Consider the following 230141-nt stretch of genomic DNA (forward strand, 5'->3'; position numbering starts at 1 on the left):
CGGGCTAGTTAATATCGAGGTCTCTGGCACTAGCAATGGGGAGGCATAAATAGATCAAGAGAGGGGCCAGCTCTTCCCTCTGTCTCTCTGAGTGATCCTACTTGGTAGCCAAGGGTTTGTTATTTTTAAGCCTGTGGCAAACAATAATAATAAATGGAAGGACCTTCAGGGTGTGGACATACCAGATTCCATGCTAAAGCCTTGAATATGACTTACAAAGGTGTTGCACAGATGGATGGGTGGATTAATTCTTCGGCTACAGTATGACCAGGGCTGATACCCAGCTGCTAGTGCCTGTATAGAGTAAGGCCTAGGGTCCATTCCCATTGTTCAGGCCTCCACTTTGCTGGGCTGGCACCCACACTATACCAATCATTAGAGATAGCACCTAGTCTGGGAGAAGAGGGCTCCACGTTGCAAACTGGGTTACAAAGATATGTTTAGAACCCAACTCAATATGGCTTAATCAAAGGACTGGTTAGAGCCTGATTGGCTGAGAATCTGGAAGGAGCAGGACCTCCTGGGGGCAAAATATCCCTAGGTAGAGAACCACTGCTTGTAGGTGACTTCTTGAGGCTGCACCTGATCCCTCTGCTTACATGCCATTGTTCAGAACTTAGTCACAGAGGCAGCTCTTAGCCACAAAGAGCTGGGAAATGTCATCTTTATTCTGGGCAACCATATGCTCAGCTAAAGATCAGGAGATCTATTAACAGAAAGAAGATGAGATATTGGGAGATAATGCAAGTGCAAGGACTCAGACAAACTGTGGCTGTTTTGTCCTAGATCTCAGCTCCTAGCTACTGGTTAAGGATGGAATAGCCTTAAGTAGGAGGATGTGTGGTCCCAACTGCAGCCAATAGCATCCTGGATCTGTGAGATGGAAACTCTTCCCCCGGGGGCTGAGCCTGCAGCTGAGAAAGTTGAACACTGGGTTCTCACTCATTACCTTTCAACGTGTTGCCTTAACTCAGGTTAGGAGGATGTTTCAAGGCACAGTATTTCCTAGTCACCCTTGGCTACAGAGATCGGCTTTTTGTTTTTTAGTTCCCATGAGATGGCACCAGTGTAGTTTCTTCCCTCCTTCCTCTCCTTCTCTCCCTGTCTCTCTTCCTCCTTTATTCCCTTTATATGTGTTTATAAGAGGCCTGGATATAGCTACAATCAGGAGACCTAAGACCTGGCCTGGTTCTGCCACTAACTTACGGTAAGCCACTCAACCTTTTTGGCTTCAGTGTCCTCATCTGTAAACTTAGGGGCCGACCAGATGACCCCTGGGCTCTACAATGCTTCGATTCTCCAAAGTCCACAAGACTGCAGGGAGTAGCAGAGAGAGCCCTCCTCTGACGAGTGGCATCAAGACAGCTCCTGGCTGGGTCTCTGTCTGCCAGACTCCCCTGCCGTGGAAAGTCCCAGCCTGGCAGATGTCACTTAGATTGCCCCCACTGGCTCCAGATAGGCCTGCTTTGGATGAAGGGCACACTTGTCTTGCTAAATCTGACCAACTCAAATCAGGCCATATGTGCTCATTACAACCTGTCCTTGTGCCAGCCAGATGGATGTGGCTCTCTGGCTCCCAGCTAAAGACTGAAATCGTCCTCATGGTGGCACAGCTGGCTTTGAGAGGTGGTTTTGTTTCATTTGTCACATCCCCACGTCCTGTTTAAATTGTTTCTCTAGTTAAAGCGTATTCATTTTTGTTTGTTCAATAAACACTTCTTGAGCACCTGTTGCTCTGCAGGGCCCCAGGAATACAAAAACAAATAAGTCTCAAACCCTCCCTTTCTAGAGCTAGCACTGAACACGGCCGTCCTGGTTTTCCACAGCCTTTCCTACCTGAAGCCTATGTCTCTCCCCTGCTACATCGTTCTGCTTGTTCCTCCCGCCTGGCACATCGTCTCTTTTGCTGCGAAGGTTTTGCACATGGACATGCTCAGCCTGAACAGGGATCCCACCCCTGCCATACATACTCACACACACATACACACCCATACATGCTCATACATACACTCACACATACACGCCCCCACCCCTTACCTCTCTTGCTGGTCATGGCTTCCTCATTATTCAGGTTTCAGCTTAAATGTTCTGTCTTTAGGGAAACCTTCTCTGATTGTCTTGCCCCAACCCCAGACTAAAGAATGCCCGCCTCTTATATACTCCCATAATACCCTGACTTTCCTTCTCAAAACATCCACCATCTTTTTTCTTTTCCTGAGGAAGATTAGCCCTGAGCCAACATCTGTTACCAATCTTGCTCTTTTTTTGCTTGAGGAAGATTAGCCCTGAGCTAACATCTGTGCCAGTCTTCCTCCATTTTATATGTGGGTTGCCACCATAGCATGGCTGATGAGTGGTATAGGTACGTGCTTGGCATCCCAACCCATGAACCTGGGCCACCAAAGTGGAGCACGCCAAACTTAACCACTACACCACAGGGCCAGGCCCAACATTCACCATCTTGAAACGCCCTCTCCCTCACTGGACTGCGAACTCCCTGGTGGTGCTGAGGAGCCAGCTCTCTCTCTCTCACTGCTGGATCAATTCCCTGCACATAGTAGGCCCTCAATAAATGAAGTATGAATGAATACATGGGTGAATGAAGCTGTGAAAGGGAGAGACCTATAGACAAATATGCTCTGTCAAGTGCTACACCAGAATGTGAGCAAGCCTGGTGGACAGCCCAGTGGAAGGGCCCCTGGCCACTGGGCTAGGGAAAGGATGTGTGGGAAGGCCTCTTGGGAAATTTGTACCTGGTCTTGAAGGAGTAGGGATGAGAAATGTGAAGAGGAAAGAGCAGCCTACATGGAAGAAATAGCGGGAGTAAAGACAAGACAAAAGTAAAGAGAAGGGGCCTCTGATATTCCCAGGGCCTGGGAAGAAGGTCAGTGGGGCAGACGTGGAGCGTCCAGGGCTGGCAGTAGAAGCTGTGAGCTCCCAGCCTCTGGCCTGTTTTCACTGGAGCGTTGGCCAGCTCCTCCCTTCTGCTCTGCGCCTCCCACCTGCCCTCCACAGCCAGACACCTGCCTGAAGAGTGTTCAGCCTTTCTGCCTCTGGAGTCTGTAAGGCGTCAGGGCACTCCAGAGGGCAGAATCCGCCCTCCCTCTCTTCTTTCCTTCCTTCCTTTCATTCTTCACCCAATTCAGCTCATATTTCCTGAGCTCCTTCAATGTGTCCAGAGTTGCAAAGACAGTTTTCCTCTCACTCTCCTTGAAAGCTTTGAAAGATAAATCCAGCCAAAACCCAGAAATGGTTCCAGTGGGCTAGAACTGTGATGAGGGGAGCAGGGGAGGGCTGGCAGGTGGACGAACAAGGGCAGAAACAGGCTCTGGATGGTCCCAAGCTCAGATTTAGAGGGGCACAGATTTAGAGGGGCCAGGTTAGCTGGGTTGCCCAGAACAGAAATGGGGCAAAGAGAGAGCAGAACAAGCCCCTCTTTTAACGCATTGCCTTTCAGTGACTCTCCTCTGCTCCCCATGCCTGGGGGCTGTTGGTGCCTGGCTGGTGGGTGCTGACTCCAAAGCTTTGGCCCTGGGGAAGGAGGATAGAGAAAAAGAGCATCTTGAGTCCCGGCTGGGAGGGGAGGGCAGAGAAAGCAGAAAGGCAGGGAGTGTGACCCTGTTTGCTTCCCACAAAAGAAATATTGCTGTTTCCTGCCAAGGTGACCTCTGGTTTTCTCTCTGAAGAGAACTTAACTTCTAAATGCCTTGGTTGCTTTTCTCTACCAGGGAGGAGCTTAAACCTACAAAATGCAGCAGCTCCCTGCGGGTAGGAGGGAGAACGTGCGGAGGGAGGCGGCTGCTTAGCTCCTGGAAGCAGGCAGAGTGGGCAGGATGAGCTCTGAAGGCCGGGCTGCCTGGGGTGAGCGCACCGCAGGCTGGCTTGAGTGGAGGGGGAGCCACCGGCCGGTGGCTTTTCTGTCACCCAGGGAATCCATTCCAGAGCTGACTAAACCCATGAGGGGTCTCAGTAGGTACTTGTGAGTTTTGATGGAGAGCTGGAGAGCTGAGGAAGTGTATAGCTTGGAATAAAACCCAGGTCTGCAGCTCGCAGCCAGGCCTGGCAAAGCCACCTCTCTCACAGGACCTTCTTCAGGACGGCAGAGTGCTCCACGGCGAGTGACTGCCCCTCAGGCCTCCCGGGCACACAGAATGAAGTGCCCAGAAGGAAACTTTAAATCTGGATTAGGTGCATTTTTTCATGAGACAGAAGACATGGGAGGAGGAAAGGCCCTGGCAGGCAGCTTTGGGCTTACAGAGGACATGCAGAAAATGAGGAATGGGAGTGGAGACAAAGAGCTTAGTGTGACAGGAAGCCTGGGAGGAATAAAGCCAGGAAACGGAGTAGGAGGGAAAGAGGGCCCCAAAGAGAGGAGGAGGACCTTTGCCAGGAGGAGGCGGGAGAATGAAGGGGTGAGGGATGGTGCATCTCAGCACACAGGCGGGAGGACGGTGGGGGAGGCCGGGGACAGGAAAGAGGAGCTGCCACATTCCTGGTCAGTGTTTCTCCCGGCACTGAGAGTTGTCCTCTGAGGTCCAGAGAGGATAACGCCCCTTAGCCTCCACGATGGAAGGGTCTGGCCCCTCAGACGCATTCCCTGCGCAGAAGAAAGGATGGGCACCTTCACGGAAGGAGTCAGCCTCCACCTGCCAGCCAGCCAGGGATGAGCCCCTGCTCCTGGCCCCCGACCTGCAGGGCGTCTGCTAAACGTTACTTCAGGGAGGGGCAGCAGCATGGGGAATTCTGTGGAGAACTGTGGAGAAAAGCTGTCTCTGTCCATAATGTCTTATTCTTTCGGAGTCCTAAACATACTGTCAGGGACAGTACACAAGACTAGTCAAGGGCACTTTACGTGGGAGTATGGAGAAGGGAGGGTGGAGTTGGCCTGGCCACGTGGGCTGGGCCTGGGGTGACCGCCCAGGGTTTATTTGTTCATTCAAAAAACATTCGTTTGCTAGAGTAGAGCCAACAAGACAAAGTCTCTCTCTCTCTTGGTTTTAGCTTACATTCTAGATCACATTCTAGTCAGGGGTGACAGCCAAGTGAACAATTAGACGCTTTTGCAGTATGTTAAACAAACCCCTTGGTTTTTTTGGTTGTCTTCACTGCTCAACCAGACTGAGGCTGCTTGGGACAGGTCTTCTCAACTCTGACGGCAACAGTGCAGAGCAAAAACACAATCAACACTTTTGGGTGTAAGTACTAACTTGATTTTGCACAACAGTTTTTGCATTTTTTCCTTTCGGCATTTCCAAAATAGTCAATAATCCTTTTGTCGGGGAGGGGAAGGAAGGCCTCTGAGGGTGGATTCCTCCAGAAGGAGAGACAGCTGCCTCCTAACTGGTATTCCTCCCACCAGCATCGTCCCCTGATTCACCTTCCTGCACTCCTGGAGGAACTTTCATAGCATGCTAATGTCATCGTGTGGTTCCCTGCTGAGGAGTTTTGGTGACCAATTGGTTCAGATGCCTTTGACTCCTAAGAAATAGGAGGGCCAGCCCGGTGGCGCAGCGGTTAAGTGTGCACGTTCCGCTTCCGGGGCCTGGGGTTTGCAGGTTCGGATCACGGGTGTGGACATGGCACCGCTTGGCAAGCCATGTTGTGGTAGGCATCCCACATATAAAAAATGTAGAGGAAGATGGGCACGGATGTTAGCTCAGGGCCAGTCTTCCTCAGCAAAAAGAGGAGGATTGGCAGCAGTTAACTCAGGGCTAATCTTCCTCAAAAAAAAAAAAAAAAAGAAAGAAATAGGAAGCCCCTCCTCTGCTGGCATAGTCAAAAAAAACCTTATCATCTCACCCACCAAGTCACCTGGGGAAGGCGGCACCCATTGGGTGAATTCAGTGGTTCCATGACCAGGAGCCCAAGTTCTTTCCTTCCTTCTGCTCTGCCCTTCCCAGGCTGGATCCCTCAGGGATGTGCAATGGCTACTGATCCAGACACCATAATGCCCAGCAACAGAAGAGGCCCTTTCTCCCTGTGTACCCATCATGGGGAGGAAAGCTTTCCCATGACCCCCAGCATACTTGCCCTCAGGACGTGTGGGCCAGGATTGAGTGGGTGCCTCCTGCTAAATTGCTGGCAAGGGAATGGCATTTCCATGATTGTCTCTGAGAAGGACAGGGCCAGGTGGGGGTTAGAGTTCCTGATCCAAAAAACGGGGTTCTATTACTGAAGGAGGCAGAGGTGAGTGGCAGCTGGTTGATGGATAGGAAACCACAGGTGTCTGTTCCTCTCACTTTCAGGAAAAAACTCAAACTCTGTAGTAGGACATCAAAGGCCCTTCAGGAGCAGGTCCCTGCCTGCTCTTCTGGCCTTATCTTTGTCAACAACTCCCAACTGCCTTTCTCCAGCCAGATTAAAGTAGTGCAGTGATGGGATCTTTGTTCTCCAATGCCTCAGTGCCTTTGCCCATACTCTCCTGCCCTTTCCACCTGTTCTCCCAGTCAACACTTCCTCCATTACTACCCTGCACAAGCGCACGAATTCCCAAAAGCCTCCCTTGGCCCCCACCCCCAGGTTGAGCTGGAAGCTGCTCCTTTGCAAGTGGCTCCGTTACAGCGGACAGGACCGGTGGTAAAACACATGCTCTGGAAACAGACTGCCTGCTTCAATCCCAGCCTTGATGCTTCCTAGCTAGGTGACCCCAGGCAAGAGATTTAAACTCTCTGTGGAATCTGACTGATTCTTCTTCTGTAAATGTGCAGAATAATGTTAAAAATGGCTCTAATAATAGTACATACTCAGTGGGTTGTTATGAGGATTAGAAAGGATGTGAAGTGCTTAGCACAATACCTAGCACATTAAAGTGCTCAGTAAATGCTAATTCTTGTCATTTGCTGGTGCTTATTATTAGATCCTGGAGGGGCGTCTGTCTGACAGATGTGCCAGAGTGTGATCACTTTTCAAAAGGCCCTGACATTTCACCACCCAGTATCTGCATCACTAAAGACAGGCCCTGGAGCCTTTGGGGCGGTGGCCCTCAGTGCAGGCCGACAGCTTGGTGTGTCCTGCAGGAGTTTGTGACGCCTGGTCTACCACCCCTCTCTGACTCTCTCTGCATCCTGAGGGCTGTGTTTCAAGAGAAATTCAAGGCACCCGCCCATGACTTCACAGCGCTCTTTCCTGGCTCTGCCCTATCGGTCCTCTCCTGATGGACCCTCCAGGCTCTGCTCCTGGTCCCTGCAGGGGGTCCCCGCCTCTCATCTCTGAACTTCCAGAGATTCCGACTTAGAAGGATCTCTGGGGGAGTCTCAAGGGAGGACAAGAGAATCACCCAGTCCAGACCCCTCCACGTTGGAGAAAACCCTCCAAGGCAAGTGATGAATTGAAGGTTTGGACAGGCCCATTGGGACGCTCACCAATTTCTGCAGGAATTGAGGCCCTGCTGGACTCTGGCCACTCGAGAATCATCTTCAGCTGGATTTGTGTGAGTGTGTTCTGGGTTTGAGGCTGACTCTTGAAAGACCTGGTAAAGTCACAGTGTTTGTGGTGGGTGAAAAGATACTCATGTCCAGCAACAGGAAGTAGTTTCAAAAGACAACTTCTCAGCATCTGCCTGAATTTCCTTTATAAATTGCAAAGGTCCATTACTTAATGCAGGTTATATTTTAGGATTAGGGTTTTAATCCACTGGTGGGTAGTCAGCTTATTCCTACCAAAAAAAGACACAGAAAAAGCTAACAGTAGGAAACAACCCGTGTCCACACATTTTAACAGTTAAAAGCAGAGTGGGCCTTCATCACAGACAGAGTAGGAGAAATGACCTGGGAAGGTGCTCCCTGCCCCAAATTATCTCCCTGTGTGACTTGAGCCCTTGCCCCTTAGAGTCATCCTTAGGGTTAACACGTTGGTCTCAATTCAAAATCTGTTGCTAGCTTCCTAAGTATGAATTATTTTTAGCAAAGTCATCCAGCATGGACAACCAAGGGAGGATATAATTATAATAATAATTTGATTGGTGTTTTTCTATTTAAAAATTATTATAACAAACATTTAGGACTTTTCTGTTTATAAAAAAAATATCACCTATATTGCTAATACCTAGTATCTAACACTTACTGCACACTTACTATGTACCAAACGCTGTTTTAAGTGCTACAATTCATTTGCTCGTTTAATCATCACAGAGTCTTCTGGGTGTGTGTTCCAATGTTACTTTACCATGTTATTTAAGACCACAGTTCCTTGCCCACCCGTTTTACTCCTCTCCGCAGCACCCATCACTTTCTGACACACTACAGCCATGCGTCGCTTAATGACGGGGACGTGCTCTGAGAAACGAATTGATAGGCAATTTCGTCGTTGTGCAAACATCACAGAGTGTACTTATACAAACCTAGATGGTATAGCCTACTGCACACCGGGGCTATGTGGTACTAATCTTATGGGACCGTCACTGTCTATGCGGTCTGTCGTTGACTGAAACACCATTATGCTGTGCACGACTATACGTGTTTACTTCCTTACTTGTCTGTGTCTCTCCACTAGAATGCAAGCTTCCTGATATGGGGATATGTTCTATGCCCAGCACTTAGACCAATGAGTGCCTATAATAAGCCTTCAGTAAATACTTGATGAATGATTGATAGTACTATTACCCCCATTTTACAGATGAGGAAACTGGGGCTCCCAGTGTTTAAGTAGCTTGTTCAGATCACAGCTAGGAAGTGGCAGAACGGAGATGCAAACCCAGGCAGTCTGGCTCTAGAAACCCAGAACTACAACGGTAGACTGTTAGCCCAGATACACAGCATGACTAGTCAAGGGCAGGCCTGAGTTGGGGGTCTCATGTGGCAAGGGGAGATCCAGGTATTCAGCTCATAGAAAGGAGAAGAAGGCCCTGAGTGGGAAGTGGTGGGCTCTGAAGATTCACATCAGCTTTTTTTTTGGGGGGAAGATTAGCCCTGAGCTAACATCCGCCACCAATCTTCTGCTTTTTGCTGAGGAAGATTGGTCCTGAGCTAACATCTGTGCCCATCTTCCCCTACTTTTTGTATATGTGGGATACCTGCCATAGCACAACTTGATAAGCAGTGCGTAGGTCCATGCCTGGGATCTGAACCAGTGAACCCCGGGCTGCTGAAGCAGAGTGCATGAACTTCACTGCTACAACACTGGGTTGGCCCCAACATCAGCTTTTTGACGCTTGTGGTTTAGTCCTGGTTAAGGATGCTAGTACCAATCTGGCATGAATGTAATCACACAGAAACCGACAGATATTTCCTGAACCCCTTTTGTGTGCAAAGCACTAAACTAAGGGTTAAGAGAAATATCATAAAATGGAAAAAGAGACACTTGGCACTCAAGGAGCTGATGATCTAATTATGGAGACACAGCAGTAGCACATGAAAAATTAAATAGCCAAGTCAGTAGTATTAAGGGTATCATAAAGTGGCACCTGGTTAATGGCTAAACCAGGGCCCCAGAGAACCAGTGCTTCACCCTAAAGGAGAGAGGAATCTCTGAGGCCTGGGGTGGATTGGAAGCTTCATGGAGGGAGCAAGACTGCACCAGTCCTGGCAGAGCCGGGGGCTGGGGAGGTTTAGGGGAAGGTGAACAGGGAGGGTGAGGAAGTGAGAGGAGGGTGGAACAGGAGAGCTCCTCAGGCAGAATGTGCTGTGAAGCAAAGCACTGCCGGGGTGCGGGTCTGGGGCTTGGAGGGTAAGCAGAGCTGGTTAGCTGCAGAAGAGCACCGGCTTGGGAGTGGTGGAGGATGGAGCTGAAGAGGAGGGTAGGGCCAAACTGTGGAGGGCTTTGAAAGCCAGGAGGAAGAAGATAATATAGAGCTTATGGAGACATGGCCAGCTTGAACCAGGAAGCAACCCAGAGACAGACAGTGAAGGAAAATGCAAGGAGGGTAAACATGAGGACGCTGCCAGAGAGGACGGGGGTAGGGGGTGCCAAGAGAAGGCCGAATAACCTGATGGCTAAGGGCACAGGCTGTAGACTCAGCCTGAGTTCGAATTCCACCTCTGCCACTTCTGAGTTATGTGAAAGGCCAAGCCACTCAACCTTTCTTGAGACTTATTTCCTCATCAGTAAAATGAGCAGGGGAAAAAAAACCCTTTCACTAGGGAGCTGCGAGGTTAATCTAATGAGATAATATGATAGCATGTGTAAAGCAATTAGCACAGTGCTCAGTAAATGGTGGCTCTCAAAAACAATGGAACAGGCCCGGTGGCAGAGCAGTTAAGTTCACACGTTCTGCTTCGGTACACCCCAGTTAGCTCAGGGCCAGTCTTCCTCAGCAAAAAGGGAGGATTGGCAGCAGATGTTAGCTCAGGGCTAATCTTCCTCAAAAAAAAAAAAAATTAATTAAAAACAAAAACAATGGAACAGACACTCCAGGAACGCTTAGCCCTCGGCCCCAAGAACCAGAAAGCAAGTCCAGGCCATGCTGGCGCCCCTGGGGAGTAACCCCTTTCCATCCCTGCTTTGCTGCCCTGGAACTTGTTCCTTCCCTCACACACACAAGTGCACACTCACAAATAAACCTAAATAAAATGCCTGCAGCAGCAGGCCAGGAAACCGAAGAGATCCCCCGAAGTCACAGCCGGGACTCCTGTTAGCAGCACAGTGTTGCTTTAACAGGGTGTGGAGGGACCAGGGAAACAGATGGCAGAGGAGGAAATGTTGTGGGACAATCCAGGAAGGGATTGCCCTCCTAGGCTCCGGACAGACAAACTAGTTCTCTTATTATAGCTTCTTTTGTTTGTTTGTCTCTAGATGTGCTGTTTGCTCGCCTGCCCCTGAAGGCAGTTTCAGGACTTCAGCAAAATACAAGCCAGCACCTGTTTTTATAATTACGGCTAAGATAGTTTAGGGGATTTTGTTTTGGTCTGTCTTCATTTTTGTTGCATTCCTGAATATTTCAGCCTCAGCTGTGATGGTTGTTTTGACATTGTCAATCAAGACCTCGGTGAGCAGCAGCTTAAATGCCTTCAATATTACCATCAGTTGCTTGTTTAAACAGAGTCTTAATTTCTAAAGGATTTTATGAATTACTCACCAGTCAAAGCAAAGCTAGAAATGGCGGCATAATTTCAAAGTATTGCTTGGAGGATATGGTCATGAGAAAACATAAACTCTATTCTCCTGTCGATTCCTGAGCAGAAGTTGTCCTGCGGTGATGGAATAAACTAGGTCGTGGGCTTCCACTGCAGCTCATTTTTTTAATGTGCTTACTATGTGCCAGGTGTGGCACTAGGTTCTGGGTGTAAAGTGGTGAACAAGACAGCATAGTCCTTACTCTCATGGAATTTTCTAGTATACTTTTCAAAATATCAGTTAGCCCTTTGCATAGCAGGATGACCTAATTATTCACCCTCTTGTTCTTTGAGAAGTAATGAGGAATTTGTGAATGCTCCATTTGCATTCTTCCCCATCATCCTTTGTGCATAAAGTGTACACGTGAATGAGGAAGCAGGGCAAGTGTGAGTTGGACCTGTGTAAACCCCTCATAGTCCTGACCGTGGCTGCTTAATCTGCACTCTGTGCTAACCTGCTCCTAACCAGTTAGAGACAAGCATGGCTGCTCCCTAACAAACCCCTGGAAAATTACATCATAAAGTGACTCCTTATTCTTGTTTCTGGTCCAAACCTGTTTCCATACATCTGTTGGTGTCTAAGACAGCTCTACACAAATGGTGCATGGTGATTTCCATGTCTTATTTCATTTTCCGCTCAGAAGAAGCCCGTGAGGCGGATGAATCAGGCTACAGTATCTCACGTGGGTGAGAAGTGACTTCCCTCCAGTCTTGTAGATGAGGAAGCTGGGCAGGCTAGCCACTCGCTCCGGCCAGGGCTGCTCCCCCCCCCTCCTAGTGCCTCCTGGCCTGACCTCCCACAGCCTAATCTGGACACCAGCTTTACAAAGAGAGCTGCACTTGTAAGGCAACACATACTGTTGATGCTCCTTCCTCTGAGCAGGCTAAGAACTCCATGTGTTGAGTCACCACTTCTCAAGAATCCCAAGATTTCCCAAACATGAAGACCCCACAGATGCTCCAGGGAATGGCTCAACTTCACTACTATGGACACCTCTGCTCTGAAGAGTAAATCTGAGTAAGAAAAGAAAAACTAATTAACGTCATGCTGAGGAATGTTTCCTCTCTCTCTTTCTTGATCTACTTATTTCTCATAATTCTCCTTCCCTGAGCTTCTCCTTGGGGCCTATGCAATGTAGTCTGTGGTGTCCTGGGAGAGCACTCAATAAACACAAAGCCGTAAGGAGGCGGCTCTGCGCCAGGTGGGAGGTACTGTGTGGCTGAGTCACATGGGACATGAAAAGCCTGCCTCAGAAGGCACAGGGATTGTATTCATAGTGTAATTGCTGCTCTGTTTCCATCACCCAATATACACTACAAGCCCTGGGGGGCAGGTGTGCATCCTGCTCTCCATGTTAGCCCCATGCAGAGCCTGGCGTATTGCTGGTGCTCAGTAAATATTTATTGAAAGTCAGAAAGGGAGGCAGGCAGGCAGGCAAGCAGGCAGGCAGAGATGTGTGCCAAGGCACCTAAGCTTCTGAGAAGGACACAAAGAAAATGTGGAGAGAGACCTAAGGTCTGAGCAGAGGTAAGAACTAAAGGTAAAAACAGAGTTTGCGCAGGTCGCCGGGGTTAGTGCAGGTGAAAGCCGGGTGCTTATATGTGCTGACAGCACAGGCTGCCAGGTTTGGGGAGTCCGAGGACACAAGTGTCTGCTCCGGCCGCCACGGAAGCGGAGCACTTGGTCCCACTGGTCTGGGAGCAGCAGTGTAGTAGCAACCCCAGTGGATGCGGGTGTAATGACTGGTACAGAGACCCATGGTGGCCCCCAGATGGACCCACAGGACAGACACAGGAAGGCCAGGCCTCTCATCTGCGAGTTCCTTCACAACGCTGCTTATGGGGACCTGCTGCTGATGGAAGCCTCGGGAAGGGAGGCAGCTCTGCTGTGGTGGCCACAGACTGGACCCGCTGGAGGCTTTTAGTGGCCATGAGTCCTGAAGGGCAGCTTTGGCGCTCAGGGGCCTCAGGGGCTGGGCATGCTGGAGCAGCCAGTATAGACTATAGCTTAAAATAACACTACAATGACCACCTTTGCAGGACCCTTTCACACTTGACTACATATGAGGGAAGCGGATCAGGGACTGTCATCCTCATTTTACAGAGGAGGAAATCGAGATTCAATTAGGCAGTTTTCCCAAGGTCTCACAACCAGTGAAGTGTCAGCATCCCTACTTCAGGCCTTCTGGTCCTCATCAATCACATCAGCAGAGGCATAGCAGCTGCAATGACGGAAATAGCCAGCAGAGGGCAGCCTTCACAAAGAGGCTGTCTATAGCCTTTACGGAGATCAAAGCTTACGTTACTACAACTGGCACCCCCACCCCCGACGTGAGATACACTGAGGCTACAACAGCATCTCCTATGGTTTTCCCGCCAAAAAATGCTTACTTAAATCTAAGCCTGAAACATCAAATAAACTTAAATTTAGGGACAGTCTACCATATAGCTAGCTAGTGCCCTTCAAAACTGTCAAAGTCGAAAAAGTCAGAGGAAGGCTGAGGAACGGTTCCAAATTAAAGGAGACTAAATAGACATGTCAACTAAATGCAAGACATGATTGATTTTTGATTGGATACTGAGCTGGGAAATAGAGATGTAAAGGCTGTTCCTGGAACAAACGATGAAATTTGGATTTGGGCTGTAGTTTAGGTAATAGTATTCTATCAATGTTAAATATATACTAACGTTGATCATTGTATGTGTTTCTATAAGAGAATGTCCTTGTTCTTAGACATATTTGGGAGTAAAGGGGCACAATGTCTCTAACTTGCTTTTAAATGGTTAAGAAAAAGAGACAGAGAGAATGATAACGCAATAAAAGAAATGGACCAAAATCTAAGTGATGGGTGACCCGGCTAAAAGCTACATGGGATTTCCTGATACTATACTTGCAATTTTTCTCTAACTTTGGAATTATATCCAAACAAAAAGTTATGGAAAAAAATTAAACAGCAGCTGTCCTTGTCCTGCAGGGGCTGGACTCTGGTCACCACCGCTGATTCCCGGCAGAGCGCTCCCTCATGGGGGTGGGGGCATGGAGAGGCCTCTTCTCAGGGAAAGTGGTTTCAGCCACTGTGGAGCCCTGACCTTTGCCCTGGGCTGGCCAGAGTGGCTGCGCGCAAAGCTTACCTGATAATAGGATTTCCTGACCTCGAAGATGGCCTTTGCTGCAAACATTTTGAGCAGAGTGACTGTAATTCACACCTATACAGGGGGAGGAAGAGTGGATCTAGTGAATGCAGAATGGAGCTAGAGGCTCCGCATCTCCGTGGGGGCTGGGGGTGCAAGGGGCATTCAGGGCTTGTGAAATACAGAAAAGGGGTGTAATTTGGGGCCGATGGAACCACCACCCACACCCACAGGCTTGCTGAGGCACTTCTTGCAGAAGGTAAGAGTGCTGGAATCTGAATGAGCAGGGAAAATACCAGCAGCAAAAAGATGCTATGAGAAGCAGGCATTAAAAAGGACATCGAGTAGAAAAAGCCCTCGGGAATGGTGTAGATGAGTATACATTAGAACCACCTGGAGAGCTCCCTCCCCCACCCTCCCCAGAATTCTGATTCATTTAGGCTTGGGATGGGGATTGAGAATTCACACATCAAACAGGCTGCCAGGTGCTGCCGGTCTGAACCACACCTTGCGTTGCAGTGGTGCAGCAGATGATCATGTCCAGGCCAGCTTAGGGGAGCCACAGCTGTGAGGGACGCAGGAAGGCCACAACCAAAGTATTCTAAGAGGTCCAAGGGCGACTGGGGTCACCTCTGGCTGGGCAATGGGGATTAGGGACAGTATCATGGATGAAATGCCACTTAAACTGGGTTTCAGAAGAGATGGGGTGGAGGGGGGCCTTCTGGGGAGAGGGAACCACATGGGAGCAAAGACCAGCCCCAGTCCAAGTTCATCTCTTGGGCTCCCTGTAGCCCAGGTCCAAAGGCAGGTGCAGGCCGGAGCGCCAGGTCAGGAATTCGATCTCTGTTGGGAGCCAGTGTGGAGTCTCTGCGTGACCAGAGGCAGGGCTTGCAAAAGATTGACGAGGCAGAGGTATGGAGGGTGGGCTGGGGGACGGGGAGGCTGGAGGCAGGGAAACCAGATAGGAGGTCCTAGCTACAGGCTCCATGTGAGATAAGAGCACAGCAGTGAGTGTGGAAAACAAGGGGGTTCAAGCACTGTAGCGAAGTGGGGGGTTGATGCACAAAGAACCCATTTGTTCTCTTTAGGCTTTTGGCCCAGAGTTACCGCAAAATTGATACAAAGCATTCAAGTTTGCAAAGATATTTATTAAAAATTCATTAAGTATATTTAAAGGATGTTTAGAACTGAAAATTAAGTGTGAGCTTTCATATAAACATCTTCAGGAGGCTTCCAGGCATGAAGTGGGCAGATGGGGACAGTGAAGTGCTGGTAAATGTTGAACGATGGGCTGAGAGTGGAGCAGAGCCCTGACTGGCAGCGTTTGTCAGCTTCCATGCTGTAAAATCCTCCCACGATAGCTGATTTCAAGCTACCAACATAATATCAACCAGCTCGCACAATTCCAGAAATATAACAACTGGCTCTTGGGAACCACTATGAGCTGGCTCTGGCACACTCCTGAATGGAGACCCAATGCCGGGAAATGGATGGAACCACATACGCAAGATGTGGGTAAGTCTCTTCTCAGCATTGGTCCAAGGACCCTGAGAGAAGTCCACCCGCCTGACCACTTTGAGTAGCAAGCATGTAACTGCAGCTCTTTCTGAAGACAGCAAATGGGAGAGATGGGACTTGTTCCAGGGCCCCCAGTGCCAAGAGGATCCTGTCACCTAATGGGGAGAAGCACAGAGGAAAGAGTCTCACTCTCAGAGGAGTATGTATGCAAATAGTTTAAGATCAAATAATACCAAAGACCTCGTAGTGAAAACTACGAATCACCTGCGCCATCCTTCCCCGCACGTAGTCCTGCTCCCCTGAGACACATTTTAAGCACTTCTGTTTAGAATTCACTTGGTGGTTACCTCCACGTTTCTGAATAAGTTGCTGTTTATTAATTTAGCAACCTTAGTGCTGTCGACTTCCCACTGTGACAGTGAGGAGTCCGTTCATTTCTATCCCACTCCTATGCTCTCCCCCAACTCTTCTAAATATAGTTAAGTCACTATTCTCAGAGCATTCCCCGGTCTCCTCTTCAACTTCAGAGAACACAGTTAAACCCCACTTCCTTTTCCGTCCACTATAGACAGTATCTCTTCACTCCTCGATTTGCAGGGTGAGGACGAGATGCTCCCACCTTTCCCCCCACCACTTCTGCCTTCCTTCCACCTCCCAACCTCCGTCCGCCTGTTCTGTACTTTTACACTTTGTTCTGAAATCATTGTTCTTGTTTGTGTTTGTCTGAGGTTGATTCTAAGAGTTGAAGGCCAGAAAATAATGTTTATTTTATTTTGGCTATGTAAATATAGTTCACAGCAGATCAAACTAGTGAGTGAGGACTACATTCCTTTATGGGACTGATGTCCCTACTCAACTGAAAATGTTTCTGGAACGAATTTATTAGTTCTTTTCTTTTTCTTTCTTTCTTTTTTTTTTTTTTTTGGTAAGGAAGATAGGTCCTGAGCTGACATCTGTTGCCAATCCTCCTCTTTTTGCTTGAGGAAGATTGTCTGTGAGCTAACATCTGTGCCAATCTTCCCCTATTTTGTATGTGGGATGCCGCCACAGGATGGCCTGACAAGTGGTATGTAGGTCTGCACCTGGGACCTGAACCCACAAATGCTGGGCCATCGAAGTGGAGCACATGAACTTAACCACTACACCACCAGGCTGGACCCGTTATTTTCCTTTTTTACGTTCCACCAGTTTCTTTTATCTTATGCTTGTATCATGTTTTCCAAACTTTCAATCATGCTATTTTTCTGTTGATTCTACTTCTCTCCTTTTCACCTCCTCTCTAAAAATAAAACAAAACAGAAAACCTGCAGCTCTCTGTAGTTCTTTATCTTCCTGTTCTTGTTTTCTCTGATCTGCACCTGGTTGCAGCTGCAGTTTCCCTTAGCTGCTTTCAATAACTGGAGTTACTCCTTTCAAGATCCCAATAGTTTCCTCTTTCTTAGTTTATACTCTCATTTTGCTGGAGTATGTCCTTGGGTAACTCTCTCAGATAAACTATACAGGAGGTAAAATTTACACATCCAAATGCTATTCATACTGCAAATGCCTTTATTCTGCTTTTCAATGGATCGACAGGCTGTATATAAAATTCTAGGTCAAATGTGGCATCTCTCAAAGTAGAATCTATTTTTTTCTCCCTGGAATCTTTTAGCATCCCCCCTTTATTCTCGGTGTTCTGAAAGTTTTCAGTGGTTGTGTCTAGGTGTGGATCTGTCTTCATTCGTCATGCTGGGCATTCACTGGGCCCTAGCAAACAAAGAAACATCCCCTTCTTCATTTTAGAAAATTATCTTCTGCTTTTCTTTTATAACTTTCTCCTTTTTAGTTTAACTTTTTTCTCTTTTTGGAATTCCTGTTATTTAGATCTCAAACCTCTAAGTCACCCCTGCATGTCTTTTGTGTTTTCTGTCATATTTTGCATTTGTTTTAAAAATTTAAAATCTATCCTTGGGAGATTTCTTCAACTTCATCATCTAACCCTACTATTATTAATATTATTTTGGCAAAAATATTTTTAATTTTAAAGAGCTCGCTCTTGTTCTCTGTTTCTTTTTCATAACACCCTTTTCTTGTTTTACCACTGTGATGTATTTTCCCAGTTGTATTACACAGTTCCCAGGTTTTTAGAAGTTTTTGTTTATTTAATTCTTTTCTGCTCCATGAATTATCTCTATTTCTTCTAAAGTCTTGATGTGAGCGCAGGGCCAGTCTTCCTCAGCAAAAAGAGAAGGATTGGCAGCAGTAGTTAGCTCAGGGTTAATCTTCCTCAAAAAAAAAAAAAGATTGAGGCAATAAGAAGGCTGATGGGAAGTGTGAAGAGCACAGGCAGAGCTTGTCCACTCTCAGGCTTCTCTCCAGGGAAAGTTGGCAGGAAGCTAGCTTTTTTGTTCTTGTTAAGGGCCCCTAAAGGCGGGAATGTGGCAGGCTCCACTCTGGACTTCCAAACTCCAGGTTGGCTGCCCTAATTCTCCCCAGGCAGTCTGTACATTTTCTTCAGAAACAAGCCCTGCAGTGTTTCTCCTAGAGAAAGTGATTGGCACCTGTCTAATCTGGGCACACAGGTGTCAGCTGCTGCTTGTAGATCTTGGAGGGTTTTCAGTCCCATTGGCCACGCCTGCTCTCTGGGGTCCTTTTCATCTCCAGGCTAAAGCATCTCTCAGTGTCTATGGACAGACTTGAGCCCTCATTGGCTGCAGCCCACTCTACCTGCTGTATGTGTCAATATTCTCCCAACCCTTTCCATTGCCAAGAAATCTCTTGAAATCTCTGTCTGCTGATGCCTCCTTTCCTGTTTTCTTCTTTATGGTGTGTTTATGTCATTTTAATCCCTTTATTGTTATTTTAATGATGGAATCTCAGAAGATAAATACTTATGCTAAATCCTTAATCTGCTCTAGACCCGAAATATCCATTTAAATTGCCGTGTGGTGCGCCATACCATGGTTGTACTTTAAATTGCAGCAAATGTATAAACAGTGTTATGATGAAGATTCACTAAATCTTTGCATAAATCTATGATCATTTTTCTAGACTAAATTGTGAGAAGAATTGCTGCATTGAAATGGAAGCACCTAATTTTTTTTTAAATAAAATTAAAGAAACATTACCTGGGAGTCCAGCAATTCCACTCCTACATACATACCCAAGAGAAGGAAAACGTATTCCCACACAAAGCCTTGTACACAAATGTTCCTAACTACTTTATTCTATGCCCAAGGACCCCAAACTGGAAACAACCCAAATGTCCATCAGCTGATGAGTGGATAAACAAATTGTTCTATATTTGTAGAATAGGATAGTGATTCATAAATGAAAGGGAACAAGCGACTGATACCATAACAACAGGAACGAATCTCAGAAACATGCTGAGTGGAAGAAGCTAGACACAAAAGAGAATGTAATAATTATTCTGATTTATATGAAATCTAGAATAGGCAAAAATAGTCTTTAGTGATAGAAAGCAGATTAATTGCTGCCTGAGGCAGGGGTAAGAGGACAAGAAATTTTTGGGGGGTGATGTAAATGTTCTATCTCCTGATCGAGGTGGTGATTGTACAGGTGTGTATTTTTATCGAAACTCACCAAACCAAATGACATGCTTAAAATAGGTGCAATTGCTGAGGAAGCCTCTCTCTGAGCTAACATCCGCTGCCAATCTTCTTTTTACTTGAGGAAGATTGTCCCTGAGCTAACATCCATGCCAGTATTCCTCTATTTTGTACGTGGGACACTGCCACAGCGTGGCTGACAAGTGGTGCAGGTCTGTGGGCAGAACTTTAACCCCTAGGCCGTGGGGCCAGCCCCTAAAATAAGTGCATTTTTGTATATAAAGTGTACCTCCATAAAGATAGTTTTTAAAGTAAAAATATTGTATGTATTTTAAAATAATCCTTAACTGTTTTCTTATTAATATTTATCACATTTTCTTCCTATATCATCATTGCCAAAAAATTAAAATGAAAAAGAAACTTTTCAGAGAAATAGATTTAATTTTTTTATTTTTTTGGTGAGGAGAATTGGCCCTGAGCTAACATCTTTTGCCAATCTTTCTCTTTTTCGCTTGAGGAAGATTTCACTGAGCTAACACCTGTGCCAATCATGCTCTATTTTGTATGTGGGGCACCGCCACTGCGTGGCTGGATGAGCGGTGTGTAGGTCTGAGTGCAGGATCCAAACCTGTGAACCCTGGGCCACCAAAGTGGAACTTGTGAATTTAACAACTATGCCACCAGGCCAGCCCCTAAGAAATTGATTTTAGAAAATGGAATCTCATCATTATTTCACACTGCCTTCCATTCCCCCCGCCACCCCAAGTTACAATCACCATGATCAGTTTGGTGTTTATTCTTCCAGATTATTGAATCAATACACAAATATGTATCTACATGCACGATTTTTGTAGAAATGGCATAATACTGTATACACATTCTTGCAACTTGCATGTAAAATTTTACAGCTTTTGTCTGACAAAGTGCTGGTTTGCCTTCTCCTATCGTGAGTGGCCAGCAAAGTGCCCTACACATAGTAGGGGCACTGATCCTGCACTCAGATACAGAAGTGGTCTGACGCCTTCCTCAGCTGGTTCTGGGATTGAGTTAGGGCTCAGATCATCCATTCCCCTCCCTTCCTTGTCTCCATGGGTTCTGTCTCAGCCTTGGAAATCTGGAAGAAAAACACCTTTTCCTTCTAACCGAAAAAAATCTTTGCTTCTGTGCCGTAGGGGGTCCTGAATTGACCTTGGGTCTCTTTCTCTATGCTTCCAGCAGTGTCTCTGGCTAAAAGCTGAATTTTCAATCCTGTCCCAGTTCTCTGTTTAAAAAACACCCAAAGCTTAGTGACTTAGAACAACAACATGAATTTGTTTTGCTTATGAATCTGCAGTTTGGGGTGGGCCTGAGCCGGGATGGTTTGTCTCTGCTCCACGTGGTCTCAACCGGGGCTGCTCAAATGGGAGCTGAGGACCCACTTTCGAGATGGCTTGCTCACAGTGCTGGCAGGTTGGAGCTGCTGTTGGTGAGGGGCCCTGCTGGGCTGGGTGGTTCCTCTGACCATGGGCCTCTCTGCAGGCCCCTGGGCTTCCTCATAGTGTGGAGGCTGGGTTACAGAAGTGAGCTTCTCCGGAGAGCAAGGCAGAAATGCACAGCATTTTTATGATGAACCTCAGAAGTCACATGGTGTCACTTCCACCATACAATTGCTTCAGGAAGTCATGAAGTCTTTCTCAGGTTCAAGAAGAGGGAACAGAGCCCCACCACTTGAAAGAGTGTCAAGGTTACACAATGAAAATAGCATGTGGGATAGAAGATATTATTGCAGCCATCTTGGGAAAATATAGTCTGTCAATACTCTGACCTATTTTGTATTATGTTTATAGGTTTTTCTGATGCATATTTACTAATTAATTATTGTTGGCTCTGTTCTATCTCATTTCATCCTCTTCACAACCCTGTGAGGTAGTTACATTCCTTTTTACACATCCAAATGCTATTCATATACATGTTTGGTTTAGCTGGCATATTATTTTAAAAATTATGAATTTTTACATAGGTATCCAAATTTCTGGCTTCTCTTCGCAATCAGAAGATTGAAAACATCTAGGCCAGGCTCTCCTCATCTCAGCAATGGGCTGGTGCTGAGTCATAGTGGCCCCTTAGTAAAGGCCTGTCCTTGGTCCATTTGCTGCAGTCCCTACCACTCCCTATCACCTTTCCCTCATTACATTTTGTGTCTCACAAGCATTTGTCTTTGAGGCTTTCTGCTTTAGAAAAAATAGAGTCAACTTCTACAGTAGAAAAATAGCAAACAATAGCAATATCTTTCTTTTGGCATTTTCAAAGCACTTGCTGTAGAAAGCTACCTTTCGGGGTTTCTTTCTTTTTAAATCTGCTCTCTTGGGCTCCATCAGGTTGCTGTTTCTTGTTTGAAGGGCATCTTCAATTCTCTGCTCCTTTGAAGAACAGAAATGATGTTATGTCCCAGCTCCCAGAACGGTCCCGCTGCTCAGTTCCAACCCCACCCCTCCCAGGCTGGCCTCTCTGGGAATCCCCAGGATTGAGCAGAACTCTCCTTGGGCCCCGAGTTCGTCATCTTCACTGCCTGAGAAACGCTGGATCCACACAACGTGGCATCCTCAACGGGAGTAAGGGAAGTGCACCCAGTGTGCACCAACATCACCGTTTTCCAACGCCACAGTCTCACCAAGAGCCATCCACACACAAAGGCCTCTTCTCTGGAAGCTAAGTGTCCAGTATCCACGCCACCATTCAGGACCAGTGCTGAATACTCCTCATGGCGCAGAGGCACAAGGCTCACTTTTTCCTTTCAAGGGATCTTGGTTTTGTTTCCAAAATGTCAACAGATGTCTGTAAGTGTTGATGAAAGAGCCAGAACAGCATTGCCTACGGAGAGCACTCACTGTGCCATCTTCGTCCAGCCCTTCAGGACGACTCGGGCCTGCACTGGAAAGGCCGCGGGCAGGTGGGGCCAGGCTGTGCCCGCTCTGTGTAATCAGGGCACTTTCTTCCCCTGCGGGGCTTGAGTTTTTCTCCAGCTCTTTGAGACTAGAAAGAACTGCTCCCCCTCAACACAGCAGATGCTTCGGTGTAGGAAAGGTCTGTGGCTTCACTCATCTATCCCAGCAGGCTCAGCCACCAGGCTAGAACATTCTGTGGCAGGCAGTTCCCCACATGCCCCTAATCAATCACATTCCCCACTCTCTCCCCATCAGTAACTATGATCCTAAATTTTATGTTATCGTTCCCTTGATGTTTGTTATAGATTTTACCCTCTATTCCAGATAGCTATTGCTGTTTAACAAACCACCCCAAAGCTTAGTGGGGTAAAACAATAGCAATTTTTTCCTCACAAATCTGCAATTTGGGCAGGATTCTGTAGAGAAAACTCGTCTCTGCTTCACCCGCCATCAGCTGAGGCAGCTCAGCTGAGGGTTTTGGGACCTACTCCTCAAGGTGACTCACTCACTGGCTGCCTGTGGGAGCTGGGCCGTGGCCTGTGGGCCTCGCTCCTTGTCCACGTGGCCTCGCCCTGTGCCTGGGCTTCCTCGCAACGCGGTGGCTGAGTTCCAAGGTGAGCATCCCAAGAGAGAAAACCAGGTGGACGCTCTATCGCCTTTGGTGACCTAGCCCCGGAAGTCACGTAGTGTCTATTAGTTGAAGCAGTGACAGAGGCCCACCTGGGCTCGACAGAAGGGACATTGACTCCACCTCTTCCTGGGGGTATGGCAAGGTCTGGAAGAGTAGGTGGCACCACGAATATCGTTGCAGCCATTTTTGGGAAATACGTCTACCACACCACCTATGTAGGTACCCCTAGATAATATACTATTTAATTTTGCATGTTTTAAACTTCATAGAACATTTATACTGAATATATTCTTCTGTAACTTTGTTCCCCCAACATTTATGAGAGTCACTTAAATTGTTGGGAGAAGTTCATTTGTTTTTAGAACTGTGCAATATTTCATTGCAATTATTTACCACAATTTACTTGTCTGTTCTTTTCTGGATATTTATGTTGTTTCCAGCCTTTTTTTCTTTTTGGTTGTGTGTTTATGCTTTTCGCTATTTTGTGCAGTGTGCTATGAACATTCTTTTCTTTTGAGGAAGATTAGCCCTGAGCTAACATCTGCTGCCAGTCCTTCTCTTTTTGCTGAGGAAGACTGGCCCTGATCTAACATCCATGCCCATCTTCCTCTACTTTATATGTGGGACGCCTACCACAGCATGGCTTAACAAGTGGTGCCTAGGTCCGCACCCGGGATCTGAACCGGCGAACCCCAGGCCACCAAAGTGAAACATACAAATTTAACCACTGCACCAACAGGCTGGCTCCACTGTGAACATTCTTGTAGAACTCTGCTAGTGTACATGACCCTAGGGCAGTGATTCTCAACCAGGGATGATTTTTAGCAATGCCAAGAACCTTCAGCAAATGTCCCAGATATTTTTGATTTTTATGAATTTGGTAGGGGGCATTCCTACTGGCATCTAGTGGGTAGAGGTCAGAGATGCTGCTTAACATCCCGCAATGCACAGGACAGTCCATGACAACAAAGAATTATTTGGTCCAAGATGTCAATCATGCTGAGTTGAGAAACCCTAGCTTAGGGTATACCTGTAGAAGCGGAATTCCTAGGTGAGAGAGTATTTATAGTTTCAAGTTTACTACATGATACTAAATAGTTTTCCCAAGTGGTTGAACCAACTCCTACTCTGCCAGAGCAGAGTGTTCCACGTCCTTCGATATTGTCAATCTCCTTAATTTTTGCACATTCATGTTTGCTTCTCTCTGAAATTCATGTTCAAGTGTTTTGCTCATTTTTTATAGAATTGATTTGTATCAGTTCTTTATATATTCTGGATACTAATCCTTTGTTGGTTGTATGTGTTACAAATGTCTCCCTAGTTTGTGGCTTGTCTTCTCACTTCTTCATAGTTTTTTTGGATGAATGGAAGTTCTTAAGCTTTATGTAGTTAAATTCATCGCTCTCATACTAGCCTAACTGGTTTGTGATTTGGGGGTATTATTTAGGTAAGCCTGTCCTGTCCTGAGGTTCTCGCTGCCTCCCAGGCCTGGCAGCCTGTTGGAGTCTCCTCCCTTCCAGCTGGTGAGACCTGGCATTCCTCTTGCTGACCCCAGAGGTGGCTGTCTCTCCACATCTTCTCCCGTGATTGCTCAGTCCTTTGAGGACTGGCCGTCTGCCTTGATTTCCTGGTGGACTTCACTTTCTCTGCTGCGACCAGAATCTTTCCATGACCTCTCCCTCTCTCCACCCAGGACTGGACTCTGCTGTCTAGGGACTGGCCTCAAAATGAACCGACTTCTTTAGAACCACAGTGCCCCACCGGTGTCGGTACTGCCAGAGATGCCCCTTAGATATCAGCCTTGCCGGGACTGAGCCCCAGCTTTCTACAGCATTGGGATAGTTTCATCTGGACCTATCTGGGACACTATCCTCTAGGGCCTGGATCAATAATGGGGTGGACCTGAAGATGCCAAGTGGTGCCCAGGAACGTTGCTGTTCCCAGGAAGGGAGCCCTAAGATGAGCCTGTCTGCTCTGACTATGCGCCTTCAAGCCAGGTTGCTTCCCAGTGCCCCTCAAAGCTGACTACAGCTGAAGGATAGCCTTGGAGCTCTCTGCTTCATCCAGGGCAACCAACCCAGACTTAAGTTTGCTTCCTTTCCCTTCCCTTTCAGCTCCACCCATGTCCTGAGCTTTGGTGCCCCTCCTGGATCCTCTCCCCTTTGGACTTCACCTTGGTCTGGGTTTTTCTGGCTTTGATACTTGGCACCTTGTCAGGGCTTCAGGTGAAACTCACCTTTTGGCTCCAATAGCTCCCGTCTGCGCCAGGAAAGGCACCTTATCCTGGCCCAAGCTTCTATGACCCAAACCAGGTATCCAGCCTGAACAACTGCCAGGCCAGGGAGAAGAGAAATCTTAAGGTGGGGAACAAACAAAGAGAAGGTGAAGGAAGAGTCAAAACAGCCAAACGGCAGGATGATATAGGAGGATGGACAGGTAGAGTGAGGGGACTTAGGATCCCGAAATGCATATGGTGGAGAGCTAGCATGGGGGCATTCCAGCACGCTAGTTAAGAGCACAGTCTTTGTAAAAAGATGACAAATCTACCAACCTTACTGGTTGTGTGATCTCAGGCTGATTGTCCTCCCAGAGCCCTGTTTTCATCATCTGTAAAGTGGGGATAACATAATAGTAATATTTTTCAGCTGTTGTTATCACTCTTAGTCTGTGAACAGAATGCCAGCTGCCAAGTTCCTTTATGAGTGGATTGGCACAGACCAGGGGTCAGCAAACTGTGGCCTGTGGGCCTGCTCCAGCTCATTGGCTGTTTCTGTATGGCCTGTGAGCTAAGAATGGTTGTTACATTTGTAAATGGTGGAACAAAATCAAAAGAATGTTTCATGGTGTGTCAAAATTAAATGAAATTCAAATTTCAGTGTCCAGAAATAAAGCTTTACTGGAACACAGCCATGCTATTTCTTTGGTGTTGTCTTTCTACCTCTTTACAGAAATTTGCTGACCCCCGGTGTAGACCCACCAGACCAGGAGCAAATGCTTTAGTCAGCTAGAGCTTGCAGCACTGGGCTATCTTCTCCACTCTACAGCCTACACATGCTGGCCGCCTTTCTCTTCCTACTTCCTGGTGCCCCATCGTACCTTTTGACGAAGCCAGCCTCGGTTGATCCAATGCACTGATGTCTACATTTCTGAACAATGAGCCTGAGTCATTACAGGATCATACAGGGAGTCAGGACGCAGCTGTTGTGAGATTCAACTGAAATAAAATGTGCAAAAATGCTCTGTAAATGTAATGGATATTATTATTCAGTAAATAATGGTTAAGTGACATTCAGTAAGGTTTCTATGTATTTTATTCTTCTTTGTATGTTTGGTAATGTGTGTGTGATCATTTTCTTTAATGAAAATGTTTTATTAAACAAATGTTCTCGTTTTGTTCGACCAGACCAAGTAAGTTGTTAAACCAAATGAAATTACCCATAAAGCATGTCAAACTCACCCTCAAAATGGAGTTTTGAGCTTCCCAGCCCTCTTTCTAGAGAAAACCCTAGCTCCCACCATCTTGTTTTGCTTCCTCTTCTCTTCCTGTTCCCCTGTCTCCATTTTCTTTTCCAGTCTCTGTGCTAGTGCTTTGGCCCACTTGTTGCTGTGGGTGGCTGAGGAGAGAGCAGATAAAGGTCATTGCGTTTGAAGAAGCCAAGGAACTGTGAGGCCAGGCTTTAAGAGAATCAGCCAGGTTTTGACATTTCCCAAGGTGGTGGTAGGAACTGAAGGGGAAGGAACACCATGAGCCAATTCCTCAATGACTATTATAGGAGACCCAGAGTTTGGTATGAGGCATCAATGAGGAAAACAGAAGGGATGGCATGAGAATCAAAGGAGGTTTTTATAAAGGAGGGGACAAGCAAAGCACCAGAGCAACTAGGACATTGCTGGTCCTCCTGGTGTCCCCACAGGATGCGGGAGAACAAGCCGCCCTCCCAGGAGAAGGTGGTAAAGGACGGCTGAGAGGAGCCCCCACGGAGGAGGAGAGGAGCACTCAGAGAAACCTCTTGAGGTCCAGGGTGTTGTTTCCCTTATGGGGGCTGCAGAGGACATACTGGGGAAGGGTGGGAGGGAATTCCAGGAGCAGTCGGGGAATAAAAACTATGTGGGGTTGAGCATAAGGATTCAAGTCCTGAGGGGTTTGCACTTTGGGTGGAGGCCAAGAGCAACAGGAACCGGAGTCACCCTGGGATTAGCTGGCCCCGAATTCTGAATGAAACGCTATGGTAAGGTTATTCCCATCCTGGGGGCAGGGGAGGAGGGAGATGGGGTGGATGTGAGAAGCCTGATGCCACCGTGAGGGTGGGAGGTGAATATTGCAGCTGCCACAAGTCAGTCCCTTGGTGCAAATGCCTTAGCAAAGTACCCTTCCCCAGGAGTACACACATCGGTGACTTTGTCCTCCTTTCCAGGACAGCTCAAATATTAAGCAGTTACTTAAAAACACTGAAGGAAGAGGCTCAGGTTTCTAATGACTTTCTGTCGATATGACTAATACTCTAATAATAATGCTAATAATGCTAATAATACCCTTCCCCTAGGTACCTGTGTGGTTCCTTTCTTCTTCACCCAGGTTTCTCTCAAAGAGGGCCCTTCTTTGACTCCAGTATCCAAAACAGCGGTTGACCTTGGGTAACTGAAACAGCAGAAAGTGAAACCACAGATAAGGGGAGACTACTATAATTTTTGCAAGTTCTTCAGGGTGCTGTCACAACTTTTCAAATCAGTAAAATAATTTTGTAAAAAGCAACGTTGTGTCTATATCCTAGCATAGAGTACTCTAAGATATACTGCTAAGGGAAAAAAGCAAGATGAATTAAAGAATGTGTATTATGCTATGATCTATCCAAGAAAATATATGCAGTGCTTATTTAAAAAAATAAGTGCAATAAGGCAAGAGAAAAGGGAAAGATTGGAAAGGAAGAACTAAAACTATTTATTTGCATGTGATATGATTGTGTACATTGAAAAGCCGAAGAATCTACAAATAAACTACTAGAACTAATAAGTAAATTGAGTCAAGTCAGAAGACAAAGGGTCACTATACCAAAACATCAAAAATGTTCATATGCCAAGAAGCATATGAAGAGGTACTGAACACCATTAGTCATCAAGAAAATGAAAATTAAAATTACAATAAGATAATACTACACACCCACCAGAATGGCTAAAATTAAAAAGACCAAGAGCCAGCCCTGATGTCCTAATGGCTAAAGTTCGTGTGCTCTGCTTCGGCGGCCTGGGTTCTGTTCCCAGGCATGGAACCACACCACACATCTGTCAGTAGCCATGCTGTGGTGGTGGCTCACATAGAAGAACCAGAAGGACTTACAACTAGAACATACAACTATGTACTGGGGCTTTGGGTAGAAGGAAAAAAAAAGAGAGAGAGAGGAAGATGGACAACAGATGTTAGCTCAGGGTGAATCTTTCCCAGCAAAAAAAAAAAAGAAAGACCAAGTGGAATGCCAAGTGCTGGCAAAGATGAGGCATGATTGGAACACTTATGCACTGCTAATGGGAATATAAAATGGTACAACCATTTTGGGACTTTGGCGGTTTCTAATAAATTTAAATATATACCTTCTTTGTGGCCAGTAGTGTGCTTGTAAACGTTTAACACTTGGCTCTGGGGATGGAGGAGAGGGAAGTCCTGATTTTTAGCATTTGCCTATTTCTGTGGCATAAATATCCCCACCGTGGCTGATTCCAAACAACCAACGTGAAGTCACTGAAAGTAGAGTTGGGAAGAAATGTGCCTAATCGGCCCCAAGCTAGACAAGCTGGCTCCAGAACACCGCTGCCTTTGACCAAGCAATTCCACTTCTAAGTACACACCCAAGATGAATGAATGTACATATCCACAAAAAGATGACTTACGTGAGAATGTTCTTAGCAGCTTTTAGTCATAATAGACAAAAACTAGAAACAATCCAGAAGTCTACCAACAGGTGAAAAGGTAAACAAATTGGAGTATATTCCTACAATGGAATCATACTTAGCATTGAAAAATAATGAACTGCTAACACAGCAGCGTGGATAACTCTCAAACACATTACATTAATTGAACCAGATACAAAAGAGTGCACTCTGTATGGTGCCGTTTATGTAAAAATCAAGAATGAACAAAACTGATCTGTGGTGCTGAAATTGGAATAGTAGCTATTTCTGGGATGGGAGCTCTTCTTGGCGTGGGGACAAGGTCACTTTCTAGGGTGATTGAAAGATATTTTATCTTGATCTCGTTACATGGGTGTATTTATTTGTCAAAATTCACCAAGCTGTACACTTAATCTCAAGTCACTGCAGTAAAGTACTTGTTGATATTAAAGAATAAAGAAAGTGGTTTTGCCTCATTTCAAAAAACCAGTAGAAGAATAAATCATAATTTCTTGATGGCTGTCTATAGAGGGATGGAGGAAACTAGAAAGGGACAGGATTAAAAGCTAGACTTCTCTGAATATGCTTTGTTTTGTAGGTTTGATTTTGGACTCATGAGAATAATTTACATAAAAATATAGACTACAATAAAAAATCGGAAAAAACAGGCAATTCTCTAAAATCAAAATCAAAACTAACTGAACCAAGTGTTTCCAACTATATATTGAATTGGTGGCCAATCACACAGAGAGGAATTATTTCAAGGGCCTTTTAACAGAGTAAGTTGCAGTACATCCTAATGGGAGATATCCTAAGGCAAAAGGAGCTCCAAAAAATTCCTAAATTTTTCATAGTCATGTTGTTATTAATAAGATTGGTATTATTATTCTGAACTATTAACTATATTTTATAGGATAAAACAAATAAGTAATTATGTTAGTGTTAATAGAAACCAGGAATTTTACCATAAGAGACAAATTCAAATATAGAATAAAAAATTAGTAAACATTCTATAATCTTAAATTTGAATAGAAAATATTAGTATGAACTGATGATATATTTTCTTATACTGAAGAATCTATTTCCTAGCTCTAAAAGGCCCAGAAACAATAGCCAATCAAACGCGATGTGTGCCCCTAGTGCCAGTTTGTAGTCACTACATCTGTTTCCTACTAAATGAAACCAAGGCTCCTTGGGGAAATGGATGGTCCTGGTCTGAGGCAGGAAATACACATCATACATCACAACATACCAGAAATTCCTAGGACTCAAGTCAACTTGTCAAGGCTCCCACTGGGCACAAATGGGAAAATTTGAACATGACTAAGAATAACTGATGAAAAGGATGAATCATGTTGAACATTCACAAGTTCATAATGATGCTCCAAAAGAAAAAATAAACACTGTTCACCTTCAGATGATACTGGGGAAACAACTCGTTATTCCTAAAACAGACAAGTAAAGAGAAAGAATCTACCTTTGCCATATGAATTGAACTTGAGGGTAACCGAATAGCAGAGGAGGGAATGTTTCTTTTTAAAGGTGTATGACGGCCAATAATTAAGAAGGAATATCACCATATTGCAAGCCCTTAAAGAAATAACGGTGCTAGGCCATCATGACTGTATTAGTTTCCTAAGGCTGCCATCACAAAGTACGACAAACTGGGTGGCTTAGAACAGAAGTTGATTGCATCCCAGTTCCGGAGGCTGGAAGTCCTAGATCAAGGTGTTGGCCGGGTTGTGCTCCCTCTGAAGCTCTAGAAAAGGACCCTTCCTTTCCTCTTCTAGCTTCCGGTGTTCACCTACAGTCCTTGGCATTCCTTGGCTTATAGCTGCAACACTCCAATCTCTGCCTCTGTGGTCACATGGCCATCTCCTCCCCGAGTCTGTCTCAGTTCAAATGTTCCTCCTCGTATAAAGCCTGGGTTAGGGTGGCCCTCATTTTAACCCGATTACATCCATGGGCATGGGGGTTAGGACTTCGACATATCTTATTGGGTCTAATTCAACCAATAATAATCATCAGGGGCAGCCAGTATCACAGAAGAACACAGGATATTATATATTATTGCCAAAGAATTAGACTCCAATCAGACCAAATCTAGGTCCAACTACCAATTTACAGGAAACAGAAGGGACAGAAGAGCATGCTAAAAAACACCACAGGCGTATAATCAGCAAAATCCCGAATGTGGGAAATTCTACAGGACAAACAACTTGGTTTCTTCAACAAGTAAATTGTAGGGAAAAAATAGAGGGAGAGAAACCTACAAATTAAAATGGATGTAATAGACATAGCAACCAAAAATAGCATATAGATCTTGTTTGGAAATTTGAACACTTACTAGATATTTAATGATACAAAGGGATTGTTGACAATTTTTTAAAACACATTTTAATGGTATAGCAGTAATGTTTTAAAAAGAGAGAGTTCTTAACTAATTTGAATACATACCCTCAGATAGAATGACATAATGTTTGGAAGGTAGGAGAGTGGGGATGGGTTAGGTATGAAACAGGAGTGGCCATATTAATTAGTGAAGCTTGGTGTTGGGTACATGGCGTCGGTATCAGAATCTATCTTCTGAATATACCTACCCCCAAGACTCCCTGAGACCTACTGTTCAATATTCTTTTCTAGGATACTGAGTTTCTCTTTCCAAAGTCTTCCACTGCAGCCTGATGGCCAATGGGGAAATTTTGTTTGTTGGAAGTTCCTGGCTAGCTGACAAAAATATTTTTCATTAGGTAGGAAAGGAATTTTTAAAATCTCCTTTTATCATAAAAGTACTATGTATATACACAGTGTAAAAAGGAAAATCCAAAAAGTGCCAGAAAAGTAAGATTTCCTCCTTCCGCCCCAGTTCTACTCCCAGAGACTCCACTGTTCCAAGTTTCTTGTGAATCACTTCAAATGTTTTTCCAGGCATATACAAAAAAAAACACAATTCAGATTTTACTGCAAATAATATCTGCAACTTGCCTTTTTTTCCACCTGGTGTATGTCTTGGAGACCTTTCCATAGCAGGAAATACAGATCCTCCTCTTTTTTTATTCCACTATATGGAAATACCAGAACTTATTTCAGTCTCCAATTGGCAACCATTTTTTCCCAGTTATTTCCTCTTACAGATAATGTTGCAATGCACCTTCTTGTACACACACAGAAAAGGAATTTGTTGAAAATCTGCCTCTCCTAAGAAAACCCCTCCTTCATTCTTCAGCTCGAGTCAGGAAGCGCCCTGTGGTATGAAGCAATCATGCAGCAAACCTTCTGGGCCTGACCACATCACCCTGTGATTCTCCAGCCGCTGGGCAGCTCAAGGCTGGGTGATCAGGAGCGTGCCTAGCTCCCGAGGCGTGGAGACGCTGAGCGCCCACGGCTCCGTGGCTGAGAGTGGACAGCTGCCCTGGCTGAGGGTGGCGGACACACCCCTGAGTCCCCTGGTGTATGACGCCCCCTTGGGAGAGGTGAAGCATCGGCACCAAGTCATTAGGTAAGTTCGCTGGCTTTGAAGGAGTCTGGGGCCAAGGGATGTTAAATTCAATCAGATTCATCTGGATGTCGCAAAGTTCAGGTGATGGTGTATGTTTAAAGTTAAGAAACTTAAGATGCTAATGTGGGCCAATGCCTCCGATGGCCAAGGGCGGCTCAGGGCCTAAGGCTGTCTCTGAAAGCACACTGAGCAGGTAAGCAGAGTAAGCTTTTTTTTTTTTTCCTTTTTTAATGTGGTTTGTGTTTAATCCTCTGGAAGTCCTCTGTGTCAGCAAGGCTTTTGTTTCTGCCTTATGGAACTTTACATGGGCAACTCTTGCCAGAAATAGGAATTTCCTGGCAAGGAAGAGAGGCAATTTGAGTAAGTTGGACACAGACAAATAACATTTCACTTCAACAAAGCTTTTCAGGTGTCACTGAAGATGTGTGAGAAACCAGATAGAAAGCTAGAGAAAATGCTCTTTACAAAAGTATTCTCCTGCTGGTGGCTTTAGGGATGTTCTTGCCACTACATCTCCCTAACGGGATGAGTTCAGGCCATGGCTTCACGGAGCAGGGTTCTGTTAGACCACAGGAAAGGGTTTGCGAGATGGTCAAGGTCTCAGTCCAGGCTGTGGGGCTTCCCTTTCAGCTTGGACGGTAAGTATCAGGACCCTGAGCAAAATGCACACTACCTGATTTGTTTCTCCTCTTTAAAAAAGTGCTTATGGTGCCTGTTATTTGAAAAGTAGATAAAGGTTCATTGACATAGTCTCTCCCTAAGGAGTATATTTTGGAGTTGTTCTTTATTGCTCTTAACTCCCTTTGTGAAATTTGGCCAGTCAACAGTTATTAGAAGAAAAGCATAAGCTTAATTTGAGGGATCAATAAAGTTCTTGCTCACTGACAAGTGTGATGTTTTTTCATAATGCCACTGGCTTGGGAGCAGAGGATACCACGGAAGTGTTGCAGTAGTGGGATGTGAGGTGAGGATTGAAGAGAGGAATGAGGTAATGGTTTGTGGGGAAAAGGTTGAGTCTTGGGAAAGAGTGGAGGTCCTACCAGTTCACCAGAGGAGACGCAGGATGAACTGGTTAGAAGTAGGGGCTGCTCTCTTAAAAAAAAAATAAAAAAGCATTAGCATCATAGGAAAAGAGCTGTTGAAGGTGTGGTGTGTTGTGGGGGATGGGTGGGGGGAACAGACTGACTAAGGATACACTGGTCAATCTGGTCACAGGGCTCTGGACACAGTCTGCTGCTGATTCCTAGGACCTAGGGTCAGAGTCTTTAGTGACCAGGGCTTAGGGGAGCCAGTCACCAGGTTTCGTGAGGCCGTGGACGTGAATTCTGTCCAGAGACCAAGCGGATTAGGTCCCACCTGGGAAGGACCCTGATTCTCCTGGCGTTCATCCAGGGAAGCTTTCTGTTCGCCGGCCCTCCCCCCTTCCCCGTCCCCACCCCGCCCACATGGGTGTCCATTTCCCATCACCTGTGCAGTCTCCCCGAACAGGTTCTGAACTAGTTCAGTTCCGTAGAGAAGCTTTTGTTAAGCGTTCATTAGCTTCTAAGATTTTCTTTTTCACCTTGTGAAATTCTCTCAAGCCTTCTGACTTTGTCAAGTGCCTCAAGGATGGGGTTTGAACAACTGTGACCTTCAGCTGCCTGAAGACTGTGCCATCCCTGTTGACGATAGATTCAAACTCAGGGGTCTTTTCAGTCAACAGGAGGAATAACTAGAAAGGGGTATAGGGTCCTCCCTCCTTGCCTTTGGGGTCTGTAAGCTAAGATCTGTTCTTCTAAGTAAGCTGCTTCTAGTCAATCTTAGTTCTAGTTCCTCTAAACAAACCCGTTTCCTAGAGAGACAGAATAACAGCGTGCCTGGTTTAGGAATCAGAAAACCCAAGTTCACTGTTGCTTCCGCCACTGAGTACCCCCTTGCCCTTTGGCAAATCCTTCAGCATTTCCCCGTAAGTAAAAATGAAAGGGCCAAATCAAGATGCACGAGGACTTCAAAAGCCTGAAAGGAGGGGCTAAAACTGACAAGATTAAATTTAATACAATTGGTAGAAGAGAGAGATGCTGGGAGCTAACATTGCTATTTCTATAAAAAAGGTTCAGTTGCCCCTGAATGTGAAACAAGAGTGGGCCATGGCCACCAGTGTAGCTCACAATGGCTCAAGCTCAGCTTCCAGAATAAGGAAAGTTAGAGTACTGCTTTGCTCTGCTCTGCTCTGGCCATGGCACCTCCCACCTCCCGTCTCATTTCTGCCTCCAATCCTCTCTCCTTTACAATGAGAGTGATTGTTCTTAAAATCTAAATTTGATTGTGTCATTCTCCTTCTTACAAACCTTCAATAGCTCCCTATTGCCCTCAGAATAGTCTCATACAATGTTCTTCATGATCTGGCCCCTGTTGACCTCTCAGGCCTATCTCTTGTCCTCTACTGACCCACAACCCTGATTCTAATAGTTCAAAACCACAGGCAGTTCCCAGAACTGGTCCTTCTCTCTTCCCCTCTGGAGTGCAGTCTCCAACACACATACACACACACACACACACACACACACACACACAGCCCTCTACCTGTCAGCTTCTCCATCCTCTGGGCTTTCTGAGCTCCCTGGGTTGCCCCTGTCATAGCACTTCCTATGCCATATTGCAATTGCTTGAGAGGACTCTACCCTCCCATCCCAAGACAGTGAGCCCCTGGAGACAGAGACTATGCTTTTTCTGTGTATCCTCAGCATCTACTATCTTCCTGGTAGGCACTCAGTTAATATCTGTAGAATCAGTGGAAGGCTAGGGGAACAACCGACAAGCCCAAGTGCACTCAGAAAAGAGTGATAAGGATGGTGAGCGATGAGGAAATAAGATTGAAGGACAAACGACTGAAGAAGCTGAAACAGTTGAGCCTGGGAGAGAGAGCATCAGGACAGGCATAATTACTCACCTTCATGTCAAGGGCTGCCACGGGGATGCAGGAGATGAGTGACCCTAGCCTCTCCAGAGGGCAGAATTAGACTCGCTGGGGGGAGGGACGTGGTGCAATCTAAGAAGCAGCTTTGGAGAACACTATGAGGTGCTGTTTGAGTACATTTGGTGGAGGAAGGGTGCCTTGCAGAGAGGGATGGCTTCCTGGTGACCTAAAGAGCACCCTGGCCCGGAAGGGCCCCAGCACCATCTCAGGAGCGTGGCTGGAGGGATTCTTGTATGGGGTGAGGCATTCACCCTGGTAATATTGAAGGTCCTGCAGAACATGGATTCTAAGATCTGCAGGTCCCTGACAGCTCTAAAAGTCTGTGATTCTACCATTTAGGCCACAACACCACACAATTCAGAAAGCTGAACAGACATTTTAATTTCTGACTTCTCTTCCTTAGCAGCTTCAGAGTCCCCGGGGCCTCACCCAGTTGTTAGCAACCATGCCAGTTTTCCTGAGGCTGGATTGGAGTTGCACTCTACTGTGCCTCTGGGTGGCCTGCATTTTACCCATTCCAAATCCACTCATGATGCCTGGTCTACTAAATTGTTCCATTGGGAAAGGAAATAGGGACATGGACAAGTTATATAACTTGTCCTAGTTTTTGCAGGTAATAATAGACAGAATCTTAATAGGAAACAGAGCTCTTCAGTCCAAGGCATTAAAGCAGATGGCTTTTCCAGGTCCCTGATGACTTCATGAGCCAAGTTGTCCTATGAAGTTTCATGTTTCTTACCATTTTGCTTTCATTCCACATCTAAAGTTCAAGAACAACCATGCCAGAGTGGCTATGGGGATGCTCTGGAACTAGATTGCCTGTGTGACCTCAGACAAGTCACTTAATCTTTCTGTGACTCAGTTTCCTCATCTATAAAATGGATATAATAATAAAATTAATCTTACAGGGTCATACGGATAAAATAAGAATACAGCACATGGATATGTTAAGTACTTAATAAACATTACTTAGTATTATTAGTACTAATATATATATATAGTACTAAATATACATAGTACTAAACATACCTAGTATTGGATGAGGACAGGACTTGGGAATAAAGAGAATTGATTTCTCATTCCAATGCTAAAGGTATAGTGCAGTGGTCTTTAGCTGTTCTCTACACAGCCTCAGAAGTTCCTCAGAGCTTCCACTGAGAGCTGGGCTGGGTGTAAGGGGCGAGAGATGACAATCATCGGCATAGAACAAAATGGAGGTGTGTGAGCCCCAATGGTGCTCATGTGCTGCTGTCAGTGGTCCTGAACCAATTTGTTAATTCTCTGGAAACCTGAGGGTGGGGTGGGGGTTGCACCCACAGCCCCCTGTCCTCCCTTTCCCTCCCTTAATTCCCTGCTTGTGGGTAGTCTTCCCACCAAATGGAATTTGGATAAATCATTGATAACCTTTTAAATCATTAGTTTCTTTTTCTCTGAAGACAGATAATTCCTACCCTCTGATCTGTTCACAGGGATGTTGCCAGGTTACATGCAATCCTGTATATGTAACACCTTCCCACCTGATGGCTACCTGAGGGATGCAGCCAGAAAGCGGCAACATAGTGGCAACAAAAAAATCTTTGACTCTGAGCTTCCTCCTAGCAGAGTCACTGGAACTCCAAGCCCACTGAAGGCACAGCTGCCCACCCTTCTCCAGACAGAGTCCCCGGGGCCTCACCCAGTTGTTAGCAACCATGCCAGTTTTCCTGAGGCTGGATTGGAGTTGCACTCTACTGTGCCTCTGGGTGGCCTGCATCCACCATCCCTGCCTCTGCCATTTGCTGAGGCTCAGCCTCCGTTCTTGTGGTCCCCACCTGGGACAGGGCAGGTTTTCCCCCACCAATGTCACAGCTCTTCTGTTAGATACCTCAAAGTGTTCTCTTGCTGTTTCAACTTAGACTCTTCTTTGTCAAGGACTTGGGATTGATTCCCACTGGAATCTGGGCCAAGGGACAATTAAGACAGCTCCCAGTATTTTGCTCAAAAGCCTTTTTCATTTCTTTCTCATAAGCCTGGACCATGCAGTCCAGCACTGTCCCAGGATAAAGTCCGGCCTCCACCAGGGCTCTCCCCAGGGAAGAGATGGGGGCACACTGTCTCTGTCCTCTTTCTTGGTGTTGGAGTTTTATCTGGCATCCTGTAGCTCAGCTACTTTCCCAACACCTCCATGAAACGATTCTCCTGGTAGCTCTCGAAGTGAGCAGAGCTGTTGAGAGGATCCTGCCAACTGGGTCCCCAATCCACAGATATGAATGTGCTTCAGGCTTTCTGCGCCAGGGGAATTCTCCAAACCTGATAGAGTGTTATGAAAAGAAGTAGAAAGAATTTTCGTTTGCCTAGATTGAAAAGCAGAAAAAACCCTTGATGTTAATTTGGCCCATTCTGGCTCCAAGCAGGGTTAGACTCAAATAATTGCTTAAACTTAGAAGGAGAGAAAACCAACACCTCTCAGAGGATGAAATGCTAAAACACACCCTTACAGGTTGGAGGTTGTATTTTGGGTTTGATTTTTAAGAGTGGCCACACCAATTCTGTCCGTGCGATTTGAGCCCTTTGTCTATTGTTCTGTGCTTAAGGGGAATCAGAGGGAAGATGGTAGCCTGCCTTGGCTGTTTCTCATCACAGAGTAATTCTTAGCCCTCCATCACACACACTCTCACACATCTCTACACACATATTTAGTTCTAAACTGTAATCACCTGTGTCCAACTTGGCCCTTAGAAGTGAAGAGGGAGCCCTGGGTATGAATACCATAAACATATTTCCCCAAGAGATGTTTATGCAGCAATCCAGACATTCTCATTGCTCTGCCTTTTAATTAGTTCAGGGAGTTGCAACCTCACAGTGTCGGGGTGCTTGCCAGCTATGCTTTTCGGGAAGTTATATGGTCTGTCTCCTCCCTCGGTGTTAGGAAATTATAGAGCTGGCTCTCTGCTTGTCTTGGAAGTGTGTGCACTGACCTTACCCCACAGAGCCCTGGACGCTCCAGGGCCTTTCTGAGCTAGCGCCCAAGGGCCTTGAGGAGAAGTGCGGTGACATTCGGATCTCAGGTCTTGTGGCCTGCTGTCCTTGAGCAGGGAGGAGAGGATGGCCTTTGAGCTAAAAGGGATTGTTTTCCTCTGTGACTGTTCAGTCCCCCTGGGCAGCTACTGCAGAATCGTGGCCACAGGGGACCAGAGAGGGGATTTTATGGCTCAAGGGAAACCTGCATCTCGCCCATACCAGGCCCATTCTGGAGGCTGCCAGATACCTTATCCTCATGAAAGGAGAGGCCCCAAAGAGCCCTTCCGGCCTTCCTTCCTCCCAAGCTGCACAATCTCTACTTCCACCCAGGGGCTCTGGGATGGCTGCACGGCTGACATCAGATCTCTCATGGCTGCTGATGTTTTATTTAAACACTTCTCCTCCACACGGCCCCCTCTTCTTTTGTTTATGCGTTCTCCCTTCAGGGACCAGATCACACTTTTGGCTCTAGTTTGAGCTTCTCCACTTTACCAAGGTTCAGCACATCCCCTCTTTAAATGGGTGGGGGATGGTGTTTTCTTGGCATTCTCTCATAGAAACCTTTCCAGCTCGGCTCTGAGAGGCCAGGACCTCTCTGATTTGCCCATATGGGCTGTGTAGTTTTCTACACCACACTTTTCAGCTGAAACCCACCAGGGTGCAATTTTCTTTCTTCACTTACCTCATCCTTTGGCACAGATTCCACTACTGGTTTCCTCCTTTCTGCACACCTGCTTTTCTGGTGGTGGTTCGCATCCCTCCTGCCTCCCTCCGAGTGCCTCAGCCAGCCTCCATGCTTGGCACTTGGCTTCTCCAGGAGGGCGTCTCTCTGCAAATAGGGTCGTTAACCACTGCCCTGGCTGTTGTCTCTGATCCCGCAGCTTTGCAGGGAGCCACTTGCTCGCCACCTAGTCCCATACGTCACGTTGATTTTCACTGAGTGTACCTCAGCAAAGCCTGAAGGGTGCCAGTCCCACAATGTCCCTGTCCCTTGTGAGGCCTAGACTAAGGCAGAGCACAAATGAAGGGGCTCAGAGCTCCTTAGCAAATGGTGTTTTCCACACCTGGAAATGTGTACTTTTGTAACCTCTATCTAATTTTAGATGATCTGCTTAATTGAAATGTTGTATTGGATGTTATATTTATTTTTCGAAACAGCAGAGTAAATCAAACTTTATATGGATTATTTTATTTTATTTTTTTAAAGGAGTAATACATTCACATGGTTCAAAACCCAAAAAGTGTACAGGCATGAGTCACTTAATGACGGGAATGCATTCTGAGAAATGTGTCGTTAGGCGACTCCGTCACTGTGCGAACATCATAGAGTGCACATCCCTATGCAGCGCATGCCTGTAAACCCTTACACTGCAAAAATTCTGTCTCTCAACCTCACCCTCCTTCTGTCCAGATTCCATCCTGTGTGGGTAGACGCTGTGCTTAGTTTCTCGTAGATCTTCCTTTGTTCCCGAAGGATCTTGATAGCCTTGTAGCAGATTCAAAATTAGTCCACTGCTTCAAAGACAATGCCGTGCTGGCCAAACAGAAAAGGAGGCCGCTTTGACTCTGTGACACATTTGCCATTTAGGATTGAGGTAGCTGCCACTCCCCCATCTCTGTAGCTATATAAATTCTGTCCTGTGGTCTTTCTCTTTGTCTCCACGACATAGTCTTTGTTGTACTACGAATTTTTAGTTCAGCCATCTTTGTCTTAGCGTCTTTGTTTCAATGTCTTGGAACTCAAAGCAGATTCCATTACTTGGGAGCTTAGTGAATTGGCCCCAGTTAATCAGATAAGCACTAGAAAAATTCTCTGGAAACCTCAAACAGATAGACTAAAAAAGATTCAGCACAATTGGTTTATCATGACAAGATTACGGCTGATGATACCATCAAAATGGAGGAGACTCTGTGGTTATCTAACAGCTGATGCTATCAAAATAGAGGAGAGCCTGTGATTATCTAAATAACTTGAAGAGGGCTCCAAGAAGGAGGGAGCCGGCAGTGAAGTTCGGGCAGGCAGACGTGCTCCGCCTGAGGCTGAGCTTCAGCTCCCTGAAGCCAGGACTTCCTCTGGACAGAGATCAGTGGGCCAGGAAGCAGGAGTGACCAGCAGTCCTATAGTCAGAAAGAAAATTTTTCTGGGCAGATGCATCTTTAGAGTTCCAGCTGCCCACTTCCTGGGCTCCCTCGCCTCTGGGTCTGGCTGGAAAGGCAGCTGGCAGCCGGGTCATTATCAGCACCATCTCTGACACTACCCAGGGCAGTCATCCCCCTACACACACACACACATACACACACTTAGTGACACCTAATACATTTGTCCCAAATCTTCACTTCTCTGAAGTGCTTTTAATTCACTGACTTGGTTCTGGATTGGTCTGGAGGGGTCACCAGTGCTGTTTGATGGCTCAGCCATGAAGCCAGAACCTCCCCTGAGTGAACTTTCTCTGTGTTTGACCTGCTGCCCCACATGTCTCTGTGAACTGGCACTACATTCAAAGATGCTGACTGGTCATCACAGAGATGGCTCCAGGTCCCACAAGATGCAGAATGACCAGGAAAGGGGAAGCTTGCTGTGGTCTCAGTGGAAAGTGTTAAACTTCAGTCATGAACCTATGAAAACTGGCATTCTTCTACGGTGTATATGATTTATGTAGTAATACCGTATTAAATATTTAATTAACAAGAAAATGTCACCCCCAAGCCACACCCAGTGGGTAGTTACACTTTCCACCAGAGACATGATAGGAAAGCAAGTACTTGCCTTGGGCAAACCACCTCGTCTTTAATTGACAGCTGGGAGGAAACAACTGTAACCCCTTCCCCTAGGAATAGCCCCTGGGATGTCTGTTCCAGCTCCTGCCTGACATTAGGGAGATTCTCCAGCCTCTGAGCAGGGACATCCTTCCTGGGGGCTGCTGGGCTCATGGGTGAGTTCCTGCTCAGACAGGAGATGCAAACACACAGGTGCCACAGCTGGAAGGACACTCTCTCCCAAGGACTGTAGACGGGGCCTGAGGCTTGAGTCACAGAGGTTGGCACTGTAGAGGAAGGATTGGGTCTGTGGATAAGAGGATCAGTGAGGCCTCAGAGCTACTGAGTAGGAGGTGACTGTGGGACATCTGAGTGGAAGGCCAGCAACATCCAAGTTCAGGAATCATCATCATATGAAGAGAAGAGATGGTACCCTGGAGGTGTGGGTGGACTGAGAAGGGGAGAGGCTAAGGATGGAGCCCCAGGGGGATGTCCACAGGTGAGAGGCTAGGACTTCTCTGGACAGGGTGCAGCTAGGGCAGTAGTGATGCTCTGAGGCTCAGGCATTACATCTTAGGAGTGAATATGACTGCTGTGGGTAAGGTGTTCTTGGTGGAGGCAGGGGTTGTGTTAGATAAGATCTGCCATGGCAAGCAGGGCACACGTGCCTATCTGAAGGATGGTCAGCAACCTTCGTGGCTAGTCGATGTTCTCAGCCCTGCCCTCAGACTGAACAAGAGGAAGCGAGTGTGGACTTTCGTTGGAGCTTTCCAGATCCACACATGAACCATGCATAGGTGATCAGGTGGATGGGTGGCATGTGGTCCAAGGCACTGTGTCCTTGATAGGCAGAGTCATGGTGGGTGATAGAGAGGATTGGAGTCAGAAGTGTGCCTTTGCCCAGAGCTCGCTCCTGCCAGCTGATTGTGAACTCTTTCCAACTCCACTTTCAGTGACATCATAGTCACAGCCTGAAATTCCCCATGGGGTGAGTATTTACACCATGGAAATTGGCAAATTCTACAGATCAGGGCTTTATTTTCCAGAGAACCAACTGTTAAACATTTACCAGCACAACAGTGTTGGGCTGGGGGTGGGGAGTAAAGGATGCATGTCAGCAAGTGAAATTGGATAAGTCTAAAATGAAGGGCCTTGAGTGCTAAGGAGTCTGGACTTTATCTTGAGAGCTGTGGGGAGCCATTGAGAAGCAGTATAATTATAATGCATTGCTTAAGAGGGTGGGATTTGAAGCCTGGTGGCCCAAGGTCAAATGCTGGCTCTGCCACTTACTAGCCGTGTGACTTTGGGCAGCTTACTTAACCTCTCTGGGCCTCAATTTCTCTATCTGTGAATGGAAGAAATAATGCCTGCTTCATAGCGTTATTGTGCAATTTAAACAAGTTTTACATGTGGAACACTTAGGACCGAGCCTGTCATGCAATAAGCATTCAACAAGTGTTAGCTCTTATAGAAATATTTAGACAGTTAAATGGCACAGTCATGTTTGTCTTTTGGAACGAATACTGCAGCATGGAGAATACACTGAAGATGGCAAGACCAAAGCCAAGAGGAGCAGGAAAGAAGCGGTAATTAGGCAAGGGACGGCGGGAGCCTGAACTAGGGTAGAGAGAAGGGGCTAGATTTGAGGGAACTTGAGGTGGGATGGAGAGGGCTAGGAATGTGATGTAGGAGGTAAGGCGAGACGAAGGGAGGATGGTGGCTGGCAGAGATGGTCAGGAAAGGCTTTGAGAAGGAGTGGGGCCCCAGGCCAGGGCTTGAAGGGGTACCTCTGCAGAGAAGAGGGAGAGGAGCTGATGGGCAGGAGCAGCAGCGTGAGAAGAGAACAGGGCTTTCCTGAGGATGTTGGGGTTAGTATTTAAACGTTTATTGACGCAGCTGGAATGAAATATGGAGAAGAAACAGTACGCTGGAAAAAACAACAATTACCCGTAAGGCTCCTGTGGCGCTCCGGCTCCACATGCTGCTCCTCCAGCATCTACAGAAGCCGTGTGGTGACAGGTCCAGGTGCCATCCCTGACCTGGCCCAGCAGGCGGCCTTCCTGCCAAGAGCGGCTCCTGCCCCTCCTGGGTGCCCAGATGTGGGTGGAGCTGCGACCACTCTTGACCAGTGTTGCTGAGGAAACTAACTGAACACTCGAGGGTTAAATGCTTTCTCTCTTTTTCATGAAGGGGAGAGGGAGAGAGAGAGATCTTTCCTGTCTACACTGTGCCTGGCTTTCAGTGCCTTCCTGTTGTCATAATGGTTCTTTGTTGGTAGCAAAGGCCCTTTCAGACCAGTGGGGCAATCTTTCACCCTTGCCACGCTTTCCATGCCATTGCTCGCTAACTGTGTCACAGGCTTCGGGTTGCATCAGCCTATATTCTGTGAAGTTAGTGCGGGGGGGTGATGACAAGCTGGTGTTACATCCAATTCTGCATAGCAGTGTAGGGGAGAGGGGTAGCAGCATGTAGCAATTATACTGATGAGTGCTCTTGGCTGGGGCATGCAGGCCCAGAAGCTTCCACAGTTCACCTGCCTCAGCCAACCACTCCCCTACTTGGCCTGGAGAACAGTTGGCAGTGGCAGAGAGCAGGACTTTCCTCCCCTTTTCTTCTTACACAACCTCTCCTCCTCCCAAATGAAATGAGAACTAAAGATGTGGCAATGATGCCAGAGGGGTGAACAAAGACCAGAGCACCAAATTGGACCCAGTTAAGTGACTTGGTGAATTCAAGTTATTTGGAGGGAGAAGATACATGAAAGATAAAAAGATACGCAGACACTGCTCCTTGCTTTGGTCATTATTTCTCAGAACATTTCTCAGATATTCTCCTCCTGGGATCCCCATGAATCTGCCATGCCTTAAAAATGACGTACACCAGGAAATTCAAAGCAAAGTAGGGTTACCATAACCTTTGGGAATCTAGTGAAGTGGCATAGATTTAGATTATCCTAGAACTAGCTTCCAGTTAGGGGCTTTTCCCAGACAAATTATTTGGCTGTGTTGGACTCTCCACTTGGTCTTAAGGCAGGTCATTTGGACTCCACTCCCAAGATGGCAGACAGTTCACATTCTGTGGGCCAGGCCTGCCCAGCAGTGCCTAGCTGATTCTTGTTCTTTTCCAGCCACTGGCGGGGCTCCCTGGAAACTATCCTTCTGTCCTGCCCTGGCCCTGTCTGCTGATTGGTCAGGCCACAGGGTTGACCTGGAGCCATGGGAGCTGGAGGCCACAGCTTTATGCTTCTCTTTCTCTGTCCCTGGCAAGACTGTGCTGCCCAGATTTCCCTTCAGAATGAAGGCAGTCAGTCTCCTGGCTGCCAGAAGTGTTGCCCACTGATGGGGGACAGCTGGGTCCCTCCCTAGGAATTGCCCTCAGCTAAAGGGAGCTGCCTCACCCAAGGTTATGCCCCACTCAAGGGGACAATTGCATCCAATGACCAGATGATGCAGAGGTACCAAGCTTTCAGCCCTTTGCCTCCTTTCAGGACCTCTCTGAAGGGCCAACTCAGCTTTCGAGCTCCCCGTGGAATCGGCTGGGGCCTCTGTTACAGCTGTACACTGCTCAACCCTGTGTCCGAGCCTTCTTCTCTCACTCCCTTACAGGAGCACTCCCCAGCAAACCACTTGCGTGCAAATCTCCGTCTCAAAGTCTGTTCCCCAGGGAACCTGACCCATGCCACTTGGAGATATGGGACAGGGGGACTGTCAGCACTGAGGTCCAGGCAGACGCAGTCTGCAGGCTGCACTTCACTTCCCAGAAGGTTGGGAGGTTGGTGAAGAAAGAATGACCCAGGGGAGAAGGAGTTAACTCTGAAGGGCACCTGCCTTGCCTCTGCAGCCCACAGGGGATTGTCTCCTCCTTCCTGAAGGAAAAGGAGAGGACGAGAAGTACAGAGGAGCCACGGTGCTCTCTGGACAGGGTCAGCTATTATCCAACAGGTGACCAAACTCGTGTCGCAGAAGCACTCTCATTCCTTGTTGCTTGGACAAAACTTAGCTCACAAAGAAATTACTTTCCTCCATCTGAAGTCAGCCTGGGAAATTATGCAGTTAGGCTTACCACGAGCTATCTCAGTGGAGTGAGATGCAAATGCAGAAGTGGGGATAAGAGAAAAGAGAAACTGGGGGAGCCGGTGGATGGTCCACTCTTCTTCAGGAGAAGAGGGGAGTGGAAGGAGGTCATCAGCTAGGCCTGGCCCCACTTCTTTGGCCTGACTTCATCCCCCAGCCTGCGTGGCTGTGTGCTCCTTTTGGAAGACCACTGGTTTAGCTCAGTCTGAACACAAACTCTTTGACTATGACAAGAAACAGGAGTAAGAATCTTCCTCTTTGCACCTCAATAAGAAACCCAAAGGCACTCTTTCTCCAGGACACACTCACCTTGCCCATCAGATCTAGAACAGACGCCAACCACGATGACTTTCTCACCTGGGAGCTGATCTAGAACCACAGCTAGTCACAGGACTTGCCTCAGGTCCTCCTGTCCCCCAACCCCAACCCCAGAAGGCAGGTACAGATCAGCATCTCCCCCTCTCCTATTCCAGGCAACTCTAGAAGCCTAGAGTGTAACTGTGTAAGGCCAGCCTCCCCACATTTGAGCTAGCTTTTGTGTAACTCCCGGCACAGCATCCATGGGAATGCAAGGCAATAGTTACAAAAGCCATGAGACTCTCTGAGTGCTATTGGTGCCAAAAATCATTCCAGTCCTTTCCAGAGACTGCACCTGGGCCTTCCCCAGGTGTGCTTTACAGAGGAGGGACAACGGGCACAGATACACTTCTGTCCAAATGACATATTATTTCTTAGGATCTAATGGAGGCCCCTTCAGTTTCTATTAATGCTTTTGTTTAAAAATAATTTTTAAAATGTATTTTATAACAATTTCAGTTGAAGTTGGAAAATAAGCACAAGATACTTACTTGCTTTATCAGCTTTTTTACCCAAGCCCGAGAACTCCGAGGGAGTAGGAAAAGTGAAATGCAAAGTTCACAATAACTTGTATAACGTAAAGTGGGTGATGGGTTCTCCAGGCTGGCCACCGGGCTGGTTTCTAGCGTGTAGTGAGGAGGGCTCTGTGCTGGTTGGAGGTAGCAGGGCTGACTGTAAGACCAGTGGCTGGTATCGCAGAGATAGAGTGGAGGGGAGGGGTTCAGAGTGAGAAGTCCAAGAACAGCCCCTGGTTGACTCTGGGCCAGCCGCTGTTTCTAGAAGAGGGGCAACTCATGCTACAAGGGCACTAACACACAAGGGGGGAAAACCCAACTCTGGGACAATACATGCAATTAAAAAGCAGCTTAATTTGGTCCTTTAAGTTACACACAGCTCTACCGTTCTGATTATTGATTCCATACACTTTTTCTGTGCTATTGTCAGTTCCCTACAATCCACTCAAATTGTCAGAGGCTGTTGGTAGGACACACAATGGAGGACATATTCTCTCTTCTCTTCTTTTTCAAGAGCAGGTGAGCTTCAGCTGCAGGCTGACTCCTGCCTGTGGGGATTCCCGCTCTCTTTGATCTGAACCCTGGAATCAATGTGACTCCAGATAACCCTGATATGGAATATGAAACAAAAAATTAAAATGATACAAAATCCCCGAACGTCAGATGTCATCTTAGATAATTTTAAGTGATTTAACGTTTCCTCCTTTCTGAGTGCACGCATGTGTACTTGCACGCACATACACACACACCCCCACACACTCTTTCACCCTGTATGTCTTTATATATTTATAGATTTCTGATTCTTCATCCATAGTGGTGATAAAAAGTCTGGCTCAATTTCACTTCTGAGATGTGTTGTGGGTCAAATGATATCACGCAAGACCTCTGGAAGGATAACATGCTATGGAAATGGAAAGTGTCCCCACTGATAACCGTAATTTCATCATTGGTTATCTGATAACTCTACATCTTGCCCTTCGTGTTCAGAGAACAAAGGAGAGCTGAGCTTTAGAGCTGGGCTTTCAACGATCGCTGTGTTGACAAGACTGAAGCTAAAGGACTACAGTGGGACGTGGGCGTGTTTTTCCCAGAAGGCTGACTGAGCAGTTCTCTAAATGTTTGCACGTACAGGGCAGAATTCCATCCAGCCTTCAAACCTTGAGCCAAGACTCAGCATTAACAAAGGTGAAAGTTTCATTTCTTTGACTGTGGGAGGGCTATAGTCATCCTTTAAATGGCCATTCAGTTTGAAGTTCAATAGCACTTTGATTGAGAAACACTTACAGAAGGGTGAAAAGTCCTTGGCTTTAAATGGCACTTGATGAGCAGTGACTCATGTCACAGTGTGTGCACCACATTCTCCCCTGCCAAAGGTGACTCCCTGGGTGGAGCATCTTAGTCACAGAGCCGATGCCCGATCTAGGGATGTGTGTGTGTGTGTGTGTGTTGAGAGGAAGAAGCAAAGCTGTGGGAGCATTTCTTACCCTGTCTTCTCTGCAAGATTTCCTGTGATTTAGGTCATAGCAAAGTAACGTTAAGTCCACATGCAAAGAGCCCAAAAGCTAGCCCAGTAGCAACCACGGCAGCTGGTAGGTGTTCTGATCTTCCAACGGCAGGAAGTAAGACCTGTGGGCTCACAGGCAGCCACTGGTTTGGGCTGTTTATTAAAGCTCTAAGTGGAAGCATCCCCCCGCCCCCCACCAAGTCTAGAATAGTCCTGGGTGTGTGTGTGTTGGGGGGGCAGTGCCTAAAGCAGAGAAAATTCTGTAGGAGGGCTCCCTCACAAGACAAAGCCAAGAAGACAGACCAAGCTGAGAGCAGCTTCTGAGAGCCAGTAAGACATCCATCCAACAACGTGAAACCAGCCGCCGTTCCCTTTAAATGTCATCGTTGAAGATATAGCTGCATCTTTGTTCCCCATGAGGCTGGGGGTAACACAACCTGGGGGTAATACAAGACACACAGTTTAGAAACAGAGGACCTGGATTTGAATCCCAGCTCTGTCACTCACCTGCTATAGACATCAAGCAAGACCTCTCCGAGGTGATTTCTTCACGTGTAGGTGGGGATAGGATCTACTTCAAAGGGTCTTAAAGTTGAACCTACCAGAGCCAATGAATGTGAAGGTATTCTGTAAGTTTAAAGCACTGTAGAAATACATAGCATTATTATTGATGAAAAGAATAATCTAGCACAGTGCACCACGTGATTCATCGTAGGTCATCTGAGAGACATCAGCTAGAGAGGTGAAGCTCATAGCAATAACGACAGTGCCACTGCTATAACTGGTGCACTGTTCTTTTCCTAAACAAACAACAAATGGACAAAATCTTGACAGAGTCAAAAGGCAACAATCCCTTCTTCTTTGTCTGCTTCTTGAAGGGCAGTCTACTGCCCCTAGTCCCTTCTCTACGAGAAAGTGTAGAGGGGGCTCCTTTGTTGGTTATATGGCGTGTGGTTCTGTATGTAGCAGGCCCACCCCCTGCCCTCATTGGGCTCACAGTAGGTCTCAGCCTTTTCCCTCAAGGCACAAGATGACTCTCACAAGTGTGACATGCACCATGTGCTATTTACAGAGCCCAGACTACCCCTCCCCAACCCTCCCCAATACTTTTTCTTGTGTCAGAACAAGTGAGAGCAATAATATTATGCATATAACCGTGAATCTGCTCTTATTTCAACTCTTTGGTACTTCCTCTTATTGATAACAAGTTACTTGTGACACGCCTCACAACCAATTGGCACCTGATGGTATACCTGGAAGTCAAGATTGAGAAGGAATGTCTTCATCTGTGAGTGAGGGCAGGAATTGGTCTTCTGCATTTTAGGATTTCCAATGCCTGGCACATGGTAGAGGCTCGATGCTGACTTGAATTGCTAGCTGTAGCCTGAGAAGGAGAAACCACTCAACTCCCCACAGATGAGCTCTGGGGCCATTCCAAGCTCAGAGGCGCTGGCTGGTTAGTCATAGCCCTTTAAGGAGCATTGCAGTCACGTGACAGAGGCTGAGACGTGGACTCTATGGGGGATTTCACTGCCAGGACAGACGAGCCAGCTGCCTTCACACTCTGTGGTAGCGACAGTTTTAAGTGGAAGAGTTAGCGCTCACCTTCTTTCACATCTGCGTTTGAAGAGGGTGGCCTCTTGCCAGCAAGAGCTGCCTGAGGTTTGAGCTTGGTGAAGGCTGGACGAACGGAGCGTGCAGGTGGTACTGCTCAGAGAATGAATGAGAAAAGCCAAAGTAGATCTTTAAGTGCATGGCAAAGAGGTGCGTTCTGAGTGCTGTTCCTAAAGACATTCAAATCACGTGCTTTTATCTGGTCCTTTCAGTGGATCTGCAGATTCAGGGAGTCTGTGGGTATCAGGGCCAAAGCTGGCATGGATTTTCCCTTCCAGGAAGGGAAGGCCTTGGCAGGGCAGCAGCCTGAGTCACACACTCTTGTATAGGAACAGTCTGGAGGCTGGCAGCCCACAAGAACTGGCTGAGAGCACCAGTGTGTGGAGAAGCTTCTAGATAATTTGTCACAGTGTGCTAATGGCTCCAGGGCCCAAGAACAAGTGGGTCACACAGCATGTTTTTGAGATTAAGATGTGTGAATTAGTTGCTCTTTGAATTATATGTTATTTTCTCCCTGCAGCTCAGAAAAAACTAGATCTGATGGGCTTGGCCTACGAGTAAAGCAGGGCGTCTGAGGTGAAGCTGCACGGCTGTGTCAGCCTTAGAGACAGGCAAAATGGCTGCCAGAGCCTGAAGCCTCCCTGGCGATACCAGACGAGCCTAAAAGTTGACCAAGTCAGCAAAATGAAGAGCTTTCAATCCATCTCTTGAAAGAAGGGGATTGTAAGTAGCAAATGAGCAAAGAGAGGAACTAGAGGAACCGAACATACTGAGGGCGTAAGGGAAAGGGCCTTGGCCTGGAGTCCAAAGGTTTGTGTTGACCTTCTGCTGTCACCCAGTACATGAGAGGACTCAGCTGAAGCTTAGGGGTGGACTTTGCAGTCAGGCCAGACCTAGGGGTCAGTCCTGGCCTTGCCACATACTTCCTGTGGGACTCGAGTAAATCATTAGCCTCTTTGATCATGTTTCCTCACTGTGAGATGGGAAAATCACGATTTTCTCAATGAGTTCTGGTCAGGATGAAGTAAGGTTAAGTTTGTGCTTGTCATTGTGCCTGGCACAGAGCAAGTACAGTGCTTGGTGTTCTGTGGTTGCGGTGATCATTGTGACCCAGTGTGACTATTCCTGTTATCAGTGCTGCATAACCCACAGCACAAATTTAGTGGCCAAAAAAAACCAACCATTTTATTATGCTCATGGATTCTGTGGCTCAGGAATTCAGACAGGGCACAGCAAGGATGGCTTGTCTCTGTTCCATGGTATCTGAGACATCAACTGGGGAGACTCAGAATCTGGGGTATCCCAATGGTTGGGGCCTGGAATCATCTGAAGGCTCATTTACTCACATTCTGGTGCCTGGCCTGGGAGCGACTTGAAGATTAGGACAGCTGACCAGGGGGCCTACACACAGCCTCTCCATGTGGCTTCTTCCGTACAGCATGGCGGTCTGAGGCTAGTTGGCCTTCTGACATAGTACCTGGCCTCTTCCAGAGTGGGTGTCCCAAGAGAACCAGGTGGAAGCTGAATCAGCTTTTCTGACCCGGCCTCAGAAGTTGGCTACACTCTGTTGGTCGCAAGCAAGTCCCTAAAGTCAGCTGCCTGTATCAAAAAAGAGAGCGTATCTGGATGGGAGGAATGTTAAAGAATACGTCGACACGTTTTAAAACTGCCAAAGTGGCTGTAGAAAATAATAACTAATACCTTATGCTTACAGTTTAAAAAGCCCATTCACTGAATCCTCACAACACCTTTGAGAGATGGGCAGGCAAGTTACGTGACGCCATTTTGCAGATGTGGAAACAGGCTCAGAGAGGCCAGTCACTTCAGCCCCCTGAGCTGCGGGATGAAGAGTTTATACGAGATGCCCCTTTTAGCTCTAAAATGCAGTGGTTTTCTTTTCCTTGCCGAAGGAGGCTGTCCTGAAAAGTTAGCTTTAGTGAAGTTTGACCAGACCTCTACCTACTGTTTCAACAACGTCCGTCACTTCCTGGGGCAAACTGAATTGCTTCCACTTAGCCCGCACCTGGATTCTGAAGGCAGCTAATTTTAGATTCCTTGGTTCAGTGCCAAGTATCAAAGGAGAGTTGAAAGAATAATCTTTGCTCAATTGCAGTACAAATTCGTTCAATTGAGACCAATTCTGGTGCCTCATCTTAAGGTAAGGAAGCCTTCATTTATCACATATCTTTAAGCTGAAACCTTTCAACCAAAGCAGGAAAAGCCATAAATCAATATCATCTTTAAGCAAATGATTCACTGAGCAAGTAAATACCAGGAATGAAGATTTTTATGGACATAAAATTACTAAATTTGTGCAAGTGCGATTCACATTAGTCAATACTTGTGGTCCTGATTTGGTGAATGAAAATTAAACCTTTTTACATTGTCTATTTTAATTGACTCAGGAGTGATACAAGAATGAGGAATTTCCTAGTAAAAGACTCCTGTGAAAATTTACTTCCTAATTTTAATTTTATAAATTTGAGTTTCTAGAAATTGGATTTTCTTAAAGGGTGGCCAACCCGTATCACATAATTTCCTAGGTGCTGTTAAAGAATCTGATCTTAGAAATTTTTGGTCTTGTATCTGTTGAAATGTCCACCTTGAAGATTGTGTTAACCTATCTTGTTTCCTTTTACTTTGTTCATGATTTATATTTAAAAAAATAATACTGTAGGAAGGATGATAAAAAAGGAGAACTATGAAGGAACACTGATCAAAGCTTAAATCCAAGCATGTTCTTCTCCAGTGTCTTTGGAAGCCATAGCGAGAGATTAGTTCAAAATTACCACCACCATCCTCGCCATTTTTGTGTTGAAGGACACAGCAACATATCTCTGAGATGTACACAATGCCCTATAGCTAATGCAGACCATCTTGTAATTTTAAACTCAATGATAATTTAAACTTTTTAAGAAGGAAGTTAAGCTGGCATGGTATGGTGGAAAGGCTACATGGGCATCCAGTCAAGTGTTTATTCGGTATCTTTGTTGTGTCCAGCATTGCGCTGGGTGACATGCGGAACAAAAGAAGCATAAAACACCATTCCTACCCCCATGCATCCCAATGTAGCTGGAGGGCTGCGACACACACACAGGCTGTAGTGAACAAGCCGGCTTCCTGTACAACGTTATATCAAGCAGGAATATAGTTCCAGGTATGTGACACTATTGAAGAATAAATAAGTCAGTATATCAAGTGCCATTAATTATATAGCACAGATGACAAGGACAAAAAGAGAATTAGTGAGAGAAGAAGTGATATCAATACCTTGTATTTAGGAAACTTTTAAGACATTTTCGTATTCATTATTTTATTTATTTGTGACAACATCTTGGAGGTAGTCTGAGCCAGGATTGTAACTCCTGTTTTAGGAATGAGGACATTGAGGCCCCAGAAAGATAAGGCACTCTTGTCTCAGGCATCTCATGGAAATGAACCCAGAAACTCTGACTCTTAGCAGATACTCTTTTTCCTGCATGACACTGACTCCAAATGTGGCAGCCTTTTTAAGGGAAGGTTTTCCCAAAAGGGGACATGAACTGGGCTTTGAAGGAGGGGCAAAGGAAGGGCAATCTGAGAAGAAGGGGCATTTGAGGAAGCTGAGAAGCTAGACCAGAGCCAAAGGAGGATCAGGAGGAAGTAGGAGACCAGCCTGTCTGTAGGGTATGGTTCTCAAGGGGGAATAAAGTGGAGGAAGATTGAATAGGCAGAGGTGGGCTGATTACAAGAGGCCTGGATCTCTGGGCTGAAAATGGTACAGAGTCATTGAAGCTCAGATGTGATTTGAAGTACTTTTTTAGGTATGCTTTTTTTTTGGTGAGGAAGATTGGCCCTAAGCTAACATCTGTTGCCAATATTTCTCTTTTTTTAAAAAAAAATTTTTCTCCCCAAAGCCTCAGTACATAGTTGTATATTCTAGTTGTAGGTCCTTCTAGTTCTTCTATGTGGGATGCCACCGCAGCATGGCTTGACAAGCTGTGCTAGATCCATGCCCAGGATCTGAACCTGCAAGCCCCAGGCCACTGAAGTGGAACACATGATCTTAACCATTTGGCCACAGGGCCAGCCCCTGAAGTATTTTTAACAATATTCAGTTAGACTCAGTCATTCTGGAAACTTGTGGATATAAAGAAATAAACTTAAATATGGAAAAACAGCTCGCACAGAGATGGTCATCAAAGCTTTATTTGATGCCAACGTGCCAATAATGGTTATGTTATGTTAGATTAGGCTATGTTTCGTTCTTTTTATTCCCCTATTTTCCAAATAGGTAGGCATGTGCTTCCAGTTACATGAACATTTATGAAGCAGCATCCTATGGGACCATTATAGCTAGTCCTCAAGGAGATTTGTTCCTGACATAATTGATTGCCAATGATTAACATTTTCTTAAGGTTGATTGGCCTTGTCTTTATCCTCTCCACATCCTACACAACTGTTCTGATGAAGGACATAGTCAGGCCACACACACACATCAATTTAGACTGCAGCACAATCATAAGCTAATATCCAGTGGGTTATTAAACCACTAAAATAACTCCATGTTTGTTTTTCTTTGGAAAACAAACCTGCTATTTACTATGAGTCAAAAGACTCTCATCAGGAAATTAGGATTATTAATGACTGAGAGATCACCAGAGGTAAACCAAACACACTGGAAAAGGCTGGGCAAATGGAAGAAAGCACAGGAGAATGCACCAGGCACATTGGCCTGAGCAAAAGATGATACTTACTCTCCATTCTGGCTCAGTCAGCACTATGGGCAGCTCATAACAGTTAATCAGCTAATTATGGGAAGACCTAAGCATTTTTTTTTTAAAGATTTTATTTTTCCTTTTTCTCCCCAAAGCCCCCTGGTACATAGTTGTGTATTTTTAGTTATGGTTCCTTCTAGTTGTGGCATGTGGGATGCCGCCTCAGTATGGCTTGATGAGCAGTGCCATGTCCACGCCCAGGATTCGAACTGGTGAAACCCTGGGCCACCGAAGCGGAGCACTCGAACTTAACCACTTGGCCACGGGGCCAGCCCCAACAAGATACCCTTTGTTCCCATACCGAAGCTTTTTTTCTTTTTTTCTGCTTTATCTCCCCAACCCGCCCTCCCCTGCCCCCCCCCCCCCCCCCCCCCCCCCCCCCCGCTACATAGTTGTATATCTTAGTTGCAGGTCCTTCTAGTTGTGGGATGTGGGACGCCGCCTCAATGTGGCCTGACGAGCGGCGCCATGTCCGCGCCCAGGATCCGAGCCCTGGGCCGCCACAGCAGAGCGTGTGAACTTAACCACTCGGCCACGGAGCCGGCCCCTGAAGCATTTTTTAAATAATGAATGCGGTAGGCTGAATAACAGCCTCCAAAGATCTTTGGAACCTGTTAATGCTGCCTTATAGGAAGGAGTCTTTGTAGATATGGTTAAGTTAAGGACCATGAGATAGGACATTATCCTGGATTATCTGGGAGGGCCCTAAATGCAATCTACAAGTGTCCCTCTGAGAGGCAGGGGGAGATTTGACACAGACAGAAGAGGAGAAGGCAATCAATGTAACCACAGGGGCAGTGATTGGAGTGAGGCAGCCACAAGAAAGGAATGCTAGCAGTCACAAGCAGCTGGAGGAGGTGATGAACAGATTCTCCTTTAGAGTCTTCAGAGGGAGCTGGCCTCCTAACACCTTGATTTCAGATCAGTGAGACTGATTTCAGACCTTCAGCCTCCAAAATGAGGGATAATGCATTTGTGTTGTTTTAAGCTACCGGATCTGTGGCAATCTGCTACAGCAGTTACAGGAAACTAACTCAATGAAAAACTATAACATTGGAAGGATAGATTGCTCTGGAGAAAAGGGGTGGTATGGGAAGAAGGGCAGATGTGGTGAGGCACAAAGTGATGAAGAAGAGGTGGATGTTGAGAATTAAGGGAGAACTAGCTGGACTTGGAACTGATTACCTGTGAAGAGTGAAGGCAATGGTGGGCTGGAGCTGGCTCCTATTGGCTCACAAGAGTCAAAGAGTCATTGTGCCCATCTTTCCCCAACTCTACATTCAGGATCATCATGTTGATAGTTCATTTAGCTTGAAATCAGCTGTGGTGAGAGTATTTACACCATGGAAATTGGCAAACACCAGAAAAACTGTGCCTTTCTCCCATAGAGCCAGCTGTTAAAGATTTGCCAGCACATCACTGAGTGAAAGGAAGTGGAGAAAGGAAAGACTGGTTATGTTTAGAATGTAGGACTAGAAGAATAGCACTGTTGTTTGTTCATCCCACTCCTAGCGTAAATATTTATGTGCCATTAATAGAAATGAGAATGTTGAAAAGGTGATCTAATTTTAGGGATATGAATGCAATGTGAGATTTGGATTTTCTCCTTGCATTTACTATATTTATATTATATTCTACTCTTTGTCACCTACTGGGCCAGGCACAGGGCATACAATAATGCCTTAAGACCCAGACTTATGTTTACAGTCAAGTGGGGAAGACAGAATTACAGTAGAATTGGGTAAGTGCTAATAAATATATGAGCATATCTCAAAAACAATGTGGGAAAAGTGGGGGTGGGGTGGAGGCTTCACAGAGGAGATGACCTTTGCACAGTCTGAAGGAAGAGTGAACATTTGTCAGACATGGAAAGTCATGGAGGAAGAAGGAAGTATTAAAAATAGCAATACTTGCAGTGACCCAGTGGGGATAGCAGGAAGAAGTGAACAGTGGTGTATGGATGGCAGGTTGAGAAAGATTGTGATCAAAGGGGCTACTTCCCTCTACAGAAGAGCTAGAAGTTAAATTCACAAGATCACTGAGTGTGGCTATCTCAAGTCCAGCCTGGACTGGTATTAATAATCAAGGCATCTGATCCAAGGGATGGAGTCAGGCACAGTGCCAAGGGCTTCTAGGAGAAAACCGTTCTTAGGGAAGGATGGATGACAGAGTTGGAGATCATGCCAGGTGGAGGAAAGGACTTGACAATTAGGATGCAACCCTCTGTGAGAGGAGAATAAAGAAGGAGGTGGGAGCTGACCAATGGGAGAGGCAGGGAGCTGGGAACTGGAGCGGAGTTCAGAAGAGAGTGCAGAAGCCCAGGCTAGCAGGCTAGCCCCTGACAGTGGGAGTTCAGCTGGCTCTGTGCTCCGTGAAGATGGGTAATGACTATCTGTCTAATGCTCAATCCCAACACCTAGCTCAGTACCTAACATTGAGTGGGTATGCAGTACATATGTGTTGAAGAACTAAATGAATGAATTAGGAAGGGAGGAAGGAAAGCAGGCACCTGGAGTTCTGTTTATCAGAACTCAGGGAAGCAGGCATTTCCATTCTTTAAAGGTGAGGGCCTTCCAAAGAACCACCAGGCTTGGCTGTCAATCAGGACTAGAGGTACTTGATAAGTCTTTACTGCTGGTGGGTGGGTGAGCCTGGAGCGGGCAGGGATCGCCAGGATCAAAGTGAGCAAAGGCCTAGAGGTGTAAGTCAGTGTGTAAGTGTGAAACACAAGCAGTTAGGTATGGCTGGAACATGGCATATGTGGAGCAGTGGTGGGAAATGGAACCTGAGTGTCACGTTAGAGTATTCAGATTTTATCCTGAAATCAATGGAGAGCTACTGGAAGACTTTAAACATGAGAACAATAGAATCAGATTTACATTTGGGGAAGATCACTCTGGCAGCAATGCAAATTAGATTGAAAGGGATGAGGCAGGAGGCAGGGAAACTCAGGAGGCTGTTTTGACAGTGCAAGTGAGAGCTAGTGAGATCCTAAACTAACATAGTGGTGCTGAGCTATGGGAGGAGACAAAATTAACAGATATTTAGGAGGTTCAGTGAACGACATGGAGTGAAGATGACAGCAAGGCCTGCAAATGTGATAATGTGATGCTGTTACTCAAGAGAAGGATCTTTGTGGAAAGCAAAGAGTAGCCACAGCAACACTGGGCACAGACACCACAGCTTGTGCTACTGGACACTGGGCACTACTTCTAGAACCTGGACGTAGCAGCGTCTATCCTAGCCAGAATGGCACCCACCAGTGCATGCCTTGTTGAGCCTGGCTCCCCACTCAAAGGTGGATTTCAGGTACATCTGATTGCCAGAGCCCAGGTCACATGCCTACACCCTAGCTGCAAGAGAAGCTGAGAGAGTGAACATCTAGACTATCTCTGCTTCCCACCTAAACTCTTAAAATGCAGAATTCTCCAACAGAAAAAGCTGTTCAGAGGGGCTGGTCAGCCATTAAGAATGACAAATGTCCACTAAAAATATGAATAATACAGAAAACAAGACCAAGATAAGAAAGCCAATATTTAAGGGACAGAGGGTAAAGAGTCAGTGAAGGAAACGGAGACAGAAGAATGAGAAGCTAACATGAGATTCAGAAGAGTAGGAGGGTGCAGTGGTGTGGAATGCGGAAGAGAGGGTTTTGAGCAGGACTGATCAGCCATTGGATTGGACCATTAAGAGGTGGTCAGTGGCCTGCATTTCCAGGGACAAGTTGGGGTGAATGTCAGAATATTGGGGGCTCACGATTGTGGGAGTTGTGTAGTAAAGACAGGAGTGTAGACTACTCTTTCAGGAAGTTTGACTGGAAAGGAAGAACAAAGAAAAAGTTGAAACTAAGGAGTGGCACAGAGTAGAGGGTGTGGATTTGGGTTTTCAAGCCTGGAACGCCTTGAGTATGTTTATAGGTGTATATCCTGGGCCAACCCTGTGTTCCCCGAGGATGCCCACGGGCTGTGGGGAGAACAAATTTAGTAACGGCCTCTCCCTTTCTGCTGCTCTGAGAAAGTTGCCCTGTTCAGCAAAAGGTATTATTATTCTTTTTAAGATTCTAAACTACCCATGAAGCTCTCCTTCTTTGAGGATTAAGAACATAGAAAGTCTCAACTTTACATCTAGTGTTTGCAAATGTTTACTGCAAAAGGCCTCCTGAAAGGGTGGAGGGAGTGCATGGGTTGGGAGGGGGAGACAGGAATTGAGCACGGCCTTGTAGCATCTCAGCGTGAAGCATCCCTTTCCAGCCCCTGGACGGGAATGACACCCAGCCCAGACTCCTCTGGAACAAGGGCTGGCGGCCATTGCTGCCGACTTCCTTCTGCGTCTGTCCTGGGAGACTCAGCAAGCTGATTGCTCTCAACATCCTCCTACCCCATTTTCCTATAATTCCAAGAGCTGCATAGCCAGCTGCCTCTTCCCAGAGAGAGCCCAGGAAGGCATCAGCCCTCTGTTGAATTACTCAACGTTGCGGGCTTCTATCTCCCGAAGACCTCTACCTAACCTCTAGACTCACATGAATACTACACATGAGTGAATAAACGCTTCTACCTTCTGAAGAGTTCTAAGCCCTTTCACTTATATTATCACATACCCTCAGAAATATGCCCAGAAGGAACATTTGTGAATAGCCTCACTTTTCAGGTGGGGAAACCAATGAACAAGCGCGTAAGGCAGGAAGGCACTCCCCACTCACTCTGCACACAGTTATGAACGTCTAGAAGAGACACCTGGAGAATCCAGACCCCTTTCTTCTGCCTATCACATAATAAGAGACTATGAAATGTTTATTTCATTGTGCTTGGAGTAGAGGGGGTAGATTCAGGGAAAAAAAGATGGCGGGTGGGTGGGAGAGAGAGAAATGCATCTTTATCATCCACCTTTAACTTGCATGAAACATTTTAGCCCAAGAAGCCAATGTTTGGTAATTTCTGAATAACCAGCAGGGCCTATGACAAAGCAGTTCTGGAAGCAAGTGGGCCACCCTGCTCCCCCATAGATGGTGTTGACAAAGGCTCTTTTCATTCATTGCTGCATGAAATAATCTGTCATCAAAGTGCCTAACTCCTTGGAGGCAGACAGAGCCTCAATCGGACTGCCAACTTCCATCAGCACCGCCAAGCTGGCAGCATTCTCCTCTTTTCCTGCACGTACAGTCTCCCGACCAAACCAACAGGTGACGACGTGGAGAGTCTGCTTCTGCCTCACATGGTGGGCTCCACGTGGGAGACCTCCCACCATTGGCTTTCTGAAGGGGTCTGTTTGTGGGAAAGAGAATTGCTGTCACCCGTAAGATCTCTTCTGCCCCAAAGCCCCAGCCATCCAATAAGTGTGTATTGCCATGCGGGGCAGACGTGTGTGTGCCTGATTCCTAGTTATGGTTCCCTGGAGATAATTAAGTTGAAAAGAAATGCCTTTGGGTCTTGGCCCAGCTCAAAGTCAAATTAGAGAAGGCCTGGAAGGGGGAAGAGAAACTGCACGGTTTGGGTGAATCTCTTTCGTTCAAAGTTTCTTTCTTCTTTCAGACACCATGTCCACTTGCTTCCTCAGGGGATTTCCTTGTGGAGAAGACATGAAATCCATTGAATGTGGCTGAGCATCCTGTTTAATGATTGCTGTAAATCATGTCAGTGAGGGACATCCGGGAGAGCCGAGCCAGGGAGGGCGGGACAGGGGTTTCTGCAGGAACAGGACAGCAGGCATCTGCCTCAGGCTCGTTCCCTGTTATGATCAAAAATTCACTGGGGGGAAATGAAGGTTTCAAGGGACATCCCAGAGAGAGACTAGAGGAAGTCCCAGTGTTCTTCTGGATTTCTTGTCAGGGCTCTTTTCAAATGCTGGCTCCCTTGTGTGCGGAAGGGCCAGCCTCTCCCGTATGCACTGCAGATAGATGGCCTGTGTGCTAGGATCTGAGAGATCCAAGGGACGGTGCCCTATTCTCTCCTGTACTCACCTGTTGGTAATGTAAATTGCCATGCTTGGAGAAACACTGTGGGCTTCTCAATGCACTGACCACTGAGGTAGGCTCGTTTGATGGATATTCACCCCTATTAGAATGTGTCCCGAGGGGGACACTGAGACCGATCAGGACTACTTTTCCAACTTAATACTTTTCATAGAGCTGGCCCGGCAATCTAGCTCTGCTGGGCACAAGTGCTTTTGCCACTCAGTTCTAATGTGACTGAGACCCTCATCACACTCTAAGCCTTGGCTCTTCTAATCTGTAAAGTAGGGATAATAATGCCGACCTAACAGGGCCATTGCAAGGGTGCAGCAAGGTCACAGAAGTGAAAGTCCTGGGTAACTGTTGATGTCCAGTGTGGATGGCAGGGGCTCTATTGCATCCAGCCTGCTGCCTCTCCGGATCCAGTTTAATCCAGGTGAGATCCATGGGTTTTCCCTACAGTTTCTGTCACTGCCCACTCTGCATCCTCATGCCCTTCCCCAGAACCCTTTTATGTGACATTGTACTGTTGTAACCCTCCTTTTTAAGAAACAGACAGAGAGATGACAGGCACACAGACCAATTGACAATCTCTATACAAAGAGACACGTTAAATAAGTACCTATTCACATTATGGGCAAATAATGAGGTCAGTGTACTTAGGAGTAACTTGGTAAGAATGGGCTTGTCTGTACTTCCTGGGTGATTGACTGCTCTCAGCAAAGTCCTCACAACATTTTCCTAACAAACGAGTGAACCTGGGAAAACACCACCTGCTTGGAACCACATCAGACAAGTGCCTTGAGGAGAAGCCGTATCAGTGCGTTCCCCGTTATGGGCCATTTTGAACAGTGAAGGGGCTTATTGACTAAGTCTAAGTGAATCTGTTTTTATGAAGCTCCTAATGCAGAGGCTGTATGCTCCAGAGCAGTGGAAACTGTGACCTGTGAGATTTACGGGGTAGTTGGGACTGTTTACAGCACTATTCGCCTCCGCGTGGGTTCCTAGCCCAGTGATACAGAAGGGTCACAGCCAGATCTTTCTTTTGTCTAGGCTCAATTTCTTCTCTAGCATGATTTGGTGCATCAAATAAAACCCTGAGAAGGCAAAATTAATTAATTTATAGTCTATTTCCCATTCCCTATTAGATGAAATGTTTTAAGAAAAATTGCATGGCGCAATTTTTTTAATGCATCTTGGTATAGTTTTATTTTCAGGTATCTCTTGGGGATACTATTTCCAAAACAACAGACACTCAGTTTGAGGAATCTTTGGAAGGTGCTGGCATAAAGTTTGCTTGGCAGAGGCCACATTGGGGTAAAGGATTACTACAGATAAAGAAAACGTAGCTTTGGACAGGGTACAGCCAACGAGCAGCATGCCTGGAGCAAGGGGTCCATGAAGGGGAAGGTGGTTTGCAGGCCTGGATGCAGACTAAGGAATTTGAGTTTTGCTCTGTTGACAGTAGGAATCAAAGGGGTTTTCAAGCAGGGGAGTAATGATCAGATTAGTTTACAGAGTAAGGGAGTCTCTTTGACTGGAATTGCCTTCCTTCGTCCCCCTTCCCAGACGCGCCTGGGAAGTGTTCTTGAACTAATCTGGACTCAAAAACTGAACCCTTGGATGATAATTTATTCCACAGGGTCTCTGGTTCCACAGTACAATAGCCAGTGGACTCTCTCTATCCCAAACCAAGAGGTGTTGCTTCCAGGAAGTGGTGAAGAGCTTTATGCCACATGACCACATTCCTCTAGGAAGAAAGGCTCTTCACATAATAAAGTGGCAAGTGGCTTAAAAACTACCCAGTCCAATACAAATGAAAAACCTGAGGTCTAGAGAACAAAAATGATGCATCCAAGGCAAATAAAGCACTTCAATAGTCATTCACGGGGCACCTTTATATTGCAGGCTTTATGCTGGACACTGGGAATACATCAGCATAAGACATAGTCCCTGTCCTCAAGAAGCTTACAGTCTGGTAGAGGAGAAGAACACAGAAACACGTCATTTTATGTTTAATCTTGAGAGGCATTTGGAATGTGAATAGGTGATTACTCCAGTGCTATTCAGCTCTAAATTTCTATGCATCTACAACTGAAAGCACAAGCATGTAGTGGGCTGATGGATGGAGTTGGGTGTTATGGGAAAATAAGAAAGGAATAACTTGGCACAAACTGGAAGATCACAGAAGGCTTCTTGGAACTGGTTAGTGTTAGAGCCACCTGTGGTGTTCAGTCTTCAAGGTGGCCCCCAGTGATTCTTGCCCCCTGGTATTCATGCCCTTGTGTAGTCTCCTCCCACATTGAATCCTGGCTCGCCTGTGTGACCATGGAGGCCAGTGGAAGGCTTGGTGGAGGTCACAAATGGCACTGTTTCACAGCAGTCTCTTGAATCACTCTGGGGGAAGGCAGCCCCGTGTCTTAGGAATGCTCAAGCAGTCCATGGAGAGGCTCCCGTGGAGAACTAAAGCCTCCTGCCAACAGCCAACACCAACTGGTGCCAGCCAAGTGAGTGCAGCACCTTGGCAGCTGATTCCGCAGATAATACAGGCTTCAGATAATACAGCCCTGGTGGACATCAACTAAAATCTCATGAGAAACTCTGAGGCAAGATCAAATTCCTGACTCTCAGAAATTGTGAGAGACGATAAACTATTATTGTTGTTTTAAGCTAAATTTTGAAGTAATTTGCTACATAGCAATACATAATGAACCTTGCACCTGTGTGAAGAACACAGGTCTTTTGTTACCCAACCCAGGAATCTCTTAACTATTTTCAATTTAGCACCCCAATTTTTTTTGATACCAAAGCTGATCAAATGATTTTTGTTATTCTTATGTAAATTCTACTACTCAATAAATATGATTTAATAACATAGGTTGCATTTTTTAAAATAAAGAGTGATTTAGCAAAAGGCTTATGGAGTTAAGCAGGATATTCATTTTCTTTCCAATTCTACTCCATATGATGTTTGTGGCATTTCAGCAAGTGCCCTTTTCTTCAATTGCCTTCTTTATATGGTGGCACTTTGGCAAGAGGATTTCTTTTCTGGGTAGTTGCATTTCTGAAATAGTTGTATGTGGGTTTCATTGTTTGTTTTCTAAATAGTAGGTGTACAGAAAAAGCTCCCTGTTTCACTTTGTAAAATAATGTACCTCAGCAGAAACCTAGAATGGTTTTGTCAGTGTTTTTAAACACAAGAGATTTTGAATGCCAGGGATTTTATTCTCAGTTTAATTCAGTTTGGGGAAGAGTTTCTTTCACCAAAAGTAGACTGGGATGGAATCTGTGTTGATGAAAAACTGCTTCTAATAGGTGTAAATTCCATTTAAGCAGGCCCGGGTGCTCAAGCCAATTAGAGAAAATGGAACCTGGCAGATGGGGAGAAGCTTCCCAGGGTCTCCTGGGAGCAGGGGGGTTTTAATCACAGCCCATGTGAGGAACACTTAACAGAGATTTGGGAGATTATTAGAAACCATTAGCACCTTGTCAACCACAGCAATCAAGAGTGTCTTTTTCCTTAAACTGTAGCCTTTTACTTTTTTCCAAAGACTATGAAAGACCATGTTTTGGTAGTTAGAGGGAGCAACTCCGCTTGCTAACATTTCGCTCGAAGGAGCTCATTGGATTTAACAGAAAAGATGAATGGAACAAGCCTACTGCCCCTCACCTTAATTCTTTCTGCTTCTACAATTGTCTGGTTGGCTAATTGTTCTTCCAAAGAGATGTCTTCACTCTGACCCCCTGCACCACCCTCCTGCCTCTCTCCAGCGCCCTGGGAAAACTCAAAAGGCTATCTTCCCGTTGGGAATGCTGGTTAGAGATGCCATAGCCAGACAACTCTCCATTCTTCTCGCTACATTGAGGCCTCATGGTGTGGAGGTCGTTACACAAGCTCTGATTTAAACCAGGGCTCCATCACTTACCATGTGTTACTTGGACAAGTTGTTTCACCTCTTTGAAGCTGGTTTTTAATCTGTCAATATGCATTCTTTGCAGTGTCATTGTGAGGATAAATAATAACAATAGTTGACAGTTATTGAGCACTGGGTATGTGCCAGGCATTGTTCTAAGTGTGTTACGAATATTAAAACATTTAATCCTCACAACAAATTTATGAAGTAGGCACTTTCATAATCCCCATTTAACTGTTGAGGAAACCAAGGCACAGAGAGGTTAAGTAACTTCCCCATGGCCACAGAGTTAACAGGTGTCACAGTGAGGCTTCAAATCTGGACAGTCTGATCTGAGCTGATGGTCTTAATACCACGCTGTAATGTCTCCATGGAGGTATCAGGCATTAATAATAATATCAGCTATTCTTATTTGGCATGTTCTTCCCAAGTTGCAAGCTACTGTCTTAGTCTGGGCCCTGCTGCCATTGCTGTCACTGGGATGTTGAGGGGTCACAGGGCCCAACCACCAACTCCCAACACTAACTGATGGTCTTAGAACTTCCTCCAAGTACCAGCATCTTGAATCACATCTGACTCCCGTGAGCATATTTTCTGAAGCCATCTGGCAGATTTGGGCACTGGTCACTCGATGTCGGCCAAGCAAGGGCTCTTGAGCAGAGACAAGCAGGCAGAAAGCCAAGCTGGGTCATCTGCAGCTGTTATCAATAAAGCCGGTGGCAGAGGATGTGGAAGTCAGCGGGAGCACTTTTATCCCAGGCTGAACACAAGGCTGTCAGCTGGAAACACAGCTAGTGCTCTGGGGTAATTCCTAACTTCCTATTAGAAATAAACAAAAAGCCCGCTCTACTGAATTTCCCACTCGGCTTCTAGGCTTGGCAGCCAGTCCCTAATGCCTATCACCTAAGATAGCAAAGATATTAGGCCAGGCCACTGGACTAGAACAAAAAGGATGGGAAAGGCCATCCCCTCCCTGACCTCTGCTCTGTGGAGCGACTGATCCTGTGGGAATCTAGATGCATCAGGGTTTTTGGGGCTGGTAGGGGACAGGGGACTGGGGATTGGGAGGGGGGAGGATGGGGCAGGAAGACAAAAGAGAGAAAAGAATGCTGAGTGAGCAGAGGGGACAAGCCCAAGGCCCTTCCGGCTTGCAGTCCCCCTGCACCTCGCTGGAAGTCCCAGGCCCACACAGGACCCACTGACCAAATCCATTGGGTGAGGGCCAGTGCCCCCCCTGAGGGGCTGACAAGGGGGTGGGGAGATTCTAGCAGAGGATTTAGAGGTTTTGTCCTGTGAGCCTAAAATGAATGGCTGGGTTTGTAGCAGAGGAGGAAAGGCTCCCTCCCCAGAGCACACCCCTTGGGTTTGTGCTGTTTGTGCCTGTGTCTGTGGGAAAGAGCATCTTTGTGGATATGCTGACCTTCCTGGGCTTGACGTGCCACATCTGGCAGCTGTTGTCAGAGTTTCGTGTCACAATGAACAGCCTTCAAGGTGACAAGATACCTGCCTGAATTGACTTGACTTTCTTCCCCAAAGGTTTTGTGCCACCATTTCACAAATTTAAGGTTTTTGGGGCTGGCGTTTCAGAAGCTCTTTCCTGCTTCCCTGGGTTACCCTTGCTTTCTAGTCTCATGCTATTCCCTCAGACCAGGGCTGAGTACGTGATTTGTGAGGCTCTGTGCAAAATGAAAATGTGGGGCCCTTGTTCAAAAGTTATTAAGAATTGCAAGATGGCAACAGCAGAGCATTAAACCAAGCATGGGACCCTTCTGAGCTCAGCGCTCTGCATGAGTCACACATTCATGAAGCCAGCCCTGCCTTGGGGCCTAAGTGGCTAAATTTGTATAGGCAAGGTTAACTGAGTCAAAGATTATACAGTATACATTTTTAGTCATTTTTTATTTTTAGAAGAGTATGCCATTGTATTAAAAGATCAAAGCATAAAGATTTTAATCAGTCATTACCGGATTTACAAAAATATACGGGACATTAAATTCAGGAGATATGAACACCTAGGCACATCGCTCGTTAACACTTAACTGGTTTTGATCACTGTGTAACATAACCCTAATTTTCTCCCATTCTGGTGCTCTGTGTTTCCCATCTCACAGGCTTCTCTGTGGCTCTGAAGCGCCTCCTCTAACTGGGATGGGCCTCATCTAAGGATGTGGCAGCCACCACATGGCCATGCCAGTCTGAAAGGACCAGTTCCCAGGAGAAGGGAAATTCAGCTCACAGGTGTACAGCTGGAAACCCAGGGACCAGACATGGGAGATTAACATGTACCACAAGGAGGAGGAAGAAGGGCAAGTCAATGTTGGATTTCCAGGTTAGAGGTAGTGCTAGGACCAGACCCACCAGTCTCCTGGATGGGGTCAGGGAGCCCTGTTATCCTCGGAGAACTGAGGCAAAGGCTTCATACACCCACACACATAGATGCGCGCGCACACGCACGCGCACGCACACACACACACACACACACAACATACCCCATTCCTCCTATTCTCTCGTCCCGGCTCTGAAGTTAACCTGTGTAGACCTGAAGGATCTTAACTAAGGTTGCCAGATTCAGCAAATAAAACTACAGGACGTCTGTATTGTGTGAGACATACTTTGCTATAACATTACTCATTGCTTATCTGAAATTCAAATTTAACTGGGTGTTTTGTACTTTATCTGGCAACACTCGTCCTAACCCTAAACCCCCTTCACCTGACTCCAGATGGCTTCTCCACAGTGACAATGCTCCTAGACCCCATGCTTTTCCCCTCAGTGTCTTCCAGCAGGCTTTCCTGGACATGGCTGCTGGTACACCCCAGTCTGACCAGCCCTCTGATGGTAGACTTCACAGACATGCTGTCAGAGAAGCCGTTCAATGCCGTGGAAGGTGCCAGTGCCAGGCGGAGACTCATCTCTGACCTGCTGCCGGTTCTGCATGGCCTCAGCACATTCCTTCCCAGCTCAGCTCATCCTTGGCGCTGAGACCAGCGGCAGGGGAAGGCTAAACACAGCTCGGTCCCCAACCTCCAGGGAGGGCTAGGGTAGGTTCCGACTGTGACTATGGCTTGGGGATGCTTGTTAGACAAGTTCTTCTCCTCCATTTAATTTCACTTTTAATCTTACATTTCGGAAATGAGCATGAAAAGTATCGAGTATCAGGAATGTGCATATTTCTTTATAGCATGTCATTTAATCCTCACAAAACTATGAGTTGGGTAATATTGTCCCTATTTTGATGAGATGAGAAAACTGAAGTTGCCAGCGTCTTATTATTGGAAGGTGCCAGAGGTTGAATTTGAACTTGAGTCTTCTAAATCCAAGTCTGTGCTCTGTTACTACCCAACTTCATCATCAGCCACCCAAGCAGAAAATCTGGAATAACTACTTGTTTATACCTCACTTTCTCTCCACTCTGACCCCCAAGTCTTTGTCATTCTGCCACTGAAACACCTCTCAATATTCTGTTTCTCTAGTTCAGGCTCCCACCCTGGCTGGAGAGGACCAGAGGCTCTTGTTGATCATCTTCTGCTTCAAGGCTTTCCCCTCCCCAACTCATCCATTGCTCAAAACTTTGCTCTCTGAAAAGCAGATCTGACCACTTACTCTGTAATTTAAAAACGACCACAGAGTCACATGGCCTACAGCTGTGGTTCTCAGACTTGAGTGAGCAGAAAACTCACCTGAAGAGCTTTTTCAAATTCAGGTTACCCATCCCAGAGCCTCTGATTCAGTAGGTCTGGGGCGAGGCCCATGATTCTGCATTTTAGCAAACTCAAGATGGTTCTCATGCAGATGATCTATAAACCCCACCATAAGAAGGCTCTATAGGATAAAATCCAAAATCCTAGGATTTAAGAATCCTCCTAATCTGGTCCAATTTCTATTTTCAGTCTCGTCATCCAATCCTCCAGCCCCAGCCAAGAAGCCTGTATCTAGCCAATTGGACTCTTCCCATTCTCTCCCTCCCCTCCCCAACCTGCATGAGTCACAGGAGGAGGTTAAGGATTAGGGCTCTGGAGCTTGACTGAACAATTACTCAACCTCCCATGCCTCAGGTTCCTCAGTCATAAAGTGGAATAACATTCTGACCGTCAGAGTGTTGTGAGAATTACTAACTGTGACGTGCTTGGAGCAGAACCTAGCACATAGAAAGCACTCAATGAAAATTAACCATTATTGTTTCTTATTTGACGAGCTTTGCTCATTTTGCCTCCTCTTCCCAGGATTTTGTTCCCTCGTATTATTACCTGGAGAAATTCCTTTCATCCTTCAAGATCCAGTTAAGAAGCCATAGTCTCTGTGAGATCTTCCTGGGCTCACTCAGGTCCCATTAATTACTATCTCCTCGTCCATTCCCCCATAATTATTGCTTTGTGTTCTTTATTTGCACTATCATATTGTACTAGATAATTACTCATATTCTATCTACACTCACGAACCACCTGAGGGCACCTGCCTCTCTGTAGGACTTGGTATAATGCCTGGCGTGCTTTGTAATTAAATGCCTCACCACCACTCCTCATTCCATAAAATTGGAAGTTCAATCTCTTATTTTAAGATTGAAGTTTGGGAGTTTTTTCTTAATTTAATTCAATAATTATACTATTAAGTTAGTTCTTCTTTCTTCCCACGTCTTCCTACCACACTACTTGTTTTCTCGCTCCCAGATTCTCCAAGTTTGCTCGCTGTGGTCAGTGTGCAATTACTAGTCTGGCTGGATTGTTTCACATTCCACACGCCTTATTTAGAAACTAGTGCTCACCACCCACTCACAGACACGGCCCTTAATGCTGACGGCAGGAATGTTCTTCCTCTGCTCTGCCTACAGAATCCATAGGAAGGCAGCTAAATGCTGTGCTTTGAATAGATGTGTGAGTCTCATAATTGGCCCCTACCAGCAGATGCTGGGAGCTGGTTCAGTGGTTCAGGCTGTGGAACATAGCTGCCTTGGACCCGGGACCACTTTATCCATAAATGGGCCAATGAGCTTTCCATGGGCCTCTACACAATTTTGAGACGTGAAAAACTATATAAACTTTTCAAAGTAAGAAAAGGGAACAAATCGAAATTGATAAATGTATAGTTAAATGTCTACAAAATGTAACATGACTCCAGGTAGTCAACCGAATCTTTACTCACCTCTTACATAGTTAAATATGTTATATTTCATGTGGGGTGAGAGAACATCTTGGTAATTTTTGATATAGGATGTGGTCTCCAAAAGCAAAAGTACCTGATGCTTATGAGGGTCTCAGAACAGCCTCATGTTGTCTGCCGTGACGGAGCTCCTGGCTTTGAGTGGCGTGCATCTGAGTGGGAGAAGAGGATCCTTATCTGGACAGTCAGATTGAGGGAATCACATAGGATGACAGCAAAATTAACCTTTAATTCAGGCTTCTGGCACGAGGCTGTAAGAATGGTTCTGTAGAAGCTTGCTTCTCAGCTTTTGCCATTGGACACTGCGGCCTCAGACCCAGCATGGCCAGGTCCAGACCACTTCTGACCAAGCCAGAGGGTGCACTAGAGGCTCAGATCCATCAAACCAGAAGGACCTGGAACTCACATTGTTTTTATTCCATCAACAAATATTTGCTGAGCCCTACTGTGAGCCTAGCATGGTGCTGATGCTGGGGATACAGCAGTGAACAGGACAGGACTGGCCCCTCCCCTTAGGGGGCTAACAGTCCAGTTATGAAGACAAAGCTTGAGCAGCTAAGCACCAGTGGAAGAAGGGTCACAGGAAGTGCAGGGTGCCATGGGTGTTTGGCAGAGAGGTTCATCTAGACTGGGGGTCATAGAGGACTTCCCGGAGGAACTGACATTTAACGTGATAACTGAGAGGTTAGTGGGGGTGAGCAAGGTGGAAAGCGTTTCACGCAGAAAGGCCCTGTGCTGCCTTGAGCCTGGTACTGGGATGCCAGGGATGGGCGTCCCCCTGTATGCCCACGATTCTCAAGCCCCTCCAGGTTGGCCCAGTAATAACTCTGAATCTCTGCCTTGGTTTCCCGATTTTCCCTGAGTTCTGGTGAAATGGCAGCTAGCTCTGCCTATTCCACTGAGGTCCTACCCCCGCTCGATGCCCCAGCCTCTGTCCATGAGGGCTGGCCCCTGGGTGGGCCATGCAAAGCTGTAAGGCTGCCACCACCTGTTTACAAGCATCACCACTGCCCCAGAACATCATACCCCACTCACCCCATCTGACCTCCTCAGAGGGGCTCCCAGGCCAGGTCACAACCTCCTGTGCCACCTCCTTTGGCCTCTGTGACTACAGGAGCCACCCTATTACTATCCCACTGTTTCCATCTGGCTCATTTCTAAGGGTTAACCACACAATGCAGCAGATCCTACAGGAATGCTCTGTGTCTTAGAGCAGTGTTTCCCAAACTAGGGCGTCCACTAAACCCTAAAAATATGTCCATGTGCCCTAGTTTGAGGAACGCTACACTAAAATGCAGGTACTTCTAGATGACACAATTATAAATACAAACACAAATGTGTGTCTTGAAACCATGTCAGTACTCAGCCGTCAGGCGGTCAACCACGTTACAAAAGGTTTCTTTTTTCAGATTAGCATAAAAATGAATAAAAAATTAATGATTCTTACAGAGAACCCTCATGGTTACTCGAGAATACTTTCTTCGACCCCTGAGGGGTTTGCAGACATCACTTTGAAACCTGGCCTTAGAGTACAGAGAACACCTCCCCTTTCTGGACCGCAAGCTTTCCCATCTCAGAAATGGGTTTACAATGCCTGCCTCTTACATATGTCCCAAATGGTGTATGTATCAATTAGATGAGGTACGTAAAACACTTTGAACTCCACCTTAAGATGCTATGTAATTACAAACGCATATTATTGTTATTTGTCTTTATCCCCTCTGCTAGCTGTCAGAGACAGCCGGCCCGTTCATCTCAGTAGCCTCAAACTTTCTCCTCCAATAAAGACCCAGTTTTACTTCTCCCTGTAAAAATGACCTGAGGCCAGGGGCTGACCTGGTGGTGTAGTGGTTAAGTTTGTGCGCTCTGCTTTGGTGACCTGGGGTTTGCTGGTTCGGATCCCAGGCATGGACCTAGACACTGCTTATCAAGCTATGCCGTGGCAGGCATCCCACATATAAAGTGGAGGAACATGGGCACAGATGCTAGCTCAGGGCTAATCTTCCTCAAAAAAAAAAAAAAAAAAAAAAGATCTGAGGCCAGATTTTCAGGAGAAAAGCCACTGGTTTCTACTCCTTAGAGACTGGATTTTGGTTTTAGGTTCTGCTTTTCAAATTAATCTGTCTACTGCCCGTGTGACCTAATGCTTGAAAGAAAGAAAGAAGTTTGAGTAATATTTAAACTACACTAGTATCCAAGGGGCCAAGGGCTTTGAGCAAATGAGAGGATCTGGAAGGGGATAAACACACACGTGCACGCACACATACCACACACGAGCAGACAAACCCCACCCAGCATGCTGAAGTCTGGGCGGAGGAAGGGAGCCAGGCTGTGTTTACATTGTGCCTTTCCTCTGAAGGGCGCAAAGCTCCTTGCAGGGAGCGCGGGGTTTGTTAATCCTCACCAGGCCATGGTGAGGCGGCTGCCCCAGTGCTGTCCTGCCCAGGACCAACATGATACTGTTCCTGTCCCCAACGGGGTGTCTTGTAACACCTGTAACAGCCTGGGAGGGGCTGCCACTGCTGGGAGGGCGGAGTTGGGGGTGGAGCTCAGTGTGCTTACTCCTTAGGGACATTTTCTTTTTACAACAAAATTGAGAGGAAGGTACCGAGATTTCCCATATACCTCTTGCCCCCCCACACACATAACCTCCCCCATTATCAACCTCACTCACCAGAATGTCACCTTTTTACCAAAGGTGAACCTACATTGACACATCATAATCACCCAAAGTCCATAGTTTGTCATGGTTCACTCTTGCTGTTGTACTTTCTATGGGTTTAGATAAATGTATAATCACGTGTGTCCATCATCATGGCATCATGCAGAGTATTTTCACTGCTCTGAGAATCCTCTGTGCTCTGCCTATTCCTTGGGGACTGTTGCTGTTTTTTTTTTTTACCAACTATTTTTATGATAATGGACCTCTTCATATGCTTAAGCTTCTTCATAAGTTTCATATGCTTAAAATATTTTTAAGAGCTATTCTTCCTTGGGAGTTCCCCTTCACATGTACCCGTTCTTTTCATACGATCTGTATCTGTCTCAACCTAGGTCCAGAGGGTTTCACACGTCAAAGCAAGGTCTTATATTAGCAGATGAATTTGGATCTTTTACTCCACATTAACGGTTTAATTTTGAACCCTAGGTGCACGTTGTATAGACTCAATTCCTGTGTTCCCTGGTGCTTCTGCTTCTTTGCTTTTCATGGGTAATTTCAAAGCTCTCAAAAGCAAAATCTATCATCCAAGATATTTTAATATACTACATATTCCATTTAAGAAGAAGTCACATGTTTTGGATAATCGACCTGAGGATAAATGAGCAAAGCCCTGTGAACTGGAGGCGGGAATACGACATGAGGCATCTCCCGGCTCTCTACAGATCTCTTCTGACCATCGTATTTTATGTTTATGAATGAATCTGAAGGCTTATGCTTCCACTTCACAATCCCCTTGTCGTATCTCCATTCCAGATCCCTTACATCCATGAGTTACTTTTCTGAAAAGCCTCATATTTTCAAAGAATCGCGTGGTGGTGTTTAGCTTTCAGTTTCTCAGGGATCCTTCACAGGACAGAGCAAACCTTTGGTGAGCTTGAGTCTCCTTCTCTCTTCTGGTAGAAAGCTGTGTCTGAATCTTTATAAACTAAAGGGGTGCCTGTGGTGTTCATCTCACCTAAGCCTTCTCCAAGTAGGAAATTGGGTGAGTCTGGCTGACCGGGCTGGAGTGGACCCTGCAAGTAGAGGGAACATCTCATTTGGTGCTTGGATCTTGGGGACTTTTTTAAAGGAGCCTAGAACCTAAAGTCTAGTGAGGATCCATGTTCCCAAGCTCCTTCCACCCTCAGCCCTGGTGAAACACTGCACTGGTGTCTAGTTTGTATTTTGTGATGCTGCTTTGCAGGGATCTCAGGTACCAACCCCACTAAGAGAGCTTTCTGATGCAGGGCAAATACATCTCTCTCTGCAGCTATTGTTTGCATGTAGTTGATATTTGTCTAGAAATGACAGCTGCTGCAGGTGAGGGAGGGGAGGGGCCCCGTTTCGCAGGGCCCAGTCGATATCAGGGATTCTGGAGTTGCTGCCCGAGGAGAAGTCAGACAGGAGGGAACGGGAGGCCTCTTCCTTTCCTTGCAGACATTTTCTAGATTTCGAGGTTTTGGAGCAGGTGATATGACTGACGGATGGTGAGGGCTCTCTTGGGGTCAGGAGAAGGCAGTGGGGAGCCACTGGTCATGATCCCAGCTGGTGACCGGGGCAGCCCAGCTGTCACAACGGCCCTGGCTTAGGAAACGCTGCTCTAACTCCACCGCAACTGCAGAAGTTGTTTTTTTTAAAGCTCAGGTCTTTGCAATCAGATTTTCCTTTTCAACCCTCTTTCATTCCCTGCCCACCCCACCTCTCAGTGCTGATTTTTCTTTCCCCAGAGCTTTGCTGGCCTTACAAAGCTCCTCTGGCATTGAGCACGTTGTCTAGGAACAGGTTTTACCCCCAGGGCCCTGTCCGTGTCATCAGCCCTGCTAATTTTGTCTCCATGCTGTGAAGCTGGTTCTGTGACTCTTTCTTTTCCCTAAATATGCTAATTAGTTTCTTTCTCTTTCTGACTTTCCCTGGAGAGTAGAATCTCCTGGACCTGCTGACACTAGGAAGAAGTCACTTGCCCAGGAGGCCTGCTCTTCTCGGTCTTGTTTCACAGCTCTGCCTGCCAGGCACCCCCCTGAGCCTGTCCCAGGGGAGCCTTGGATGTCAGAGCCCTCACTGGAAGGCCCAGGTGAGGTGGGGGCGGGAGAGGAGCCTTCTCAAAGTGCACAGCCTCGGAGGGCTGCTTCCTCCAGGCCCTACTCCCCTGGGGCCTGGGGCTTTACACACTCCTGAATGGGACTGTTTGTGAGAAGATGCTGGGTGTTAATGCTGTCCACACTTGACCCAAGCTAGGGAAGGAGTGGAGTGTGGGTTTTTGAACCTCCGTTTGGAATCTTTCAGCCACGCACTCTCAAAGAGAGAGAAAGTCGCTTGGATTCAGGTGGCACCTGAAATATTTTACTTTAATATCTACTATTTATTTGTGTAAGACACAGGCTTCCTTCTGGTGTTTTTAATCCCATTTAGGATGTGTTTTTGTAGCTGAGCCCCTGACCTCACACCTCCTTCCTTTCCCACCCGCCCCCCACCCACCATCTCTGCAACTTTCCCCTGGCATGGACTTGGTGTTGCACTTCCCCTAGATTTAAAAAAAAAATAGAATAGATTTAGATTTACAGAAAAGTTGCAAAGATAGTATGGAATATCCATATACCCCTCTCCTGGTTTCCCCTATTATTAACATCTTGCATTACTGCGGGACACTTGTCGCACAAGAAACCAACTCTGGTACATTACTATTAACTGAACTCCACCCTTTAACAGATTTCACTAGTTTTCCCCCAACATCCTTTTCTGTTCCAGGATCCTGTCCAGGACACCCCATTGCATTTATTCATCCTTAGTCTCCTCTGGCCTGTGACAGTTTCTGACTCTCCTTCTTTAGATGACCTTGGCAGTTTTGTATTGGTCAGATATTTTGTAGAATGTCCCATAATTTGTGTTTATCTAATGCTTTTCTCACGGTTAGACTAAGGTTATGAGTGCTGGGGAGGAAGATCGCTGAGGCGAAGTATCATTCTCATGACAATGTGTCAAGGGTACATGTTATCAACATGACTCATCACTGCTGTTAACCTGGATCACCTGCCTGAGCGTTCACAGTTCTCTGCCGTACAGTTCCTTTACCCCCTTTCCATGCTGTGCCCTTGGGAAGCAAGCCCACACTCAGGGGAGGTGGGGGAAGGAGTTAAGCTCCACGTCCTGCAGGAGGGAGTATCACACATATTAGTTGGAATTTTCTAAACGGAAGATCCCAGAGATGTTTCTAAAATAAGCCAGAAATCCCCTCCAGTACTTGCTGGAAGGCCAGTGGTACTGGATGCGTGGATTTTGCATAGTTGATGCCACAGACCCCAAGTACAGCTTCTCATGGGGCCATACCCTGGGAGTTTTCAGTTCCTGGGTATTAGGGGGAGCAGTCTGGACTTGCGAAGTGCAAGACGTATATATAAATGAAAATGTAACCACTGTGTAAAACCACGGCGTCATTCAAAAGTGTTTAGCAAGTGTCCACTCCACAAAGGTACAGCACAATGCTGGGCACTGAAGGCACAGAGCAGCAAATAAGACTCAGTCTGGAGCCCAGGCATTGCAGGGTGAGATTACATGCAATTCAGCAAGTGTCTCTGCATGCCACCGTCCCCCCAGTGGTAGGAGCTGATGAAGCAGCAATTACAAGTGTGATGAGGAAGAGAAAGGGAGGTTCGAGGTGCTATTGAGGGAGCTAATTTAGGAGGAGTCAGCGAGGACCTCTCCGTACGAGTGGGGTTTTGGCTGACCAGGAGTGGGCCTGGTGTATGGGGGGCAGATGTGGGGCTCCAGGGAGAGAAGCTGATCAGGCAGAGAGAACAGAATGCATCAAAAACAACTGCTAAGGTCAAGAGAGAGATCTGGAAGAGCTTAAAGACTGACAGTATGTCTGGAACTGAGAAAGGTATATATAGAAAGAAAACTGTGTCCTGGAAAAATCACATGATAATTTAGTCATATGGAACAGTTCTACTTCCTTAAAATGAGCTTGCTCTATAGATTTTAACACGTAAAACTCAGTGATGTTTTAACAATAAATTTATATTTTAAACATCCTGCTAAATTTATGTACATAAACTCAAAGTTCAAGTGTTTCCGAAATTAAATGCTAAAACTGAAAATGTGTATCAGAGACAAGTGTGGAAATGACTAGAAGGGTATTTTAGTACATGCTGATGTGTCCCAGTTCCCCATTTCAGGACTAAGGCTCTCATTTCCCCAGATGCTGCGGGTGGTGGCTGCTGAGGACTCACAGCCGAGACCTCCCAGACATTACTCTCCTCTAGAAAGAGCTCCCCACCCAAGATTATACCCCCTCCCATGGGGCTGCCCACATCCAATGACTGGTTGATGCAGAGGTGCCAAGGCCTGGCTCCCTGACCTCAATTTGAGACGACTCTGATGGGCCATCCCAGCCTCAGGGCTCCCGGATAGGCGGAGGCCTCTATTACAACTGCATCACGGTTCAACTTCCCCCTCTGCCCAATCCCTCTTCTCTCACAATCTTACAGGTATTGTTTCTGAGGACGCTCTCCAATGAACTACCTGTTCGCGAATCTCTGCCTTAGAAATTATTTTGTGGGCAAGGCGCCCTACAGCAGATATACACTGTATTGGTTTCCTAGGGTTGCTGTAACAAATTACCGCAACCTGGGTGGCTCACAACAGTAGAAATTTATTCTTTCTCAGTTCTGGAGGCCAGAAGCCCAAAATCTAAGTGTCAGCAGGGCCACACTCCCTTTGAAGGCTCTAGGGAGAATCTTTTGCCTCTCCCAGCTTCTTGTGGCTCCCTGTGTTCCTTGGTTTGTGGCAAGCATCATTCCAGTCTCTGCATCCGTCTTCACATGGCTTTCTCCTCGAGTCTGTTTTCCCTTCTCCTCTCTTCTAAGAACTTGTCATTGGATTTAGGGTCTACAGTAATCCAGGATGATCTCTTCTTGAGATCCTTAACTTAATTACATCTACAAAGACCCTTTTTCCAAATAAAGTGCTATCTACAGGTTCTCGGTGGACATCTCTTTTGGGGGACTACTACTCAAACGGCTACATGCATTAAAGTATTTAGATTATATCCCAGGGTGGGGTGGGATTTATAGGTGATTTAAATTTTCTTCTTTGTACTTTTTTGTTTATTCCAAATTTTGTACCGTGAACACGTATTTTAGAAGAGTGATTTTGTTTAAGTTGGTAGTTTGACCCAGAATGTGTAATTTGGGTTAAAATGTACCTGCCCTATGAATGGAAAGCAAAAGACGGTGACCACAGATATGCTAAAGGACTCTCCCATTAGAAAACTACTGGATCCCAAATTCTTGAATAAAGTGTAATCTTTAATACATTGCCAGGCTTACAAGAAGTATAGAGAATCTCTAAGTTGTTTTCCATACTTTTCCCCCCAAAATATGGAAGCTGAAACCAGAAGTGGGCAGAGTAGTAAACAACCAAGAGCAAAAGCCGACCTGAGGATAAGTGCCATTACAGGAGCCTGTCTGGGAGTATAAGCCTTGGACTTAGCAAGGTAAGGCTGCCACATTAAACCCAGGAACCTCTTAAGGGGCTTAAGCAGTCCCAGACTAATAGCATTATTCTGAACCAAGACAGAAGCAAACGCAAATTGTCTCTGAAGGAAAGCACCCCCAGTTTAGGCCCACGGGATTCCCACAGATTAAGATCAAGCAAACGTAAGCTCACAATTAAAGATCGCCAAACACACAAGGAAACAAAAGCTCCACGTACAAAAGTCAGTAAAAATTATTAGAAAAATAAGAGTTTGGCAAGGTTGCTGGATACAAAATCCATACAGATGGTCCCAGACCTACGACGTTTCAGTTTATGATTGTTTGACTTTACAATGGTTCAAAAGTGATACGCATTCAGTAGAAACTGTACTTCGAGTTTTGAATTTTGATCTTTTCCCTGGCTAACGATCTGCAGTACAGTACTCTGTCATGATGCTGGGCAGAGGCTGTGAGCCGTAGCTCTCTGTCAGCCATGTGATCATGAGGGTAAACAACCAATGCTCTTAGGACCATTCGATTTTTCACTTTCAGTACAATATCCAATAAATTACTGATGGGTGAGATATTCAACCCTTTATTATAAAATAGGCTTTGTGTTAGATGATTTTGCCCGACTATGGGTTAATAGTAGTGTTCTGAGCACATTTAAGGTAGGCTAGGCTAAGTTATGCTGTTTGGTAGGTTAGGCGTATTAAATCCATTTCAAATTATGATATTTTCAATTTACCACGGGTTTATTGGGACATAGCCCCATCATAAGTCAAGGAAGATCTGTATATAAAAATCAGTAGTATTTCTATTCACCACCTATGGACAGAATTTACTGTGTGTGTTTTTTTAAGATACTATTTGCAAAGCAACAAAAATACTGTATTTCATGGAATCTAAGACACCATCAATGATAAGATGCACCATTACTTTATGCATCCTAGGAAAGATAAAAGATTGCCAATTATAACAGCAAGATGCCATCAATTATAGGACACAACCCAGATGATGGTAAAAAGTAAGAGAACTATGTAGAGAAAATTATAACTTTATTGAGAGGTACTAAAGAACACCTGAAAAACCAAGAGATAATCTACATTCATGAAAGGAAAACTCAATATCGTAAAGAGATCAATTTTCCTAAATTGATTGATAGAGTCAATGCAATTCCTATCACAATTCCAACAGAATTTTGGGGGGCACTTTACAAGATAATTCTAAAATTTAGGTGGAATATACTGTTAAGACTAGCCAAGAACCTCTGAAGAAGAAGAATAAAAAAGAGAGAATTGCCCTACCAAATATCAAGACTTATTATAAAGCTATAATAATTAAGACAGAATGTATTGATGCAGGAACGGAAAAACTGACCAACGGAACAGAATAGAGAGCCCCAAAACAGAGCCACGAACATATGGAATTTTGATGGATGACAGAGATCATGTTACAGATCTCTGGGGAATAGAAGCACCGGTCTATAACTGATGATAAAATAATTGATGATTAATAAGGACAAAAATTGGATTCCTATTTGCCTCATACTCAAAAATTAATTCTTAATGGATTAAACAATTAAATGTGAAAGGGAAAACTTTAAAACTTTTAGAACAAATACTGGAGAATATATTTATGACCTCTGGGTAGAAAAAGATTGCTTAAATAAGACACACATAGGACTAATTCAAAAGAAAAGAATAACAAATTTAAACTACGTTAAAATTAGTACACCATAAAGAAAATTAAAAGACAAGTCCAAAACTGGGAGATACACATATAATCAATAAAGGATAGGTCTCCAGACTATATAAAGCATTCCTACAAATCAAAAAGAAAAAGGCAATGCAAGAAGAAAAATGAGCAAGAGACATAAACAGGCATTTCACAAAAGAAAGAAACACAACTGTCTGGTAAATATATGGAAAGGGTCTCAACCTCTTCAGTGAAGGAAGTACAAGGCAGGCTGGACCATTTCAAGACCATCATGGGCCCTATATATGTTTATTTTTGGAGGCTTCACCTTATAGTATTTCACGTCCCATAATGCATCCATATCCCACATTAACTCATTCATTCAATACATATTTGTGAGTACCAGGAAATGTGCTATGTGCTTGGGGTGTATCCATGAACAAAAGAGACCAAGGCCCCTGCCCTCATGGAGCTTACATTCGGGAGACATAGACAATATGCATAAGGAGGCACCCATGTAGTAGGGTGCTAGAAGGCTCTGGGTATCATGGGATAAAGAGGAAAAGCAGCACAGCGTAAGAAGTGAGTTGCAGGAAGAGAAGGCTCTGAGGGATGGTACTTCAACAAAGTGTGCCTCATAGCATCTCCCTCACTCGTCGGTTCCCTCAGGACCTTCAGTAAGTTGCTTCCTGGGGTATCAGCTAGTAATGGCTTCAAGAGCTTGCTCTTCTCAGAGATATTTGTGTGGGTGGATGTGGGGAGAAACTTGCAGAGACCTCTTCCCCAGCGGAGGATGGAAGTGGAGAGCACATGTCCTCACCCTCCCCCGACCGTCTCCTTTGGCCCATCCCAGGGAAGGGGCCTACCTCCCCAAAGACCCACGAGACAGGACTTTTCAGAGGAGAAAGTCCTCTGACACCCAGGTTGGGTGGCAGGAGGGGACCTTGGGGTGCTCAGACCGAGTAACCTGTCGCCCCTGTAGACACAGCCTAACCCTACTGGCAGGAAGTAAGCATTTTCTGAAATGTGATAGCTCGGTGCAGCCCCTTATATGAGAAAGAACTGAAGGCAGCTGTCTGAACTCTGCAGTCCCTTCTTACGTGTACAAGTTGGGTGCGGGACTATCGCCTGGGAGTTTCTAAACAATCCAGCAAACAAGGGATTCTGAGTGTAGACTGGCCTGAAGACAGTGCCGCTCACGTGGGAGCAGCCTAGCAGGTACTCTTGGCCAGTAATGGACGCAGTCCTTGGGAAGTCCACTAACAACAGGACCGGTGTGAAGGCAGCCCTTTATAGAAGGCCCCAGCCTGGGAGGCTGGATAGCCCCAGCCGCCAGCAGCCGTCGTCTTCACTCAGACCTCTGCTCACCTCTTGGCATCCCTATTTTCACTTTGGCTGAGCTCCCCAAGTACCAGCCAAGGCTCAATGGGATCAGTTCCCAGCTCTTGTTAATCTCTTTACTACCACCCAACCTGTGTGTCCAAAGCCCCTTCCACCCTGGACAGAGGGTCAGCCTATTTCTTACAGGTCTACAAGGACAAAGGCTCTGCCCTGAGGTCCCCAGAGGGAGGTGGCCAAGCGGCTTCTCTTTCACGCTGGAATGCGACTTCCCTTTCCAATTAGAGACCACACAGAATGGGAAATACAAGCAGGGTGGCCCTTCTAGCGTGAAACCCCATCAGCCTTGTCTGAGAAGAGAGGCTGGGGGCCTGCATTCCCGTCCCACCTGTTTAGAACTCCTGGCCTCCATCACCGGTTATCATTCAGCCTCTTTTTCCTCTGCCTGCCTCCTGGACCAAACTCAAGGTTCTGTCTCCGAGACAAGGTTCACTTCTCTGGTCATGTCCTGTCCCCAGAGTCGACCTCCCAACGCTTGTTGTTCTTGTGGCTCATGTGGCAGAGAAAGACGTTTCAGGCTTTTGAGACAAAAATAAAAATCAAACAAACTAAAACCAAACAGGAAGTCAGTATCTGTTGTTAAAGATTGGTGTTCCTCCCGGGGCCCCTCCCAGGGGAGCTGGCTGGAAGATTGTCTCAGGACTCCAGGAAGGGGGTCAATGAAGCTTCCTGAAGGCCCAGAAGGGCCTAAACCCCCTACTACTGTCCACAGTGGAGCCATTTACATTTCTGGTGGGGACAAGGCAGGAGCCAAGGAGCCATCCAACACATCACTCCCTTGCCATGTAGGGTGCCCACACCCAGATGTCCGTTCTCTAGAGGAGTGGAGAAGGCCTGCCGCCACCCAAGGAGTCTGTTTGCCTCCACGTCAATGGGGCGGCTCAGCTGGAGGGCACTGGGATGCGTTTTGCTATTTTCAATCTCCTTGCAAGGTCAACTTTCCTGGCTAATATCTAGCACTCTGCTAGGAGCATCAGGTTTCCACAAGCCCCTTGTTTCCAGGGCCAAGTCAGTGTTTTGGGGAAAATTGTATTTTTCCAGCCACACCTCTGGGGCTGCCCCTGGCCCTGGGGTCTATTGGTTCCTTTCTCTCTTCCAGGCATTCTGAGGTCTCGCCTGGGAGCTTAGAGAGCTGCCCGAGGCCTCTAATCAGGGCTGCCCCTTTGTTCTTCAGGCAGTGACCTTTATTGACATCATCTCAACCCCCTCCCCCATCTACTTGAATCCTCCATTCTTTTTCTCCTTTCTGGGTTGGAATGAAGAGTTTTACTCTCAGGGGCCTAATCCTGTCGCTCTTGTGTGACTAATTCTCTCCCCTCCCCCCAAGATGCCTGCAAAGAGGAAGGGGCCTGTTTGCCTGAGTAGGGGGTCTGCGCCCCTTGTCGGCAATCAAAGCACAGACACATTCCTCTGGGTGATTTCCTGCCCTGAAAATCCAGCTCTGGAACACAGGCCTCCTCTGTTCCCTCACAGCCACCAGCCCCTGGGACCGGGACCTCTGTGAGAAGGATTTATGGTATAGAAAGTAATGTGTCACCCTTCCAACCTGCAAGGGTCTAGTGTGAAAGCAGGTTGCATTGTTGCTTGGACAATATGATGCCCCAAGAAGCAAGAGCGTCCCAGAGATTCTGACAGTTCTCTAGCCGCTGCCCACGGCGACGGGTGTGCGAAGGTGACACCGCGCAGGATGGAGCCCTTATTATCCTCAAAGCACCCGCAGACCTCGGCGGGTCGGCCTCGGCTGCCTGATTTCTGAAGTGAAAAAGCACATAATTGTGGTATTGTTTGACTGCCAAGAATTCTGGGTTAATCTCAGTTTTATTTTGACTGCTACCTAAAATAGCCTGTCCCCGAGGACAGCAGCAAAGGTCAGGAGGCCAAAAACAGAAAGCCGGGCCTGAGATCCATCCATCCTCATCTGGAGCCTCAAACCGGGCTGCAGAGTTTGGGGCGGCTCATGGGCGTGTGGGATCAGGCACTGGGAGCTGCGTCACCCCCCACTCCGCTCCCTTAGAGAGGCCTTTCCCTCAACACTGGACTAGGGCTGCCCCTTCCCCACTGGACCTGGCCTGAGCCTGTGGGAACAGCAGTGATGGCCAGTCCCAGCACACTCTTTGTCCCCAGACACATTCAGGAGAGTCCCTGAGATAGCTTGGAGTACTGCTTCTGTGATCTGGGGAAGAGGGGACAAGTGACAACAATCGGGGACATTACCGAGGGCCTGCTCCGTGCCAGACACTGTTCTAAGTGCTCGTGCCTCTAGCCGCTCCTCCAGTCCTCTCAGTAGGTCCTCATGGTGGGTACTTTTGCTGTCTTCTAACCTGCCCAGAGCCACACAGCTCTGGTGGAGACAGAATGTGAACTCAAGGAATCCTTGCTCCGGGGGTTGCCCCTTCGCTCTTCCACCACACTGCCTCTCAGGAGGTGAGTGGTCGCAGGAGTCAAAGGCTTAGAAAGATCAGCTCCCGTTGGAATCTGAGGGAAAGATGCCTTCAGTTCCTAAGTGGAGGCCACTGGAAGAACGGGCCTGGTGAGCGGTGTTTCTCCTTCCTGGAGCACATGTAGAAAGCTTACCTTAGGTGTTCTCCATCATTCTAGGATCAACAAACATTTACTGAGAGTCCCACTCTGTTCCCAAGGTGTCTAGGCCACTGGCCCTGGATGCTCTTCCTGCATGCAATCAAGGAGGGCTTCCCAGGGGGAGGGGTCATTCACGTTAGATCTAAAAGGGTGCTGGGATTCTTCTGGATAGACAAAGTGGAGACAGACTTTCTAGGCAGAGGGAGCAACATGAGCAAACCACTATTGTATTCCACCAGGCTCAAGACGTTGTTCCTGAGGCTTCTGAGCCACTGGCCCTGGGCTCCAGTCTGCAGGGCTTGGCAGGAACTGACTAACTGTCCCCCTCCCCCCTCACTGCTGGCCCCGACTGTGCTGACTTCAGAGGAGCCCTCCCTACCCTTCCTTCCTGCCCCACCTAGATGCCTATGAAATGTTTCCAGCCTGAGGCATCCCTGAACTTCTAAGGCATCCAAAGATGCCGATGCAGCCACGTCCAGGGACAGCTGTCTGTGCACCACTCCCAGGGGTCAGCGTCGCCTCAGCCAGCGGTGCCCGTGGAGTTCTCTCAGGCTCGTTGCAGGGGCCCAACACCCTGATGCACCCCCCCAGCCCTCCTCCAGCGCCCCCAGCACCCCCTGTACCTCGAGAGCACAGGGAAAGGCACACAGCACTGGGGGCTCCAGCAGGCTTCTTCATTGTTTCCTTTTCCTAAGTGAGAAAAAGGTAAAAGGAAAGCGAAAGGACCAGGCTCCCAGAACCAGGGTGTGTAGTATGGGTGGGGTGTTCCTTTTGCTCCTCAGAATGTCCTCTTCTTTTCTACCTTTTGTTGTTGTTCACTTAACAAAAGTGATCCTGAGTTCCTTTCATTGGAAAAAAATCAAGACGAACAAAACAAAGGCGGGTAGGAGTTTTATGTTCTTTACCTATGGAGGGGCAGGAGTCGGGGGCAGCTCTGTCAGCATCTGCCCTGACTCTGGTTCCTCCCCAGGTGCTGTGGCCCAGGGAGGGGACTGGCTGTGCGAAGCACCACCATCCAAGGAAGGCAGGTGTGGTTGAAAGGGGCGCATTGTGAACAGCAGAAGCCACTCCTCCTGTCCCTGTCACTCAGAAATTCCAAGGGTTTCAAGAGCTCTGTGCCAGGAACTGGAGATGAAGACCAAATATGTATTTCTTATTATATCACAATATCACAGGAGATCTCTTCTAGGAGGACAAGGGCCCATGGATCAAGAGAGAATGTGGCTTTTATATATAAACTACCACAGTGTCTGGCACTTAGTAGGCTTGCAAACACAATAATAGCTGTTATCATTATTGTGTATTCGGGGAATGAATGAGTCATTTGAAGGGTGGGGTGTGTGGCAGAGGGTGGTGATGAATGAGGGGGAAAAGGTAGTTGGCAGGCAGCCTCCAAGTAGCTCCCAATGATCCTGGTATTTTCACCCTTGTGCAGCCTTCTACAGCATTCCACAATTGGTCTCTGTTGACCAATAGAATGCAGTCCTGCTGTATGCTCACATGCTGTGCGCTTCAGCTATGGAGAAGGCCACGTGGTGAAGAATTGAGGCCTCCTGCCAACAGCCAGTAAGGAACTAAAGACTCTTGCCAACAGTCACATGAGTGAGCTTGGAAGCAGACCCTCCAGCCCCAGACAAACCTTCACATGACTGTAGCCCTGGCCAACATCTTGACTACAACCTTATGAGAGACCCTGAGCCAGAACCACCCAGCCAAGCCTCTCCCAAATTCTGACCTTCAGGAACCACAGGAAATAATAAATATTTGTTGTTTTAAGCTGCAATGTTTCAGGGTGGTTTGTTGCACAGCAATAAGTAACTAATGCAGGTGTATAGTAGAAGCTGTTCATTCCCCTTGGCTCCCCAGAGCTTACCTGCAGCTGTGGCCAGTTCCTTAACTGCTATATTGATTAGCTTTTGCTGCATAACAAACCACCCCAAAATTTAGTGGCTTAAAGAAACAACTTATTTAGCTTATGATTACGAGCTCAGCAATTCAGGCAGGGCTCACCTGAGTCGTCCTTCTGGCTGGGCTGGGCTCACTCATGTGTCTCTGGTCAGCTGGCAAGTTGGCTGGGGGCTGCTTGATCTGGGGGTGCTCAACTGGATGGCTCGTCTCTGCTCCAGGTGGCCTCTCATCCTTCACCAGCCCAGCCTGGCCTTATTCACACTGTGGTGGCACAGTTTCAAGAGTATAAGAGCAGATGCTGTAAGGTCTGTTGAGGCCAAGACCTCCTACAACCTTGCAACCTCTGCGTTCTGTTCCCCAAAAGGCCAGTCCAGATTCAAGGAGTAAAGAAATAGATTCCACCTCTTAGGAGAAGGAGCTGCACAGTATTGTGGCCTTTTTTTGATCTATCCAGCCCATCTGCAGCTTCCTAACTCAAGCACCTGCATCTCCCTGCCCGAGTGCACTCTCTGGTCAGGTGAGCGTGTTCAGCCCTTGTAGGAGGCAGACCAGGGCCGAGCAGTTAATGCCCCCAGGTCCACCAATGAGGAAGGGAGCTGGTGGACGAATCCCCAGCTTCCTTGCCCTTGGTCAGATAATTCTAAGGTGTGTCTACACAGTCTCTCAGAGGGACCCTGGGAGCTTAAACCCAAGTTTCCCACAGTGGTCACTAGCTCATAATACACCTTTTATTGTCATTCCTCTCTCACGTCCCCACTGCCTTACCAAACTCTGGGGACCACCTCCCTCAAGCCATCTTGCACTCCTTGCGCTCAAATCCTTATCTAAGGGTCTGCTTCCGGGGAAACCTACACTAAACAGGTGGGCAGGAACTAGATCACCCCGATCTCATAGGCCAAGCTAATGAGTTAGAATTTATTCTGCAGGTGATCAGGCTTCTAAGGGTCTTAAGCAGGAGAAATTTGCGTTTTAGAAGCAAAATTAGTAGGAACTAATACCCAGGTCCATTGACTTCCAGGCCAGTGCTGTTAACTCTACACTGTTTTGGACTTCAGATGTAAGGATATGCAGATCTTTTTTTAAAAAATTCATGTACTTTTGAGTAGGTAATAAATACACATGGGGCAAAATTAGAAAAGCACAAAAGTTCAGATATAATCTTATAATCATTTTCCCACCAAAGGAGCATTTCAATAGCCATTGTTTCCGAGGGCTTTAAACCACAGTAGAGCTTGACTCCTTTGGAGGCTGCTGCTGGCCCGCTTCTTGCTCTTCCCGCTCCTGTGGCCTGTCCTGGGGCTCTTGCAACATCCTGCTGCCTGCACAGCCTCTCTGCTGGAGGTGAAACAGTTGTCCTCCCGCTGGAGAAAGACGCTGACATTCTCGGTTCAAAGGAAACTTGGCGGTGTTGGCGGACGTCAACATCCTTGGCGGATGTCATCTTTGCTCCCTGTCACCACAAATAATTGCAAGTTGGCTGAGCACTACCCAAGTGCATTAAGGTTTGTGGCTTGTTCTGACAGAAATCTAAAAAGTGCATAGTCAAGGCCAAGCCCACAGCTTTTATCTGTTAGCTGGGGAGAGGAAGAGATAATGATTCATAACACACCGGGTCTTTACATTTCTCCTGAAGAGCTGCCATCTGTCCGTAATGTGAGAGAAGTAGTGCTGTCAGGTTAATTGCCCTGGATCAGCCAAACCATCTGCATTTATTTAAATCAAGTCAAGTCCATAAATAGTTTTTGAGTGTCTGCTGTGGACCAGCTCTGAGCTCAGCTCTCTGGGGTATTCAAGTAATTGTGAGCCACCAGCTCAGGCGCTCAAGGAGGCAAACTGGTGAGGGGGCAGGTCTGGGGGCTTTGGAACCAGGGAGGTCTACTGAGAATCCCAGCCCAACCTCCGGCCAGCTGAGAGATCGTGGGCAACCTGGTTGATCTCTCCAGAACCTCTGTTTCCACATCTTTAAAATGTCCTGCCTATTGCACGGGGCAGGTGAAAATCCCAAAGACAGTGCTTTGTTTGCCTCATTTTTCCCTTGAGGAACTGACAACCCAGCCAGGGAAAGAAGATACTCACGTGAAAAGTAAGGAAAACATCTCTAAGAGATCATCAACAGTTCAAAACAAAGAAAAAAAAAAGAAGAGAAAAGAAAAGGAGATTTACACAGGAGTGATGAGTTGCCAAACGTGTTAGTCTGCTGGGGCTACATAACAAAGTCCCTCAGACTCGGGGGTTTAAACAACAGAAAGCTGTTGTCTCATAGTTCTGGATGCTGGAAGTCCAAGATCAAGGCATCAGCAGAACTGATTTCTTCTGAGGTCTCTCTCCTTGGTTTGCCATCTTCTGTCTGTCTTCAGATGGTCTTCCCTCTGTGTCTGTGTCCTAATCTCCTCTTCTTATAAGGACACCAGTCACATTACCTATTTAAAGGCCCTGTCTCCAAATATAGTCACATTATGACTTCAACATCTGAATTTTGGGGGAACGCAGTTCAGCCCATTACACCAAACATAATATTTTCTCTAGAAGTTGATCAGGGAAGAAAAGCAGGGAGGGAAGAACAAGATGGTATTTCTGGTTTGTAATTTTATTCAATCTTAACCAAATATAGAATTGTAATGCCAGGTACATAGTAGGCATGCAATAAATATTTTTTGATTCAGTGCTCAAATAAATGAATACATTTTTGTCACTGACCTTTATGAAAGGCACTCAGAGAAAAGTATATAGAGATGACAAACAGGCGGAATGGGTGGCTTCATTTTTTCTTGAAAAAAGCCTTTTATCAATAACGCATTCTGACCTGCAAAGCATAAGTCAAAAATGGATGTGACAGAAGTTTATAAAACTGTCAAAAGTCATGGATAAGACTATTATAATCTTTAAATCTTCACCAAATGTTGTGTTACTAGAAGTAGATAGAGGATTACTTTTGAACTTGATAAAATTGTAGGACATATGAACAAAAAGAAAGAAAGAAAAAGAAATGAGATCTTATTTATGATCAGTACACTCAGAGAATTTCTAATCCATTAGGACACGAGAGGCTGAAGCCACAGCTAAGGTGAGGAGGAAGTCAAGGAACTTGCGGGGGGCTCATCTCAGCACAAGTTGCTTCTGATTCCTATGGGATTTTGACTTGCGTGTTGGTGACAGACTGCTGGCTGTGTGGATGATGTATCTAGGCAAGTATTACATTTCTGTGGTTTGATATTCCTTCGGAGAATATTTAGTAAGCATCCACTATGTACCAGGCGGTGTTTTAGGAAGCGAGGACACTGTATCGATATGACGTCCTAGCCCTCAAGGACCCGCACTCTAGAGAGAGAAGCACATATATAAAGAGATAAATTGCAGTTTTTGAGGTAAATTCCATAATGAAAGTACAATTAAAGTGCTTTATAACCTCAAAATTCTTGTGACAATAACTAAAGGGACAGTCTGGTAATTAAAGGGACTTAATATTTGATAAATAAATAAATGGATAAAATTGATAAATAAATGGTAGAAAATACCAAGAGCAGGGACTTATTGCTATGTCCTTTGGGTTAATAGCATGAAACCTACCTGCTTATTTTTGAAATTGAAAGAAGTTGCGTCTGTAAGTTATTTGTCTTTCCCATTTGTTTTGCAACCCCCTTCCCCACCTGCATTTGAGAACTTCCTATGAACTCAGAAATTGTGGGTGGATGGGTGGATAGTTAGGTGAACAGACAAGTAAAAGAGTGAATTTTTTGCTTCTAGGACTGGGCAGATTTTTCCAGCAGAAATCTGTTCATCTTTAAAGGCTCATAATAATCAAATTCATCCAGTAACCATTTCTGAGATCTCTTTGTGTAGAAGTCCTGGAAGCTGTCTTGATTCAATACCAAAAAAATGACATTTCAGTTTCTGGAACCATTGCTTGTGAGTTTTTTAATCTGAATTTCCAGAAATTCTATAGAGTGGGAAGCTCTATAGAATTGCAAACTGTAGGCTAAAGGTCATGTTGACGAAATGTTGAGGTCAACAGCGTACACTGAAGAAGGGAGTCTGACTTCAGCACTTTCTCCCTCACTCCCTACCCTGGAATGTGTACATTTCAATCTGCATGTTGCTCGGGAAAGCTGTCCCTCTGGAAAGCCTCAACACAATTCCTAGGGCCCGGCATTCTCGATGACCTTACTAGGAATTTGGTGATTGGAAGGCAGAGGTCCAGGAAAGAATCTTGGACCAGGAATCTGGACATCATTAAATGATTTTTCCTTACAAGAAGCCTAGTCTTAGGTCAATATTCTTGAGAAAACAGTTCTGTGGCTTCTTCAAGTTGCCTCTCTCCCCATCTACCTCTCCCCACCCCACTCCCCATCCTCCTGCCAGTAACAAATTGCACAAAAATGACGCTCTAGAGTTGTATTGTCCAACAGTGGCCACTAGCCACATGTGGCTCTTTAGATTTAAATCAATTAAAATCAAATAAAATTTAAAATGCAATTTCTTGGTCATACCACATATTAAAAGTACTCAAAAGCCACATGTGTCTGGTGGTGACCATAATCGACAGCTCAGAGAACATTGCCATCATTACAGAAGTTCTATTGAACTGCACTGCCCTAGGAAAAAAGGAAAGTGAAGAGCTGAGGAGGAAGGTGGCAATTTTGAAGAAAACACCAATGACATCCTGACCAGTCATACAGGGAGGAGAAGGAACATTCTGGCAGGAAGTTGCCACAGGATGCACAACTAGACAACAAGAGGAGAGGGGGTATAAAGCGCGGGACAGGGTACAGGCTTTGGGATGAAACCTGGGGTTCATCCTGGTTCCGCCACCCACCAACAGGGCAGCCGTGAGCAAGTTATGTGAACTCCCTGAGCCTCAGTCTTTTCATCAGGGAAATGGCAGTAGTAAGAGTTCTTATGCCATAGGGTTGATGTAAGAATCCATGAGACAATCGATGTAAAGTGCTTACCATGCTGCCTGACATACGCGAGAAGGTCAGAAATTGTAGGACGGGTTGCGGGGTGTGAGGAGGGAGAGGAGGAGAGGAGGTGTAAAGAAGGAAAGGGGAGAACATGGAGAAAAGGTAGTTGACATGGGAGGAAGAAATGTTGAGAGGACTGAAAAATGGACCTGAGCAGTAAGCACTTTTACGGGGGCTGGAGGGCAAACAGGCAGTGGGACAGAAAAACAGACGGTAGCTAGACCTCCAGACACCGATGGGGCATAAGAGGAAGATCCTCTGGCCTCAGGATTAAGGAAGCTCAGCCAGGCGGTGGCAAAAATCACCTGTGATCGTCAGTCTTTGTGCCCATCTGTGGCAGCAGGAATTGCACTGCTAATTGGGGTTTAGCTGTACTCACGTTTATGCTGATGATTGTGTTCCAGAGGCCCAGAGAGGTGTGGAACAGGCTTTCCTGGGGCAGGCTGGGTGAGCCAGGGCTGGGGCCGGAGGGGCCCGATGTCAAGATGATGTGAGGCATCAGGGTATAGGGAAGGGGATGACGTTTATTCCGTGCCTGCCACCATGCTCGGTACTCACATGTCCAATTGCACTTAAACCCTACAACAGTTCTGAGGTAGGCACCTCCGTTTTGTGGAAGAAGAAACTGGGGCTCAGCTGGGTGAAGGAACTTGCTCGAGGTCACACAGCTGGTAAACAACAGATTCAGGATCCAAGCCATGGTCTGTCGGATTGCAAAGCCTAAGCTCTGAGGAGGGCAAAGCAATAGAGATGTGCAGGGAGAGTCTGAAAAGAGTTGGCATTACGTTTATGCATCACCACCGGAGTCCAATGCCGTGTCAATGTTGTGGGGTCACAAACGTGAATAAGACAGATTCCCTGTGTTCAAGGTGCTTGCATAGCAGTGAGGGAGACAAGCCAAGAGCAAAATAAGGGCGACTCAAGGTAAAGTGTTCAAACTCATTCATTCAAGCAATACTCTTTTTATTGAGTACCTACTATGTGCCAGGCACTGTGCTAGGCTCTGGGGATACTGTGATGTGCTACGGTAAATTGTTTACAAAAATGGCTGCATTTTCCCTATTCCATTATCCACACCTCTTTGCAGTGTGACTTTGCAACTCCTTTCGTTGAAATGTTGTGTCTGTTTTCCACCTTTTGAATCTAGGCTGGCCTTGCGACTTGTCTTGGCCAATGGAAATTGGTGGAAGTGATGTTGTACCTTTTCCAAATCTTTCAAGAGGCCTTGCACCCTTCCATTCCTACTCTTGAAACTCTACAGCTGCAGTGTGCACATGCCCCACCTGGCCTGCTGAATAATGAGAGACACATGGCCTACTCACTTTCATTGTCCCAGCCAGCAGCCAACCACCTGTCAGATGGATGAGTAAGGCCGTTTTAGACCCATGAGCCCCAGCTAACACAGTACCTGATGCCAGACACATGAGCGAGCCTAGACAGATCAGCTGAGCCTAGTCTGGGTCAGCAGAACTCCAGCAGACCCACGGACACATGAGACATAGTAAGTGAATATGTTTTTAAGTCACTAAGTTTTCAGTTGGTTTGTTTTACAGCAAAAGCTAATTGATATATGAGCAAAACAGACACTTGTTGTCAAGAAGCTTATAATCCAATGAAGGAGAGAAACTTTAATCACAAAATCCTACAAATATGTATTAAGGGAAAAGAAGTGGTAATTAAGCCAGCCTCCCATTATGGTCCCCAGTGACCTCCACCTCCTGGTATTCACACCATGGGTAGTCTCCTCCCACGTGACCAGGGTTGGTCTGCTTGGCCAATCGCATGTGGCAGAAGGGATGATGTGTCACTTCTGAGATTAGGTTACAAAAGATTGCAAATTCTTTTTTGGGCTCTTCTCTCTCTTTCTGACCATTCAATCTGGGAGAAGCCAGCTTCCGTGTCCTAAGGACACTCAGGCAGCCCACCGAGAGGCCACGTAGCAAGGAACTCAGGTTCTCACCAACAGCCGGAGAAGCATTGGGGTCTATCAACACCCAGGTGAGTGAGCTGGGCAGGGGATCCTCTGGCTTCGGATGACTGAAGCCCAGGCCAGCAGCTTGAATGTAACCTCCTGAGAGACTCTGACCCAGAACCATCCGGCTAAGCTGCTCCCAGATTCCTGACCCAAAGAAACTGTGCAATGACACAGTTTTATGTTTTAAGCTAGTATGTTTTGGGGTAATTTGTTACACAACGACAGATAACTTACAAAAGGAGTTAACTAGACAAAGCAGGGGGAGGAGGTGGAGTGTTCCAAACAGAGGGAATAGCACGACCAAATGTCCTAAGGTGGGAGGGAACAGAGCACATCTGAGAAACTGAAGGAACACCAATGTGGCAGTTGAGATAGCAAGGGTGGTACCAGATGAGGCTGAAAGGTCGGTGGAGACAGAGCCATCAGGTGTGGCCTTGTGGGTCTTACTAAGAAGTTTGCCATTAGGAGCAACAAGAAAACAGATTGTTAGGGGACCAGCACTGGGGCCTCCAGAAGCCCAGGTTCTTAGACTTGAGAGAAGACGAGGGAAGCAACACAATTCCGAGGAGTATTGTCCTCCTTTGGCCTTAATCATGAATTGTAACTGCAAGAATTTGGAAAAACCCTTTGAAACCGAGTGAACTTCCTCAGTGGGGGCTGTTCCTCGTCTCCCTGTGATGCCTGTCTAGGTCCCCTGCGGGCAGTGATGTGGTGGGGATGATGGGTGGGCAGCAGAGGAGGGAGAGAGTAAAGAGAGAGTGTGGGAAAGTGGCATGGAGCAGGAGGAGGCAGCAAGGGAGAAAGGGAGGTGGCTGAAGAGAGAGAAGTGCAGTGTCAGGGGAGGTGAGGGAGGGGCAAGGATGGAGAAGGAAAGAGGGACTAGATGTCACAGAGGAGTCAAGGGAGGTTGCAAAACGGTCACTGAAAGAGAGTTGGAGACATAAAGACGGAGTAGGAGGCTATTAGAGACACTGGTGGCCTGGAAAATTCAGTCCTGAAACTGCGTGTTTGGGGCGCAAGGAATGGAACGGTCACTTCAAAGGACAGTAAACTGACTGAGAGTAGGAGATGAGCGGGGGATTGGGCGAACAGCTAACACGGAGCTGGAAAGCAGTCATGGCTCCGGGATTTGAACTCACAGCCATCACTCTGGGTTGCAGTGACTTGTGAAAGGGCTGCCAGCTTCGGGGAGTTCTTCTCAACTGAAACAGCCATCCTTTAGGGAAGAGTGGTGAGATTCGCAGCTTGAATGGTGGAGATGTGCTCGCCTGGGGGACAGAGCTCAGCAGGCTCTCTAGCCTCTGAGTCTCTCATTAGCCCTGCTGGAATAATGATGGCTCCAAGTTAGAGACTTTGGGGTTTCAGTTCTCCCTGCTCAAAAGTACTCTTCCAGGGGTAAAGGGAGAGGTGGCAAACACCTGGCCCAGCACAGGGAAGGCTTCTCCAGTCCCAGCTATGCCAGGCACAGCATAGCTGTGCTTGCCTGGCTTCCCAGACTGGCCCCTCCAGTAGGTGCAAAGACAGAAACATGGGCATGGGTGCGGGGGAGGAGGCCACATCTTAGCCTCCTCTCTTGGTTCTCATCATCCCTATTCAACCTTTCACCTCCCATCCCACCAGGAATGGATTTATACTGTTTTAAAAATACTGGGGCATTTGAACTCTTCTTTCATTCTCTTGTGGATTTGGTCAAGCTGGCCTAACCTTTTTTGTCTAGTGAAAAAGAGTCTAAAGATATGAGTGTGTCCCCCAAAAAGCTTTGCAAGAGGAAAGCAAAGAAAACACAGCATTGAACAGATCTATTCATTTTGTGACTTGATTACAGAAAGATAATATTTTTTTTCTTGTTTTAAAAAATACATATTTGAGAAAGGGATGTGGAAAGAATTACATGACGTACCATCGAGGAAATAGATTCCAGCAAGATAATGTTATAGGAACACAACTCCAATCCTTACAGAGGAGGGTTGTGTCGTGTTGGTCAGATAAAGAATTTTTCCCACCAATCTAAAATCCATAAATGATAAATAGAATTTTTAAAAAATACAATAGCTTTTCCATCTAAACTGCCTTCTACTTTCTCTTTCCATCTCTAGTCCAGAGAGTGTCCCCTCCTGCTTCTCGCTGTTTTAAGGGAGAATTAAGAGCAGGGCGGCCTGTCAATAAGTCACCACTGTCAACCCTAATCTAATGCCAATAGCTGAAGACATCCTTATACAGGGTCTCCTATGCTGAAGGAGAGGGCCCCGTGTTCTGGGAGCCACAGCAAACACCTGCACAGACCACAGCCCAGCCCCGCTCCACTGAAGCACAAGAGACCCATTTTAAGACAAAGTGTGTGTCAGAATGTCAGTGCTTGCTCAAAACCACTTCCCAGGTAGGCAGATTCTTTGGTGTCTCTTTCTCTTGAGTGTGCTTTGAATAGACCGCAGACTGGGAGGGTCGGAAAGAAGGGAGAAGAAAGGCAGCCGTAAATCAGTGTAGCCTCTCCAACTCTTGGGATCAGAAAGCAGGTCCTACAGAAAGGACGAGGGGCACATCCCCACCGCCAGGAAGGCCTGGTGTTGTCACACATGCCCTAACAGTTAGGAGGGCTCTGCTCAGGAAGCCTGTGGACACACCCCTGTTCTTTCTTCTTCGTGGCTTTGAACCAGATGCTCTTGGAAGGGAAAAAGCTCTGACTTCATCTGGGCTCCTGGGCCCTCCCTTCTCTAAACACAGTGAGGACTTTTTTCAGGTCATTGTGGCACTTCTAGTGATTCTTTTCATTGCTTCTTCAAACGCGCAATCAATTCTCCTCCTGATACAAAATTTGTGACTCCTGTTTTTACAAGTCTGAAGCTTAGAAGCTGATCCCCCACAAGCATCAACAGAAAGCATCTGGGTGTTCTAATCTCTGCCAGCTCTTTGCTGAGAAACGTAACAGCCTGCCAACCTCCTCCTGCCTGTGTGCTGGGCACAACCCAGGGAGGGGCCGAGGCAGCCCGGGACCTCTGGTTCTTTGGAAAGAGAGAAGCAATTCCACCAGTTCAGGTGTTTGGGGGATTATTGAAATGATCTTTTCCACGTGGATATCAACACGGTCTGTGAATAGGGCAAGTAACATGAGGGACTTTATGGTGGTGAGATTTGAAAAGCTTGAAGGGGGAACTGAAACCAGTTTCTGTCAGTCAAAAGTTTCATTCAGCCAGCACAATTTCAGAATTTGCAATAGTATTTTGTTTTTCTTTCAAAGCTCTTTACATCTTCTGAGAGTAACAGAATGTTGGGGAGAGAATTTCTAAGCTAAAAATATGGATGTAGCCTGTCTGGGGTTTTAATTGTTTTGTAAAACCCTAGAGCAGAGTGAGAAGTGACTTGGTGACAGAGTAGAGAAGACTGCTCATTCCTGCAGCTCGTGGTTCAGGGGTAGTTCTCGACTTACTCTTTTCTCCACTCAAGTTCTACACAAGTGAGCAGTAAAAGGAGATGCTTATCTCCTTCCTTTATTTTAGCAGCCACTGCAGTTCTGTTTCCTTCTTGAAACCTCTGACTCAATGGCTGGTGGAATACTCCCCCCACCCCACTCCATCCTGTCTATGCATGCAACTTTTGAGACACTCCCTACGCTCGCTACCTTGCAAAGCACGCTCAATTCATTGCTTGTACACACTGCTCTTTGCTTCTTGGTTTATTTTACGTATTTGGGTCACCTGTTGCTTAGGTAAGATTTAAATCTGGCTGTGTTGGTATGGTCAGCTTTTTATTATTCCCGGAAGGAAGATAGTGTGTCGTATCCATGTGATCATGTAATATTATTATTATTTTCTTTTTGATGATAGTATCTGGCTAATCATTAAAGCAAATGGTGGTGGTCACCTCGGAGCCTCAGCTCTGAATGGTCTAGGCTTGGGGGCTGTCAGACCATTGTTATTATTATCATCATCATCATTTTAAAGCATGATCATTTAATCTGGATTACGCACATCTACTATATTTGAATAATTGTTAGTGTTTTCATTATTGAACAATTTTTATGGTTTTCTTGTTTTTTAATTACTAAAGTAACACAGAACACAGGAATTTTAGAAGATAGAAAAACATCCTTTTGGAGTATATACTTTTAGTATATTTTTCAGTGTATACAGATGTATTCTCTATTTTTCCACAATAATGGTACATTGTAGTTTGAGTCTGTTGTTTCACTTAGTGATGGACCATGAATCCTTTCCATATTACTGTTCTTCTATGATAGAGATTTTAATGGGTGTGTAGTATTCCTTTATGTAGATTTTATATAACCAGTCCCCATTATTGGACATTTACCTATCAAACGCTTATATAAGCACTTACAATGTGCCAACCATAGCTCTAAGCTCTGTATAGACATTAACTCATTTACCTTCATGAGAACCCTATGAAGTAAGCACTACTATCACCCCCATTTTGCAGATGAGGAACCTGAGGCAGGGAGAGCTTACACAACTTGTCCAAGGTCACACCGTTTTGTAAGTGGTGTGGCCAGATTCAAACTCAGATAATTTGGTTCCAAGTCTGTGCTCCTAATCATGACACTGCTGGCCTCCCTCTGCCTCTGCTGAAAAGTAAAGACATTCCTTTACCTGGAGGAAGTCTTCGTCTACATAAGTCTGCTCTGGTCAAAAAGGGAACTGCTGTCCTGTGAGTCACTGTTATTTAGAGTGAAATCGTCAGCTGTTGAGACAACAGGCTGAGAAGCGTTTGGGCGGGATGGGCAATGTTAGCTCCGCAGCCTGGGGAAGGCAATCCCAGGAGAAGCTGCAGACCCGGATCCAGCCAGCCTGAGGCCAGGGGTCCTTACCCTCCAGAACCACGGAAAGCGGCCCCAGCCTTGTCTGAGCTACCATAACTTCCTCACCCCAAACTGAGACGGCCTCTTTCCTCTGCAGCCGGCCATAGGACCGAAGCCAGCCTCAGGAGGAAGGGGACCGGCAAGGTAGGAAGCAGTTGGGCAGGCTGCTGCCCAGGCCCAGAGCGAGGGGCAATGCTGAGCCCGTGGAAACTGGGGCCGGGGCTGGGGGTGGTGCTGATGCAGCCTGCCAAGTGACTTGTTGGGCAGTGCCTGGAGCTCAGGAGAATCCTCTGACTCACCTAGGGAGGCTCCAGGGTGGCTGTTTCCTGGGTAATTCTGCATCCTTATCCATCACAGCCTTGAGACAAGGTCTGGATTTAGCCACCTCCTTCCCTATCCTCTCGCTTCCAGGAAAGATAATAGGATGTCACAGCTAACGATGATAACTGTTCTGTTTTACTTACTTAATTCTAACTTATTTAATTCTCACAACAGCACTAGGAGGTAGAACAATACTTAACAATAATTATCTTCATTTTAGTGATGAAGAAAGGGAGCCACAGAGAGGTCAGATAATCTGACATAGGGGAAAGGACGTCAGGTGTGGGGAACACTGCAGGGTTGTGACCTTGAGTTGAACCTGTGCCCCAAAACTGGACACCACACTCTGGGCCTCAGAAGGTAGCTGTGGCTGGAAGGAGAACACTGATTGAGTCATCTTGCTCCCCTTAATCTCATCCCCTCTGGGAAGAAGTCTGAAGAAACAAAAGGAATTTGATGAGGGAGAGCATTAAGGGCTAGAGGTAGTTAGAAGTTGCATTTTATATGGCACCTTAGGCAATTGTTTGCAGGAGCTTGGAGAAGATTTATGTGAAATAACCTTCATGCCTCTTTCCCTGGAGGGTGGGGGTGGGGGCTGGCAGTGGGTCTGTCAGTTTGCCTTCATTCCTTTTACAAGAGAACCTGGAACACACAGACACCACATCCAAAGTCAGTGTCAGGCTAAATCAGTCTGGGAGCCATGATTGTCACCACTGTCCTAAAACCTGCCCCTCTAAATGCTCAAGATCATCTGTATCATCCAGGAAGTTCTCTTCCACATGTAAACCCCACACCCTGGGGTCCCACTGGAGTCAAGATTCTGCCCCTTATCTAGCTGTGGAAACAACCTTGAGTGGAACCAGAATCAACTTCCCAGTTTAGGAAGATCGTTGGTTTAATATAATAACAATCCAAAGCATATAGAAAAGATGCTTTAAATGGAATGCAGTAAGATGGGCAACAACTGGCTTTCCTATTGCTAAATGATTGTTGGGGGTATGTCTATTGAGTTTTGGAGAGTTTTTAGAAAAGAAAAGATGCATTGTTTTATCTGCCAAAATCCTGGAAGATAAACCATGAAAAATAAAAGTGCAATGTCTGATAGGCTTTACAAAATACGAACAAAGTGTTGCTGCTCTCCTAGTCGGAACCACAGGAATGTCCTTGCCTGGATTAGTGAGGTGGCCCCTGACTTGACCGTCTATGCTCTGTCCTCCCACTATGAGCAGATCGATCACTTAAAAGTGCAATAGATCAGATCACTCCCCTGCCTAAAAACTTGCAGTGGCTTCCTATCACACCCAGGTAGGCTCCCAGCTCCTCGCAGGGCGTCCGTGAGTCAGCCCCTGTCTCCTTGGAGAGGCAGTGCAGCACAGCAGCTTTGTGCGCGAGGGCCACACTGCCCAGTTGAAATCCTACCTCTGTCCCCTCGCTAGCTATGTGACTTTGGCTAAGGTGTCTACTTCTCTGCGTCTAAGTGTTCTCCTCTGTAAAAGGAGAATAATAGAACCGACCTCATAGACGCCTGGTACATAGAAAGCACTCCACCACCAGCAGCTGTTTTTATTATTACTTTTGAGCTCATCGTTCTCCACTCTCCACATCCTCCAGCTCATTATGCTCCAGTCACACCAACCTTCTCTCTGGTCCTCAAATTTGCCAAACTCATGCCTACATTTGGACCTTTGCTCTAGAGTGGCTGGAACTCTGTCCACTCCTTTCATCCCCACCCAATCCGTGTGCTGTGAGTTTCTTCTCATTTTGGGCTTTCCACTCAAGGCACCTCCTCAGAGAGGCCTTCCCTAACCACCCAATCTAAATCAGCCCCAAGTCACTCTCATTGCTGTCCTAGAAATTTCTGCGATGGTGGAAATGTTCTATGTCTATACCACTAGCCACATGTGCCTGTTCAGCACTTGAAATGTAGCTAGTGTGAAGTGAAGAACTGAATGTTTAATTTTAATTAATTTAGACAAATTTAAATAACCACATGTGGCTAATGACTACCATACTGGACAGCACAGTTCTAGCTGCTTACCTGACTTTATAATCTTCAAAGCACTTATTGCCCCCTGAACTCATTGATTCATTGTCTGCTGTCTATGGTCTGTCTCCCCAACCACGGGGTGAGCTCAGGGGAAGTGGGGGTCTTATCTGCCTCATTCACCACTATGTCCCTCATGCCTAGGAAAGTGTCTGGATCTTTGTAGAGGCTCATGAAGATTTGTTGAATGAATGGGCATAAAAAAGTACTTTGTAAACTACAATGCATTATATATAAATGTCATATATATTATCATTGTATATATACAGTCATGCGTCTCTTAATGACAGGGATATGTTATGAGGAATGGGTCATTAGGCCATTTTGCTATTGTGTAGACATCATAGAGTGTACTTACAAAAAACCTAGATGGTATAGCCTACTACAAACCTAGGCTATATGGTACTAATCTTATGGGACCACCGCCATATACATGATCCATTGTTGACCAAAAGGTCTCTATGCAGTACCCGACTACATATAATTGAAAAGCCTGTAGAGATGTTTCACTTTTTAAAACCCCCTAGCACACACACACATACATACACACAAAGCTGATCGTTAAAAGTAAATAATTTTAAAAAAGAATTTTCCTATTTTGTGAACATATTCTTCATTTCTCCAAATAAGATCTCTCCCCCCACAGATGTATCTATAATCTACCTCCCCTCTGGCAACTAAAGGCGGGCTTGACCTGACCTGACCACAGGTCCATTTCCTTGTGACTTCTGAGCAGCCATCTTTGCACTATGGCACGATGTGAGCTCTTCTGCCTGGCGCCATCCTCCACGGCCAGCCCTGGACCATAGAGAGCACGGTCCCTTCGCTGGTCTCCAGCCCTGTTCATCTGCTTCCCAGAGACCACAGCTCGGAGCTTGACTGAGATCAGGTCTGAAGCCTCTGAAGTGCGTGGGTAGCCCCACTCTAACTGTAATGAACACACCAAGAGTCCCCAGGGGATTGAGTACTCTTGAAAATATAAACAAGGAGGGAGAGCGGAGGGGAAGCAAGCCCTCTCCTTCCTGTGGGAGTAGCTGAAGCAGAAGGACACTGAAATCTGATGCCAGAGGCTCCTGGGAGGGCTGGGACCCGGTGGGTTCCCTGCCACTGGCCAGTTTGCATTTCCAAAGACGGCCCAGGCTGTTATCTGACCTCCAGTCTTAGTGAAGTATTTTGGCTTCACGTCTGCCTCTGAAGGAGCTCTGAGATTGGAGCAGGGGAGTCAAATCAGGCCCATTGTTGTCTCCAGCATGCAGGATCTGGGCCTGAGCCCAGGGACTCCGTGGATTTACTGCAGGAACCCATGGCCATGTAGCCACTTCTATTGCTCAAAGCCAGGGATCTGGTCTGGGAACCAAGTCAGCTGCTATGCAAAGCTGGCTATGGGCCTCCTCTGACCCTGGACCTGAGCTGATAAGTTAGGGGCACAGAGAGGAAACTGTGGGGCTGCAGTTGTTTTTAAGACTTCTTTCTAGCCCGTGTACTTGGATTTCTTGTCAACATTCTCCCTCCCTACATGAATACCCGCCCCACAATGCACACACCCCTACACGTAGACACACATTTTCTTCCCATAACATCAAACAGGCTTCCTGGACCGTGTAAAGAAGTATTGGCAGGGGTGCGGTTCCAGGAAGGCATCTGTTGCAGTCGTGTGGATACCTACGGGGGTGGGATGTGTCAAGCGGATATGTGTTTGTACCATGAGAACACCTCTCCTGAAGTTCAAGTGGGATGGGTCCACACCTTTAGGCAGGTTAGGTTTCCTTGGTGGATGAAACAGTGTGTCCACTCCTCACCTCACCCCCAACCACAGCTTCCTGCCTGGCCTCATTCTCCAGGCACATTCACCAGGCCCTTCTCTGGGCCAGGTCCTGCCCTGCTCCGGAGGGTGACTCAAGTGCTCTGGGAGGAGAGGGCAGTGGTTGGGCAGGTATAGATTGGATGACTAGTGGCTCAGGGACACAGGAAGTGGCTCTTCTGCCTCAGGTACCCACTGCCTGACCGGTGAGTCACCAGGAGAATGTTGGGCCCCTGGGCAATCCGCCGTATCCTGCAGGGCCTGTAGACAGCAAAAATAGAGGCAAGTTTGTCTTCGGAAAGAGGCCCTGGGGGCAGGGCCAGAAAGTGGGCTGAGGGGAACAAAAAAGGCCACCATGTCAAATAGGCGCCCTGTGGTCCTGCCCAACCGGCACCCCACCCCGTGCTGCTCAGTCCGCACCACATCTTTGCATCCCAATGGCTTTATATTATTTTGTTTTTTATAAATATTTGTTAATTTTGTTCTATCTTTCCCATGCCAGGAATCTGTGGGGCTTTTCTCATTGCCCAGCAAGCTGACAGGTGTGGGGAGATGGTTGTCTTCTGGGATGGGCCCTCGAGCTTCTATTCCAGCAGAGGGAATTGTGGCCATGAGGCAGCCTGTCCCTCAGCACTGGCCCTCCTTTCCCCAAGGCACAATTTTGGTCAGGTGAGGGGCCTCAGGCCTGCTTAGGGCAGCTCAATAAAGGGGACCAGTGACAGTGGAGAACACACAGCTCATTTCGAGGAAAGTGAAGGATCTCCTGATGACAATTGTGTTTATGGTTATTCAGCACCTGCATGTGCCAGGTCCTGTGCTCAATGCTTCCCTGACGTTCTTGTGTCTGAGTCTCAAGGGCCAGTCCAAGAGGTGAGCAGTCTGATTGTCCCTGTTTGACAGTGGGGAAACTGAGAACCAGAGAGAGGCAAAGCAAGTTGCCTGAGGTCACACAGCCTCAAGCAGCAGAGTTGGCACTCAAGCCCAGGTCTGGCTGACTCCAAAGGCTGTGCTTTTACCCACCACCCTGCCTGGCTCCCACTAGACTGTCCGCTGAGGACTCCCCACGTCCCTGCCCCACACCGGGGGCTGAGGGGCGCAGCCAACGTCTGGGCAGCCCCCACCTCCAAATCTGTTTCCCTTCCCGAAAGTCCTGAGAGTCAAAATCCCCTCCACTGATGTAATGTTCCTTCCTGTGGAATCTGCTGAAAGATTGCTCCTGACTGTGTCCATTTGTTCTCACAGGAGAATCCTGTAGGGGAAAGATTATCAAAATACTTGTGGCCTTGCAGGGAGCACTCAGAGTCTTTCCCGTGCACTGCGGGGTGTGTGAGATGCTGCCGTCCCTCCTGGCTGCTGTTTGTGTCCGTCTGCCGAGGAGAGGAGAGGCGAAGACTCTTATGGAAGCTATTTAGCCTTCCGTGAGCCCAGCAGGGGCGTTCCAGGACGATACAGGTGTCCGACAGATAAATCGATATTTAAGAATCGTCTAGCTCCAAACGTTAGGTGGGATCTGAAATCTGAGCTGAGTGAAGTGCAGTTAACACGCTCCTGGAGTCCTGGGTGCGCTGAGCCCCTGGGGTGGTGGTATGAGCCCCAGGTCCCTGTCAGAAGACCCGACATCTTGCCTGGCTCTGCCCTGGGTCAGCTGGGCAGGTCCCCCTGTCCCGGGCTTGATTCCTCAGCCCTCAAATGGGGTGGGGCAGCCAGGAGAGCCGATCCTGCAAGGCTGGGCAACATCCAGGAGCGCGGCTGTGTGCGTCTGACTCCAGGTCCCCTTCCTAAGAGCTGGGAGACTCTGGGCAATTTCTGTCACCTTTCTGGGTCTCAGTTCCTCATTTTACTTTGTGTGCGTGTGTGTGAGGATTAAATAGGTTTCTATGAACAGCGTCTGGCTATTACATAACATGAACTCAGTAAACACAGCTATTATTGTTTGCAGCCCCTTCCTGCTCTCCCATTTTATTAACTAAACTGTAGATCTTGTAATTATTCCTTGAGAGATGAGGCTTTGATTGAGCAGTGGTTTGAGAAGCCGGCTGGAGGAAAAGGAAGGCTCTTCCTTGCTGGCTCATGTGTAATCGGCTCATGAGTTCTTCTGCCCATCCCTCCTGGCCCTCACAAGGTGCAGCTTTAACACAATGATTTCACCTGTATAAAAATGCTTGGTGGGGAGTGGAGGAGGCAAGGGGTGTAATTTTCCCCTGAGAGTGTCCTGGGAGTATGAACAGGAAGGGAGAAGATTGTGGGGAGACTGGCTTCAGTTGCTGAAGCAACCTTCCTCCAGCTTTTTCTGTTCTTTTTCACGATTTTGAGTTTTTCTCCCGCCATGGGAGATACTTTGCCCGCGATGCGCTGTGGGTTAAAAAAAACCGCATGTGTCAGAGCCAGACAGGCTGGGAAATTCAAACCAGATCCCTACAGCTTGCTGGCTAGCCAGGGTTCTTTCTTCTCGCTGAGGTTCAGTTTCTTCATCTGTAAAATGGAGATAGTGATGCTTATTTTACAGGTTTGTCGGAGAATTAAATATGATCATGTACATACAGCACAGACAAGGGGCTCAGAAAAGCTAGCTCCCCCTACCATGGCTTCCCCTTGACATCTGTGGCTAATAGGGTCCTCCACTTGCTGGTCCACCTTCTGTCCCAAGCCGAAAAGGCAGGAGGCAGTCCCTGGGGTCCCTTAGGTTGTGTGCTGTTGGCCTGCAGAACAAGGCTGTCGTCTTCCTAGGCATTCCCCTGGTGGGCGAGAACCTGCTGGCTGTCACCAGGAGTGGATGCTGTTGGGGTGAAGCTAGAAATAGGAAAGGAACAAGGGAGGAAATGCAACAGCCCCCTCTCTCTGGGCGTTCAGCCCAGGCTGGGGGCCTGGCTCTCCAGCCAAGGTCTCTGCTAACAGCTGAGACTAGCGGTGGTCACAGGGTGGGCTTGGGGACACTGCCTCTCTTTACCGGGTGGCCTCCACTCCATTCAGGAATGGGTCATTAGGGTTCATGTGGCTTTCCTCGGCCCACAGAGGCCGTGGATGGCTGGAGTGGGCTAGGAGGGAGTGGGATGGAGGTGAGGGGGGTGACAGGGAGGAGCAGGGCACAATCATGGGCCTGGGCAGCATCTCAATAGGTTGAAATTCTGAGCCCAGCCAGTAGGGTCTCTGGGGCTCCCAAAGCCCTTGTCATCTTCTACCAGATCCTAGGTTTCTCTTGCATTCACTAAGCTTTCTTAATGCTTCTGACATGTCTTCTCTATCAAGGTTACAACAATCCCAAATGGTGCCTTTATGCAAATTAGAAACAGGCACCTCCTTTTCCCAGCAAATGCAGTTCAGCACCAAGACACACAGCTTGGCAAATAGATGCACAGGCTAGATTTCAGCCCCCATTTGCTCCTTCAACTGAGCAATCTTGTGCAGTGAAAAACCTGCACAACTGTACATAGCAGCCCTGTTTTCCATTCTCTGCTTGAACTGTGGGGATCGGCCATGCTGCTTCTGCTGCCTCCTCTGAACTTGCTGCTCCCACCTCCACTGCAGCCCTTCCCATAACATAGCCAGCTTTTGATAGGTTACAAAAGACAGCCTGGCACTGTCAGCTTTTCCGGACCCCTCTTTGAAGGAGTTTGTGACCCACTCACACTAGGATTGAGTCAGAGGACTTTGGAAGGGCTCCACCGAGTTCGATTCAGCAGTGTTCTTTCTGACGTTATGTAGTCCTCCAGGCCCAGCGAAGATCTACCCCATCTCCTGTAGTAGTGGGAATCCCTGACTATCCAAGGAGCTCCTCCAGAAGCTGAGGGCAGCGTCCCCTCCACTGTGTTCAAGAGAGTATGCCCTGGAGTGCCGGGGGTTCTAGCATCAGTGTTAGCCTCTTCACCTTTCCTCCCTGAAGGGCTGGCAGGCTGGCTTGTAAACAGCCCTCCTGAAGGCCTGCCCTGATGTCTCAGGATTCCTGAGGGGAGCAGCTATGTGGAGAAGCGTGCCCCCTCCCACCCGGACATCCACAAGTACAGTATTCCCTCACCGGTGACCTGGCCCTTAGGGTTCAGGGTGGTCGGAAAACATGGCATTTTGTGATTCCATCTCTCCCCCTCTTTAAACCCACAGTCTCTGCCAGAATATCTGGACCACCTGTTAGACGTGAATGGTTTGAAGCCAAGTTTCTGGTAGCTTTGCCAATAGCCAGGAGAGGCCACTCCCTTTGAGGAGCAAAGATAGAGGTGGGCTGATCCCTGGGTGGTCCTCACGCTTCACTCGGAGAGGCAGAGGGAGGGAAGAGTTGGCTCCAGACATTCATAGGTGCAAGGAAGAGCCAGCTCTCCATCACTGTGGTAACCCTAGGGGTGGATGGGGCTGTAAACCTGTAAAACAATCCTCAAACTTTCTCTCTTTCCACAGTTAGTAGCTGGATTTGCCCATGTAATCTGGTGAGTGGAGGGTGTTGTAGGAACACTTTCAAGGGGCACTAACCCAGCTGTATAGAACCAAGAAAGAAGGTGTGGGGGGCACGATGCCTAGGCTGGGGGCAGGGGTGGTGGTAGGAGTTGGTTAGATAAAGAAAGGAGGAAAGTGTGAGCAATGATGGAGGCACGGAATAAAGTGATGGGTTTAGACTTTACCTTGCGGGTGGCAAGAAGCTCTTTAGGGGCTTTAGATGGTGGAGAAATGTGATCAGGCTTGCATCTTAGAAACATCACTCAGCTGACTGAGTGGAAGACAGAGTGGAGAAGGGCAGGATGGGAGAGAGGGAGGCCAGCTGGGAGGCTATGGAGAGTCCAGATGAGAGCGGATGATGCCCTCAATTGGAGTGGTATTGGGGGAAGGAGAGAAGGGTGTGAATTTGAGGACTGTTTAGGCATAAAGTCTGCAGGACTTATGGTTGGCTGTGTGTGTACTTGTGAGGGGGCAGTGATGGAGAGAAACTGGGACCCAGGATGGCTCCCAGGGTTGCAGCTTGGGCAACCAGTTGGATGGAGGTGCCATCCTGACATACGGAAATACAAAAGAAGGAGGACCAGGCTTTGGGGCGAGTTAGGTTTGGGATATACTAATTTTGAACTGTCCGTGCCCTAATCCACACTTAGCAGACCAAGTGGATGTAAAGCTGAAGCTCAAGAAGCAGGTTACCTTAAAACTATGGAAGTGTGTGTGATGACCAGGGAGAGTGGGCCGAGTTCAGGTTCTGGGTATCGCCACTTTCAAGGTGGTTGGAGAAAGAAGACCCACCAGGAAGACAGACTGGAAACTGTTGGAGAGATAGGAGGAGAGTCAGGGGAAAATAACGTCTCAGAGGTCAAGGGAGTAGAAAGATTCATGAAGGAAGAAGTGGTCACAAATCTCAAATGTAACAGAAAGGTCCATAACACAATATCTGAATGGTGTCCACCTGATCAGGCACTGTACAAGTCATTATCAACCTCAGGGAGGTGGAGGGGCTGGGGCAGAAGCAACTGCAGAATCTTTGGTGAAAGATAGAAGAAAGACGATGGTGGATGGTAGGTGAATTGGAGCACAGGTGCAGGTCCCCGGGGTCAGGAGGTTGGTGTACTTTGAGGCCGGAGCATTGGAGGTGTTGTCACAGGACAGAAGTGGGTGACTTTGAGGACTGTAGCTCCAGGGGGAGTTAGGAGAAGTGTCCGACAACAGGGGGAGGACAGTCCAGTGTTTCCCAAATGTGTTTGACCATAAGGACACAGGGATCTTGTTGAACAGGGGTCCCCAGGTCTCCACCAGGATCTCTCCAATCCAGACCTCTAGGAGAAGAGCCTGGAATCTGCCTGGTCAAGTTCCCAGGGGATTCTCATAACCAGGCAAGTTTGAGAGCATTGATGTGAAGGTAGAGAAGGGAGCTTTAGAGAAGAACAGATGGAGAAGAATGGAGGAAAGTTTTGGAAGACACCCTGGGAAGGGCACGGGGAGAGATGGGCCAGGTAAGAGGAGAGCTATGGAGAGCAGTGAAGGAGAGAATCCATGTCCAGAGGGCTCACCTTTTGGATGGTGAGCCAGGATTCCCCCTGGAGAGCTCTGCTGTGGAACTGTAGCAGACTGAACTCTGATGTCCTGGTGGGGACGACCTGGAACACTAAGAGCTGAATCATTTGTGGGTCTGGATTTGGATTGTCTCTCCTCTGAGGAGTTGTCTCACCTATAAATAGTAGGGTGGTTGAAACTTGGATCAACGACTCTGCCTCTCTTCCTTTGACTGCTGTCCTGCCCATCTTCCTATGCCCTTACCGTCTGGCTCTCATCCTGGTGGGTCCCAATAGCAAATGGCCAGTACTTGTCACCTGGGTTTCAAATGCAGAGGTGCTGTATTAAGTTGCCTCACCTCTGTTTCCAAACAAAGCCAATAAGAAGGTGAAAGGCCATTCTATGAAGGAGTTTACACTGTCCCCCAAACTTTATGGGCTTAGATAATCTTCCCAGGATGGGGGTTTCCTCTTTTCACCCTTTGGTGATTCAGGCAAGGCATCTCTGGATCCTGGAGCTGGCCCCAGACAGACACGTAAGTGGAGTCAACAGTCACCGGTGTGACGCACCCCCTACCCCACTCTCTGTACAGCCCTCACCTGAAATTCCACAGGGAGCCAGGTGAGGTTGAAGCAGCCAGGTGTGCAGGGAGAGACCTGGGCTTTAGAACCCCTGTCAGGTCTATATTCCAGTCCTCTGAGACTTTCTAGACACTTGACCTTGAGCAACTTAACTTCCCTAAGCCTCAATTTCCTCATCTGTAAAATGGGGATAATAATACCGACTTCTGTGAGGATGAGGCAGACAAAGCACACACAGTGCCGACAGTAGGGGCTTGAGCCATGGGCGGGCCAGTCACTATTGCTCACACTCGGCTACACTCTGCACCGCGAGCACAGAGCCAATGGGAGAAGACAGTACGGGGGTGGGGAGGAGAGTTCAGGGGGCGAGTGTCTCTGGAGCTGCTATTGACAAGTTTCTGTCCCCATTAGTTACCGAAACCACTGCAGTCCATGTTTACAGTGGTGGCTTACCTGTCCTTTATTTTAACTTTGTTATTGCAGGTGGTAACAGTATAATTTCTTGAGGTCAGAGGCCACCAGAACTGCTGCCCCAATGCCGTGTCTTTAGGGGGTCAACCCCTAGGTGGTCATTAACAGTGTACTCTGAATTAAGAAACAAAACCCACAAGTCTAATCATCTGGAGCACAGTCCCCAAGAAAGGCCAGTGTGACTCACTTCAGAATATGCAAGGATTATTCACCAATTTCCTTCCGTGTGGCGCGTTTGTCACTGCCTGGTCAACACTGTGAGGAAGAGCTCCTCTCACACCCTCCGAGTTGATGAGGTCACATGGGGAGCACACAGGGGCTTGAACTTCCTGGAAACGCTGATGAGGGCCAGAGGAGGTTAGGGCAGCGCGTGGTCTTAGCCCCCAAAGCCTAGAACCGGAAAAAGGAATTTTCCCCAGGCCGCCGGGATGATGGGGATGACGACTGGCACGTTCCCCTGCTGGAGGTTGCTGAGCCAGGGTTTCCTATGTGGTTTTCTGCCATGAGGGAAATTCAGGTGGATGTGGAGGCCCGGACTGTGGTGCCCAACCCACTGGAGACTCCCACCCCTACCCAGTGTCCAAGACTCTGGTCAAAAGTCCGGTTCACAAATATCTATTGAACACCTACCAAGCGCCGGGCACTGAGTGGACCCACCTAGCTTGCTTCTTTTAAGAGTCACTTTGCTATTCCATGCCTTTCTCAAGTAATTCAGCCTCAACTCTCCTACTCACTGTGAGAAACAGGGGTTCACCCTGGGAGGTGACGTAAGCAGTGGAGTCAGGGAGTCTAGTCTAGCGACCTCTGCCTCTCAGCTACATGAACTTGGCTGGTCACTCTGCCTCTGTTTTCTCATCTGTAAAATGGGCTTAATCACCTCCACCTGTCTGGGTTGCTGAATGGATTGACTGAGTGATGTGTGTAAAGCTTAGTCCAGTGCTGTTAAACATAGTTGGTATTATTTGAATTTAGGCTGTTTTCTCCCAGAGAACCTGTGGTGCTCTGCCCCTCATTGCAGACACCTACCCCAATTCTAAGGGTGCTTCAGTGTGTCCTTACCTTTTGGTAACTTGGTACTGTCAACAGAGTCATTCAAAGGAGATCCAAATGGTCACCACCCAAGAGGAGGGCCCCACACCAACCGTGTGTGTGTGTGTGTGTGTGTGTGTGGGTGGGTGCATGCACTGGGGAGGGAGGGGTTCATGTGAGGAAGGAACCAGAGAGGAAAGGACCAAATTGATGACCTCGCCCAGCCCTCCAACTTGCCGTCCCAGCTGCTCTTGCACTGGGGTATTGAGGTGTGTGGCAAGCATTTCATTACTGATAATGCAGTGCCACAGATTGTAAATTGTTTATTTTAAAAATAAACTGGCAGACAACATTGTCTCTATCATAACACTGCTTTCATGCACTTGCATTCCAAAGGACTTTTTAAAATTTTGTTTTAATGTTTCATCATGGCATTTTTCAAGTGTACGCAAAAGAAGAGAGCATAGTGTAAGGAACACCAGCGTTAATAATGATCCACATTTCAGCAAGCGAAGGGTGTCCTGAGTGAAAGAGAAAGCTGCGGGACCACACCTCATGCCCTGGGATGGCACGCCTCTGGCACTCTCTGGGAGTGAGTTGTACAACATTCATGTCTTGTTGGAAAAAGACAGAATTCTAGGTCTTTCCGGTCCATTTGCGGTTGCCATCTCTTCTCTCTACCCCTACCTGGCAGGGACTGACTAAGCCTGAAAAATGGGCGGCAAAGTCAGAGCCTCACAAACAGGCAGTCCTTCATGGCTCCTGCCTGACCCTCTGTGCTCTTGTGTTGAAAATGAGGCAGGTTCGCCAGAGGCAGGAGGCTGTGAGCTGGGAGCAATGAGCAAGGCTCCACTCTGGACCCTCCCACCACCTGCCAGCAGCCACTTGCCTGCTGAGGTCACCTGTCTCCTCTAGGATGGTTTGTGTCCTGTTTTGTAGAAAGATGACTGCTGTAAAGATAAGCACCATAAAGAGTGGAGAGAAAGGGACAGTACAATCTGACCCTGGGCCACGTGGACCCCACAGGGAAGGGGTCTGTCATACCTGTCAGTGAACCAGTCCAGCTCTGAAGTGTGGAGGAGGCTGTTTCCCCACTCAGCAACAGCAGCAGTGAACTGATGGAACATTTCCCATGGCACTGGTACTACCATACTATCATCGTCTCTACAGCACTTTCCTTCGGAGAGGCTGCGGGCACCACTTCCCAACCATGACATCCCGACACCAACTCAGGCCCTGGATGTCATGAAAAGAGACTGGGATGTGGAATTAGAAAATCTAAATTTCAGCCTGGCTCTGTTATTTAATTTTCTCAGTGACCTTGAGCAAATCCCTGAACCTCAATGCCCTCATTCTAAAATGAGGGGATAGTGATATTTTACCCCAGAATGGTTTTAAAACCCATAAATCATTCTGGCTTTAGGCAAAACTGTGAAAAAGGTGAAGTGTTAAAGTGTTAATTCAACACTTTCCGTTTTCCTGGTCTGAGCCAATTCCCCCTTATTCCCAAATCTCCCTCCTCCGCTCATGCTTGAAGCACCAGATGCTGTCAGGCAGTCAATCAAGAAAACAGCCAGTTAAATTAATATTCATTAAAAGGCTAGTAATTTAGAGGAAATTACCTCAATAGAGGAAATAGTCTATATTTATCACGTGCTCATTAAGTGCCTGGCACCGAACGTGTTTTAGGTAGTTGTCACAACAGTCTCACAAACTGTGTGACTATCATCCCCATTTTACAGGTGGGGAACCTGACCTTTAAATAAGACATTTGCTAAAAATCATGCAGCTCATGAGCAAAAACTGGGATTCCAAAACCGATGTGTCTGACTCTAAAAGCAGTGCTATTTGAATGTTGATTTATGCAGCCTTTTTGAGGCAGCACTATAAGCTGGTGATTAAGAGCTCAAAGTCTGAGCCAGGCAGCTGGGTTCACAGCTCAGCACCTTTCCCCATTGCTGTGTGACCTGGGCAGGGACTGTATCCTCATCTATAAAAAGGGATTGTGCCACCTCACGGGATTATTGTCAGAATTAAGTGAGTTAATATACATAAAGCTCTTAGAATGATACCTGGCACATAGTAAACATTATGTAAATTATCTTTCATTATGAAAGCAATCAATGCTCAGTGGAAAAAATTCAAACAGTTTAAATAATATGAAGGAAAAAGCAAAGTCCTCTTTGGCTCACCCGTCAATTTCGCCTCTCAAACAGTTTGATGGGAGAAAATGCTTCCAGATGTTGTGTACATGTAGACACATGATCCCACACAAATCCATGTTTGTTATTTTTACATTGATGCGGCAACTTGCATTTTTAATATTTAATACTTAATATTTCACAGATATCTTTCTGTGTCAGTACCTATAAAATTACTTCATTCTTATCAGCTGCATAGTGTGTGCCACAGTACAGAGGTGGTATAATTTCGTCATCCCTCTGCAGATAAACACTTATTTTTAAACTGCAAACAGTGCTGCCACGAATATCTTAGTGTGTACAGGTGAATGAGCATTTCTGTAGGACAGATTCGTAGAAGGAGAGTTAGTGGGCAAAGGGCACATTCAGAGCTGCTGTTCTGTTAGGTCATCCATTAAGGATTAACATTGTTTTACAAAAAAGAGGACTGTAGAGAGAAAGCAATGCCTGACACAAAGGAATGAACGGCTAACGAAGGAGTTTTAAGTGATAACATTGCTAGGAAGAATTTTTTTAAGATAGTAGTTGAGTCCTACCTACATCTCACAAACCATTCTGTTAGGCTGAGACTGACTTATCTGGAAGGCTGACTTTGTTCTCAAAGGTTGAATTAGTACATCCAAGGAAGTCAGGCTTTCCGTCAATCTGGCTGCCCCAGTCTAGGGGAGCTGATAGGTTTCACGTTCCCTTCATTTCCTCCAACTATTTGGGTTCCTTCTTCTGCACTAGAACAGTCTGGCCTGGCTCCCCTCCACCTCACGCTGGGGTCACCTGCAGCATCTAATCTAAGCCCTTTCCCATAATAACTCAAGATGGCAGCCATGTGGCCATTGCACAGACTTAAATACATTTGTTTCCTCTCTCTTCATTTCCACAGTAAAGCATTTTTTTCCAAAACTCCTTCCTCTCCTTTATTTCACCAGCATCAACAATCCGCCCCCTAGTACTTTTCATCTCTTCCTTCTCTGCTTTCTCACAGCACAGGGGCCTCTGCTGCAGCCAGTCCTTCTCTCACTCCCCATCTGTGCTGCGTTCCCCACAAGGATGTAAATTCCTGAAGGCATACTCACCTTCATATCTCCCCAGGCGAGTGATGCTTTCCACATGGTAGGCCCTCAATGAATTTGTTTTTAAGTGACACTTTTAATAATAAAATTAATAAATGCTTACTGAACAAAAAACCTGAAAAGGAGAGCTGTGTTAATATGGAAATTAAAATCATCTGGAATTCTATAATGATCCGGAGATATTTTGGTGTATTTCCTTCCAATTGTTGAAGAAACTGAGAAGCTAATTAATGCAAAGCTGGTCATCAGATTAAGGAAGTAACTGGGAAACAGAGGTCCAGACTCTGGTGATGAGGGCGAGTCCTGAAATGGGTGGTTCAAATGCAGACCACCGGGTCAAGCTGCACCTTGCATGGAAAATGGGCCTATGCTGCCAAGAACTCCATCTCTTTTTCACTCACTCACTCACTCACTCACTCAGTCAGTAAGGAAGTATTTGTCGAGGTTCTATCCAGCATAGCCCTCCTACAATGACTTCTCTAGCAGATATGACAGTGAGTTTGCAGCCATCATACAGGCCTTTAGGAAGCTGAGTTGACTCCCCTGCTTAGTAGACTGGGGATTTCCATGACACCAAGTCCATAGCTAGCTTGTCACAGGGCAGAAACCTAGAGGGTAAGACTTCTGAAAATACTGCAATATTTGCAATATGTCAGAGTTGCCATTTCTTTACGCCAGTGGTTTATTATACTATGTTAACTTCAGGAATTCTCAGTTTCTGTGTCTGCAATTGTTCCAGTTCAGATTTTCTGTTTGATCTTCATTGATTATAGCTTAAACATCTGTAGTTCCTTACTTGTTACCATTCAGGGCTGGGCAAAGCTGGAATTTCAGGAGTCATACTTCCTTAAAGAGCATTTTGCCCAATATCTGCCCCAGCTCCCTCTCGCCTAGTGATGTTATAGGGTGGCACTCCGCAAATTACTTTATGGCAGGAGGGCTCAACACCACGTTGAGTGCTCCCAGAAAAGGCCTATTGCACTGCCCAGGAGTCATCAACTTCCTATCACTGGTTATGTTGTCCTTTCACGTGTCTTTTTGGCTAAAGTGGCCCAGGGTTTTGCTGTTTAAACATTAATGTGCAAGCTGGCTGTAGACTTGAAGAAATTTGAATCCTAAAATTGTTTATAGCACAGCCCACATCCATGGCATCATGTTTATTTACCTTATAGGGAGCTTTATGATTAGTATAAAGATGAAAGGACCAAGGGTCTAAAGGCCTGGAGTTCATTCATTCATTGAACAAATATGGACTGACTGTCAAAAATGGGCCAAGCCCCAAACTAGGAACAAAACAAAACCAAAAGCAGATGTGGATCTTAGAGTCTATAGAGCAACAGATGTTAAACAGAAATAACAGAAATGAATGTGTGATTAGGAACTGTGACAAATTCCAGGAAGGAAAGGGGACCTGAGGCACAAATAACCCAGTCATCTGACCTGTTCCGGGTCTCATGGAAGGATTGCCAGGGAACAGGACATCTGAGCTGGGGTTGGTTATTTAATTTCATAGTGCCTCAGTCTTCTCATCAGTAAAATGGGGATACTACTACCCTCTTTGACTCACAGAGACATCGTGGGTAGAGTGGGTAGATTGAAAAATGCTCAGGGAACCCAAAAGTGAGCCCGTTGCTCTCCGGCCAGAGGCAGCTGTTCTCCGGCTGCTTCTCCATCTGTCATCAAGCCAGGCGTTACTCAGGCACTTAGACTGCAGACCTTTGATCATTTCCTTCACCAGGCCAGGCAGCTGGGGTTGGATAGACCTGGGGTTAGACTTGGTTCTGCCACTTACATGTAGTGTGAATTTGTGTACATTACTTTACTGCTAAAACTCACTCTTCTCGTTTGTGAAATGGGGGCAATAACAGTACCAGCTCACAGCTTACAGCTTGTAAAGCCCTTAACGTAGTATTTGGCTTGCAGTTACTCCTAAAGCAACTGGAGCTACTGTTATTGTCATTGTTATCATAGCTAATTATTAACTCTTGCCAAGTATTTCTTGGTGATAACTTTGGTCCTTCACCTCCACTCTCACTGCCACCAGCCTAGTCAAAGCCCTTGTCATGTGACACTAAAGGCTATTGCCGCAGCTTCTAATCAGTGTCCCGCCTTGGCTCTCACTTCTCTAGTTCATTCTACGTGGCTTCCAGCATGAGGTTTCTAAAATAAGTGCTTTGCATATATCACCTCTTTTCTTTAATATTATCATTGAAAAAAATATTTGCAGCTCATCCCACAAAGAGCTAAGCTTCCTAATGCAGAAGGAGTTTCTAGAAAATTGATCATAAAAAGACCTACAAATGGATAGAAAAATGGAGGTACAAATTCCAAAAAGAAACAACAAATGGCTACTAAACACGAAAAGATGGCAGCCTCACTTATTATAAGAGAAATGCAAATTAAAATTTCACTAAAATTCATAGTTTACTTATCAGGGTGACAAAAATTCAAAAGTTTAGGAACACCTCATCAGGATGTGGGGAAGTAGGCATTTTCTTATATTGCTGGGGAGTACAAACTGGTACGCTCCCTATGGAAGGCAATTTGACATTACTTATCAACATTACAAAAGCATATACCCTTTGACTCAGCAACTTTACCTCTGGAAATTTATCTTACAGATGTGCTTGCACATTCCATGACGTAAGTGCAAGATTATTCGTTGCAGTGTTGTTTGTAATAGGAAAGGATTGGAAACAACCTAAATGTCCCTCAATAGGGCACTCATTGCATGAATTATGGTTCATCTCTTCAAAGGAATACCAGGCACTATTATGGGAAAATCTCCAAGATATATTGTTAAGTGGAAAAAAAAAAAGCAAAGTATAGAACTACTACGAGTATAGCAGGTTACTTTTTGTGTAGGGGCAGGATAGCACACACATACTTAGAGAAACTCTGGTGGGCTCACATGATATGAAAAGCAGTTTTTACCTATGGTGGAAGGGGGACTGGGCAGATGGGAGAAAAAGTTAAGAGGCGAACTCTTCGCTATATACCATTATATATAGTTTCCAATTTGTGAACCATGTGAATATTATCTAATCAAAAGATTATATTAAAAATATTCCTAGTACTCATCCATTAATTGAGCACCTACTATGTGCTAGGCACTGGGCATACAAATGTGACAGTAGTGGTGGGGTGGTGGAAAAACCACTGAACTTGAAGTTACAATACCTGGTTCAAATTCTGACTCTGCCTCTCACTAGTTATGGATCTACTATCACATAGTAGGCATGCAACAAATATTTGTTGAATGAATTTGTGGTCGAAGCTACTTAACCATTCTGAGTCTTTTTCCTCCCGTAGAAATGGGGATAGAGATGCTTCCTATCTCACAGGGGTATGGTGAAGACAAATGATGGAATGTGTCATCAACTCTAGCAATAGTTAATAACAACTGCTATATTCTAGGCACTTCCACATCCATTATTTCCTTGACTCCTCACATTTATTCCCTCACTCACTCATGAGGAGAGGGAGGAACTGAGAGGAACAGTGACTTGCCTAAGGCCTCTCTGGGTGTGAGTTGTCTCCTGGTCTTTCATTATTGCTGTCTCCCCATGATGCTCCACACAGTAGAAACTTTACATATAGCAGGTGCTCAGGGAATTTTGAAAATCAAGAAAAATCAAAGTAAATTTTATCACTGTTCTCAGTAACCCTTCAGAGCAGCAGAAATCAGTAAATGCATTTCTGACAATTCAGTTTAGAAATACACCAGCTGGTGTTTTTGACATTCACTGCAATAAACACTTTGGGAGAATCCAACAAAAATCAAAAGTTTGTGCTTCTAAAGAGGTAGAGAAGATAAAGACAAATCCACAAAAACACCCATAAGGAAAATGTAGACACTCCTTCTTAAGAATGCAGCACTTAGAACCTTACAGACTTGCCAATAGTTCTTTCTTAGGGGGATGAAAATTATACAAAATAGACCCAACATGGAACAACTTTAAAAACGTTTTTATTGGAGTAAAACGTACACTCAGAGCAGTGCACAGACCAATTGATTTTTATAAAATGAGGGACAGATGTTTATAAAATAGGACACATCTACGTAACCAGCACCTGGATCAAGAAATAGAATATTAACTATTGAGCTTTAGGAGATAATGCCAAACAGTTTATAAAATGTTATACCAAGTTCTCTAATTTTAGCCATTCTGATGGGTGTGAAGTGAGATCACATTGCAACTTCAATTTGCATTTCTGGGATGATAAATAAATTGAAAGCCTTTTTAAATGTTTACTTGCATTTTTGAGAAATGCTTGTTGAAATAATCTGCCTATTTTTTTTTTTTTTTTTTTGGTAAGGGAGATTGGCCCTGAGCTAACATCTGTGCATTCAATCTTCTTCTATTGTGTATGTGGGATGCCTCCACATCATGGCTTGATGAGCGGTGTGCAGGTCTACACCCAGGATCCAAACCCACAAACCCCAGGCTGCCAAAGAGGAGGGTGAACTTAACTACTAGCCACCAGGCTGGCCTGTAATCTACCTATTTTCAGTTGGATTTTCTGCCTTTTCCTTGCTGATTTCTAAGTGTTCTTTATATATTCTGTATACAAGTCCTTTTTTGGATATATGTATTGCAGTTATCTTTTCTCACTCTGGCTTGCCTTTCCACTAATGGTGTCTTTTGATGAAGAGACGTTCTTAATTTTAATGTGCAATGATCAGTTTTTTCCTTTATAGTTGGTACTATACGTGTTTAAGAAGTCTTTGCCTACCTCAAGATCATAAAGATATTTTTTGATACTTACTTTGAATAGTTTTATTGTTTTCACCTTCCACACACACATTGAAAATCCATCTGGAACTGATGTTTTGGTATGGTATGAGGTGTAGGGGTCAAGATTCTTCTTTTTCCTCCATGTGGGTGTTCAGTTGATCCAGCATCATTTACTGTAAAGACAGACTGTCCTTTCTCATGCATCACAGCAGCACCTTTGAGATAAATCAAGTGACCATATCATGTAGATCCGTTTCTGGACTCTATTCTATTGGTGGGGTTGTCTATCCTTGTTGCCAATTACTACTTTTATAGGTTTTTTGTTTTAAAGATTGGCACCTGTGCTAACACCTGCTGTCAATCTTCTTCTTCTTCTCCCCAAAGCCCCCCAGTACATAGTTGTATATTCTAGTTGTAGGTCCTTCTGATTGTGCTATGCGGGACACTGCCTCAGCATGGTTTGATGAGCCGTGCCATGTCCGTGCCCAGGATCCAAACTGGCGAAACCCCCCGCGAACTTAACCACTTGGCCGCGGGGCAATAGCCTTATAATAGGTCTTGATATCTGATAGTGTGTGTCCTCCAGTAGGCTCCACTTTTTCAGCCCACCAAGCCATCTCGTACCTCCACCTCCCACTTTGCTTTCAATATTGCAGGTGGGTGTGATTGATTTGCCTGTTCCCATGGCTTGGTTATTTGTGGTTACCTAGATCTCTGTCCCATCAAAGCCCTTTAAACGGAAAGGCAGCCAGGTGTCTGCACAAGAGCAAAGCAGATCTGCTGGGTAATTAAATAACGCGGGGAAAGGGGAGGAGTGGATTAGGCGAGGTTGTACAGTGAGGAAGTGGTCGGTCTATACTTGAAGACTGGCTTCTCCGGGAGATACAAGAGCCCAACTCTAAAATCCGGGCAGAGGAGGGCAGGGCGAGGTCACCGCATGTAAATATCCGGGGGGGGCCGCAGGGCCGCGCGAATCGGCTGGCCGGGGTGGGGCCGCGAAGCCGCAAATCACCAGTTGGGGGCCGGAGTGCGCGCAGCCGGCTCAGAGCCGCGCCTGCAGCTGCCGGGGCCGGGCCGAGCGCGAGCCGAGCCGCAGGGCGCACAGGCGAGCCGCGCGCGGGCTTCTCTGCGGGCGCGCCCCGCCGACCATGAGCGCCCCCTGCCCAGGGAGCAGCCGCGGCGCGGGGCCCGCCGTGCGGCGCCTCTGAGCCCAGCCGGAGAGCCCGGGCGCCGCGCGGGGAGGTGAGTCTCCGCCGCGCACCCCGTGTCGTGCGTCCCGCCGGGTGCCGCTCCTCCCGGGGCGCCTCGGCCTCCGCCTCCCCGTGGAGGACGGGCTGGGAAGTTTGTTGGAGCAACTTAGGCTGTGGGGAAAGCAGAGCCGGCGCCCCGGCGCGCCTACCCCACCAGCAGAGTTGGCGTTAGGGGTCGGGAGTGGCTGAAGTGGGGACGGGGCTTGAGCCCTCTGAACTGGCTGGGATTCCCAGACGTGGCCCGCGGCGGGGGGCGCTCAGCGACCTGCGGCGAGCATCCCTGCTCTTTGCTCTGGAGCGGCATCTGCCCGGGCGCTGGCCTCTGCCGACCCCCTGCCCGCCCAGGCTGCTCGGCGGGCCCCCCCCTCCCCGCCCCTCTCAGTCCCAAGGCCGGCGGGGTCAGGGGACGCGAGGGGCTGAGGGGCTCCGCTAGAAGCCCTGGGCTCGGAGGAGGCGAGTTTCTCCACTAATCTCTTGAAAAGTTTGCAAAGAAAGCGAAGGAGCCGGCCCGGTAACTGTTGACAACATCTCCCTCCCTCTCGCCCTTTGTTGAGAAAGCATGAATAGTTGGTTGTGTCGCCCCCTCTGCGTCGGGAAGGGGAGGGAAGGGGAGGTGAAAGATAGGAAGGGAGGGTGGGTGGGCGCGACAGGAAGGAGGTGCGGATCTCAGCCCATCTTTTTTTACCGGCCGAGGCTACCGCCACTTTAAAAGTTTGCTCAGGTGTAGACGCTTGTCGGGAGAGGTCAAGTGGACTCCGAAGCAGCTGGCCGGGCGGCGTGTTTCTGGGGAACCCGGTGGGTCGTGGCTGAGGTTTTGGGGGGGTGGAAAACTCTGGTTTTGGTGTTAACTGGCTTGAAGCAAGGTGCGAAGGGGAAAGACTGTTTGCCTAACCTCGTGTCTGCTTTTGCCTAAAGCCATTAGCTGAGATGGAAAGTAGAGCCGTGCCTTCAGAGATTCTTTTAAACCTTGACTCTTATCTGCCAAGGCTACACAGATCTCTCGAAGGAAAACGCAGTGGCGGAGGGAAGGTCAGTTTGAGAGCGGATAATCTCCCTGCGTGTTGCCAAGGACTGAGGCGAGATTCGGGAGGAAGGGGGAGGCCTCGGTGCTGGGGGCGGGGCTCAGCAGGGCGCAGGTCCAAAGAGGGAAGGGGCTGCCCGGTTAATGATGGGGAAGCCACAGCCAAGCGGTTGTACGCGGGTGTGCAAGGGAGCGTATGGAGTTAAACGTCAACAGTTTGCCATGCCAAGGGCTCCCTCACCCCCTGACTCCAGCCTTCTCTGAACTGCTGCTGAGAAGGCTGACATTTCCAGAATGACTAACCAAGATCTCAATCTCCAATTCATATAGAAAGGACTGCTTGTCAAATGGATGCTAATCTCAAGAACCTTATCATGTAAATCCTGTGCTGTGTTGCTTGAAATACAATCCATGGAAGAATTATTCATACTTCAGTCATTTGGCTAGACTTCATAAGTTTATTTCAAAAAGAAAAGGATACTCTCAATTTCTAAGCCCAGGCAAAACTTCTAAATGGATAAGGCAATTTTATATGTGTGGTTCTTCTATCTCCTCTCCTGTATGACTCTGCAGAGAAGATATGAAACTACAGATCCAAATTGTAAATTCTCTATCGTGGTCAAACGGGGCGGCAGAGATAGTTACATTTCCAGAGTTTAAAATGTGATAGAAAGTTCTTAAAGACCACATCAGATGACCATCTGTGAGTTTAACTTGCTCTCTCATTTCAGAAGTAAATGAAAGATGCAAACAGGTGGGCTGCTTATCTCTGCCTTGATTTGCACGTGATCATCAATTTCTTTGCGACATCTTTGTAAAGCAAGTGAGTTGGGCTGCTGTTCACAAATATTTCAAAGGACAGCCTCTGACAAGGGTCAGCAAGGTGGCACATGGGTTGGGAGTTTGTCAGGCCTGCTTCTGTCCCTCTTGAGATTTCAGCTCTTTGAACATTCACATGTTCAGACGATGTAGAGTCTTTGACTTTTGTATAGACTTCAAGGTCTGGTGTTAGACTGAGTCAGGACACTGTGTCTGTTTTCCTACACAGTGGAGAGAGGTGAAGTCAGATGGTCAAAGACTCCCCTGGGCTTTTCTTTTAAAGACTGCATCCGGGCTCACTTGATGTGCCTATGTGTATCTACGTCTGAGTCTTCCTTGGTTTGGGGTGTTGACATCTGTTGCTCTAGGTTAGTACATTTCCCTCCTCATCCTTCCTGGCTGCAGTCTTCCCCAGAAGCAGTGACTTCATTTGCAAAGTCGTAGTGAGGCTACAGTGACAAGCGAGACAGACGTGACCCCTGCCCTGCTTAAAGGAGACCCGCTGTTTATTGAGTGCTTGCTGTGTGTCGGGGACTTTCCATGCACGATCGCATTTGCTTTTCACAACAACCCCATGCAATAGGTATTGTTAACCCATTTTTACAAATGAGAAACTGACTGTCAGAGAGGTTGAGTAACTTGTCCAGGCCATTCAGCTGGTAGGTCAACGGCGGAGTAGGGCTTTGAGCCTCTGGATGTCTTACTTCAAAGCTTAGGTTCTGAGTCATACCATGTTTGATTTTAAAAAATTAAATGGCACATAAGAAGTACATAATGACTAGGAACATTGACACAGAAACATCTCCGAGTGGAGACAATACGGGAGCCAGAGACTGGAGACTTGGGTTTAGTCTCCACCAGGCTCTTCCAACCACATGTTCATACCTCAGGGCCTTTGCATGTGCTGAATCCCCTGCCTAGAACTCCCTTTCGATGTTCTGCTGACTGGCTCCTTCTCTTTTTTTGGGTATCTTGTCATTGTTACCTCTTCAGAGAGTCCTTCCCAGACCACCCTAATCTAAAATAGCCCTCCATCCCCAGCCAGTATGTTCTGTCACTTCATCCTGTTTTGTGTTCTTTGGGGCACTTAGGACTGGGATGTGACCTACTTTGTTTTCTTGTCTGTGTTGGTTGGACGCTCCCATCACAATGTAGGCTCCATGAGAGCAGGCCCTTCTCTAGTTTATTGTATCCTCAGTCCTGTACGTTGTAAGCCCTCAGAGAATGTATATTGAATGAATGAACATTTATTTCTCTTATCTGGAAAAAAGAAGGGGCTTGATTCTCTGAGATCCCATCTGCGTATCACATGCTGAGATTCTGCCTAGTGGTCAGATGTGCTAAGTGGCTTCAATGTCAAAATGGAAAGTACTTACCTTGAAACTAGATTCCAACTACATACCATGCACTTCCATCCCTTGGAATTCCCCAGGCTCCTGGAATCTGGAAAATTAAAAGTAAAACTCAAGTAGGAAATACAGGCACCCAAAGATCGCAAAAGAACCCCCTTCCACTGTAGTCCCCCTTCCGTCCCCTACCCCACTTTTAGTTTGTCTTAGTTCTTGAAGTTATGTCTCTGGCCTGGGCCCACCTGCCTCACCATCGGACCGATTCAAGCTTGACATAGGGCCCAGGCTTGAGCCAGTCTTTCCAAGTGACTAGACAGGGCAAAGCTGTATTTTAATGAGGAAGAGTCCCAAGTTCGAGGCGGCGAGGTATAGAGGAGAGCTGGGCTGTGCATTTCCAGTTCGTCTGCAGCCGAGAAGTCTTAGGAAACATCACCTTGGATGATCGTCTCCCTCCAGTTATTAAACTCTGCTTCACGTCCTTCAGGTTGGCATCCCTTCCTCAGGGAGGCCTTTCCTGGCCACTAGATTAACCTCGAGCCTGGTCCCCACCCTGTGTGTTCCTGTAGCACTGGGGATCACCAACGTGGGCATCACTTACTGTCGGCTTCCTCCACAAGGTAGTAACCTCATGAGGACTGCTGTTTGGCACTGTCCCCAACACCCAGCACCGTGCCTGCCACATAGGAGGCCCTTCATAAATGTGTGTTGAGTAGAAGAATCAATGAATGCTTCTATTGACTGAATGACTCTTCCTCATTGTCGTTCTATTCTGTTCCCCAGGTGAACAAATCTGAGCATAAGCTGCTCTGTACCAAAGAGACTCGCTTACACCCTGATCCTCAACCCTGGCTCCACCCACTGGAGAGCTTTAGTAAGACTGTGCCAGGGTCTTGCCAGTCAAGATTCTAAATTCTAATTTCATTGATCTGAGTCGTGGCTTAGGTGTTGAGATTTCAAAAGCTTCCCAGAGGATTTTTATGTGCAGCCGGGTTGAGAGCGGCCACTTTAAGTTTTCAGAACTCATTCCTTGCTTTGGTCCTTATAGGCTGGAAGCGGCCCAGGTGAGAGAGAGCAGGGATGTAATTCATGGATAGCGTATGGTTCCTGACAGTTTAAGAGGTACTTTCACACCTGTTATCACATCAGATAATAACCAGCTAAGGGATCTACCTCTCTGGTTTAAATATTCCCTTTATGTTGATGACTCTTAAAAACCTGCATTCTAGGGCCCAGCTGCATGGCAGCAGTGGTTAAGTTCGCACGTTTCACCTCGGTGGCCCCGGGGTTCGCCAGTTTGGATCCCGGGTGCAGACCTACATACCACGTGTCAAGCCATGCTGTGGCAGGCGTCCCACATATAAAGTAGAGGAAGATGGGCACGGATGTTAGCTCAGAGCCCGTCTTCCTCAGCAAAAAAAAGGAGGATTGGTAGTAGATGTTAGCTCAGAGCCAATCTTGCTCAAAAAAGAAGAAAAAAAAAATCTACATTCTTTCCTGGCTCCTGACTGCACGTACCAATATCTAGCCTCCTAGACCGGCTGTCCCACTGGTACCTCACACGCAACAGCTACAGTGGTGGGCTTGTACCCTCCCGCCCGCAGTGGTCCCCGCTTACACTACTCAGCATGTTATAGCACAGCACGGTCTTCCCATGGCTGTGGCCTCCTTCCTCCCAGCCGGAGGCCTCAAGCTCCTGGCTCCTCACTCTGTCCCTCCTTTCCCTCCCCGGCCACTGCCCCAGGCCAGAGTTCATCATTCCTTGCTGGCTTGTTGCTGTCAGCCTGACCTCCCTCCCTGCCTCCCTTCTCTCCCCTCCACAATTGCCAGAGCTTCCTACCTGGGCACAGCCTGGTTTCCGTCCCTCCCTTCCAGAGCTTCCCTGGCACTTACGGTCAAGTCCAGACACCTTGGCACAGCCTTCAGACTTCATGATCTGATCTGAAGCTGTGCTTCTTCTGGGCAATGCTTCTCGACTTCACTCGAGCCACACTACAAACTTGCAGTTTCCTGAGCCTTTGGGTGCACTGCCCTGCCTTTATGCATCTGCCAGTACAGCATCCTCTTGGAAGGCTTTTCCCTGTAATTTTCAGCCTTTTCAAAATTCCTCATCTCCAGTGATGCCCTCTCTGAGATCCTCCTTGAGCCCTTTTGTTAAAATTAATTGTTCTTCCCTCCAGCGTGTTGAGGGCCCCTATCGAGTTATATTCCTTTCTCAGTTCACCACCAGATGTCAGAGAATAAACCGAGATGTGGGTAACTTGCTTCAGGGCCTTCTAGAGCACTTTGGCTCAATCTTGAAGTCCAGATAGATCTTAGAGAAGCACAGAGGAAACAAGCTACTGGACACCCGGGAGCCAGGGTAGCTGTTGCCCGTCACACTAGCCTGGGGATAGAGTTGATCGGCAGTGTGGCCCTTTGTCCACAAAGAGGTTCTGTGGGATGCTCTGGGCCCCCCCACAAGGTTCTTTGAAATGATTCAGGCCTGTCTGTGAAGGAAGAAGGTGCTGACAGCTTGAACAGGGAGAGCTCACAGTCGCGGGGTGTGTGTGTTTAGGGTGAGGGAATCCTAGTGGGCTTACGTCACTGGTGGTCAGGCAGGGAGGGCTAGGGAGTTTGGTTTCTTTTTTAATAACGATGATTAACGTTGAGCAAGTGCTGACATTGTGCCAGGTACTGGCCAGACCTGGGAGGGGCCCCCACGGGGACTCAGTCCCATTGTTCTACACCCGCTGTGAGCCAGGCCTTCTGTGTGGTCCCAGTTAGACGTGGAGCAGACAAGCCCCAGAATTACCAGGTTTGGCAGAGAACTGAGGACAGGGTGAGAATTATGTGCCTTGAGCAAAGGGTCTCCTTCCACCCAGCCCCCAGCACTTGTGTGTTTCTCTCTCTTGCATGTGAAAGCAGCAGACTGTGTGTGTTTTATTGTCATTTGTCTCCTTTGCACACTCTGCTGTCTTTATCCCGGTTCTACCTCTTACACTGTGAGCTTCTGGAGGGCTGCGTTCTTCCTGGTCGTCTTCAAGCCACGTCCCAGATCCCCAGTTGCTTTGTGGAACTGACTCTACAGTGGTGCTGTTAAGTGATGGTTTTCACTCAGAGCTGTTCCCTTTGCGCCGGAAAGGCTGGTCTGTGAGGAATGGGGGCTGAGGGCTTGAGGACAGACGGCAGAGCAAAGGGACGTTCTCCTCACCAGCCTCGGGGAAAGGCAGTGCGCTGGGCTTAGCTATGCTGCTGTGATGTCCAGACCAGTCTGATACCATAACTAGTGGGGCAGATTCTGGATCTTTATGTCTCCAGGGACTAGCCCTAATTTTTATTCAGGCTGGTGTTTCTTTTCTCCTATATGGTGGCTTTAGAAATGTCTGATATAATTTGGCTTAGGTCAAAACCATAGGCTGGAGCCAGCCCTGATGGCCTGGTAGTTAAAAGTTCAGCACTCTCACTGCTTCAGTGGCCCAGGTTCGGTTCCCAGTGGCGGAACCACACCACTTGTCTGTCAGTTGTCATGCTGTGGCAGCGGCTCACATAGAAGAAGTAGAACTTACAACTAGAATATACAACTATGCACTGGAGCTTTTGGGAGGGAAAAAAAAAAAGATCAGGAACAAGACAAGAATGCCCATTCTTAAAAATAGCCATAGGTTGTTTCTTAGGGGTGCTGACTCTGCTCAGGGTGAATATTTCTATTCACGGTCACAGTTGGGAACAATTGTTGGGGCTGCTTTTGCATACAACCTCACGTACCATTTTCCTTTTCTTTCCATGAACCACCCCCCTTTTTCTTTTCTTCTTTCTCTTCCATTTCCACTCTTTTGTGACTGTACAGTCACCATGCACATTGCTTAGCGCTGCTGGTGGCAGGCAGGTTCCTGATGCCTCTGGGGGATAGTGTATGTGGCTTTCCTCTGCAGCTGAGCGCACTGATGTATAGAGTGACCCACCTCCTGACCCCTGACCCTGGCCAGTCTTCGTTAATTAGAGTACATTGATTTATTTATAAGCACCAGGTTTTTGCCAGAAAAATTCTGCCTTGTTGTTCTGGCTAGCACAACTGAAGGGCTGGTCTGGCACTGAAGGCCTTCTGGCAGCTAAGGAATCCCAATAATCTCCACCTGTTCTTATCGTTTACCGGGTGGTGGAAGTATGTGAGCTAACTATCTAACATATTATAGTGTTTTCTCTAATGCATTTGTTACTGAAACCTTCTGTCCTTCCTTAATAATCTCTTTTGTTAGTCATGCTTATCCATCAGCTTCAGTCATCTAAAATAACAAAATGGCTCATGTGCCTCTAAAGTCTCTGAAACGTGTTTGCCCGTTTCCATTGGTGGATCTTCTGCCGGTTCAGGAGAATTTCTCTAAAGGATCAAAAAACAGAGATGAGGGGCCGGCCCCGTGGCTGAGTGGTTAAGTTCCTGCGCTCTCCTTCGGCGGCCCAGGGTTTTACCAGTTCTGATCCTGGGCACGGACATAGTACCGCTCATCAGGCCACAGTGAGGTGGCGTCCCACATAGCACAACCAGAGGCACTCACAACTAGAATATACAGCTATGTACTGGGGGGCTTTGGGGAGAAGAATAAAAAAAAAAAAAATGATTGGCAATAGTTGGTAGCTCAGGTGCCAATCTTTTTAAAAACAAACTGCTTAATAAAAAGAAAAACGGAGATGAGTAAACCTCCCATTCACATTAGATTTCACTGGTGATGCCATTCAATGTTTGTCTTTTAACACTCTGTGAACATTCTCTTTTGTTAGGTGGTACATTTCCATTTCCTTTTGTAAGTAGGAAGTCAGTTCTTGTGGTCATCTTAGATTTATACCTTCATTCTTTTCTTTCCCCCTTAGAGTTGAGAATCATGGCTGCAGGAAAATTTGCAAGCCTTCCCAGAAACATGCCAGTGAACCACCAGTTCCCCTTGGCCTCCTCCATGGACCTTCTGAGCAGCAAGTCACCTCTGGTTGAGCATCGGCCAGATGCCTATCAAGACGTGTCTATACATGGTACACTGCCACGGAAGAAAAAAGGCCCTCCTCCCATAAGGTCCTGTGATAACTTCAGTCACGTGGGTACCCTCCCCCATTCCAAGTCTCCACGGCAGAACTCACCTCTGACCCAGGACGTCATCCAGGAGCACCCACTGCAAGACTGGAAAGGTGAAACCTTCACCTTCAGGTAACTTCTTTAATTCCATGAGTGAAAATGACTTGTCTTAAAGGGCTTTTTAAAAGTCTTTTTATAATGGAAAATGTCAAACATGTACGCAGCAGAGCAAATAGATTAACTAACTCCCATGGACCCATCACCCAGCTTCAACAGTTATCAGCTCATGGCCAGTCCTGCTTTGTCTGGGCTCCCACCCTCTTGCCTTTCTCTGGTATTATTTTGAAACAATTCTCAGGCCCAATTTTATTTCATCTGTAAATATTTTGGTATAGGTCTTTCAAAGATAAGGACATTTATTTTAAAAACATATAACCACAATATAAAAAATTATAACGCCTAAAAAAATGAACCATTTCTTAATATCATCCAATATTTGAGAGTATTTTTAAAGCTGACTTCCTAGCTCATGAAGTCCCTCAAAAGCAAGCATAAGTTTTTTTTTTTGTCATAACATCGGATTCTGAAGTCTGTCCATCCAATTCTATAGAGATGCCAGGATGTCTATAAAGTAGGGCCTGCATCTCGTTGCAGTTAGTTGTCAGCATGCTGAAATAAAATTTTGTGTGGATATGTTATCTGGTCAGCTTCAGAATACTGTAGAACAAGAACTGATTTCTCTTTCTATCTACCAGGGATCTGGGTAAATAAGCCTTATGGTTGTAAAGGCTTCTCTGGGTTTGTAACAGGCCTGACTGTGATTGGTTTCTGCTTGTTAGAGCTGGTTTAGAAACTCTGCCCTCCTTTTCCCGTTGGGGAAGATCAGCAACCTGTGATGCTATTGGGCAAAGAAGGGGGTGGTTTCTTCTGTTGCTCTCCTGGTGTCTCTCTTTTTGTTCAACCCTGTGCAAAGAAAACTGCTTTGATCCCAGCTCCTTTATTTGTTCAATATCTATATATTGAGCACCTATGTTAGTCAGAGAACATTGATTTTATAAGCACCAGTGCTTCTCCTGGAAAATTCTACCCAGTCCCTCTGAGTGTCTCCAGTGAAGGGCTGGTCCAACATTGAAGACATTGTAGCAGCCAAATCATTCCAGTAATCTACTATTGCTGTTTGACGGGGTGGAGAAATATGTGAACTAACAGGCTAGCAATGGAGCACGTGAAACGGTGTCCTCCCAGAGCTAACATTCTAGTGAGGGACCCAGATATAAATACAAGTCAATAAATGAGACGATTGCAGATTATACTAAATTCTGCAGAGCAAATAGAGTGATATGCTGGAGATTTATGAAGGTTGTATCTTCTTTTAGGGTAGACAGGGCTCAGTGAGACCTGCATAATGAGAGAAGGCAGCCATGGGAAGAACCAGTGGAAGGCTGTTCCAGGCATAGGGAGAACAAGTGCCGAGAACTGGGGGTGGGAACAAGTTGGGCATGTTTGAAAAACCCCAAACGAAGCTGATGTGGCTTGGGGCTGGAATGTAGCAAGTTGAGAGGAAAGTAGTTTAGATGTCGGGAGAGAGCCAGGCAGGCAAGAGTTCAGAATTAGTTTTAGTGCATAATTGCACTAGTACAAGAAAATGAGTGGAGGCCTGGATAGTCTCTGTAGAAAGCATTGGAAAGCTCTGAAATGTTTCTGACATCAGACTAGAGCTTTCCCAGGGTGTCCTGGGGGTTGGAAGGCTCTGGATCTGCTCTGCAAAATCTAGACGGATGACTTCCTAGCTCAGAGGGCTAGTGGGTGGCCTGCTGATGAAACAGATAAATGTGAAGGTGCATACCTGTGCACAGCATTGTTCATATCACATCATTGGCACTTAACAGGCTGGGATGCAGAAGGCAAGCAATCACTACTCCGTCTTGTGAAGGCTATGAGGCGGCAGAGGAAATAACTTCTGGTCAGCCAGAAATACTTACAAATGCCAGGCTCACAACGTGGAGTCCGAACCAACTGTTACCCGGCTTACTGTGGTCACTTTTGATTTATTAAGTTGAACTCTGTGTTGAGCTAGGTATCTACTATGTACCACACACAGACAACTCGCAAACTCATTCCTTGAAGTTGTAAGGTCCTGGCTGGGGGCCAGCTGTTACAAGGGCGACTCCAGGGGGCTGGGGTGGTAATGGAGTCACCCTTTCTACCTTGAGGAAGTTCTTAATAAACACCCAAGGTCCATGCTGTCAACCTGCCAGGAGTTCAAAGCTTTTTGTGTTGAAAACTGACTGGACAGAGGTCAGATCACTGTAAAAGATCTTATCAGGGGTGGGCGCGAGTCCTGAGTTTGAGGTCCCGCCTGTGGAAGACTTATCCAGCCCTGCTGATTGAGGTTTGTTTACCACTCAGAGCTACGTTCATCCAGATTCGCATCTTGTTTCCTTGACTTAAAATATCTTATTGTTAAAGATGAATACAGGAAATAACAAATGAACATCCTTCAAAATTATGCTGAGAAGGCACGTGGTTATGTGTCAAAGGATCATAAAGTCCTGGTCTCCCTCTCCTCAGTCTTATTATTAGTGTATTTTATTTACCTAACACATTTTTAAAAATATCCTGTGGTGTTCCCAATTTTGAGGAGTTCAAAATACCTTAGATTCTTTTTTTTTTTTTAATCCTTGTAGGTATTCCTAATACTTAAGTATTAATACTTAATTATGAGCTGCCTCGGTTCCTTTTTGGAACAAGCCACAGTATCAACAAATAAAGTTTGTGCGTGTGAAAAGCCAGGGACAAGCGCCATGAATGAGAACCTGGGGCTCCAAAGAGAGGGTTTGACTGAGATGCCACAGCACTATGGCACGAGAGAACTAGCATTAGTATTCCTAACCAGCTCGTACAGCTCAAAGGAGCTGTGAAAACACCAGCCACCCACTACTCCAGTTCACTCACCGATGGAAGCTGGGAGCCATATGTCTTAAAATTAGAGTTTTGGAACCATGCCTCCGGACACCTAAGACTAGTTAGGTCTACCTTTAACAAGACTATTGATTTTTTTTGGCTTGTTTCAGGTAAACTTTTTTGGTTTTGCTTGTTTCTTTTCATAGTGAATTCAAGGGTTAATTTTGGCTAACAGTGACTTGCCCAGACGTCAAGTTTGAAAATCTTCCATTTTGTCACATTTGGTGTTGGCTTGATGACAGTGGGGCCATCCTGGAGAGCTCAGACCCACTCTTCATGTATACCCTGCCTACACTCAGAGAGAAACCCTGCAGACAGCACCTCCTTATCTTGTGAAATACACACTGATAAGTTGCAAGTTCGATATTTTCCCAACAAATATGTTTACCTTATTGATCATTAAAAAGTCACCTTTATTATAATCAAATGTTAATCAAATATCCACCCGGTGGGAGGCCCCAGGCAAACCAGAGGAAGTCTCCCCTTTGACCTAAAAATTTGTATTATTAAGCTTTCATATAAACATGTGTCATATGCACATGAATTATCTCATATTTTATAGTTTTAAAATATCGTAAAGGATATGTTCATAAATTGCCTTGTTTGAGCATCATAACCCTGAGTGAGAGACATAGCTGATTCCGTCAGGAGCAGCAGCAGCATCATTGTTATCATCAGTTACAGTTGAAAAAATAGTTCAGGGATGTTGAGCCACCTAAGCTCAGACCCTAGTGAGTGACTGAGCTAGGTAGGATTAGAACCCAGAAAGTTCTGTAAGGTCTTCCTTCCCCGGACACTATGCTCCACAGCCTTCCAAGAATGTTGGCGTCAGCTGTGGGCGTCCTCTGAGCTATCTTCTTGCATGGAAAGCTTCAGTCCCCAGAGTCTGAATCCAGCACCTTGGACACCTGCCTTGGGGAAAATGGAACCTTGGCTGCCAAGAGCCAGGCAGAAGGCAGGTATGGAAGGGGGAGTTGGTCTCTTTGTTCACAGACTGTATCTCTTAGCTTTGTTGTTGTCTTGGCTCCCCTTGGCTGTACTTGTGGTTTTGAAAGGTGGCTAAAGTGAGAAGCCAGGGCACTCTTAAACCTGCTGCTTGATGTCACAGAAGGAGCCTTTGTTCCACAGGCAGAGTAAGGCTTCTCCGAGAGGTCTACAGACAGGATTTCCTCTTGACATTAGCATTGTTTGGCTGGTGTCCCTTTGATTCATTTATTTTCAAGGATGAATTTTTATTTGAATCTGGGACCTTCCTTGAACTGAGAGGGGACCAGTTCCTGTTGTTGAGATGTCTGTGTTGCTGGAATAGCTGAAGGATCAGCACTTGGACGCCGTTCTGGGTCCTTTCCCTGCCTGTGGGTACGTGGAGGCATGCATTCCTGGGAACAGCTGCCAGTGTCTAATCCTCCCACCCCTTGTGCTGTGGGAGCATGTGGAGGGACAATGTGATGTTTCATTAGTTTGCATGAGTGGAGCTGACTGACTAGTCACAAGTGTTTTAACCGACAGGGGCCAGAAAGTCTGCAGAATTATCTCAAGTTGAAATCCAGTATATTTTCCCAGGCGGTAAGTAACCTACTGTGTCAGTGTCAGCTCTTCAACGCTGAACCAAAAGTATAGGGCACAGGACCTGTGCAGACTTCTCTAACCACTGATTTAAAGACCTAACTCTGGTCTGCATCAATGTCCTTATCTGAAAACTTGTTTCATTTGTTCCTCTTCAAGACCACCAAGTTCTATAACTACTGCTTTCTCCTTAACAAAGCAAGATGGTCCCCAGACGCGCAAATAAATCAGCCTTTGGATCACAGTTAATGAGAAGGATCTATAATGTGAGGGTCCACACGCCAACATCTGCACTTTATTTATATGCGGGCACGTCTGCTGTCTGCACATTGGAAGCTGTTCGTGCACAGACAAAAAGTTGGGTTTAGAGTTGAAAAAAAATCCGTTTAATAGATTCTCTTTAATAGAAGGTACATTTATTGAGTTAACAGGGTGACAATGGCTTAACAACCAAAAATGTCTCTAGAAAGTAATAGTTCGTGCATTTAATTTTTATTTTTAAAATTTGGGGTTGAATTTTACTCACATTTTTAAGTACTTCTTGGTGTTTGAATGCAGCTGTTGCAGATGAGTTAGTGAATTCTGAGGAATGGTGCGTGTCCAGGCCCTGGTGGCCTGTGGTGTGCTGAGGCCAGGAGCAGCTGGGTCAGAGGTGAGCTCAGCTCCTGCTGGGCATCTTGCACAGTCCCAGGGTTGAGGGAGCCCAGAGAATGGGAATGCCTGCAGGCCCACCAGCTGCCTGACAGTAGTCCTCAATCCTCTACTGACAAGGATGATTTGAACCTAAAGGCTGGGATCCGTGCATTCTCAGCTGTTCTTCTGGGGAAAATGAAAGGAGTTTTTTTTTTTTTTTTTTTTTAACTGATTGCAACCAAGAAAATGATCAGAGCATTACACAAAGCAGTCCTTGTTGAGTGGAGCTGCTCACCATCTTCCCCGGCCCACCTCCCCTGCCTGGGACAGACCTGCTTGAAATCATGTTTTTTCAGGCCTCCTGCATGCTGTTTGGGAAGGGTCGGGTGTTTTAGTCTTCTGAGAGTCAGAAACTATGAGACTTTTTCACACCACTCAGTCTATGTTAAAAGGTAAACAGAGGGTGCTGTGCAGTTATGAATTATTCATGTTCTTATCACATGTGGATTTGGGGGCCATCTCAGCCTGGCCAGAAGATGCAAGCTGGAGAAGTTGTAGTTGCTATTGTTGATTGAAGGAGGGCACCTTCACAGGGCCTGGACTGGAGCCACAGGACTGATAAGCCCTCAGGCCATGGCTACCCGTGTTCACAGCTTTGGAATACCGTCCCCACCCAGATGGTCCCTAAGAGACCAGCCACAGAATTGGATGCAGGATTTCAAGCCCTCTCTTCTTAGAGGCCCCAAAGACAAGCACTTATGGTCTTCTTGTCTTAAGGATTGTGCTGTTATTTACAAATCATAGAAGTCTGAGAAACCTTCCATACTTGACCCAGCCTTTGTGCAGCCTGAACTGTCTGTGGTCCAGATTCACCTGCAGACATAGGTACCTAAGGTAAGAGAACTCCTCTGTGGAGAGGAGGAGAGAACGTGAGGCATGTAACCCAAGGTCTCAGTTCAGATCCCTGTTTTCTAGGGCAAGTTCTAAACTGTAAAGTGGGGGTGAACATAACGCCCTCTGGGGAGTGCTGTGAAGGTTCACTGGACACAAAATGTGGAGGCTCCACCAAAAGTCAGCGCTGTGACTTTCACACTCGAGCCTGGGAGTCTGGGTGGAGAAGGTCATGTCCCCGCTCTCAGCTCCCACCTCATCACCAGCACCTTATTCTCCTGCCCCATCTCTGCTGTGGGATGGCTGACCCTGAAGGCCACTGGTGCCTTTGCTGGGACATTGATGTAGCCATGGATGGCAAAGAAAGCTGCTAGTGACCTTGACGGTGATTCCAGCAACGAGACCCGGTAGCTCTGTACCTTGTGTAAGTTCCCTTTCTGCATCTCCGCGTCCTCAGAGGGTAGCTGTAAGGTCAAGCACAATCTCACGTGAGGGCGCCTAGCACAGAAGCTGGCATGGAGAAGAGGCTCAGATGTTGGTTTCCATCCTTCCTTCCTCCTGGAGGGCTGGAGCCGGGAACTCATAATCCTCGTGTGTAACCTGAGATCACGTTCAAAGCCTGCAGCTTCTGTGGAGGAAAGTTTCCCACGTGTTGACGGAGCCTGGCTGGAATCCCTCTATCTGGGTCTGCCGCGAGCTGCCCTACAGCAGTGCGTCTTGGCGAACGCTCACTCTTACAGATATAACAACCTCGCACGGCACTAGAAGATCAGCACACCGTTGTGCTGAGACACAAAACAGAGCCTGTCTTCAGTGGACTGGCCCAGCCCTTGCCTGTTTGTCCTTGTACTTAACCTCAGTGTCTTCGCTGTTTACTCTTCGATGAATGTTTATTGAGCTTGTTTTGTGCCAGGCATTGTGCTGGGTACCAGGTACTCAGTGGAGAATGAGATGGACGTGGGCCCTGTCCTTAGGAAGTGCCCAGTTTAGGGGGTTTGCAGACCAGTGTATCAGCAAATACATAACCGCAAAATGAAGAGGTGGGTGGAAGGTAACATCAGAGAGCCCTGAGCTCCTCGGATTGCTTGGAGGGAAGCCCCCTCTGGGGGAAGGAATATTTAATATAAAGAGAGAACGTTAATACTTGTTTATGTTACTATGTATTAAAATAATATTTTTGAAATATTAGGTTAAATAAAATATTAAAGTTAATTTTACCTATTTCTTTTCGATTGGCTGCCAGAAAGCTTTAAATTATATGTTTTTCCAATTGTATTTCTATGGGACGGCATTGGTCTAGACCTTGCTAAGGAGGTTAGATTCTCTCCCTAGGGCAAAAGGAAGCCTTTGAAAAATTTTAAGGGAATAGCATGAACTGATTCGGGTTTTAGAAGATCACTTGGCCTCTGTGGAGAAGTGATTGATGGGGAAGAGGGGCTGAAGGGAGGGTGGGATGGGTGCAGAAGTCCAGGGAGCAGGTGGGGGTCTGCTCTAGGATGGGAGTGGAGGAGACGAAAGAGGGTGGATTCCAGATCTATTTTGCAGGTAGAGTCTCCCTGACTTACTGAGGGTTGGATGTAGTGGGAGGAGGGAGAGGAACAGTCAGGCATGGCTCGGGCAGCTGGGTCTACGGGATGGGGCCCTTTACTGAGATGGGGAAGATTGGGAGAGGAGCAAGGCTTCTATTTGTTTGTTTGGCTGCTTTTTCTTGGGGGGAGGAGGTGATGGTAGATTGCAGAGAATCGAGACTTCTATTTTGGGTGTGCTAAGTTTGAGATGATTCGTGTCTAAGTGGAAGTGTTGAGCAGCCAGTTGGTGTTATGAGCCTGGAGCTCTCTAGAGAAGAGAAATGAAATTAAAGCCAGAAATGGATGCTGTCACCAAGGGAGAGATCTGTGTAAAGCATCAAGGGGGCCTAGGACCCAACTTTGAGGAATCCCGCACAGTCCGTTCCAGGGAGTCAGCGACTGGAGTGGTTGGTTTGGTGGAGAACAGAGAAATGAGGCAGGAGCTGCAGGGCTGGTGTTCAAAAGAAGGTTCTTTTTTTTAAATGAGAAACAAAATTCAATAAGAAAAGATGTGATCTTTTAAGCATATAATAAAAAAAAAAAGCATTTTTTTGTTACTTGATTCTTTTCATAAAACGTTTTTGATTTGATTAAAGCAGACATGTCCCCAGGGCCACCCTCCCTGGAGGTCTGTGGCAGCAGCGTGGTGATTGGGCTCCTGTGGTTCCTTCTCTAACGGTCCCCCATGTCCCCTGATGACTCTCTGGACAGAGGAGGTATATGGACCGCTGTGGTTGGCGCTCAGGCTTTTGCCTGCGGGGTGATGGCTGCTTTTGCGAGGTTTTGGTGAGGAGCCCCCTCAAGGACGGGCGCCTGCCCTGGAAGGTGGGTCTAGGGCATATGTTCTTATATCTGTCTGGCTGGGTGAAATCTTTCCCTTTAGAAGCCTTGAGAAATTTATCTCAAAACCATAGCACTTTTATTCTGCCGTTGAATTAGTTGAGAAGAAACCTTGACAGACACACTCATTGAGAAGGGCTGGGGAACGGTCAGGGGCGGGGTGGATGGGACTGGTGGGGTGGAGGAAGGGCAAATAGATACCAGCCAAACAAAGCATCTGCTCTTATCAAAAATGCTGTGTTTGGGCTTAGATAGCCTGAAGCTGATGATTCACTGAGGCCAGAGCTTCTGCGCCTGCCAAGAGACATCCTGGCCTTGATACGGTTTTTCTTGTTCTTACTCTATTCGGTTTGACTGACTGCAGCCAAGTTAAGATTTCAACAGTGGCTTTTAGCTCAGTGCTGTCCTAGAATTCTGCTGAGCACGGGTTAACCCATGACCGCATCAAGGTTTTATCAACCGGTACCACTTGGTATTAGTCTTGGATTCCTGTATAGACTCACCATAGCGTAATACGTAGGATATTTAAATGGTGCTGTTTTAACATGATTAGAGAATCTGCCTGAGGAGGTGATTTAATTGCCATTCTTTTAATATATATCATCAACACATTAATCAGGCATTGCTGTGTTTTCAGATGAGATAGAAAGTGACTCATAGAAGCAGGAATTGGCTGTTGAAGTGAAAGAAGCAAGAGTTTTAGAAGTAACCAGGCCTTAGAATCTCTGATGCCAGGGAGGGAAATGTGTGTCCTCATCTGACGTCTACTCCAGGCCGTAGGAAGACAGATTTCCAACCTTGAAGGACATGATAAAGATAATCTCATGGCCTGAGGCTCCGAAAGGGAAACACAGTTCAGGACAGCTGAAAGCAACACGCTGACCACAGTTCGAGGGAGGAACAGGTATGTGACCATCCAGGTAGCTCGTGTGTGTGTGTGTGTGTGTGTGTGAAGGATGTGTGTGAAGGACTGTCTCCAGCCAGGGCTGACTCATTTACAGGATCCCCCAAGTGTGGTGTGATGAGCCAGGGCCATTCTGATGAGTCCATTCGCAAGGACCTTGAACATCTACCGTGTGCCAGGCTTTGTGCTCAGTGCTAGAGATTCAAAGACAAGCAGGGGCTTTGTCCATCTCAGGAGCTCATAGCTTTAGGAGAAGGGGATGCCCGTCTTGAGCCATCTGACCTCACCCAGCACCTCTTCTCTCCATCTTTGCTACCCACCTAACTTCCCATTCACAGTGTATCCCTTTGTTTCACTCTTAACACATTTCCAGGTATCACGTTACTTTTTCTCCCTGACCAGGTGATTGCAGGTTGTACTTGCTAGATTACCATTCCCTCAGGGCCTGCCTTCTCTGTGCCACCACCTTCTCTGTGCTGTCCTGGCCTTGGAGCAGACCCAGGGGAAGCTGGGCCGTGTAACTAAGGAACATTTCAGAGGGTGGCGCTGGGCTGTAAAAGAAACAGTGCAGAGTGAGCAGAGGACTGTGAAAAATGCTAAGGGTAACAAAAAGGGTTTTCAGAAGTTATGTTTGGAACAATAAGACCAAACGGGGGGATATGAGAAACCCAGCTGCTGAGTTTCTGTTCATTTGCATTTTTTTCTGTCAAGGAGATGACTTCTTTGATTGGGAAGGGTAGGATAAAGGTGGAGGACGAGAATTGCCAGCCTGGAGTAGATGAGGCCATGACAAGAGGATCTAATGCTACCAAGTGAGGCGAAGCCCCGAGGCCCAAGAAGGCGGAGGGAGCTTGAGGCAGAGGCCATCAAGCCAGCACTGTTAACACTGGAGGAGTGTTGGCATACCCCAGTGCTACAGAAAAGATGCAGACAGATAAATTTTCAAAAAAGGAACTAGAGAGACAACATGATCCTAGAAAATGATAAGATTGACGTCAATCTCAGGAAATATTCTAGAAAGGATTATTAGGACAGTGATTTTTGAATACTGGGTAAAGAAAGCAGCAACCATTAGTAATTGGCAGGGCTTTGCCAAAACCAAGTCATACCAGATTAACTTCCCTTCCTGGGGTTACTTTGTTGGTAGACTAGAGGAATGTTGAGAAAGTGTGTATGCAAATGTCAATCATTGGTGATATCCTTGAGGTCAGAAGGATTCAGGTTAGATGATAATACATGAAGCATGCCATGGTCTGTGTCCTTAGCCCCATTCTAGCCAATTTTTAAAAACTGCCTAGACAATAATATTGACATACAGATCACATTGGTGGATGACGAATCTTGGAGGAACAACTAATATGTCAAAGTAACAGAAATGAGATCCAAAAAAGATCTTGGCATTTTGAAACAACAGACCAAATCTAACTGGAAAGACTACAGGGAGAGACAAAGACTTGCACTGGAGTCCAGAAACAAAGAAAAAGTGTGGGGTTTGGCTTAATGGCCACCTGTGAAAAAATACTCCAGGATTTAGGTAAGTGCAGCTTCAGAATGAGTCAGCAGTGTGCTATGGTTGTCAAAGAAGCTAACGTGATTGTAGGAGCATTAATTGAAGTTTAATGATCAGACCAAGGGAAGTGGTCACCCTTGGCTGCCCAGATTGTGTCTGGTGAATGGTTTTTAGCTCTAGACACTGAAATGGAAGATGGGTCTCCCCACAGCAGAGCAGTGAGCTTCTGTCTAGACCACTCCTGGCTCTAAGGCAGATCTGTTGGTTTAATCATTAAGGCATATCCCCCAGGTTCTTTGTGTTAGTGAAAAGGAGCTTCTCATGTCATGTGTTAACCCTGGGAGGAGAATGCAAAAGAAGCACCAGCCTTAGTCCTGTCAACTACTGGTGGAGCCTCCTTTAACCAGTAAGGTCAATAAATATATTCTGAGATGTGGGAGAGTGAATCTCTCCTCATTTGTTTTGCAAGGTGATGAAACAAAATATATTTTCTTAGGAATACATCTACAGATGTTATAATTCTGTTTTTAAAGCTACAGCCCTTTTTAAATTAGCAAAGGCTATACACATAATATGACCCTGCCTAGAGCCAGAAAGTAACCCTTTATTGGGACTTGAATGTGATTCCCAGTATCAGTAAAGAACCTGTCCATCTAACTACACACTAACTGATATTTTTCCAAGAAATGTCATTTCTCCACTCACAAGGCCAGCCCTGTTTTAAGGGTCCATTTCTTCTCATTTTCCCATAAACAGATGGAAATGGCCCTGTGGTACACTCTCTGTCCTCTTGGTTTTCTCCCTGATTAACTTCCTTCCCAGCATTTCAATCTCCAGAGAGATTCATATTCAGCAGGAGCAGCCAGCTTCTCAGTGCCACTTTGAAAACAGCTGGTCTCAGTGGGGCTGGGGAGCCAGGCACTGCCCTGACAGCAGTGAGGGAGTTCTGTCTGAGGCCACCACAGTTCAGTCACAGGCCTGTGGCTAAATTATCTCCTTAATGAGGAGGCCCATCAGTCCAATAACATTTCTCTCTTGTTCCCTCTCTCCCTCCAACGGTATTCTTCCCTTGGTGAACCCATGGAATGTGGTGGGAGGGAAGGGCTTGGGTCTAGATCTTCTGCACATTGGAGAGGACACACATGGGCACACACACTCATTCATTCATTCAAACCAGCACTCATTGAGCAACTGGGTTCTGGGCATACAAAGGTGAAGAAAATAAAATATGGTCCCTGTTCTCAGTGAGTTCATAGTTCAGTAAGGGAGATAGACAGGAGTGCACGCACTGTATTGAATTATAATTATTTGTTGTCGTAGAGTTTTATAATGCATGTGAAAGAAGTGCTGAGGAGACATTATTAATTCTGTAGGGGGGAGGGCAGGAGAAAGAGTGGTCAGAGAAGGTGGGAGTAAATGTGAAGAAGTGGGGAATGAATGGGAAGGCGATGGGGACTCCAGGCTTCTTAGTTCAGAGAATTCCAAATAGTGTGGATTTGTTGAAGTGTAAGGAGCAAGGTGAGGAGATGAGGCTGATGGGATAAGAACATGGATACCATCTAATAAAATGTAAAATGAGAATGCTACACTGTCCCACATATTAGTCTTACCTAAAAGAATATGTGGTCTATGAGGGAATATTGTCCAGTGGATGCAAAATTTTAGTCGATTTAAAGTCTGTTGCTATCCCTTCCTTTTCCCATCCGTCCATCCCCACTTCTCCCCAGCCAAGATTTTGGGATGTTAATGGAGCCTCATGCTGGAGAACAAAGGGTGACAACGGTGGATTCCAAGGCCATATCCACATGCAAATGGGCTGAAGCCATGATGTTGCTAGTGAAGGGCAAACTTTCTCCTGGCTGTGGGGTTCACTTTCCTGATTGTGTAACGTGCCTGGTGCATGGGTTGGTTAAGAATGATAAACCAGTAGATCTCAAGACTACAATGTTTGTTCCTCCTTGGCCCCACTACTTCAGGTAAACAGAGAGACAGCCTACTGGTCACGCCGGTCGTGTCTTTTTGTCTTGCATTTCAGTTAAGTGTTCTAGGAATGAGTTCAGTTGTGATGAATGAACACCCACAAAACTTATACATCTGGGATGGAGTTCTATATTTTAATCAACTAGTTTTCATTCCTAGAAATTATAGTAGATTATTTTTATATCTGCCTGTTTATTCTTAGATCACTTTTTGATTCCATCTTCTTAAAAAAATTATCATATATCATTATTTTATGGCCTGTGTCTGATATTCCAATATCTGAAGTCTTTGAGGATCTCAATCTATTGTTATTTCTGCTGACTTTCAGTCACTGGGGCTTGTTTCTCTGTGTATATGGTTATTTTGGAAAGGAAATCTATATTTAACCAAATTTCTGGATATGCTGGGTGGCATTCCTCCAGAAAGGATTTACGTGGCTCCCTTACTAATGGCACCACCAACTCACACACTTGAATTTATCGGTTTCAGATTCTCTGTGAAAGCAGGTAGTATAAATTTGAATCCCAACCAACGTGAAGGCTGACCTGTGGTTATAGATTCTTAGGGGAGACTCTTATTACTGCCATTGGTTTTTTCCATCAGAATTTGTGGTGGAGACAGTAGGTTTCCTTCTTGGTTCCCTTTGCTAGAATGTGAGTTTTATTGTTATTGTTATTGTCGTTGTTGTTTGTTGTTGTAGTGCATTCTTTCTGTAGGGGTGACATCCATTCTAATGGTTCAGGCTTCATGAAGGGCATTGGGGTTAGCTGCTCACTTTTATGCACCCGGGGCTTGTCCCCCTTGTCTTTCTCCTTACCTTGTTGTTGTTCATGTTTTGTGTTCTTGATTTGTTCTCTGTTTCTATGTCTGTTTTGTATATATGTCTGTGTTTCTTGAGAATTTTTCTTTCTTGTGACTTCACAAGGTATTTGAAAATATATTTGTAATTTAATTATCATTTAGTTTTCAGAATGTCTGGTCTTCCATATCAAGCAAATGAAAGTTTCATAGTAGAAATTTCTAATTTTCTGAGGCTTTATTTGGATTGTATAAATGTAATATAAGGGTGGTTATTTGTGCTTTATATTCTCATTCGTCCAGTCTGGCCTTTATTTATTAATTGGCGGCTATGTGACAAATCCTGTTCTTAGGGCTTAATATACATTGGTGAGCAAGACAGACGTAGCCCCTGTCCTCATGGAGCTTACCATCCCATGGGAAAGACATAAGCAGTGGCAGCTCTCTGGGGTAGGGGTGATGGAGAAAACCAAAGCTTATATAAAATCAGTTACTCTTGGCTGGTATCTGACACCTACCATGTTCTAGCGCTTTGCTTTTCCTTCATGAGTTAACTATTTTTTTTGCTGAGGAAGATTTGCCCTGAGCTAACATCTGTTGCCAATCTTCCTCTTTTTGTATGTGGGCTGCCACCACAGCATGGATACTGACATGGTGGTGTAGGTCCATGCTGAGTGGTGTAGGTCTATGCCTGGGAACTGAACCCGGGCCACCAAAGTAGAATGCACTGAACTTAACCACTAGGCCACTGGGGCTGGCCCATGACTTAACTATTTTTGCTGGTGCAAATGGATCCCTTAAATGTTTGTTATATTTCGTTGTCCTTTATGGGAAAGATTTATGTGGTCATAGTTTGGGGGATGTGAAAGATCCTCCAGAAAGTAACATATTTACTGGTTGAGAAGGAAGGAGAGCTTATCTGAGACATTTAGTAGCTGAATGGCAGCAAGCATACATGCACTGCTGACCATGGAAAATGGGTGGTCGTGAGGTGAAGTTTTATTAATCCAGACCCCGATAGTCTTAAAAGTTAGTATAGCATGGTGCTTGAGGCAAAGGTGTTTGCTGGTTCATTCTTAACAAATGTATTGAGTCTCTGCCATGTGCTAGGCACCGTCTACTTAGTTCCCTTAGAAAGAATTCAGTGAGTGTCCTTGCCTCTCTCTTCCCTTTCACCCACCAGGTTCACTCATTTACCAAGATCCATCTATTCTCACTTCTAAAACTCTCTTAAATCTGTACGTCCCCCACTCCATTGCTCTAGTCCAAGTCTCATCATCTCTCACCCAGACCTCTCCGGCATCCTCTCCTTTGCTCTTCCTGACTCCATCTTGCCCTCCACGAAGCTGTTTTCCACATTGCTGCAGGGGGACTTTTCTGAAACACAAATCTCTGGTTATTCTCTAGCTTAAGATCCTTAAACAAATCCCACTGCTTTCACGATAGGTCTAAATGTGTTCACGTGGCATCTGAGCCGCCCACGATCTGGCTCTGCCTCTTCTTCATCCTCACCTCCCAACCCCACACCACTCCTGCTGCCTCCTTGCCCAACCCCACCCGTACTTCCGTTAGTTGTTCTTTTATTCATTAATTCAGCAAATGGTTACTGGGCAACTGCTGTGCGCAAAGCACTGGGGGCACCAAGGTGAATAAGGCAGAGAAAGCCCCACTCCTGCAGGGTTATATTCCAGGGGAAAGACAGACTATGAGCAAGTAAACATTTCATATAATATCAGATAATAGGGGAAAAAATAAAGCCAGATCAGTGGGTAGCGGGTAGTGGTGGAGCTCATTTAGAGAGTACGGTGAAGGAAGCCCTCTCTGAGGAGGGGATGTGATTCAGGGACCTGAATGATGTGAGGGACTGAGCCTCCGAGTATCTGTGGAGAGATTATTCCAGGTGACCGAACAGTAAACGTCAAGCCACGGAGGCAGGAGCCAGCTTGGCATGTCTGAGCAACAGAAAGAAAACTCAGTGTAGCTTGGATGGAATGACTGGAATAGACAACGAGTGTATTAGTGTTCTTTTGCTGAGTAATAAATTACTACAAACGTGGTGACTTAACACCTGTTTATTACCTCATCGTTTCTGTAGGGCAGAAGCCCGAATAGCTTAGCTGGGTGCTCGGTGCGGGGTCTCAGACTCAGCTGCGTTCTCATTTGAGGCTCTGGGGAGGCGTCTGCTTCCATGCTCATTCAGGTTGTTGGAAGAATGCACTTCTTTGCGATTATAGGCCTGAGTCTCCACTTCCTGTTGTCTGCCAGGGGCAGCTCCCGTCTCCTAAAGGCCACTTGAAGTTTTGTGCTTTGGGCCTTGCCACAGCCCCTCCTGAAACATCGTACTGGCAACAGGATCCCTCATGTCAAATCTCCCCCACTCTTAAGTCAAGTCCACTTGGATAATTGCCGTATCTTTTTTTTTTTTTTAATATTTTATTTTTTTCCTTTTTCTCCCCAAAGCCCCCCGGTACATAGTTGCATATTCTTCGTTGTGGGTTCTTCTAGTTGTGGCATGTGGGATGCTGCCTCAGCGTGGTTTGATGAGCAGTGCCATGTCTGCGCCCAGGATTCAAACCAACGAAACACTGGGCCGCCTGCAGCGGAGCATGTGAACTTAACTACTCGGCCACGGGGCCAGCCCTGCTGTATCTTAATATTGACTGGCTTGGGACTTTAACGACATCTGCAAACTCCCTTCATAGCAGTACCTACATTAGTGTTTGCCTAACTCACCAGGGGATGGGAATCTCGGGAGGGGGCACCTTTAGAATTCTGCCCACCACAGTGAGGTTGGAGAGCTGCTGGGATCACGCCCGCCGGGGTCTTGAAGGCCACGGTGAGGATGTCAGTATTTTGTTTTGATTGGATGGGAGCTGTTAGAGGATTTTGAGCAGAGTGATCTGAGTAAGGATCACTCTGGCTGCTGTGTGGAGATTGTGGACCTGGGAGGGTATGGCAGGGGTCCAGGTAAGAGATGATGGTGGCCTGGTCTAGAGGGGAATGAACTCCTGAACACCTATGATCCCCCAATGTACTGTATTGTCTCATGCCCCCATGTGTTTGCACATGCTCCTCTCATTGCCTGGGCATTTCTCATCACCACCTAGCCCACAGCTTCTTCACTGGGGTAGGTCCCTACTCAGCCCTCAAATCTTAGCTCAGATGTTGCCTGTAAGGCCCTCCATGGTGTTTCCCTCCCACTGGCACTCTCTCACTAACTTGAGTTGTGCTGGGTCTGTTGATCTGTCTCCCCCACTTGCCTGCAACCTCTCTGGGAACAGGGCCTTTGTCTTTGCTTCCTGTATTTCCATTGTCTGGCCTCCTACATAGTGTATTGTAGATGCTTGATAAGGTTTGTGGGAGGAATGCAAGAGCTGTGGGAGCTACACGTCACTACCCTTGGGTTGTTCACCTTGCAGAGGAAGAGACCACATATAAATGAATACACAATACAATGAACAGGAATGCAAACACCATGCCACATGCACAAAAGACATGTGCCAACTGTGCAAATTACTCGTGTGCGTGCAGTTTAAGGGGAGCTTTTATCCTGCTCAGTCTGGAATCATTGGATCTAGTTTCTCACATCCCTCCATTGTATGAGAGAATCATCTTCTTATAAATGATTCCTCTTTATGTTATATCCAAAAGGATATTTGTTTGACAACACTGTTAGCCATTAATTTATTCTATAATATGTAAAGAAGTAAACATTCTACAATTTAAGACAGACATAGGGTACTTCCTTCCCCATCTGTATACCAACCACTCAGAAAGGATCTATTAGTGAAATTTTGCTTGTGTATTCAAGATGGAGAACCTCTTAACTCAAAATAGCAAACACTTGCAGATCAAGTGTCCTTTTAAGAGGGAGGAAATTATTAACCTGATTACTGATGAGAAACAAACTAAAATAGTGAATATACCATTTCTGTGACTTCCAACTAGACATACCTTGGTATGCACTTAAGAAAGTGGGACACTGGAAAGAATGATTTAACTGGAGTAAACACAGTGATGTTATTCAAAACTTAATAAACTTAAGAACAAAATAACAGGAGAGTCCAGTTTCATCCTGCTGCTTTCCCGTGGTCTGTGGACCGTGCACGCAAGGCCGGATGCTGACAGAGGGGCTGTGGGCGCCTGCCAGACTCTCCAGTTGTAAAGAGAGACGCGCACAACATCACGGATTCACATGGGTAGGGATTCATAATTGGCATAAGCAAAAAAAAAAAATTATTTTTAAAAGACTTCTCATTTGTATTGCCAAGTTCTTCTGTTTGTTTTCTAGTGATCTCTGTTGGAGAATAAAAATCTGTGGTTTGAGGAGTGTTTGCTGCAAAGTCTTGTGTGAATAATTGGATATTCTATTTCAAATTAGAGGCTGGGACTCCAGGGCCAACTGCTGTTTTTTAGCTCATGTCTTCCTTCTGGTTAGCTGGGGGCGGGTGGCTGGCTGAGAAAGGAGACACGGCACTTCTGCATTTAAATATAATTTTTAGTTTGGTTCAAGACAATGATTTTTAAAGCTTTCAGATTGGTAGCACACTCACTCGGGTTTGTTATACTCTCTTTGTATTCCCTCCCTTGCCTCGCTAAAAAGGATGAGGAGAACACAAGGGTCCACCAGGCACCCCCTGGAGCGCTGAACTGGAACTGTAGAACGCTCAGACCCCCTCTGCTCTCTAACAGACTGAACAAGGCTCCCTTAGCAGAATTCACCAGGGGACGGGCTCCAGAGGGGACTTCAGCTGTATTCCTAACCAGCGCCTCCTGGTTTCCTTCTCTTCTGCCAAGAGAAGGGTGTGTGGTGGAGGATCAAACAGGGAGTTCATCCAAGGTTGGGGGGCAGCATTTGGGAGAACACCCCAGGCTCCTAGATGCCAAGTCTCTGGGCTGGAGAGCAGGTGGTGGGGAGCACACAGGCCACCCCGCCTTGAGGTGATCCCATCTTGAGGTGAGGACCCTAATTGTAGCCAGTGCAACCTTGGGAACCAGCCAGGCACAGCGCCTGGCCTGGTCCATGTTGGTTGTCCCACCCCTTTCCCAAGAGAGTTTGAGGGGCTAGCCTGAGAGAACCAGCTCAGAGAGTACCCAGGTACATCTCTAGAGAAAGGGAAAGAGGAACATTTCAGCTCCCAAAGGTGAAAAGAAAGGGATTTTAGCTAAATCTGGTGAGAAGAGCAGATCCTGGACAAAATTCTAAAAAGAATTTTCTAAAAGAATGACATTTGAGCACCTAAAAAAAAGACAGTTAAAATTGCAAGTCATGACTATATAGTCTTGGTATTTGGCAGATATTTTCCCCAAAATGAATGAAATGAAATTGGAGGAAAATATTTGACAGTGTTAGCTGCCAATGAAAAAATAAAAGCTTTCAAGTGGAAATTAGAATTCTGGAAAACTTGTATCCAACACCATGAGCTTGACTCTTCCCGATACTTAATAACTTATGATGAGATCAATGATGATATTAACAAATGTGTTCCTTTTTTTATATTATAATGAAGTGGGTCAAAATTTGAAAGATCTGCATAACTCAGTGAACTAGTATTTTCTAGAATAGTGGTTACAGAATCACACATGGACAAAAGGTCCATTCAAAGCGCAAGACAGATGCAAAAGAGTAAGAGAGTTTCAGAGTCTACATTACAACTAAGACAAACTACCATTTGTCGAGTTTTGGTATGATATCAAAGAAGAATATCCATAATTATCTGAAAAGTCTATTAAAATACCCCTCGCTTCCAGTTACATATCTGTGTGAGGATGGATTTTCTTCATTTATTTCAACCAAGACATATCCACAACATATTGAATGCAGAAGCAGATATGAGAATTCAGCTGTCTTCTACTAAGCCAGACATTAAAAAGATTTGGAAAAATGTAAGACAATGTCACTCTTCTCATTACTAAATTTGCTATGAAAAAATCTATTTTTTAACAAAAATGTTATTTATGTAAACAGATAATGGGTTTATTTTTAAAATACGAATTAATAAAAATTTTGAAACTTTCTTGGTTTTAATTTGTTATCAATTGTCAGCAGATGTAACCCACATGAACAAAAGCTCTTTGGGGTCCTCCATAATTTAGACTAAAGAGATCCTGAGACCAGAAACACTTGAAAGCCATTGATTTCACAGGACACACCTACAGTGTTTGTTCATGCATTGACATGAATGTATATAATGTACATAAAGATAGAAATTTGAAGAAGATGAGAAACAGCACTCCCAGGGCCAGACCTCTGGGCCAAATGATTAGCATAAGACTGGATGCCTAAAATGTTAATTCAGCAGAAAACTAGCGGTTTGAGAACTTAAAAGGCAGCACAGCCAAAGTGTTGCTGACGAAGTTTTTAGTCACTCGCCGGGTGGTTCCACGGATGCAAAGCCTGATGACATCAAAACGATGTCCAGAGTGTGGGGCGGGGAGGTGGTAACCAGGCAGATCAGACAGACTCGGCCGCTTTGGGAAAAGATGCCTAATAAACGCACACCAGCTTGAAGGCAGAAAGTATGCCTGGTTTTAAGACTTTGAAAAACTGATTATACCCCGCTTTGATGGAAATGCACTCAGGGCCTGCTAGCTTAAGCTCTTCTCAGATCCTTTGGCCCCACAAACGGACTCATTTCAGAACCTAATCTGTTTGCATGGAGAGGAGCGCCTCGACGCCAGCCTGCCTCTGCGCGTGCGCCGTGTGCGGCCCTAAATGGGCAGTCAGACCAGTCCCAGAATGGCTTTGGGGGTTGAATCCATCTCGCCACAAGCTGGTCGTGTTCCTGAGCTGTGGGGGTCGGACTCCTCGTGCTCGGCGGTGGCCTTGCTGCTCCTGTTAGGGGGAGTAGTGCCTCAGGCTCCCGGGGGCTCTCCGTGGCCAGGGCAGCAGCCGAGCCCGGGGTTTTGGGGGTTGAGCTCACCCTTTCAGAGGTAACTCTTTCGGTGGGGATCCCCTGCCTTCAAACGGACACATTCTTTCAGTAAATATACTAAGATCCCCACCCCCCAACCCCTGAGAAGACTACTCTTACAGGCTTCATAGCCATTCTGTCCTTTAAAAAATCATCTCATCTCTGTGGGGGATGTGTTGATTTTTTGAAGTTTAAGTCTCTGAAGGCAGCTGTCTTTTCACATCCTCTGTCAAGGCAGGTGCTTCGCTATAACTCTGCAAGCACTGAAAACATCAGCTTTCATGTCTCCCCCTCCTCTCCTTTGCCTTAGCTCCTCTTCCACTTTCTATAATGTCTGCCTCCTCAATGCCGCTCCCTGCTGTTGACTTTTAATTGTATGGTGAATCCTAATGTATTATTATGATAGACATGAGCGGACATTAGCTGGGGAGAGAAGAAACACTGGACACCAAAGAAGATTAGGATGAATTGCTCAGCCTGACACCAGTGGGTGGGTAATGGAGCGAGCGATAAAGAATTGGAAGACGGGATTGAGAAGCAGAGCTGGGTTCAAGAGTCCATTCTCTCGCTCTCCCTGGCGCTGGGTGACCCTGGGCAGCCGCTCTGCCCTCCTGAACCTCCATTTTCTGTCAAAGTGGGCAGGACACAGCTGCCTGGTGCAAAGTGCTGCTCGTTGGGGCGCCTAGTCCTGGCTTGCTCCTCGGAGCTCTTCACTTCAGCCTCTTAGGCTAATTTTTATGCTCGAGTGAATCTAGAATTAACACATATAAATAGTCTAACATTTGGAGCTGGAATTGGACTGGAAAGCGTGTGGAGCTTCTAGACTGAGGTCATGGTGGCATCCTACCCCCGACCCCACTCAACACACATCATGAAAGGAATCTGTGTCTGTTCTAGCTTCCTAATCTGTCTGCTGTGAGTATTGTCTGGGAGGAGGGCCCCTCTTGATAATCTGAACGAGTAGGGTGAAATACTGTTGAATACATTTTACTCAGTGTAAGCATGCATTGTTTCCAATTGTTCTCATATTTATATTTTCTCTTTTCAGGGATCAGCATCTTCTGGACCCGACTCTGGAATATGTGAAGGTAGGAAATTTAACATGTAACAGGAGCTCTGTGTAATAGATTTCCCATTTCTAACACAGTCTTGCCAAATAATGCCTCAGTCTGGCTTGTGTAGGAACCTGTTTAGATTGAAACAGCTAGGAGGTAATTTGACTCTCTTCGGCCTTTAGTAACCTTTATAGGGGTCTTATGTCACCCTATTCTAGGTCTACAGTCTTTTTCCCCCTTATCTGAAACCCCTGGAGCCAGATGTGTTTTAAAATTCAGAATTTTTTTAGAAAGGTAATAGATACATATATATAACACCCCCAGATAGGTCTAGGGCCAGCACCCCATACTCAGACTCATTATTTCAGCAGTGAAATGTAAGAATATTCACACTAAGTGGGATAAATAAACTAGAAATGATTTCATATAGTTCAGGTCACGTTTTGCCACCAAGTGAGGTCGGGTTTGTTTTGCTGCCAAATGAGTTATTTTAAAAATTTCCGTTTTCAGGGTTTTGTTGGAGTTTGGAATGGTAGATGAGGCATTGTGAGCCTGTGTTTATCCTCAGTGGAGGACCGCAGGCTCCCTGAGGTTTGCTGAGCCATCCTTTCCTCCCCAGCAGCCACCCTCTAGTTCAGGGGCTAACGTGGAACCATGAGCTGTGGTAATACGCGGCCTTCTAGTGGGGCTGACGCTCAGTGCTGCTAAATATTCAACAGTTCTAAGCAGTGTTTCCCTCTGAGCAGAAAGAAAAGATGCTTTTCACTTCTTCCCTCTGCCCCCCATTTTTCGGATGTATGTGTTTGCTTTATTTTATTTTTGAGAATTGTAATTAAATCCGGTACCTACTATAGAAAGAGAATTCTGATATCTCACACTCAGTTTCTTGGATTTATGACAGCATATCTTATTAACTGTTAGGAGAAATTGTGGCACAGCTTAGGATTGAAGGTGCTTGCCTACAAGGAGCCGCATTCCGTCTTCATTATTCCGAGGGCAGCATCCTAGTTTAGGAATATTTAGGCCTGTTGCTATTTTGTGTCCCTGTGCCTGCCCCATTTTGGGCATTTCTTGCCTCGTTAGACCAGAGGATGGATGGGAGAGGTCTAGTGGAATTGCTTGGTCGCTTGAGGCAGTCATAGTAAAGTTTGCTGGAATGGAGGTGACTATTATTTTTTCCCTCTCTTAGACCCAGGCTGTGTCTGAACTGTAGTTTCACTGAAGTGAATTTGTAATCCTAAACCAACAGACCATGCCACGTCCGAATGTGGTCAGGACTTTACAAGTGATGTCTGCATCCCTCCTGGATGCTTCACACATGCTTTGTGCAGGTTGTGCACTGCAAAAGAATAGGGGACACTATTCACAGAGACTATGATTTGACTTGAACATAACATAAAAAATGTGCCTTAGAATTATGCAATGTGTAAATCACAGCAGCCCCTTAAAACTCACTGTGTGCCAGGATTCAGGAATTGGCTGTCTCCCACTGTAGGTGCACTCAGGCTGTGCTCAGAAAGCACACCCCCTTCCCTTACTCCAATAACTAGCTTTCTCTTTTACAAAAGTCCAAACCTTTTAAGATAATCCAATGATGAATTCTAACGCTGAACTTAGCTTTTGGAATGCTATTCTTTTGGAATGACCTGTTTTACTATTATCTAAGCTATTGCATCTCATTCAGGAATATCAGTCATTGTGAGTTGAGTCCTGTTGACTAGGAAGAGCTACTGGGGTCATCAGTGGCTTCTGTCTAGCTGGGCTCTCCCTGCCTTGCCCAGCGGTGAGCTATGATGGACCTGCTCTTGGTGGCTCAAGGGGTACTCCTTTTCAAGGACTTGGTGTGTCCTGAAGGTTGCTCTTTGCTCCTAACCTTCTCTGAATCTAGTCAGAGCTTTATAAATGAAGTTTCTGTGTTCCTCCTGGATGCATCACTTATTTTTTTTCCTTTCTCCCTTTGCTCTTGGTTTGGGGGGATGGCTTGGGGATTTGTTGGGTGAATGTGGGGTATTTCCGTTTGCTTCCATGGTCACTAAAGCTCTGAAAGCACGTTCATAGAGGCCTTTCACCTCAAGATCTGAATGGACCCACGTGTCAGTCTTCTTGGGCCAGCACAGGCCCATCCTAGCATTTCTCAGACTTAGCTGCCCTCTCGAGCCTGACTGATGAGACCCTGCCAAGAAGGCCTTGTAAATCAGTGCCAGCTGGTGCTTAGTGACTGGAGGGTGGCTGAAGATAATCGAGGTAGGTGAGAGTTGTAGATAAACTGGGATGCAGTTTGGCCTCCCTGACTTTGAGCTGTTTCTTCCCTACGATCCCCTTGTACATTTATTGCCTCTTGGGCATGGAGAAAAGTAGAGATTCTGTGAAACTATGTTGCATCATGTAGGGCCCTTCTGGTACAGTCAGACTTACCAACCTGAAAAACAAGCATCAAGATAGTAAACTTTTAGGGACTTGTGTGACCTCAGAATAGGGGTCAGTTTGAACACTGACAATCTCCTCTCAGTGTTGGAAGCACACAGGTGTGGCCAGTAGACCCCAGCTCTCATCCTGTGGGGAGCTCCAGTCCCAGATCTCTCCCTGTGTTTTCAAATGCTGCTCTCCTTCCCATCAGAGACTTTCTAACCATCCTCCCCTGTTTTTCCCAGGACCCAGATGTAAGAGAGAGGTCTGGGACCACCTCCCACCTCCTTGGGTCTGGGGGAGAGGAGGCACTCTCTCCCCTCCCTTGAGGCTGATGCCTTAAATAGTGCCATGATAGGATTGCAGTGTTGTGGCAGGAGAGAGCTGGGTGGGGAATGAATACAAAATTCCCTTCTGTCCAGTTTCTACTCCATGTCCTGCAGCTTGCATTGCAGCACAGTAATGCGGTGTGAAAGGGGACCCGGTGCGCGGTTGCTAGGCTACGAGTAGCTCCTCTGTGCATGGAATGGAGGGAAAGGTGCACGCTGGGAAGCCTCAGGGCTGTTTGGCGGTTCTTTTACCTCCTCCAGCAGGCTCACCTCCTGCTGGGGCCTCCCAACAGCACCTAGACCCTACCGGCCGAATTCCATGTTTGGATGTGATGAGAAAATTAGAGCAGATCCGAAGTAGCCCAGGGATTTTGGAATCTCATTCTCCACTGTTTCTGTCTCTTAAATTCTGACTATTAGAGAGGGGAGTTTTGTTTTTTCTTTTTCTTTGTTTTCCTAGCCTTCTCCTCTCCCCATATTTTTTCTTCCCACAGTAGCTCAAAATGTGATCATCTTGAAAGTCTGATTATAACTGTTTTGTATAATCATGAAGTCCTTTTCCATAATCAAATATAATTGATTCTCTTCTACTGTATCTGAAAGGAACCACTTCTTCCAGGTTGGAGAGCAGAATCCCAGTGGCTCCACCGTCCTCCTGCTCTTTAGTCGTTAGTGACTTTCTTAGTGGTGACAGCTCTGGAATTTTCCTCTGCGTACCTAGCATACCTTACCCTAGATAAAACCAAAAAAAAATTAAAAAATAAAACAGAGGAAATAGCATTTAGAGGAAATAGCCCTAGGCAAAATCGTGCACTAGAGTTTACCTTCTGGGCTGCTGTACCTGCTTACTGCCCACATTTGGTTTTTGCCATATTTTTTTACCCCCATTAAAACGTATTTACACTGTGTCCAGTTTCTTAGACCTGTGTCAGAGAACTGCTTAGAACATTTGATAAAATAAGTGTACTAAGATGTGAATAACTGGTAATAGCTCAAGGTGTTAACCTTCCCAGGCATTCCAATAGGAGACTCCAAGTTACACAACCCCTAAGAATCCCCAGGGAGGGGAGCCGAGTCTTCTCTGTCCCAATTAGAAGTGTGACCTTGGACTTCCCACCGTCTCTCTATGGGTTCCATCTTCCCCACAACTGGACACTGGGGTGGTCCAACTTCCTTTCCAGTTTAACATTTTTAGGATCCTCTGTGCCTGTGATAGGCTGGAGGGGAAGGTTTTTTAACAAGTGGGAAATGTTTCCTAATGAATCTATCACTCTTGACCATGAAATTGCCATATAGATTGGAACAAGGGTGGCATTTCATGTTGTGTCTCAGACATTAAGACCCAGGATGTGCCAGATGATAACTGCTCATTCATCATAGTACCTGGAAAGACTGGAGATTTACCCCAACACTCCAGCATGTGCTGTTGTGATCTGTTGTGCTTTCACTTTTGTAACCCTTCTTGAACCCATGAGACCTACTTTCATTTTCACTCTTTATCATTCTTTTCATTTTTTTTCCTGTAGCTACATCTCTAAGCTTCAGGAGTTGCCCCCCAACACAAACACTAGATTTTATAAATTTATGTTATTTCCTATCTCCTTCCCTTTTGTACCTATCTTCCTTTTAGACTGAAGATTCTAATTCTTTCTAGCTTCTTTACACACAAGCCTTACAGTCATTTTAATAAAGAGTCGCTTTTTGGGGAGTGCTTTAAAAGTATATTTTTTAGGGGAGGAGGTTATTGGCTAGGGCAGAGCAGGGTGATTTTTCTTTTTGAAGAAATGTTATAGATTTTTCATTTTAAAATAAGTTCTCCTTAAGAAAGATAAATTGGAAAATATAACAAAGTAGGAAAAAAAATTGGGATGACTGTTTTTTCAAATTAGCTGAGATGTAGGCAAGCCCGTTTTTCATGGCCAGGCTGTAAACAGCCCCACGCCGGCCTGGGGACAAAGGCCTGCTCTCCAGGCGACGGCAGTTAGCAAGTGTGGAGCCGGAATGCAGCCTTTTGTTCCTGGCTGGCTTCCTAGTGAACAAATATCCTTTCTTTTGTAGTCAGCCGTGGTGGATTCTTGCTAGAACCACTTGTGTGAGCTTTTATAAAATGATTTGCAGTTTCTGAGCTCGCTTTGTGGGTTAGGAGAAGAAGGAACAGGACTGGAGCCTGTTATCCTGAGGGGGGACCGGCCCCCTGGACTTCTCCCTCCAGAGTGCGCATGAGCTGCTCAAGAGCCCAGAGCCACTTAGAAACCGGTGCTTTATGGGGCTAAGGCTTCAAAACCGCTCTTTCTGAGAGGGTCTCACAGAATGACAGACTGCCCAAGGCTCAGATCTCAGCAAGGCTGTTTCCTGCAGTCGGCTGGGACTACATTAGGTCACCCCACAGATTAAAAGAGGAGTAATTATGCGAATTCCAGCACCAAGAATAAGGGCCCCGGCTGGGGGAGGGCCGGGGGCAGGGGGGGGCGGCCTGCCTGCAGCTCCCCCTTTGTGCTCAAGATGGCCGCAGCCATGGTCACGGTTAAATAGCTGTTTTTGAGGAAAGTCTTTTCTTCCAGCAGAGAAAACAGGCCAGTCTGCTCTGAATTAGCCAGCGAACAAAGTCGTGAAAGGGACTTAGAAAAACAATGGCAGGCTGTACATTCCGTGAGATTTTAACAAGTTATGTGAACCAAATAATGGCCCGATTGGCTGGCTGTGCAGGTTTTTGCCTGACTGTGCACATCCACAGAGCCAGCGCTGGCCCCTGCGGGACCAGAGGACGAGACGCTGCCAGCAGCCAGTGGGGTACAGCGCCGGGCTCACATTCAGAGGGACGAAAGAGGGCTCCTCCAGCTTCTGCCACTCTGCCCAAAACAGTCCTTGCAAATATTCTTGGGAAGTTTAATGTTACTACAGTTTAAGAAAATTGCTGAGGCAGAGTGGGAAGATGGAAGAATAGGAATGGAGAACCGTCCCTCATTCAACAGAATCTTATCCTACAGGTCCAGGACAATGTGGCCATTTATACAGTGAAAGCTTATCATGAAAACGTGTCTGTTTAAAAATCTGTCTGTGAATGTTAAAAATCTGAATGTGAATGATATTAGTATTGACCAAAACTGGAAACAAGTCAAATGTCCTTCAGTTGGTGAATGGTTAAATGGCAGTCCGTCCAGACACTGGCACGCCATTGAGCCTTAACAAGGAATGGACTGTTGGATACACATAAAAACTTACAATGATGGAAAACAGGTCCGTGGTCAAAAAGAGGTAGGGGGAGAGATCACTGCAAAGGGGAATGAAGGAACTTTGGGAGATGATAGAAATACCTTGATTGTGGTGGTTTCCAAGCTCATAGAACTGTGCTAAAAAGGATGACTTTTACAGTGTGCAAACTATACCTCAGTGAGCCTGACCTTAAAAAAGCAAGCCAGGGGCTGGCCCCGGGGCCGAGTGGTTAAGGTTCTGCACTCTTGGCTTAGCTGGCCCAGGTTCCTGGGTTCGGATCCCAGGTATGGACCTACTCCACTCATTAGCCATGCTGTGGAGGCATCCCATGTACAAAGTAAAGGAAGATTGGCATGAATGTTAGCTCAGGGCTAATCTTCCTCAAGTGAAAAAAGAGGAAGATTGGCAACAGATGTTAGCTCAGGGTGAATCTTCCCTATCAAAAAAAAAAAAGGCAAGCTAAACTTGATCACATTTTAGCATTTAAGTGCTACTCCCTTGGTAGAGGAAGTTTTTGGGAGATGGGCTAGGTCAAACTGCTGATCAGATGGAGAAAGTGCTGAGCTGGTGGATATTTTACAGTATTGGCTCATTCAACCGACAGTTTTGAGCATACACCATGTGTTAGTAATTGTTCAGTGGAGGCAGGCGGGTGGGAGGAAAGTGTCATCAAGAGCCCAACCTGAGATAGTGGCAGAAGGAATGGAAAGTCAGGGCCAGTACTAGAGGCATTTTGGAGATAGAATTAAGAGCCATTTTATTAGGTGAGTTGACAGTTCCTGGCAGGGCTTAAATGGAGGAGGTGAGGGGGAGGCAGCCAGGGGTGATTACAGAGTTCAGGAGTACCTGGCATCTTGCCAGCAGCAAGTAACTATTTTAAGGGGAGGAAGGGAGTTTTCTGATTGGAGACCTTGTTACTGCAGTGACATTTAGTTAATTCATAAGCATTTCGGGATATCATTCGACTGGGGGGGTCAGCAAACTAGAGCCCAAGAACAAATCTAGCCTTCCACCTGTTATCGTATGGCCCACAAGCCAAAAATGGATTTCATGTTTTTTAAATGGTTTTTTAAAAAAAGCAAAAGAAGAATGCGAAAATTATAAAATTCAAATTTCTATGTGCATAAATAAAGTTTTATTGAAACACAGCCACACCCATTCATTTACATATTGTTGCTTTGGCACTATACTGGTGGAGTTGAGTGGTTGTGACAGAATGGGTGGGCAGCAAAGCCTGAAATATTTACTATTTGGCCTTTTACAGAAAAGGTTTGCCGATCCCTGCTCTAGACTGTATGTATGTACACTGTCCTTGTTTTTGCCTCCCAATAATATATAGTAGGCTTTCAACAAAAATTCCACCTTTTCATGCTGACACTTCTGTGATGCAACCTTGCATCACTGTCATCACCTTTATCTTGCTTGATGACACAGCAGTGAGTCCTTGTGCAAGCTGTGTGATCTTGTACCATCACAGAGACGATGCTGTTGCAACGCTGCACAGTTTGGATGCATCTCAGCATCTCGTGGGGTAGACCTGTCCACTGTGAGCAGCATCTCTCCACTGGGCCCGTCATGTCTGGCATCTTCAGTTCCGCTGGATGAACAGATGTGTGGGGACAGCACAAAAGCTTGAATCCTGACTGCTCTTGCCTGGGGCATGTCTGAATAACTCCTCAGGCCAGGTGTTGCTCTACTCATGTAGCCTGAGATGAATTTTCTTGGTGTTCCAAGTCAGAAGTGAATTCTTCCTGGGCCTCCTGAATTTGATGGTTTGAATCAAGATCAAACCCTGGAGCTACCCTCTGGAGGTGCTTGAAGGAGCCTGATCCAGCCGGAATGAAATAAGGCCAGGTTCACCTTCGTTTCTGTGCTGAGGCTTCATTGCTAGCTGAAAGAAGAGGCTTCTTCCGAGATCCCAGACAGTATGAGAGATGGTGAAGAGGCTGGAAAACTAGCCTGCAAGGGAGAATTAAAGCTGTGGCTTCTGAGCAGACTCAGCTTTATAATTGGACTTCAGAGTCCTCCCCCTGGGGCCTGTCTACCTCTAACCTCACCTCCTGGCATGCACCTTAGTCACTGTATTCCTCCATGCTGACTTTTCCTACTGCCCCTGGGTCTTTGCCTTCCCTCCGCCTGGAAGGTTCTTTTGAGGTAGAACAGCTGAGTGATTTGAAGTGGGTGCTGGGATGCTGTTGTGGGTTGAATTGTGTCACCCCAAAAGATATGTTGAAGTCTTAACTCCTAGCACCTGTGTATGTGACCTTATTTGGAAATAGGATCTTTGCAGATATGATCACATTAAGATGAGGTCATATGCCTCAGGGTGGGCCCTAATCCAGTGACTGGTGCCCTTATAGGAAGAGAGGCATTTAGACACAGAGACACAGACACACAGAGAGAATGCCATGTGATGACGGAGGTGGAGATTGGGCTTGATGTGTGCACAAGGCAAGGGACACCGAGGATTGCCAGCCACCAGCACAAGCTAGGAGGAGGCAAGGAAAGACTCTCCCCTAAGCCTTGAGAGAGAGCGTGGCCCTGCCGACACCTTGTTGGACTCCTAGCCTCCAGATCTGTGGGAGAAAGAATTTCTATTTGAAAGCCACCAAGTTTATGGTAATTTGTTACAGCAGCCCTGGGAAACTAATGCAGATGCAAAGCCCCATCTTAGCTGTTTCTTGGTTCTGTGACATTGGGCACATTTTTTAAATTCTCTGGAGCTCCATAAATCAGAGAAAGTAGGGATTAAGTCAGTTAATACACGTGAAGTTGTTCGTACAGTGCCTGATGCGTAGATCGCACTCAGTGACTAGTTTAGTTACTAAATACTAGTTTAGTCGCTATCACCTTAGTCCTCTCTGTGGCTGGTCCGTCTTAACTCAGATTTTACTGCCTCTGGAGACCTTCCTTGACCCCCCTAAAAGCTGCCTCCTAGTCCCTAGCTCATTATTCTGTATATTATCCACATAGCATTTGCCCCAAATTCTATTTGTTTACTTGGAAAAACAACCAGCTTGTCATTAGAATGTGATTCTGAGGGCAAGGACCTTTTCTTGTCCTCTCAATAAATATTTGGCAACTGACTGGCTGACTGACGACCACATACAACCAGATGCAAAGGGCGTTTAAATTGACGGGAGAAGGAATGAGGTGGTTCCAATGATCTTTAAGTTTCCCAGAGGAAGTAACACTCACATCTGTAAAAATTTTCCAGAAATTCTTCTGTGATTTTATTTCATGACAGCAAGGAGGTTCCCACATCTAACCTCAGTCTACCTTCTCTTGCCAACCAGGTGTAGGATAAAATCTGTGGGGTCACTGTTGTCACCTTAAATACACGTCACAGATGTACACCTTTAAAAAGTGTAGTTCTGGCAACCTTTATGGCTCAGGCCTATCAGTTCCTCAGGAGATCTTGTTATCAGCTATGGGGGCCCAGAACCACTCTTCAGCCCCAAAATGGGAGGCGAGGCTTTTCAGTGTTGGAATCGTTTGCTGTTAAACTCTGTCCTCTAGTGGTAATTGCATGTCACAACAGCACAGCATTTGGCTACATTTTGCTTTCTAAATATTCTGGGAGATTTTAATATTAAATGTAATAGTGTGCAGTAACATATTTACAACTTAAGAACTAAGAGCTGTGTTTAAAGTACATAAAAAAGCAAATAGTTCTCATTGGCTTCCTGTAAGTCATTAAAATTGTCAGGATATTTTATTAGAATTAATTGTCTAACATTCTTGGACAAAAAGCTGTAAGATGCTGCCATACTGTATGTAGATTTTGAGATGGGGGGTTGGCATTGTTCTGAAGTTTTACCTGTGGTCACTATGAAGTTTTCTTGGAAAAAATTATATTCAAATTGTGATTTGACAGCTGAAAAAAACGGTAGCTTGGCAGGAAGGAAGCTAGTATTAGGTGAGGCAGAAGACTGATACCCAGAGTTTTAGAGATTGGCGGGGAGCCCCCAGGCCTGTGCGACTGTGTGCCCAGGCTGACAGGAGCAGGAGTCTCAGGAAGGGGGGCTACTCTCGTATTTCTTGCCTGTGAAGAGAGTGAGGAAATTTCAAGTGTTCTTGGGAAATTCCGAGATGCTCAAACTGTTACAAGAGCAAGAAGGCTGAATTTGGGAACAGTTTGATTGATTGATTGACTGCCAAAAATAGCATATAACTACATCTTGCTTTGCAACTTGCTTTTTTCATTGGACGTCGTTCCACGTTAAATATGTGGGTCCACCTCCTTCTTTTGGATGGCTATCTGGTATTCCAATATATCAAATACAGTTATATTTAACCAATTCCCTCCTGACATCTGGGTTCTTTTTAATGTTTGCCTGGTAAAAAGGTTTGCAGTTATTTAACAAATATACTCATATTTGTTACATATGTCATAGTCATTTAACAAATATTTATTGAGTATATGCCATTTGCTGGTCACCGTTCTCAGGGCTGAGGATACAGCAGTGAACAAAACAATGTCCCTGCCCCTCTGGAGTTTGTATTCCGGGGTGGAGGAGGGAGAAGACAGCCAAGTAAACCCTGCTGAGCAGTGATGAGTGCTAAGCAGGAAAGATTCATCAGGGACAGGAACTATGAAATGCTGGGGTGAGAGGCCTTAGATTTTAAGTGGGGTGGGCAGGGAAGGCTTCACGCGGAAGGTGGCTTTTGAGTGCAGCGGCAAGTCCAGTGTGATGTTTAAGGAAGAGGACACATAGTAAGGGCAGGGCTGGGAGGCTGGGGCTCATCTCTTTCGCTGAGGGTCAGCCGTGAGGCCGGAGGGCTGGCGGGGGCGAACTTGAGCGCGAGTGGTGGAAGCTGATGTGAGAACGATGAAGGGGGGACAAGGCAGATTGCCTGAGGCGTGTATGTCCGAGTAAGGATGGTAACTTTTAGGAGTGAGGGGGGAGCCATCTTGGGATCACTTTCGCTTCTGTGTTGCCAGCAGGCTGCAGGGGGCAGGGCAGGGGAGGGGAGACCAATTGGGAGGCCATTGTGACTGTGGAGATGAGAGAGGATAGTTTGGGGCTGTGATAGCAGAGGAAATGGTGAAGAAGGGGGACTCCGGATATGTACTGTGAAGGCAGGGTCATCAGGATTTCCTGATGGATTGGATGTGGGGTGAGAGAAAAGAGAGTGAAGCACGGGGCCAAAAAGATGGCATTGCGCGCAACTGAGATGGCTCACTGTGCATTTGTGCGAGAATTTCTGTAAGATCAAAACCTATGAGCAGAACGATTGAATGTTGGGTAATAGGTCAAAATAAACTTCCTGGCAACTAAGGAGTTTTTGTTTTGTTTTGTTTTTCACATTTGTCTCAGTTTCCAAATTTTCTCTAATAAGCATTAGTGCTTTTATGATAGTTACTTATAAAAATAAAAACACCCCTTTATTTGTATGCCTTAATCTACTCCATAGATATGATGCTGAAAACTTACGGCTCAATCAAGATTATGTAAAACAAGTAGCCCAGATGCATTAGAGCAGAAGTTCTCAAATTCTTTGGTCTCAAGACCCCTTTTCACTCTTAAAACTTATTGAGGACCGCAAAGAGCTTTTGTTATGTGAGTTTTAACTATTGGTTTATTGTATTAGAAATTAAAATATAGGAATTTTTAAATGTTTATTTAATTCATTAAAAATAATAATAAACCCATTATGTGAATATAAATAACATTTTTATGAAAAATAATTTCCCAAAACAAAATTGAGTGAGAAGAATGGTATTGTTTTCCCTTTTTGCAAATCTCTTTAGTGTCTGGTCTAATAGAACACAGCTTAATTCTCTTATCTGCTTCAGCCTCCAGTCTCTTGTTACATTGTTTTGGTTGAAGTCTGCAGAAAATCTGGCCTTCCACAGCTATGTATTCAAGAAGGGAAGAGGATTTTTTTTATTGAGGTGTAACTGACATAAGATATAGTAGTTTCAGGTGTACAACATAATCATTTGTTGTCTGTATATATTTCAAAATAATCACCACAATAAGTCCAGTTAGCATCCGTCACCATAGTTACGAAAAAATGTTTTTCTTGTGATAAGAACTTTCAAGATCCACGCTCTTACAGCCACTTCCAAAAATGCAATGCAGTGTTATTAAAAATAGTCACCGTGCTGTACATTCCATCCCCATGACTTACTCATTTTGTAACCGGAAATTTGTACCTTTTGACCCCCTTCACCCATTTTGCCCACCCCCCACCCCCCAGGAGGAGCATTTTAACAGCCTTTTCAGATAATTGGAGATATTCTTTGATATTATACTAAAACTTGAAAAGCTGTAGTTCCATAAAAGTTCGTTGAAATGTGGAATCTGAAACCATATTAATAATTTTTTTTTTTTTAATTTTATTTTTTCCTTTTTCTCCCCAAAGCCCCCCGGTACATAGTTGTGTATTCTTCGTTGTGGGTTCTTCTAGTTGTGGCATGTGGGACGCTGCCTCAGCGTGGTCTGATGAGCAGTGCCATGTCCGCGCCCAGGATTCGAACCAACGAAACACTGGGCCGCCTGCAGTGGAGCGCGCGAACTTAACCACTCGGCCACGGGGCCAGCCCCAATAATTTTTTTTTTTTTTTTTTTTTTTTTTACTCTCTTTCCTTAAAAATCCAGTGGTCTACCTGGCAGTCTGAATGGATCTTTCACCCGTGTGTGATTTTATACCATCATGCATTGGTCACTTGGAAAATCCTGGTTTACTGAGTTACACACATCTTGCAGATGTTAACATATTTCACTGTATACAATGTCAAAAACTCACATTTGTTAATATCACCACTCAGAAAAATCACTCAAGTATTGGGAAGTTGTCAGACTCATGGTGGTGAATACAAGTTTCCCAAAATTCTGATTTTCAGTTGAAAGCTCAAGTTTTCATTGGCAACAAAAACTGTCCGTTGTTTTCCTGGAAGTGACACTTCAAGGAAAGTGTCTTTCATTTTGCTCATTTTTTAGGAAATATCTGCCAAATAAATACCCATGTCTGAATAACCACAGTTTGTCAGACATTCTTTGAAATGAAAATGGGGTTCCATGAAAAGCTGCTAGTTCAGCTCACAATTTAATCGCACGGTTGCTTTCCCTGGAGACAGCCATTGTGCTCGGGTATGAGGAGAGGTGTCGTATGTGCTTCCTGTCTCATCGCTCAGAATATTAAAGAGACCTGGACTCAAGGGCTGAGATGTAGTGCTGTGAGTAATTCTTACAGCCTCATCAAGGATTTCTTAAGTGGAACTATTTTTTAAAGAAACATTCTTTTTATTTTTGAGAAAGATCAGCCCTGAGCTAACATCTGCTGCCAATCCTCCTCTTTTTGCTGAGGTGGACTGGCCCTGAGCTAACATCCATGCCCATCTTCCTCTACTTTCTATGTAGGATGCCTACCACAGCATGGCTTGACGAGCGGTGCCATATCTGAACCCAGGATCCAAACCGGCAAACCCCAGGCCCCGAAGCAGAACATGCGAAGTTAACCACTGTGCCACCGGGCTGGCCTCTAAAGAAATATTTTAAAAATATTTTTTAAAATATTTAACATATAATTAAAAAAATATGGTGGTCAAGAAATGGGATGACCGGTTATCCAGTTTGGTGCCTCTCCATTGCTTTGTGCTAAGGTCCCAACAGCTTTACCCCTCCTTGCTTTTGCCCTATCAGCGTAAATGTCAACCCAGTGAAAAGGCAAAAATGTGTCAGTATTACTATGAAGATAGTTTTGACCTCACAGACTCCCTGAAAGGACACCATGGGCCCGCAGACAATGCTCAGCGCTGCCATCTCAGAGGGTCTCCTGCTTCTCAAGAGCTGTTAGAAGCTGCAGAAATGCCTAGAACACAATCACCTCCTGTTCATCTAAATCCATATTTCGTTCTCTAGCTGTTTTTTTTTTAACTCAGCTTGCTCAACAATAACACTTACATTTAAAGATATTGATTATTAATAGAAAAGAGACATTATATTTTCATTTAAAAATAAGAAAAATTGAGACTCAATCCCTTAAAAATAGGGTTCTCAGTTGTAGGCCTGTTCTTTACAATTGAATGCATTGTGAAGCCTCAATAAACACTAGCTCTACTTCATATGATTGAATCGTTGCTCATTATGTACTGTAAAGAGCCGGCCAGAAGCAGTTGCTGTTCTGCCATAATTGCTTTATGGTAAAACTGTGAAAACCCAAAGCTTGATGAGGCCAAGGTCTGGTTTATGGCAAAGATGCCTGACTTGGATGTGAAAGTGCAGCCAAGGGATAAATTTACTTGGGACAGGCTGAAAATGAACATTTTCCTGGTCCTTAAGCTTTTATTAATTGCCACTGAATTTGCCTGTTCTGCTCCTGGCGTGGATTAGCTGGCTGAGCTCCATCCGTCCTTTATGTCAATGAAGATAAGGATGTGTCAGACCCTGGGAACTAGAACATGCTGTTTGGCCCTTCAAGGCAATTTCCTTTCGAGTCCCAGCTCTCTCCAGATGGCATCTAATTGTTTGTTGAATGACCTCAGTGTCCAGGGCACAGGAACCTGGTCTGAGAGGCCATTTCACATATTTATTAGCCTGTAGAGGAGAACTTACTACATAAAGCCCCCATTCACACTCTCAAAAGAGCTTTTTGTACAGAAGAAATGATGAAACTGATGGGCTGTTTCCTGTGACCACCAGTCTCCAATTGGATTCTTAGTTTGCCCAGGCCCAGGTGGGTGTTTTTTGAAGGGGTCTCTGTGGTCCAGCTGCATCCATTATGGCCCAGTCTCTTCCCCTCTCTCTTCTCATGGTCTTTACTGGAAAGAGCCTAGGCAGAATAGGGCCGCATCCTCCTATCTCCTGGTTTGTAGAGCATTTCAGGATTGCTCACTCAGAGCACAGGTGGTGTGAGTAGGGAATTGCTGTGTTCTGGGACCCTCTTTCCTTTTGGGAACCCAGGTAGTTCACAGTTTGAGAGGGTGAGGTGCTTCTGAGGACCAAAGTAGGAACCAGCCCCAATCCAGCCACAGGGATGGCAAGGCTGGTTCACCCAGTAAGGACCATAACCCTCATGTGGCAAGTCATGTCTTATGCCTCTGTGATTCTCTTAACTGTTTGAGGAGGGGCTCCCTATCTTTCTGCAACTACAATGAATCAGAACCCTGTGTCTGGAAACATGCATGCGCACTATTGTACGTCTTCCTTCCAAGGTGTTTGTGGACCCAGACTGAGGATCCCTATGCTATCTCCAAATGTGCACTGGCCCCTATCCAGTTCAAGCATTGCACTGGGCACTGGAGTGATGACGATAAATAAGACCTGGGTCCTGAGGCCAACAAACAAGAACACAGATCACTTTAATGAGAGCTTCAATAGCCAGATGCTGGAAGACGGTTGGGGCTAGGGCTCCTCACTGGGGTAAATAGAGGGTGGAGGAAGCCCCCATAGGGCCACACAGACTGAGAACCCAGGCTCCGAGTCTCCTTCCAGGTCATGTCCACCTAACGGATCATACCTGGGAAAGTCCCTCTGGCCCTAGTAACGGAATGTCTCAGCCGGTACCTCTGATCCAGGTCCTCTGTCTTTCCACAAAACACAAGTCTTTGGAAACGTCCTCCAGGAAGTTAAGATGGTGCTGTTGCCTGTATAGGCGGGGTTGAGTGAGCCGTTTGTTAGTGGTTTCCCTTAGCCTGGGAGGGGTGCTGGGTGTGGGAGTAAAACTCACACCTACGTTCAGTGGCACAGAACATTCCCACTCCATGAATCCCTCTTCCTTTCTCTACAGGCAAATTCATGTCTGCTTTATCCTTGAAAGTTCAAGACAACTCAGTTCTTTAATGGAATGTCCTTGGAGTAGGTTGTGAAGCACCATTAATTTCCACCCATCACTGAAACATGAGTGCACAATGCTGTTATTAACAAGTATATATTATACTTGTTTTCATGTAACATGAGTTTATGTTGGCTCCTTTTTGGCCTTTCTCAGATGCAGAGATCACATCTTATACACAGTATAAGAACTCTAGTAGAGCCCAACAGTGTGTGTTATATCTTGGTTTCAGGTTTACTTGATCTCGCACTGATAGGGTGAAGCTGTAAACTCTCACACTGATGATATGAGCTAGAATATTTACCACTGGGAAGGGCAGGGTTGGAGTGGCTGAGTCGATGACTGTTCTGGGGAAGGGAGACATCCTCAGACTCTTAGCCTCTTGCAGCTTCTTCTCTTAGCACTTTGGTCACATTCTCTCAGATCAGCTTCTCCATGTAGTGGGGGGCACATGACTGTAGGCTGTTCTGGGCTTATAAGCTTAAAGTTTATGGTCCAAGGGGAAAAAGGGACTTCTCCTTCTGCTCTGGTTTGAAAAATCCCAGGGAAGGACTCTGATTGGTCTAACTTAGGTCACATGTCCACTCCTGGAGTATCCAGTGTTCACTATTCTGATTGGCTCGTATATGCATCACAAGTACGAATACACATGCCATGGGGCAAAGCTTTTAAATGTAATAACCACTATCTGCTGTTCACACCATTTTCCCCCTGAATTTTCAGAATCGGAGGTATATTCGGCTATATTTCTAATTGTCTCTGTCTACTCAGGGTACATATGTAAAATCTTGGCATATGAAAGCTAAGTTTTACGGGGATATTTCCTTTTTGATCTTTTCAAGTCCTACACTCATCTTTCTCTAGTTTCTCTTCCTCCTCACTTATTTATGTGCTGGATACCCACTGCCTCCTAGTTTAATTGTCAGATCCACCACTGTTACAGAGAAGTTATAGGTGGGGGTGGGCAGAGGGGCTGTGAATTCCCCTGGTATTTATAGTTTGGCCGTGGAAAAATTCCCACATCTGTTGTCACAATTCACCCACCCCTGAGGCTGGTGTGGTGTTCCAGGCAGCGATCCAGGTGGGTTCCCGCTGCTCCGCCTTGTAACTCTCCCTTCCTCCACCCGGCCTTTCCACTCTATTGGGTTCACACTGCAAGGCCAGGGATTGTACTGTCCTTTGAACCACTGACAAAAGGAACCCATTGTCTCCACCCTGGGCACCAGGAGGGGCAAGTGTTGACCTAGATGTCACTTCTGTAGGTGGCATTGTGCTTCACAGCTGCCTGCCTTAGCAAGTGAAGAAACTGGCTGGCAGTCAATATGGTCCTTCCCATTCAACAAACCCTGAGACAGCCTTTTCCTACAGAGAAATGAGCCCAGTTCATATCTCCCTATACGACAAAGGGGGTCCCTTAGCCCTCCAGTCGTCAGCTGCGTGGTGGGACTCGGCTGCCTCCTGGCTCTTCTCAGGTTCTGGCCTCAGCATCTGTGTGCCCTTTCCCATCAGTAAGGAGTGGACTAGGGTCTCTGATGGGGGATAGTTCAGATAAGACCCGCAGTCTATGTTGCCAAGAACATCCGTCCCTCCGTGGGAGCGAGGTGGTGGTTGCAGCAGCCACGATTCTGCCTTTTGGATTTGTACAAGATAAGGTGCTCCAGGCAACCAGCTGGTATCTGTGCTTCCATTATCACATCCGATAGAGCTGGCCATTCTGATTCATGGGGCTTTAATTATTAACTCTAAGAACTGTTTGATTTAACATGCGAGGTAGAGATAATAATACGTGTCTCCTAGTGTGGGTATTAAGTGAGACAATATGGTAAAAGTTCTCTGTATAAATAAATGCTGGCTCTTGGGGACCTTCCACACTGGGTGGGTGAGGGCTCCTTCGAGGAACCCCACCCGAGACATGGAAAGATGTCTGTGACTGCCTCGCTCTTCTGAGAACACATCCCTGTGGGCAGGGCGGGCTGCTGAGAGTCAAACTTACAGCTATTCTGCAGTTAGTGCTAATGTTGAGTACTGTATGCAAACAAGGCCCTTCCCCAGCTGCGTGAAGGGGGTTCGGCTCCTCTCACAGGTGTTTAAAGCCTCCGCAGCAGCAGAAAGGAAAAGTGACCCTGCTGGCCTCAGGGCTCTCTACCTCCTCCTGCACCTCCACAGCCCTGCTGAGGACGACTGTGTCCTGGGTAGCAGGGGCTTTATCTGTCCTTGCTCTTGTCCAGGATGACCAGGGTACTCTCCTCACTTCTTTCTCCAGTAGAAAGAAGATCAGAAAGCTACATCTGTAAGAGCCACTGACAGTCTTTCTGGATCAGTGGGGATTTTTAGGTCTCATGACTCTTTGACTGCTCACCTCAATGAACAAATACTTGTAAACGTTTGTATACAGTTTCCAGTGGCTCACAGAAGCCCCACCCGGCCCTCAGGTTAAGAACTCCTGGTCTGGACTGACTCTCCCAGCTCTTTGGGCAGAATGCAGAATTATCCACTATGCCACTCAGAAGATGATACCCATGATCAGCTTATGACCATGAAAAAAGTTATATTTTCCCACTGAAACATTTTGTTCAGGTGGCTGGAATTTGCTTGAGAACAGAGCAGAAGGGATTCCTAAGATCCTTTTCTGTTTTACTTAGGGCACTTTCAAGGCTGGAATGAGTGGAGGGTGGTCCTGACTCCACCTCACCTGGTGCCGCCCTGCTTTCCACCCCCGGGTGCCTTCTTGGGCAGTCCTCACAGGCTGCTTCCTCCTCTCAGACGTTTGGCAGCCTTTCTAGGTGGGAGATGGACGTGGGGTGGCGATGGAAGAATGCACTGTGACTCTGGCAATTCCTGCCATTAGGGAGTAGAAAGGAGGAGGTGCAGGCAGAGGGCAGAATCTGGGGGACACAGAGGTCTAGAGAGGGAGCTGGACAGAGCAGGCACAGCGTCCAAGGGGCTATCCCAGGCATGGTTCTAACTCTAGAAGTGGTTAGTATCAGTGTAGCCGGTAACATGGGCTGGTGGAGTATGAAGGAGCCAGACACATGGGAGGTGGGCCTCTGGGGAATCTAGACACACGCTACATCTAGGCCAGGGCGAGGACCTGGAGGGCTAGGCAAGGGGCAGGGGACGAGGTTGGAGGAGCATCAGGCAGGACATAGGCTGAAGCCCAGCTCTGCAGCCGAGTTGATGCGGGGACGATGGCAGAGGAGGGAGCCCAGCGGACCCAGTCAGACCGACTGGGACAGGGGTGGGACGCACAGAGCTGTAGGTGCACCCAGGAGTCCACCTGGGTGACAGCCAAGTGGACAGATGCTGTGGACACACGTGCTGCCTGTTAAAACAAAGTCCCCAGATGACAAAGACTCTGGAGAAGAAAATCATCCGAGACATCCGAAGAGGTGTGATTAAGACCATATGTGCAATTTTAATCTGCGATCTTAAAATGTAAAGGCTGAAAAATATTTTAAGGCTTTTTTTAGTCTGAAAACTCTTCGACTCTTCCTCATTGTCCCTTGGCTTTCAAGGTTCAAGAGTCACCTCAGTACCAGCTGGGGCCGGTCAGCGGTTGGCAGCTCAGGGCAGGGCTGGCCACACTCTTCTTTTTAGGTGTAGTTTCTGAGGCCTGACGTTTGCATGAGATTTAGGGTGCAGGTGGGCATGTGCCTGCAGCAGGAACAAATGGGGGAGATGGAGCTTGTTGTGCCTTCCTTTGAAGGGGAAGGGAAGCTCACATTTGCCTACTATGTGTTGGGTGCCAGGGTGTTATCTGTGTTATATGTGTTATCTCACTTGATCTACACAAAAACCTGGTAAGTTGGAGAAGGAAAACTGAGGCTCAGAGAGGTTAAGAAATTTCCAAAGGTCACCCAACTAGCTAGTGGTATGGTGAAGCAGGAACCCACACTGGCTCTCCCTCTACCCTCCTACCTTCCAGCATCACTTTTGAGACGTGCAAATATGTGTCTCAGTTTTAGAAGATGTCGTTTTGCAGCAGTATTTGTGAGACCAGAAAGCTGTTGGCAGCAGAGATGGAAGACAGTGTGGCTGGCCCTGGCTGGTGAGCCTTCATGGCATCCTGGCCTTGCACATGCCCCTCAGCCTGTTTCTACAGCACTCTGCAAGGGGGGGCCTCTGAGGGGCTTTTGTGGTCACTGTCTGTCAGTTGCTTGTGTAGCTCACACTTACCAGAAGTGGCAGGAAGGGAAAGAGAAAAATGTCCAGCAAAGAAAACCTAGCAACTACGGTGACAAGAGAAACAAATGCTCTGGCTGTGGTGCCTGCACAGTGAGTGTAGAATGGAAGGAAGCTTGGGAGGCAGGTGGCGGATCACCTTGGGTGGGTAAGACTCCCAGGGGTCTGGGGACACAGGAATCCTCTGAAATTATATGTAAAATGTTTCAATATGTGCCTTTTGTTCTGGGAGGAAAGTCCATGGTTTTTATAGACTCTCAAAGAAGGCTGAGACTGCCAGAAAGTCTGAGTCTGCTGTTTGAGAGGTTGGAATTATGCCCCTTGCGTGTTCTTTTAATCTTGCCTTAATGCTGAAAACAGAAAACTGAGCTTGTATAATATAGGATTCCTGGGGGGAAATGGGGAAATTGCTGGTGGTAGCAGAGGGGTGTATGGGATGGAATTGTTTGTCATAGTGCAAGAAAGCAAGTCAGGGCTGGAGGCTCCCCTGATTTTGCTTCATGTTATCAGTTATACAATTTTAATAGCCAGTTAAAGAAACAGAAATCTTGGGGGGCACATAAGGCCCAGTAGAGAGAAATCTGTTTGTGAATGCCATCCTTAGTCTCTTTGTTTATGTGCGCAGCAGATCAATACGGCTTTCGGACAGAGACCACTTAACAGCCATACTCTTTCCTCCCCTGAGGGATGGGGGAAGCGTCAGATGGAGATGTGGACAGCAGACACTCGTAAATGCACCCTCTGTGTTCACCAGCACAAGCAAATGTCTTATCCACAGCAACACCCAACGTGGCCCAGCGAGCTCGGCCAGCGTTCCCCACCCTCCTCCAGCCGAGTCCAGTTTGCATTCCCTTTTGGACCAAGAAATAGATGGCATTTGCATATAGGAAAATATGTTGAACTATCTTTGGTGGCTTGTGTAGCTGGCCGAGTCCAATGTGAGGAGGAGGTGACCTCTTCCCCAAGGACCTCTCTTCGTCCTCAGTGGTTTCCAGCCCCTCTGCCCGAGCCCTGGTGCTTTTGTGTGAGGGTGTGTGCTCTGAGATACACGAGCTCCCCCTCCCGCCCCACCTCCTGGTTTACTGTGTTCAGAATCACGCAGACAGGCCAGGAAGCTTCGGGAAGCAGGGTTGCTGATAAAGGTGCCCCTTTTCCACCCAGGGCTTCCCAGGCATGTGCTGCGATGCTCTTCAAGGAGCTGCACCTGCCGAGGGTGGCCTCAGGTGTTTAGGATTGGGGCTGTCCAGGTTAATCGTCATCCCTGCCTCCTGGGACACGAGGAGGAACAGAAGCTGTCTTTGTTCATGGAGACCCGGATCACTGGGTTTTAGTGGAGGCAAAAAGCCAGGAAGGATGGATCTTTCTGGAAAGGTGAAGAGTCTCAGGTTGCCATGAGAGGTTGAGTTGTTTTGACCATAGTGACTGGCGTTCACTCCCTGACTGATGTCCCTGTGTGTTCCCTGTGGGCAGGGAGGAGCCAGGCCTTGCAGCCTTGAACCAGTGCTCCTCGGTCACAGCCTGCCACCCGTGGGCAGTGTCACTCTCCACAGGGCTGCTTGACAATGACCAAGAACACCTCAGTACATGTGAGGCTTGATGCCTTGATTCTGGGGAGCAGTACGGGGGGTACGGGCAGCATTGTTTTCCAAGTTGCCCTGAAACAGGAACAGCAGGTACATGGTAGGCACATCTTTCTCCCCACAGACCTCTCCCCGACGCCGTGTCAGAGATACGGTCTACCTCATTGGGAGCCTGATCTTCTACTGGGGACTGGCGCTTTGGGAAAGGGATTTCGTGCATGCGCTCAGCCCGAGCACTGCTGCAGACAGGACACGTGTCTGTGGACTATGGCTGGCAGGCAGCTCCTGTTTCCATGGTTACTAAATAGGGCAGGTTAGTATTAGGGCTGCCCAAAGAAAAATGGCTTCGAGGGCAATGCTTATGCGGGGACCTTCCTCTGGCCAGCTTTAACCCTCTTCCCAGATAGGGTGGGCAACATTTGACCTGAGGTCATGGGGGTTTCCTTCAAGGTGCACTGGCTGCCAGCCCTGGCTTTTTCACAGGTGTTTCCCTTAATGCAGAGGAGCGAGCCTCCAAGGGGGCCAGTGGGGGGCACTAGAGAGCAAGCACTTTCCCAGAGCTCTGCGCTGCCTGCTCCGCACCCCCTTCAGTACCTGGGGTCACATTAGAGACGCGGAACCCTGTCCCCAGAAGGGCATGCTGTTTAGGAAACCTTCGATCCAAATTTGACTGGTCCTAAATCACACATGCTACATCATGAGAGAGTGACCCCCTGGCCCAGGTCCGTGGCCTTTTCATGGGGCTGTGTGAGTAGCGGGTTTAATCCTAAGGCATTAAAAAAATCTCTTCTTTGTATATCCATGTGATCAAATACCAGGTTCTGCAATCACAGGCTGGAGTCCCTGGCCCTTTGTTCTCAGCTAAGAGACTCCATTCTGGTCCTCTGTTTCTATGTAACTGGAATAGAATAATCATTGTGGGGAGAGTGTGGGGGAATTGATCAGTGTGGATGGGAGACATTTCAAAGCATACCAAGTCAGTGAAGGGCACTTTGTGAATTCAGGCAATTATCGTCTTTCGTTGCAATAACAGCACTCTATTTTGGTCTCTCTCCTTGGCCATTTCGGGAGAAAATTGATTAAAACCTTTGAGTGCTGCTTCAGAAATTATTTTTGGTGTGGAACAACAGCAACAAAAAACTGCTTAGGGAAGAGTTACCTAATAAGATTAGCCCATTCTTTAAACCTGATGGAACCAATTCTTTGGGCATTTCAGAAACATTTCTTAGAGTAAACAGAAAAAGTCCCAGGTGACGAGAGCTGTCATTCTACAGTGACCTGAGCGTCTTTTGTTTTATTTTTGCCCTAGCCCCGGAGCACATGACTGCATAATTCTATGTAATTTACATGTCTGAGTTATTTGCGTATTTTCTGTCAGGAATGCCCTTCATTCATGCTGTCTGCGGGTAGGGTATTGGAATTCAGAGGCTTTGGCTGACTAATCTCACTGAATTTCTGTGCAGGATTTAAGGAGCTGCCTCCGTTCATTTTCCCAGGTCAGGGATGGTGCTTTTTTAGCCTCTCGGGGAGTTTCTTAGCCCTATAGAGCTTGTTATTTCCTGCCAAAGGGGTATAGTCAGTGAAAACTGGGCCCCTTACCTGGTGGCTATTGGCCTGATTGATGAGTCATCCCCACAAAATTGCTGGGGCCCTGGGCCCTGGCTGCTCCTGTGGACTTACCCTTTGAACCCCATCTAATAAAAATGAGGGCAAACAGAAATGCGTCCTTGTGGACACAGTACATGGACCTTGGAGGACAGTATTGACCCACCAACTGGACTATCTCCAAGGGCCCCTCCAGCTCAAAAACCCCAGGAGTGCTACCAGCCTTGGTGCTGGCTTCCATGTTCTCAGGTGGACTTCCCAGGACCCAGGAGTTCCCAGGACTGCACATCTGACCTCTAGAATCATGGAGGGGCAGGAGAGAGGGAGGAAGCCAGTTGAGGGAGCAGAAACGAAGCCAGCCCCTCTCGTTGTTCCCCTGGTGACAGACCCTCTGTAGCTCCATCCCCAGCCACGTTCGATGTGTTTATTAGGCTGAGCCTCTGTCCCTTCGGGCAAATACAAGATCTGTCGCTCTCCATAGCCCTCATTCACGCACAGAAGCTGCTCACCAGGCATTGAACAAGCAAGTGGCTATTTTTACAGGCCAACTTGACCTAGTCCAAAGGCCGAGGCCTCCTGAGGATTTGACATTAATCTCGCTGGATATTTCTCATACTTCCCTCATGCCTCATCTGGTGGTGTTCCTTTCTGGGCTGAATAGGTTCTGTTTCTTCCTTGTTACAAGTTTCTGCCTGTGCGCAGTTTTAGAAAGCTTCAGGACACATTCCATTTTTTGAGGGGCCAAAGCCACAGAAAGTTACTATTTGGAACGGTAGGAGAGGAAGAGCTACAGGCAGAAACCTGGGTTTGACAAAGAACAGGATCCTTGAGCATTCGCTGCAACTGGAATGAAAGAAGAAAAGCAATTGCTTCTTCCGAAGGCGTAAGGAGGCTCTTGGTAGGGTAAAGGCCTCTTAGCACAGGAGAACCCCTTGCCTGCGTTAGACGTGAGGTTTGTGAGCTGGATCTGGGTTAGGCAGAATGGGCAATTAAAGTGAAGACGGGTAATTAAAGTGAAGTATTTAAAGTGAAGGAGGGGAGTGAGACAAACAGTCGGGTCAGAAGAGGGTAACAGCCTGTCCCCATCCTCCCAACAGACTGCACAGCCAGGTGGGCAGGGCACGGGGCACTCAGGATGTTTGCTGACAGACCTGCTAATTAAACACCAAAAGGCAATATTGCTTTGCCAATAGTGATGGCTGTGCCAATGTTATCAGCTGCAAACTGGCTGCCAGGAGCATCCTAATTAAAAATAAACAGTTCTGGGGGTGGGCTGGGAGAGGAGGGGCAGGGATCCTGCCCAGGGTTTCTTAGGACTTCTAGGATGGCTCCTAGGGAAAAGTCATACCCTCGTCACCTTTAGGTCCTTTTTTCAAAGAAACCTCTTTCTCATCACAAGGTGGTGTGATGTGTACTTCCTTAACCCCCCGCTGCTGGGGTGACAGGCAAACAGACAAAGCCTCCAGGAGCAGATGCCTGGTGCCTTCAGCCCTCGGGAGGACAGGCTGCCTGAGGGGATACTGATTGCTGCCGGGTCTGTAAATCGAGGGGACAGCTAAAGCCCAAAGCTGCTTCTAAGAGAGGTTAGAATTTCATCAGAAAGCAAGTCTGGTCACATGAGAATTTCTGGCACTGTGTGCATGGCAGGCTGGACACCAGCCTGCCGGAACTGAGCGAGTGGATCGTACTGGCCTCAGCAGAGGAGAGAAGTCCCAGCCTGGCCTGGGGGAAGGAGCCGCCGGACTGCGGGCGGGAGAGGGCAGCTGCTGCCTCGGATGGGGCGCTAACGCCCAAGCCCCTTTCTTCTAACCCTAAAGAAAGTGTGTGGTCCAAGGACTGAAGACCGAAAGATGCCTAAGGAATGCAATGCCTTCCACGCCCTCTCGGCAGCTCTCTGCTGCTTCTATCACCGCAAGTCTTTCCTGGGAGTCAAGGTAGGTGTGGCTGTGAGGTACACCTAAAATTCTTTCTGGGGCTTTAAAAGCATTAGTTTTCTGAAAGGTATTAGAAAAAGTTTGCAGCCTGCTGGCTATGAAAACAGAGGCACTTTCTTTGACTGATGCATCTTCATAAGCCCCGGGTGCTTCCCCTGGAAGGAGAATCCAGCCGCACAGAAGGGGGCTCCTCATCTGTGTTTTGGGACGAAGCTCTGTGTTTCAAGACACTTTCGGTCGCCTTGGGCTGAAATTTTATACCAAAGGAGCTCAATAAGGCGGAGCTGTTTTTCTTCTTTCTCTCTTCCCTCGTTCGCAATGAATGTGAGGTGGCTGAGCCCCTCTCTCCGCTTAACCTACTGGTCCGCTATGTCAATGTACAGAGAGCACCAGCTGTCTCCTTTCAGACGTCAGCCAGGTTCCAGAACATTTCAGTATTTGGAACTGTCCTTTTCTTTACTGCTCCCATTTGTAACCTTTGTTACAAGACACCAAGGCCAAAGGTTTTGCGTAGTATGTCATACACTATTTATTTTGACGAAAATATTCAAAGAACCTCATTTGATTAATTCAAGATGACACCTGTGTTCTACATTGCCTACCTGTGACAACACTAAGAATTAAGATTAATATAGGCTGTCATTGATCTGGGGGTTTGTCTGCCTTGGAAAAATCTTGTCGGCCCCAGTATAACTGCGGAGCTCACTTATTCATGGGAAATAGGAGTCTGACAGCTCTTAAGGAATTCTTCCCACCCTGATGGCAGAGCTCCCTCTCCTGAGGGACTGACTTATTCACCGCCATTGAAAAAGCTACAACAGGCTTACGATGTTGTGCTTCTTTCTTCTCGATAATGCATAAGAAAAAGTCTCTCGGGAAAATTTAACAGGAAAATCTGTTAAAGGGAAAAAGACCCCTTTGCAGAAAAACAGACACTGAATGAGAAGAGGAGAGACTTCTTCTGGTTTTACTGCCCTGTCAGAGGGTTCAGAGTAGTTTTGTAACCATTCAGCAAAGTTCTTTTCTATCTCTTTGTCAAGGAATTTGGAGGAGGTGAGTAATTAATCATTGCGTAAAATTGTTCCCTCCCTGATTTGAGAACATCTTTCTATCCTGGAGCCCAGAGGGGTGATGTGAGGACCATGTGGTTTCTGGCCTAAATATGGATTGTTCTATCGTGGAGCAGATGAAGTCATGCCATTAACAGTATTTTAAAGCCGTCAAAGATAGACCGGGAGGTCCCAGAGGGAAGCGTGCCCTTCAGCGATTGGCAGTTGGTTTTCACTCTAATAGAAGTCCTTCCATAAGCCAACTTCTGCTAATTCAGAAAAGTGCAGCTCAGCATTTGGTACATGAGGAAACAGCCCATAAATATCTGGGTCTGAGTGATGAGATTCTGTTTGCTGTGGGGTTAGTCTGAACCAGCCGTCCTCCAGCTTACCCCTTCCCGGCCTCCCCACCACGGCCACTCTTGGTGGCGGACTGTTGGTAGAAACGCCCTCCTTTCCACCTGGGCTTCTTACCCGACCTCCAGTCTGTTACATCTTGGTGGCACAGAGAGAGGACCAGATCTGCTCGCTCACCAGAAACTGAAGCCCTCAGACCCAGCTTAGGGTGTCCCACTCACCCTCCAAATGTGCTTCCCTGGCTTGTTTTGTTTAGATAGTTACCTGGGAAAGAAAATCGACGTGTGCGGAAAGCCCTCATCCCGTCAGTATTGTCCCACAGATAATACTGTGTCACTTTATTGACTCCCACTTTAATTAGGGGCTTCGGGTCTTGCCGCTCATAATTAGTTTCCGTTGCGATGAGAGTTTCAAAATTAAATTGGGATTGATTGCCTGATAGCAAAGCGGAAATAAAGCTCTGATTCTTGACCATGTATGCTGCTTCCCTTGGCATGAGTTTCTCATACCAAAAATAACACTGCAGTAGCCATGGTAACTTTCCATTTGGTCTAATCCATGTCATCTCTGGAGAAAGTAGGATGTTATTAATAGTGTTTGTTGTATGGGAAGAAAACTAAAAATATAAAAACTCTTTCGTTACGTAGGAGGCCAGTCACACAGGCGCTTTCAGGGAATAAGCTCTCCTTTGCAGAGATTTTGCAGAATTTAGAATGTATTTAGGGGCCTCATGTGGACTTGTGTACAAAGGCCCTGGAAAAGAATTAAATGGGAGGCCAAGAAGGGAGAGGGGGATCAAGGATATGCAATCGTTGCTGGCCTCCATGGAGTTGAAGCCCGAGATGAGATGTTCCAGCCATGTTCAGGGTCATGACGTTAACATCCGAGAAGGGCTTCACAGTAGGCAGTCATTTGACAAAAGACCACTGGATCTGGGGTGAGAAAAGGAAAGGATATTTTGTTTATGCCCAATGGAAAAGAGTTTGGAATGAAGCTATTCCAGATCTGTAGCCTTAGTGGGGCACATTTAAGTTTGGAAGTCTCTGAGTCTCGAAGGGAGTGGCCCCATCTGTGTGTAAGCCCTCTGTTAGCTGGGGTGGGGGGTGATAAATGACACTTGGGGCATGCTCCTGCCTTTGAAGGATTGATCACAAGAGCCTTAGGTCATAGTGTCATTTCATTATATTTGCAAAAGGCTGTCCAATGTCTGAGTTCCTTCACGGGCTATCTCGCTGGAGTTGCAAAGCAAGCTCTCTGAGGTGGGCAGGGCAGTCGTTGACCCCTTTCCACAGAGGAGAAACTGAGACTCAGGGCACCTACCTGCCCGGAATCATTTAGTGGGGAAGCAGAAGTAGAGATCAGGTTTTTTGGCCTCAAGCCCAGTGTCCTTTCTCCTTTCTATGACTCCATGTGAAGACCATTGAAACCTGAAACAAGACAATATCATCTGTGTTAATCCTTCAGTTTACAGTTCAGTTGGGAAGGAATAGTGTGAACCTCAATTTTCAGAAGAGACTTCAGGGAGGATGCAGAACTGATTTTCGCAGAGTGGGCAACCCTCCTGCAGGCAGTGGCAGGTCCGTCTTTAGGTCCCTGGTGAACTACAGAAGGAATTTTGTGAGAAGCACCATAGATTTCATTCCTGGACCTGGTAATGGGAACAAACCCCCACTTCTGGTCCCTTGTGTCTCTGATTTGTCTCGGGTGTGGGCAGGGGAAAAAGGAGCTGAAACTTGTCACCTTACCAATGACTGAGGAAGGTGAGTGTGGCTATGTCAGGAAACTTCAGGGGAACCCAAGAGATGAGCATTGCTGTTCAAGTGCAGAATAGCCAGCACCTTTCTGAAAGAGTGTAAACAGAGAGGTTGGAGTGTGGAGTGGGAGGATAAATGAATCAGTGAGTCTCAGCTAACCAGTCTCTAAGTCCAGTGGCAGTGGTCTTGTCAACCACAAGTCATGGTGGAAGGCAGTGGATTTTTTGCTTTAAATCATTTCCCTTGCCCCTGGAAAAAACACTTGGAGCCTCTATGAATGCATATTACAGCCTGAGGTGTCCCGTCCGCCCATCCCTGGAGGGTTGGGTCCCTGGAGCTTGTTGTTGGAAGCTGCCTTTCTATGTCGGAGTGAATGTGGTGGAGCAAAGGTCCTGCTTGTCTTCGCTGTGGCCGGTGCCTTGGTCTGCCTGCTGCTGTGAGGTAGAGTGATACCTCCCAGTGTCGACAGGCCTGAGTTGCCTTTGTTGTGGGGCTGATGCATCATCAGCACAAGATGTTGTAAGATGGAAAAGGCCACTCGGGAAATCTCTTTCCAAGTGACTCAGCCCCTCCTCGTGGCGGCTGCGAGTTGCTCATTTCTCTCTCCTGCCCTCCAAGAAAAAAAGCATAGCGAAGGTTTTTTTTAAGAGACCTAAATGCATTCCATTGGCATCTGGGAGCTATGGGGATCTGGTGTCAGCATTAGGGGAAGGACATGCCTGACAGGGGCTGCGTCCCAGAGCCCCTTGCCTGCAGACCCCGGAGCTTGGATCCTGGCCGAGGCCTTGTTTTTGTTGGAGAGACATGGGTGGGAAGCGGAGACGAGACTGGGATCCTGGGAAAATTCTGTTAGTGGTTTCAGCACCTCCAGGACTGTGGAGAGATGGGCCTGTGCCAAACACTGGGGAGGTCACTGGCGAGTCAGGGTGCTCAGGCCGCAGAGGTCTTCCTGTTCCACCACATGAGAGGTCAGCAGTACACAGAGGACCCAGGCCTCTGTCCTTGGGTTTAAAGATGTCAAAGACAGCACTGAGGCCTTTTAGCTGATGCACATTTTGGATGTCCCCAGGACAGCAGAGGAGACTTGGACTGTCCAGGCTGGGGAGGAGAGGAAAGGAGTGCCTCATGGGGTTGAACACCACTGTGGCATCTCTGTCCTCCTCTGGATTTCCAGTGCGTGTCCACAGCCCCTGGGAGCTACTCTTGGAATCTGGCTTGGGCCATGAGAATGTCACGGCTTATTTTTGTGGCTTATGAAAGAGCTGTAATCAATATTTTAGTTTGTATGGAGAACAACTCTCCCCAGCATTCACTCTAACACGTGTGTGCTTTTACAAAGCCAGTTATGCACAAAGACCCAACAAGCTAGAATCCTAGATTCTTGGTAAGATGGGATTTGAGGGACTGTTGAACCAACCTCCCACTCAGAATGCATCTGCTCATTCCCAGCCTGCACCGCCACGCCCAGCATGTGTATTGAGGGCCTACTGGATGCTGGGGAGACACAGTGAAAGTTCCCGCCCCGAAGGAGCAATTCCGTGTGCGGTGGTGGAGATGGACGTGAAAGCAGCTCTCTCCGAAGTACGTGGAGGTGCAAAGGCAGGGAGAATACGCAGCATACTGTGAGGCCCCAGGCAGAGGTCTTAACCCAGCCCTGGGTCAGAGAACTTCCTGGAGGAGGTAACAGCGAGCATCTCCTAAAGGAGCAGTAGGTAGAAGAGGCATGGGGGAGAGAAAGGGCATCAGGCTGAAGCGGAGGAGTGGAAGGAGATGAGAACAGAGAGGTGGTCCAGAGCCTGTGTGCTGGGCAGAGGGGAGCAGTGGACAGTTTGGATGTGGAGTGGGGTGAGGGTTGGAGGTTGGTCCCTTTGTGTGTAGGATGAGTTTGAGGAGCATAACCAGCGTCTCCCCTAACTCTTGCCTATGTCCTTGAAGCCGCCCGTCAGCTCTGCTTGTCCTTGCCCAGCTCCTATGATCCTCCCTCCGCCTTCTTTTTAAGCCCCTTTTTAACACTCATGGTAAGGTCTTGTTTCTTACTTCACAGCAGCAGTTAAGACCATCAGGCACAGTATTTTTCCATCCCCACCCCTGCCCCTAAAAGCTACAGCTGGATCCAGATCCAGATCCAGATCCATGATCCTCGCTTCCTTCCTCCAGCCTCTGGAGATGAAGTGTCCCGCTCCCTGACCAAGGCCAGCGCTGCCGCCTGTGCCTATGACCACCCCCTTCTTTGTCACCCTCAAAGACTTCTTGGGGACAATCAGTCTGTCCCTCTCTACCAACACTTTTCTCTGAGCTTATAAACATGCTCTAGTCTTTCTCATTCTAAAAATAGTCCTCATTTCCATATCCTCCTTCCCTGTGTGGTTAACATAGTCTCTACTTTGTCACTCCCTGCTGGCCGCTCAGCCTCCTTGTCCCCACCTGGCCAAGTCCACTGGATGCCAAGTCCAGTTCTGATTTTATTGGACTCTCTGCTGCACTTGGCATTGATGGCCATTCCTTCCTGAAAGACTGCTCTCTCAACCTCTAGGACACTGCACTCTACTTGTTCTCCTGGATCCTTCCTGACAAGTCCTACCCTATTATTATAGATATAGACTGAATGTTTGTGTCCCACCAAAATTTATGTTGAAATCCTAACTGCGAATGTGATGGTATTTGGAGGTGGGGTCTTTGGGAGGGGATTAGGTCGTGAGGGTGGAGCCCTCATGAATGGGATTAGTGCCCTTATAAAAGACACCCCCGAGAGTTCTTTTGCTGCTTCTGCTCTGTGAGGACACAGTAAGAAGAGGGCCGTCTGTGAACCAGGAAGCAGGCCTTCACCTCTCCAGCACCTTAATTTTGGACTTCCCAGCCTCCAGAACTCTGAGAAATAAATGTTGCTGTTTTCAGCCACCCAGTCTATCGTATTTTTCTTATATCAGCCCAAGCAGGCTCAGACGACTGTCTTCAGTTTCTCTTTCTAGCCCACCTCTTAAAATCCAGTGTCCCCTAACCCTCTTCTCATAAGCCCTCTATACCCCATCTCTCAGGGGGGCATTGAGAAAGGATTCCCCCTCTATACTGAGGATTCTCAAGCTGTGTTTCCAGTCCAGCCCTTCTCCACAGCACCTGGAGACCATGGTCTGGTGAGCCACTCCATCCAGGTGACCCACGAGCATCTCAGGCTCTGTGTCTTCTTCCACCAACTTGCTCCCTTCACTTGCTTCTGGATTGGGAGTTGGTGGCTCAGTCATCTTCCAGAGCTCCCATGCCTCTTCCTCCCATTCACCTTCGATGTCTAATCAATTATAAGTCCTCATAATTTTACTCCTGAACATTTCTCTCATCTGCGTCTTCTTCCCTGTCTCTACCACCAATCCTGCACTAATTCAGGCCTCCTCATCTCTTGCTTGGAATTCTGCAGTAGCGTCCTAATGGGTCATCCTGCCCTAAATCTTCATAGGAGGTTATTTCCTGCCTATTTGATGTTTCTAGAGATGGGGGGTGTACTGTACCCTGAAGGTGCTACATTTGAACAACTCTGATTGCTAGAAGGTCTCTCCTCACATGGAGTCAAAATCTCTGCACCTACCGTGTCCACCTTATTCTGCAGTTAAGTGGGCATAATAGCCCTTCGGGTGCATTTTCCCCCTCCGTATTGTGAGCATGTCTATTTTGATGCCACATTAGTTGGTATGAGTGGATACCTAGACATAAAACAGGAGGGGGACAGTTTCCACAGGGAAGCAAGAATGTGTGACCCTTCATCTTGGGATGATAACACCCCAGGCCTTCAGATATTTCAACACAGCCCTCGTGCTCCCTTTAAGTCTTTTCTGTATAGACTAAACATTTTCGGTTTTTTATAGACTTTGGAAGACTTGGGTTCTAGTTTTCAGTCAATCCCTTATTCCATAAGTCTGAGCAAATGATGAAAATTCAGGGCCTTGGTCATGTTTTCTTTTGTGAGATATTAATATTCTTGCCACCTGTTAACTCCAGGGACATTATACGGACTCATGAGACCTGAGTTGTATTGTTTGGAGTGTCTGGTCTCTCTAAGTCCAGCTGCTGTTTCTCTGTTTCAGCCCATGACATCTAGCATGGTGTTGTGTTTTTAAGAAGCTTGCTAAACGAAATATGTGGGTGTCAAGTGCTTTGAGCTCCTCTGGGAGAAATATACCCTTAAAGTAATGTGTGAGTTGTATATTGAAAGTGGTGGAGTTGATGCTCGGCCAAACCCATCTTGTGATGAATCATTTGTTTTACTGAGAATCTGCCCTGCACTTAGCCCGGGCCTATGATGTTCTTTGTCCCAAAGCAGATTTCTGAGACAATTGTTAGTCATGAGACTATTTTGGAGAGAGAGAATTTGGAAAATCATTTATTCCACACCCTACGTTGGAAGGCTTTCTGAATCTTTGGATTTTCCTCTGTGTGTCTGGCATATCTTGTTTTTCTTTCCAATTATATCTCCTAGTGTCTGTCAACCACAGTGCATTTTGTTTACTCAGTAGTACCTCATTCATTCAAGGTGAATTAAGACAAGGATAGTATTGACTTCAATTTTCTCATTTCTTATTCAAGAGCAAATAGGGCATCTATTTTGGTGAACAGCTATATTCCAAATCACTCGTAATTTGAATTAAGATGTTGAATTAGGGGCTGGCATGGTGGCATAGTGGTTGGGTTCGCGCCTTCCACTTTGGTGGCCTGGGATTTCGCCAGTTTGGATCCTAGGTGCAGACCTTACCACTCATCAAGCCATGCTGAGACAGCATCCCATAAAGAACTAGAAGGACATACAGCTAGAATATACAGCTATGTACTGGAGCTTTTGTGGGGGTGGAGAGAAGAGGAAGATTGGCAACAGATGTTAGCTCAGGGCCAATCTTCCTCACCAAAAAGCATACCTTTTAAAAAAAAAAAAAAAAAGATGTTAAATAGCAAGTTGAATTACCAGTGGTAAAGATTTCTGGATTGGATCTCCCTGCATTCTGAACTTTGGTCAGCTGATCCTCAAACCCTTATCTTGAGGTCTGCCTCAGCCAGGGCAGTCTCTGTTTTTCATTCTCCATAGATGTTAACAAAGCACTACTGTTACTGAATGGAATCTCACTGCCAGACCCAGCGATTAATATTTCACTTGCATTGTCTCATTGAGCCTGTGTGCCAACCTGGTGAGAGACAGTATTCTCAGAAGTCACTTGAGGATGTGGTTAAAGGAACAAAGCGGGCACAGGGGTTTTTCACAGCTCAAACTTCTACTTAGCTTTTATTTGAAGCCCTTCATTTCACTGGCCCCTAAACGACTCAGGGCAACCAGTGACCTTTAGCCTTCACCGTAAGTGTGGCACATCTGATTTCCCTCTGAGAGGAATCAGAATGCAGGGCTGCCTCATGGGGGTGACTCGGACGTCTGCTCCTCTGTGGCTGCTCCAGGAAGTCATATCTAAATTTGATCTAGAGGGGAAAGTACCTGCCACAGCTTTCAGCGGGCAAGATGTTAACAAGTGGCCCGTTGAAAATCTCATCATGTTTCAGTTTATCCATTACCAGGGAAAGGCGAGACCCCTCTGGAGCCGAGTACTGAGTGAGCCCATGAGTAAATAACGCCTTGCCAAGAGGGTAAGAAATGCGAAGGGCAAACCCACGGGGGCCAGGTGGGGGTGGGGGAAGATCTGAAGGTGTAATGAGTGTGTTGAGCGATTTCTGCCACATGTGGGTGACCTTTGTGGAGGAAGAAGCCATTCTTGGTGTTGAGTGTGCTGCATTCTGTCAAACTTAGAATTGCTCCTGCAGTTTTTAGACCGAAATCAGTCTCCTTCAGTGAAAAATAATTTTCAGTCCCTTGGTGTTCCATCAGAACAAAACTGAACTTCAAAAGCAATGGCTTCATGATCCGGCAGGATGGGAAGGTGTGGAGGAGACCTTGCCCAGAGAATTTATTGGGGATAAAAGGCACCTGGAGTTGAGCATCAAAGGAGCCGTGGGCACCAATCCGAATGATTCTAATGTGATTAGTTTCCCAAGGAGGATTGAGTTACTGCTGCCTGCTTAGAGGGTACGCTGCTGTCAGACTGCAGTCTGCACGAATTAAAATTAAATTAGTCTTTTTCATTTACACACATGGACAGCAGAATTTTAATGGGAATTTCTCAGAACCTTGATAAGCAAGGGATTCCACAGATATCCTCTTCGTATTTCCTATTCGTGGTTTCTGAGCCCCTTTTGACAAGCGTTTGATAAGGTTTGGTAATGAATAAAATGAAATCTCTTCGCTTTGGGCTCTCTGGGGGTTTTGATGGCATTTTCCTGTCGGCACTAGACTCTGATGGCCCCTGTATCATCATTTGTCTGTGAAAAGAAAAATCACATGTAGTAGGAAAATGAAGCATCTTAATTTAACAGCAAATTGCAAATCAGTTTTTAATGGCGCTGGAGTGCGAATCTGGTGTAAAGTGTGATAAATTACACAGGTTTAATTATAAAATGGTAAAATGGCATCAAAACCCATCTGCAGAATCTTTGCTAAAGAGAAGATTCTTTCTAGGATTTAGAAAAGAGAGATTTATATCATCAAGGCACTTAAACATTAACATCAAATTAACTGTTTCAGAATGCTAAAACTTACGGAGATTTTATGAAATCTCTTTACTACTGATTCCTTTCTCAGAATGGGCCGGACACCCTCACTAACCTCAGATATAAGATGGAGAACACTGAGAATTTCAGCAAAACGACTTGTGATTTATTGCTAGACATTCTCCTCAGATGTCTTGTCTCCCCAGAGAGGCTGTAACCTCTGTCAGGCCATGGAGTCTTTCTTACCCACGTCTGCGTTGCCCCTCAGATCTAGCCAATCAGGCCGAGTGGCATTGTGGGCACTCAGCAAGTCCTTGAGTTTAACTGAAGGCACAGGTTCTAGTGACTGTTACTCTTGATTTAAAATTGACCTCCTGGGGCCGGCCTGGTGGCGCAGCGGTTAAGTGCGCATGTTCCGTTTCAACAGCCTGGGGTTTGCCGGTTCAGATCCCGCGTGCGGACATGGCACCACTTGGCAAGCCATGCTGTGGTAGGCGTCCCACATATAAAGTAGAGGAGGATGGGCACAGATGTTAGCTCAGGGCCAGTCTTCCTCAGCAAAAAGAGGAGGATTAGCAGCAGATGTTAGCTCAGGGCTGATCTTTCTCAAAAAAAATAAAAAATAAAATTGACCTCCTGATTGTTAGTGCAGAATGGTGGCCAACAGGGTGAAGGATGCGTGGATTAGAAGCTGCCTCCAGAGGCTGCCTCACTGAGCTTTGATGTAAGGATGGAGAGGAGCAGGTTCAGAGGCAAGGGGCCCAAGTGAGACCAGAGGTCCCCATTTGTCAGGAGCCCAACACCTAAAAGGCAAAGAGGCCTCAGGGATGCACTCAGGGCCTGTCCCTGCTGGCCCATGGAGTGCCTTTGTGTGAATTGGAATAAGGCGCCCATTCCTCAAGACATACCCTATTGCCATCTGCAGGGCAACTGTTGTAATGAATGCACAGATTTTCCACGGCTGTGTATGAAGGGCACCTCCTTAAATGTGGTACCACGGTGCTGTACATGTCCTGGAGCCAATGGCCAGGCCGCTATGTGCCCCGTACCCCGCCCCCCCGCCACTGGGCTGGGCCAGGCTGAAGTGCCATGCCACCATTTGCTTTTGTCCACCAAACAGGAAATACAAAATTTGAATTTGACATTTTTTCTCTCTGGACTTCTATTTACAAAGTTGATGTTTACTCAAAGGCTTCAGCTTTAATCATGGTTATTAGCATGAGAAACTGTATCTGTCTAGCCTAGCACCCCAGTGGGAAAGCTAGATGAATAAATTCAAGTCTTTCTTCATTTAGATTATAATAAAATATTTTTAGTCAAGCCATAAAGCCGGCGAGTGTCAATAAAAGGTGACACAGAACCCAGCGTACGAGTTGTTTTGTTTCAAGGCCATAGGATTGCCACAAATGCCATCGCCTTCCGGTCTACCTCAGATTAAAACATTCAAGGACTTGTCCTGAAAGTTTCTGGGCTTGAAGCTCCTGGAGGACTGGAGTTTTAGTTCTCAGTCTGTGGGCAGGGTTAGGACTGGCAGAATTAATTGGGATTTATTCATTCTGGGAGTTCATGATCAATTTATGCAGGTTTTCAACGGTAAAAATACCAACTGGATCTCAAAAAGCCCTTGATATACTTTGGAATTTGGTTAGAAATGGATCCACTGCTTGAAGTTCAACACAAGGCAGGGATTCCAAGGGGCTGAGCTTCCAAAATCTCCAAAGAATCTCCTTTTTAGGCGGATTTACTTGCAAGACAGTCTGAGCTTTAGCAGGCTTCAGAATGCTTGTGTGATGGTCTCGAAAGTACACTTTGTCCAGAGTGGGGGAGCTCAAGCCCTTCATGTGTTTACAACGTTTGTTAGGGATTGCAACGACACAGGCTTCATGTCGTCACAGGTCTTGCCCGAGTTCAGTGGATCTGAGATGAGGGTCTCTCTGGGCCCCAGCCTGGGCCACCTGGTGACAGTTCACAGCACGACCCCAGGGGGTTTCCCACCAGCTCATCAGAGGACATGGGCTTCACTCAGAAATTAGGCACACTTTACATGGTGACCCAGAAGTCCAGTCAGACTTATAATTTTGTCTGTGATCATAATTTCTGGATGCGATTTGTAGAAAAATGCGACCTGTGGAATTGTTTTGTATAACTTGATGAGAACCCTGGACACTCCCTCAATTGAGCAGACCCATCCTGGGCAGAAGAAAGCAGCTTTTGTTTGAGAGCCAGTGGCATTCTGGGTGTTACGGCCCAACACTCCTAACTAGGATAGAACAGCCCAGAAGCTTACTCCCCCACTCCTCCTCCTCCTCCTCTTTTCTTGCACACATTCCCTTCCTCCTCTTTTCATTTCAAGCAAGTTAATTGCCAGCCCTGATCATAGAATGAATGACTAGAAAATCATCTCAATTTTTAAAAGTTAACAAAAAAAAATAGATGACTAAGTGTCCAGGGCCATGCAGGACACATAATCTCCATCCCAGGACCTCTCAGCCTTGTGCAAACCATGAAACTCTCTTGTGCTCTCCTGCAGACACTGTCACCTGTATACTGTGGGTGTGTGAGCCAGCTGCAGCTAACCACGGGTGCTTGCTAATACTGAGACGATGCACGCACAATGCTTGCCCCCAAGGGAAGGTGCCTTCTTACAGGTGGCAGCATCACCCTGCACAGGTGGAACCATTTAATGCTACTCAAGGCCTCAAGAACTATTGACTTTGAACTGAAACAAACAGAATAAACAAACCTATGCCTACATAGAAATTGGGTGTCCTAACTTCTAACCTTTTTATTCCATCAGAACTAAATTCTCACAGTCCAGATATCTCTAAAACCTTCTGATAGGTTTTGTTGTTGTTGTTGTTGTTTGGTGAGGAAGATTGGCCCTGAACTAACATCTGTTGCCAATCTTTCTCTTTTTTTTTTTTTCTCCCCAAAGTCCCAGCACATAGTTGTATATCATAGTTGGAAGTCATTCTAGCTCTTCTGTGTGAGATACCGCCACAGCATGGCTTGATGAGCCATGTGTAGGTCCACGCCCAGGATCCAAACCGGCAAATCCCAAGCCACCGAAGCAGAGCACGTGAACTTAACCACTCAGCCACAGGGCCAGTCCCCATTAAGTTTTTTGCAGGGAGGCTAGAAGAGACTCTGGATCTCATGTCAGCCCTCGCTGGGGTCCCCCTTGACTAAAGTTTCTGAGCCAGGAGTGATACGCTAAGTCTGTGGCTTTGTAGGTGGTGGCTGTAGGGCCAGATAGGGTAGGGAAATTGTCAGGAGACTACTGCAGAAGTTTAGGGAGAACAGAACAGAGTAACGTCAGTGGGATTAGAGTGGATGTTGGTAAGAGGTAGAATCAGGAACTTCTTGATCAGTAGAAGCCAATTCTGAGCGTTCTAGTTTGGGTAATGAGGGCAGAGGAGGTGCCCACTACCGGGGACGGGGCAGAAGAGTGGGCTTTGCAGAGAGGATGGGTTGCCTTTGTCCATATTGACATCCGAGCTCTGAAGTGGATTCTGGTAAATATCCCAACCAACCGTAAGGGCTGGAGATGGAGATTTGGGCATCGTCAGCACATTTCAAAAGTGCTAGGCCTCCGGCCCAGCCCCATCCAGGCCGCTTTGCTCACTGCAGCCAGATTGATCTGTCTGAAAGCATCTTTTTTTGTACTTGTTGCCTTCTGGGGCAGAGATTGTCCATGACCCTGGGCTCCCTCCCTCCCCCGCATCCGATCCCTGCCTTCCTGGATCAGGACTCCTTTGGTCACAAGTGACAGGTGGTCCAGCACAAACAAGCCTAGGTCCCAAGGGGAGTTTACTGTTGCCGTCATCAGCTGGGGCTCAGGGATGTGCATGCCACTGGGACACCTTCCATCTCTTGCTCCTCTTTGCATGCTGATTTCATTCTCTCAGGCCAATCTGATCCACTTGGTGGATCAACATGAGGTGAAGCAATCTACATACTTCCAGTCTCGTGACATTTTCACCAGAGTGGGTAGAGCCTTCTTCACTCAGTTCCACTTAGAAAAATCCCAGGAAGAACTCTGATTGGGCCAGCTTGGGTCACGGGCCTTTACCTGGGTCAGTGGTGATGGCCAGGAAGGTGGGGTCTGAACCACAGGCTCGGAGAAAAAAATGGAGTTCTCCTGGGCGGTGGAGGGGGTGCAGGGGGTGTGTGTGTGTAAAACCTCTGTCTGCTTCACCCCTCTCCTCCCCAACCAGAACTTCTGACCAAGCCCAGCTGCTCTTAGCTCAAATGCCCAGCATACCCTTCCTGTTCTCAAGTTTTTGTCCACAAGGCCCAACCTTGATTCCCCATCCTTTCCCTCCTCCTCTCTACCCTAGATGGGGCCACAGTGACTTTTGTCATTTTGACCCAGGAGCAAAACCAAATGACAAAGAGGTGGAGTCACTTGCCCAGGCCGCAGAGCTGGAGGGGCAGGGATGAGATCCAGGCACTGGGTCCCAGAGCTCAGGGATGTGTTAAACTGTTTCTCTGTGTGTGGTCTTCCAGGACACTGTGCCCTGTGAGGGGAGGGCCCAGGGCCGTCAGCCCCTGCTAGCAGCCTCAGGGTTGCCAAATTGCTTGGTCATGACTGTCGGTGGCCCTGATATGGCGCCTCTTGGGCCTCTGCAGTCTTTCCCCACCCTCAGCTCCTGGGCCTGGGGACGGGGTTTTTCCTGGTGATTTGCACATTTTAATATTCTATGGGAACTGGAAGCTTCTCTCACAAGCAGGGACAGAGTAAACTAAATATTAATTATAATGCAGTTGCCATCTTTTTCTAATCCTCTCAACTGTCTCCTACATGCAAATGAGCATCCGAAGCCTTCTCAGGGCCTTTCCCACAGATCACCCTCCCTCATCCTGGACTTAGGAACTGACCCTCCTGCAGAGGGGGTGCCATTGTTGTGCCTGATTTGAAATGCAGGCTCTAATATCATGCAGCCCTTGCAAGATGCGCCCCAGCTCCATCCCTCCCTGGCTGGAAGAGCTTTTTCTGCCTCCGAGAACCGTTGAAATGTGAGTTTCCATGTTACTCAAGGTTCCTGGCACGTCTGTGGAGCTGGCTCTGCGCCTCCAGAATGTGTTTTCCGACCATCTCCTGGGCTCCGGCTATTCCGGCCTGTCAAGACCAGACTTGCTGGGCTGCAGAGATGTTCATTCCAGATTCAGAGTGACGTGTATGATTTTCAGAGCCAGCCTCAGCAAGCTAGGGCTGGTCCTGGCTGTGTAACTGGACCAGAAGTGCTGGGGCCGGCGGGCAGCGAGGTTTCTTGAAAGGATTGAAGAAACCGGTGTGAGGCAGCTGGCAGGCAGACATCCAAGCTCCAGGCTGCTTTCCTTAACTGCTTCCCTCGCAAACACTGACGCTCCCCCCCCCCCTGCCTCCGTGCACCAGACCGTGAATACCTCAAATGGGAACTATTTATTTTATGTAACCAGATGAGTAGCATTCTGATATAAGACCATAATAACAGTTAACAATTAGTGCTGTCTATGTCCCAGGGTATATTCTACATGCTTTACAGATGCTGATCCATTTCATCCTTATTAACATCTCATCACATTTATTAGCCCCATTTTGCAGACCAGGAGCCTGAGGCTCTCCAGAGAGGTAAAGTCACTTGCCCAAAGTCACACGGCCCGTTGGTGCCACAGTGGCCTGTGGGTGGAGGGGACAGGTTGGCCATGCTCTTAAACACTGTGCTGTAGCATCTGTTGACATCAGGGTTATTAAAATGCTGGTGATAGGAAAGATGTAGCTAGACTCAGACTTCCATGAAAAACAGCAATTAGAGTAACTTATGAATTTACTAAGTAAACTTCAGTTTGGTTGGACAAATGTGGGCCTCCTCTAACCCTTGCATCTACTCTAGTTATCAGTTTACCTACTTCTCATCTCAGAGGCCAGAACTAATGACTGGGACCAAGATGAAGTTTTCGAAGTGGAGCCATGTGAGTGGGTCACCATGACATGGTAGTTACTAACTCTCTCTCCCTCCCTCCCTTTCTTCCTTTCCTTCCTGCTCAATATATACTTATTACTTAATTTACGTACATAGCACTTTTTCTTACACCCCACCACCCCTAAAAATGAACCACTCCCAAATTTCTGGTGAATCAAATTTAGGCGAGCCTAGGAGTAAGAGAAATAGGTCCTGCCTGCATCTTCCTCTCATGGTGGCTGTGGTGGATCTGGTACCTGAAATGAACCTGGCAAGGCCTGTGGGCAGAATGTTCTTGATCCAAAGCCTAGCAGCTCCCCTTCCTCTGGAGATTGTGCCCCAGCTGCTATGTGGGGTGGAGCTCAGGATGGCCGGCCGGAGCCCATGCTGGTGCAGCGGAGCCCATGCTGGTGCAGCGAAGCCCAGCTGTGTCTCCGGCCTGCCCGCTGCCGCCTCCTCCCTCAAGATGAGGAGCTCAGGAAACACGGAACCAGACTTGCCCTCTAGGAGTGAAGTGCAAATTCAGGGGCGAATAGTTAGAGAATTTGAGCTTGGGGAAAAAGTTGTGTTACTATAATGTAATGTGGTCATTATTAACATTTATAACATTTGTGTGAGAGGTCGATTATTCCCGAGTTTTCTTGCTGTCTCTCTCTGTCTGGCAGTTGAGGAACATAAAATGCAAAGGGCCAGTGACTACTGATTTCCACTCGGGGTAAACTGTCTGAGAGAGCAGAGCTCTATTATACTTGCTCTGGGGTGCCACGATGCCCTGTCCCAGATGCCTGCTGTGCCATGCCGACAGAGGAATTGAGAATGACTTAGGTCCAGCCAGTCTTTGAGGCAGCTGGATTCAGAAGATCTGCAGAGACACGTGTGAAAGAGCTGGAAAGTAGGGGCTAGGAGAAAAGGCCACAGGAACGGGAAGGGATTTGCATTATGTTCTTGGTTCCTCTTTATTTTCCCAAGACTGGAAGCTGTGGGAGTGTGGGGACCTGCCCTGATTCCGTCTCTTCTCATGCTTAATTCTGGAGTATGCATAAAGTAACAGTGCACGTGAACAATGTGTGATTTAGAACTTCTCTCTTCTATCTTTTCCTCAGGATGTGGTCTCAGGCAGGGCGGGAGGAGTCGTAGGGCATTATTAGAATCAATCAGAATTTGGCCACACAAATGAGATACCACCATTGCTGAGGTACTGGCATGTTACCTTAAGTCACTAGAATCTACTTTGTAGCCCGAGACCCCAGAACTAGCCTAGGCCCTGACTGAAATGGCTGCATTTCGGGGAAAATTCAAATCCTTCCCAGATGGCAGCAGTTAAGTGGAAGGGCACACTGTTAGCAAAAGTTTGGTTGTTTGGGGGAAGCCAACAGAATTCTGCCAAATGTCGCAGACACATCTGACCTGTCCCATTCCTGGTCCCCAAGGAGCACAGCTATCAATCAGAGTGCTCCCAAAGATACAAATGGATACATTTTGCCAAATTTTCTTATGCAGTCAACCCTCACCAACCATGGGGTCGTTAGCCCATCAAAGTACTTCTCTATAGCAGCAGAATCATAGCCGACAAGGTCAAGGTTGTAAAAATACAGGCACTTTGGAAAAATAAAGGTTGTATTAATATATGTGATTAAAACAGTAAGTGAAAATTCTAGAAGGTATGCACCCCAAAATAACCACTATTTAATCAAGCATCCACTGCCAAAATAAGCACTATTTAATCCTGAGGGTGACGACATGTGGGTGACTTTTGAATTGCCTTTTCAGTTGTCTGGGAGACACTGCCCACATCATCTGCTGAGGCAGAAGCTCCCAGCTGCCAACCTGACTCCTTTTAACGTGGTGGAGCCCTCGCTGGCTGGAAATGAAGAGCCCTTTGCAGTTGCCCGCTCACTCTGGAGCCGGCTCCCTTCCTCCTTCCCTCCTCCGATCCTCTCCCTCCGCAACCCCTCTCGCTCTTCACTCCCTCCCTTTGTCTTCCCCTCCTCCCCTTTTCAAATACAAGTCTAGGCAATTGTGTAGCCTCCTAACTTTTCACAAATTATGCAAGAGCTTAAGGGCATATTCTTTGAAGTCTGGTCTTCCACTCCATCTTATTTGGGAGGGTCCATCTTACTGATCTTTCCTCTCCTCCCTGGGCACTGCCCCATATTGCCTCATCTCCCAAGTCTGCAGGGGGAGAAAACAATCATTGTGGATTTTCCTCTAAGGAGTTAGGACAGAAGTAACAAGATAGCTGATTTTATATTTTTTGGTAGCAAGTGTAAAACATTATTATCTCAAAACCTAGAGTGAAAGATTGTTGCATATAAAAATGCTAAGAAACCTTACTGTTTATGAGAGATGCTGAGGAAGAGAGAGAGGGTGGAGTGGTGGCGAGTGGCCTGGGTAGTTGGCATCAGAAGGAAGGAGAATGCAAAGACAAATACGGGAATAGCATTTGGCATCTGGGTGAGTACAGTTTCACTGGGAGGATACACAGAGGATAGGACCTGCTGCTCTCTGCGTCTTCGGAGCTCAGACCAAGAACCCCGCTCAGGGCGCAGCACAGGGCTTTAGGCTAGGCATACAGACTAACCATCGAGGAGGCTAAATAGGGGCCCTGGTCACGGTATCCTCAGGATTTAGTTCAGCTGCCACTGGCAGGAACACTCAGAATAACAGGCTTAAACAAGATCAGAAGATCACATGGAAGACCTGGAGGCTGGCAATCCGGGGCTGGTGTGTTGGCCTCACAGTTAGGAGGGACCTGGGCTCGTTCCGGTCTTCTGCTCCCCCATTCCTAGGGTGTGGCTTCCTCTTCATGGTCCAGGACGGTGTTGCAGCTCCAGCCATCACATCTCAGCTTAGAAGTCCCACCGACACTGCAGTTTACCCTTCTTTGGCCAGAGCTTGTGGCCAGTCATGTGGCCACATCTTCCTGTAAGAGAGGGAGATTAAGGAATGTCATCCTTTATCTGGGTGGCAACATGCCCACCTAAAACAGGGCTTCAAATAATTGGAGAGAGAAGAGGAGAACCTCCATAACTAAGAAAAGTCACAGATGTTCCTCATCTCGGAGTATTTGTACATTCAGTGAAAACAGAGTGTCTGATACCTTCAGGCATTGCCTGAGGGCACTGGGGAAGAAGGCAGATGGGTTTCTGTACTCCTGAAACTTACAATCTAGGGGGAGGCAAGACAGACCATAAACCAGCAGTAAATGTGGCCCAGTTGACAATCTACATTCTATACGCAAGTCTTTCCACTGTGCTGTCTTCAGATGTACCTGTACATAATTAACGATGGGAGCAGACAGTGTCAAACATCACTGCTAATGCCTGCGGGCATCTTGGGCAACCAACATCAGCATCTCTTTGATAGGAATTCAGCTCATCAAACACTCCCGAGGGCCTGCTGTGAGAAGAGTGGTGGGGAAGAGGAGCCGGGAGGAGTAAACAGTAAGCCAGAGCCCCACCTTGAAAGTGGCCCGGAGTCATTCTCTAGCCATTGCCCTCATGGGCCAACATGTCCAGAATGACTCGAGGGTAAGAATCCAGCTGTAAAACCCCAAGGCTGTTTTCTTTTTCTTGAGTGGAGAGGATCTGGGGCTCTTGCTTTGCTAAGGTGCGGAGCAGTGTAATGAGGATGGTAGTGTGGTGGTTCCGATGGGCTTTTGAGGCCAAGCTGGGAAAGCTGAGAAAACACAAGGACGTGGCCTTTTCCTGCTCACTTGACCTTCAGCCAGCTGTCCCTGAGCCTGGTTTTGCTGCGAACCGGGCAGGTGTCCAAGTTCAGCTCCCATGATTTAAGTGGGCGTGTGTTCTAAATTAAACCTGGAGCCGGTGTTGCCCACCCAGAACACCTGCCCTGGCCGCTGTGCGATGACCCAGGTCCCTGATGCTCAAACTGTCTGAGGTGAGGGACCAGTTTTTTAAGTTTCAATTTCCAACCTGTCATAAAAATGAAATATTAGAAAAATGAAATTAAAAAGACACAAAATACAAACTTAGGCTTCTGTTCTTAGATTCAAGAGACATAAGATTACCCTATCCAGTTGCTCGAAGAGTTTCTACAGGCTAACTGAATTCCTGAACTGGAGTTTGCCAGTAGCAAAGAAGCCAGCGCCATCAGTACCTGCCTGGGGACAGCAGTGTTCTACGGGCCCAGGCCCAGGGCCAGTCAGGGACTGCTGCCCTTTCCAGCTCCCTGTTAGGACAGTTCTGAGGAGAATGAGGAAGCTCTTTGGCTCTCTAGGTGTCCCTCATGCCCCACACATCTGTCTCTGGCACCCATGCCCAGCTCCCCATGTTTTTAACTGCCCCCTGAGTAGATTGATACAAGAAACAGCTTGACTGGCTCTCTTATCATAGTCCCCATGTGCAGGGGAAAATTTTATTACACACTTGGAGCCAGAGAACTGAAAGGTCACAGCTAATTGTAACCATTATCCAGGCTCCCCTACCTAAACAGCGCTTTTGGCATATACTGGTCTGATCAGCAAAGCAGCCAACTGCAGGTGGGGGGTCATCTCCAGCTGGCTGGCCTGGCCCCGCCGGCCCGAGTAGGGCAGGAGGTCACTGTTGACCCTGTGTTGCAGTTCTCCAAGGAGAGGCACGTCATGGACAGGACCCCCGAGAGGCTGAAGAAGGAGCTGGAGGAGGAGCTGCTGCTGAGCAGCGAGGACCTGCGCAGCCACGCCTGGTACCACGGCCGCCTCCCCCGACAGGTACCTGCCGTCCTCCCTGCCGGCACAGGCCCTGCGGTTCTCAGACAACCCCCAGAGTGATGACCCTGCAGGGTCACACTCCAAGGCCACACAGGAGCCAGCTCCAGTTTAGCTAAAAACAAATACTATAAAGTAGCCTATGATGACTTAACTTGGGCCCATCTCTAAGGAGACCTTGGGAAGAGCCGAGGTCAAGAATCCAAAGTACATCTCCATATGCCCAGCAAATGATGAAGGAAAAGCAGATGTTCCTGTGGTCAGCAAACACCGAGTGGGCAGGAGGCAGCAGCCACAGGGTGGGAACCTGAAGAAGTAGGAGGCCGGGCTGTGGTTCAGATAATTGAACTCTTGGCCGGCTGCCTACAGCCTCATGTCCTTTGGAACCTGCTTCCTTGTTAAGGCAGTGGCTTAATAGGTGAAGAAAGGGTATCTTCGGGTGGGTGCAACAGAGCAACAAGGCCACCTGTGCCCTAGTGGGGCCAGCAATGATTCCCTCTCCATCCTTCCCCTCCCCGGTCCCCTGGCCTGGAGATAGCAAATGGAGAAATTACACCAGTGACCACAGACTCACAGCCTAGAATGTACTTTGTGTGATTGTCTTTTGGGTGATAACCGTGAATAATGTTTTTTATTTAATAGTATAGAAGTTGAAAAATAAAGTAAGTACAGAATTGAGGCGTAGAACTCCCCTTGGGTTTTTATTGTAACCTGATCTGGCCAGTCATTCACCCAGGACATAGGACAAAAAAGGGGGTGGTGGGGGGAAGGGCATCTTGTGAATTATTTTTTTAATGTAGCAGATTTCTTAATGCTATCAAGGAAATAATCCTATTCTAACTCTTTTTCTAGTTTAAAATTGTAGAAAATACAGAGAGCAAAAAGAAAAAAATTAAACTCTCACTCATAATTCTCCCTCCTAGAGGTAACCTCTCTGAACATTTTGATGTAAATCCTCCAAGACTTTTCTAAATCAAGTATGAGATAATACTGAATATACTCTTTTGCAGCCCACTTTCTTCACTTAACAACATACCCTGAGAATTTTCTCCTGCTCTAAAATCTCCTTCTGCACCATCCTACGTTGTATGGATGTCCATTGTGTGCTGCGCTGCGATTTTTGGGGCATTCTCACCAATATCATCTAAGATAACTACTATGTTCATAACTATAATTATTTCCTCAGGCTCAATTCCAAGAAACGGGATGTCTGTGTGAAAATATTTTTAAGGCGAAGATGCAATTTTAAAGTAACAATGGTAGCATACTATTCTAAGCTAACTGATCAAAGGTTGGAATGTCCTGGAAAAATTGTCAAAGTTTATGAAACTGATGCCTGTTGCCACCATCCTTCCCTTATCATGATCAAAAGTTGGTTTCCCACTTGCCATGAGGTAAATTTTCAGCTGCACCACATTCCAGATTGTATGTCTGAACACTGCAACAATAACAACCACAGTCAGAGCCAACACTCTACTCCTTTTCGTCTTCACAGCTTTTCTGTAGGCTGTATTATCCCCATTTTACAGATGACATAACTGAGCCACAGAGAGATTACATAACAACTTGTCCAAAGTCACACAGCAGAGCCAGAATGCAAACCCAGACAGTCTGGCTATTGGAATGATTGTGCTACAACAGGATATAAATTCTCCCTTATGCTATAAACATCAGCATCCTCATAGTTAACAATTTTTAAGCATCTACTGTGTTCCAGGTACTGTACTAGTGCTTTGTGTATATTATCTATACAAATATGTAATCCTCCCAATAACTCTGTGGGATGAGGGACCCAGGCCTGACTTTGTTCCAGCTCTTCCCGCGAGTAATCTATGTGCCCAGAACCCACATCGAGTCTCTCATTCCCCTTGCCTCCACCTGCGTATGGACCCCACCGCCCCACTGAACAGGCCCCGAGAGGGGCGTCTTAGGAGAGGGGTCTGAGGATGACTCACAGACGACAACAGACACCCTCCTCCACTTCTTGGGGGCGGGCATCACACCAGCCAGACATGAATTTTCTTATTTCTAATTTTCTGTCGCTTTATATCCTTCAGGTCTGCATAAATGTCATCTTCTCATGACACCCTCCTGACCACCCCATTTAAAAGGACAACCCTCATCCTCTCCTGAGGACTTCTTATCTCCCTTCCTGATCTACTTTTTCCTTAACTTTACAACATCTGAAACACCATACCTGTTGCTTATTTATCCTCACTAAAATAGAAGCTCGATGACAGTGGGGACTCTAGACTGCTTTATTCACTGCTGTAAACCCAGTGCCCACAAGAGTCCTTGGCACATAGTAGGTGGTCAGCAAATAGTTCTTAAATGAATGAATGGATCCTCTCAGAATCTGACATCTGAAAAAATAAAGAGCTGACTGAGGAAGAGAAGACATAATAGCATTGTCTTCTGTGGCCCAAAGGAGCGGGGAGCAGTGCCCCTTTTAAAAGGAGTGTAAGCTTGCCTCTCTGAGGCCTCACTCACCATTTTGTCCCAAAGGTGTCAGAAAGCCTTGTGCAGCGAGATGGCGACTTCCTGGTTCGAGACTCTCTGTCCAGCCCTGGAAACTTTGTCCTGACCTGTCAGTGGAAGAACCTCGCTCAGCACTTCAAGATCCAGCGGACGGTGCTGCGGCTCAGCGAGGCCTACAGCCGCGTGCAGTACCAGTTTGAGATGGAGAGCTTCGACTCCATCCCCGGCCTGGTGCGCTGCTACGTGGGCAACCGCCGGCCCATCTCCCAGCAGAGCGGAGCCATCATCTTCCAGCCCATCAACAGGACGGTACCCCTGCGGTGCCTGGAGGAGCGCTACGGCACGTCCCCAGGCCGGGTCCGGGAGGCCGACCTCACCGAGGGAAGGCCGGATGTGGCCAAGAGGCTGAGCTTCACCACGGGCGGCATCCAGGCCCGAGAGCAGAGCTTGACCAGGGGAAACCTCCTCAGGTGGGTCGGGGCCTCATCAGGTGGTGTTGCGACCGTGAGGGGCACTCCAGACGTGCCCAGGCTGAGTTAGGCAGACAGGAGCTCACCTTGGAAGAGGGGAACGATGAAAGAAGTTCAGAAGAATGCCAAGGGTTGCTGGGAGAGCAGGCATGAGGAAGTGCGTGATTGGTTCCCAACTGAGTTGAGGCCAAAAATAAATGATGCAGTTGCTGAGGAAGCGGAGGGCTGACCCGGAGAGACTTTGTGAAGGAGGTGGGCTTCCGGTTGGTCTGAGGGCTGGGGACAATCTGGATAGAGGCTGCACAGGGGAGACAGGGGAGGGTGTTCCGAGGGGGTCAGCTTGAGCATAAATGTAAAGATAGAAAGGGGCAAGGGTTGTTTGGAGTGAGTAAGTTGGTGGCGCTGGAGCAAAGGGTCCATGTAAGGGGCTGGCAGGGGTAGGTTTAGGGAGGTGACCCCGCCAGATCTTGGAGGCCTTCACGCCAGGCTGGGGGCTTTGAGGGGGCCTCAAAGACTCGACATGGTGGACGCGGTGTCCTAAGAATAAAATGGGATAGCAATGCCCAAGATGGGTGAGGAAGAGAGGAGCAGGAAGACCATTTAGTGATCGTGGAGGGTCAGGCTTTGTGGGTGGAGGAGAGGGAGAGTCAGGAGTGGGGCGAGCCAGGCTTTGGAGGAAAGGCCCGTTGCACCATCTGAGATGCGGCTGTTGGCGTGCCGAGGGCTGGTGTCCAGCAACAGTTTTGGGGTTTATGAGGGTAGTTAGGCCTGAGGGCTTAGAATTAGGCTGGGTCCACATGGAAAGGGTGGTTGACTTGGTGAGAACAGATGAGATTCCGAAGACAGGAGAGGTCAAGAGCCTGGGGGCTGCAGTCGGAAGCTTGGGAAGGGGGAGAGAAGAGGTCAGAGCTCTGGGTGCCCACCAAGGCACCTGCCATGGACTATCAGTGCCGTGCCCTGTGTTTGTATAGGACCTGCCCCTCCTGGAGCTGAGAGTCCTGGTGCCAATTGTCTAACTGGTGTCAGGAAAGGCAAGCAGAGAAGAGGCGGCGTGGCGGGGCATAGGCCAGCCCCCAGCCCCTCTGTGACACGGCTCCCCTTCTCTGGCTCCCTGTCGTCTAAGCTTACACACTTAAACCAAACTGTTTTATTCCACTCAGAGGTTTTCTTTCTGGACCAGGAGGAAATGTCATAAACTGTAATTTCTAGACTGCAAAAATTCACAAGCAAAATACGGCACTCTGTGGGTAATAACAAATTATGGCCATGTGCAACCAGGAAGCTCCGGTAGATGTTAGTCATTGTCTGGCTGTAGACCCTGCCTGCCTGGGCCCAAATGCTGTTCCACCACTGACCTGGTCGACCCTGGGCAAGCTACTTACCCTCTCTGGGGCTCACCTTCTTCATCTGGAAAGATGGCACTTGTGAGGGTTAAATGATTTAAGATAAGCAAAGTGCTTAGAACAGGCGGGCGCATACTAGGTAAGTGTTAGTAACCATAATAGTAATGATTTTCTGGAGGGCAGAATGTAGGACTCAGGGCAGTTGCAAGGACGGAGGCAAGAACTGATATTTAGAAATTCTCCTTTTCATAGTAATAAGGTTGCACTTAAGATCCTTTAAAATATTAAAGGGGTTCCTTTTCTTCTGTTTTTTTTGGGGAGTGAGGGTTGACTGCTCACCTGACCAACAGGGACGGGGCCAGGGCGTATTTGGCGACACTGGGAACCCCTGCCAAGTGTGGTGTTGCCGGAGAAGGCCTCCTGGTCTGCCCTCAGCAACCCGGATTTAAAATATAATGTTTTTTAAGATAAGAAGTGAAAGAAAGACTGAGAAAGTCGCTAAGTCAGTGAGACACGCCAACAGAGCCGCTCTTCTGATTGCACTTTGAAAGCAGAGCTCCCTAAGCCTTGTCACTCTTGCCACAGGCGGTGGCCCAGCAGCGTCAAAGCGTGGGGGTGGGGCGGGCTCCGCGGGAGGATGGCCGAGGCCCCGCCCCCCGCGGCCGCACCTGCGCTGACGTCACGGCCGCCGCGGGCACAGGTGGCGCTCTGGGCCACGGGGCGTCCTGTCAGGCGGCGTTCTGGCCGGTGGAGCCTGGCTGCTCCGGTGACCACTGCTAAATAGCGCTTCGCAGAAGCCATTGCCTTTTGGAATTTGCCTTCTGCCCTGCCTTATCTCTGAGGGGTTGCTGGAACTTTCTCTGTTGCTGGGAATTGGGGGTTTTTTTTGGTTTGTTTCTTTGGTGCTTGCGAAGGTAGGAAGGAACTTGGCCATTTCTATCATGGAAACTTGTGGGAGGGCCGTGAAAGTCCATTAACCTGGGCGGGTGCGTGCTTTCTCTTCTAGCAAAAGAGAGATTCTGTTCCTTGGTGCTAATTAGAGAAATTGCCAGTCTGGGCTGGCAAGGGACAGAGGAGTGCTAGCTAGTGTGTCGAACGGTCCAGTCCGCCTGTCCCTCTGTGGCTGTGCTGGGCCTTCTCTTGCTGTTTGGTGACCTGGCTCAGCCCTTTTCCAAACTCAGCACGAGCAGGCTGGCTGCGGGGTCACTCAGTGCATCTGGGAGGATGGGTCTGACAGCCTCCCCGGGCCATCCTGTGGATGATTTGGGGGATGCAGAGATTTGCGCTGAGATGGAAACTGCCCCACAGCTTCCTTCCTAACTTGTGACCCTGTGCGGCATGGCGGAAAATGCATGTTAGGTAAACAAGTCATTCCTCCTGGGTCTGTAAGTCATTTGGGGCTCAGTTAAAAGTACACATTCCAGTTCATCAGATTTTCCTGAGAGGAGGGTGAAACCTTTACCCTGCGCTGCTCAGCGGGATGGACAGGCTCAGAGGAGGCGAAGTTGGACCTAACAGGGTTGGTGGTGAGGCCGGGGGGGCTGGAGCCCAGGCGCAGTCACGTGTTCCTCGCCCCATCAGTGATTTCCTCCGCCGGCAGACATTCCTTTACTGTTGGGGTGTGCTGTCGCTCTCATTCTGAGCAATCTTTTTTTTTAAAAAACTTTCCATGATGCTGCCTAAAGATTTTCTGGTTTAATGACCCGTTTTTACCCCACTTGTCTTCTGCTTCAGAAATAAAGAGAAGAGCGGTAGCCAGCCAGCCTGCCTGGATCACATGCAGGACAGAAGAGCCTTGTCCCTCAAAGCCCACCAGTCCGAGAGTTACCTGCCCATTGGTAGGTCTTTGGGCCTTTGGGGTTGGAGGGAGACCGTGTGCCCCGATTTCCTTCAGGCTGCTTTCCCTGCTCCACCTGGTCACCTAATTTGGGAACAACATAAGGCTCCGTGCCTGCAGGCTGGAGGGTGCAGGGTTTGTAGAACCGTATCCGGGTGTGAATCACTGAGCTGGACGCTTTATGTATACTAGCTCTTAAGCCTCGTAACAAGCCTGCAAGGTGGGCATGATTATCCTCTTTTTGAGGCTGAGGAAACTGAGGCACAGAGATTAAGTGACTTGTCCAGAGTCATCCATCTGGTTAGTGACTAAGCCAGTGTGTGAACCCAGGTTCTCTGGTTCCAAGCTCCTTGCTAACGGTGGTTTTCATGACGAATGAGCCCGCTTCCTCAGTCCCCTCCCAGGGCAAAGGGTGGGTGAGTCAGTCCTGGGGCTCCTGGTAGAGCAGCTGTCCAGAGAGAGCCCTCTTCCTCTCTATCTCCTTTCAGACCTAGAAGAGTGAGAAGGTGTGGGATGTGGGGAAACTGAGGAAGCAATTATGTTGGTAGGCCGTGGGACTGTTTTTCATTCTTTTTATAACTGACCTTCCTTGGGACCACAAGGTGACTTTCCTGATGCCCCTTCGTAACCTGCCTTTATGTGGGCTATGTCATCTTCTTGTTCCTTCCCGGTGTGTCTCTAGCTCTCTCTTAAAGCTGGCGAGGATCCCCCTGGCTCTGAGGGTGACTCAGGGCTCTGAAGCTGTGTGGCTAAAGACTTCTGTTCCTTAGGGTGAGATAAGATTGCTCACCGCGCTCCAGGCCCAGTGTATTTTCCTGTTCTGACTGTATAACCTCTGTGACCATAAAATGACATTGCCGCCCAGCTGTCGGCAGTCACTGGGATTTAGAGTCCTCCAGAAGTGGGGTGAGGCCAGCCTAGAAATGTCCTAGACTGCTCTAGATTGGGTGCCAGGGGGTCATACTGAGTTATCTTTTGAGAGTGGAAATCGAAACCCAAGGACATGACTTGAGGTTGGGCAGCTATCACTCGAGTTTTGTTTGTCTTGTGTTCTCTGCACAGCTGAGCTTTTTCTGACCCTCTCTCATCTTCCACAGGCTGTAAGCTGCCCCCAGGTGTGGACACCAGCCCCTGCCCAAACTCACCCGTTTTCAGGACGGGCAGTGAGCCCACCCTGAGCCCAGCCGTAGTTCGAAGGGTCTCCTCGGATGCGAGGGCGGGGGAGGCGCTGAGGGGCTCAGACAGCCAGCTGTGCCCCAAGCCGCCCCCAAAGCCCTGCAAGGCGCCCTTCCTTAAGGCCCCCCCGACCCCGTCCTCCTGGCTCAACTCAGAGGCCAACTACTGTGAACTGAACCCAGCCTTTGCCGCAGGCTGTGACAGGGGAGCAAGGCCACCCTTCTGTGCCCAGGACAGCTATGTGGAGCTGCTGACAGCCAAGCAGAACGGGGCGCCAGGTCCCCGGAACTCTGGCACCAACTACTTGATCCTTGATGACGACGATGGGGCAAGGCCTTGGGAGCCGCCAGCAGCACAGATAGACAAGGGCCAGGAGGACGAGCGGGAGTTTGTGATGCCACTCCTGGAGACTGCCTCCTCGTTCAGGCCCAATGACTTTGAGTCTAAGCTCCTTCCTCCTGAGAACAAGCCCCTGGAGACAGCAATGCTGAAGCGTGCAAAAGAGCTGTTCACCAACCACGAGCCTAAGGTCATCGCCCAGCACATGCTGAGCATGGACTGCAAGGTGAGTGCCCTGGCGGGCGGGGCTTTGTCCTGGCTTTCGAGAGTTTGGAAGGGGGATCTGTCTGGGCCTCCCTCTGCCTTACCCTTTAAGTGTTTTTACTCACAGGAAAAGACGGAAGATAACCGGGTGTGGGGATTTATTTAAGGGGTGGGACAACTTATGCACAGGCAGGAAGCTTATAAAGTTCACCTTGGACAGAGGGATGGCAGGCTGCTGCCCAGGCCGTGTGTCCCGGCCCTGCTGGTGTCTGGAGCTGCTGCAGAATCCTTCTCCCATCTGGTGCTGATTTTCAAATTCTCCCCTGGTCTCAACCCCCTCAGAACTGGTAAAATCCAGTCCAAAGGAGAGTAGATTGTAGATGAAAATGCAGTTTCTGGAGTAGCAGAGCCTTGATTATTTTTATTTCATTATACATTATACATGTGTACATTATATATTTATTTTATTGTTACTAAAATAGTCTTTAGGATAAATAAACATTTTTAAAGTTACCCTGATTTTTTTTTTTACAAGTAATACTTGCTCAATTTAGAAAAATTATAAAATACTGATTAAGAGAAAAGAAAAAAATTAAAAGCACACAAAATCCAGTTTCCTGGTGATCACCAGTGTTAACATTTGCTCTGCAAATAGAGAGGTGTAATAATTGTACACATGTGTGTTTCTTTACTACAGAAATGGCACGGGTCCATACGTACTATATAAACCCGGGGTCTTTCCTTGAACAACATATCATGACTGTCTTTCCATGTGACTTATTAAATATATGTTTACATCATCATCATTTTTGATAGGAAGCCTTTCTTTTAGATATGGGTGGCTTTTGTTCATAGGTAGCCCCAGAGCAACTTCATCCTTTGAAGAGATGTTTCTAGAAAGCAGGTGTCTCGGGCAGGCTCAGCCCACCGCTCAGTATAAAGACACAGACCCCCTGCGTCTGAGCAGCAGGTAAGGCCTCAGTGAGATGTGAAGCCTTTCTTGTTTGTGGCACAGTGTAGTCAATGAGCTGCAAAGCTCAGGGGTTATTTAGGAACTGAGTTTTCCTATGTAAATTTCCTGGGTCATGAATCATGGCAGGAAATCTAGCCACTGAGCTCTCCGCAGGGAGATCCCCAGTTGATTGAGGCTTGTGGGGCGGGGGACACAGGAGGCTGCCCACAATAGCCTTGGGGAACATTGAGCAGGGCCTGGCTGTTCTGGGGTAAACAAACCCCTTCCTAAAAACAGGACTGGGCATCAGTCAGGACCTCGTCGCCAGGGCTGTGAGGTGATCCATGTGAGTGTGCGTGTGTGTGTTGTGGGGGTGTGGCCCCTCTGCCCAGCCGGCCTGGAGAACAGAACCAGGAAAGGGCTGTGTTGGAGGAAGAAGGGTGTGGTCACTGGTTGGCTGCATGTCCTTGGGCAGAGCTCACAAGTGGTCAGATAATTTGCTACAGTAAATCCTTACCTCACTTTAAAGCGAGCTCAACCCGTTTGGGCAGTAAGAGGATTCAGCATTCCTGTTCTAGTAAGTTCCTCATACTGGGCCCTGGATCTGAGAGCAGAGCCACGCCAACAGGCCAGGAGCCTGGCCTGAACCTATCTGGCTTCTCCATAGAGGCAGCTCCTTGGGAAAACATGGGTCCAGGCATACAGAACAGCCTAGTTCCCAGGAGGAAATGAATCCTCCTTCCTCGTGGCCTCAGGCAGGGCTTGTGGTAGTCTAGGAGGAGGTGAGGTGCCTGAACACTCTTTGCAGGAGGCTCTGGAACCTTCCCACCACCTTGGCAGCCAGGAAACTAGAGCCCGCATCTGTTCTCAACTGAAGGAACATGCACCCTGCCCGTTCTCGTCCTGTTTCTGCCTTTGTACTTTGTTCTCCTGGTGGGGCCCCGCTCCCCTGTCTGCCTGCAGGCACCCCTGGAAGAGGGGCTGGATAGAGCCCCAGGCAGCAAGGCAGAGACTGCCGCGGGAGCTCCCTGACTCTGCCCACTCCGGCCCCCAAGGGCAGGGCTGTTTAGTTTTCCGTCCTCCCTCCTGAGTCCACCACCATTTCCTTGTTCTCTTCCTGGAACCACTGTCTGCAGGGCTTTGCCAACAAAGCAGGTACAACCAGCATCTCTAAGAGGGAAATAACACAAGGGCTGTTGTTACCCGCTCCAAACACAGCAGCAGCCAGACCCAGATGGGCCACCCGGAAGCCAGGCACAGGCACCAGGCAGCATCTGGGGCCCAAGTGCTGGTTCCTGCCTCACGCACAGAGCCCAGGGCTGGTGCCCTAAAAGCCATCAGGACAGTGGGTGGTCCTGAGCCCCTCGAGGCTGCCTGCCCAGCAGTGTCCAGCCCTCCCCTGGGGCTGCCGGAGTGGACGTCCACAGAACCCTTGTCACCCTGCCAATGGGCGCCACCCCGGCCTAACTTGCCTGGTGTGCAGCCTTCTCCCAACCTCTAGTCTTTCCAGTAGCTGGAAGTGAGGCCCAGAAGTTAAGAGTTTAGCCTCTGGGGATGAACTGCCTGAGTCTAATCCAGCTTCTCCTTGACTCTCCCTGAAAAAGGAGAACAATACCAGCTACCCAGGTGGTTGTGGGGATCACATGGGATAACACATGTAAAGCCTGTGTGCCACGCCTGGCACGGAGTGAGGCTAAGTGTTCATTAGTGTTATGCATTCAGCGTTGATGGAGTGCCGACTGGGGGCCAGGCAGGCCAGGCCATGGTGTGGGAGGCAGGGATGGACAGTGATAGAGGAATTCAGACCACAGCCAGGCGGGGAATGCTCTGCAGGGGAAGCCACAGCAGCTGGGGGCCTCTGAGGCAGGGTCTTGAATAGGGGGGAGCAAGGGGATCAGGGTGGGGACGTCTGAGATGAGTTTTGAAGGCTGAATAGGAGTTGGCCAGATGAACAACACAACAGAACACAAACAGCAGGCAACACACATGTGCAGCGACTCAGACATCGAAAACCGTGGGAGGAGGGGTTAGTTTACAGAGGACTCACTCTGTGAGGAGTGAGGTGGGGATGGGGGCTTGGGGGTGGCCTGGCATCTTTCCTTCGATGTTTTTAAGTCTCTGCTTCTGGGTTCCTGCCAGGTTGCTGCCTTCAAAGCACTTTGCAGTCCAGTGAGGGAGACAGGCCCATAAGTGTATAGTGCACATCAGAGTCCTCTGCTGAGGGCAGCAGAGACGGCGAGCACAGCCAGATGATCTCATTGCAGTTTAGAATCTCCCTTGGCAGCTGGGAGGAGGGCCAGGTGAGGCGGTAGGAAAAGGAGCCCGCAGAGTTCTGAGATCCTGCAGAGCTAGGATAGCTAAGGTCAGAAGAGCAGAGGCTTGAACGCCTCGTGGGACACTGATGTCGCTCTGCCCTGCGGGCCCAGAAGTGTTCATCCCTCGTCTGCATCCGTGGGCTGCACGGCCCTGAGCATCTCCCGGGGGACCTAATCCGGGCCCTGCAGAGCGAGCACAGGACCCCCTTGACCCAGAGCTCAGCCTTGGGGCGAGCAGGTGGAGGCACTTGCTGGTAAAGCCCCAGGAAAGTGACCAGGGCATTGCATGTTTGCATTGCAGGAAAAGAGCATTTTTTTTAAAACTTTCCTCACTGAAGAAAAACAGATTGGAGGCTTTTCTCTTGGAGCAGGTGTCACTCTGGATGCTAGTGCTTCCAGAACAAAACTGAATCAGTGACAAGCCTTTGAATCTCGTTACACAGAGTGCACGTGGATCTGGAGGTCACTGCCACAGGCATGCTGGGTTTGGAGCCTCTGACAGGGCAGCTGTCCAAACAAGCAAGCAAAGTGCGTGTGACCACAGGTGGCTGGGGTGTGCATCTGGAGTGCCTTGCCATGGTCCAGGTGTAAATCCCTTTCCAGAGATCAGGCCAGAATTCTTCCCCCTTCCACATGGCCAGTGATTCACAACATGTATTTTCAAATAGCTTTTTGGGGCTTTAAGTTCATTTGATCCTTTGCAAAGTCCTTGAGAAAGGGGAACTTAGCACTTGTGTTAGAGAAGGGGAAACTGAGGCCCAGAGAGCACAGTATGAATTCTTCATCCTGTTCTGGAGTCTGCCACTGGATAGCTGACTCCCCCAGGCTCATTTCCCCAGGGCTGACAGTGGTTCCTTTGCTCAACCACAGAAGTTAAGGGTCAGGGTTAATAACATCAGCTAAACTTCCAGATGTTTTTTGTGGCCTATTATAAAGACATCTGGACTGTTCATTTGCCTGGGATAATTATAGTCGAGGACAGCCCCACCAGATGGAGGAGAGGAAGTGTCCAGTGCCTGCCTGTGTCCAGGGTCGGTTAGACTCATCGTACCTGCTGGCTGTGCTGTTAGTACGTCCGTGCTCTGGGGGGTGCATTAGCCCCGTTTTAGAGATGTACTGACTCGGTTTAACAGTTCAAAGTAACATGTAATGACTATAAATGGTCACCTCATACCTGGTTCTAATAAACTGTGATTATACACTAGAACTGAGATGGGGAGAGCTGGCTGGGACAAACAAACAAACAAGGGTTTTCTTTAAGGAAAACCTCTCAAGGGAAAAGTGGGGGTGTTTGGAGACTTTGAGTTTCAAATCGCTGTACATGTTTCTAATAGTTTCCAGACGTGCACTGCATTCGTGCGGCGCATTTACTGAGCCCAGGAGAGGCGTAATTAAGGGTAATAGCAGCCAGCCCTGCCGTCAGTGAGACCAGGAACGACAGAGCCCGCCGCAGAGGGCAGGATGCGATTCTGCTTTTCCACGGCAGGGGATCTCGGCTCCACACACACGTGACCCTGCCGTTGGCAGCAAAATGTCGCAGCAGGATGTGACCTGTGTTAGACACAAGCTCAAAGCCACAATCTCTGACTGGGCAGAAACACCAAATCTGCAGATTCTGCAGACCAATTTAGGTGCTTTCTGCTCAGGTGTTATATTCCAGTATGTGTATTAAAATTCTCAAAATATCAAATAAAAACTTGTGTTTTCGGATGCTGTTGCTCAAAAAGAAATGCAACAAGTAAAGCGCGTCCACGCGGTCCCAGTTCAATGTATTTCTTTTCTCATGCTAAATTCGTGTTCGCAGCAAGCCCACTTCCCGATCCAGGACATTACCACTTGTGTTCTTGACAGGTCGCTAGGATACTTGAAGTCTCTGAAGAAATGAGGAAGAACATGGGCGTGAGCTCAGGGCTGGAACTCATTACCTTGCCTTATGGCCACCAGCTGCGCCTGGATATCATTGAAAGGTGAGCAGTGCTACCCTCTGCATTTCCGGCCCTTCCAGCTCCTCGCAGGCTGTCAGAGCAGCAGGTTTCCAAGCAGAGAGGCGCAGCACCCACCCGCCCCAGAGCCGCCTCCCTCAGGGGCCTGTGGCCCCAGCCAACTTTTCCCAGAAGCCTTAGCCAGAGAGTTCCTGGAGGTGCGCAAAGAGACAGCACAGAGAAGTCAGAGGACAAAGAACACGTTCCTGTCCCTGCTCCAGGTGGGGGTGGAGAAGAGAACAAGTGAGCGCTCCTGCCCCCTCACTGAGCTGCAGCTCCTGTGTCTCCAGATTGCTTCAGGAACTGAGCAGGAGTTTGTGGGGAAGGTTGGGAAGAACAGAGTCTGAACGATATTGTCTTTGAGGGGTGGACGATGTTTTCTTTGAGGGGTGAACAGATGGAGGATCAGAGGTCAGGAGATGACAGCACGCAGGTCCCCGCTTCTGAAGCATGGCTGCCCTCTCCTCCTGCAAAGCCAGGGCCGTGGCTGTCCATTAAAACCCACAGTATGCATGTCAGATGTTTAGAAATTAGAAAAACAGAAGTAGTGAGGCATGTTTTTAAGAAAAGAAGCGTTAGACTAGATTCTCATATTACCATAGAAGTTGGCCTTTTTGACACACACAAAAAAACAGTTGGTTTTGGCAAGACCATCTTGTTATCTTAAGTTTTCTGTTTTTCCAACCAGTTTCCCAGTTGCCCTGCACGCGTGCGGGTTTTAACAGACAGCCTGAGCACTGGCTTTTCGTGAAAAGAGGGCAGTGATGCTTCAGAGGCGGGGGGCCCCTGGCTGTCCACGATGTTCTAGCTTACAACACTCTCCAGTACAACTTCTGTGATGGCTGAAATGTTCCCGTCTCATTACGGTAGCCACTAGCCACACGTGGCTGTTGAGCACCTGCAATATCATGACTGAGGGACGAAATGTTTTATTTTCCTGTTTACTAGTTTAAGTGTGAATAGCCACATTGGCTAGTGAACAGAGCAGTCCTAGGATGTCAGCCCCTAGGAAGTAAACCCTGCATTTCAGGTCCCTGGGGGACTGATACAGCTGCTGCTTTCAAGGTTCTCTGACTATAAAGCAGGTGAAGCAGCTCAAGTGCCACCGCTGCTCTGGCTGCACAGCCGCAGATGCACCCGACAGAAAACACCCAGCGTGCCGAACGGAGACGTCTGGGAGGCAGGAGGTTAGGAAGCGGTCTGTGCTGACTTTGTTCAGGCATCCTTGTTAGGAAATTGTAGGTCAACTTCTGAATTTTCCTGCTTTTCCTGATCAGACTTTTCTAGATTCCACACTCTCTCCAGGCATCCTCTTCCCGCCCCATGTGCTAGGGGGCTGGCTTCTCAGTTCCACTGACTTACTATCTATTGTCTGGGCCCAGTGGTCACTGTTTCAGCGGGGATGAGCTGAGCTATGTCACCGCACTTCCCCATTTCTCATGTGATACGTTTCAGCCTGAAAACTCCCCAAGTTCCAGGCTGTGTTTTATCAGTGTCATTAGGTGTGTGGATGTGGGTTCTGGGCGCAGGCTGAGGTCGGCCGGCTTGGAGCTTCCCTTTAGGCTGTTTTCTGACTTCCACTCTGTCTAATTCCGTTTCCTCTTTGTCCTGATTGCCACTTGCCTGGGGTCTCTCTCCTTGGCTAGTTTCCTGTCTGGGTGGACCTGTGGGATCCACCTGCTAGAGCCTGGGGAGCAGTAATCTTCATTACAATGTGTTTACCAAATAAAGGCCATGGTTCTAACAGCCCTGAAAGGTCAAATGACATCATCTTTTTGTGTTTGAGAATCAAGTACAAAACCACCTGTTATTTTTATCTTACCACCTCACCCATTCCAGGCCTACAGAGTGGAGATGTCCTTCGTATAACATTTACTGCCTCCTTGCCAAAGACTGGAGCTTCTGCTACAGACTTGCCATGCTGGGTGGTTTTCCCATAGTGGTATATGCGGGAGGTCTTAGGCAAATGTTGGTTGAATGAATGGATACAATTACCCAATTAACCGTTGATATAATGCCAGGTCTTAAAGAAGTAAAGAACCTGTCTTTTATTAAGAGCCATTAAAACATAGGGAAAAAACACTGAATAAAGAATAGGGGCCAGCCCAGTGGCATAGTGGTTAAGTTTGCATGCTCTGCTTTGGTGGCCCGGGGTTCCCTGGTTCGGATCCTGGGTGCAGACCTATGCACTGCTTATCAAGCCATGCTGTGGCAGGCATCCTGGGCAGAGATGGTAGCTCAGGGCTAATCTTCCTCATCAAAAAGAGGATTGGCGATGGGGCCAGCCCGGTGGCACAGCGGTTAAGTTCGCACGTTCCGCTTCTCAGCGGCCCGGGGTTCGCTGGTTCGGATCCCGGGTGCGGACATGGCACTGCTTGGCAGCCATGCTGTGGTAGGCGTCCCACGTATAAACTAGAGGAAGATGAGCACGGATGTTAGCTCAGAGCCAGGCTTCCTCAGCAAAAAGAGGAGGACTGGCAGTAGTTAGCTGAGGGCTAATCTTCCTCCAAAAAAAAAAAAAAAAAGAGGATTGGCGGCAGATGTTAGCTCAGGGCTAATCTTCCTCACACACACAAAAAATAGATTGAGTGCAACATGGGAAGTTTGTTTACTATTAGTTAAAAGAAACATCTAAAATGTTTGGCGCAATCTCAACACTTTGCATATGGCTAACAAAACTCTTTGATAAATACAACAGATAATAAAAATATGCTTTATGCTAGGATCCATGAATTAAGAAAGACAAGAAGTCAGGAAAAGAGATAGAGACAAACAGATGAAATGGACCAAACAGAGAGGGAGAGATGTGCACATAGATATAAGAATGTTGCAGGAACAACAACTCTTTGCTAGGTGCCTGCCAGTCATGGGCACTTTAATTACTTTTACACCCACACACAGTCTCTATTTCTCACAACAACAACAACCCTTGTTCCCATTTTACAGATGAAGAAATTGAGTGGAGCAGTCAGCTTACAGCCTAAGGTCCCACTGGAGTAAGCACCATACATACGTATATGTACCAACACAGAGACAGCAGAGCTCATGACTTAATTAAACACTGGAGAAACTAGTACTGCTAGCCTCTGGATGAATCATGACACCCTTGGTCAAGGAGAGTGAGAGAGAGAGACCAACACACGTGGGCGCAGAGAAGCACAGCCGTGGAATAACATCCTTAGCTGTGAACTTTCAGGACAAGATGGCCTGAGTTTCAAAGGCGTGTTGTCGTTTAGTAACCACAGTTGTGAATCGGGGCTTCACCTCAGCACTTGTACACAGGCTGGAAGAAATTTAATTGAGGCCGTTCTGGCCCAGTGCAGTCAGCCCCCCGGCCCTGATTTACAGAGGGAAGTCTGTGCCGCCTGCTAGCAAGAACGAGGCGGCTCTGCGACCCCGTTCATATTAGTCCTGTTGTCATGTAGAGAAAAGATCACTCTGCTTCCTGTTCTGGGTCTGTGAGGTTGACCCGTGTTGTTCAGGATGAGAAAAGGGAGGATTGTTGGCAGATACAAGATTTCAATTTTATTGAGGTCTGACCTTATGGGGGAAATTCCTGCTGGTCAGCTATTCAGTCTTTGTCCATATCTCCATTCACTTTCTGGCCTCTTGCCCAGAGTGGCAGACACTCTATTCTTAGCTCCTCGTTCCTTCCTTTGTTCTGGCACCCATGTCGTCTTCCTGGATCAAGCGTATTCTCTCATTTTTCTGTCCCCTCCATTCCCCAGTCCTGGGGGCTCAGTGAAGGTGTGGTGGGGGACCTGGTGTCTCCTTGGACCTCTCATGGTGGAAGGTACAAGGAGCTATGTGCATGTCTCAGCAGCCTTGTCCAGGAGGGCCCTCTTCATGCCCCCGAGTCCAGGGCTGAACACGGCCCTGTCCTGGGGCATCTGTGGGTTTTGACCCTGCAGAGTGCATCCTCTGAGGCCTCGCCCAGGCCCTGCTGCAGTCAGCCTGGTGGTCTGTCTGTTGAATTCAACAGCCAAACTGTCTGAGCTGCCAGTACATCCCAGAGCGATAGCAGCAAATGGTGCAAAGTCAGTCCTTTTCCTGGCCAGTTTGGTTTCATTTCCTCCTGGTCCTGTTGGCCTCAGGCCTGACCGCTGATCTCTTCCCTCTCAGACACAACACGATGGCCATCGGCATTGCAGTTGACATTCTGGGCTGCACAGGCACTTTGGAGGACCGAGCATCCACCCTCAATAGGATTATCCAGGTGGCGGTGGAACTGAAAGACTCCATGGGGGACCTCTATTCCTTCTCAGCTGTCATGAAAGCCCTGGAAATGCCGCAGGTAAATTTCCACTTGCTTTGTGCCGCCCCACAGGCCTGGGTGTGCTTAACGTTCTGCAAAGTGGTCTGCAAACCCATGCTTAGCAAATCACACTCTTTTGGTTATTCTTGAAAGGTGAGGTCTTAATGGAAGCTGCTTTGATTTGGGGTGACCAAGAGCAGTGTCCTCAATGTTTTGGCTGTTTTTAAAAACAGCAGATAATTGCTGACAGCCCACACTTTTCTCTTTGATGTCCAATAAGAAGAGTCGTCGTCAAGAACTATCGCTATTCCTGAAGAACCAGTTAGGAAGGCTGCGTCTGGCTCAAGTGTGTTGTGTAGGAAAGAGACTGCTTCTGTCCGGGTCACTGGGTGTGTGGGCAGTTTGAGGTAATGACTGAGAAACTGAGTTTGGGGAGCTTATATCTGAGAATCCCTGGAGTGGTGTATCTCAGACTATGTTCCTCAGGTCACCTAAAACAGACTCTCCTGTTAAAAAATTCAGCTTCCTGGCCCATCTGCCATATAACCCGCCAATGAGCGTTTCTGAAATCAAGCACTTTGAATTTCTCTGCTTTGATGGGCTGTTTTTAGGATGAGCGTCAGAAGTGAAAACCTGTATTTGAAATCAAAAGGACCTCACAGAGGAAAGTGGTCCTGTTGTCTCGATTGCCTTTCTGTTCCGCCAAGCCCTAGGTGCCTGGAGGACTCTGAGTAGGAGATTACAGTCCTGCAAACCCAGTCTGCAACCTGTAACACCAACCGCTGGTCAGTTAGCTTGGCTGTTTCATAGCCGCAGACTGTCTCTGAAATCCTGCCGGGTCCTCACTGAAAACCCAGCATTGCCATTGGGGAGGACGGCTACAGTCACGTGTCCTGCAAGTCAGGGCATGTTGGGAACGTAATTTCCTTGCATTAAGGCAACGTCATCTTAAAAATAAGAAGTTGAACAACTTAATGCCTTCACTAGGAAATCTGGGGGCGGGGGGGTGGTCAATTCCAGTTATAATATTCCTAGAGCTCTCAAAACTCTTTAGATGCACTGGAATTTTGTAGGGTTGATATTTGAAATAAGAAAATTCAGTCATATTTTCATGATATACTACCTTTTATTAATAATAGGGGTTATAATTATTCATTCAGATGTTTTCAATTTGCATCATATCTATTTCTTCTTATTTAAAACTACCTATAATTTTGAGGGCTGAGCCAACAGGCTGTGTGTATACTCCTCCAGCCCAAAGCTTCCTCTGAGAATAGTAAAGGGGATGTTTTGTGACATTACGTGGTTGTTGTCCATGACATCAGACTCAGAGGTTAGGGACTTATCCCAAAGCACCTAAACATGCCTTTGTAGGTGGCCCCTCCCCTCCAGCAGCATCAGACTCTTCCCTTCTGGCACCTCAGCAATGAGGGGACATAGTCCTCCAGGCTTCTTCAGGGCCCTGGGGTGGGAAGTGGCAGACCCAGGGAAACCCTGAGAATCACGTCATTTCTGTGTGCCATCATCCAAACCTGCCCCTATACTACAGCCGCATGCGCCACTTTCTCTTCTCAGCTTCCAGTATCCAGAGAGAGCATCCTGGAGACAGGTCTAGCAAGAGACAAGGGCTTCTTTCAGAAAGGCAGTGCTTCAGGGAGGAGGGAGAGAAGACGACTGTGAGAAGAGAGGGCAGCTTGGTGGGTGGCCAGAGGAAAACCAGCCCACATCCTTTCCTTCCCAGCAAATCTGCTGGTGCTGATCCCTTCTCGCCTTCCTCTTGGAATGCATGGGGAGCTCTTAGAGGCCAAGGAAATGAATCTCGGCTCTGCCATTTACCAGCTGTGCAACTTTGAGCACGTTACCTACCTTCTGGTTTCTAATCTCTAAAACGAGCCCAAAATACCTGCCTCATAGGGCATTGTGAGGGTTAAATGAAATTCCTCAAATACCTGACACAGAGCTGGCTCTCATTCCTGGAATATGAGTGCCCTTCTTCGCTTCCTTGTTTCATGTAGAAAAGTTCAGACTCAGGCTTTCTGGTCGTAGGGTTTGAGTGGGGGACCATTTATCTTAGGGCAGTCAGAGTCAATGGCATATGTTGGTCTTGACTCAGTTGTTCCAAAAAGAATGAAAAGGAATGAGTAGTGGCCTCATATGGTCTGGGCAGTCTTCTATGTGCCTCAGACATTATTACTTACGGTAACATTAAAATGCTGTACATTACATTCCTATATCCTGACATCAGTATAACCATTATGGACAGTTGGCAACTCCTATCAGAATTTAAAATACATGTATTCTTTCATTCAGTAGTTTCATTTCTGGAAATTTATCCTCCAGATATTTTCACATATGTACACATTTACAAAATATGAGGTAATTTTGTAATAAAAAATATTTTAAAAACTTACTATAGGAGACTAGTTAAACTACGGTTTATCCATGAAGTGGAACGTTATGCAGAAGTTTAACAAAATAAGTCTGTTGTATGCTTTTTTATATGTACGTATATGGAATGAGTTCCACGCAAGGAACAGAAAAATGTGTAGTATGATACGCATTTATTTATTTTAAAAGGTATAGACACACGTGTACCTAACAAGAAATTGATGAGATGCATTGTTCCTGGGAGGAGCCATTAAAGCAATGCAGAATGGGGTGGGGTTGGCAGATTAGCTGTTTCTCTGTACTCTCCTTTCAACTGCTTTGAATTTTTTTTACCATGTGCATCTATCACCTATTCCAAAACTGAAGCAAAAAGGTAGTTTAAAAAAGAGCCTCTTCCAAAACGATAACACCTTTCTTTCTTCCAGATCACAAGGTTAGAAAAAACGTGGACTGCCCTGAGGCACCAGTACACCCAAACTGCCATCCTCTATGAGAAACAGCTGAAACCTTTCAGCAAAATCCTGCACGAAGGCAGAGGTGAGCCCAGGGTCAGCGTGAGTGGGGCTGCCCTGAACGTTAGGTTGTCTCTCTTCTGGTTTGATCAAAGCATTTAGCAGGGGATATTATGAGGCCCCAGGTTAACTGCAGGATTGTTGATGGGGGTCACCAAGCTTTTGTCAGATGACAACATCACTCGTAGAAGGTCTGTAGTTACCAAAACAAGACATGGGCTATCAGTCAACTTCCTGTGCTTTTTTTTTTTAATTATTTGTTTTATTGAGGTATGATGACATTACATTATAATAGTTTCAGATGTGCAACATAAATTGTAAATGGCATTGTTTCCTTAATTTCTCTTTCTGATAGTTCATTATTAGTGTATTGAAATGCAACAGACTTTTGTATATTGATTTTGTATTCTGCAACTTTACTGAATCTATTAGTTCTAATGGTTTTTTGGTGGAATCTTTAGGGTTTTCATATTTAAGATCATGTCATCTGTAAACAGTGACAGTTTTACTTCTTCCTTTCCAATTTGGATGTCTTTTATTTCTTTTTCTTCCTAACTGCTCTGGCTAGGACTTCCAATACTAGGTTGAATAAAAGTGGCAAGAATGCACATCTTTATCTTGTTCCTGATCGTAGAGGAAAAGCTTTCAGCTTAAAACGCCATTGAGTATGATGTTGGCTATGGCTTTGTCATATATGGCCTTTATTATGTTGACATACATTCCCTCTGTACCCGCTTCATTGAGAGCATTTATCATAAATGGATGTTGAATTTTGTCAAGTACTTTTTTTCATCTATTGAGATGATTATATGATTTTTATCCTTCATTTCGTTAATGTGGTGTATCACATTGATTGATTTGTGGATGTTGAATCATCCTTGCATCCCTGGAATAAATCCCACCTAATCATGGCATATCAGCCTTTTAATATATTGTTGAATTTGGTTTGCTAATATTTTGTTGAGGATTTTTGCAGTTTTTAGGGAATATTGGCCTGTAATTTTGTTGTGGCGTCCCTGTCCGGTTTTGGTATTAGGGTAATGCTGGCCTCATAAAATGAGTTTGGAAGGGTTCCCTCCTCTTCTAGTTTTTAGAAGAGTTTGAGGATTGGTATTAGTTCTTCTCTGAATGTTTGGTAGAATTCACCAGTGAAGCCATGTGGTCCTGGACTTTTGTTTGTTGGGAGGTTTTTGATTACTGATTCAATCTCCTCACTAGTAATCAGTCATTCAGATTTTCTGTTTCTTCATGATTCAATCTGGGTAGTTTGTAAGTTTCTAGGAATTTATCTATTTCTTCTAGGTGGTCAATTTGTTGGCGTATGATTGTTCATAATAGTCTCTTAGGATCCTTTGTATTTCTGTGCTATCAGTTGTAATGTCTCCTCTTTCATTTCTGATTTTATTAATTTGTGTCCTCTCTCTTTTCTTTGTGAATCTAGCTAAAGGTATGTCAATTTTGTTTATCTTTTCCAAGAACCTGCCCTTAGTTTCATTGATCTTTTCTATTGTCTTAAGTCTCTATTTCCACTCTGATCTTTGTTATTTCCTTCCTTCTACTAACTTTGGGCTTTGTTTGTTCTTCTTTTTCTAGTTCTTGAGGTATGAAGTTAGGTTGTTTATTTGAGAGTTTTCTTGTTTATTGATGTAGGCATTTATTGCTATGAACTTCCTTCTTAGAATTGCTTTTGCTGCATCCTATAAGTTTTGGTATGTTGTAGTTCCATTTTCATTTGTCTCAACGTGTTTTTTGTCTGCTCTTTGACCCATTGGTTGTTCAGTAGCATGTTTAATCTCCACATATTTGTGAATTTTCCAGTTTTCTTCTTGTAATTGATTTCTAGTTTTATACCATTGTGGTCAGAGAACATACTTGATATCTCAAGCCTCTTAAATTTATTAAGACCTGTTTTATGGCCTAACATATAATCTATCCTGGAGAAAGTTCCATGTGCACTTGAGAAAGTGTGTATTCTGTTGCTTTTGGATGGAGTGTTCTGTATATAACCTGTTAAGTCCATCTGGTCTAATGTGTCATTTAAGGTTGATGTTCCTTATTGAGTTCTTGTCTGGACGATTTATCCATTGATGTAAGTGGGTTATTAAAGTCATCTACTATTATTGTATTGCTGTCAATTTCTCCCTTTAGGTCTGTTAATGTTTGCTTTATATATTTAGGTGCTCCTGTGTTGGGCATATAAATATTTACAAATGTTATATCCTCTTTTTGGATTGACCCCTTTATCATTATGTAATGCCCTTCTTTGTCTCTTATTACAGTCTTTGTTTTAAAGTTTATTTTGTCTGATATCAGTATTGCTGCCCCATCTTTCTTTTGGCTTCCTTTTGCATGGAATATCTATTTCCATCCCTTCACTTTCAGTATGAAAGTGAAGATTTAGGTTTGAATGCAGTCTAAAGCTCTACATTTTTTATTCTCCCCCCTTGCACGTTTAATGTTTTTGATATCACATTTTACATCTTTTTATCTTGTGTATCCCTTAAGTAATTATAGTAGTCATAGTTATTTTTACTACTTTTTTATTTTAACCTTCATTCTAGCTTTATAAGTGATTAATCCACTACCTTTACTATATATTTACCTTTACCAGTGAGATTTATACTTTTATATGTATTCTTGTTACTAATTAGTGCCCTTTCTTTTCAGCTTAAAGAAGTCCCTTTAACATTTCTTAAAGTCTACTTTTAAGATTCTCTTATCTTTAACTTTTGACATGTCAATTATAATGTGTCTTGATGTGAGTCTCTTTGGGTTCATCTTATATGGAACTTTCTGGGCTTCCTGTATTTGTTTACTTCAACAAGTTACGGAAGTTTTGCCACTATCTCTTCAAACAAGTTGTTTGCCCATTTCTCTTTTTCTTCTTCTGGGACCCCTTTAATGTGAATGTTAGTCTGCTTGATGTTGTTCCATAAGTCCCTTAAACTAACTTTACTTTTTTTCATTCTTTTTTCTTTTCACTGCTCTGATTGGGTGAGTTCCACTGCCCTGTCATTGAGTTCACTGATTCTTTCTTCTGCTTCATCTAGTTTGCTATTGAATCCCTCTAGTGTATTTTTCAGTTTAGTTGTATTCTTCAGCTTTATGACTTCTACTTGGTACTTTCTTCTTTTTTTGTGAGGAAGATTGGCCCTGAGCTAACATCTGTTGCCAATCTTCCTCTTTCTGCTTGAGGAAGATTGTTGCTGAGCTAACACCTGTGCCAATATTCCTCTATTTTATGTGGGATACCACCAGTGTGGGTTGACGAGTGGTGCTAGGTCTGCGCTTGGGATCCAAACCTGTGAACCTTGGGCCATCAAAGCAGAGCATGCAAACTTAACCACTACACTGCTAGGCTGGCCCCTCTACTTGATACTTTCTTATATTTTTTGTCTTTTTGTTGTTCTCATGGTGTTCATCCATTCTTCTCCTGAGTTTAGTGAGCATCTTTATGACCATTACTTTAAACTCTTTATCAGGTAAATTACTTATCTGTTTCATAAAGGTTTTTTCCTGAGGTTTTATCTTGTTCTTTTGTTTGGAACATATCCCTTTGTTTCTTCATTTTGGTTGACTCTCTGTATTGGTTTTCTTGCATTATATAAAACAGCCACAGGGCCAGCCCGGTGGCGCAGTGGTTAAGTGCACACGTTCTCCTTCTCGGCGGCCCAGGGTTTGCCGGTTCAGATCCTGGGTGCAGATATGGCACCGCTTGGCACACCATGCTGTGGTAGGCATCCCATGTATAAAGTAGAGGAAGATGGGGATGGATGTTAGCTCAGGGCCAGGCTTCCTCAGCAAAAAAGAGGAGGACTGGCAGTAGTTAGCTCAGGGCTAATCTTCCTCAGAAAAAAAAAGAAAAAACCCGCTGCCTCTCCCAGCCTTGAAGGAATATCCTCGTGTAGGAGATGAACCTTGTCATTCAACCCTGCCTTAGCTCTTGGTCATCAAACCTTTGTGATTATCCAAACAGTCTATTTTGTTTTTAATGGCTCCTAGTAGTTGAGGGTGTGCCAAGACGTGTCAGTGTCCCAAAGCGGGTAATCTCAGTCAGCACCTAGATTCAGCCTAATTGGAAGCCAGACCTTCAGGCAGCAGCTTTTTAAGCATGAAAGTATATGCAGTCCTGTGGAATGGCAAGCATAAGCCCCACTGGCCACCAGAGCCAGACGATCTGGAGTTGCCCAGATAGAGGCTCCAGATGAGTGTATAAGCTCCTCTTTGGCAGATACCAACAAGCTGTAGTGAGATGGAGGGAGGCTGCAAAGATGGCGTCCACCAGCCTCTGTTCCCTGAGAGCACTTCTGCAGGCCCCTAAATGTGTGCCAAACTAGAAGGCTGCCCCTCAGGCTGAAGCTCCTGGACAAGCAAATAGGCTGCTTTCTCAGAAAGAGTGGGGGTCTGTTTCAGTCTGCTGTCTGTGCAGTGCCCTGGGGGTGGTAGTCTGCCAAGAGCTTTCCTGTGGGAGCCAGGGATCAAGGGGCATCCCCTGGATGGCAGCCACAATAAAACAGGGCACCAGATGCATGCAGGAGCTCCCCTCCAGGAGATACTGGTGTTCTGCAGTGTGGCAGAGGGAGAATGCGAAGATGGCACCCACTAGCTGGAATGAGGCAGGGAGAGATTGTACAGATGACGCCCACCAGGAAAAGAAAAGGAAAGAAAAAAGATGGTGCCCACCAGCTAGAGTGTGAAGATGGCACCTGCCAGCTGGAACAAGACAGAGAGAGAGCATATAGATGGTGCCTGCAGGAAAAAAGGGAAGAAAAAGAAAAAAAAAAGCCTACCATTTAAGAAAACAAAGATGGCTCCTGCTGGCTAGAGCGAGACACAGGGAGAGTGTGAAGGTGGTGCCCGCCAGCAGGAGGCCTCGAGATTTGTGCTAAATTAAATGCCTCTCCCTCAGGCAAACACTTTAAGATTAGTAAATAAGCCTCATTCATGTAAAGTCCGAGCTCCTCTCTATCGGCTGCCTCTATTACACTGAGTCCTCAGGCGAGTGAGTCCACACATGTGAACCATTTAAGAGCTGTTTCTCAGATCATTATAGCCTTGGGGGTCTCATAGATGTGAGCCCTGTTGGTTTTCAAAGCTAGGTATTTTGGGGGCTCATCTCTCAGGTGCAGATCTTAAAAGTCGGGGTGTCCCATGTGGTGTTCAAACCCTCTGCTCCTCAGGGAGAAGCTGTGGGTTTTGAGTTCCCTCCCGATTGTAGGTCGCCATACCAGGGATGGAGTTTATGGTGAGATTGTGTCCCAGCCTCTCCTGCCCGCTTTAGTGTGGTCCTGCTCTCATTCTCCCGATGTGTTAGAGTTGCTCAGACAGTTTTTAGGGGTTTTTTTTCAGGTGAAGTTGTTCCATATTTTGCTGTAGATTCAGTGTGTCCATGGGAAGAGGTGAGCCCAGGATTCTCCTATGTCACCATCTTGAACCAAAACTCCCTGTGCTTAACTTTGAAAAAAAATATGATAGGAAAACTTTACCCTTTGTTTCTTAGAGTCCACATGTGTTCCCCCAAACCATGTATCAGTTCCACTGCTGATGCCTCTTGTGACCTTAATGGAGCGCCAGGCTGTCACTTTTGAAGGAACTGACATGTGGGAAAAAAATGACGAAAGCTGTGAGATTATGCTGAACCATTTGGCAACAGCCCGACTCATGGCAGAGGCTGCAGATAGCTACCGGATGAACGCTGAGAGGATTCTGGAAGGTAAGAGCTGTTTTTGGTAAGCTGCTCTCTGCATAGTAATTGGAATCAAGAAAAGAAAGAGCATGAATGCCCTCAATTAGAAAAAGACCAAGTAGGAAAGATTAAGGCATGGGAATTCCATTTCCTATATGATTGATCATTACTTCCTTCTAATTCCTAAATGACTCAAGGATCCCATTTCTTCTTTCTTCTTCGGTGTTCTGTTGTGTCAGTGGTATAGAAAAAACAGGAAGTGTCATGGAAGAACTGATCAGCTTGCCTACCATTGGTCCCTCTAACAATTGCTGTGAGAAAAGGTGGTGGGCCAACATGAGGAGTTGGAGTTCTGTTTGAGTTCATTTATCTGCATTCCTGTGTCTTCCCAGTTACCATGGGAAGTGAGCTCCCCTGCTCTTAGCATCAGAGGGTCCAATGGGGAAAAGTACAAACCACAAGTACTTGAGTTTGCAGTAAAGTGTGACCAAAGGAATGGCCCACTAGGCTGAAGAGGGAGGTGGGGTACAGATGGAAAGGCCTGCCATGTAGGGCTGTGGCTGAAGAGCCAGTGAAGTTTTAAACATGGAAGGATGTCATCATATGGTCAGATTTATGTTTTAAATCTGGCATCTGTGGAGGAAGGTGGGAGGGCTGAAGTAGACAAAAAGACCGTTTAGGAAGGAAGTGCAAGAACGAGGGCTTTACCCAGGCAGTTAGCAGGGATAACTATTTTCTCTTCCTCACTATAAAATTTTTAAAATTCTTCAAGGGCTCAGTCTGTTCCATAACGTTAAGAACTGTATGGGGCAGGAGAAGCCTATTATTTCATCTGAAAACAAAGTTATTGTTTCAGACCCAGAATTTGGGATTAAACCATTTGCACTGTGTCCGTTGCAGTTGTAAGCACCACATACCTGTTTCACTTTTTTTCTCAGAAAGTTCTCCTGGGTTGGCAGTGTAGGACTCAAACAATAAAAGCACATAATTCAATTCACCAGATATTAGAGTCTGCTTATACGAAGCCAGTAAATATATTACATTGGATGTTGCCTAAGCCAGTATATTAAGATGGGTTTTGAGAAAAGTGTGCTTTAAGCTGTTCTACAGCAAGTCACTTTGAAGGTATCTGATGGTTCTTCTCAGTCGATCCTGCTACAGATTTATATGGCACGATCCCATTGCTGGAAGTGACTATGAACCCAGTAAGGGCAGAGATTTGTTCACCAACATATCCCCAGCACCAGCCCACGGTAGGGGCTCAAAGCATATTAACTGAATGAATGGAAGGTGTTACCTGGCCTCTGGTTGGTTATCTGTCAAAAATATTCTGGCATCAGATAGAAGGATGGACTAGAGGGCTTCTATTATCCTCTCCACCACCAAGATACTGTGACAGTGGAAATATATTTAATGACAGAGCAGAGAAGTCCAGCAATAATCAAGGATGAGAACCACATGCCTGTAATTCTTTGGCTAGAGGTTTCCACCTCTCTAATAGAGTTGACTGAGCATCCTTAGTCTTAAGTAGACAGATCTTCTCTTACATAGAAAAGGAGAGAGAGTTAAGAAACAGGCCTGCACATATGGCTGTCAACTGATTTTTGACAAAGGTGTCAAGGTAATTCACCGGATAAAGTATAGTCCTTCAACAAATGGTGCTGGAACTATTAAATATTATATGCAAAAAAAAAAAGAATCTTGATCTTTACCTGATACTGTACACAATAATTAATCCAAAATGGATCATAGACCCAAAATGTAAGAGCTAAAGTGTAAAGCACCTATAAGAAAACAGAGGAGAAATTCATTGTGCCCTTGGCTTAGGCAAAGATTTCCTAGGATACAAAAAGCATGAACCATAATAGAAAACAGTGATAAATCGAAATTTAAAATTTTGCTCTTCAAAAGACACCATTAAGAAAAAGGCAAGCCATAGACTAGAAGAAAATATTTGGTAAATATATCTGACAAAGGACTTACATCTAGAATATATAAAGAACTCTTACAACTCAATGAGAAAACAAGATTTGAACAGACAAAAGATTTGAATAGACACTACACCAGAGGAGATATACAAATGATAACTACCTGGAAAAATGTTCAAAGCATGACTCATTAGGGAAATGTAAATTTAAACCACAATGAGATACCACCCCACACTGTCTAGAATGACAATACTAAGAGTTGGCAGCATGTGGAGAAACTGGAATCTTCATGTTACTGGTCAGAATTCAAAATAATGATACAGCTATTTTGGAAAAGAGTTTGACAGTTTCTTTAAAAGTAAACATATATTTACCATACAACCTAGTAATTCCACTCTTAGAGAAATGAAAATACATGTCCACACAAAGACTTATACACAAATGTTCACAACAACATATTCATTATAGCCAGAAACTAGAAACAATCTAAATGTCCAACAGACGGTGAATTGATAAACAAAATGTACTGTGTCCATATAACTGAATACTACTCAGCAATAAAAAGGAATGAATTATTGATAACACACGACAATATGAAATAATCTCAAAAACATCACACTAAGTAAAAAAAGCCAGGGGGCTGGCCCCGTGGCCGAGTGGTTAAGTTCACGCGCTCCGCTTTGGCAGCCCAGGGTTTCGCCAGTTCGGATCCTGGGCGTGGACATGGCACCGCTCATCAAGCCATTCTGAGGCAGCATCCCACATGCCACAACTAGAAGGACCTGCAACTAAAAATACACAACTATGTACCAGGGGGCTTTAGGGAGAAAAAGGAAAAATAAAATCTTTTAAAAAAAAACAAACCAGACACAAAAAAGTCTGTAATTATATAATTCTATTAATATCAAATTTCTAGAAAAGGCCTAACAAGAGCAACAGAAAGCAGATCTGTGGTTGGCTTGGATCTGGGGTAGGAACAGGGATCGACTGCAAAGAGGTAGGAGGGAACTTTCTGGGGTTGATGGAAGTTTTCTAAAATTGGTGGTGACAGTTGTGCAACTGTATAAATTTACTGTTTTAAATCAAACTGCAGCTAAAAAGGGGGAATCATGACATGTAAATAATACATCAATAATGCTGTAAAAAAAAAAAAGAGGTCCTTTGAACACCCCTCACAGTACAACTCACAGTGGCTCATATACCCAGATTTGATTCTCTCGTGTTTTAGTGAGTTTTCATATTCCTTCTCCTAAGTGCTCAGGTGCCCGAGGGTGGGACTCTGCCTTCCCTCATATAGAGCAGATCCTATATTTTTCCTTGGAGGCATTTTTTAAAGTTCTGAGAGAAGATAAGGTTCATTTTGATCCTTCTTTAAATGAGCAAGTTTTCAACACTATGTTTTAGGCAGTTGTTTTGTTTTGTTTTTATTAGGTTTTCAACCAGATGAAGAAATGAGTGAAATCTTCAAGACTGAATTTCAAATGCGATTGCTCTGGGGCAGCAAAGGTGCACAAGTCAATCAGGCAGAGAGATACGAGAAATTCAACCAGATTTTAACTGCCCTCTCACGCAAACTGGAACCTCCTGCAGTGAAGCAGGCAGAGCTTCGATAACTCTCCAGAGAACCTGAGGATATTATTTCAAGCTTCTCCAGTTTCTTCTTTGGGAAAGCTTATCATTTGATAAAGTAATAATGTGCAAATCTGACAATATACAAGCTTTTAGTATCCACAGGATATTGAACCTGTAAATTGCACAGAGCACACTTATTTATGAACTGTTCAAAATTACTACTGATTTTTAAATGAACGATAATTTATTATTAAGGTAACTATGGCTAATGTTGATCAGCAAGTTTAAGAGAAGACCTAGCTATGTTGGCTGGTTGCTTTCTATTACCAAGGTATCTGACCATTTTAGTTTTGATTCCATGTCAGATAAGTGTAAATAGAAAAGAGTTTAAAAGCATGAGGCATTTCAGAAGGTATCAGTTGTATGATATTCTTTAAATATGAAAACTGTAAATAGTCATATGAAAATATATCTTTTTGTGAAACAATTGTATCCAGTCTCTTTAATATTAAACAACTCATCATAATACAGTAAGTATACCTCCTACCTGCCTGGGGCGCCACTCTATCTTGCTAGTAAACAAAAACTGAGTAGAATGGAAAATTTTAAGGTTTCTGGCTTAGGAGACAGAGTGAATAGTGATACAAGGCAAAGCTGGCTCCAGAAGACCTTGGTTCAGACTGAAGCTATAGTGCTTACTAGGTGTTGGACTTTCGTCAAGTCCCATATGCAGCACAGCACTGGTACAAAGTGAGCATCCACATGTTTGTTAGTATATCCATGACATCACTTCACATACTTCATGTATCATCTTCTAGGTTTTTCACTTCTCAAAGAGGATACTTTCTGGTTTATCAGTATCCCTTTCGATTTTTTTCTATTGCAGAAAATTTGAAATACAAGATTTTAAAATAACAAATTTCTATCACTCTGCCACTGTCGAACACCAATTTGCTTTTTCTTCCTGTCTTCTAAATAATTTTGGGACAATACAGCATAGTTTTATATCCAACTTTTCTCAGGTTGTGAAAATTTCTCCAGGATGTTAAACAACCTTTGAAAAAAATACGCTTCATTGGTTACAGAAGTTACACTGTACCTTAACCATCACCCTATTGATGGTCATCTTAAATATGCCTACTAGAACTAAGTATGGTCTATTTAATACAATGGAAATACTAGTTTCAAATCCTGCACTCTGTATTTCCATTAACGTGACCTAAAATGAGGCCCCTCTCCCATTTTCTTAAAGGAGCCATCACACCACTGTTTTTTTATTTGGAGAAAAAAACCAAAGCACACTTCTACTTCTGGCAATTGGTGGTTCAGATGTACTTAGAAAGCCCTCTCACTATAACTAACTAAGTCAATAATTTTTAATAAACGTACCTTTTAATGCACCATTAAGCTTGACAGAATGAAAAAGAAATCCCCAAGGAACAATCCCGCCCTTTCACCTCACCCACCAAAAGGAACAGCAAATTTAAATCAACTCTGTGAGAGAATTTAAAAACCTGGGTGGCCCTAAAGGCAAATGCTGACATCAGCTCAGCGACTAGGAGACAGTGTCTTGCAGGAGCTGAACCTGAAATGCTTCCATTAAGTAGGGATCCTTAAAGGATCCCTATTAACAGGCTGGGAAAAAACCCATCTGCCTGCTAGCAAAAAAGAGGTTACGAGGAAACAAGCCTGTTTTTCATGTACAGCTACAAGAATAAAAATAATTGTAATGATAATGGTCTTTGGTGAGGATTTGCAACTACAAGCCTGTCCTCAAATAGGTCTTGGAGTAAAATTTACAGGATCAAGAAACTGATTTACAATGGTCCCAGCTTGGTGGCATCTCTGGGGCCTGGCAGACATAAGTCTATCCTCTCAGGACGAAAGCATCTGGTATTCCCATAGATTAAACTAAAAATGAATATATATATATATATATTTGTATATGTAAAAATATATATATACATAAAAAGCAAACACAAGCAGGCAATGCCATCACGGATAAAATGCTGCGAAAAAAGAGATTTAGAACCCCCATGCCTTCAGATACCAGAATTATATTTTGAATGCAAAGCAAGCATATATGGATGTGTATAAAGAAAAAATGAACTCAAACAGGAAATGACTATTAAAAAGTGATCAGATTTTAAGAGAAACTAAGTAGATCCTTTAGAGATGTATAATGAAACTAAAAACTCAATGAATGCTATTAAACAGAAGATTAGATCCAACTGAAGCGTTAATGAACTGGGAGACATACCTGACATGCCCAGAATACGGCAGAGACAAGAAGAGGAAAAACAGGAGAGAGGGATTAAAAGGCTTAAGGATTGAAACGGAATGGCCCAATGCATCTCATCAGAGCTCCAGAAGTAAAGAAAGTGAGGTGGGGAGGAAGCAATTCACCCAGAAGAAAGGTCTGAGATTTCAGGATTGGTGAGCAGAGAAATTGATGAGCTTACTGGTGTCTAAAAAAGAAAACAAACATTAATAGTGTCCACTATGTGAGGTTAAAAAGGCAATTAAAACAATAGCACAAACCAAGAGTGGGGCAATCAGAGCTCCTAGAGTTCTGATAAAGTGTTATACTTCAGCACAAGGATTAAGATAGTGATTAGCTTTAAGTACTTAAAATGTCAAGGACAAATACTACAAGAACAGAAATTAGGGTCAAAGTTTCAAACTAGCAAAGCAAAAAAGTGGAGAAAACAAAAACTATATATCTAAAAGACAGAGAAAAGTAAGATGAATAGCAGGCACAAAGATGGCAAAAATAAGTCCAAACTTATCAACAATCATTAATAAAAGTAAATAGACTCAACCTGCCAGTTAAAAGTAAGAGATGGCCACCCAGATTTAAAACAAAATAACCTCACAGTGTTTGCCAGAAACATGAAGCATAAAGACATAAAAATTTGCATTAAAAAGGGAAGATTATGGGGGGGGGAACAGAGTGTGTGTTTTTTTTGGATTCACCCTGAGCTAACATCTGTTGCCAATCTTCCTCTTTTTCAGCTTGAGGAAGATTAGTCCTGAGCTAACATCTGTGCCAATTTTCCCCTATTTTCTATGTGGGCTGCCAGCACAGCATGGCTGATGAGTGCTGTAGGTCCACACCAAGGATCTGAATGTATGAACCTGAGCTGCCAGGGCACGCCAAACTTAACCACTACACCTCAGAGCCAGCCCCCAGAGTGTACTTTTTAAGGGGGATGCAACAGGTTTCTGGGGTGCTGGTAAGGCTTTATTTCCTGACTCAAGTGACTTTTTATTTTTCCCTGCTTTACATAGTTGTATATCTTAGTTGCAGGTCCTTCTAGTTGTGACATGTGGGACGCCACCCCAATGTGGCCTGATGAGCGGTGCCATGTCCACACCCAGGATCCAAACCAGCGAAACCCTGGACTGCTGAAAAGGAATGCACGAACTTAACCACTTGGCCACAGGGCCGGCCCTCTCAAGTGACTTTCTAATAACTTGGCTGTACATGTGTTTTACGCATTCTTATGAATGTATATTTTATAATAAAGTGTTAAAACATTTCTAAAGATGTGATACCTAGGAATATTTCTAACAAAAGATATACAAGAACTTGAAGAAATTTTTAAACTTTAAAAATCTGAAAAACACTGAAGAAACGTAAATAAATGGAGGCACCATGTTCATAGATTAGAAGATTCTCTATTAGTTCTTAAAATGATCTATAAGCTTAATGCAATCCCAATCAAAATCCAACAGGATTTTTCAAGCTAACCTGATAAGCTTTTCCTAAAACTTAGATGGCTAGGAATAGTCAAGACTATCCTAGGAAAATAAGACAGTGGGAGGGGGGAATCTGTTCTACCAGATAAAAGCCCATTATTAAGGTATGATAATTAAGAAACTGTCATTAGAAATTTGATACATGGCAGAAGAAACATTGCCAATGAGTGGGGGAAAGGATGACTTTTTAAATAATTCTTGAACTGGTTAAGCAAATGAAAGGGGAGGGGATGGTTCCTTATCTCACACACCAAAGAAAATCTAGATGAATTAACAATCTACATGTGAAAGGCCAAACCATAACACTTTTAGAAGAAAACATAATCTCCGATTTTGAATCAAGGAAGAATTTCTTAAACTAGACAGAAAAAGCATTAAATATGAAAGATTAATCAATCTACATTAAAATGAACTAGTCATCAAAGGTATCGTAGATAAACTGAAAAAAACAGAGAGATACTAGCAACACATAAAACTGACAAAGGATTAGTATGGTAGGCAGCCTCCAAGATGGCCCCCAATGTTACCTGCCACCTAATCACACCTTTGTGTTGTCCCCTCCCACACTGTACTGTAAGGGTTAGTCTGCATCACCAAATACATAGGGCAGAAATAATGGTATGTCACTTCTGAGATTAGGTTATAAAAAGACTGTAGCTTCCGTCCTGAGTTTTTGTCTCTTGGATCACTCACTGGAGGAAACAAGATGCCATGTTGTGAGTGTTCCTAGGAAGAGGTGCACTTGGCAAGAAATTGAGACCTGCCAACAACCATGTGAATAATCTTGGAAGTGGACTCTCCAGCCCCAGTCAAAGCCTTATGATTCCAACCTTGGCTGACACCTTGACTACAACCTCCTGAGAAAGTCTGAGCCAGACTCAACAGCTATGTTACACAGCAAGAGATAAGTAATACAATTAGCATCCTTAACACATAAAGAACTCTCATGAAAGAATATGGAAAGACAACCAAAGAAAATAATGGGCAAAAGATATAAACAGACTTTTCACAGAAGAAACACAAATGGTAAAGATGAAAAGATGTTCAGCTTCATCAATAATCAGGGAAAAGCAAATTAAGACTACAGTAAAATGCTATTTTACATCCACTGAAGTGACAAAAATTGAAAAGTCTGACTACTAACTGTTGGCCAGGATATGTAACATAAGTAACCCTTATACAAAACTTGTAGGTATATAAAAATGTTATAATCACTTTAAATGGGAAATGTGGCATTATCTTTTTAAACTGAAGATAAACAGAACCCACAACCTAGCAATTCCACTCCTAGGTATAGATCTTAGAGAAACTCTTGTATAAACAGGCACATGGATGTGCACAGCAGCATTGTTTACACTAGCAAAATTCAGGAAATAGCCCAAATGTCCATCAACTGGAGAATGGATAAATTGTGTGTATATATAATGGAATACTATACACAGTAAAATGAACTATGCATAAACATGGATAAATCTTAGAATGATGTTGAGTAAAAAAAGCAAGTCTCAGAAGATACCACGCAATATTCAAAATATTTAACAAGTGGGATGTTCAGTTAATATGTAAATTATATGAACAATATATAAATCATTATGCAAATCAACAAGTAAAATAATCCCTTTCTTTAAATAAACTACATAATAATACCATCAAGTGATGAAAGTAGCACAAATCATTCATCAACCACTAATGATTCCAAATCATTTGTTTAAACAGTTTGGTATAATTTTTTGACCTCACTGTCACCAGCTAAATGATGGCCCCATGATTTGACAGAGGGCTGCAAACTCTTCCAATTGATAGTCATGAATTTATTCATGTGTGTTGGCACCTGAGGAGAGGGGGCATGCAGCTGATCCCCATCTCACCTCATCAGACAGGACAGTACTACCCGGGTGCTGCCTATATGTCAAGAGCCATGGTAGGAGCTCCCAGCTGGAGGAAAGAGTGGAGAAAGTGGGGAAGAGGAAGCATGTTGGGTGGGGATTGATGATCTTGGTTACCAGAACTGGGAGCTTGTGCTTTATGTCTGTCTCATTCCACACCGAAAACCGTGTCCCCTACACTGGTCAACCAGGAAATAACCAATGACTGGTTGGATGTCAGTCACGATGGAGGACAAAGACAGAAGGGAAGAGTAGGGAGAATAAAAAACAAACTGGACAAGTCTGTCAGGGCTCCTGCTGGGACTAAGTAACTTGGTCTGCCCAGGCAAGTGAGGGGAAAGGTACCTTGTGGAGGTGGAGAGGGCAGACAAATTTGATACTCCTCTCTGGAGACCAATCAAAGGAAGACGGGGGAGAAGAGAGCAGGAGGTGTGCTGTCACTTGCTGGAGAGCACACTCTTCTGGGTATTAAACAGAGTGCTGGTAGAGTCCCTCTCCTCACCTCTCTTTAAAGCACAAGACAGGCCACCCTCTACCACAGAGTAGGGTGCCAAATAAAACAAAACTTTAAAAACCATCTAAAGGGTCATTACTACACCACAAGGGACTATGTCCTCAAACACCTGTGCCTACCCACACTCCCTTCCAGTCTCCCAGCTGCTACCAGAACTTACGACACATCTTCTCCCCTTGAGCAGGTTAAGGAATTTCTTTGGAGGATGAACAGAGGTCTTCCTCAGCCTGGTTACCTAGGTCCCTCTCCCACTAAAGGGCTTACAAAACCAGAGAAGACTCCCCAACACCTGAAATACCAGAAATGCATCACGGAGAGCCATGAGTGGTTTCTGAGACAAACCACACGTACTGGAACTTTTATGATTAACTAGTTTTACTACTTTTCAGAATTACTGTTTACCAACCAGTATAGAAATATTTCAATATTTAGCATTAACTGTGGGTATATCAGTGTGCAGTGGCTAAGTATCAGGCCTGGTCATACAGAGTATGACATCATCTTTCATCAAAACCATGGGAAGCTAACCAGGTTAAGGAAAAATACCCATGTGGTAAAACTAAGAAAAACAAAACAACAAACATAAAATTCAAGATAATGGTTATCTTTGAAGGAGAGAGAGATGGTAATTTTCTATTTCTTAAATTGAGAGAGAGATTTATGTTTATTATGGTTCATAACATACATATATCTTCCATAATAAGTTCTTGAGGTTGACACTCTGGGTTTACCAAATCCAAGCAAGCCCCCATTCTCTACAGCAATGCTATCACCATCGCGCAAAAATGAGCAAATCTTGTCCAATACAGCAAGTGTGGTGAAATCAAGACAGTTTTGTCTGGAGAGTTCCACATTTTTATAAAAAGAAAGGAATGAGACTAATTCGATGTGGCTTATTCTTAGGGCCTAGGTCAGTTGCCCATTACATTTTCTCCTAAATGCTAACAAAATTATCAAGTACATTAAAGAGTTGTCAAACTTCCCAGAAATTATTCTTCAAAATTTATATTTTCCCATCCCCTAATCTTTTGGCACCACTTATAATTTCCATAGTTTCTTAGATTACTAACAGTGACTATACTCAGGAATATATTTGATCCCAGGTATATGAACTCACTGAAATAGGTTTGGTGTTTCTTTAGCATTTTTTCACCTAAACTACTAACTTCTTCACAAAGAAAATCTATCCTTTTCACCAAGTCTGGAGATGCTTTTCCTTTTGTTAATATTGTTATTAGGATGTTATCTTTCCCTAGCAAGCAGGATTTGACTTCCCTGATCATAGTTTAGATAGTAAAAGCCCTTTTCATTGTTTTGAGTTTTTTTGTTGACACTGTTTTCCTGCTATTTTGTTTTTTGTGTTTCCCTACTTCCAAGCTTAGCGTGGATCTCTAGATTTTCATCTCAACAACTGCAAACCCTCATTGTTCAGGATCAACCCTAGTCATAGCTTCGTATTTGTCCTTTTAAAAAGCTGAATCTTCTGAAATTAAAATTTCCTAAAATGACAGATGTGACACTAACTATGGAAAAATTCTCTTCCCATGCTTTGAAATGCCAGGAAGATAAGGGTGCT

The 230141-nt window shown here is 46.4% G+C and overlaps 1 protein-coding gene across 16 annotated transcripts; it reads left to right on the top strand.

Annotated features, from left to right (window-relative positions):
* The first annotated feature begins 31861 nt into the window (after positions 1-31861).
* On the top strand, positions 31862-222887 carry BCAR3 (BCAR3 adaptor protein, NSP family member). 16 transcript variants are annotated; one of them, XM_023641607.2, is made up of 12 exons: positions 31862-32183; positions 125733-126060; positions 147545-147584; positions 192841-192969; positions 195472-195914; positions 198992-199095; positions 200192-200835; positions 205932-206047; positions 210185-210356; positions 213131-213242; positions 218718-218930; positions 222263-222887. In XM_023641607.2, the coding sequence occupies exons 2-12, from the start codon at positions 125744-125746 to the stop codon at positions 222442-222444; spliced, it is 2472 nt and encodes an 823-aa protein (XP_023497375.2). In that variant the 5' UTR covers positions 31862-32183; positions 125733-125743; the 3' UTR covers positions 222445-222887. The 16 variants fall into 16 exon arrangements, with proteins under 16 accessions (XP_023497375.2, XP_070124811.1, XP_001491827.2 ...); XM_070268710.1 differs by having other exon boundaries at positions 31973-32183; positions 200465-200835; XM_001491777.5 differs by lacking the exon at positions 31862-32183 and adding an exon at positions 96103-96380.
* Positions 222888-230141: the final 7254 nt, after the last annotated feature.

Source organism: Equus caballus, chromosome 5 (assembly GCF_041296265.1).
Source record: "Equus caballus isolate H_3958 breed thoroughbred chromosome 5, TB-T2T, whole genome shotgun sequence".
In the NCBI taxonomy this organism is placed as follows: Eukaryota; Metazoa; Chordata; class Mammalia; order Perissodactyla; family Equidae; genus Equus; species Equus caballus.

Coding starts and splice junctions, on each gene's coding strand:
- BCAR3 (XM_023641607.2), top strand. CDS start 125,744: ATGGCTGCAGGAAAATTTGCAAGCCTTCCCAGAAACATGCCAGTGAAC. Junction 126,061..147,544: donor GGTGAAACCTTCACCTTCAG/GTAACTTCTTTA, acceptor TTCTCTTTTCAG/GGATCAGCATCTTCTGGACC. Junction 210,357..213,130: donor AAGCCCTGGAAATGCCGCAG/GTAAATTTCCAC, acceptor TCTTTCTTCCAG/ATCACAAGGTTAGAAAAAAC.